The following is a 241,121-nucleotide window of genomic DNA, read 5'->3' as shown; positions in this document are numbered from 1 at the left end:
GAAGTGCCTTAGAAGAAAGAAACATAAGATCTGATAATACTGGAATCTTGACAGAACCTTAATTTGGAGGAAAATTGTCAACAGGAAGTTATTAATGGTATAACTTTTTCATGTAGTACTAGGATACATATCAGGAATTTGATGATGTTAATGATCATTTTAAAACACACTGTAAAAGTGAAGGTATTTGAAATTGTAGATTAAAAATTAATGATTTGTGGAATCAGTGCAAGTACAGTTTCTTTGTGATTAGTGAAACTTTAAGAGAGTTCAAGATGCTTTTTGCCTTTTCAGGATGAGATCAATTTATGAGAAAAAACTGGTAAGATCGAAAAAAACTATATCAATAGTCTTTAAGTGTAGTATGTGTGTAATAAAGAGTACTATAGTTCGCCCACCGTTTGTAGGTCTCTGCTTGGCATCTTGCCAAGAATAGTCAATTCATGCTGAAGGGGAGACAGAAATGAAGAACGTATGAATTGGTCGCCAACACGTGAAATCACGTGCTTTATAGGTAAAATTTTCCAACTGTTATACAAGCAACATAGTTAACTACAATAATCATAAAAGAGAAGTTAATTTTCCGACCTGTAATAATAAACAACTTATCCCACAATACGGACTGATTACCCTATTATTGGAATGGATTCTCCTTTTTCTGATATGTGCAGAAGTGTTGAAGGATCTCTAATCAGTGGGCAAACTATACCAAAGGTATGCTTTGCTTGAATCTAATTCTATAACAGTACATTCTGAACAAATAGATTTTTGGATATCGGGGGGAAAAAAAAATGATGGATGGCACTTAAACAGCCTGAAGAGAATGAAGGTGCATTATGCTCAAAACAAAGTGATTTTACTGAAAAGAAGAGCAAATATTACAAATATGTTTTTATGGATTAATTGGAATCTCTACAGCTAGTGTACTAAAATTTCATTCAAGGAAAGTTCTCTGGCAAATATTTTGCTGCATGTATGAATGGATTATCCAGAATTATCACACAAAGCATTTAGACTTAGAATTAAAATTAAAATTTAGAAATTAGAATTAGGGCTAAACTTAAAATTTAGTTGCTGAGATGTAGGAACAAAAACATTCAGAATTCTGTATGTTTATTTATCTGTGAATTCAATAAAATACCGTGTAATTTGTGTATTTGTTATGTATTGTTTTGGAGTTCAAATCATGGAAATGGGTTTAGGGGTTTGTAGAAGGCACAGGTCTAAATTAATGGCAATAAATGTACTTGTAAATTTCGTTTTATCTAACATGGACTTGTATGTTCATTTCTAGTTTCTGAACTATAAAATGCATTCCCACTAAAATTAAGCTTATCTATTTCATGGACAAATATTAGGTATAATTTTTGGTATAACACTTTGCTGAAATATTCCCTAAAGATAATAGCTTACTAACTTCTTGCTTCTTCTACCACAAAATACACCAGAGTTCACATTTCTTTTGACCCCCCCCCATCCTTTCCAGTGAGAAAGCGGTGTGTGTGTGGGGGGGGGGGGGGGGGGTCTTCATGAAAATATGAAGCCATTTGAATGCCTTAATACTTAAACGTTTTTTATTTTTTATTTTATTTTTTATTTTATTTATTTTTTTTTTTTTTATGTGGCTCCCACCCATGAAAGGTTTTTATAAGCCTATGGTACATTCACACTATATATTTTTTGTATCTTTATTTACTTTTTACATAGTGTGGAAACTCTGCTCTAGAGACCAAACATAGAATTTTTAAGCTACTTTGCCAGTTGCTTGTTTATACCAAAATTATATAATTCATCTGTTTACAAGAACATTTTAATAAGTAGCTCTACATTCTATATTAGCAGCTTGGTATTTAGGAAAGATCTCATTATAAATATGGTTTTAAGATATATTATGCTTTCATATGTCAAATCCTTTACTTTTAGTAATGAGACATAAAAAATTTTCCAATTTTCATCTTGCTTCCAATATTTAGGAGTAGTTGGTTAGAAATACTCTACTAAATTTATGTGCAAATTCAGCTTATATATGAAATGTGATAATGATACAAATGCCAATTAGCATAGTTATGAATTTGGTGGAGGGATGGACCTGTACACTTTGTGTTCAGACTTTTTTGATATCTGGACACAGAAAAGAGAATGCTGCCCACACAGCCCAAGCAGACTGTAGATGTAAGTATATGGAAAAAGTCTGAACCCAAAGTGTATTAAGAGATTAATACTGCATATTAAGAAATAAAGATTTCTTTAAAAAATAATATGTAGAAAAATTATTAAAAAAAGCAATGATATTTATTAAGTTATAATTAACAATTTTGAATTTGGATATATTAATATATATGCAAAATATGAAATGTACAGTATATATGTATCTTAATACATATTAAAATGCTTTCTATGTACAGTCAAGGAAATTTTATCTTTAAATAAACTAATTTACATAAAAATAAAATATGTACATAATTATTATTTTTTCATTTTTTTCCCTTTCTTCATCTTTTTTACTGGAGGTTCATTATCTTCAGGTTTACGTATGCTGTAATAAAATAAATGATGCTTATGAAGGGAATTATAAGTTGCTTACTAAACAAAAAATATAAAAGGAAATAAAAGTTGGGTTAGGACAATAACATGATATGCCACAAAATATCCAAACCAGAAATAATTCCTACTTGTTCTAGTTCTTAGTTTAAAAAAAAACAAGTAAGATACAAAAAAATTCTTTAACTTGCACAGGATTTTGTGCAATATGAAATTATGAACATCTCTGAATGTTTTTTATATATTCAGGCATATTTTTTCCTTTTTATGACATAGTTTTGGTTTCATAAACAATATTAAATAAGTGAAACTAATAAATTTAATAAAAATAATATAACAGAATTTATTATATCACTATATATAATGAACCACAATTTCGATGTACATTAAAATAATTTTTCAATGCAGATTTTTCACTTGTCATGAACTGAACAATAAACAATAGTTGGTTTTTCTTTTGTATTTTTTTGAAATAGCCACATGCAAAATTTTTTTGCAGTTAAAACATTTTTAAGTTCTGTTCCAGACAAAAATATAAGACCTTTTCAAACTGTTTCAATAAGCAGGATAGTGGTCTCACGCTGGATACTATGATAAAACCACAGCCTGTTGGATAAAAAGTTGGGTTGGAATCTGCTGTGATAAATAACGGTATGGAGCTAGCGTTTTGTGTGTGGGCATTCTTCTCGATAATATGTAGGATGTAAAATCCAAGTTTCTGGGGAGGAGGGAGGGGTTAATAGTACAAGATGTAAGTCTGAATCCCAGAGACTTTAACTTTTATAAAGATTTTTCAGTTTGAAAGTGATTGTTAGCCAATGCCTCATACAGAGAAGGTACAGAATCCCTCCCTTCCAGAAATTGGTAATATTCTGTGCTGAATTTCGATCAGTAAAAATTAATTTCTTACTATCCTATATATCTAACTTTTAAATTCTTATTAAATACAGAAGATAACTATATGGCCTTTCTAGAATTTACATGATATAAGATCAAAGAAAATATCTCTCACTCTCTAACCCTCACAATTAATTAATTTCTGAGGAATGACATCAAACACAATACAAATAATGAACATAGCATTCAGCTAAATGTTCTATAATTTCAATTAACTATATCAAAACTTCCTTTATTTTGTTTATTTAATTTAAATGTTTCCACTCATTCAGTCTAACTTCTCAAATTCCTTAGATCATATTAAAAGAAGTTAAAAGTCTCATTTTATTATTATGCTTACATATATCCTAGCAAGCAAGACTGATGAAAAACATCTTTCTTTTCCTTCCTGAATCGGGCATGAAGATAATCGCTTTGACAATAGAAGAAGAACATTTAACGACAATAAAGAAATGCCTTCTTTGTGTATGGTCTCTTGAATTAAATGGTATATTAACTGAGTACAAACAGGCATTTTTTAACATTATTCAAAACAATGAAAGGTAACAATTTTCCTTATCCACTTTGGTGATAATAACATTTCTATTCTGATTACATGGATTGAAAATAGGCAACTTTTTTTTTTTTTTGAAGTTTCACGTATTTTAAGATACTCACCATGTCCAGATGGACAAAAAGAGGCTAGACACATGAATTTGTAAGCAGGATGCTGATAACTTCTTTCTTGAGCTGAATATCTGCCACTCTTTGATACTCAGATTTTGTAATAGATTTCATATTGAAATCTATTACAAAAATGTCTGATGAACACATAAGCCTATCCACGCGTATACTTTCTCAGTATCCATATACATTCGCCTTTTATTAATCCATTTGCTAAAGGTTTCACTGGCCTGACAGCTGTTTCAAACTGGTTGGTTCTCTTCCGAGACCAGGCAGAAATCTTAAGAAAGTAAAAATTCTTGTTCAATACTAAGGAAATTGAAATGTCAGAGAAACTTTTAAGTAGTCCAGCTCAGGCAACTTGGGGATGCCAAGGACTGTATTCTCATAAGCTCTCAGGTCAACTTTCATAGTTTCTACAAACATTCGGCTTTGAAATAATGATGGATTTAATATTCACTTTGCCTATGTAATTTTACACTATCAAAATGAAACCTTTTGGCTCTTTCTTTAGCAATTACTTTTGTGCACTATCCAAGAGTTCACTTACGAAAAATACATTTCTCTGACAATACATTTCAATTTCCTTAGTACTGAACAAGAGTTTTTGTTCTCTTAAGGTCTCTGAAGAGAACCAACCAGCTCAAAACAGCTGTCATGCTAGTGAAACCTTTATTAAATGGACAAATAAAAGGCGAATATATGGATGTTTTGGCAGTGCTCATGTCTTTTAAGTAGTCCCTAAGGCAATTGGGAATGCTGAGGACTGTATGTTCATAAGCTCTCAGGTCAACTTGCAAAACTTTCATGTTTTCTACAAATATTCGGCTTTGAAATAATGTTGGATTTAATATCCACTTTGCCTATGTAATTTTACCTTGCCAAAATGAAGCCTTTTGGCTCTTTTTATAGTAATAATACTTTCTATCTGTAGCAAACTTACCAACACCATCTAATTAGATAATACCGCTTACACAAGTGAAATCAAATGCATCCATGACACTTTATTAGCCAATGCTCTCCCCACTCCTCCTTCTCCTTCTCCTACTCAAAAAATCAAACTTAAATGTGATCCAAAACCCAGCTCATAGAAATCCATTGCCATCTTTTACACCTGAAGAACATTAATAAAAAATAAAAAAAAAAAGTAACAGAAGTTCTTTAGTCCAAGCTACTTCACGTTCCTAGGAAGAAAGAGGAGGTCTCACAGTGTGGAGACCTCCTCATACTTTAAGGAGGTCTCTTAAAATTACTTGTCATGTAAACTTGTCTTGTCTGTTACCCACAAATCTTCAACCTGTTCTCATAAGGTTCATTCCACAGATGTGCTACCATCTTAGTCACTTGCCTCTGGATCCTCTCCATCTCTTCTTCATTGCCAAGAAACCCATACGACCAGATCTGAGGGACAGTGGTCAAGTTGCAGGTGTTACCAAGGCTTGATAAAGAGAAATAATAACCTGTTTGTTTCTGCTCATCAAAGTATTCTTCAGTAACCAAGTAATCTGATTGGCTGCTTTAGCTACTTTTGCTATGTGCCATTTAAATCTTAACTCCCTATCCAGCAACACTCCCAAATCTCTGGTTTTGTCAATTTCCTAGAGTACAGTTCCATCAATGTGGTATACAGCTGGTAATCTTTACACTCCTAAATGTATAACCTTACACTTTGCCACACTAAACTGACATCCATTCTCCTTTGCCTAGACTACCAATCTATTCAAATCATCTTGCAAAATTTTAGCATCATCTGTATTAACTATTGCTCTACCCAACTTTGCATCATCATCAAACACCTGAACAGGTCTTCTCCTCAGATCCCTTCCTATATCAGCAATGTACAAGTTAAACGGCATCAGCCCAAACATTGAGATCTGAGGCCTGCCATTAGTCAAAGGCCTTCTTCTGGACTCTGTTCCTGAATAAATTACTCTCTGATATCTTTTCATCAACCACCCTTGTATTTACCTTCACCAACCCCATGTGCTGTAGTTTACTGATTAGAATTCCATGTGGTGTTGTGTTTTGCCAAGTCCAGAAGTATCACTGTAAATCCATAACCTTTATCCAGCTTAGTTACGTGAGCAAGTTACTGAGACATGACTTACCTTCACAAAACCATGTCCCCCCCCCCTCCTTCCCCACAGTATCCCATTTCTGTCTATTCATGCCTGTATTTTGCTCTTGACCAACTTTTCCAGTACCTAGACAACACCTGATATACTGATTGGTCAATAATTTGCTACATCTATCTTGGAGCCCCCCTTTAAGCAATGGAACTATTTTTCCCTCTTTCCACTCACTTGGGACTAATCCAGAGCCAAGACTTACATTAAACAATGTGGTCAAAGGCACTGACAATTCCCTAGCACCTTCATGTAAAACTCAAGTTGGTATACCATCTAATTCCATAGCTGTATTCACATCAAGGTTCCGTAATATGCTATGCATCTCCATTTAATTTACCTCAGTTCTCATATAAGTCTCTCTTCTTTTTCTTCTACAGCTTTTCCCACTTAAGTAGGGTCGCTGTTTGTGGTGAGTCTACTCCACAACTTCGTCTTGGGCTGTAGCCACATCCAAGTTCTTCAAGAGCAAAATACAGGCATGAATATTGCCACCATCTCCCTCCATCTTTTCTTTGGCCGTCCACGCTTCCTCCCCTCCCCTGCACATCCATCTGCATGACCTTTCTTCAAACATACTCTTCCTCCCTCCTCATCACATGACCAAACCATCTCAACCTTGCCGCCTGTATCTTTGCCCCTAAGTTCGTAACTTTCACCATTCCCCCTACATAGTCATTTCTCAGATAATCCTTTCTGGCCACACTGCACATCCACCTAAGCATTCTCATCTCTGCTACCTCCATCCTGCTGATGTTATTTTTCCTCAGGGAAAAATAACATCAGCAGCTGGTCTCGCTACTGTCCTGTAAATTTTGTCTTTTAGATTGATTGGCACCCTCTTATCGCATAGCACTCCAGCCATTTCTCTCCAGTTCCTCCATCCTGCATTCCACTTCCTTCTCAGCCTCATTCTTTCATTCTTGAATCTAAGTATCTAAAGTCACTGACCTTTCTGATGACATTTCTTTCCAGCTCAGATCTGTCTCCTGGCTGCCATCCACTTTGCAACACACATATACTCTGTCTTACTTCTGCTCAGTCTCATAGTTCTCTCTTCCAACTTTCCAGTTTAGCTGCCACTTATTCTCTTGATTCTGCACACAGCAGGATGTCATCTGCATACAACATAGTCCAAGGCACGTCTTCTCTCACCTCCTCCATCACAATATTAAACAGGAAAGGACTTAATGCCGATTCTTGATGCAAGCTGACTGTTACCGGAAAACTTTCTGTCTCTCCCAGGCAGGTTCGAGCTCTTGTCTTCCCATTTCTGTACATCTTCTGCACTAACCTGATATATTTCTCTGGCACCTTCTTCTTCCTCAGACACCTCCAGACTTCTTGCCTTGGCACTCTATCATATGTTTTCTCCAGATCAATAAATACCAGATGTAGCTCCCGTTGTTTTTCTCGAAACTTTTCCATCATCTGTCATTGATCGACCAGGCATGAAGCCAAATTGCTCCTCTGCAATCTAGAGGAATTAAGTTGATGTCCCACACAATGAAAATCCTAGAGAGGGTTCTTGATGGAAGACTGAGGAAGGAGCCACCTCCTTCCTCAGTCTTCCATCAAGAACCCTCTCTAGGATTTTCATTGTGTGGGACATCAACTTAATTCCTCTGTAATTCTTACAGTCTTGTGCATCCCCTTTACTCTTGAGACAAGATGGGGACAAGAGTACTTTCCCTTAATTCCTCGGGTATACTTTCCTGTTGACAAACATTTATTAACAGGTTCCACACCAGGTCAATTCCCCCCCCAGTGCCCTACATGCCTCCACTGGGATCCTGTCAGGGCCCACCGATTTTCCATTCTTCATCCTCTTTATGGCTTCCTTCATTTCCACTCTACTAATGTTCTGCACCATTCCCCCATAAGCCCCCCCCCCATCTTCTCTGTGAGTCCTTGCATTTTCTTCATTCAAAAGCCCTTCTCCATCTCTTTCTTATATCCACATTCCTCCTTAATACCCTTCCTCCAGTCTTTGATCTGCCTCACATGTATTCACATGTGTTCTTTGATGCCTTATTTCTACATTTTGCCAATCGATAAATCTTTCTCTTCCTTCTAATTGATCATAAAGGTCTTGATATGCCATGGCCTTCGCCTGTGCAACAACTCTCTTGGCTTCTCACCTTTTCTCTCTGTCCTCTTCCACTCCTGACCACATCTGCTTTGCCTTCCTCTTAGCCGCCACTACTTCTTGTACATTATAATTCCACCACCAACCCTCCTTCTGCTCTCTAATCTTTCCGGATGTTTCACCAAGCACCTCAATTGCACAGCTTAGAATTACTTTAGAATTATGTCTCCACCAATCTTGTACACTTTCTAGTCCAACCAAAATCTTCTCTAACACCTTCTCTCTAAAACAGTTCCTCACACTCTCTTCTTTTAAGCGAAACCACTTAATTGTCTTCCTCCCATGGCTTCCAAAGGTTCTTATTTTCGATTTCATTTTAAAGTCTGCGCAGAGCAGCTAGTGTTGCTGCATCACTTGATCTGTTGGGATTACCTTACAATTGGAAAAACTTTTTATTGGGATTATATTGATCAAGTGTATATAATAAACAACTAAGTTATACCAACTAGTTTCACCAACTAAATCTGTTGGCATCTTCAGGGTACATAACTGATGTAAGGCACTAAAAAGTAAAAAACTGTTACAAACTAAAATCAACTGATTCCAATTATATTAAACAAAGAACAGAGCGCGTACAATACATTCACAGAGCGTGGATGACCTCACTTGTTGTTATTTAGGAACGTTCTATAGTTGGCACTATAATTCAGTTCTGGCAAGTTGAAGGATCTGATAAGGGTCTTCCAGATCACGGGCAAGATTAGTCCTTGGTTCCTGTTAAGGTTTTGTGTACAGCGGGCAGCAACTGTTGTGGCCTCCTTAAAAATTCGGGAACGGAAGTCCTCCTCCTCCATGTAAGGAATTGTGCTTCTATCCCACTCTATGGTATGGTTCGTTCTTGAGAAATGAAACACTAACCCCGATTTTTCTTCTCTGTTATTATTGACATCACCTATATGTTCTTTTTGCCTAATTTCAAGGCTCCTTGAAGTTTGGCCGAAGAGAAGAAAAATCAAGGTTAGCGTTTCATTTCTCAAGAACAAACCATACCACAGAGTGGGATAGAAGCACAATTCCTTACATGGAGGAGGAGGACTTCCGTTCCCGAATTTTTAAGGAGGCCACAACAGTTGCTGCCCGCTGTACACAAAGCCTTAACAGGAACCAAGGACTAATCTTGCCCGTGATCTGGAAGACCCTTATCAGATCCTTCGACTCGCCAGAACTGAATTATAGTGCCAACTATAGAACGTTCCTAAATAACAACAAGTGAGATCATCCACGCTCTATGCATGTATTGTACGTGCTCTGTTCTTTGTTTAATATAATTGGAATCGGTTGATTTTAGTTTGTAACAGTTTTTTAATTTTTAGTGCCTTACATCAGTTATGTACCCTGAAGATGCCAACAGACTTAGTTGGTGAAACTAGTTGGTATAACCTAGTTGTTTATTATATACACTTGATCAATATAATCCCAAGAAAAAGTTGTTCCAGAGCTTTTTGGTCAAGAAAATTAAACGTTTTTTTAACACCTTACAATTTGTTACTGCCTTAAGATGTTTTCTTCTAGTCAAAATGTGATCAATCTGTGAACTATTGTTGCCACTTCTAAATGTTATCAAATGCTCTTCCCTCTTACAGAAAAAGAAGTTCACAATTGCCAGATCGAACACTACTGCAAAGTCCAAAATCCTCTCTCCCTATGTGTCCGTTCAAGTCTCCTCCAACAATCACCATTTTCTTCCAGTTTCCTCATTTCTTCATCTAGTACGTTCCAGAATTCATCTTTCTCTTCTGCTGCTGTACAGTCAACTTGTGGGGCGTATACACATAAGATGACCAGTTGCTCTTCTCCAAGACCCAGTTTCATTCGCATGATCCTGCCGTTCCTCCTACCCAGTTCCAGTACTTTGTGCTTTATTATCTCTCTCATTACTGCAATATTTCTACCTGGATGATATACTCTTGCAAAGTGTTCACTTAGTAATTCTACTATTTCAATTGATTCAGTTACCTCCCTACCATCAGCATTCATTAAAATCATTCTGGTATAAACATTCTTACTTTTCCTTGCAACGTATCAAAAGAACTGTTTGGGATTATCTTTGGCCTGCACTGCTAATTTCCTTTCATACTCGCCTTTTGTTTTTTTCTTAGCACACTGGTTAGCCCTCTGACCTGTGCTTTGTACTACTCATGTGCCTGCTGGTCACCTTTCTCCTTGAATTCCCTCCACAATTTTTTTTTGTAGCTCCAGCGTAATGGTTTCATCTTCTGTCAGCCATTGTCTCACTGATGCCAATACCCTTTGGCCAGAATGAGCTAACCAATGCCAACCCCCCCCCCCCCACTGTTCTGAATGCTTCTAGCATTAGTGTACATAAAGAGCAAAAGCTCCTTAGGCTCATCGCTATACTGATGCTTTATACTAACTAACTATCTCATTCTGGTTTGTTACCAGTGGTACTAACTTAGGCATATTATACACATTCTTACATTCAACTGCCTCACTGATATCTGCATATCAACTCAACAGCCCCCCCCCCCCAAGCTTTAGTTTCCCTGATTTTGCACATCCTTTCACTTCATTCGAAAACACTTTTTCAGATGCAAACCATTCTTGTATAACTAGTCCTTTCACCTGTCAAACTCACTCCACACATTAAAACACATCAAGTCATTTGCTATTATGATCCTCCTCCTCAGTTCTACTTTGTCATACCATGGCAACAGACTCACTATCTTCACTTTCTCACTCTTTTCTCTTGCTACTTCCATTAATTCTTTCATGTCATCCCTCATGCTATACTTTTCTCCTTTTAAATCATTCATTCCAGCCAAAATGATCGGCTCTTTCACTTTATCCTTTGGCACTCTAATCGCCTCACTGACAATTAATTTTTACATCTGGGAACCACAATTTTGTCAATCTCTTGCCAATCCCACCTCTTATTATAGAATTGCCATACAAGACTTGCTCCTTGATTTTTTCTTCTCTCTTAGTCAAGCATTCATTTCTCTTTTCTTTTCTTTCTTTCTGATATCAGCCAATCCACTAGTCAGATGTTTCTGCATTCGTTGCAGCTCCCACTTCATCCTGTGTATCACTCTGCATAACTGAGCCATCTCCTTCATTACATCCACCATACTACTGTTCTTTTGATCAACAATTTCACGTGACTTTCAACCTCATTTCAATCCCATCTGCTGTTACACCACCACAGACATTTTCATGCATATTCTCTATTCCTTCCGCTACTTCAATCTTCTGACCTGACCCGCACTTTTTGACCCTTGCTTTCATAGCATTTTTGGCACACTTTCCCACAACAATCACTTTCAAACCAAATTTCATTTGCTTTTTTGTTAATGCATACATCTCCTAGACATTGCACTATACAAAGTCCCTTTGGTTGAATTCTTTAAACAATGATGCCTTGGACACCATTACAGGTATCCCTCGCTTACAAGATTTGATTAACGCAGCTAAATTAATTGCGACAATCCCTTCATATACATTGTAAGAGTTTTAATTAACACATTTTAAATTTACCAAGCCCACGAAAGTCGTGAGCATGATGATGTCATTCCACCACCGGTTCATTAAATAAAAAAAAAAAAAAAAAAGAGGAGGAAAGTAATTACCTTAGATAAAAAACTTGATATAATTTAAAGATTTAAACATGGTGAAAGTAAAACTATGATTGCAAACTAATTTGGTTTTAACAAGTCTGCAATATGGACTATTTTATCCAAAGCTGATGAGTATTGCAAGCAAGGTAAAGTTGCGTCTACATCTGCAAGTATGCAATGCACACGTAACTGAAGTTCTATAATGGTTGAAATGGAAATTCTGTGGATTATTAGTCTGGAAGACTGTAATCAAAAGAGAATTCCAATTAATGCCTATAATTTCATGGCCAAAGCTCCAAGCCTCTTTTCAAGACTTGAAGAGACTAAATATAAAGAAGACAATTCAAATTAGCTGCTAGCAAAGGCTGACTTGAGCTGATGAAGATGCTTCGTCTACATTTCCTGCTGAGCTGCAGAAAATTATCAAAAAAAAAATGATTACGATTACAGCCAAATTTTCAATTTATATGAAACTGGTGGGGAAAAAAATGCCACCTAGAACTTTTATATATAAAAAAAAAAAAAGCAGGAAAGCCTGGCTATAAAGTACCGAAAGATCACTTAAGTGTTATGCTTGGGGCGAATGCTAATGGAGATTTAAATTGAAACCGCTGCTTGTTTATCGAACTCATAACCCAAGGGTTTTAAAAGAAGAACATGTAATAAGAACTCTACCTGTAATTTGGTAGGCGAATCAGAAGGCTTGGATTATCCAAAGTCTATTCAAAGATTGGTTTAAGTCTTAATTTTGTGTGGCAGTTGAAACTTATTGCGAGAGAAATAACTCAGCTTTCAAAAGCTCTTTTGTTTTTAGATACAATGATGCCTATGTCCAACCATGGACATAGGTGTCATCGCAACTTTCAAAGTCTATTTTCTGAAAAAGACATTCTCAAAGGCAGTAGAAACAACGAGTGAAAATGCGATTAGGCTCCAGGAATTTTGAACAAATTTTAACATGCAATTGAAAACATTCATGGCTCGCTTCTAGCTGCATGAGAGCTGTTTGGAAAAACCTTTTGCCAGAATGCACTAATGACTTAGGTGCTTTTCAAAATCCAGTGAACAACGTGGGTGAAGAAATCGTTGCAATTGGTAAAGAAGACCTTGGTTTTGATGCAGAAGATGTTAAAGAATTATTGGATTCAAATTCAAAAGATTTCAATGACAACGATCTTCTTGAAATTGAACAAGGCGCATATGAAGACAACAAACAAATGGAATGTGAAGATGAGGTTGCAAAAGAGATAACAATCACAAAACTGGATGAGTATTTTGCAGTTTAGAATCACTTAAGCAGCAAGTAATGGATATGGATTCAGATGTTAATTGAAGAATGCTTGTTTGCCGAGGTTTATTGAGTCATTTTGCTTGTTATTCTAGAATTTATGTTAAGAAAAAACTAAAACTGCTCAAATGACTAATGATAATTTTTTTGATAAAAAATTGCAGAAACTAATGTAGGTACAAGCATTTATTAAACGTTTACTTTGCATTCCTTTTTTATCTTTCCTAAAAGAGTAGCATATAAAACGAATTATTAATACAGTAATCGATCATGGACAAATTGTAATTTTTACCATTGATTATTATATTTGATTAATGCAATTTTGATATACACGGTAACATCAAGGAATTAATTAATCGCATTAATCAAGAAATACCTGTATTTTTTGCTTTGCATGTGCTACGATATGCAATGCAGTTTACCATGCAGAAACACTATATTGACTATATTGAAAATAAAGTTTTAACTTAAATCTAATTAACACCACAATCTAATTCTAACACAATTTTTGACTAATATCGCTATTTTTTTTTTTTTTTAAACTAAACAATTTAGCTATCAGTGCTCTCCAGACACAGGCCTACCACCACATGCCACCTGATGGCATACAATCATCCCCTTATAAGACAGTGGGAACAGTGGTGTAGCTAGGGTACAGATGGTGGTCTGCCCAGACAGCACTTTGAACCTTTTTGAAGTTAATTCTAAAATACAGTTCATGAACACACTAGATGTACTCACCACTTCAACAGGCAAAATTTTCCCCTCACTGCTGTGGTTCTCCTTTCTTAACAACACATCCCCCCCCCCCTACTTTCCATATAACTAAAAATTTCACTAACAATCATATAACATCTTTTCAGAAGTTTGTACACTTCAATCATATCACCCCTGTTTCTCAACCAATTTTTTCTCATATTATGACTTGGCTTTCTGCAGTCTATATTCTCAATTTGTCCAAATAACCTACATTCTATAATCCTGATATTATCTTTGTAACTCTTTTTTGCACTCTTTCCACATCTTCCTTCCCACTCTGAATCCAGTAGACCTAATCTGTGAACAATTGTCTGGGTGCAGTCATATAAAGTGGCAAAATGACTTCCTTACCCTTAAATGCAAATGTTTGTTTCAGCATCGCAATTACTATCTGAGTTGTATTTGCAATTTTTGGTATGTGACCTTTGAACATCTAATTTCTATCCAGCAAGATCCCTCATCTCATCAGTTATCTTACAATATCATACGCTGGTGGAAACTGCATCGCGGTGAAGCGTAGTGTTGCATTACACTAACAAACATTCAATTCACAGCCATTATCATTTGCACACATTTTAGGCCTATTCAAATCATTCTATAAGTGCTGTATATCAACAGCATTCCTGATTACCCTACCTAACTTTGTGGCACTGGTAAACAATTGAACATCTCCAGCCAGGGGTCCTTTCCAATATCATCAATGTATATATTGAAACAACAATGGTCTAAGGATTGAACTTTGGGATACATCACTCATCATCATCAAATTCCTGACATGTATCCTCAAGTGGGTGTACAGGATAATTATGATAATACTACATGAAAAAGTAACATCATTACTAACTTCTGATCAACAATTTAGCTCCAAATCAATCTGTTATCTGTCAAGATTCCAATATTATCAGATCTTATACTTCTGTCTTTAAAGGTACTTTTTTACGTATCAATCCATCTATATCTTGGTCTTCCTATGGGTCTTTTTACAGGCAACGGCAAAGAACACTTGTTTTGCTAATCTAGCCTCTCATATTTGGTTTAAATGACCATACCACTCAAGATTAGCTCTACGCATTCCCAAATGCTAAGAATGGCAAGTATTTTCCTAATATCCTCATTTTTAATGTGATACTGCCATTGATGCCATCTGTTCATGCCACTAATCTTTCTCAGAATTGTCGTATCAGAGGCCTCCAGTCTTTGGTCAAGTGTTTTATTTCAAATGCTCAGATCTATAAGTTAAAACCGGTTTGAACACCGTCTTGTATACAGCTAATTTAGTGTTTTGACTAATTTCTTTCTTATTCCACATAAATTAATTCAGTTGACTTCCTACTATACCAGCTTTTCTAATTCTCTTGTCTATTTCCATATTTAATTTAACATCTTTACTAAAAATTGTGCCTAAAGGGATGAAAAGTTTTATTTTACTTATTAGCAAATTAGCAATTTCATTCTCTCCCACCCCTCCTTGAAATACTACTTTCTGATACCTCCATCAGCCACCTGCTTATCCAAGTTAATAGTTTACATTCTAATTCTGTATCCTCTATTTTATGCCATAGCTTTTCATGTGGTATTCTGTCAAATTCTTTAGCAAAGTCCAGAAATATCACAGTGTATTCATTCTTATTATACAACTCAGCCATAACATTATTATAACATATGAGCATATTGATAAGATGTGACTTGCTGTACCATTGCGTACTTTCCTCCCAAAAAAGTACTGGTGATAAATCAGTTATTAGACATGTCAGATTTTGCACACAATCCTTTTTTTTTTTACAATGGGACTATCATACAATCTTTCAATTCCTGCAATATCTTTCCTGAGCTAAGGCTGTAATTATACTAACATCTCAAGGGATTAGACAGTTCAGCTCAACATTCCTTTAGCATATGTGCTGATATACCCCATCTGTCTCTGTAACCAAATTCTCATCTAGGTTATACAACACCTCTTGAAGGATGTTGTGGTAGCACTGTGTGCCATGTTGATACACCAGGCTGATAATCTTAGTGAGGTGAGCATTCATTATTTGAACAATTGCATCTGCTTCCAATACAAACATGCAGTCTGCATGCATTCTTTCTGACAAAATTTTTTCATACTATGACTTAGCTTTCCAAACAACACGTGTAACTTTCCATCTTTATACTGTTGTTTTAATCATTTTTACACAAGCATAAGCAAAAAAGTTTATGCATGGAGTATCTTCACAACTAGTCTACTTTCCTGATGATAGCACACTCCACTTGTCCTACTCATATAACAGGCCTTGAAGTGCTCAATCATCTCATGGTTTAAGATCATCTATAATAAATGCCCTGAACACTGATCTTTATAGCATCCATAATTGGGATGAAAGCTACCTGGTCAAGAAAGTTCTAGGTGGTAGATGTCTTTCATTCTCTGGTGAAATACCACCACCTTGCTTATTAGAGACTTGAAATGGCTGCAGCCATGTTTAGTCACTAGAGCAAGGGTTCCAGTTTCTGTCTCCCGCACTCTTCCCACATGCAGTGAAAATAATACCTCAATGACATAACAATCTCAATGTAAGGGATCTGGACCTTCCCCCATTTGAGGGTACAGCAGTAAAATGGTTCTGTAGGCCAGCCACTGGTTAGTGTTAGTACACAGGACCAAACAATTTCAAAAACCTAACGTCAAATTCTGCAACCACATTTTGCGTTTGTGACCTGAAGGGAGACCAAATACTGTGGCTGCAGGGGTACCCATTGAGGCCACATATGGACAGGAGACCAAGTTCCCTCTGTGTGGGTGTTTCTGGGTCTGCTACATCTCACATACTTCACTTCCACATCTCTTCGCCACCAAATACAATGGATCAGAACCCAAAGAAATGTGATTTTACTGTGGATCATAATACCCCCCCCCAAAAAAAAAAACAGTTCAAAAAATTCATAAAAAATCCAACCAAAAAATATCAAAAACAACACCAATCCAACTAAATGATCCACCAAACCTAATTCTTACAAAAGTTTCCACATACACTTCACTGACATCCATGGCCTAAACAGCAATATAAACTATGTAGGACACTGCCTACAGTCATCTAAACCAGAATTACTACTCCTATCAGAACCCCAACTGGCAACCTCAACAACCACTTTCCACCACAAGGGTGGCACCTGTGCAATCATCAGACAGTCATACCATGCCAGAGATTGTAAAGCCTCAAATCCCAACTGTTTGATCTGCTTTGGCTCAAAATTTTCCTACCAAATCATATGCCCTTTTCATATGCTCTCTCTCTATCACTCTCTGAACTCTGTTAACCACTCTGACCTTATTAACTCTCTCTCTAAAGCTTGACTTTCTGTATTCAAAATATCCAATGAGGTCATCCTTCTTGGGACTTCAACAACCACAATTCATATTGGCTTCCCTTCTCCAGTTTCACTAATCAAGCAGGCAGGCAGGCAGGGATGTTGAGGTGTCTGCGCCATCAGCATTGACTTATCACAGATCATTAATCACCCTACCAGAATACTTGACAACCCCCTCCAAATTTGCCAACACACTTGACCTCTTCCTAACAAGCTCCCCTTCCAAGTACACTGTGGATGTCAGTTCTACTCTTGGTAACTTGGATCACAACCTCACGTCTCTTTTGCCACAGAACAACTTTCATCCACCAGTTCTTGTGTCCTTTGCTACTACAAGGGTGCCAAATGGGACAATCTCTATTACTTCTATTCCTTCTTCCAGTGGTCCAATCCGACTACTGCTTCAGTTCTTCCTGCTCAGACCAAATAACAGAAATCATCCTTACATGGATGATTTCTGTTATTTGGGAATTCTGTTATTCGGAAATTCCAAACATGGGTTCTCAAAAAAAGTGTGCCAATGCAGTAAAAGAAAAAGCTTCTGCAAAAAACCACAAAATAGCTCAAGACCAAAACTCCAGCTGCTCACTCTGCCTATACTGCAGCTTGCAACAGTTGTAAAAGAATCATCACCAAGTCTAAAATGGTCAAATGCTGCAAACTTGCCTCCTTCCCAAATGGCAGTCAATTCTTCTAGCTGCTTCCCAAGGCCACTGAGTGCTATTTCTGTCTGCCTAGGTTTCCACCACTCTCACATCCAGATGGTAGCATAGCTACCTCACCTAAAGACAAGGCCAACTTACTGGCATCACTCTTCTTTTCCAATTTCTATATTGATGACCTGGGCAAAGTTCCCTTCACTCCACCAAGAACCCTCTCTCTCCATGTCAACCACAGTCTTCTGCCATAAGAAATCCAGAGAATCCTTAATAATCTGAACACAAACAAGGCATCTGGTCCTGATATATCCCATCTATTACTGTGCCCCAGAACTAATACCTATCCTGTATTGTTTCCTCAATCTTTCCTATTCACCTAGCATGTCCCTATACCATGGAAAAAAGGCCCACATCCAAAGAAAGGTGATAAGTCAACCAACAAACTACTATCCAATTACTCTCATTTCTGTTCTCTTAGAGAAGTCATCAACAACCAACTCTTGAATCACTTAGAGACCTACCAACTAATCAGTGACCAGCAGTACAGATTCAACCACTCGTGATGTACAGCTGACCTTCTGCTTTCACCAACCACCTAGGGACACAAGCCATGGAAAAACTCATGTAGTTGCCCTTGATATTTCAAAGCCATTTGATTGGGTTTGGAACTATCGGCACATCCAAGCACAAGTCTCTCTGTTGAATGAGAATATTGTATGTATTCTCATTCAACGAATGAGAATACATACACCGTTATGTATTCTCATAACGTTTTATATTATGAGAATGTAAAACAATGTGTTTTACATTCTCATAATGTAAAACGCAGCTCCTAGGAGATGCGTTACTGTTTTTATATTATGAGGAGAGGTCACTACCCAGACCGGTTTCAACTTTTATTGAGGTCTCTTCAGTGAATATGTAGACCTGGAAATACCAAGGTTTAAGTGAACCAAACTTACATATACCCCTACTAATGAATTGCCAGACCGATGTACCCATATATAGGGTGTCCCAAATTCATGCAAGAAGTAATTTTGATAGAAAACACAGGTTTTTAATTAAAAATTGTAATTTCTTATTGATTCATAAAGTATACAGTATAGGGTTATGCATGGAATAGCATATCGGATAAATGGCCTCCATGGCTTTGCTGGCACATACGCACTCTTTTGTTGAAATTTTCCATGACCGTTTTACATAAATGTGGCTGAATTTCGTTGATACAGCGCTCAATTTCCTCCTTCAATGCATGGGTGGTCATGGGCTTGTTGGCATAAACTTCATAAACTTGTTGGCATAAACTTAGACTTCAAAAAACCCCAAGGAAAAAAGTCCAACGGCGTTAACTCACATGACCTGGACGGCCAATTCTGATTGCCAAAACGGGAAATTACACGACCAGGAAATAACTCATGCAGTAATTGAATCGTTTCTCGGGCTGTATGGCATGTGGCACCGTCTTGTTGAAACCACATGTCATCCACATCCATGTCTTGCAATTTAGACACAAAAAACTGGATTATCATGTCGCTATAGCGAGCACCATTAACTGTTATTGCCTTACCAGCTGCATTTTCGAAGAAGAATGGACTGATGATGCCTCCAGCCCAAAATATGCACAAAACAGCGACACGTTGTGGATGCATTTGTTTCTCAACAATCACTCGTGGATTTTCTGAACCCCAAATGCGACAATTTTGTCGATTAACGAAGCCATCAAGATGAAAATGAGCTTCATCGCCAAAGATGATTTTGTTAGAAAAATAAGCATCCAATTGTTGTTGTTGTTCCATAATCCATTCAACGAACTTTCTTCGCTGTGTGTGTGTGTGGTCAGTAGGCTTCAGTTCTTGAGTCAATTGAACTTTGTAAGCATAAAGATGCAAATCAAATCTTTTGTGAGAATACGCTCTAGAGAGCTTCTCGAAATGCCCAATTCAAGACCAAGATGTTCCTGGACTCTCAGCAACATTCTCACGAACTGCTTCGATGTTTTCTGTTGAACAACTTGTTGAAGGACGGCCAGAGTGTATAAGATCACTAATTGATCCAGTTTCCTTGAATTTTTTAATTAATCTTTTCACAGTTGATGAAGTTAAATCACTATTCTGACCATATTTTGTACGAAAATTGTGAACTGTGGCTGCCAAACCTTCATTATTTTTAAAATATTGCTCAACAATGAAAATGCATTGTTCTTTCGTGTAGCGCTCCATTTTAATAACCCTGAACTGTCAGCTGTCACGCTGTCTTTTTTTCTCGTTGGCAACACTTTACCGCACAAATGGCACTAAATTTAAATCTTGCGTGAATTTTGGGACACCCTTTATTATTATTATTACTACGATAAAGAGCCAAGAGGCTATTTTTCTGGTGACATAAATTAAGTTAAGGGGATAATAAATCCCTCATTATTTTAAAGCCGGATACGAAACTCAGAGATCGAAATCTAAGAGTTTCATGCATGGAGCTTGCTCCACCTTTGCTCCGAGTTGCCCTAGTGTTTAAACTCGCTGATAGTTCTTCGGCATGAAACTCTTAGATTTCGATCTCCGAGTTTCGTATCCGGCTTTAAAATAATGAGGGATTTATTATCCCCTTAACTTTACAGTCCTCTATAGTTTTCTATATTTAGGTATAGGAGATATTTAGATTGCTGCAGTTCAGATTCTTTGTTGATTTTCAAGGAAAAAGAGCAGATGGTGCATTCAGAAAAATGGTCTACCTCAGGAAAGTGCTATCTCCCCTCCTCTTCAATATATATACTAATGACCAACCTATAAACCCACGGTCAAGAACCTTCTTATATGCAGATGACGGGCAATGGCTCATCAAGTAAAATCCTTTGGTGACATTGAGAAGCAGCTCTATAAGGAAAACCAACTGAAACCAAATCCCAGTAAAACCCAAATGTGTCTTTTCCATCTCAATAATAGGGAGGTGAGGAGAGAGTTGAATATAGAATGGAATGGTGTGAAACTGGTCAGTTATCCAAATCCAACTTACCTAGGTGTGTTACACTTGATAAGACCCTAAATTATAAGCAACACACAGAGAAGACAGTAGCTAAAACTCAAACACGTAATAATATTCTGCACCGATTAACATCATCTCGATGGGGTGCAAATCCACAAGTACTACACACCTATGCACTGGCACTCTGCTTATCGACAGCCGAGTATGCTAGCCCTGTTTGGGAAAGATCATCACATGTCAAAATTATTGATAAGGTTCTTAATGAAACATGTTGGCAGATTAAGCCTACAAAAATTGACCATCTATACCCACTGTCTGGTATTGCACCTCCTCACATCAGAAGGACTACACAGAATAGATATGAGCAGAAACAACAACTAAATGATAGTACATAACAGGCTAAGATCAAGGAAAAATTTTATTCACTCAGTGGAACCATTGGTTGATTCCATAAAAGCTACAAGGTCAACAATGTGGCAAGAACAATCTCCAGAGGCTCTGAACTTAAATGAATCTCTTCCTTCTGGCTTATATCTTGACTGGCAAAGATGGAAGACATTGAATAGACTTCATTCTGGACAGATCAAAGCAGAATACGGCCAGATGGGGGCTACACAGACAATGACAGCTGCTCATGTGGTGAAACACAAACCACGAATCATCTTCTGCAATGCTACTTAATAGACAATAATATATGCACCCGAGAAGATTTAATGCAGTGTAATGAAACAGCTTTAAAGTATATTAGTCACTGGATGAGTGAAATTTGACATTTTATGTTTTTACTTAATATTTCATACAAGTGCCATTGTTTATCTTTTAATGTCTATTTCTTTAAATGTATGTGTTTAATCATTTATAATGTATGCTCTTACATTTTCTGCAGTTCGCACACAAAATAAATAAATAAATGCCTCAGTATTCCATAATGCAAAGCACACTTTCTCTTGGATGAGCATATTGCTGTGAATTATGGGAAAGGTCACTACCGAGATTGAGTGAAATAAAGATTGAGATTCATTTCTCAACCTTTAATGAGGCCCCATCAGTAGGGTACTATGGCCAAATCAATTCTCAGAAGTGATATATTTCCCATATACAACTATTACAAGGATGTATTACCATATTAATAAAATACTCTGAATCAGGGATAGCTGGAGAAAATTTTTTCACTCTGTCACAAATTATATTATTCTGACATCAACATAATTTCTTGTCAAGTACAATATACATTGAAACCAAGTTGGAACTAGTAAAAAAAAATTTTTTTAACTATTTGGAACCATATCCAGGATATCATAAAAGTAGAAACAGAAATCTCAACTGGAATTCCAAGTAAAATACAGAAAAAAAAAAAAAAAAAGAGTTTTAATGAAGAATATGAACTGGCAGTAAAGTAAAAGAAAGAAGCAATTGGCTTAATAACCTATCTAATATTTATGCTACTCAGAGATACAAAGAGAGAGCAGCAATGAAGGCAATAAAATAATCAGATAACAAAAAATACAATTTTTACATGAACAGACTGAAGAAAACCAGAAATAATCTATGTTAAATAATATCTTTTTTGAAAAGAGAAAAAACAGGTTCATTCACATATGAAGTATCAAACAGGTGGAGAGATTACTTTAACCAACTCCAAAAGTGCAATGAACCTGCTGAAATTTTGAACAGAAAACATATCAATACCTGTCACTTAGAAATATTTAAACCTTCAGTAGCCAAATTAGAAGAATGTATAAAGCAACTTATAAACAATAAAGCACCAGTAAGTGATGGAACAATAGCTGAACTCATCGAATATGGTGGTAGTGAATCAGCTAAAGCAGGGGTTCTCAACCTTTTCCAGTGGCGTACCACTATATTTAATTCAAGATATTAGATGTACCAGTAAGGCAGTGGCTCACGTACCATAGGTTGAGAATCCCTGAGCTTGAGAAATACACAAAATGATAAATTTAATGTGGGAAAATGATCAGATGTCCTCAGAATTGAAAGGATCCCTCTAATCATATCAATATATATACACAGGAAACAAAAATAAATGTGAAAATTATAGAGGGATAGCACTCCTGTCCACAGGCTACAAAATTTTTTCTAATATTTAGAAAATGTATTAGAAAAACTATATGCATATATCTGCTTATTTGAATAAAATGTTGAAGGCATTAGAAAAACTCAAAAACTTCTTCTGAAAAACTAGGATTACAAATTATCCATAAAAAAATTAAATGTTTAAAAAGTGTGTAGAAAAACAACCATTCACTATATTATTCATTATCTTCCAAAATTCTTTCACTCAGAGTTAAAATAGAAATATACAAGACAATCATTAGATCTGCTGCTTTATATGGAGCAGAAACCTAGAGCATAACAGACAAAGATGTAACAGCTTTGCAGATCTTTCAAAATAAAATACTTAGAAAAATCTCTGGAACTATAAGAGATAAAACAAGTTAAATGGAAAAGCCATAATCGCTATATGAATAATGGATATCCTCACTACTAACTGAAATCAGAGCTTGCAAAATAAGATGGCTTGGACTTGTGGAAACAATGACTAAATAAGTGTTTAAGATGAGGCCTGATAGAAAGACCACGGCAATGCTGGGAGGATAACATTCAAAAAGACTTAGCTGAGATGGGGGGGGGCTGGAAGAACTCAAGATAGAAAAGAATGAAAGAAGTTGGTATGCACCACAAAGAACCTTAGAGAGACTCAGTAAGCTAGTAGAAGAAGAATATATATTAAGTACTGCTTTATATCATAATGCAAGATGGAAGATATAAATGATTATGTTTAAACTATTATTTCTAAATATAATACTCAACAGCACCTGCTTTTGCTCATTTGTGAGAGAGGTATTATATGAAAAAAGTTATTTACTTTTTTTTTTTTTTCTAATATAAGAAAATAAATGAAAGTTTAAGTGTTACACTTTTTTCCATTTAATAAAGACAAGAAATAATTATTCATTACTTCGGGATGACAGCATCCACCAGTGCACACACTACTACCACTTCAAGTTAATAAGTAAAAGAATAATTTCCCATAAAGATCTGAAAAATGGGAGATTACTGTTTTTGACTTGATGAAAATAATGACGATGACAACATTTTTTAATACTACAACTTAGCAATTTTATACATACAAGATCATGATATAGTAAAAGGTCAGAAAATTATCAATTATGCCCCTGTTGATCATATGAGAGAAATATAGTATCATTTATTTTTTTTATTATTTGTAAAAAATGATTATCAAAGATTACTGCTTCTTCTAGTATGAATCTTTGAACATTATTTTCCAAATAATACAAAAAAAAAAAAAAAATGATACATGTTTCTCTGATATCATTAGCAGAATCACAGCTGATAGTTTTTCTGCACATTAAGAGCATTTTCTGTTGATAGGATTAATTTTTAATGAATGAGAATGTTACATGAGTTACCTCTTTATGCTAACCATACTGTTAGTACTTTTTAATGCACTCTTCCAATCATCTTCAGATCCTTTAATGCAATACTGAGAAAAATCCAACTCCTGAAGCTTCTTCAGCTCTTTTTGTTGCTTTTCTTTTATTTTTCTGGCAGCATCTTCCTAGAATTCAAGCAAAAGAATAACAGATGTTATTCAGGAAAGGAAAAAAAAAAAAAAAAAAAAAAAAAGAAGAGAAAGAAATTATATAGATACTTTATTAAATATAAAGAGTATACACCTTATGAAATCATTCAAGTAAACAAATTAACAGTAGAAGAGTTACTTGACAGGGTATGGCAATTTATCACATAAATCACAAGTATATAATTAATTGTGATTTTAATAATACTAGCACATGCAAGTAAGGTACAAACATATCAATGACAGCCAGGTATACCTTAAAGAGGCTGTCTTATTAATGCGAATCTCCTCCCCCACCTGAACTTGGCCCACCGAGCATATATGCTGCCAATGTATATAGTATACTTGCTTCATGTAAAATGAAATGTGGAAACTTGACTGATATTTAAAGTTAAAATGAAGTACCATTCACATTTATTATTTTTTGAGTCTGTTCACTATTAACGAATTAATGTTTTATAATCATTCTCCACAGTGGGTTGATTTTCTATTCTTTATTAATAGTGAAATAACTTCCGTTGTTTACTATAAATGTGTCAAAAGTGTCAGAATAATAATGGTCCATATATCCCAGAGGTAAGTTGTAAATGACATACATATACTGTATGCTTACTCGCTGCTCATACTGCTGGAGTATGAATTTTAATTTAATGAACTTATATCTAATAAATAAAAATGTCTTACTATGTTGACTGACTATAAGCTGTCAGCTGAAGAAATATTAGCCATGCCATCTGGATGCAAAAAGGTAAATCGAAGGAAATGATTATCTTGGTTGTTACAAATGATCTGAGAAGTATTCTATGAGGGAGGATGTAAAGGAGTTGTTAAAAGAGGCAAAACTGAAGAGCTAAAAGGTGAAGATTGTAAGTCTCATTCCAAGCTATGATACAGGTGAACTGAGGAGGAGAGCACTGATAACCAATGAGTCTATACGAAGATTGTGCAAAAGGAATGATGTAAAATTTTTCGAACTATGGTCTCTGTTTGATGGAAAGAAGGATTTGTACAATGCTGATGGACTGCATCTAAATTGTTTTGGTCTTAGGTGTCAGGAGAGAGAGAGTTGTTCAGTGAACATGCTGAAGTGCAAATTCAGGAAACTATAAGCAATTAGGATGGAAGCAGGTGAGTTTGTGTGAAAGCACCCATGAGGCGAGTGAGTGTGAGACTGGCCAAGTGCAGAATAAAACTAGCTAAACAAAACTCATGGGAACTAATAACATAGAAAATAAATATCAGGAAGGTAACAAAATATTCTGGAGGGTATTGAAAAAGCTTAGAAATGGAAGAAACAGTACTGTAAAAGGAATCAGAGATGATAAAAGGTGACATGAAAACTGAAGAGAAAGATATTCTAGATGTCTGGAGTAACTATTTGGAAAGACTGCTAAATGAAACAAGCAGTATCAGCATGGTGGTGGTGGGAAACTCCCAGCTGGAATACATATCCATAGCCACTACAAACCTGAAATGTGGAAAGGCAGCTGGAGTAGATGATATCTGACCAGAAATGCTCAAGTATGGAGGTATAAAAATTTTATAGTGGTTCAGAAGGCTTGACCACATCAAAAATGAGGATATTTGAAAAGAACTAGTCATTCTTAGCATTCAGGAATGTATTATTAGAGCTAATCTCATGTGGTATGACCACTAAATAAAGTGGGAGAGAGGCTAGATTAGCAAAACAAGTGTTCTCTGTCAGATTGGCAGGAAAAAGACCAAGATGGAGTTGGATTGATGCAGTAAAAAGTGCCTTAAATACAGAAATATAAGATCTGATAATATTGGAATCTTGACAGGTAGATTAATTTGGAGGAAAATTGTTGACTGGAAGTTAGTAATGGTGTAACTTTTTCATGTGGCACTATCATAATGTTCTGTACACTCCCTGAGGGTACATATCAGGAATTTGATGATGATAAAAATCATCAACTACCTAAACACCTCCCCAACAAGTCAGTCAGTATCCAATAGTTGCCTACATTCACATATCACTAAAAAAAAAAATGTAAATCTGGTATCAAATTATGCAGATTATCCAGTTATATGGAATAGAGATCTCGGCATTCAAAATATGATCAGCGTCTGTCAGACTCCCTCCAGATAGAGTAAGCAACAGGATTAGGATTAATCATCAGCTGGCTGGAGAATCTCCTAATGCATTCCCATCAGGTTCAGTACTGTATATTACCTAAAGAACTCTTTAATGAATGAAATTATGTTGGATCTGTAGTTGATTATGTCCAACAATGCTATTATCTTCACTATATGTGTGAGGAAAGGTGGAGACAAAGACCAGACATCCTACTCTGGAGATAAAACATGGCAACAGCTCCTTCAAACAGGGCAGTGGTGTTTCACTGTGAGATGATAGTTCATCTACCATCAAGAGATCTGTTACAAAACCACTAATTCTCTAGATTTAATTTTTACTCCCATTTTTCTATCTATATAATAGATCAGACACAATGCAATGTTCCCATGGTAAGTTTTACATTGTGAAGATGCTGCTGTTTTAAAATTATGCCCAAAGCAACTATAGCTATGAGGCTAGAATGTATGCAAATTGCACGTGTTCTTCTGGATAGTTTGACTGTTTTGCAGGATGAAAAACCTTGCTACCTGCTAACTTGCCTTTAACTGAAAAGTCCTTATAAAAGTTCATAGTATGCTAGACAGGATTCAAATCCAGTTTTTTCCAACCAAAAGGGCATTGTTGATACTGGCCGAGCTGTGGAGGCTTCATATCGCAAACAAAATCTGCAAGTGTGCATAGCTTAGTATGCACAGCTTGTCACAAATGTGAACTGTTTCAGTTCTCATAGCATGCTTTGGCATGCAACAAGAACTGAAGCTCTCGTTCAAATATAAAAATATGTAATAATAAATAATAATCAGCTAATGCCTTTTATTCCCTAAAAGGGAGTAGGTGAGGCCTTTCAACCCCATCTAGCTTTTGGAGGCTGAGTGGGCAGTTCAATCTTCACTGGTAGCCAATCAGAAATAGCTGGTCCATGGCTATCACTAATTATAAGTGGCAACCAATGAGGATATGGGCAAACAAATGCTGCCATCTCTCGGTACCTAACCCTAACAGGATATGTTACTGTCTGAAATAATGTGAGTTCTATGGTAGATGTTCTTAAGTTTACAGGATGAAAAACTAGAGTTTCCAGGGAGAAAAAACCTGCTTGCCTGTGCCTGAGATTGACTAACTCAGGAACTGGTCGAAGAAAGGGATATAAAAAGTTCCTCCAGTTGGCGACTAGACTTGAACTTAAGTCTATCTTTGGGCAGTAGCACAAAATAGCAAATTTATTTTAATCCCCTAGAATATCACAAGTAGCTATGTCGCAGGGAAATGCCATTCTACTAAGTATAAAATGGTACAAACCAAGGAAATCAGATTATTAGGAAAGCTGCTGGACTCAATATTGTCTGATTCTGTATTTTCATAATTACTTGGGAATAATACAGTCAACAAACAATTCTACTCCTCTCTAATTGTGTGCATATATATTTCCAGAATTTATTCATACCAACATATAAACAATAAAAACAAATTATACAAACCAATTCCTGCTCCATAGTTTCAGCAGTGGGTTCCATGTTGACGATTTTTTGGGGAAGAAGAGTGCTCTCTATAGCTTTCTCCATAATACCAGAGAGATATTGGGTAATGCGGCGGAGAGCACGATTGAAAATTCCAAGTATCTGATTAGATGGTAATTCTAATTCTTTAGAAATACTTTCCACAGTTTTGTGCCGAAGTCCTATGCTAAGCAGAATTGCCTATATATGATAAAAGTATTTTCTAAATTTTATTAAATATTAAAAAAAATGCAAATTTATAGGTTATTATTCATTAATTAATTAATTAATGTTATTAATTTGTATATGCATATATACTTTTACTGCATTACTCTTTTTGCAACTTACTGATATTAAAAACAAAGATTTTAAGAGTTAATGCAAATAGCAAGTTTCCTGATTTCTAGCTTATGTTTTCGCTCCTTATGTACTTATAAATTACTTTTTTGTATTGTTCACTGACTTCTTGATTCACTTCTCCAACTGAATTGTACAGCATATGGTTCCAAACAGTGCTAAGTCCCTAACATACACACACACACACAAAGACAGCCTGTATGGCTAAATGAATAGCATCTTTGCTTTTCAGTCAATAGGATGTAGGTTTAAATTTCACTATGTGGCATAGCTGTTCGTGCATGTATGGAGAAGAATTTCATCTCCCAATGTGAGACTACCACTCTACTTACTGGAGAACAAAATGGCTTGAAAAAGTTACATATTTGATCTTGGCCATGATACTCATAGTTTACAACCTTTAGTAGGTACAATTACTTAAAAAATGTAATCATATCCTGGCTTTTCATATGCATATCATAAAAGATGTAAAAAGGAAAAAAAAAAAAAATGCAAATTTGACTTTTCAGCCCTGTTATGGATTAAAGTTCTTGTCTCGTATTCCATTTTATATTATAAAATAAAACGATACCATATTTTTATTTCATTTTAGTTAGGAATTCACCCTTTTTTATGTTTTAAGTTTCCAGTCTAACAGTTGGACGTTTTAAATGTCCAACTGTTAGAACGTAACAGAAGCATATCCGAAATTTTATAAGACAAATATTAGTGTCAATACAGCATGTATTAATACTAATATTAATAATAAGAGAATAGAAATAGTCATATAACATACTTACAGCCTGGACTCCTGACAAGTGAATATTTCCAAACTTTCCTAGAAAATATAACCGTGATAAAACAGGCATCAAGTCCATAATTAAATGGTAATCAATCAGATTCTGTGAGTACATCTCTAGTCTCTTAATATCATAACTTGTCATATGTATCTCTAACTCTTCCTTTGTTAGTTCTTGAAAGACAAAAAAAAATCAAGTTTTAAAAACTAATTCAAATCTTCATGATCAGAATTCAAAATAATAAAATATGTAAGGTATGATAAAACAAGATATAACACAGTCTTTTACACAGCACATATCTGAGCAACACAGAAAAAATAAACATTAAACTGTACAGTTGATTCTTACTACAACAAACTCGTATGGACTATAAAAACTGTTTGTCATAGTGGATAATTTGCTATAATGAATTTTGTTTAGTATAGTATTTACCTATGGGGTATTAATTTTGTCAGTAGTGTTGTAATGTGTTGATCCAGAAACATGAAATTTATAAACTAATTGTTTGGTGATTAAGCTTTATCACATTCAAACATTTATCATTCTTTATTCTCTTCTTTAACTATAGACATTTTGAAGGTTATTTGGAATCTGGGTATCTGGAAGATAACAAAAAACATTCTGAAAATCTGAAATGTGGTAAGAATTGACTGAGATCAAGCTAAGCACAGTAAGTTTCTCAACTATATAAATTAGTGTGTGTTACAAGAAAATGTTCTGCTTTGCAGTAAACAATCATCATTTGCATGCCAGAGCTCAAATACAGTGTTGTGTATATATACAATATTTTTGAGACAAAATAAAATTGTAATAATTAGTCACCCTTTACTCACCATCATCTTATATAATTCCATGGTTGCGTCTCATGTTTTACATTTCTGTTGCTTTTTTTTTTTTTTTTTTCTGTTGATGTTAAGAGATGGCATGTGTTACTTGGAGGTAACATAGTTAGTTACTTCAAAGTAATATATGGAACTATAAGTCTAAATTTCTGTCAGTATCAACAGCTATGTTGTATATCCTTTACCATAAAGAGGCACTTGTTTTAAGCGGTGTTTTCATTATTATTGTGATTTATGAGTTCTATTCTCTCCAAAACACCACTATGCTTTTTGTTCATTCTTGTTTTATGACATTCATAAATTCATGGTCTTAAATTGCATAGAAAGCAAAGCTATTTCTGTAACATGTATTATTATTTAGAGAGAGAGAGAACTAAACTCTTTGTACATATTAAGGCTACATTTTATATCCCACCAAGCACAAATGTGCAGCATTCTGATGAAAAGAAGTGCTATCCTCATTTATCCAATTTTTGGATAAATTACAATGGCAGTACCTAAAATCAGCAGAAATAACTTTTACAAAGTATGCACATCTTCTAGTTATATATGAACTGCACTGCATAAGAACATCATCATCATCAAATTCCTGCCATGTACCCTCAAGGGGTGTACAGGATATGATAGTACTACATGAAAAATTTACATCATTACTAACTTCCTATCTACAATGTTCCTCCAAATCAGTCTGTTACTTGTCAAGACTCCAACATTATCAGATCTTATATTTCTATCGTCTAAGGCACTTTGTACCATATCAATACACCTATATCTTGGTCTTCCTCTGGGTCGTTTTCCTGCCAACATGGCAGAGAACACTTGTTTTGCTAATCTTTCTTCGCCCATTCTGTTCAAATGACCATACCACCTGAGATTAGCTCTGCTAACGCATTCCTGGATGCTGACAATGTCAAGTTCTTTCCTAATATTCTCATTTTTAATATGATATTGCCATTGATGCTACCTGTTCACGCCTATAATCTTTCTCAGGACTCTCATATCTGCGGTCTCTAGCCTTTGGTCAAGTGTTTTACTCCTGACCCAGCTCTCAGATCCATAAGTTAAAACTGGTTCGAACACTGTCTTGTATACAGCTAATTTAGTGTTACGACTAATTTCTCTCTTATTCCATATGAATTTATTCAATTGACTTCCTACCATACCAGCTTTGTTGATTGTGTTGTCAATTTCCATATTTAATTTATCATCTTCAGTAAAAATCGTGCCGAAGTAGCTGAAATGTTTTACTTGTTTAACAGATTCCCCGTTCACAACACAGTTTACATTTTCAACAATTCTATCTATTTTCATTGTCTTTGTCTTTTTAATGCTGACCATCATACCATATCTATTACAACAGCTATTCATTTTAGTCAGAGAATCTTGCAGACTTGTAGTGGATTTATTTAGAAGTATAACATAGTCTGCATAAAGCAAAGAGCTGACATTAACATCTCCAATTCTGATATCATGTTTAATACCACTTTCCTTCATAATGTGATTCATATAGATAATGAATAACAGAGGGGATAATGTACATCCTTGTCTCACACCAGATTTAACATTAAAATCTTCCTGTACTTCCTTCAATTCTAACTGCTGACTTACAACTCAAATAAAGACTAAGTATTGCTTGATATAATGCCCCATTAACACCATATAACTGTAGCAAATTGAATAGCTTCTCTCTTGGCACCTTCTCACTTGGCGCATTTTCCAGACTGACAAAACTTAAATATAGATCGTTGTTATATTCCCATGATTTCTCCACTATTTGGCATAAAGTGAAGATCTGATCCTGACAGCCTCTATTTGGCCTGAATCCAGCTTGTTCTTCACCAAGCTTTTCTTCCACAATTCTTCTCAATCGTTTCTCAAGTATACTTGCATAGATCTTGCCAGGAACACTTAGTAGGGAAATACCTCTGTAATTCTCACATTGTTTTATTTCCCTTTTTATATATGGGTACTATGAGAGAGAGCTCTATATCCAATCATTGGGAATTCGTCCCCTCTGTCCAGGCTTTCTGAACTATGCAGTGCAGCCACTGTAAGACTTTTATACCACCATACTTCAGCATTTCTGGTCGAATATCATCTACTCCTGCTGCCTTTCCACATTTCAAGCTTTTGATGGCTTTTTTCTATTTCAAGTATGGTTATGTATTCCTGACTGTATGCCTGTTGAGTGTTTTTTACCACTGTGCTATCACTGCTTGTTTCATTTAGCAATTTTTTGAAGTAATTACTCCATACTTCAAGGATATCTTTTTCTCCCATTTTTCATGTCACCTTTATCATCTCTAACTCCTTTTACAGCACTATTTCCTCCATTCCTAAGCTTCTTCAACAACCTCCAGAATATTTTGTCACCTTCTTGATATTTATTTTCTATAAATAGAAATTCTTGCCAAAGTCCTCCCATGACTTTTATTTAGCTAGTTTTACAGTGTTTAGCATTCTTGCATTTGTCTCTGTATTCTCTAAGAGCACAAGCTAACTTATTTGCCAGGAACTTTTGATGTGCTTTCTTCTTTTCCTTCACTGCCTGTTTAACTTCCTGTGTCCACCAGGGAGTTCTGATTTTTTTATCGTTGCAGACAACCTCGCCACATGCTTCTCTGGCAGAATCAATCAATCAATGTTTTCTTCAGAGTTTGCCACTGAATCTCCAAGGTTTGATTGCCGTTCTCAAACTCTTTCATTTTTTCTTCAATAATCTTTGTGTATTTTAGTCTACAGTTCACATCTGAGAGCTGCTCAACTTTTATTCGCTTTAAAACTTTATTCCATGTTATTCTTTTCAATATGAAATTCAATTTTATCCTGCTCAAGACTAAATAGTGATCACTTCCAATTTCTAATCCTCTGTACACTCTGGTGTCCTGCACCATGGATAAAACATCACTATCAACAATAACATAGTCAATGAGACTTTTCTTATTCCTTGCCTCTTCTCTCCATGTGAATTTGTGCACATTTTTATGTTGGAACATGGTGTTAGTAATAACCAGCCTATGTCCTGAGCAGAAATCCAACAGGTATTTGCCATTATTATTAGCTTTGCTCTTTTCTCCAAATTTTCCCAAAATATTTTTGTACGTCTCACAATCATTTCCTACTCTGCTATTTAGATCCCCAACAAGGACCAACTTTTCCTTTTTCATTGTGTCAGTTGCTTTTTCTAAAGCCTCAAAAAATTCCTCCACTTCTACCTTAGTAGAACCTTTTGTTGGACCATAGGCACAAATAAGTCTCCAGTTCCCCATTCTCATATTTGCCCACATTACTCTACTTGAGACTGACTGCCATTCAAGAAGATTAGCCTCATATTTTGTGTTGAATACTATGGCTACTCCTTCTTTTCCTTGATTGTCATTGCCTGAATATAACATTTTGTATTTATTGCTCAGAAAGATCTCACCAGTTTTTGTCTTTTTTGTTTCAGTCACCCCTATTATGTCGATCTGGTACTTATCTAATTCCTCAGCTTGCTCCATTTCTTTGCCATTCAGGCTTCTTATGTTGATAGTACCGATCTTTAACTCTGGTGATGTTGAGTTGGGATGTGTTTTCAGATTTGTTCCAGTAGCTGACTTTTCACTGTTCGCCCTGGTTTACTGGCGAAAACAATGGAAGCCTTGTTTAACCGGGCGATGCCCCAGCCGGCATGAAATTTTGTCATGTTGTACCAACATTTTTTATTTTGGTTTAACCAATAAGAATACAATTTGGTCGGCTAAATCCCAAATTGTCAGCCCATCCTCGTTCTTTCAGTATCCAAGCACCCTGTTGGGTATATCTCGTGGTATACCCAACAGGGTGCACCACGAGAAGGTGAGGATTGGACATTAGGTCAGAAGCCCTGGTTGGTTCTCCGCATTCCTTTAAAGGCAATGTGGAGGTCTCCTCTCAGTTATACAGCTTTGACCCTTAAGCACCCCAATTAATTTATTGAACTTACTAATTCACTTGTTTTCTTCCAAGCATAATCAGAGCATAAATTACAGCAGCGATAAATGCATAGTGCACAACTAGATAGCTGTAGAAACAAATCAAATTCAACATATAGGGTGGCCATAATTAAAGAGGAGGTGTTTAGAACCCTATAGCAAAAAATGTATTGGATGAAAGTGAACCAAATTTGGTGTAAGTATACTCTGGAACATGGAGTTTTTATTTACAGAAGATAGATAAAAAGTACAAAATTCTGCCACCAGGGGACATTTGACACTATAAGTTTGCGGTTTGGGATTAATTAAACGGTAATGGTTAGAAGAAGAAACACAACAAATCAATTTCTGTGTTTGTATAACTTACAGATGTGGTCTGTAAAATTTTATGGTGGTTGGCTGTGCCATTGCATAATTTCTTTCCCCTATTGTTTTGCATCTTAAGTTCAAATGTGCCTTTGTTAACCCTATACGTGCTGCATTCCCAGCACCTTATGTCTTAGCTAACTCTATGCTACTTTACTCTTAATTTAACTTTAATCTGCTTAACATATATCTCACTGTTAATCCTACTAAATCTTATTCCCTGTTCCCACTGTTAGTAAACAGACTAAGCTAGCAGCCTATCTACGATATACAGGTTACCAATTCTCACACTAATCAATTAGAAAAATTTATTTGATTAACAACTGCACCATTCTAATTGAAATGTAATAGTTTGAGAATTAAGGTAAGGAACACAGGCAAGATCATAGTTAATATACATAATTTCCTATAGCAAGTTGTTACGATTCTCAATTTATAGTTCATGCAGGTTTTCGCTAGTTTTTAGAGATAGTGCGTTAGCAATTGATCAGGCAAAGTAGTTAAACAAACAAAACATTTGATTTTAAGCTAGTAAGAAAGTACAATACACACATCTAAGGGGAGAAGAAGTCTCTCTCAGCCTATTCAAGTACACAGTAGGTACCAACATACAAATGAGTAACTTTACACATAACAATTATATATTCCCATCACAATGCTAACCTATCTAGGCCAGCTGGCCTGGCTGGCAGAGTGGTTAGCATATCCGCTCTCCAACCAAAAGGCTGTGGGTTTGAATCCCTTGTCACCCCACAAGATCTTCAATGGCCATGCATCATCAACCACCTCCATTTGAGCTAAGAATGTCAGGTCAAAATGCAGTTGAGTTTCTGCATCATAATGAAGCAAAGCTTGAGTATGGGAGATCTTGTAGGGAGGGGGAACCTCAGCATTTGATGCAGGATTTTCCACAGTTGAGCATGGCATGTCCAGCTGCCTTGATATTGCCTAAGCACTGCTGAACCCTGGTGCATTATTTGTTCCATGACAGCAGTTGCAACTTTGACAACTTGTTGAAGACTAATCCATTTGCAGACTTGTCCTGGCCACACTGCTAAAGATCTGTTATTTTCAAATTATAAAATCATTTTTTTAAGATATGTTATTGTTAACAATACCTATTCCTTCAAACGCCGGAATTCTCAAAGCATGGCATTAACGTTACCGCATTATTGATAGTAAAGCTTGACTAGAAATGCATGTTCTGGTAAGAGCATACGTTTCTAGTCAAGCTTTACTAAGAGATCCATAGCACTTTGGTCTTATCAGAATGACTAGAATCTGTTTCAGTCTTCCTTATATCCACCAACTCATCAGTAGAAACAGTGAGATTATGCAAATATCACGCAATTCTAGTGCCAATTGTCTCTGCTGGTGCTTTTTGATTTTTTTTTCTGTAAATCAAAATCCCCTGTTCCAGAGTGTACTTATACCAAGTTTGGTTGAATTTCGTCCAATACATGTTTTTTTTGCTAGAGGGCTCTGAAAACCTCCTCTTTAATTATGGTCACCCTGTACTTAATTGAGGTCATAATTTTATCATCAAGCCTGAACAAAAAAAAAAGTATCAGTTTTGGAAATAATGACCAGCATGGAACATACTATCAGAAAGTGGAATATTTTTGAATAAGGAGGGAACAAAAAAGCTCACCATGATATTGTTATTGTTTAGAACTAAATTCTGGATTAAAGATTTGAAATGAGTGGAAAATTTTATACAAGAAGTGTGGCCAGTAAGTGGAATTAAAGATTTTGCTAACTATTTGGCTAATTTAAAGGAGGGAGAGTCAGTAGTGTCTATTATTGGATGAAGATGGTAATTTATGAATTTTTGGCTATTCACACCTGTATATCTGGGGCGGCGGGGGGGGGGGGGGACTAAAAGATTTTCAGCAACTTCAGGAGGCCAAGAAGATATCTGTTTAGAAGTCTTTAACATTTTTTTTTTTTCTGAGACTTAGTAGGATCATAATCCAGGGCTTATAAGTGGTGCAGTCTCTGAGTAGAACATTCATTTTCTTTATACTCATCAGAATGGAGACAATGGTAGCAATACTTTGTCAGCTCTGGTAATAAATATGTTGTTGTCTTTGTAGAATTTACACAAAGTGTGGAGCTGCCTGTTTTTCTTTTTGGTGGCAACATTTGTGATAAGATGCTAGCTACGTTAAGGAGATAAGTTACACATGTCATGCTTTATATGCCACATGATTTCTAAAATAGGAACTTGCTGAGGTGCTACTGAAAAGTTGTGACAAAGGCTAAGCACACTAATGGCTGTTTTCTAGTCTTTTCGATAATAGGTTGACAACTTGTAGCTGAGTTTGCAATAGAGAAGAAGTGCAAAGATTATTAAATTTTATAATACGTTTATTTTATCTTCTGAAATTATGCTTTATACTGTAAATTATTCCATTAAAGTGCAACATGAATGTAAAACAGCACCTAAGTCTAGATACTCATTTACTCATTAAGCAAAATGGCTAAGCAATTATAATTTTTATAAAGCTTTATTTAGAAAAAAAAAAAAAATTAGAACATACCAATAATCTTTTGTTTCTTTATTGAAGAATTCTGTAAAATACTAAGGGCAAGAGATGGATGAAACTCCGAGAATTGATATGAAAGTAAAGCTGAAAATCTTCTTCGGAAATCTGTCCAGAAAGCTTCCAGCCAATCAGAATGATGTTCATCATCTTCTGTTCTGTTGAGGACTTTCAGCATTATACACGAATGCTCACCAGTAAGTTCATTCTGAAAAAGTTATACAACATATATAGTTTGAAAACGAAAATCCCTCATTTATAGAATTTATAGAGTAGGGTATGCAGGTGGTTTATTTATTACAATTCTGAAAGAAAGAAATAATCCCAGCATAATTTACTGCTCTTCAGCTCTTTGATTTTTGCCCTGAAATGTCTGAAGAGGAACAACTCCAGCAAACTCTAACTTTCCAAATCCACAGAGGGGTACAATTAGAACAAAAGAAAAATAAGAGTTAATGAACAAAAAGAACTGCTCTAAGTGCAAAACTCAGCATATCCTAGATAGATATTTTATGATAGACAATGTGAAGAGAATTCTTTTTTTTTAAATATGAATCTCACTTGTGAAAAGTTAAAGACTAATATTAGTATAATGCCATGGGTAGAGTAAAGATCAGATTAGGGCTTCCCAAACTCTTATGGGTCGAGATCCACTTTCGAAAAAGGTAATTTTTTGTGACCCACTCGCTTGTAATGCATATATTAAGAGGGGTTGAATAAAAAATATCGCTTTACTACTTTTACATTTTTTATTGAATACACTTAATTAATATATAAATTTATTAATCAGATACAGAATGAGGTCTATGTGAAGAATTGGCTTGTTTTCTATTTCTGCCAATGACGTCTTTGACATCCACATTGATATGTGTTATTTTCAGATGCAAGGTGTTTGATAACTGAAGCTTATTTCAAAATTTGTTTTTAATTCCCATCTTTGCCGAAAATCCAACTTCACACATGTATGAAGTAGTAAAAGGAAGCAGTACTCTTAAAGCTGCGGTAGAAAGAGACCCACACAAAATCAGCTCACGATCCACACTTTGGGAATCTGGATTAGATCATTGGGTAACTCAGCTCTAGAGCCAAAATATGGTGTACAAGATTTCAAGTGATGACGACGTCCGGCCACTCAAAAATAAAGAACATCTATGAAATGTGAGTTTTGAAGACAGTGATGACGATTAAAATATGTACTTTATTTTATTTTGTCTAAAACATTTATGCATTATGTGCAATGAAGTTTACGTACAATTTGAAATTTTTATAATTTTATACCATGCATTTGTTTCATAGTTGATATGTTTTCTTAACTTACATGAATTAAATAAAAATATATTTTTGTTGGATATGCCATTGTTGTTTATTTATATAATTAAAAAAAAAAAAATTTCAGAACCTAACCCTACTTTTTCTATGTGATCTGAGTCTCGCATAATGTGATTTATATAATGAGGCATTTCTATGGAACCTAACATCTGCGTTATACGAGGATTACCTGTACTGCATATCAGCAGCATTCCTAATTACCCTACCTATCTTTGCGTCATCAGCAAATAGTTGTATGCCACTTGTCAAATCCTTTCCAATATCATTAATGTACAGATTGAATAACAGTGGACCGAGTAGTACTGATCCTTGTGGTACACCAATGGTTACCTTACATCTTGCAGACTCACACCCCACATACTTTTTTGATATCAGTCAGTCAGCCATTCTCTTATCCATGTTAGTTGAAAAAGATAACAAAAAGTAGCCAGTGCAGATGTTCAAGCAGTACAGATTTATCCAGAAGTTTTTAATTTCAAAAGTTTCATTAGTATATGAGGACATGATCAAATATAATGGTAGCTTTAATCCATGCCTGCATTCATTGCAGGAAAAGTCATCGCAAGAAAATATGAAATCTTATGGTCACGTCATTCCCATATATGAAAAAAATAAATATTTTTTGTATTATTTATTATTTCAATTATATTCAATGTTCTGAAATTTTTTATTCTGTATGAAGTTATTAATATTCTTTCTTACTTAGATACTACAGGCTCTGTAGATGGAATAGTAATTTTTACAAAACTGGGATAGGGTGGTTAAGGAGAAGGGACAACATATTAAAGAATATTTAGAGATAATAGTTATTTCCAACTAATATTTATAGTTAACCATTTACATATTCTTATCAATTCTAACTATTAATAGAATAGTTATGGAGAAAGGACACAATATTTAAGAATATTTATTCTTCTAACCATTCACTATATTTCTGATCTGCACATTTAGACATCCATCATTTCAGTTATTAAATACACGTGTATTTTAAAAATCCTGCATAGTAAAGATATCCTGTATGCTGCTATCTGCACAGCTAGTTTATGCACTGTCGAGTAATTATATTAAATTAAACAATAATAAAATTACATAAAAACTTTCATTTAAATCAGCCTAAGCTAAATTGTCACTTGTGGCTTCAATACTAGTATTTTATGACACTAAGAAATTTTAAATTTTATTTTTAGTCTTCTTTACTGAAAAAAAAAAATATATATATATATATATATATTTCAGTAAATATATATTATTATTATAATATTATTATAATAATATATATATATATATATATATATATATATATATAGATGTATGCTCCCAAAGAAATATGTAATTAACTACTTCATTTGAGAACCATTCAAAAATAAATTGTAATGAGAAATATCATATTGTTAACAACTGACTAAATAGAGTACCCTCTCCCACCAATGAGCTGTGGATTCAAAACTCGCAATGTAATTATTTTTAGGCGAGATGAATTGTCATCTGAAAATATTTGCATTGGAGGAAAAGGTAAAAACTAGTATTGTAGCTGCAGATGGCAATTTAGCGTTTGCTGATTTACATCATTGTGATAACATTTATGTAATTTTATTATCATTTTCTTTAATATAATTACTTAAAAGTGCACCTACGATCTCAAACTAGCTCTGTAAATGATAACAGCACAGCATACAACATAATCTTTCCTATGCAGGAAAAGTGGAGTCGTTTTCAAAATACACGTGTATTCAATAACTGAAACACCTCATCTTCTGAATTATAATAAATTTAGTTTAATCCTTTATCCAAGTAAGTGCAAACAAAGTTTGCACATGAAAGTATCTTCAGGACTGGAGTAAAGTGGTACAACACCGGGCAACTGCTTGCAAAGGTGGAAAAAGTTGAGTAAGCTACCAACACTCCTATCTCGGTATCTCCCACAATGCAAAACACATCTCCTTGTGGATATGTATAATGTTATGCATTAAGGGAAGGGCCACTACCCAGACTAGTTTTGACCTTTATTGAGGTCTCTTCAGTGGGAGCCAGGCTCAAGTGGAGATACCAGTCAGAAGCATTAGCGAGGTCATCTCCTCCTATAGGAGATGCCAAACGGTGTGCCACCTTTTTATTAAATTACTCTGGATTTAGAGAAAGATGTTGAAAGTTTATTTTTCACTTGGTCAGACTATAATAAATTTAGTTTAATCCTTTATTCAAGTGTGTGCAAACAAAGTTTGCACCTGAAAGTATCTTCAGGACCGGGGTAAAGTGGTAATGCTTCTGCCTGGTATCTCCACTTGGGCCTGGCTCCCACCGAAGAGACCTCAATAAAGGTCGAAACTAGTCGGTAGTGGCCCTTCCCTTAATGCATAACATTATACATATCCGCAAGGAGATGTGTTTTGCATTGTGGGAGATACTGAGATAGGAGTGTTGGTAGCTTACTCCACCTTTGCAAGGAATTGCCCGGTGTTGTACCACTTTACTCCGGTCCTGAAGATACTTTCAGGCGCAAACTTTGTTTGCTCACACTTGGATAAAGGATGAAACTAAATTTATTATAGTCTGACCAAGTGAAAAATAAACTTTCAACATCTTTCTCACAATCCAGAGTAATTTAATAAAAAAAAGATTGCACACCTTTTGGCAACTCCTATAGGTAGAGATGACCTTGCTATTGCTTCTGCCTGGTATCTCCACTTGGGCCTGGCTCCCACTGAAGAGACCTCAATAAAGGTCAAAACTAGTCTGGGTAGTGGCCCTTCACTTAATGCATAACATTATACATATCTGCAAGGAGATGTGTTTTGTATTGTGGGAGATACTGAGATAGGAGTGTTGGTAGCTTACTCCACCTTTGCAAGGAATTGCCCGGTGTTGTACCACTTTACTCCGGTCCTGAAGATACTTTCAGGCGCAAACTTTGTTTGCTCACACTTGGATAAAGGATGAAACTAAATTTATTATAGTCTGACCAAGTGAAAAATAAACTTTCAACATTCAACTTCTGAATTAATTAAGATAAAATGTGTGTGTGTATCATATCTGGATGGGTGTCTAAGTGTGCAGAAAAGTAGTGAATGGTTTACAGAATAAATATTCTTAAATATGGTGCCCTTTCTCCCTAAACCACCCCATTCCAGTTTTGTAAATATTAATATTCAATCAACAGAACCCATAGTATCTAAGTAGGAATGATACATATAACTTTTTAAGACGAAACAGAAATTAGGAAACTCAGCGATCGATAAAATATTGCTTTCACTGTATAAGAATAAAAATATTATGAAAATCTAATTAAAAGCTAATATATAATACATAAATACAAAGAGCCTTAACCGTGAACTAAGTGAACAAAAGAAAGGCTTCAAAAGAGGAATGGGAATCATTAATGCTGTCCTGGAGCTAAAAATATTACTGGAAAGATCACTTGAAAGGAACAGGTACATATACATACGAGGTGTGGCTATTAAATAATGAGACTGGTTGCAAAAATGTGATTTATTATTACAACTTAATTGTTATCCCCACCTCTACCTATACACAGTTGCATACAATCTTTCCATTGTTGGAAGCAGTGCTGCAAGTAATCAGGTTATCTGCTTCAGTAGCGCTGCTGTTTTCTCCTTTACCTCATCCACTGCAAGTCTGGCTGACAGAAGAGCCGGACTTGCAGTGTAATCAGATGTGGATTTTCCCGTATGATCCAGAAACAAAGAGACAATCGATGTACTGGAAAAACTTCCATGTCACCAAGAACGAAAAAAGCAAGAATGAGCATGTCAAAACTGAAGGCAATGCTGATATTTTTATATATATATATCAGTGGCATAGTAATAGTTGAGTACCAGAGGGTCAGACAGTTAACCAACATTATCACCTTGAGGTTCTGGCCAAAATGAGAGAATGAGTGAGGAAGAAGAGACCCGATCTGTAGAACAATACTCCAGCCCACAGTGCACTGTCTGTAAAGCAGTATCTGGCTGATAAGAAGATCCCAGTGTTGGACCATCCACCTTACTCGCCAGACATAGCTCCATGCAACTTTTACCGTTTTTTTTTCTTTCTCAAAGTTGAAATCCACATTGAAGGGGACCCATTTTCAGTTAGTGGATGAGGTAAAGGAGAAAAAAGCAGCACTACTGAAGCAGATAACACCTGATGACTTACAGCACTGCTTCCAACAATGGAAAATTCGTATGCAAGGGTGTATAGGTAGAGGGGGGGGTAAGTTGAAGGGGATAACAATTCAGTTGTACAACTGCAATAATAAACCACATTTTTGCAACCATTCTCGTTATTTAATAGCTACACCTCGTATGTTTCATAGACTTTCAGAAAGCCTTCGATCAAGTAAAACACAATAAACTGTTTAATATTCTAGAAAAATTAGACTTAGAAGATCATGCACATAAACTTATAAAAATTATTTACTCCAAGCAGAAAATGTAGCTGTTTAACTCTGAAACTTCTCAAATGACAATAAAAAAGAGGAGTTAGACAGAGCTGCATCCTATCACCAAGTCTATTGATTTAATATCTATAGTGAGACAGTGATGGAAAAGATTGAAAAACAAAATATAGGAATCAGTATCAATGGAATAAAATACAACAATCTTAGATATGCTGACGATACCATTCTAATTGCAGACAACAGAAACAAATAATCAAATTAATGCACCTAATTGAAGAAGGTCAAGATTTTGGCCTACATTTAAATGCAAAAAAGACCAATTTTATGAGAATTTCAAAAGAAAATAGATCTGAGCCAGAAATATTCTTAAACAATATAAAAATTGAGCATACAACAGAACAAAAATATTTAGGTATCTACTTTACTGCAGATGGAAAACAAGTGGCCTTTGAAATGTGGTGCCACAGAAGGACTCTGAAAAATCTAATGGACAGAGCATGTGACAAATGCAGAGGTACTACAGAGAATGAAAACACAGAAATCTTTATTGCAGGAAATGATCCAAAGAAAAATGAGATTAGCAGGACATGTATTGAGGGGAACAGTAGGACACTAACAGCTTTAGAAGGAAAGATTATGGGAAGAGAATGAAGAGGTAAAAAATGAAGGACATGGTGCTGCACACCTCACACTGAGGAAGCTACATGAAGAGGAAATACATTTCCAAAGTATGTTTTTGAATTTAAATCAGGTTCTGCATAGAAACTCAATTTTCTTTCAGTTAACAAAATAATTAAATTCAATGGCACACTAAGATAGTTTTGATTTTTCATATTGTCATGATTTATCAATATGGAATATGGATATATTTTCGATGCTTTTCATTCTCACAAAGCTTTTCAACTGAAGGTGAGCTATCTGGTATAATCCAAGGATGGCAGAATTCATCCTTATGAAAACTAAGGTTGTGTTCATCCCACAAAACAAGCAAACTGGTCATAAGAAACTAAAAGACATAATATACTGACCTCATGGCATCAATTACTTCTCCTAATTCCAAACAAATTTTCTCACAAACATTTGTCCAAATTAATCATCCACATTGATATGGAATATAAACTCCAGGAAAAGAAAGAGTCCTGCAGGTCTTATAATGTCATAATTTCCTCCTTTAACTGTACTGGTCCAGCTGGTGGTGATGCTAAGGCATTTATATTACCAATAAACTAATATAATTCACAACATTACTAGAATAGGGGGTGCTTAAGGATCAAAGCTGTATAACTGAGAGGAGACCTCCACATTGCCTTTAAAGGAATGCGGAGAACAGACCAGGGATTCTGACCTAATGTCCAATCCTCACCTTCTCGTGGTGCACCCTGTTGGGTATCTACTTTGATACTGAATAAACGAGGATGGGCTGGCAATTTGGGATTTAGCCGACCAAATTGTATTCTTATTGGTTAAACCAAAATAAAAAATGATGGTACAACATGACAAAATTTCATGCCGGCTGGGGCATCACCCGGTTAAACAAGGCCCCTGTTGTTCGCCCTGGTTCCTTTGAGAACCAGGGCGAACAGTGAAAAGTCAGCTACTGGAACAAATCTGAAAACAAACCCCAACTCAACATCACCAGAGTTAAAGATCGGTACTATCAACGTAAGAAGCCTGAATGGCAAAGAAATGGAGCTAGCTGAGGAATTAGATAAGTACCAGATCGACATAATAGGGGTGACTGAAACAAAAAAGACCAAAACTGGTGAGATCTTTCTGAGCAATAAATACAAAATGTTATATTCAGGCAATGAAAATCAAGGAAAAGAAGGAGTAGCCATAGTATTCAACACAAAATACGAGGCTAATCTTCTTGAATGGCAGTCAGTCTCAAGTAGAGTAATGTGGGCAAATATGAGAATGGGGAACTGGACAATGAGACTTATTTGTGCCTATGGTCCCACAGAAGGTTCTACTAAGGTAGAAGTGGAGGAATTTTTTGACGCTTTAGAAAAAGCAACTGACACAATGAAAAATGTATGTATGTATGTCTGACAATGATGATTGTCAGACATACAAAAATATTTTGGGAAAATTTGGAGAAAAGAGCAAAGCTAATAATAATGGCAAATATCTGTTGGATTTCTGCTCAGGACATGGACTGGTTATTACTAACACCATGTTCCAACATAAAAATGTGCACAAATTCACATGGAGAGAAGATGCTAGGAATAAGAAAAGTCTCATTGACTATGTTATTGTTGATAGTCATGTTTTCTCCCTGGTGCAGGACACCAGAGTGTACAGAGGATTTGAAATTGGAAGCGATCACTATTTAGTCTTGAGCAGGATAAAATTGAATTTCATATTGAAAAGAATAACATCTAAGAAAGTTTTAAAGCGAATAAAAGTTGAGCAGCTCTCAGATGTGAACTGTAGACTAAAATACAGAAAGATTATTGAAAAGAAAATTAAAGAGTTTGAGAACAGGAATCAAACCTTGGAGATTCAGTGGCAAACTCTGAAGAAAACATTGATTGATTCTGCCAGAGAGGCATGTGGTGAGGTTGTGTGCAAGGATAAAAAAATCAGAACTCCCTGGTGGACACAGGAAGTTAAACAGGCAGTGAAGGAAAAGAAGAAAGCATATCAAAAGTTCCTGGCAAATAAATCAGCTTTTACTCTTACAGAATACAGAGACAAATGTAAGAAAGCTAAACAGTGTGTAAAACTAGCTAAACAAAAGTCATGGGAGGACTTTGGCAAGAATATAGAAAATAAATATCAAGAAGGTGGCAAAATATTCTGGAGGTTGTTGAAGAAGCTTAGGAATGGAGGAAAGAGTGCTGTAAAAGTAGTTAGAGATGATAAAGGTGACATGAAAACAGGAGAAAAAGATATCCTTGAAGTATGGAGTAATTACTTTGAAAAACTGCTAAATGAAACAAGCAGTGATGACAGCACAGTGGTAAAAAACACTGACCAGGCATGCAGTCAGGAATACATATCCATACTTGAAGTAGAAAAAGCCATCAAAAGCTTGAAATGTGGAAAGGCAGCAGGAGTAGATGATATTCGACCAGAAATGCTGAAGTATGGTGGTATAAAAGTCTTACAGTGGCTGCACTGCATAGTTCAGAAAGCCTGGACAGAGGGGACGAATTCCCAATGATTGGAATAGAGCTCTCTCTCATAGTACCCATATATAAAAAGGGAAATAAAACAATGTGAGAATTACAGAGGTATTTCCCTACTAAGTGTTCCTGGCAAGATCTATGCAAGTATACTTGAGAAACGATTGAGAAGAATTGTGGAAGAAAAGCTTGGTGAAGAACAAGCTGGATTCAGGCCAAATAGAGGCTGTCAGGATCAGATCTTCACTTTACGACAAATAGTTGAGAAAGCATGGGAATATATCAAAGATCTGTATTTAAGTTTTGTCCATTTGGAAAAGGCACATGACAAGGTGCCAAGAGAGAAGCTATTCAACACGCTGCAGTTATATGGTGTCAATGGGGCATTATATCATGCAATACTTAGTCTTTATTTGAGTTGTAAGTCAGCAGTTAGAATTGAAGGAAGTACAGGAAGATGGTTTAATGTTAAATCTGGTGTGAGACATGGATGTACATTATCCCCTCTGTTATTCATTATCTATATGGATCACATTATGAAGGAAAGTGGTATTAAACCTGATATCAAAATTGGAGATGTTAATGTCATCTCTTTGCTTTATGCGGATGATGTTATACTTCTAAATAAATCCGCTACAAGTCTGCAAGATTCTCTGACTAAATTGAATAGCTGTTGTAATAGATATGGTATGAAGGTCAGCAATAAAGACAAAGACAATGAAAATAGGCAGAATCATTGAAAATGTCAACTGTGTTATGAATGGAGAACCTGTGGAACAAGTAAAACATTTCAGCTACTTAGGCACGATTTTTTACTGAAGATGGTAAATTAAATATAGAAATAGACAACAGAATCAGCAAAGCTGGTATGGTGGGAAGTCAATTGAATAAATTCATATGGAATAAGAGAGAAATTAGTCAGAACACTAAATTAGCTGTATACAAGACAGTGTTCAAACCAGTTTTAACTTATGGATCTGAGAGCTGGGTCAGAAGTAAAACACTTGACCAAAGACTAGAGACCGCAGATATGAGAGTCCTGAGAAAGATTAGAGGTGTGAACAGATGGCATCAATGGCAATATCATATTAAAAATGAGGATATTAGGAAAGAACTTGACATTGTCAGCATCCAGGAATGCGTTAGCAGAGCTAATCTCAGGTGGCATGGTCACTTAAATAGAATGGGAGAGGAAAGATTAGCAAAACAAGTGTTCTCTGCCAGGTTGGCAGGAAAACGACCCAGAGGAAGACCAAGATATAGGTGGATTGATATGGTACAAAGTGCGTTAGACGATAGAAATATAAGATCTGATAATGTTGGAGTCTTGACAAGTAACAGACTGATTTGGAGGAACATTGTAGATAGGAAGTTAGTAATGATGTAAATTTTTCATGTAGTACTATCATATCCTGTACACCCTTTGAGGGTACATGGCAGGAATTTGATGATGATGATGATCATTACTAGAATACCAGACTACTCTACAAATGCTTGAGATCTTTTCTCACCAATGTTCTTTCAAAGTATAGTGTACATGTTCTAATTTCAACTTAGTGTTGATTTCTTCTTTATGAAACAGCAATGACAGTTGAAAAATTGAAACTGTGATATTTCTGAAGAGCTGTAGGTTTTTCTTTCTCTTCCAGGAGTTTATATTCCATGCCACTGTGGATGAGTACTTTTGGTAAAACTGCTTTTGTGACAAAGTGTGTTTGTTTGAAACCTGTGACTGGGATAACTAAGAATGTAAGGTTGGTAACTGTCAACCCATGCTGCATTTCCTTAGTTGGATTATTGTTTTCAGTTCTTCTGAAAGACTTAGAACTGATATCAAATTGACAATTGACATTTATTCTTTAAGGGTGAAGCAAAATGCTTTTCATATTCCGCGCTATCTGTTGTGGTTACAGTGATGGTAAAATTTACGAGCAGTTTGCTCGCCCTGAATGGGCATGGAGATTATGCATCGTTATAGGAGGCTAATATGGTTTTTGGTCTTCTATATTTGAATATGTCCGTTGGCTCGTATGCTGCAGCTTGTTGAACCAAATTGTTGGGATGTGTGGACATCTTTAGAAAAAACTTGGAAGCTAAGGTTGATATCAAAGTTGAACTAATGCAGAAGTCATATTTCCATATACAAGTAGCCAAAAGGGGTCACACCTTATCACTAAAATATCTGATTTAGAGATAGATGTTGAAAGTTTTTCCACTTGGTTATACTATAAATTAAAGATGCCAAGAAATTATATTCTTAGTTAAATTCTTTATCTAAGTATAAGCAAACAACTATGCCAGAAGAACTAAAGATAAAATGTATGTCTAATTTTAAGTCCTGTTCCTGCTAGAATTTATGGAAGTTACATAACATATAAACATATCTTGACAAAATATTATATATGCAGTTGACCCTTGAACAATGCTGGTTTGAACTGCATGGGTCCACTCTTATATGTGAATTTTTTCAATCATTATACTGAATTTTTTTTTTGGAGATTTGCGACAATTTGAAAAACTCATACACTGTTAGATTGTAATAGAGTGGAAATTTATGAACTCCTATCTTATCACAGTCTAACATGCTTTTCCAAACAAAAGAATGAGATAAATACAGTAAATTGCCTCTAAGTGCAAAATAAATAATATGTATATATGTATCAAGCATGTTCTGCTATAAAAGGGTAAATAAGTATGTATTTTGTGCCATTCACGGATGTGATTAAATTAATATTGAAGGTATAAAACAGTAACAGAGCATTGTATAAAAGAATTATAGAATCTAAGCACAAATTCAACAGTTGGGGGGGGGGGGGGGGAATCAAGTCCAAAGGTTACGGAGATGTACGCGAGGTAGCGGCTCACCCCAAACAACATGACGTCAGCATACGTGCGATAGCGGGGGAGAGATATGGATGCCATGACGTAGTAGCACTTGTGAGATGGCTGAACATCGAAAAGGATGAGAATCGCCGAGAAGAGGGAAATATAAGGGTCATGCGACCATGTAACAAGGCTTTTTGTTCCTGGATCTCCTGTGTGTTCCTCTCTCTCGTGGTGGCATAGGGTGCGAGTGCCCTCGGTATCAGAGGGATCCCGATAGGCAGCTATGGTCTCGGCGGCCGTATTCTCCGCGAAAAGAAGCAAGTCCGGCTGTCCACAGAAGGCCAGTTTCCTGTGAACCTATGAAGCACTAAAGAACCGAAAAGGGAAGATAAGTAAACTTTGTTTGCGTTTCACAGAATATGAATGAAAGATATGTGCCATGTTAATATGTTATGGAAAAGGAACATTAATGATATAGGATAAGATTGTATTGCTATCAGTTTAGAGGGATATTGAATTTAATCTTACTATCTGTCGCCGTGTTTAAGTTCGCTTTTATATTGAATGAAGTTAAGGATATGTTAGAGTAAAGAATTGGCATAATATAAAGAGATTGTGAAAGATATGAATGTTATCTTGTGTAGTCTGACAGAGCTACGGAGTTTTAGATTGATTGTGATAATAGTACATGACTAATGCATTAGCGAAGGTTAATATAATTCTTATTTTAGGAAGCTACTGTATAATATTTTATAAGTGTAATAGTAGTGTTTGAATATTATATACCTTGTCTGGAACTCCCTTAAGATGGGATTTTAATTTGTTATTATGTGTATCATCTTTTGAGTACAATAAACCTTGCTTTCGATTCTAACAAAGACTTTCTGTGATTTCTGGAATTCGATGCACCTCTTATAAAATATTAATGTGAACCTATGCGGGATATTAAAAGGGTATATTTTGGCCACGTCTGCAGGGTTGATAGGTATCATTAAGTACTGTCCCGAGATTACCTCTTGGTTGTTAATATTAATAATCTAATAGTGCTAAGTGGCGCAGCGAAACAAATAAATTTCTTGGCGTTTTACGAGGGGTAAATCTCAGACACTCTGATACTGCCTCGATCTCAAGGAAATTCCATTGTCCCTCAGAGGTACCACGTGTATTATGGAGATATAGCATAAAAGGTTAAAATAGTTGTGATAAGGAAGAAAGCGACGCAACAACACAAACCTCGCAGGCTAGAAATATTAAAAAAATTAAGAAAGAGTTAAGTATGTCATGAATTCATAATATATATATAGATAATAGTCTATTTTATCATTTACTACCATAAAATATACATAGATCTGTTATAAAAAGTTAAGATTTATCAAAAATTATGCACCACATAAACACTTACAGACTGTACATGGCACCATTTGCAGTTGAGAGAAATGTAAACAAATATAAAGATTCGGTATGAAATCATAACTGTATAAAATAAAAATTTTATAACAATTTATTCATTAGCATATAGACTAGGCTACCACGAAGAAATCATATTGATGGATTCAGTTTGGGCATGAATTTTACTTGTAAATAAATATGAATTTATTTTTCACATTATCTTTTCATTTTTGATGTCTAGTGTTAGTAATAGGTAAAACATCTACAGTAGTTAAGTTTTTAGGGAATACAAAGCTATATGCAGTTTTTTGAACAATGTGAGGGATTAGACCACTAATCCCTGTTCTGAGACTCATATTAAAACAGCCAGTTCAGCCGAACACTTTCTTAGCACAGGTGCTGATATCTCATCAGTACCTATTGCTGAATTGTTATTCAGTTTGTGCAACAGTTCCAATACCTCATTCTAATACACCTAAATGTCTACATCCAGTGAAGAGGTAGCAGTGAGCTCAACATCGCATACACGAGGTTGATAGCTTTTAACAAAATGGGCACTCATTAGTTGAACAACCTCTTCTGCAGCTGTAACCCTCATGCCATCTGCATTTAGAAGAGATTCTCAAATTTTCATTCTTTCTTTTACTTGCAGCATAGTGATAGAATTCTTGTGGGTTCTCTTTAGCACATAGGGCTAGTTTCAATGAAGAAGTCACATTTACCTATACGAGTTGCCAAAAGGTGTACCACCTTATTATTAAATTACTCTGGATTTAGAGAAAGATGTTGGAAGTTTTTTTCCACTACTGGTGAGCAGGTTATAACTTCAAGTTTCCCCAGGTCTAAAATAAAAATATAACACATGCAAATGAAAAAGAGAAAAAGAAAAGTAAATGAGATCAGAATTGTAGCAAGTATTAACAACTTAACTAGTGATAAGTTCAGTATGAAAGTGAAAAGATTGTTGCAAGAAGCAAGTGAAAGACTGACAAACTGAAAATTGTAAGTATATTACCTAGATATCATAAAATGAATTAAGAAGAATGGCCATCATGGCAAACAATTCGATGCATAGGCTGTGTAGAAGGAATGAATGAATGCAAATTTTTGGATCTGTAGACTGAATTTGAGAGAAGATTATATTAGATTTGTATAAGTGGGAGAGCCTAAACTTGAATGCATTTGCTATCAGGAGTCGTGAAAAACTAATAATTGGTATGAGACCTAATACAGATTGGGGAAAACTAAATTATGATGGGAGGAATGGTAAGAATCTGTGTGTAATACAACAATGTTATGAACTGTGTTACATTCAGGTGAATTCCACTTATTCACCAGGTTAGGGATCAGAGTACCAGTAAACACTAGAAATCGACAAAAAGCAGAACCTAGCCTTTATTTAGCTTGCAAATGCATAATGTAAATAATGCACTATATATCATTTGCGAATGCATATAAAAGCTAAATAACACGATAGGATATGCAAAAGTACAGTAAAATGAACAAAAGTATGCAAAATCAAGAAGTTAGTAAGTAAAGCTTTAAATATTTTGATTCTTGCGAGTCAACTGAGAGAAGTGCGTGGAAGGTCAGTGAAACATGCCAAAAGAGCGGACCACACACCGAGTATAAGGATTGTGGTTATATTTGAAAGGGGGCAAAAGAGGAGAACAGTTAAGAAGCAGGAGACTACTGTAATGTGAATGAGCATTATTATGGAAATGATTTTAGGAGAGAATGATTTTGATTTTGTGTTCATCTGGTTCAGATCCATCAAGATTATGCAAAGATGGCTGCATAAATAAGACACTAGATAAGAACAGAGATCTGCAAGTTGTCCAGCTGTGTCAAACAGACTATAAACAAGAGGATACAAAAAATATGCAGGTGGCTTATTATGTATGTTTGTATGCACGCGAATGCTAGGAGTATCAGAAACAAAGGGTTAGGGTTTGTTGCCTTTTTCAATATGTTTGTACCCTAGATTGTAGACATTAGTGAGACCTGGCTATCATAAGCAGGCATACTAAATGGTATTGAGTGTGAAGAATAGAGTGTTTTTAGAAAGGACAGACAGGATAGGAGAGGAAGAGGAAGTGCTGCTAATAATGCAATGATATTGAATGATCTGAATTCATTTAGTGTTGAGACCTATGGCTGTAATACTAGTAACAGTTTTTCACTTGGCAGGGAGTTTGAAGCCATCTAGTGTGGTGGAGGTTAACAAGATCAAATACATAGTGAGGTGTTGTTACAGACCTAGTGAATCAGTTGCTAGTGACGAAGAAATGCAAATCCAAATAAAGATGTTTTTTTTTTTTTTTAAATGTTGGGCACATACACTGGAGGTTGGTTGGTCAACCTATAGTACATAAGTAATGTGTATTGGTAGTGGGTTGGGAAAGGAGGAATTTGTTTACATTTGATTTGAATGACTTTAAATTGTATTCCTTGGGAAACACAGTAGGTGGGAGACTGTTCCACAGTGCAGAACTTGCACGGATGAAGAGGAAAAGAAATTTGTTCTATAACTAAAATGAAAAGCCAAACAGTAGTTTTCCGGCAACTTAATAGAAATTAAGGGGATAAACATCCTTTGTTGTTATATAGCCAGTAAGTGAAACTCAAGATCGAGAACTACGATCTATGAGTTTCATGCTGAAAAAGGCAATTCGGCACAAAGGTGGAGCGAGCTCCCTCACTATTCTTGATATTCTCTCATAATGTAAAACACAGCTCCTAGGAGATGTAATATTGTCATTACATTATGAGGAGAGGTCACTACCCAGACCGGTTTCAACCTTATAATGTAATTAGTAAAAATCGTGCCTAAGTAGCCGAAATGTTTTACCTGTTCCACTGGTTCCTCATTCACAACACAGATCATCAGGAATTCGTCCCTCTGTCCAGGCTTTCTGAACTATGCAGTGCAGCCACTGTAAGACTTTTATACCACCATACTTCAGCATTTCTGGTCAAATATCATCTACTCCTGCTGCCTTTCCACATTTCAAGCTTTTGATGCCTTTTTTCTATTTCAAGTATGGATATGTATTCCTGACTGTATGCCTGTTGAGTGTTTTTTACCATTGTGCTATCACTGCTTGTTTCATTTAGCAATTTTTCGAAGTAATTACTCTCCATACTTCAAGGATATCTTTTTCTCCTGTTTTCATGTCACCTTTATCATCTCTAACTCCTTTTACAGCACTCTTTCCTCCATTTCTAAGTTTCTTCAACAACCCCCAGAATATTTTGCCACCTTCTCGATATTTATTTTCTATTTTCTTGCCAAAGTCCTCCCATGACTTTTGTTTAGCTAGTTTTACACAGTGTTTCGCTTTCTTACATTTGTCTCTGTATTCTCTAAGAGCACAAGCTAACTTATTTGCCAGGAACTTTTGATATGCTTTCTTCTTTTCCTTCACTGCCTGTTTAACTTCCATCATGGAGTTCTAATTTTTCTATCCTTGCAGACAACCTCTCTGGATGAATCAATCAGGGTTTTCTTCAAGGCTTGCCACTGAATCTCCAAGGTTTGGGGTTCCTATTCTCAAACTCTTTCATTTATTCTTCAACAATTTTTGTGTATTTAATCTACAGTTCACATCTGAGAGCTGCTCAACTTTTATTTGCTTTAAAACTTTCTTACATGTTATTCTTTTTAATATGAAATTCAATTTTATCATGCTCAAGACTAAATAGTGATCGCTTCCAATTTCAAATCCTCTGTACACTCTGGTGTCCTGCACCAATGAGAAAACATCACTATCTGCAATAATATAGTCAATGAGACTTTTCTTATTCCTTGTCTCTTCTCTCCACGTGAATTTGTGCATATTTTTATGTTGGAACATTGTGTTAGTACTAACCAGTCCATGTCCTGAGCAGAAATTCAACAGGTATTTGCCATTATTATCAGCTTTGCTCTTTTCTCCAAATTTTCCCAAAATATTTTTATATGGCTGACAATCATTTCTTACTGTGCTGTTTAGATCCTCAACAAGGACCAACTTTTCCTTTTTCATTGTGTCAGTTTCTTTTTCTAAAGCATCAAAAAATTCCTTCACTTCTACCTTAGTAGAACCTTCTGTGGGACCATAGGCTCAAATTAGTCTCATCGTCCAATCCCCCATTCTGATATTTGCCGACATCACTCTACTTGATATTGCCTGCCATTCAAGAAGATTAGCCTCTTCTATGATGAGATATATGAGATTAGCCTCATATTTAGTGTTGAATACTATGGCTACTCCTTCTTTTCTCTGATTGTTATTGCATGAATTAACATTTTGTATTGTAATCAAGAAAACATCACATCAATGTCAGGCACAGAAGATAAAGTTGAAGAATCACAGATCACATGATTACAGAGTCTAACAGATATACTTAAAATCAAATAACTGTAAAACAAGGAACTGAGAGGTAGTGTATCTAAATGGACTATGCATTACACACTCTTCTGAATGGTAACAGGTGACAGCCATTGTGAGTACTTCTCTAACAGAAACAAGCAGCTATGAGATAAGAATTCCAGTTCTTGTTGTTTCATATGGATGGATGGATGGATGGATGGATGGATGGATGGATAGATGATAGGACAAGCATGGCACAAACAATGTAAAGCAGAGAGTGGTAGTATGAGGTATGCTTTTCTGGGCACTACTTAGTCTAAAAGCAAGGTCTAAATAATTTTTGAAAGGCATATTTGATCATCATTACAGATGATGTATACCTAATTCATACTGAGCATATGATGTGCATTTCTAATACATTAATGTATAGTGTCACAGGGCAGGTATTGGTGAGAAATGGTAATAACTTTTCCTTAACAGATATGTCCCTCATATCTAAATACCATGTTACACTCTGCTTTATCAAGACTGTTTTGAAGATTCACAGTCATCTATCATGAATAAACTGGTTGGTTACTCTGTATAATAATAATAATAATAATTATTATTATTATTATATGATATCTCCACAGAGTCTAAGCACTCACTGCAGGAGGTCACTCTATACATGATCCATAATGTAACATAATTCACTACACAGTATTTTTCTGTCTATTAAATTACATGAATTCTTTTGCTGATTTGCCTGTTTGCAGGACGAAAAAAAGATTGGAGGAGGGAAAAGAAATATAACTACCTCTGCATGAGATCAGCTAACTCACCTTCAATTTTTAAAAATTCTCATCATGATAAGCAGCATCGTTATCCATGCAAAGATACTTCTCATAGCAATGAGAATCAAACTACTCTTTTCTGTCATTCTTCCAGCTGCACTGTGGAGGCACTAATATGTAAACATAAATTTTTTAACTTGTCCCAATAAAACTTTTGTGAAATGCATGTTGAACAATTTCAAGTATTCATAATGTTCGCTTATATTAAAATAAAAAGAAAAAAAAGCATATTGTATTGAAAAATACCTCAGAAATTCTAATAGTTTTAATTTCATTTCATTTAATTGGTTATTTGAAACTAGAGCAAGTTACTTACTACAGTCTGTCTAAGGTAGACAGGAATAAATCCAGCTCTTTTCCAAAACCTGCAATATTGATAAAAATGTCTAATTGCTTAAAAAGAAATACACTGCAGTGTTAAGATTTAAAAAAAAAAAAAAAAAAAAAAAAAAAAAAAAAAAAAAAATTTGAATGATAACTTTTCTTAATGTTTAACAAGCAAAATAAGTATTGTTATAGTTTTGAACAAACAAAAAAAAAAAAAAAAAAAAAAAAAAATTCTGTTCATCATCATCATACGTATCAAGGATTTAGGCCTAGCATGGCCTGTTCCGGCCTTAGAAGTCATCGTTGAATCATTTAAGAGGACGTTCTGGTTTTCTTTTTCCTAATGGCTTGTACTTTCATTCCTTGAACGTGTTCCATCCATTTATGTTTATATTTTTAAATTTTTTCTATTACTGGTTCTTGGTTTAATTCTTTCATATCTTCATTTCTTTTGTGATCAAATAGGGTATACTTTGCAGTTTTTCTCATAAACTTCATTTCTGCTGTTGTCAATCTTTGTTTGTCTTTTTGTTTTATTGTCCAGATTTCGCTTCCATACATCAAGACCGGTAAGGCTAATGTATTGTATACTTTTAGCCTGGTTTGTTTTTGAACTAGGTTTGGTTTAAATATAGAGTTAATTACACCTGTTATTTTTAAATATTTTGCAATTTTTACGTTTATATCTTTTTCATTTTCATATGTGATCATACATCCTAGGTAGTTAAATGAATTCACCTGTTCTAAGATCTTGTTATCTATTATTATTTTAGTGTTCTTGCTGGATCTTGTCCTTTAAAGGCCATAGTTTTTGATTTTTCCATTGATATTATCCTACCATAATCTTTGGATATCTCATTTAGATTTAAAATAGCTTTCTGTAAGTTATCTTCAGAATTTGTAATTATTATTTTGTCGTCTGCAAAGAGGAGAGTGTTTAAGTTAACTGTAGGTGAAAGTTTAATTCCTTGATGTAAATTTTTACTCCATTTTATTATTATTTCATTTAAGTAGATATTAAAAAGAGTTGCTGAGAGGGGACATCCCTGTCAGACCCCTTGGTTTATCTCACTTGTATATGATAGCTCGTGATTTAATCTTATTTGTATTCAATTATTTTCATATGTACTTCTGATAGCTTTTAGGATATTATTTAGTATTTGTCTTTCTTTTAATATGAAAATAATATGTTTCTTTTAACTTTGTCAAATGCTTTTTCAAAGTCAATAAATGCAATATGTGTTTCTAAATTGTATTCTCTTCTTTTCTCTATTATTAATTTTAGGCAAAAAGCTGGATCTATACATGATCATCCTTTTCTAAATCCATTCTGTACCTCTAGAATAAAGTTTTCGGAATATTTCATTAGTTTGTTATTTAAGATTCTGATATATATTTTGTAACAGGAATTTAGTATACTGATACCTCTATAGTTTTTAGGGTCATCTCTATTACCTTTCTTAAAGATAGGAATCACAATTGCTTTTTTCCATTCTATTGGGGGGGGGGATACCAGTTGAGTAAATTTTATTTAAAAATAATAAGAGCCTTTCTTTGAATCTTGTTCCTGTGTATTTATATAGTTCTGAACCTAGCTTATCTTCTCCAGGTGATTTTCCATTTCTTGTTTCTTTCAGGCTGATTTCTAATTCTTCAGTTATTTCCTTTTCATTTTTGTTAATTGTTTGCCAGTTGTCTTTTTTAAAATATTTATCTGTCCACAGTTCTGTGTAGTAATTTAGAAATTCTTCTAATTTCAATTCAGTGTTTAATTTTATGTTTCCTTTGGTATCTGCATTTAGGTGTTTCAAAATCTTATATACACTTATTCTTATTTTATATAAATCATGTTCTAAATTAGAAACAAATTTATTCCATGATTCTCTATGTCTTTTTTCTGACTTCTCTTTTAGCTATGGCTCTTATTCTTTTATATTCTATTTCATCTTCTAATCTTTTACTGCTTAACCATTTGTGATAGGCTTCTTTTTTCTTTTTGATTATTTCTTTGATTGTATCATCCCAGATCTTCAGTTTTTTTTCTTTTATTGAATTTTTTTAGTCTTTCCTATGCTTTCATTTGCTGCTGCATTTAGTATCGCTTTTATATTAAGCCATTCTATTTCTATTTCTTCATTTTGTTTTATTTTATCTAGATATTGGTTAATTCTTTGTTCATATAGCCATTGTACATTCGTGTCATTCAATAGTCTAGTTTTATAAACAAATGTTTCAATTTTTCCTTCTGTTCTTGTTACTTGTAGCCATTTAGGTGGTAATCTTAATTTTATTTTAACAAGGAAGTGGTCACTGCTTATTTCATATCCTCTATGAACTCTAACATCTAGTGAAAATTTTGATGTCTTTTCATTTAATATGAAGTAATCTAATATTGATTTCCATCCTCTTGGTGCCCAAGTATATTTATGTATGTCTTTATGTTTATAAAATGAAGGAATTCATTATTTTTAGGTTATTATAAACTACAAAGTCAATCAATTTTTTACCATTTCTGTTTAGAGTGTGTTCTCCATATATTCCTATATTATTATTAATTTTCGTGTTTCCAATTCTTGCATTTAAGTCTCCTAAAATTATGTAATCATTTTTATTTATTTTATTATATATGTTTTGTAGGTGATTATAAAAAGCAGTATTATCCTGTTCTCTTCCTTCTTCTGGGGCATATAAACCAATTATTGTTAAATAGCCTCTATCTATTTTTATTCTAGCTTCTATTATTCTTTCATTCCATAATTTATAATGTTTTAACTGTTTTGAAAGGGAGTTATGTATCCAAATCATGACTCCTGCTTGTGCTCTTTGGTCTCTGTCGACTCCACTGTATATCACATTAAAATTTTCAGTTCTCATAGTTCCTTTTAATTTCTTTTTTGTTTCAGTGATTACTGCTATTTTAAAATTTCTTTCATTTAATAACTGGTCTAATTCTATTTCTTTATATGCTATTCCTCTTACATTCCAGTTTGCTATGTGTATTATATTTTGTTGTTTCCATTTTCGTTTTTCCCTTTTCCATTCCAGGGTCGTTTCCCATAGATTCAATCCGATTATCTTTTTCTGTCAGCTTACAAGTAGGATTATGTTCTCCATGTCAGGGGACTAGCCTGACGATGGAATAGTCCAGTGGTAGGGCTGCTACCTTAAGGCTTCTGAACAAGCAAAATAAGTATTGTTATAGTTTTGAACAAAAAAAAAATTCTGTTGTGATAGCTTATTGTCCCTATATCATATCATGTGTCTCTCTGCTTGATTTATCTATTTTACTGGATGATAAACCTCAGTTAATTACGAATCAAACTCCTACTGCCTTAATATGAGACCTGCTAATTCACCTTCAGTTGAAAAGCCTTCAAAGGTTCTTATATTCTAGATGAGATTAAAACCAGTTTCTGAAGGCCAAATGTCACACCATTCCCATGACTGAATTTCTAAGGTGAAAGAAAGGTGGGAAAACATTGTAGAATTTTATAACATGATAGCAAAGCAACTGTTAGTTTTTGACTTGCAATATTTGAACTACTGAACAGATAAGGGATGAGCCCATGATGTAATTTTTTTTCCCCCATTTCATATTCAGTTTGATTTTGTAATAATAAAGATATTCTAAAAACTCATTGCCAAAATTTTATTAAACTGCTAATTTATACACTGCTTAGGATAGGTATTAGCAATCTACACTATTTATAGTAAAAATATACTGCCATCTGAATCATGAATAACATGATTCTTGAAGACTGCTATTAATGCAGGAAATTACTGACATGAATTTCTTTAGTATTTATATCATCATCAATTTCCTGATATATACCCTCCCAAGGTTCAGGTTACTATGACAACACCACATGATTAAGTTTACATTATCATTAATCTCCTATCCACAATTTTGTTCTATAGGTTCTCCATTCACAATGCAGTTGATATTTACAATGCTTCTGCCTATTTTCATTGTCTTTGTCTTGTTATTGCTCACCTTCATACCATATCTATTACAACAGTTATTCAATTTAGTCAGGGAATCTTGCAGACTTGTACTGGATTTATTTAAAAGTATAACATCACCTATAAGTCTATTACTTATAGGCACTCTGATATTGTCATCTCTAACCTTTCGTTCTTCTAAGGCAGTTCTAACTGAATCAATCCACCTTTTATTTAAGTGGCCATACCAACTTAGATTAGTACTGCCATACCACCTTAATATTTATATAGTATTTAATAATGATTAGTCAAGTTTAGAATGTCTTCAAATAAGTTTTATTTTCAAAATGACTTTGAATATAAAATTGTATCTTATATTCCACAGAAAAATCAATTAACAAGAATTATATTGTAGATTTGCTGTTGTATTATCATCTTAAAACTATTCTTTCCAAAAAAGCAAAACACAGGATTAAAGTTACTAGAACCAAAGCATTCTGAAAATCATAGTGACTATTTTGTCCTCAAACTAAAAATTTGAATGCAGCTGCTCTTTGCAAAAAGAAAATAAGACAAATTTTTTTTTTTTATATCAATACCACACATGGAAGGGTGTAAAACTGATACCTCACCTCAACACTGTGAGAAAAGGTTACAGAGAGAGAAGGAATCCATCTATGTTCTTTCTCGGACAGCAAAGGCTGTAATTTTGAGGAAGCTATTCCATAAAAAGAGGTGGATGCAATGAAAGAGGAAGAGAAGTTATTTTAGTACATATGGACTGTGAATGAATGCTTATAGTAGCTGTTCAGTCTTAGTCTTGGGGTTATCATTTAATCATAATCCCCCTCTTTCTTTGTAGTATGAATCATTCTTAGGAAACTTTTTATCATTCACCACCACAAAAGTTTGAACAGTAAACCAAGGTTGGACATATTTTCGGATTTATAGAATGCCAGCAGCCACAAAGGTGAAAAGTAATGTTTTGAATAGAAAAGGGGTATCCAGTTTTCTAGAGACTGAAGGGGCTATGGCAGAAGAGTTTGTACTTCTGCCATAGCCCTTAAACTCTCTTCTTGACCCAAGAAGTCTACCAGCAAAATTCCTTGTCTGTCTCAAAACACAGTACACATGATTTTCCAAGTGGAAACCAGTTTCCTTCAATTTTGTCTTGACTGGTGATGAGGTGTGCCTCCACTCCACGGACTGTTGTTTGGATTAAGAGGTTGCATGCAACACCCAAGTCTTGTCCCCGGTGACAAGTTTTACACATTCAGAAGAGTGTGTAAAGGAGAGAGTTTAAGGAATTGGTTATAAAATAACTTGAAGCTCCAAACAGCTGTGCACTACATCTGCTGATTGACGAAGAGAAACAGAATGCACAGTCATCAGCTAAACTATGGATTGGATTTGAAGTCCACAAGAGATTATTTGTACAAGAGAAAGAGTAGGTGAAAGACCTTGGGGCTTCAGTATTAATTAAAGAAATCTCAAGAGAAGCACCTATCAATGATAATGTGTAGTGAACAACCAGAGGAAGCTTGTGACCCATTTACAAAGGGGAATAAACAAATCCATAAATTTTATTATGTCCAGCATAGATAAATGTCCTGGAAATGTCAAGAGTAATGACACAAACCACAGAAAGGTTTCTCCAAACCTTTCCGTGGCTTGTATCCAAAAGTAGATAATGGTATTTGATGACTCTCAGTTAACATTCATATGTTAACTGAGAGTCATCAAATACAGATTCCCATTCGTTAATTAGTGGTTCTCCAGCTGATGAAGAAATTGGCTGTTGATGATTTTTTTCAGGAGTTGCTTAAACATCAATGTTAGATAATTGCCATACCAACAATATATCTAACATAAGGAAATATAACTTTTACTTATGTCTAAATAACTGATGATTGAAAATGTAATTCATTGACAGTCATAACCAGAAATGTTTCAGCTGCCATGGTAGATTTAAATTCAATTGTCTATCCTTGAAACATTATGTCATTGCTCTAATCTTAATTGAACTGACTGCATTCTTTAACTCCAAGTTTTGGGAAGTAATCACCATAAATTGTTTATATTTTTATTTACTATTTTTTTTTTTTAATTACACAATTATACTGGCCACCAGGGAACTTTAATATTGTTGTCTCCTGCTCACTCAGCTGTGACCGAGACACATGAAAGCATAACTCATGTTGTTTGACTTGTTCTTATGTTAATATTTTTGATGTGGTAACTAATTTTTTTGCACTCTCCCTAATATTACAGTGAACAAAATACAAGTCATAAATAAATTCTAATTTTCTTTACATGTGTTACAAGCTAAATTTTACAAGTATCATTACAGTGTGTGTGCATTTTTCTTTTCTTTTATTGCTTGATCTTTATTCTTTAGAATTCACGTTGTATTGAATGTGCCATTACAGCTCACCAACCAAAAAAGGAAAAAAATTTGTGTGTGTGAGAGATAATTTTTTATCATTGACATGTGATCATAATCAAATATACAATGAAACAATACATAGATAATTGCAACACAGAGAAAAAAGAGAAGGGGTTAATAATTTATATCCATATTATGTAAATATATATGGATACAATCTGCTTATAACACAATGTACACTTACCTTAGTAAGTCTGCTGTCAACCCATATGAAACGCCCAAGTAATCAAGTGACTCTGGAGTTCTTTCACTTAACTGCATCAATAAAGGAGGCAAAGATTTTTGAGGAATTATTTGTTCTTCTAGAAGTCCTACACCATTTTCATCTATGGGTTCAATTTCATGTTTTGTTTGTGGTACAATACTTTCTTCCAAACTAGGAATTTTCCCTTCATAATAATGTTGTAACAACTGCATTGCACGACTTCCATAACCCATCTAAAGAATGTAATGAATTCTTTAAATATCAATCTTATTGAAAATATTTTTAATCACTGACATATGATCATAATCAATTTTACAATGAAACAATACATATTAATAGTTAAATAAAATATTCAACAGGGATTGCACCTCAATTTAATTTAACAATAATTAAGAACTTCTTGTTTATAAAAAACATGGAATATCATAGAGACCTGAGAGAAGCAGATTCTGCCTATTAGCTAAACAATTACCATTTTAACTATATCTGCTTCTGCTTACATATGAACATAAAAGGTAAACTGTCATCTAAGAATTGGCCACTAAACACACATTTTCCTACTCAAGTAAATTAAGTCAGATTAACATATAATATAAAAACCAAGAGTTGGTGAGCAACTGCCAATGCCAGTCTGGTGGCTGAGTAGATAGCTTACCACTTCAAACCAATAGACTGGTGGATTCAAACATCAAGTGAATGGTTATGAATATCTTTAGGTGCTTGATGAATTTCATTGGCTGGTGTGACACTACACCCTGTATTGACTCAAAGTAGAAACCATTTTCTAGACACTGATTACAAATCAACCTGATGAATCCCTGGCTTTCTCTGTTTACAGAAAACCGACCCATACAGGTAGATACATTCACCAACAGTCATCCCCTCCCCCAACAATATGGGACTATAAAAACCGTATATAACAGGGCTAAATTAATCTGTTTAGACAACAATGCCCTAACTACTGAACTTAACCATATCCTTAACACCTTGTTAACCAATAGCTATAGCCCCCAAAAAATATTAAAACCAGTTAACCACAATTCCCCCCCCCCCTTTTCTTAACAGAGATTACACTAAATCTATCACCATTCCATATATACGGGGCACGTCTGAAAGCTCACAAAAATTCTAAAAAAATATGACCTGACTACCTGTTACAAACCACATAAGAAATTGGCATCCCTTATCCACTCCACCAAAGACCAGCCACTTCCCCTAGACCAGTGTTTCTCAATGTGGGGGCGTACACCCCCACAGGGGAGGGCAATTAGAAATGTACATGTACATATTTATATTATACTTTTTCAGAACTTGGTTGACTATTATGTTAAAGGGGGGGGGGGGGTCAAAATCTTTGAGATGTTGAAGTGGGGCATGATCCAAAAAAAAAGTTGAGAAACACTGCCCTAGACCTACCTGGAGTATACCACGTCCCTGGCAGCTGTAAACTGTCCTACTACAGCCAATCAGGCAGGACAGCTAATATCAGTATTTCCGAACACAAAGACTATATCCAGTTTCACCAATACAGCCGCTCAGGACTTGCAGACACTAGATACCCACCACAGAATACGCTAGAAGAAAGCCACTTTACTACACTGTAGCAAATATAAATATGAAAGATTGTTCTTGGAATCAGCCTTAGCTCTAAAAAACTTTCCAAATCTCAACAAATTTGGATGCATGAGACTGTCCCAAATTTGGGAAGCTTGCATCCTTAGAACATCAGCCAAGACAACCCAATTTAGCCCATTAGGCTAAATTGGATTGCTACCTTATATATAAACCTTTAGGACTCTAAGACCAATGCCAATTGCCTTCTTCAGCCTCATTTGCTTGTTGTTAGCTTGCATGAACATATCATAGTTCTATGTTCCCAGAAGATGGAAATGTAGCATTGCCAAAATATAGGAAGGTATTGATTAAAGTTTTTTAATTAACGTTTTAGTATATGTTGTCATTTCCTGAAAAATTCAAAGTCTTCCGCTGACTTTGTGAAGCCCATCCTGTTCCTCGGCTGTTTCTGGTTAAATATAAGCCAGATTGCGAGTACAAAAGTCTGTGAATGACTGCAGTAGTTGGTGGCCTCTCAAGTTTAACTTCCAGTCAGTTGGGCCATTTCATTTACAAGAATTCATAAATAATTCTGAATTGTGCAAACACCTGCTCAAACTCAGGGCTTTCCTAATTTAAAGGACTGCCCTTTAAAGCTCGTAAAGCAATCATATATTCTAAGTTAATAGAAGAAACAAAAAAAAAAGAAAAGAGAAAAAATCTAGTAACTAGCAGTTACTTACTTCCAGAAAAGCCTTGAACCCAAAGTTACTGTAAATATAATGAACCACCAAGATCACATTGGAGGAAGATCAAATACTATCAGCTCCATCAGTGAGATAACAAGATGAAATCAACATAGAAGTCATATATTTCCATATACAAGTAGGAAAGAGGAGTATCACCCCATTATTAAAGTACAATCCACGCGGTTAGCCTAGTGGCTTTGCGCTTCACAACCATATGCATGGGGAAGGAGTGTCCTAGGTTCGATTCCCGTCGCCGACGTGAGGAGCTTAAGGATCTTCCTCAGCCAAAGCCAAGTTAGCCAGCCTTGGGCGTGGACGGCAGAGTTTTCCCCCAAGTTTATCTGGGATTTTTCATCCCACAAGCAGGCAAACCGGCCCCGTGAACACATGGATCTACAGCCATAAATACTTAACCCCCATGAGGGGGGGCTCAACTCGCCCCAATAGGGAGGGGGAGAAAAAGGGAGGAAACTCCATACGAATAAATAAATAAATTAAAGTACTGCAGATAGCAGATGAATTGCACCAAAAAGAACAGGAGACAGGCAGGAGGGTGGCTGTTCATTTGAAGAAATCTTGTGTGTGATTAAGACCAGTAAGACAAAATATACAGTTGGTTGTTGCTACATGCTAGGAAGTTTCACAGATGATCTGGAAGACATGCATTGTCAAATTGGTACAATGAGTACAGGATGAGTGATTATTATGGGGGAATTCAACTATGGAGATATAGGCTGGAAGGAAGAAAGATCACATGGCAGAAAGGAAATAGAATTTATACGCCTGCTGAGAGATAATTACTTAAGGCAGAATGTAATCAAGGAGACTAGGGGTGGGAAAGCATTGGACCTAGTCATAGGATCAGAAAAGATATTCGTAACCAAGGTGCCAACATTGCCTATAATTGATGAAAGTGACCATGCAGTCTTGACTTGGGAGATTTAAAATATGAGGAATATTCTATCAAGAAGGGGTATCTGCGGAACTACACGGCAGGTGATTAAGACATACTTAGGAAGAAGCTTAAATCTGTACCATGGTATAAAAAAACTGCAGGGTAAGGATGTTAGTAGTGAATGGGATATAATTATGGGTCATCTAGAGGAAGCAGTATTAAATTGTATACCTAGGGTAAGGAGGTTTAATCAGGTAGAAGTTAGATGGATGAGTAATATCATTAAGCACAAGCTGCAGAAGGAGAAAATGCTGTGAAGGGTATATAAAGAGAAAGATGGCCAGCAAACTCATGAACAGTACAAGGCTTGGGCAAGGAAGGTGACAAGCATGGCAAGGAAGGCAAAATAAGATTATGAGAAGAATCTAGGCAACCAGGCCAAAGGAAATCCCAAAGAGTTTTTTTTGAAGTGGCAAGTAAGAGGAAGAATGACTACGGAAGATTAACCTTAATGAGTGATGATGGTCAAGAGGTGACAGAAACAGATAAAATAGCAGAGTTACTGTGTGACCACTTTTCAACAGTATACCATCCTAGTGAGGTTACTGCTTTAATATGAGACAGATACTAATGTGAGAACAAAGGTGGATGAATTGAAGGTTCTTAGGATATTGCAGAATCTCAATGTATATACATCTATGGGATTAGATGAGATATGCCTCAGGTTTTGAAAGAATGTACAAGGGAACTGGCAATGCCTTTGACTAGGCTCTTTAATTTAATTCTCAGCTCTGGTAGAGTTCCAAGGAGTGGAAAGAGGGCAAAATTATTCCCTTGCATAAAAGAGGTTCTAAGACTATAGTAGCAACTTACAGACCAATCAGTATCTCAGGTAAAAGTACTAGAAAAATTGGTAAAAAAAAAAATTCATGAATGGGTAGATTAAAATATGATACTGTATGAGGATCAACATGGTTTTGTGAAGGATAGATCATGCCTTAGTAATTTACTAACTTTTTATAATAGAGTAACAAATGAGTTGGATAAAGGAAATGCCTATGCAATGATTTTGCAGGATTTTGCAAAGGCATTTGACAGAATACTACATGGAACTCTGTTACGGCAAATTAGAACAAATGGGAATGGATATAACACTAGTTAAGTGGAAAAGAGGATGGCTGCTGGACACATATCAAAAAGTGGTATATAGACGGGCAGAATCGAGGAGAAAACAGGTGACCAGTGATGCACCACATTCAGGGCTGGGACCATTGCTATTTAATTTGTACAAAAACGATATAGGAAATAACCTGAAAGGAAATATTCAGTTTCTTGCTGATGATGCAAAATTATGTAGAGTAATAGTTAATCAAAGCAATGTGGAGAGCTTGCAGTACGATTTAAACAGGCTGTCAGTATGGGCAAAAGATAATGGGTGTGAGTTTAATGTGGAGAAATGCAAAGTAATGCATTTTGGGATAAATAGATTACAAATTGTGTATCACATTGATGGCACTCTCTAGGACAGTGCTTCCCAAACTTCTGGATGTCAGGGCCCCCTTTGCAAAAATTAAAATATTTCACGGCCCCCCTCGAAAAAAAATCGTAATAGATATATTATTATAATATTTAATGTATTTATATTCAATACAAAACATACACAGCGAATATTGCAAAAATCAAATGCAAATATTACATTTTTTGCCTCTTACCATTTGGTTCTGAAGACGATGCGGGCTGTTCTGGTAAAATATGAAATACTGTCCTTTTTTTTTTTTTTTTTTTAGTCTGTTTCTGATTGTTCACGGGATTTTTTTTTAATTTTTTATCAGCCACTTATTGATCTCAGGGTTAAATTTTTTAACGTAAAATAGATCAAATAATATCACCACTTACCGATACTGGCACACCACAGATTGATAAAATGAAATTAGTGAATATTACCTGAATAAGGGAATCCCCGGACCAGGAACATTTTTTTCTTTTGTGACTTTTCTCCCTTTACGGTAATTAAGCCTAACGCGAAACAGACAGCAAAGGCAGGTTATTAAAACGTGCATATGATTGGTGCGGTATTAACAAAAGATCGCACAATCGAAATATAAAAGCATAGCTGACAATTGAGTTGAAATGCTAACTCTTTTCAACCGAATTCCATATGTGAAACTGCCATAACATATATATATATATATATATTACTTAGTTTTAACACTTTTACGAATTTTAACATGTTCGGTTGAATTTTATTGCTGCCTTGGGAAATCGAACTCACACACATCTAATTAATAACAATAGTTTTTAGTTAGATACTGTGTTTACCCATGCAACATATGGTTTTGTTTCTGTATGAGGGGACATGTGATTCATTAATTAGTGTGTTTTTATCCCAGTTGTCTCTAATTGCACTATTTGTTGAGAAATATATTACACAGACTCCTCATACCTTATTCACTGGCATAATAAAAGTACTCGTTTTGATTGCCTCTGCAGTATAGTGGCTGTTAGGGAGGGGTGTTGTTTACCACTGCAAGTGAGTTACTATCTCCCCACATGAACTTGTTTAAGCCTTTTTTCATGTGTGAAGTATATGCGAAACTTTTATTGGTAACAGAAAACTAGCTCGGATGACAGTGATAATATAAAACGAGTTTTGATATGTATATAAAGTCAATATCAACAGTCCCTGATTAGGAATGCGTGATGAAAGGGACAGGAAGATTTGGAGCTTCCCTGGAGAGCATTCGAAGTAAATACAATTAACCACTGCTTTGAAATGAAACATATGAATAAGCAATATTTACTAATATTCATTAAGCGTCGAAATACGCAGGAAGCAAAGTTTGTGAACCAACACCAATGTGTGAATTTTTCCATTAAAATATAAAAAATAACAAAAAAGAAATAATAAATAATAAAAGTTAAATACGTTTCTTTTAAATAAAAAAAATCTACTTTGTCTTAAAACATTTTAAATTTGTTTTCATTATTTCACGGCCCCCCTCAACAAAACCTACGGCACCCAAGGGGGCCGCGGCCCACAGTTTGGGAAGCGCTGCTCTAGGAGACAGATGAAGCTAGAGATTTAGGGCTGGTGGTAGACAGACAGTTAAAGTTTAGAGGACATATTGCTAAGGTAGCCCATAAGATTACTTGGCTATTGAAGAACACATTAACAAGTCGAGATAAGGAAATTGTCATCCTCTTTATAAGGTCTTGATATGACCACATCTGGATTACTGTGCTTTATTCAACTTCCAGGGATGACCCCTGGAAGTTAAATAAAGGTGTGGTCATTAAGGGTGTGAGGACTAGATTTTTTGCTTGGAGAGTTGTGAATGAGTAGAATGGATTGCCAGAGTCAGTTGTGGTTGTGAGTGCTTTGTCTGTTAATGGGTTCAGTTCAAGGAGAGGTGTGATAGATTGTGTCTCCCGCATTGAGTCTTCAGACTCCATGGAGGCACCTGTATAATAATAATAATAATATGACTAGTAATATCTACTTGATATTTGTGGAATAATCTATCTAGCTATATATTCAAATATCCCCCTGCACCAAAAAAAATTATCTGGAGTCAAAATTACAGTTTATTATATATTATTATGATATTTTAAAGTTTTTTTTATTTAAATGTATGCTTTCCTTATGTTTGTATTTGCATGAAGCAAGCAAAGATACTGAGTTTGCTTGAATTTTATGGAAACCTTTTATCTATATTTGCCATGGTGTCCACTTTTAGTAAGTAATTTGGCACTACAACAAACGAGGAAGAAAGCCTGGCAAATATCGTAGGAAGCAGCAGCGTACAGAGTATTGAACGGTCTTTAGACAAAACCTGTAAGCACAGTTCACAAAGTCATAAGACAAATTCTGCACTATTAAAAAAAAAAAGCCCATAAATATATTCAACAAACTATCAATTTGAAATTTTAGTACTCCATCTATTACTTACTAGAGACACTGAAGTGACTACTACTCACATTATGGAAATAAATGAACTTACCTCAGTGTTCAAACTTCATAAAATAATGTTTCATTTCAGCTCTTTTCATGGAAAATTAAAAATAATAAATGTTCTTGCACTATGAAAATAATGTTTTTTTTTTTTAATTTTAAAACAGTGCTGAAACTAATAATGGCAGTGTGCACACAAGTAAAAAGAACAGTGTACGCATTAACAGATATTTAAAAAAAAAAAAAAAAAAAAAAACAAGAGTGAGAGAAAAGAACAAGAAGATAGAGAACTGTGGTTGTTTCAGTTTTTTCAACATATGGAGATTTGACAGAAACGTAAAAATTCTTGTATAGCAATAGTTTGTTAGTGCTTAGAGAGTGAGCATGTCAGAAAAGTATTCTGTTAATATGAAGTAAATGAGGCACTGAAAAAGGAAATCATCTGAAAATAAAGTTGGAAAGTTTATTATTAAAGATGTTCATCCATATAAGACATTTATGTTTTGCATTTATTCATTCTGATTTACAGTTATGCAAATTTGTTGAAATTTATAAAATAAGTTATGCTACAAAAAATCATGTAACTAACCTTCCCTAAAGAATATTCAGGTCATAATAAGATTCAACACAACCTGTTTTGCTGAAGGAAAGAAAGGCTATCAACTCAGCTAACCAGGAATGCATTCTTCTTCTTCTTCACTCTTCTACGTGTTAGGCCTACTGGCTTACTACAGAGCTATCTTAAGCCCTTCTAAGTTGTATCTGTCCCGAGGATAAGGTGATTAGCCCTATGCCTCCCAGCATATTCTATGGCTGTAGCTGCATGTGTTCATGGGGCCGATTTGTCTACTTGCAGGAGGGAAAACCCTGTGTCCACGCCCAAGACTGGCTAACTTGGCTATGACTGAGAAAGATCCTTAAGCTTCTCACATCAGCAATGGGAATCGAACCCAGGACGCTCCCTTCCCAGGCATATGGTTGCGAAGTGCATAGCCACTAGGCTAACCATGTGGACTTGCGTTAATCCTTTATTTAGTGAAACACTATTTCAGTTTTTAAAAATTCATTATCAAATAATAAAAAAGTAAAAGTCAGACAAAACTTAACATACCCTCTGATAATCTGGATGGGTGGCAATTCTAACAATGCGAGCTCCTGATAATGAAGGAAAATCATGATCTTGGAACTGGAATAGTTTAATTTGAAATAATTAAAAAGCAATTACATGTGAAAATTTCATTTATTCAAATAAGACCTACATGATATTCTAAAATAACTAAGAAACAGAATCATTTTCAGAATGAATTAAAATTAAATTCATTAAAATGGATTTTAGAATGGAATTTGATGGGAAAAACAGCCATGCAGGATCATATCTTGTTTCTTATTGCATTGATGTGGGTTTTTTAATATTTCTCTTTGGATGCTGTGATGAAAAAATTGTAGTCATGAAAGCTATTTTTGTATGCTACCATAACTCGATGTTTTGTGTCTGCTGTATGTGCTGTTGGTCCTAATTTGCATTTCTTTTTTTTTATACATGTCCTTAGTATGATTTAACACACATATCTCTCCTGGCAGGCACATCTGTCCCACACAGCAAATTCCACATGAACAAATAATCTTGTATACTACTAGTTTTTGAGTGATAAATAAGGAGATTTTGGAGGTCATAGAAGACTTGAGATCTTGTTTAGTAGGAAGAAAGCAACTTTTATTCTTTGTTAATGCAATATCCTTGCTATCTCGTCTGTGACAAACCACATGTACTGGAGGGATACAGCTGCTGTACATTCTTGTGTTATTTATTCATCTGTTTGATGGACAAATTTAGAATATTCTCATCTGATGTCATATGTCTTGTTTCAAAGGGTTTTTATAATACCAATATTTTTTGTGCTAGATGGTGTTGGAATCTTACATAGATCTTATGTTAGTTTTCTATGGATAGAAATATGGATATGGATAAGCTTAGCTATGAATGAATAGCTAAGCTTATTTTGTATGGAGACCTCCAGGAGAATATAAAAAAGGCAGGTATCTTTTGTTTTCTAAGTCAACAGTAAACTTATATGGTGATCCACGCTGTTAAGATCACCAAAGTCTTGTAGATTTTCAGAGCCTGGCCATTATGATGAATAAATATGGCCATCCAGATATCATAGTCAAACTTTAGGTCATAATTCCCTAGGGCCTATTTTTCAAATGATTGCATGAAGAAGCCCTCTTTCTGTTCATAGGATCTGTCCTGGAATTGAAGAATGTGTTGTTGACGTTCCCTATCCACATACCCCTCAGAAGCAATATTATTCTACCTATAAATTCAGTGTCAGACTAGTAGATAGCAAAAAATTCTGAATAGTTGCAATGGGCATGTCATAATACTGTCCAAAAGCTGTGATGAAAGTCCCTTGAGGATAAAGATATTCTGAAGAAAATTCACTACAACAAACTACTGCTACAGTAAACTAGTTCTGTGATCCCTACAAGTTCTTCAGATTGAGAGAAAAATGTGCTGACAAACAGATTCTTTAACAAACCTTGAATACAAATACAGTCAACTCTCACAGAGACTACAGAAATGGGATTACAGTGAATTTCTTTTAGCATAAGCACTGTACCTATATGGCTTTGGTCAGGACTTTTCAGCAGTTTGTTATAGTGAGTGAGCATCTTGACAGAAACATGTACTGTATTATAAAGTCATATGCAAATTCACTTGTGTTTAAATCATTAGAATACAGAATTCTACACGCATTTTAGCTAAATAACAGTTATACTACTCTACAGTTTAAGTCAATCATCATATGCAACTAATTATTAAACAGAATCATTCATTTTGAATTACCTGTTGAGAAATTGTCCATGGAATAAGGTCTCCAGACGCTCTCTTCCCTCTATTAAGGCTATTTATAATATTTTCTTTTGAAATTTCTCCTTCGAGGCACACCTAAAATTTTAATAATTATATATATATATCAATCAATACACTGCTGCTTGGCAAATTTTAGAATAACTTCTTTTGACAAGAACCACTAATACTCAAAATTTCACCAAATAAAGTGTCAACTAGGATAGTTTTACATTTATCAGGAATCATTAAGCGGGGCTTATGGGTCAAAGCTGTATAACTGAGAGGAGACCTCCACATAGCTTTTAAAGAAATGCAGAGAACCGATCAGGGTTTCTAAGAAGCCTGAATGGCAAAGAAATGGAGCTAGCTGAGGAATTAGATAAGTACCAGATCGACATAATAGGAGTGACTGAAACAAATAAGCCAAAAACTGGTGAGATCTCTCTGAGCAATAAATACAAAATGTTATATTCAGGCAATGACAATCAAGGAAAAGAAGGAGTAGTCATAGCATTCAACACTAAATACAAGGCTAATCTTCTGGAATGACAGGCAATTTCAAGTAGTCATGTGGGTAAATATTAGAAAGGGGAACTGGACAATGAGACTTATTTGTGGCTATGGTCCCACAGAAGGTTCTGTAAGGTAGAAGTGGAGGAATTTTTTGAGGCTTTAGAGAAAGCAACTAATACAATGAAAAATTGGTCCTTGTTGGAGATTGAAATAGCAGAGTAGGAAATGAGTGCCAGACATACAAAAATATTTTGGGAAAATTTGGAGAAAAGAGCAAAGCTAATAATAATGGCAAATACCTGTTGGATATTTGCTCAGGACATGGACTGGTTAGTACTAACACAATGTTCAAACATAAAAATATGCACAAATTCACATGGAGAGAGGAGACAAGAAAGAAGAAAAGTCTCCTTGACTATGTTATTGTAGATAGTGAGTTTTGTCATTGGTGCAGGACACTAATGTGTACAGGGATTTGAAATTGGAAGTGATTACCATTTAGTCTTGAGCAGGATAAAATTGAAAAGAAGAACATGTAAGAAAGTTTTAAAGCAAATAAAAGTTGAGAAGCTCTCAGATGTGTACTGTAGACTAAATGCAAACATTATTCAAGAAAAAATGAAAGAGTTTGAAAACAGAAACCAAACGTTGGAGATTCAGTGGCAAGCCCTGAAGAAACCACTGATTCAGCCAGAGGCTTGTGGGGAGGTTGTCTTCAAGAATAAAAAAATGGTGGACACAGAAAGTTAAAGAGGCAGGAGTTGAGAAGGATTGTGGAAGAGAAGCTTGATGAAGAACAAGATGGATACAGGACAAATAGAGGTTGTCAGGATCAGATTTTCACTTTGCAACAAATAGTTGAGAAATAATGGAAACATAGCAAAGATCTGTATTTAAGTTTTGTAGATCTGAAAAAGGCATATGACAAGGTACCAAGAGAAAAACTATTCAAAATGCTACAGTTGTATGGCGTCAATGGAGCATTATATCAAGCAATACTTAATCTTTATTTGAGTCGTAAGTCAGCAGTTAGAATTGAAGGAAGTACAGGAAGATGGTTTAATGTTAAATCTGGTGTCAGACAAGGAAGTACATTATCTATATGGATCACATTATGAAGGAAAGTGATATTAAACCTGATATCAAAATTGGAGATGTTAATATCAGCTCTTTGTTTTATGCGGATGATGTTATACTTCTAAATAAATCTGCAAGATTCCCTGACTTATTTTTATAATTGAATAACTGTTGTAATAGATATAGTATGAAGGTGAGCAATAACAAGACAAAGACAATGAAAATAGGCATAAGCAGTGAAAATATCAACCACTGTGAATGGAGAACCTATAGAATAAGTAAAACTTTTCAGCTACTTAGGCACAGTTTTTAGTGAAGGTGGGAAATTAAATATGGAAATAGACAACAGAATCAATAAAGCCAGTATGGTAGGAAGTCAACTGAATAAATTTATATGGAATAAGAGAGAAATTAGTCAGAACACTAAATTAGCTGTATACAAGACAGTGTTCAAACCAATTTTAACTTATGGATCTGAGAGTTTGGTCAGAAGTAAAACACTTGATCAAAGACTAGAGACCACAGATATGAGAATCCTGAAAAAGATTAAGGGCATGAACAGATGGCATCAATGGCAATATCATATTAAAAACAACTTGACATTATTAGCATCCAGGAATGTGTTAGCAGAGTTAATCTCAGATGGTATGGTCACTTAAACAAAACAGGAGAGGAAAGATTAGCAAAACAAGTGTTCTCTGCCAGGTTGGCATAAAATGCACTGACAACAAAACATAAAGAATTGGCAAAAACAATACATTAAATACACAAAATGACAACATGAAAAGGACAAATGCAAACAACAGTGGGAGACAAAGGAAACAAGAGTATGAAATGACAAACACTGAAAATCCTCAATTAATATTTAAATTTCAACATGTTATATTAAGATTAATGTCACTTACCTGAAATCTTCATAATAAATTAAATATGTGCAGTCTGTACCATTAAAATCAAAAAGAACCAGAAAACTTAAGTAGTCACTCAACACAGTCACCTCCAATTATAAAAAGGATGGGAAACAGAGGTGATAAACATTAGTTGGTATTAGTCAACCTGAGAGAGAGGGGGGGGGGAGTGATACATATAGATCCAATTATGTACATCTGGCATAAATTGATACTGTTCTCTTAGAATTGTAAATTAAAGAAAATATCTAATGACATACAGCATTTTTTAATTCAAAGTTCAAATTATGCAATTTGTAGTAACAGCTCATTTTGTGTTCTATGTATCTATAAGGTAAAAAATTCTACATCTTTGATTTAGAATTTCTGAATTTATCATTTAAGTTTTTATTTTAATTGTAAAAAACTAAATTTTTACAGCTTACACATACTTAATTCATTATGAAGATTTTAGGTAAGTGACCTTAATTTAAGATATATAACCTTTCAAAATTTAAATGTTAATTCTCAATTTTTATTTTTATAATTTCACACTTTCTAGTTCTTTCTTTCCTGTCTTATATTACTGTTTAGTTTTGTACTGTTTCATGTTGTAATTTTGTGTGTTTTATGTATGAAAACAGAAAGATTACCAAAACAAGCCTTAAATTACAAACCATTAGGAAAAAGAAAACCAGAACATCCTCTAAAGAGATTCAACAATGACTTCTAAGGCAGAACAGGCCACTCTAAGCCTAAATCCTTGAAAAGCATGATGATGATGCATAGTTCCTGCAGATCCTTTGTTGTCTGTTGTCAACATACATTTCCTCTGATTCTTACTAAATAGCTTAAGGAAATTATAACGTACAATAGAATATATATAAAATAAATTTTAATATACTTCCAATATTTCGCCAACGTCACGTTGCCATTATCACAGAAACTTAAATACAAGATACGTGCATACAAGCACAACACACAGTAAATGAGGAATGAAGCAGGAAGCTATTCTTCCTCCTAAAATTCCTGATGGTGCCCCCTAGCGGACAATGTTGGTATTCTTGGCCGATTGGGCTGAAGGTCTTCTGATGTAGGTTTCCCAAGTTTGGGGCAGTCTCATGCACCCAAATTTGTTTAGGTTTGGATTGTTTCTTAGGGCTGAGGCTGATTCCATGAATAGCCTTTCGTATTTGAATTTACTACGGTGTATTATCGTGGCTTGGCTTTCTTCCACCATATTCTATGCGGGTATCCAGCGCATGGTCTGCAAGACCAAAGTGGCTGTATTAGTGAAATCGGATGTAGTCCTTGTGTTCTGAAATCTGATATTAGCTGTCCTGCCTGTTTGGCCAAAGTAGGACAGCTTACAGCTGCAAGGGACTTGGTATACACCAGGTAGGTCCATGGGAGGGAGGTTGGTCTTTAGTGGAGCAGATAAGAGATGCCAATTTTTTATAAGGTCAATAACAAGAAGTTTAGTCATGTTTTTTTAGGATTTTGTAATTTTTTCTGAGGTGCCTCGGATATAGGGAATGATGATGGATTTAGAGTAATCCTTGTTGCGAAGGGGGGAAGGAAGGGGGGGGGGGGTTGTGGTTTATTAGTTTCAATATTTTTTGGGGGGATAGCCATTGGCTAAGAAAGTGTTGAGAATGTGGTTTAGTTCTGTGGTTAGGGCATTGTCATTTGAACAGATAAGTTTAGCCCTGTTGTGTAGTGTCTTAATGACTCCATATTGTTGTGCGGGGGGGATTGTTGGTGAATGTATCTGCCTGTGTGGGTGGGTTTTCTATAAACTGAGAAAACCAAGGTTCCATCAGGCTGGTGGGAGACTAGTGTGTGTGTGTGTGTGTGTGTGTGTGTGTGTGTAAGAAAGGAAGGCAGGCAGTTGTTTATTTCTTCTTTCAGGGTGAACTTGATTCTGGGGTATTGGTTATTTAAATGTGTTAGGAAGGAGAGGAGTGCATCGGAGCCATGTGGCCAAACAGCGAACACATCATCAACATAGTGAAGCCATATGGTTGGTTTTTGTGGGGCAGAGTTTAAGATTTTCTCTTCAAAAGTCTCTATATAAAAGTTGGCCAATGATTGTATGTTGTAATTTTTTGTAATCTATTGTTGTAATCTTTTGTACGTTGTAATTTCCTTAAACTATTTAGTAAGAATGTATAACCAACGTCTAAGCCTTTCCACGAGAATTCCTCTGATTCTGTTTTTTTTTTCAAGCAATCTAATTTCTTCTGTTATCTGTGATTTACTCTGTTCTATTTTCCATGATTTTCTATTGTTCTGTAGTCAATATATTATTTCCACCATGTTCGTCTTTTGATCATGATGTCATTTGCTTGGAAATTCAGTCCACTATCATCAAAGTTTGCAGCATTTACCATTTGTAATGATGAACTTAAAACAGCATTTGTTCTTTGGGACTTGGGCCAAACTTTTCTGTAGTTCATTATAGCATATAATTTTGTTAGTGTGGTATTTGTGGCTCTACTGTACATCTAATTTTCCTTTAATAAGTCAGACTCAATGACCTGTTATAGCCGAGCAGGATCTTATCTACTCTTAGGAAAAGCCTGTCTACCTTTCTTTTTGAGTTTCTCAGAATGAAAACTCTACCACCTTTATATGAGACCACTTAACTAATCTTCAGCTAAAAAGCACATAATACCAATTGTGCTTCCAACTACTAGAGCATAATTTTAATATAATCTCGCCCTAATTTAGACATACAGCATACATATTATAAATTACAACAATCAGCATATATCTGCATGAGCCTAACCGTTAACGGTATAATCAATGAAACTGGGTGCTCCACTCATCCAGCTAAATCCATTTTACTTTGCCTGTTGTTCTTACTAATTCTTTGTCCCCTATTTAGAATCCTTCAATGGTGTTCTTTATTACACAGTTGGAATTTTCCTGTTTAAATATCCTTTTGGTGCATTATCAGATTTTGGTTTTTTTTTTTTTTACATTTATTATGTTAGTAGAATGGTTATTAGTGTTTATACACTTATAATATGGATAACACGTGCATAAACAATTATGTATACATATACATGATAGCACATACATGGGTTAAGAATCCAAACCAAAATGATGAAAGGTAATTCTCAGTCAAATTACTGTGGGAGGGGGGGGGAAGCACTTATGATGATTCAGTGCATTACTCCATTAATTATTTCTTTTTATAATATTAAACATTTAATTGGGACATTTAAAAACCAAAAGCTAATAAACAGTTTAAAATTCACCTCTTAGAACAGGAGTGTTAGAAACTTATATAAAAGCAGAATAAGAGATAAAATAAAACCAACCACATACAATATTGCAACTGACTGGAAAAATATGAAGGAAATCATACTAAAAGCAGCAGATAAAAGCTTAATATTGGAATAATGACTTAAAGGTAATCAAAAGAAAAACAAACAAAAAAAAACAGCCTTTTAAAATCTATCTGCAAAGCAAAAATACTGCTGACTATATACAATATAAGAAACTACAGGCTGAAGTCAAAAAGCTTTCCAGAAGTATATGAAGAAGATTGGAATAAATATGTTAAATCATTAGAACATGATATCCAGACCACAAAGAACAGGTTTTAAAATTTTCTGGTAACTATAAACAACAGAAAATAATCTAATTTCCAAAGAAGATTGGATAGAACACTACAAAATATTGTGAAATGAAAATCAAGAAATAGAAAACAATGACAAAACTCACAAAACTGAAGATATCAATATACAGGAAAGTAAAGAAGAAATAGTAATGGAAGAATTAGAAAAAAAAGAATTTAAAAAATCAAGAAATATAAAAAGCCTAGGACTAGATGGAATATGCATTAAGCTCTATAAACCTGCAGACAAAAGCTTAAAAGAAAATCCACTTAAACTCGTCAATAATATCTGGAAATATCAAAAAATCCCAGAAGAATGGGAAACTGGAGTAGTAATAAATATTCACAAAAAAGGTCACAAGGACAAATATAGAAATTACAGAGGCATTATTCCTCTTTTAACAACAGCATCTACACTATATGCAAATATCTTAAAGAACAGACTAATTAAATACACAGAAAATTATTTAGAAGAAGAACAGTGTGGTTTTAGAAGAGGGAGAGGAGGCACAGATGCCTCTTTCACAATGCGACATATCATAGAAAAAAGGTAAGAATTTAACCAGCCCACTTTGCCTCTATTTATTGACTATGAAAATGCATATGATAACTTGAAATAACAGAAATCTACTCTGGAAAATATTACAAGACAATAAAATAACTCCTCAAATAATTAAAGAAATAAAAAGTCTATACAGAGAAACAAAAATTTGCATCAAATTTGCAGATGGAACATTATCAGAACCTATAACCATAAATGTGAGACATTTAGGATTATATGTATTTATATAAAATATCATCATAATCATCAAATTCCTGCCATGTACCCTCAAGGGGGTGTACAGGATATGATAGTACTACATGAAAAAAATTACATTATTACTAACTTCCTATCTACAATTTTCCTCCAAATCAGTCTGTTACTTGTCAAGACTCCAACATTATCAGATCTTATATTTCTATCGCCTAAGGCACTTTGTACCATATCAATCCACCTATATCTTGGTCTTCCTCTGGGTCGTTTTGCTACCAACCTGGCAGAGAATACTTGTTTTGCTAATCTTTCCTCGCCCATTCTGTTTAAGTGACCATACCACCTGAGATTAGCACTGCTAACACATTCCTGGATGCTGACAATGTCAAGTTCTTTCCTAATATTCTCGTTTTTAATATGATATTGCCATTGATGCCATCTGTTCACACCTCTAATCTTTCTCAGGACTCTCATATCTGAAGTCTCTAGTCTTTGGTCAAGTGTTTTACTTCTGACCCAGCTCTCAGATTCATAAGTTAAAACTGGTTTGAACACTGTCTTGTATACAGCTAATTTAGTGTTCTGACTAATTTCTCTCTTATTCCATATGAATTTATTCAATTGACTTCCCACCATACCAGCTTTGCTGATTCTGTTGTCTATTTCTATATTTAATTTACCATTTTCAGTAAAAATCGTGCCTAAGTAGCTGAAATGTTTTACTTGTTCCACAGGCTTCATTTACAACACAGTTGACATTTTCAATGATTCTGCCTATTTTCATTGTCTTTGTCTTTTTATTGCTGACCTTCATACCATATCTATTACAAGAGTTATTCAATTTTGTTAGAGAATCTTGCAGACTTGTAGCGGATTTATTTAGAAGTACAACATCGTCCGCATAAAGCAAAGAGCTGACATTAACATCTCCAATTTTGATATCATGTTTAATACCACTTTCCTTCATAATGTGATCCATATAGATAATGAATAACAGAGGGGATAATGTACATCCTTGTCTCACACCAGATTTAACATTAAACCATCTTCCTGTACTTCCTTCAATTCTAACTGCTGACTTACAATTCAAATAAAGACTAAGTATTGCTTGATATAATTCCCCATTGACACTATATAACTGCAGTGTATTGAATAGCTTCTCTAAATTAAGAATAATTTATATAAAATATTTATATTTTATATAAATTAAATTAAATAAATATTTATATTTTATATAAATAGAATCCTAAAAGAATGGGAAATAACTGTGAAAGATGGAACTAACAAATAATATACAGTTAAATACAATACTTTATGCAGATGATCAAGTACTAATTTTAAATTCAGAAAATAAACTCCAAATTGCAACTAACCATCTAAATGAAAATCTCTTAAACAAAAGCTATGGCAATATGTGGAAACACCATTAAAAAAAGTCAAAATTATGCTTAACAATAAAATAATAGAACAAGTTATGGAATTCGAATACTCAGAAAATATAATCTCGCAATTCTTGTGCGAGATTATTTCTGTGTGGTGTAGCAAAATTGGCTACACCACACAGAAAGAATGAGTAACAATAGGATTCCTAAACTAGCACTAGAATATAAACCTACAGGAAGAAGAGACCGTGGACGTCCAAGATTAAGATGAAAGATCAAACTCATCAGCAGAACAGGAACAGGCCATAAAACCCCTATACCTAAATTGTTCAGACCATGACAACAATGAATTGGAATATTCCCCAATTAAATTATTTTATTCAATTAATTTTTAATATGGTAATATGTTGCATGAAGGAAAGTGTATTTCTTGAATATTTATTCAAGTCACATGCAGACTACCTTAATAATTTATTTATAAAAATTATATTTTATTCTAAAATGCATTGTACTAATAAATTCTGGCCACTTTATATTAATAATATAAAGTGGCCAAAAATTGAATCTAATTTACAATGATGTCTATGACCAACTGTTGATTGAAACTGTAGCAGAGCAATCTTTAAAAAAAAAAAAATTTTTTTTTTAATAAAAAAATAAATAAAAAAAATCTAAATTCCTTAATTCTATTGAGGATTTTAGATGCAAGACACAGGAAAATATTGAAGTATAAAATAATATTTTAGTGAAGTTAGCAGAGGCACATATGTGTGCCTCTGCAAACTTAAGGTTTAAAGGAACATGTGCACTAGACATATTTATAGATACTTTCTATGGCTTACATGAAAAACAAATATAGAATTTTATTCAAAAACTCTGATATACAGGCAGTTCCCATGTTAGATAAATTTGACTTATGCAAGTCTGAATGAGCTACAAAATGGTGAATTGTAAACATTTTACCTAATCAGTTACACTATTCACACACCACCTAATGGTGGTCTTCCAAAAGGCAGAACAGATAGACCACATGGTGCATGAACACACTTTCCTCCATCTCACTTTCACAACATAGACGTTACATATTTTTACTGTTTTAGTGCTGCATGTTTTTATGTTTGCTTCAATCCTAATACCTCAGTTCTCAAAAATACTAAGAAAAATAGATGACAATGTAGCCTGTTATGGAGAGGTTTATGAAGAGAACTTGTTTCTTCATAAAATTCATAAAAAAGGTCGATTGGCCAAAGTAAGCTTTTTTTAAAATTTTTTCTATTTTCTCATACTGTTTATAAGAAAATATAAAATATTCTTTATTATATACTTCATAATATTATTTTGCATTAATAATTACATTGTCCGCATGGTTAGCCTAGTGGCTATGTGCTTCGCAACCATATGCCTGGGAAAGGAGTGTCCTGGATTCAATTCCCGTTGCCATCACGAGGAGCTTAAGGATCTTTCTTAGACATAGCCAAGTTAACCGGTCTTGGGTATGGACAGCAGGATTTTTTCTCCCCAGTTTATCTGGGGTTTTGTCTCCCACAAGCAGGCTACCAGCCCCCCTTGAACACACAGCTACAGCCATACAATATACCAGGAGTATGGCTAATCACCTTATCCTTGGGAAGGGTATGACTTAAAAGGGCTTAAGATGGCTCTGTAACAGGCTAGTAGGCCTAACACGTAGAAGGGAGAAGAATAAGAATAATAATTACATACTGAAATCCAAATCTGTGTTTGTGGGTCATGAAGCAAATGCTTACTAGCTCTTGCAGCTGAGTTGATTACACTATTAGACACAAAAGTTTGTGCAGATAAAAAAAAAAACGTTAATCTGTACAAACTTTTGTTTATTCATTCTCTCTCTCTCTCTCTCTCTATATATATATATATATATATATATTAAAAAAATTTTTTTTTTCCCCATATCATCATCAAATTCCTGCCATGTACCCTCAAGGGGTGTACAGGATATGAAGTACTACATGAAAAATTTACATAATTACTACCTTCATATCTACAATTTTTCTCCAAATCAGTCTGTTACCTGTCAAGACTCCAATATTATCAGATCTTATATTTCTATCTTCTAAGGAATTTTTTGCCATATCAACCCACCTACATCTTGGTATTTCCCTATGTCTTTTTATTGCCAACCTGGTAGAGAAGACTTGTTTTGTTAATCTTTCCTCGCCTATTCTGTTTAAGTGACCATACCACCTGAGATTAGCTCTACTAATGCATTCCTGGATGCTGACAATGTTAAGTTCTTTCCTAATAGCCTCGTTTTTAATATGATATTGCCATTGATGCCCCTAATCTTTCTCAGGACTCTCATATCTGCAGTCTCTAGTCTTTGGTGAAGACTAGAGACTGCAGCTCTCAGATCCATAAGTTAAAATTGGTTTGAACACTGTCTTCCATATAGCTAACTTAGTGTTTTGTCTAATTTCTCTCTTATTCCATATAAATTTATTCAAATGACTTCCTACCACAGCAGCTTTGTTGATTCTGTTGTGTATTTCCATATTTAATTTACCATCTTCCCTAAAAATCGTGCCTAAGTTGAAATGTTTTACTTGTTCTTTAGGTTCTCTATTCACGATGCAGTTGATATTTTCAATGCTTTGTCTTTGTCTTATTGCTGACCTTCATATCCATTACAACAGTTATTCAATTTAGTCAGGGAATCTTGCAGATTTCTAGCAGATTTATTTAGAAGGATAATGAAAGATAATGAAAAAAAATGAAATTTAGAAGTTTAATGTGGACATATAGCAAAGAGCTGAGGTTAGCATCTCCAAATTTCCTATCAGATTTAATACCACTTTCCTTCATAATGTGATCCACATAGATAATGAATAACAGAGGGGATAATGTACATCCTTGTCTGACACCAGATTTATCATTAAACCATCTTCCTGTATTTCCTTGAATTCTAACCACTGACTTACAACTCAAATAAAGACTAAGTACTGCTTAATATAAAGCCCCATTGACAACCATATAACTGTAGCATTTTGAATAGCTTCTCTCTTGGCACCTTGTCATATGCCTTTTCCAGATCCACAAAACTTAAATACAGATCTTTGCTATATTCCCATGATTTCTCAACTATTTGTTGTAAAGTGAAAATCTGATCCTGGCAGCATCTATTTGGCCTGAATCCAGCTTGTTCTTAACCAAGCTTTTCTTCCACAATTTTCTCAACCGTTTCTTAAGTATACTTGCATAAATTTTACCAAGAACATTTTTTTTTTCATATATAAGTAGTAAAAATGATTATCACATTATTATTAAAATACACTAGATCTGAGACAGTTATAGAAAGTATTTTTCACCTGTTACAGAGTAAATATAATTTACATCTGACAAAAAAAATTATAGTGAAAGCCAAGTAACCAAGTGAAACAAAGTTTCTACAACTATCTCTGATCAAAAGTATTTTAATAATAAGGTGATACACCTTTTACTACTTTTATATGGAAAATATATGACTTCTACATTATCTTCCTTGGGTCTAGCACCTAGTGATGAGACCTCAATTAAGGCAAATGATGTGAAGTCATTAGCTCTACACACGAACAGCCTAGTTATGAAGATACGTGTGCATGCTTTGCTTACACTTGGATAAAGGATTAATCAAGAATCCAATGTTTTGTCAAGTATAATTTACAGTATTTATTCAAATATAACTCGAATTTTTTTTTTCTCCAAAATTAAAACTAAAAAATCGTGGTGCAAGATATATCTGAGGATTTTTGGAAACCAAAGTTTTCAGGACCCCTGGTGGACACAGGAAGTTAAAGAGGCAGTGAAGGAAAAGAAGAAAGCATATCAAAAGTTCCTGGCAAATAAGTCAGCTTTTACTCTTACAGAATACAGAGACAAATGTAAGAAAGCTAAACAGTGTGTAAAACTAGCTAAACAAAAGTCATGGGAGGGCTTTGGCAAGAATATAGAAAATAAATATCAAGAAGGTGGCAAAATATTCTGGAGGTTGTTGAAGAAGCTTAGGAATGGAGGAAAGAGTGCTGTAAAAGGAATTAGAGATGATAAAGGTGAAATGAAAACAGGAGAAAAAGATATCCTTGAAGTATGGAGTAATTACTTTGAAAAACTGCTAAATGAAACAAGCAGTGATGACAGCACAGTGATAAAAAACACTGACCAGGCATGCAGTCAGGAATACATATCCATACTTGAAGTAGAAAAAGCCATCAAAGGCTTGAAATGTGGAAAGGCAGCAGGAGTAGATGATATTCGACCAGAAATGCTGAAGTATGGTGGTATAAGAGTCTTACAGTGGCTGCACTGCATAGTTCAGAAAGCCTGGACTGAGGGACGAATTCCTGATGATTGGAGTAGAGCTCTCATAGTACCCATATATAAAAAGGGAAATAAAACTGAATGTGAGAATTACAGCGGTATTTCCCTATTGAGTGTTCCTGGCAAGATCTATGAAAGTATACTTGAGAAAAGGTTGAGAAGAATTGTGGAAGAAAAGCTTGGTGAAGAACAAGCTGGATTCAGGCCAAATAGAGGCTGTCAGGATCAGATCTTCACTTTACGACAAATAGTCGAGAAAGCATGGGAATATAACAAAGATCTGTATTTAAGTTTTGTCGATTTGGAAAAGGCATATGACAAGGTGCCAAGAGAGAAGCTATTCAATACGCTGCAGTTATATGGTGTCGATGGGGCATTATATCAAGCAATACTTAGTCTTTATTTGAGTTGTGAGTCAGCAGTTAGAATTGAAGTACAGGAAGATGGTTTAATGTTAAATCTGGTGTGAGACAAGGATGTACATTATCCCCTCTGTTATTCATTATCTATATGGATCACATTATGAAGGAATGTGGTATTAAACATCATATCAAAATTGGAGATGTTAATGTCAGCTCTTTGCTTTATGCGGATGATGTTATACTTCTAAATAAATCTGCTACAAGTCTGCAAGATTCTCTGACTAAATTGAATAGCTGTTGTAATAGATATGGTATGAAGGTCAGCAATAAAAAGACAAAGACAATGAAAATAGGCAGAATCATTGAAAATGTCAACTGTGTTGTGAATGGAGAACCTGTGGAACAAGTAAAACATTTCAGCTACTTAGGCACAATTTTTACTGAAGATGGTAAACTAAATATAGAAATAGACAACAGAATCAGCAAAGCTGGTATCGTGGGAAGTCAATTGAATAAATTCATATGGAATAAGAAAGAAATTAGTCGGAACACTAAATTAGCTGTATACAAGACTGTGTTCAAACCAATTTTAACTTATGGATCTGAGAGCTGGGTCAGAAGTAAAACACTTGACCAAGGACTAGAGACCGCAGATATGAGAGTCCTGAGAAAGATTAGAGGCGTGAACAGATGGCATCAATGGCAATATCATATTAAAAATGAGGATATTAGGAAAGAACTTGACATTGTCAGCATCCAGGAATGCGTTAGCAGAGCTAATCTCAGATGGTATGGTCACTTAAATAGAATGGGAGAGGAAAGATTAGCAAAACAAGTGTTCTCTGCCAGGTTGGCAGGAAAACGACCCAGAGGAAGACCAAGATATAGGTGGATTGATACGGTACAAAGTGCGTTAGACGATAGAAATATAAGATCTGATAATGTTGGAGTCTTGACAAGTAACAGACTGATTTGGAGGAAAATTGTAGACAGGAAGTTAGTAATGATGTAATTTTTTCATGTAGTACTGTCATATCCTGTACACCCCTTGAGGGTACATGGCAGGAATTTGATGATGATGATGAAGTTTTCAGGAAAAAATTGTAAAATGGGTATGACTTCCCCAGAATCTTCTATTTGCTATTGCTACTTCCAGCCTCAAGAACAGTTTCATTGTGTGCATTGTCAAAGTAATCTGCCCAAATAGTGTCATTTTCTTTCCCATATTTCAAGCAAAAATTACCAGTAATTTATAAGACTTGAGATACATAATGAACAATCCTTCACAAATGACATGAGAAGTGAAAGCCGAGCGCGAAAAAGACAGCAATGGTAGGCTGGTATTTTAATAATAAGGTGATACACCTTTTACTACTTTTATATGGGAAATATATGGTAGATATAGAGCAGCTATGAAGATGTACATATGATTGATGCAGTATTAACAAAAGATAACTGTGCAATCTTCCATCAAAAAAAAATCTGTGGATGGGGTCCTGAGCTTCCTAAACTTGTATGCCCAGTATCTCTGGAAGAGGTACAGGAAGCCTTAAAACTCACCAAGAATGGCAAGGCTGCAGGAAGTGGATGGTATCCTTGCCAAGTTTCTAAAACATTTCGTCCAACGAGATCAAACATGGCTGACCACCGTTTTCTCAAAAATTATAACAAGTAAAACTGTGGTGGGAAACCAAAACAATTGCTGTGCCCAAACCAGGGAAAGATCCAAATAACATCAAAAATCTATGACCTATCTACTTGTTTTCCTACACCTTTAAGCTCTTTGAAAGAATTCTCCTTAAAAGAATTTCATCACTCATCGAAAGCACTCCCGATTGAACACACTGGCTTCAGGCCGGAAGAAGTTGCTGTGGACAAGTCCTGGCTCTGACAACAGAATGAAGCAGGCTTCTGGAAGAAACTTAAATCCAGAGTTTTAACATTTCATTGACCTAGCATCAGCTTGGTCAATGAAATGTTTTTCTTGCATCTACAGTATAGTGGCTGTTGGGGAGGGCGTGTCGTTTACCACGGCAATGAGTTACAATCGCCCTGACGTGAACGTGTTTCAACTTTTTTCATAAAGTAAAATCAGGGATGCGAGTTATATTTGAGTAAATATGGTACTCTGTAACCAAGTGAAAAAACATTCTACGACTACCCAGATACTGAGAACAAAAGATGAGATTTGTATTTACCAAAAACTATTTGCACACCATTCGGGTGTACATTCCAGCATAAAGGAAAACCTTTCTTCGCATTCTTTAGCTATGGTCATATTTTTCCAACCATTCCACTACCAGGAATCAGATTCTGGTGATACTAATGAATATCTCACTGGAATGACTGAAAAATTACCATATACAAAATTTCATCATCATCAAAATTCCTGAAGTACCTCAGGGGATGTATAGAATGTTAACATGGTACTACATTAAAAAGTTACATCACTACTAACTTCTCCATTAACAATTTTCTTCTAAATTAATTTTTAAGACTCCGAATATTATCAGATATTATATTTCTGTCTCCTAAGGGACTTTTTTTACTGTATTGATTCACCTAGATCTTGACCTTCCTCTGGGATTTTTTCATGCCATTCTGGCAAAGAACACTTGTTACATCTCACATTCTTCTATTTAAGTGACCATACCATCTGAGATTAGCTCTCCTAACAAATTTCAAAATGTCAAGATCTTACCAAATATCCTAATTATTAATATAACACTATCTGTTCAATCCCCTAATTTTTCTCAGAACTCCTATATCTGTAGTCTTTGATCAAGTGTTTTTTTTTTCTAACCCAGCTCTCAGAACCATAAGTTAAAATTGGTTTTAACACATCCTTGTTTATCTATATAAATTTATTTAGTTGACTTCCTACCATATCAGCTTTGCTAATTCTGTTGTCTACTTCAATCTTCACTAAAAATTGTTCCTAAATAGCTGAAATTATTTACTTGTTCTATATGTTCTCCATTCAGGATGCAGTTGATGTTTTCAATATTTCTGGCTATTTTCCTTCTTCAACACTTCTTAATTGGTCAATTTCCTACCAAATTTATTACAGTAGTTCTTCAATTCAATCATGGAATTCTGCAGACATATTTAGATATTTGGATTTATTTAGTATAACATGATCTGCTTACACAAATCATGTTATACTCATGTTATTTTATAGTAAAGAAATGAGATTAACAGAGCCAATTTTGATACCAGTTTAATATCACTTCCCTTCATAATGTGTTCCATATATGCTTCTTTCCATATATGGAAAGAAGTTAATGGACATCATAGTGAAGAACAAGAAGCCATGGTGCCAACCTTAATAAGATGTAGAACCTCCTTTGACTGCAACGACTGCAGCAATCCTATACGACATACTTTCTGCAAGTGTACAATAGTACCTTTGATTACATAACTTCTTCCTGTAGGATGTAAATGAAGTCCTGCATTGTTGTTATGGGGGTGGAAGTTTTTTGGTGGCATGGCTTTTCTACTGGGGTGCTTAAGGGTCAAAGCTGTATAACTGAGAGGAGACCTCCACATAGCCTTTAAAGGAATGCGGAGAACCGACCAGGGCTTCTGACCTAATGTCCAATCCTCACCTTCTCGTGGTGCACCCTGTTGGGTATCTACTTGGATACTGAACGGACGAGGATGGGCTGGCAATTTGGGATTTAGCCGACCAAATTGTATTCTTATTGGTTAAACCAAAATATAGAATGATGGTACAACATGACAAAATTTCATGCCGGCTGGGGCATCGCCCGGTTAAACAAGGCCCCCGTTGTTTTCGCCAGGGAACCAGGGCGAACAGCGAAAAGTCAGCTACTGGAACAAATCTGAAAACAAACCCCAACTCAACATCACCAGAGTTAAAGATCGGTACTATCAACGTAAGAAGCCTGAATGGCAAAGAAATGGAGCTAGCTGAGGAATTAGATAAGTACCAGATCGACATAATAGGGGTGACTGAAACAAAAAAGACCAAAACTGGTGAGATCTTTCTGAGCAATAAATACAAAATGTTATATTCAGGCAATGACAATCAAGGAAAAGAAGGAGTAGCCATAGTATTCAACACAAAATACGAGGCTAATCTTCTTGAATGGCAGTCAGTCTCAAGTAGAGTAATGTGGGCAAATATGAGAATGGGGAACTGGACAATGAGACTTATTTGTGCCTATGGTCCCACAGAAGGTTCTACTAAGGTAGAAGTGGAGGAATTTTTTGAGGCTTTAGAAAAAGCAACTGACACAATGAAAAAGGAAAAGTTGGTCCTTGTTGGGGATCTAAATAGCAGAGTAGGAAATGATTGTGAGACATACAAAAATATTTTGGGAAAATTTGGAGAAAAGAGCAAAGCTAATAATAATGGCAAATATCTGTTGGATTTCTGCTCAGGACATGGACTGGTTATTACTAACACCATGTTCCAACATAAAAATGTGCACAAATTCACATGGAGAGAAGAGGCTAGGAATAAGAAAAGTCTCATTGACTATGTTATTGTTGATAGTGATGTTTTCTCCTTGGTGCAGGACACCAGAGTGTACAGAGGATTTGAAATTGGAAGTGATCACTATTTAGTCTTGAGCAGGATAAAATTGAATTTCATATTGAAAAGAATAACATGTAAGAAAGTTTTAAAGCGAATAAAAGTTGAGCAGCTCTCAGATGTGAACTGTAGACTAAAATACAGAAATATTATTGAAAAGAAAATGAAAGAGTTTGAGAACAGAAATCAAACCTTGGAGATTCAGTGGCAAACTCTGAAGGAAACATTGATTGATTCTGCCAGAGAGGCATGTGGTGAGGTTGTGTGCAAGGATAAAAAAAATCAGAACTCCCTGGTGGACACAGGAAGTTAAACAGGCAGTGAAGGAAAAGAAGAAAGCATATCAAAAGTTCCTGGCAAATAAGTCAGCTTTTACTCTTACAGAATACAGAGACAAATGTAAGAAAGCTAAACAGCGTGTAAAACTTGCTAAACAAAAGTCATGGGAGGACTTTGGTAAGAATATAGAAAATAAATATCAAGAAGGTGGCAAAATATTCTGGAGGTTGTTGAAGAAGCTTAGGAATGGAGGAAAGAGTGCTGTAAAAGGAATTAGAGATGATAAAGGTGACATGAAAACAGGAGAAAAAGATATCCTTGAAGTATGGAGTAATTACTTTGAAAAACTGCTAAATGAAACAAGCAGTGATGACAGCACAGTGATAAAAAACACTGACCAGGCATGCAGTCAGGAGTACATATCCATACTTGAAGTAGAAAAAGCCATCAAAGGCTTGAAATGTGGAAAGGCAGCAGGAGTAGATGATATTCGACCAGAAATGCTGAAGTATGGTGGTATAAGAGTCTTACAGTGGCTGCACTGCATAGTTCAGAAAGCCTGGACAGAGGGACGAATTCCCGATGATTGGAGTAGAGCTCTCATAGTACCCATATATAAAAAGGGAAATAAAACTGAATGTGAGAATTACAGAGGTATTTCTCTACTGAGTGTTCCTGGCAAGATCTATGCAAGTATACTTGAGAAACGGTTGAGAAGAATTGTGGAAGAAAAGCTTGGTGAAGAACAAGCTGGATTCAGGCCAAATAGAGGCTGTCAGGATCAGATCTTCACTTTACGACAAATAGTCGAGAAAGCATGGGAATATAACAAAGATCTGTATTTAAGTTTTGTCGATTTGGAAAAGGCATATGACAAGGTGCCAAGAGAGAAGCTATTCAATACGCTGCAGTTATATGGTGTCAATGGGGCATTATATCAAGCAATACTTAGTCTTTATTTGAGTTGTGAGTCAGCAGTTAGAATTGAAGGAAGTACAGGAAGATGGTTTAATGTTAAATCTGGTGTGAGACAAGGATGTACATTATCCCCTCTGTTATTCATTATCTATATGGATCACATTATGAAGGAATGTGGTATTAAACCTGATATCAAAATTGGAGATGTTAATGTCAGCTCTTTGCTTTATGCGGATGATGTTATACTTCTAAATAAATCCGCTACAAGTCTGCAAGATTCTCTGACTAAATTGAATAGCTGTTGTAATAGATATGGTATGAAGGTCAGCAATAAAAAGACAAAGACAATGAAAATAGGCAGAATCATTGAAAATGTCAACTGTGTTGTGAATGGAGAACCTGTGGAACAAGTAAAACATTTCAGCTACTTAGGCACAATTTTTACTGAAGATGGTAAACTAAATATAGAAATAGACAACAGAATCAGCAAAGCTGGTATGGTGGGAAGTCAATTGAATAAATTCATATGGAATAAGAATGAAATTAGTCTGAACACTAAATTAGCTGTATACAAGACTGTGTTCAAACCAATTTTAACTTATGGATCTGAGAGCTGGGTCAGAAGTAAAACACTTGACCAAAGACTAGAGACCGCAGATATGAGAGTCCTAAGAAAGATTAGAGGCGTGAACAGATGGTATCAATGGCAATATCATATTAAAAATGAGGATATTAGGAAAGAACTTGACATTGTCAGCATCCCGGAATGTGTTAGCAGAGCTAATCTCAGATGGTATGGTCACTTAAATAGAATGGGAGAGGAAAGATTAGCAAAACAAGTGTTTTTTGCCAGGTTGGCAGGAAAACGACCCAGAGGAAGACCAAGATATAGGTGGATTGATACGGTACAAAGTGCCTTAGACGATAGAAATGTAAGATCTGATAATGTTGGAGTCTTGACAAGTAACAGACTGATTTGGAGGAAAATTGTAGATAGGAAGTTAGTAATGATGTAATTTTTTCATGTAGTACTGTCATATCCTGTACACCCCTTGAGGGTACATGACAGGAATTTGATGATGATGATGATGATGATGGCTTTTCTACTTCAAGTATTGATATGTATTTCCAATTGCATTCCTGCTGAGTGTTTTCTACCACCTTGCTGTCAATGTTCATTTTAGTTAGCATCTTTCAGTTCATTGCATGTAGAATATATTTATCTTCAGCTTTCGTGTCCCCTTTATCATGATTCCTTTTACATTACACCTTCCTCTATTTCTGAGCTTTTTTCAATAGCCTCCAGAATATTTTGCCACCTTCCTGGTGACAAAATTTTTATTTTCTATGCTCTTACCAAACTTTTCCCCATGACTTTTGTTTAGCCAGATTTACACAGTGCTTTGATTTCTTACATTTTTCTTTGTATTCTCTAAGCTCACAAGATCACTTACATGTGAGAAGCTTTTGATATGCTTTATTGTTTCCTTCACTACCTCTTTAGCTTTCTGAGTCCTCCATGGAATTCTGATTGTTCTATCTTTGCAAACAACCTCACCACATGCCTCTCTGGCTGAATCAATGTTTTATTCAGGATTGAATAAAACAGGATTTATTCAGGATTGGATAAGAAACAAACATCTCCAATGTTTGTTTCTTTTTTTCAAAAAATCTTTCATTTTTTCTTTTCTTGAATAATGAAATTTTTCTTGCCAGCCTGGTTGGCTGAGTGGTTAGCGTATTCGCTCTCCAGCTAAAAGGCTGCAGGTTCAAATCCTGCCATGGGGACAGATGTTTGTCAAAAACAGTAAATGCTAATGTCATCCATCACGCTACATTATTAGATTTGATTATTGGGCACTTATATATTATCCAATAAATATAAATAATTACAACAATGTGCATTTTACTTGAATAAACATTCAAGCAATACACAAATGAATTTTTCATTTTTCAGAATCACTGTCAACATGTGTCCCTTATTTTTATTTTTTCTAGATGGAAAAAAATAGAAATAAGGAATGTATAAGAAAAATAAGACTGATTACAACACGTGAATCATACTACTTATGATTTTTTTAAAGGAAAAGCTGAGTGTTTCACAATGCACTTACCTGTAAGACACACAAAACTTCTGGAAGTGAACGAGAATTGAGTTCAACAGGAGGAAGAAGACAAAACAAGTGATGGGCAGGTGCATCAGACATCATCTGAAGATCATTGGGAGAATTTTTGTAGTGTGATGCCACACATAAAGAAATTATGTTTTGAAGAAATACTTCAGCAGCCTTGTGATAGCTGAACAATGTATCACGATTAATGTAATATATAACACAAGTTAAGGAGAATTACTAAGAATCTTTAAGACTTTGTAATGAATTATGTAAAAGTGCTATACACATTTATATATCCTGAAACTATTTTTTGTGGAATTTCCACAACAAAAAGCTGTAAACCTATAATACATTAGCATTGTGAGTGGGGAAAAAGATTTTTAAATTTTATTTATTGTTTATATTTTTAATCTATTTTTTACATAATCCAGAAACTCCAACTAGAGATCAAAAATTAAACTTTTTAAAGTCACTTGTGATGTTCATCACAAACATCCATACCAAATGGCAGGATTCAGATCTATAGCCATCTGGTTGGAGAGCAAGTATATTAACTACTCAGTCAACCAATATGGCCAATTTGCCTCATTCACACAATAAATATAACTGATCTGCATTACTGGCTGGAATTACAACCAATCACAGATGTGTGAGTGTTATGACACACACATCCTAAGGAAGAAACGAAGCACTTTTTTGAGTCATTAGAACAGGCAGCTGACATAAAGAAAATGCCAAAAAAGTGCATTTATTGGAGATCTAAAGAGCAGAGTAGGAAATGAAACCCAACGGGCATATAGGAATGTTTTGGGAAAATGTGGAGAAAAGGGCAAAACTGATACTTACTAATATAATAACAGAATTAACTCACGTAAATTATTCTTTATTCGTAGAATTTTCGTCTGAGTATCACAGGCATCATCAATACAGGTACAAAAGCTAATTAAACAATAACTGTTATATTCACAAAGCGCCACCTAAGTAGCTAAGGTTAAATTTCCTAAATCTATTTATTTATTTATTTATTTTTAATACTGTATATATAAATATATATATATTTATAAAGCTTCATCCCATATCGATATTTTTTCTATAAGAGCATTTGACTACCTACTAGTAGTCAAATAAAAGGGCTTAATGCTCTTATAGAAAAAATATCAGTATGGGATGAAGATAAAAATAAAACACTAAAGACCTCCTTTGGGCACCCACTGAGATTATATGGTCTTTCAAAAGTGCATAAGCCAGGAATTCCATTAAGACCTGTTGTAAACTGCATAGGTTGTCCCACTTACAAAATATCAAAATTTCTGTCAAATTTACTCACTTCTTCAACTAGAAGAACTGCTACGTATATAAAAAATTTGGTGGATTTCAGAAATAAAATTTCCGATCTGCATCTAGACGATTTGGAGATTATGATTAGTCTAGATGTTGTTTCGCTATTTACAAATGTTCCGTTGGTGGACAGCATTGAATTACTACACTAAGAATTTCCTCCAGACATAATCAAATTATTTGAATTTGTAATAAAGTCCAGTTATTTTTCTTTCAAAAAACCAGTTATAGCAACAAATCAAAGGAACAGCAATGGGTAATCCAATATCTCCTGCTATTGCCAACTACTTCATGGAGCACTTTGAACAATGTATTTTTGACAACATTACACCTAGGCCTAACCTGTGGTTCAGATATGTGGATGACATTTTTGCCATATGGAAGGGCACTTCGGAAGAATTACAACTGTTTCTCTCAAAAATAAATGCACTTCATCCAAGGATCCAGCTCACCCTAGAAGTAGAAGTAAATAAGCAGTTAGCCTTTCTAGACCTCTTAATTCTTCGCCAACCAGACGGTAACTTACAATTCACAGTCTATAGGAAGGAGACTCATACAGGCCAGTACATCCATGCTAGATCACATCACCATCCCGGTCAAAAGGCAGGTACCATAAAAACACTAGTTCATAGAGCCCACTCCTTTTGTTCTTCAGAAAAACTATTACAAAAAGAATTACAATATATTAATCCTTTCTGCCCTAGTGATTCCAATTAGAATCACTAACTGTCTTGGCTTTCGTAGCCCATATTATGTGGCGAATGATTCCAATTGGTATCGTACATCGTAGTTCCATTTCTTTAATATAATAACAGGTATGTATTATACGTATAAATCTTACCAATATCGGTTTGTGACTTAGCAGAATAATATAATCCATATATTGGATTATAGAGTATAAGCTCAGAAGTTGAATATTTGCTACCAGAATATGATTCCATATGGAATCAGTCGGTCAGAATTCCTATCCTGAAATGTATTTTTCATCAAAATACTTGATACGCTTGCTTTTTTAGACATAAAGACAAAATAAATAGAAAGAAAAAATTTTTTTGACTTGGAAAAAAAATTCAGGTCAGAAAGGGTTTAATTCCTCCTTCATATCCAATGGTTATAAGAATTCATTCATAAAAAGAGCTTTAAAAGTCATGCTCCAGCATCCTCTTCAAATACAGAAGAAACTTTGCGAATACATATCCCCTATGTATAAGGCATTAGCAAATGCATAGCAAAAGTATTAAAACAACTAAATATATGTGTGGCCTTTTAACCTGTCAGAAATATCTCCACATTCCTCATGTCTCCAAAGAACAAGCTCCCATATCTCAGCTATCCAGGTGTCTAGCAGATTCCCTGCTCTTGTGGGTTGTCATTTTTCGGACAAACAGGAAGATCTGCTCTGATCCGGTTAGAAGAGCACAAGTCGTATATCCAGTACCTTGAACCTGAACAGTCTGGACTTGCAGAACATGCCATCAACACCATAGAGTTCAGTTGAACAAGACAAAAGTCATTCACAAAAGTCGGTTCCTAATGGAACAGCTTTACAAAGAAACATGTGAAACGTTACTTCGCTCCCCTAACCTAAACAGATCCAATCGTCTATGTCTTTCCCTCTTGTGGGAGATAGTACTCTATAAATCAGCAAATTTTTCCTAACTTGTAATTGTATACACATATATATATTTATATATATTAAAAAAAAAAAATAAATAAAAAAATATATATATATATTTTTTTTTAAAATAAATTTAGGAAATTTAACCTTAGCTACTTAGGTGGTGCTTTGTGAATATAACAGTTATTGTTTAATTAGCCTTTGTACCCATACTGATGATGCCTGTGATATTCAGGCAAAAATTGCACGAATAAAGAATAATTTATGTGAGTTAATTCCGTTATTATATTAGTAAGTAATATGTCTACTCACAGTATTTCCTTACTGAAAGGCAAAACTGATAATAACAGTATTTCCGCTCAGGACATGGACTATACATTACTAACACCATGTTCAAACATAAAAATGCACAAAAATTCGTGTGAAGACAAGATAAGACAATCATCATTGACTATGTCATTGTTGATAGTGATATCTTCATGCTAGTTCTGGATACAAGAGTTATAGAGGATTTGAAACTGGAAGTCACTATCACTTAGTTCTTAGATAAAAATGATTATCAGACTGAAAAGAACAATATATAAGAAAAACAAAGTTGAACAGCTTTCACAGGTTCTCAACTATACACACATTATTAAAGAAAAAATAAAATAGTTTAAAAACAAGCACCACTTCTTGGAGTCTCAGTGCCAGATTTCCACTTTATGACAAATAGCTGAGAAATCATGGGAATATAACAAGGATCTGTACTTAAATTTTGTAGACCTGGAAGAGACATATGACAAGGTACCTAGATAAAAGCTTTAAATAAACTACACTTACATAGAGGTAAATGAAACATTACACAATACAATATATAGCCTATATTTAAGTTTTAAGTCAGCAGTTAAAATTGCAAGAAATATAGGAAGATGGTTTGATGTCGAATCAGGGCTAAGAGAAGGATGCACATTATCTTCACTGCTACTTTCATAGTGCGATCAATATGAATCGCACTATGAAAGAAAATGACGTTAAAGTTGATATTAGAATCTGAGATATCAAACTTAGCTTTTTGTTTTATGCAGATGATGTTGTGCTCCTAAATATATCCAATACAAGTCTGCAGGATTCTCTAACTAAATAATTGCATAACAGCTGTAACAAATTTGGCATGAAAATCAGCAATAAAAAGACCAAAACTATGAAAAGGCAAGAACATAGAAAACATTGGGTGCATTTACAATAACGAATCTCGAGCACAAGTAAAGTATTTCAGCTATTTAGGAACAGTTTTTAGTGAAGATGGCAAATTAAATTTGGAAATAGACAACAGAACAAGCAAAGCTGATATGATAGGTAGCAAGCTGAATAAATTGATATGGAATAAGGGAGAAATTAGCTAAAACACCAAACTAGCAGTATACGAGGGCTGTTCGATAAGTCCATGCAAAGTATAAGAGATGGCACCACCAGTACGCATTGAGGTTAGTTTTAGTTGCTGGCAATTGTTGGAGGATCACACACAAAGTTTCAGTCACATAGATCTATTACTCTGTGTTTGGCATTCATTTGAATTGATCAAGTATCGTGATTTGTGAAAAATGGATGAGAAAGAATTTCGTGTATAGTTCGCCCACTGTTTGTAGGTCTCTGCTTGGCATTTCGCCAAGAATAGTCGATTCATGCTGAAGGGGAGAAAGAAATGAAGGATGTATGAATTGGTTGCCAATATGCAAAATCACGTGCTTTCTTGTCTGTCGCTGTACTAGTAGTAGCTTGATTTTTGTTGTCGCTTTTTGCATTTTTTTTTTATTATTAATTTGTATGATGGATCCAGTACAGTCAACAAGTTCTGTTGTTAAATGTTTCAGTAGCTCTTGCAAAAGGATATTGAATAACGTGCTGACATTCTGCGAAAAAGAATCGTTAAAAGGCAGTCTCCTTGTTCCCCTTTCTCAAGTCATAAAACGTGCAAGTGCAACTGCAGGCATATCGGGTCGACTGTTAAAAGAATTCATAGGGAATCAAAAGGTGAAGGTAAGCCAAAATTTAAATCTCCTAAAAAAAAAACCACCAGAGAAAGAAAACCATAGAAACCGTAGCTTTGAATGATTTTGATGTAGATGTCATAAGAAGAACTATTAACGAATTTTACATGGTCGAGAAAAGAGTGCCAACTGTTCCGAAATTGATTCCTGTGCTTAAAGAAAAAATTAATTTCCTTGGAAAAGAGAAACTCAAAGGAAACTACTTCATGAAATCGGATTTTGTTTTAATGCTATTGAGTATGTTTGGGCAGAAGTGAAAAGTTTCATTTGCCATGCAACATAACTGGGGATATTGACATGTCAAAACTTTTTAAGCGTTCAGAACAGGCGATTGAAAGTATTACAGTTCAAAACTGGGGAAAATATTGTTCTCATGTCACCTCATTGGAAAATATGTATTGGGACAGAGACGGAATTATCGAAGAATTATGCAAACCTTTGGTGTTCAGTTTAAGTGAAAGTGATGGTGATTCGGACACCGGTTCAGATGACTATGAAGATTAAAAGGATTTGATAATGGTATTTTTTACAACCTTTTTTTTTTACATGGGTTTGTTAAAAGAGTCACAACAAGTCATAAATAATTAATCAGTTTAGGACATTAAAGGGTCCCAGTTCTCTCAACTGTAAGTTTAGAATACCTAAGTTAATTTTAAAAAAATTTCTGTTTTTCTGTATAATTATTTTTATATTATAGAAAACTTTCTTAAATATAAATTTCGTTAAATTTTTGTTTTATGCTATACCTTTTTTTAATTTTGTTAATACTCTACGTACATTTTTCCAATTATACAAGCAAAATAGTTACACTTTAAAAACTACAATGTTCGTAAAAGAAACACTAAATTTTCTGACCTGTAATAATAAACAAACTCATCCCAGAAGCCGGATTGATTACTCTATTATCGGAATGGATTCTCCTTTTTGGGACATGAGCAGAAGTGTCTTTAATTGGGAAAACTATAGTGATTAAACAAATAAACCATAGTGGCAAAACAGCTCATGAAACCAAAGCTAAGCCTGATAAACATTATGGTGAGTCTGCACTTTCAATTAGAACGGTTTATAAGTGGTTTAGTAACTTTTAAAGTGGCCATATGAGCACAAGTGACGCTGAACGTTCTGGATGCACTGTTGAGGTCACTACTCCAGAAATTATTGAAAATATCAATGATATGGTGATGGATGATAGAAGAGTGAAGGTGTGTGAAATTGCTAAGGCTGTGAGCATCTCAAATGACTGTGTACATAATATTTTACATGAATATTTACATACGAGAAAACTATCTGCAAGGTGGGTGCTGCGTATGCTCACACTGGATCAAAAGCATCAACGTGCGAACTATTGCAAATTGTTCGATTTATGCTATGAAGTCCTTTCGTATTCCCCCTACTCTCCAGATTTGGCTCCCTCAGACTACCATCTGTTTCCAAACATGAAAAAATGGCTGGCAGGAAAGAGATTTCATCATGCGATGAGGCGATTGCCGAAACAACTGCCTATTTTGAAGAGTTGGACAAATCATACTATATGGATGAGATCTAAAAATTCGAGCATCGTTGGACTAAGTGTATAGGCCTCAAAGGAGACTATGTTGAAAAATAAAAAATGTTTGTCTCCCAAAAAAATTATGTTTTCTTCATTCTTGCATGGACTTATCAAACAACCCTCATACAAGGCAGTGTTCAAACCAGTTTTAAAGTTATGGATATCAGAGTTGGGTTTGAAATAAAGCACTCGATCAAAGACTAGAGACCACAGATATGAGAGTTCTAAGAAAAATTAGGGGAGTGAACAGATGGCAGAATCATATTAAAAATGATGATATTAGAAAAGAACTTGATATTGTTAGCATTCAAGAATGTGTGTGCAGAGCTACTCTAAGGTGGAATGGCCAATTAAAACATAATAGGAGAGGGAAGGTTAGCAAACAGTGTTTGATGCCAAAATGGTAGGAAAGAGATCCAGAGGAAGACCAAGATCTAAGTAGATGGATTCAGTCAGAAGTAACTCAGAAGAATAAAATGTTAGATACAACAGTATTGGAGTCTGACAAGTAAGACTAATTTGGAGGAAATTGTTGATAGGAGATTAATAATAATATAAACTTAATCATGTAGTTCTATCATAGTAGCCTGAACATCCCTCGAGGGTACATATCAGGAAATGGATGATTATGATGAATCTTTAGATACCTTATAATTTAAGCAACAACAGAGCAGTACCAAAATGACCATGCAAGAGTAGTAGTTAATGGAGAGGTGACTAAGATTTTTTCTATTTCCACTGGAGTTCTCCCAGGAGGCTCACTATTACAATATAATTTTAATATTACCCTTGACTACATTTTCAGACTCACAGGAAATGGATATGGAATAACATTTGAAGATTCAACAGATCAAACCCACATAAATAGTCTCTGCTTTGCAGATGATGTGCTAATCAACAAACATTCTGCCCAAAAATACATTTCCCAAAATTGATAATCTTCGTAAAAATACAGCACTGATTGGGTCAGCAGTCACCATTAGCAAAACCAAAGTCCAACAAAAAGAAGAGACAGAAACATTAACTAAAATAACCACACTGTTGAAGAAGTAAAAGATTTTCAGTATCATGGTTCCAATATCAGTACTTGTACTAACATAATGGAAAGAAAGCACAAATCTCATTAATTCAATTAAAGCCTAATTGTTATCTAGAAATCCAAACTTATTAACCACAAAAACCAAAATTTATCTGTACAAAACAAACAGTCAAGCCATATTAAAATATTGTTCCGAGATAAATAACATTACTACTCAACGAGCAATTAATATCATCAACAGATTGAGACAACATGCCTTTGATCAATATTCGAATATACATGCCAAAATCACATTCCTGTGATTCTTGAAGTGAGTCAGTAAAGATCAGGACCTCTGATAGAAACAGAAAAGTCAGATGATGTGGCTGAGACACCAACTTAGGCATTCACCATCACCTACATTCGGTGCTCTTGGCTCTGCAGACCAAGTGATGGACACAGAGAAGGTAGGGAGAAAAGAAAACAGTTTTGGCAACACATAAAATTCTTCTTTAAGAGAGACTCACGTACCATCTGAAATTTACCAGGTGGCATATAGAAGAGCAAATTGGCTCATCATTATTTAACAGTTTATCTCTATGAGTTGTTATATGCATATTTCTGTACATATTTCCCTATTCATACTTGAATAAAGTGTGATGATGTTATACATCTCTCTGTCAGATTATATAAGCTTACAATATATTGAAACACAGTTTTCTTTTATTTAATTCTTTTTTTATTTACTGACATCAGTTTGAAAAATTAAGTTATTTTGCTTCTCCAGCAAAAAAATGACATTATGTCTAAAAAAGAAAAATAAATATTCTAGAGATCCAAATGGTTTTCAAAAATAATGTCTATTAAAAAAAAAGTAATAATAAAATATTACTTTTCTTTTTTTTAGTTCAAAATAATATTTTTGCATTGCACAGAGAAGTTAAAGAAAAACATGTACTTTTTTTTTTTTTTATGTTTCCCACCCACAAAAGATAAAAACAGGTGAACAATGCAGGTGGACTAAGGTATATTTTATAATTTTTTAATTATTTCATTTATTTGTATTTTTTAAATTTATACATAGTTCAGAAACCCTTCTCTAGAGACCAAACATGGAACTTTTGTCAAGTCACTTCACAGACCTCTAATAAGCAGGATGGTGGTCTCCTCCTGAACAATAAAAATTCGTCTCCCACCTAAAGACAAACATACATGCCCATGGGATATTTGAATCAGCAGCCTGTTGGTTGGAGAGTATGTTAAAAACTCAGCCAACAGACAAGCACATACTGAATTTTTAGCTATGTACATGATTCAGGAGTTTAAGAAGCCAACTGCTAAAACAAATGGACAAAAGAATATCATCATCATCATCAAATTCCTGCCATGTACCCTCAAGGGGTGTACAGGATATGACAGTACTACATGAAAAAATTATATCATTACTAACTTCCTATCTACAATTTTCCTCCAAATCAGTCTGTTATTTGTCAAGACTCCAACATTATCAGATCTTATATTTCTATCATCTAAGGCACTTTGTACCGTATCAATCCACCTATATCTTGGTCTTCCTCTGGGTCGTTTTCCTGCCAACCTGGCAGAGAACACTTGTTTTGCTAATCTTTCCTCTCCCATTCTATTTAAGTGACCATACCACCTGAGATTAGCTCTGCTAACGCATTCCTGGATGCTGACAATGTCAAGTTCTTTCCTAATATCCTCATTTTTAATATGATATTGCCATTGATGTCATCTGTTCACACCTCTAATCTTTCTCAGGACTCTCATATCTACAGTCTCTAGTCTTTGGTCAAGTGTTTTACTTCTGACCCAGCTCTCAGATCCATAAGTTAAAACTGGTTTGAACACTGTCTTGTATACAGCTAATTTAGTCTTCCGACTAATTTCTCTCTTATTCCATATGAATTTATTCAATTGACTTCCCACCATACCAGCTTTGCTGATTCTGTTGTCTATTTCTACATTTAATTTACCATCTTCACTAAAAATCGTGCCTAAGTAGCTGAAATGTTTTACTTGTTCCACAGGTTCTCCATTCACAACACAGTTGACATTTTCAATGATTCTGCCTATTTTCATTGTCTTTGTCTTTTTATTGCTGACCTTCATACCATATCTATTACAACAGCTATTCAATTAAGTCAGAGAATCTTGCAGACTTGTAGCAGATTTATTTAGAAGTATAACATCATCCGCATAAAGCAAAGAGCTGACATTAACATCTCCTTTGATATCAGGTTTAATACCACTTTCCTTCATAATGTGATCCATATAGATAATGAATAACAGAGGGGATAATGTACATCCTTGTCTCACACCAGATTTAACATTAAACCATCTTCCTGTACTTCCTTCAATTCTAACTGCTGACTCACAACTCAAATAAAGACTAAGTATTGCTTGATATAATGCCCCATTGACACCATATAACTGCAGCGTATTGAATAGCTTCTTTCTTGGCACCTTGTCATATGCCTTTTCCAAATCGACAAAACTTAAATATAGATCTTTGTTATATTCCCATGCTTTCTCGACTATTTTCGTAAAGTGAAGATCTGATCCTGACAGCCTCTATTTGGCCTGAATCCAGCTTGTTCTTCACCAAGCTTTTCTTCCACAATTCTTCTCAACCTTTTCTCAAGTATACTTTCATAGATCTTGCCAGGAACACTCAATAGGGAAATACCGCTGTAATTCTCACATTCAGTTTTATTTCCCTTTTTATATATGGGTACTATGAGAGCTCTACTCCAATCATCGGGAATTCGTCCCTCAGTCCAGGCTTTCTGAACTATGCAGTGCAGCCACTGTAAGACTCTTATACCACCATACTTCAGCATTTCTGGTCGAATATCATCTACTCCTGCTGCCTTTCCACATTTCAAGCTTTTGATGGCTTTTTCTACTTCAAGTATGGATATGTATTCCTGACTGCATGGCTGGTCAGTGTTTTTTATCACTGTGCTGTCATCACTGCTTGTTTCATTTAGCAGTTTTTCAAAGTAATTACTCCATACTTCAAGGATATCTTTTTCTCCTGTTTTCATGTCACCTTTATCATCTCTAACTCCTTTTACAGCACTCTTTCCTCCATTCCTAAGCATCTTCAACAACCTCCAGAATATTTTGCCACCTTCTTGATATTTATTTTCTATATTCTTGCCAAAGTCCTCCCATGACTTTTGTTTAGCTAGTTTTACACACTGTTTAGCTTTCTTACATTTGTCTCTGTATTCTGTATGACTTATTTGCCAGGAACTTTTGATATGCTTTCTTCTTTTCCTTCACTGCCTCTTTAACTTCCTGTATCCACCAGGGAGTTCTGATTTTTTTATCCTTGCACACAACCTCACCACATGCCTCTCTGGCAGAATCAATCAACGTTTCCTTCAGAGTTTGCCACTGAATCTCCAAGGTTTGATTCCTGTTCTCAAACTCTTTCATTTTCTTTTCAATAATATTTCTGTATTTTAGTCTACAGTTCACATCTGAGAGCTGCTCAACTTTTATTCGCTTTAAAACTTTCTTACATTTTATTCTTTTCAATATGAAATTCAATTTTATCCTGCTCAAGACTAAATAGTGATCACTTCCAATTTCAAATCCTCTGTACACTCTGGTGTCCTGCACCAGGGATAAAACATCACTATCAACAATAACATAGTCAATGAGACTTTTCTTATTCCTAGCCTCTTCTCTCCATGTGAATTTGTGCACATTTTTATGTTGGAACATGGTGTTAGTAATAACCAGTCCATGTCCTGAGCAGAAATCCAACAGATATTTGCCATTATTATTAGGTTTGCTCTTTTCTCCAAATTTTCCCAAAATATTTTTATATGTCTCACAATCATTTCCTACTCTACTATTTAGATCCCCAACAAGGACCAACTTTTCCTTTTTCATCGTGTCAGTTGCTTTTTCTAAAGCCTCAAAAAATTCCTCCACTTCTACCTTAGTAGAACCTTCTGTGGGACCATAGGCACAAATAAGTCTCATTGTCCAGTTCCCCATTCTCATATTTGCCCACATTACTCTACTTGAGACTGACTGCCATTCAAGAAGATTAGCCTCGTATTTTGTGTTGAATACTATGGCTACTCCTTCTTTTCCTTGATTGTCATTGCCTGAATATAACATTTTGTATTTATTGCTCAGAAAGATCTCACCAGTTTTGGTCTTTTTTGTTTCAGTCACCCCTATTATGTCGATCTGGTACTTATCTAATTCCTCAGCTAGCTCCATTTCTTTGCCATTCAGGCTTCTTACGTTGATAGTACCGATCTTTAACTCTGGTGATGTTGAGTTGGGGTTTGTTTTCAGATTTGTTCCAGTAGCTGACTTTTCGCTGTTCGCCCTGGTTCCCTGGCGAAAACAACGTGGGCCTTGTTTAACCGGGCGACGCCCCAGCCGGCATGAAATTTTGTCATGTTGTACCATCATTTTTTATTTTGGTTTAACCAATAAGAATACAATTTGGTCGGCTAAATCCCAAATTGCCAGCCCATCCTCGTTCGTTCAGTATCAAAGTAGATACCCAACAGGGTGCACCACGAGAAGGCGAGGATTGGACATTAGGTCAGAAGCCCTGGTCGGTTCTCCGCATTCCTTTAAAGGCTATGTGGAGGTCTCCTCTCAGTTATACAGCTTTCAGGGAGTCAGAGACTCATCGAGGGAGGCAACATACTACACACACCAACTATAATTAAAGGATTAAGGATTAAACTATAATAAATTTAGTTTAATCCTTTATCCAAGTGTAAGCAAACAAAGTTTGAACCTAAAGTATCATCAGGACTGAGGCAACCTGTGGTAAAGGTGGACCAAGCTCTCATCATTACTTGTCTTAGTATCTCCCAAAGCACATCTCCTTGCAGACATGTATAATGCTATGCATTAAGGGAAGGGCCACTACCCAGACCGGTTTCAACCTTTATTGAGGTCTCGTCAGTGGGAGCCAGACCCAGAGGTGGTGATACTAAGGTGGAAGTCATATTTACCTATACGAGTTGCCAAAAGGTGTCTCACCTTATTATTAAATTACTCTGGATTTAGAGAAAGATGTTGGAAGATTTTTCCCACTTGGTTAGACTATAATAAGTTTAGTTTAACCCTCTATTCAAGTGCAAGCAAACAAAGTTTGTGCCTGAAGTATCTTCAGGACTGAGGCAACTCGAGGTAAAGGTGGATCAAGCTCTCATCACTACTTGTCTTAGTATCTCCCATAATGCAAAGCACATCTCCTTGAAGACATATGTAATGCTATGCATTAAGGGAAGGGCCACTACCCAGACTAGTTTCGACCTTTATTAAGGTCTCATCAGTGGAAGCCAGACCCAGAGGTGGTGACACTAATAATGGTAATAATAATAATAATGGAAGTAATGGAGAAGTCATATTTATCTATACGAGTTGCCAAAAGGTGCCTCACCATTTGTGCATAAAACCAAGTGGAAAAAAGCTTCCAACACACCAACTATCATACTTATTCTTGAATTCATCCACACTGATTGCACTCGCAACATCCAAAGGCAATCCATTCCAACCTCGCACCACTCTCGAAGAGAAAAATCTAGCCCTCACACCCTTCTTAGTGGCCTTCATTCTTGGCTTCCAAGGATACCCTCTCTTGTCCTTTCTCCCCTTCATGAATTGAAAAATTCCATCAACTGAAATCCTGTATGACCCTTTCAGAAGTTTGTCTCAATCATATCTCCCTCTTTCTCCTGTTTGCTAATGTCTGCAGTCTACAAATTCTCAATCTGTCTTCGTAATCGGTATTCCACAATCATGTTATCATTTTTAACACACTCCTTTGCACTCTCTCCAGTATATCAGAATCATAATGGAAACTAGGAGACCAGACCTGTGCACAATAGTCCAAGTGAGGTCTTATCAAGGCCTTGTAAAGAGGCAAAATAACATCCTTATCTTTACATGTGAAAGTTCCTTTCAGCATTGCAATTATCTTCTGAGTTGTATTTGCAATCGTTGCCACATGGCCCCTGAACTTCAACTTCCTATCTATTAACACTCCAATATCCCTAGCCTCATCAGTTTCTTCTAACCTAATCCCACCAATATAATACGACATTAGATATCTAACCGCGCCGAAGTGAATGACTTTACATTTACTGACATTCAACTGACACCCATTTTCCCATGCCCCCAATTCCAATATCCTTCCCAATATCATTAATGTACAGATTGAATAAGAGTGGACCAAGCAGTGATCCTTGTGGTACACCACGTTACCTTAAACCTTGCAGACTCAGATCCCCCGTATACCACTTTTCGATATCTGTCAGTCAGCCATCTTCTTATCCATGCTAATATTGTATAACCCAAACCCATTTTCTCCAATTTATGAAACAGTCTTCCATGTTGTATTCTGTCAAAAGCCTTAACAAAATCCAAAATTATCAGGGTGTATCCATTCCCCTTGTCTAGTTCACTGGTAACATTGTTATAAAATGTGAGCAAGTTGCTAAAACATGACCTTCCCTTATAAACCCATGTTGTTCATTGCAAAGTAGAGATTCATTGTCAACCCATTTCTGAATGCAGGCCCTAACCAAATTTTTCCAAAATCTTCACCATTACTCCTGAGATACTAATTGGTCGATAGCTGGATACATCGGTCTTTGCACCACCCTTGTGCAATGGAATTACCATATATTCCTTCCATTCATGCAGAATCTTCCCTATTCTGAGACTCATATTAAATATCCTGATCAAAGGAATGGCCAGTTCAACTGAACACTCTTTTAGAACATGCTGATATTCCATCAGTCCCTATTGCTGAATTCTTATTCAATTTGTGCAACAGCTCTAATATCTCGGCCTCACACGCCTGCGTTTCTTTATCTAGTGAAGAGGTAACAGTGAGCTCAATGTTATGTTCACCAGGTTGATAGCTTTTAATGAAATGGGCACTCATTAACTGAACAACCTCTTCTGCATCTGTAACTCTCACTGCATCTGGATTTAGAAGAGTTATTCTTTCATATTCATTCTTTCTTTTACTTGCAGCATATCGATAGGATTCTTGTGGGTTGTCTTTAGCACACAGAGCCAGTTTCTTTTCATAATCAGACTTTGCTTTCTGTACAACAGTTGTGACTATTCTAGCCTGCTGCTTATAATGTTCATAACGGACATCATCCTTATAACACACAAATAATAAATAATATAAAAAATATAACTGGCAGAAGTCATAACTGAGTGTACAGGATATTAATGATAGTACTACATGAAAAGATATTATAGTACTACATGAAAAGATATTATAGTACTACTTGAAAAGTTTATATCCTTGCCAGCTTTCTACTGACAGTTTTCCTCCAAATCAATCTGTTATCTGCTAAGACTTCAATATTATTCAATCTTATATTTCAGTCTTCTAAGGCACTTCATACTGTATCAACCTGCCTAGTTCCTGGACTTTCTCTAGACCTTTTTCCTGACATCATGGCAAAAAAAGATTGTTTTTTCTGTTTAAGTGACCATACTACTTCTTTCAAGTGGCTCTGATGATACATTCTTGAATACTAACAAGTATTCAAGTTCATTCTGATTATCTTCATTTTAATATGGTTTTCTGATAATATCTGTTCACAACTCTCATATCTGTAGTCAAAGCAGTCTGATTAGCCATCTCTAACCAACCTCTTAGTTCCAAAAGTTAGAATTGGTTTGAATGCCGTCTTGTATGCAGCTGAGTTTATTTTACCAGCTTTGCTAATTCTATTGCCATTTCTGAATTTAATTTGCTATCTTCACTAAGCATTGCACCTAAATGCAGAAATGTTTTCCTTCTTGTATCCTTGTCAGATGTCATCTCCTTCCAGGAGGTTGACTACCATGAATGGTTTTGTGCTTCTCATTTACATTCTTCATAGGACAAAAAGGTCCAGTCCTTAATATTTTCCATCCAATCTGTTCTTCATCTTCCTCTTCTTCTTTTTCCTTGTATCATTCCTTCTAGAAGTGTTTTTTGTAGGGTGACCAAGGTAGGTGGTTTTCCTTTTGTTAATGGTTATCAACAGAGTCCTATCTTCTCCAATCATCCCTAATATTTCTATAGTTTTTTTGGCAGTCCATGGGACTAAGAATTCTTCTGAGGATCCACATCTCAAAAGGCTTTTAGTTTATTTTCACAATATTTTGATATTGTCCAGGTTTCTTCTCCATATAGCAGTGATGACCATACGTGGCATTTGGACAGCCTAATTCTTGTTTTAGTGTTAATTTCCCTTGAGGTCAGAATGTTTTTCATGCTAATGAAGGTTGATCTAGCAACTTCTATTCTTCTTAATATTTCCTTACAACACTTTCCATTTTCTGTAATTAGTTGACCAAATATATATAACTCTCTACTTGATCTAAGCTGTTTCCTCTGATCTTAATATTTTTATCAGATATTTTCCCTTTTTCTCTTGTTACCAGCATGATTTTGTTTGTTTGTTTTTTGAAGTTGAAATTAAATCCATATTTTTTACTTAGTCTCTTCTAGTAGGTTTTGAAGATCTTTTTTATTTTCAGCTAGAGTTCTCAAAGTGCATATCCATAAAAAAGGAAAACAAAACTAAATGTAAGAATTACACAGTAATTTCCCTATTGATTGTTCTTGGAAAGATTTATGCAAGCATACGATTTTTCTTAGCCTTAAAAATCATGGAAGGGAAATTGGTTGAAGAATGAGCTGGTTTTAGGCCAATGATTCAGCCAAATACAACAATTTGTATTTAAGTCTTGCAGATCTGCAAAAAGGCATAAGACAAGGTGCCAGGAGAAAAAACTTGCAGAATTAGCAAAAGAAGTATTTTTTGTTAGGATGACAGAAAAAGACCCATATGAAGACTAAGATGGATATGTTATGATGTATGTACCTTAGAAGACCAAAATAAGAAATCTAATAATATTGGCATCCTAACTGACAACAGATTAATCTGGAGGAAAAGTGTCATAGCAAGTCAGTAATAATATCCTTATCTTGATAATGATCCTATCTAGACTGAAAAAAGGTATAAGATTTAAGTCTCTAGCAATTTGTTTTGGTTCTCCTAAAATACTCAAAATATACACAGGCCACCTTAGTTGCTAAAGTGCTAACATAATCAATCACAATCACACTAACGTGTGTACTATGGTTAGATATCTAAAGGTTTTTTTGGTTTCTCTGTATAAATAATACTATCATATGGTTGCAAAGAAAAGCAGCTAATGATTTTATTCTGTAAAGAAAAATTATTATTACATATAAAAAGAAACAAATCTTATTTCAGAAAGGATACAACTGACAGTCCTGAGGTAATGGACATCCAGATGTTAGTTGGGATGATAAAGTAGCATCTAGACACAATAACTGATTTAACCATGCTTCTATTTTATCACCATTCTTGTATCTGATGGATTCATTCAGTGTAATCTCATGAAGCGTACGAGCTATATAAAATTATAAAAAATTAAATTAAATCATATACAGTTGCTACTATATAACGATACTAAATATCTGCATAAAAATTAGTACTAATACACTATTACATATATGGTTAATGTATTTTTAATACAATATATATCATATATAATTACTTCTCAGATTTCTCTCAACAATTTTTTTTTTTTTCGGCATTTCCAATAATCAATATTTTTATTTTTTGAAATACTGATGTCTGTGGTTGTGAGGGAAAGGGTTTGTTTGTGTGTGTGTTTTTATAGTTATGGTATAACTATTATAATGTTTCAATATATAGTACCAACTAAACATTAAGATTTCTTGTTATTCTAAGATATATATATTATTATTATTACATAACACCTCTAGGCAGTCCAAAGACTCATCGATGGGGGGTACCTACTCTACAACTCTCCGTCTCCACCACTCCACCAACCACAACTACTTTCATCATCTACACTGATGCCATCTACTGCCGACCACCACAACTAGCATTTTCACAGACAAACATCTATGCCCATGGCAGGATTCCAATCCGCAGCCTTTTGACTGGAGAGCGGATACACTAACCACTCAGCCAACCAGAATAACAATAAAAATAAATAAATAAATAAAAATATATATCTTAGAACAGTGGTTCCCAACCTTTTCCACTTGCATACCCTTTTAAACCCATTTATATAAATTGTACCCCTTGTTTTTAAATACTGACACTTTTGTTCAGTGCCAATCTTAATGTAAAATTGTTTACTTTACTTGTTTTTTCGCCGATTGTTTTATATGTACCCCTGTATAGCCCAGCACGTACCCCCGGGAGTATGTGTACCACCGGTTGGGAACCGATGTCTTAGAATAACAAGATATATATATTTGGCTATATGAATTTGGACATGGATATCCGAGCAGTTTATCTTTTCATGAGATTGAAGAAGAATTTTCCTTGGCATTCTGGATGACAGAATTAAGACAATTATAGAAAATTTAACTAATTAACTTGATCCTCATCACAAAAATGCATCCTAATTATAAACTTATTTTAGGTTCTGATAGAGCAGTTAATCTTATCTTCATTGTGTGCTATGCCTGACAATTGTATGTATTTTCTAGATGATATGTATTTGTCTTGGCAGGACAAAATAACATAAGTCTCTGGAAAACAAAACCCTGCACACCACAGTATGAGACCAGCTAATTTACCTTCACTTGAAAAGCTCTAATATACTGTTCTTTGCATCATAGATGGGATTCAAACCAGGGTGTTTCCAACCATAAAATTATTATTATTTTCATTCTTCTTAATTTTCTGTTGAAAACATGTAGAATGTTTTTTTATTCTCAGGTGTCATTGACATCCTAATTAAATGCATGTCCTCTTTATGAAAAAAAAACGTTACTAATAAAAAAAAAATAAGAAAAACTAGCATTCCAAATTTTATAAGAAGCTCATAGCAGTTTAATGTACTACCACATAAACGAGTAATTCTATATTGCTAGAAATGGGGAGTGGGGGGGCAAAGGCAATCACCTGCAATGATTGCCTTGTTTCAGTACATAACACATCATGGTATAATCATAAAACAGAAATACTGCCAATTATTTATATATACTTCACCTGTCCAATAGAATAATTCTAATCACAATAAAGGCATATCCAGTAAATGTTACACTCATACAGGTGTATGTACTTGCACCCACTACAGATTCAAGTGAATGAAGATGAGGTTGAAGAATTTTACAGCTGAATGCAACAAGTAGTATAAAGTATTGATAAAACAGATTTTCTCTTGATATGAGATGACTGGAATGCAACAGTGGGAGAAAAAGAAGAATGAGGTATCATTAGAAAATTTGGTTGACTGAGGAATGAAGTAGGAAAAAGGATGTTGGAGTATTGTGTTGAGAACAGTTGCTTTATTGCAAACACTTGCTTCCAACAACAACAACAACATAAAAGAAGAGTACACATGAACTTCACCTAATGGAAAATACAGAAATCAGATAGATTATACTGTTGCCAGCAGAAGGCGGAGAAGTGCTATCCAAGCAGCAAAAACACTACCTGGTGCAGACTGTGGGACAGATCATGAATTATTGATAACTGGAGTTAAATTGAAATTAAGGGATAAGAAGAAACAAAAGAACAGTATCTGATTTTGATTTAGATCCTATAAACAAAGCATTTAAAGTAGAAGTTGGAAGAAATTAAAAAGTGTGGAGAAGACAGGAAGAGAATGAGAACTGTGGGAAGAAACAAAATGTACAGTCATAGAAGCAGCAAAGAATATTCTTAATAAAGCAACAAGAAAGGAAGATTGGAAATGGTTGTTAGAAGAAGAAATGGCAGAGGAAAGAAGAAAAATGAAGTTTCAGTGAAACAAAGAAAGGATTATACAGTTGAATGCAGAGATTTCCAGAAAGAGAGAGAGAGAGGCTAGAATAGATAAGGAAAAACATCTAAACAAAAGGTGCAAGGAAATTGAAGAAAGTAGTATTGCAGGTAGAACAAGAGATTTGTTTAGAAAAATAAATGATGTTAGAGGTAAGTTTATCTCTATATTAGGAGTTGTAAAAAGTAATTTGGGAAAAGGTCTGATGGATGAAGAAGCAGTGAAAAAATCATGGAAAGAGCATGTAGAAAATGTATACAAGAAAGATAATAATATTGAAGGAGAATTTGTTGAGGAACCTATGATAATGAAAAGTGATATCAGCAATGGAACAGATGCCAAAAGGAAAAGCTCCTGGAGCTGATGATGAAGTAGTGCATATATTGACTGAAATTTGTCAACAGGTTTGGAAGAAAATATACTGACCTAGAGATTGGAAAACATTAATATTCATCCCAATTCCAAAAAAAAATCAAATACCAGAAATTGTGAGAATTATAGAACCATTGCTTTAATTTCACATGCAAGTAAAGTTATGCTGAAAGTGATCCAACAAAGGCTGGAGCAATATGTGAAGAGAGAATAGAATGCCACAAGAACAGGCAGGCTTTAGTCTATGTAGAGGAACTAGAGATCAGATAATAAACATGAAATGGATTATGGAAAGAAGAAGAAAATTTCAGAATGAAGTATTTATCTGCTTTATTGATTATAAGAAACCTTTTGATTGCATGGTTCACAAAAGGCTGTGGATTGAAATGAGATCAGTGGGAATACCTGAGCATCTAATTTTCTTGATAAAAGCTATAAGACAACCAAGAAGCTTCAATAAAGTCTTTGGAGAAGGTGTTTGAGTATATGGCAGGATTGTATTTTGTTGCCCTATCTTTTTAATATTTATAGTGAATATATTATGAGAATAGCTAACTTAGAAAAGATCCAGCTGGAATTAAGATTGGTAACAGAAAAATCATTTAAGATATGCAGATGATACAACCCTCATAGCAGAAACTAACTGGAGTAGTTGATTCTGTTGATTAAGAGGGAAAGTAACAAAATCGGACTTAATTTAAACATCAGCAAAACAAAAACGATAGCTTCTGGCAATTTAAATGGATTTATAATAGAGGGAGATAAAACAGAAATCATTGAAAGTTATGATTTACTGGGTCCAGAATCAGAAATGATGGTAAATATGATGATGAAATTAAAAAGGATTAGTCATGGGAAAAAAAGGTATGTTAAGCCTGACAGAAATTATGAAAGATAGAGGTATGAGTAATACTTCTATCTTTCATAATATTAATTTGACAATTCTAACTTTCAAAAGTTAGAATTGTCAAAAATGGTATCTCCAGTAGTGATGTATGGATGTGAAAGCTGGATTATTAAGAAAGACAGAAAGCAAATTGATTAATTTGAATTATGGATGTGGTGGAGATTATTGAGAATCCCATGGACTGCAAGAATAATCAATAAGAAAGTTTTAGAGAGTATAAAGACAGAATGCTCCTTGGAGGTGATGATCGCTAAATAGAAGTTGATGTACTTTAGACATATTATGCAAGCCGATGAATCATTAGAAAAGGCAGTATGTTGGGGAAGATTGAGAGAATGAGAAGAGGAGGAAGACCACAAAAGAGTTGGATGGACAACATAAAAGAACTTATCAACTTGAACTTACAATTGCTGAAAGAAAGGACAAAAGGCTAAGTGGGATGGAAAGCCTCTGTTCACAAGATTCCCCAAGAGTCATAAACAACTGGATGGCACATAACAACAACTTCACCACCATCATCATCAATTTACTGATATATGCACCCTCAAGGGGTTTTCAAGCTGCTATGACAGCACTGCATGATTAAGTTTACATTATTATTAATCTCCTACCAACAATTTTCCTCCAAATTAGTCTATTACTTGGCAGCACTCATATTGTCATTCTAAGACACTTCTGACTGAATCAATCCAACTTGGACTTCCTCTCTCTCTTTTACCTGCCATCTTGGCATCAAATATCTGTTTCTCTAACCTTTCTTCTTCCATTCCATTTAAGGGACCATAATTCTAATCTAAGTGCCTTCAAGTTCCTTCCTAATGTCTCCATTTTTAATATGTCATCTATTCAGACTCCAAATTTTTCTCAGAACTCTCATATCTGTGGTCTCTAATCTTTCATTAAGTGCCTTATTTCTAACCCAACTCCCAGATCCATAACCAAAAACTTTGAATACTCTCTTCTATATTGCCAGTTTAGTGTTCTGGTTAATTTCTCTCTTATTCCATATAAATTTATTCAACTAGCTTACTAACTTTACCTATTCTGTTATTTATTTTCAAAGAGACTGCAGAATATTAGTGAATTTTAGTGAATATGGCAATTTAATTTGCATCCTTCACTAAAACAGAAAGAGACAATAGAATTATTCAGGAAATCACCTAAATAATTTATATGGAACAAGAGAAAACTTTGCCAAAATACTAAATTAGCTGCATGCAAGACAGTGTTCAAACCAGTTTTAACTTATGCATCTGAGAACTAGAAACTAATGCTTTATTAAAAACTGGAGGGCCACAGATATGAATACTGAGAAAGATAGAAGTGTGAACAAATAGCACCAATGGCAGTATCATATTAAAAATGAGGATACTAGGAAAGAAACTGAAATAGCATACAGAAATGTGTCAGTAGAGCTAATCTCAGGTGGTATGTCACTTAAATAGAATGGGAGGGGAAAGATTAGCAAAATGAGTGTTCTCTGACAGTATGGTAAGAAAAAAACAGCCTTAGAAATGAGCATATAAAATCTGATAATAATGGAGTATTAATAGATAACAGGCTGGCTTGGTTGGCCGAGTGGTTAGTGTATCCGCTCTCCAGCCAATAGGCTGCGGGTTCGAATCCCACATAGGCATGGATGTTTGTGATTGTCTTCCACTTTCATACATTCCTTCACCCAAGTGTAGATATACTCTCCCAATATGGACTGGGTCACCATGGGAGTAGTAGACCCAAACCTCCCGCAATGGGAGAGGCTTTCACCCTACAGTGGGTAGAAAAATAGGCTGTTCATCATCATCATCAACAGATAACAGACTGAGAGGAAAATTGTCAATAGGAAGTTGGAAATGATATAACTTTTTCATGTATGACTATCATATGTCAGGAATTTGATGATGAACTTGACTAAAAACATTGCCAAAATAGCTAAAGTACTTTACTTATGGTATAGGTTCTCTACTGAGAATGTAGCTGAAGTTTTCCATGTTCCTGCCTATTATCATAATTTTAGTCTTCTTATTACTGAGTTTTATTCCAAATTTGTTATAGGTGTTATTCAATTTAGTCAGAGAATAATGGAGATTTGCACTGGATGTGTGTTTAGGAGTACATCACCTGCATAAAGCAAACAGCTAACTTTGATATCTCCAATTCTAATACCTGATTTTACATCAAAACCACAATCCTGTATTTCCTTCAATTCTAACTGCTGACTTAACTTAAAAATAGACTATGTATTGCCCTGTATAATGTTACATTCATCCTATATAGTTATAGTATTCTGAAAAGCTTTAGAATTTATACACCTGCTGAGAGATAATTATTTAAGGCAGCAAGTGATCGAGGGGACTAGGGCGTGTGAAAGTATTGGACCTAGTCATAGGATGAGAAGAGCTATCCATAACCAATGTGACCTCACTGCCTCCAACAGGTGAAAGTGACCATGCAGTCTTGACTTGGGAGAGTGTACAACATGAGGAATAATCTCATGTTGTATGCGGAAGTACAAAAGCAGGTGATTATGAAAGTTTAGGAAGAAGCTTAAATCTGTGCACTGGCATTGAACACTGCAGAGTAAGGATGTTAGTAGTGCATGGGAGATAGTTAAGGATCATCTAGATCAGGGGTTCCCAACCTTTTTGTTTCCTAGAGCACATTCTAAAATACCGATAGGGCGACGTGCACCATCTATTTTTTCAAGCAATTTTTTTGAATTCTTTTGTTAAATGAATACATACAAAGTTTACATTATAATCAAATGTTTTATTACTTAAAAGTTTACATTATATAAAAATTTAAATATATATATATGTAAGTTAGTGTGATCTTTGGCATTGCATTTCATTGGCCGGTACTTCATAATTAGGAGAATATGATGATATTCCAGTTCTTAAACTGGAATGAACAACTTCGAATGCGTATCTACTTTACATTGTATGCGTTTAATACTTGTCATGTGTCATATAGCCATGCCATGAATTGTTGCGTGATTATTTCAAACTATACGGCACATGGTTGAACAGCGGCGGGCACACACAAATTGGTTGACGGGTGCATAGGGTTGGGAATCCCTGATCCAGATTATAGGTTCCCAAAGTGGGCGCTGAAGCCTTCTGGGGGGGGATCAGAAGCATTTGGGGGCATTCAGGCGGTCTAGGGGTCGGTGGCTCTTTATAGAAGAAAGTAATAATATTTATTTGAAAATTAATTATTTTCGTGATTTTGCAATTAGATAATCATTTAAAATTTAAATATTGCATTTTAATTCATCTTATGCTCGTCTTACACGATCAATTTTTTTATCAATTTTCTATTTCAATTATTTAATCATTTGAAAATTTACCATGTCAGATAGAAATAGATGTCAATTTTCTATGTCAATGAGAAAATAGAGCATGTATATATATATGTGTGTGTGTGTGTGTATAATAGGTTATGTTTACAGTAGCAAATATATTCGTTATATTTCATTTCAAAATATATATAAAATATATAAAACCACTTTTATATATTATAATGTTTTCTGTGGTTATGTTTTGTAGGTTTGTTGTTAATATCTTGTGTAATTATTTTATTTATTAATTATTATTTATAATTATTCGGACAAAACACGGAAAACTGTTACAAAATTTATATCTGGCAAAGTGGGCAGTGGCCTGAAAAAGTTTGTGAACCTATGATCTAGATAAAGCAACATTACATTGTAAACGGGTTAAGAAGGGTTAATCAGGTTGGGGTTAAATGGATGAGTAATATCATTAATTACGAGCCGCAGAAGAAGAAAATGCTTGAAGTGTATTTAAAGAGGAAGGTGCATGGCAAGGAAGGCAAAATCATATTATGAGAAGAATCTAGCCAAACAGGCTAAAGGAAATCCCATAGAGTTCTTTTATTATGTGGCAAGTAAGAGGAAGAATGAATATGGAAGATTAACCTTAATGACGATGATCACAAGATGACAGAAGCAGATAAAATAGCCCAGTTACTGAGTGACCACTTTTCAACAGTATATCATCCTAGAGAGGTTACTGCTTTAACATATGAGACAGATCCTAATGTGAGAACAAACGTGGATGAATTGAAGGTTCTTAGGATATTGCAGAATCTCAATCTATATGCAGATGTGGAATTAAGTGGGATATGCTCAGGTTTTGAGGGAATGAGCAAGGAATCTGGCAATGCCTCTGACTAGGCTCTTTAATTTAAGTCTCAGCTCTGGTAGAGTTCCAAGGGAGTGGAAAGAGGGCAAAATAATTCCCATGCATAAGGGAGGTTCTAAGACTGCAGTAGCAAATTATAGACCAATCAGTATCTCAGGTGCAGCAGTAAAAGAACTGGTATGTTCTAAATAAAAGTTGGTTAATTTGCCAAATATTTCAGTCTGAATATTACAGATCATCTTCAGTGGCTACATAGGAATAGTTTAAAAAAAAACAAGGTGGAATATGAAGAATTGATCATTCACACATAGAACGAGCCATGTGATGTCATATCGCTAAAAATGTTTACTCTTCTAATACTTAGCGATATGACATCACGCGGCTCGTTCTATGTGTAAATGATCAATTGTTTGTATTCCACCTCGTTTTTTTTAAAACTATTCCTGTGTAGGCACTGAAGATGGTCTGTAATATTCAGACCGAAATATTTGGCAAATTAAACATTATTCTTGTGTAAACGTGTATATATTTCTAATCATTATGTCACAAGTATCGTTAAAGAATCAAATTTTATTCCTTCAACAGGGAAAACGTCACCAAAAAAAACGGTAAATTAGGTAAACTATCAGTAACTCAAGGCAAGTTGCGAGGATCATGCAACAAGATAATTCCTAATTTTGCTAAGATTAAAGAAACCATTAAATCTCCTGGAGCGCATAATATTTACAGGAACACCAGTTTATCTTTAATCCGTGATCAACTCAGAGCAGCTAAACATGATCTGGCTATTAACATTCATCAAGTTTCTGATCTCCGTACCTATATCTCCACAAACGTAGAACCACATCTTTCAAACATAGTTCTGAATGTAGCTAAACGCTCTTTACAACATTCGTATAAAAAACAGAACCAATATCTAAACCACAAATATGATGTTCTTGTTTCTAAACAAATCAAGCCGTTCTAAGTTCCAGATAACTGGATCGTCAAAGTACCCGGTTGGCCTTTAACTAATAGTGAAACACTCATCCAAACAAAAGGACATGATTTCTCTATAGTCCCTAAAAAGATTCCATATCTAGATTTTCTAGTTAATATCGAACGGAACCTCATTCATCTGATCAAGTGAAAAAGCTAATGCTCTCCGTCTAGAAGTTGCTTCTTCGCTACTTAAAGCCAAGCTTCCTCCTTCGAACATATCTCCTTTGAAAAACTCTTCTGATTTCTTAAATAAATTGAAAAACATCACTTTACAACCTACAGATCTTATGGTTATCTTTGATATATAATCTTTATATACGAACGAATGTACCTCTCAAAGAGACTTTAGGATTACTTGCTGACATCTTCCCACAAGATATTATAAAGTTATTTGATTTCGTAATGTACTCTGGATATTTCTTACGTCAAAACAAATTTTACAACCAAGTGGAAGGAACAGTCATGGGAAGTCCACTCTCTCTCCTGCTCTTGCCAACTTTTATTTAGAGCATCTAGAAGAAGTCCTGTTCTCATCTATATTCCCTCAACCATCCTTTTGGGTTAGATATATAGATGACGTCTTTGCTGTATGGCCTCACAACAGACTCTTTACCTTCCTTTTTAAGCAGTATCAATTCCTTACATTCTCGTACAAAGTTTACCATGGAGATTGAAAAAAGACAAGTAATCATTTTCAGATGTCCTTCTCATCCGTTCACCTTCAGGTATTCTTACAATAACAGTTTACAGATACCCAACTTTCATAGGTCGTTATATTCTATAAATCTGCTCATCATCCTTGTCAAAAAACAGGAATCATAAAATGTTTAATCCAAAGAGCCAAAACTAACTGTTCAACTTCTCATTTATTACAGAAAGAACTTTCGACTATCAAACATCACATGAAACTAAATGGCGTTTCCGAAAAGAGTACACAACATATTTTCGATTCTTGCAATCCAACACAGAACAGCAAAGATTCAATACATCGAGTTCCAATTCCTTACATTTCCGGGATTTCAGAACCAATTTCAAGAATTCTGAAGAAATATGATTTAACAGCCACTTATATACCTATTAACAAATTATCCACCCATTTCCCTTCATCTAAAGATAAACGCTCAACTTGTCTCTACCTGGTGTGTATCAAGTTCCTTTTAACTGTAATCTTTCCTACTTTGGACAAACTGGATGTTCTATAGAAAAAAAAATTCAAGAGCATCAATCATCAATTCAACACAATAAACCCGAGAAATCTGAATTAGCTCAGCATGGATTAGAAACAAGCCACAACATCCTTTGGTCCAAGACTCTCCTCCTACACAGATGTCGCTACAAATTTGAACGTTTATTTAAAGAAAGTGTGGAGGCCTTACTTCAATGTCCTAACTTGAATCGTAATGACTGTATATCTATATCAAAAATTTGGGAAAGTTTAATCAGGATAACACATTAATTTTTTATTTTTATTTTTAAATAATTTTTTTAATGTAAATTTCCTATATTAGTCTAATGTTATTTAAGATTATTATATGAATTTCTGAATTAATATCTTTTAATTATGACTTTAAAAATGTTTATTCTTCTAATACTTAGCGATATGACATCATGCGGCTCGTTCTATGTGTGAATGATCAATTGTTCGTATTCCACCTTGTTTTTTTAAAACTATTCTTATGTAGCCACTGAAGATGGTCTGTAATATTCAGACCGAAATATTTGGCAAATTAAACAATATTCTTGTATAAACATGTACATATTTCTAATCATTATGTCACAAGTATTGTTAAAGGATCAAATTTTATACCTCAATATTTAAGAAATAAAAGTTTTATTCATTTTTGGAATGAATAACATCTACTCCAATTACTTTTCCAAATTTTAAGTTTTTGATGAAAATTTCTACCTGAAGTGATATGTATACTCCTGCTTGCATTTCTCTTGAAAATTTTCTACTACTGCTTCATTACTTCTTGTTTCATTTAACAATCTTTCAAAGTAATTACACCAGACATCTATGATATCCTTATCTTTAGTTTTCTTTGTCACCTTTATTATCTTTGATTTCTTTTATAGCATGCTTTCCTCCATTTCTAAGTTTTCTCAATAGCCTCATAATACATTTTGCTACCATCATGATATTTATCTTTATTATTCTTACCAAGATTTTCCCATGACTTTGTTTTTTCTCTGTATTCTTTTAGGGTATCTCTAACTTATTTGCTAGGAACTTTTGGTATGCTTTCTTCTTTTCCAGGACTAATTCTTTAAATTCTTGTCCACTATGTTGTTCTGATTTTTCTATCCTTGCAGGCAACTTCATCACATGCTGCCATACCTGAATCAACCAATTTTTTTTTTAAGATTTTACAACAGAGAACTCCAAAGTTCGGATCTTGTTTTCAAACTGTTTCATTTTTTCTTTAATAATGCTTGCACAGTTTACTTGTAAAAGCATCTCAACTTTACTTATTTGTAAAATTTTCTTACATACTTTTTTTTATATACACTTCACCTGGTGCAGAAACTAATCCATTTATGTAATATATATATTTTCAAACAGGAAATGTTTTGTGTCTGTGTGTGTATGTGTATGTATATATATATATATATATATATATTTATAACTTCATACATGAAAAATAAGAAAACATTAGTTTTGAGATATTTTCTGCACCATGAAGGCAGTTCATTAATATTAGTTTTAAATGAAAATTCTACTAAAAAAGCACCTGAAACTGGCATGTCATTACATACATTGATGAGTGTGTAGAAAGTCCATCCAATGTAGAAAGGACATGCTATGTGGTCATGCAAGTTCCTTCCAGATGTTGCTAACACTTTCCTTCAGTTGAAACATCCTTAAGAAATTTCCTCATGTCCTATATGGGATTCAAACCCAATGTAAGTTACCATCAGTGCCCTATTGTATCTTTGAGCACACTGAGTTATATTATTCAATGTAACACTATTGAGTCACTCATAGAAATTCCAAAATTTAAAATTTAATATAACTTTATTCAATATACAATGAAAGTAGTGTGAAATAAGTATTTAAACCAACAATGTTTTCTACAAAAGAATAAAATCATAGAAATGGTAAAATACACACATTCCAAATGAGGAACAAAGTAGGAGAGGACATTTACAAAAGAATAATTGTATTATGCAAGACAGCCCCCATATGTAAGTAGTATCCTATTTGTGCATAGCTATCTGGTGTTATACAATTATCCATTTATGTAAATGTCCTCACTCTCTCACTGTAGGTATCATGTTGTAAACATCTACTCGATGCAGTTATTTAATAAGATAATGGACATTGTATGTTTTTAAATATATATATATTGCCATATATATATATATATTGAATGTATATGGCAAAGAATATTTCAATCATATATTTAAATATTTTTTCAAGCTTTTCATCATTCAGTATTAATTTTTCAAATATTACAAATCAAACTTTTGAAATTTCTGGTATCCTCTTCAATTTCTAAAGGAAATCTGTATTGTAATTTGCTTAGTGAAGATATGCTTTTGCAACAGCTGTAAAGTTATGGAATATAATTTAACTATTATCCAGCTAATTATTTTTTGAAGCTTCAAAGAAGGAAACAGCAGTCAAAATATTTAATTAAGATTAATTTCAGATATTTTGATTCATCTATCATGGATCATCAACATCAATGTAAAACAGTCCTAAATAAAATTAAAAATTTTTTTTTTTAAAATTAAACAATAATGAAAGTATATGGAGAATGGAATTTCTCCTTATATGTGGTCGCAAGACAGCCAAGTAAAAAACGATACTATTAGGATCAATCGAAGTGTGCATGCAATATAAGAAAAAAAAATGAAGAATATGTGCTACATGCAATAAAAATATATATAATCAAACAGTATAATTCTTAATAATAATATCCTAGATTTTTGGCATAGAGAGCAGAGCCCATTGTTAAAGTTCAGATTTGAATGCCGAAGTACTAGAGAACTTTCTTTAATGAAATGTTCTGCTAGACCCAAATTGTTCCATTTCATGGCAGAAATGTAGGACTGGTGTTTAGAAAGACTATTTCCACAACTTTCAAGCCATTAAATTTAATTAGCTCATTGATACCATCTCTAAAAGATAAAATTCCATTCCTACTGTAACACGGAGTTTATTCAGTCTCATGCAACTGCAAGTTATTCTACTTTGGACAAACAGCTGATCTAAAAACTACACAGTTAATTATATAAGTTTTTATTACATGTAACACATATGCTTCAATTTTTATATATATAAATAATCTCTCTCATACACACACACGCTTCAACTGATCCTAATAATATCATTTTTTTTAACTGGTTGCCTTGTGACTACATAAGGAGAGATTATATTCTCCATATACCTTCATTGGTGTTTAATTTTTTTATTTCTAACTGTTTTACACTGATGATGATCCATGATACGTGAATCGAAATATCTGTAATAATCCATCTTAATTAAATATTTTCGCCTGTGTCTACATATTTATTCATTATACAGAATGAATAATGCACAGTTATCTCTTAATAAAAGATACAGCAGTCTGCTTGCAGAAAGGCTGACTTTCTGTAGGCAGAATTATCTCCCTTGACATCATTATAGTACAAACGGACAAGAGGCTGAGAACAATAACAGGAAGGGCATTCACAGGGAGAAGAAACTTGCACTAAATTATGAAATGAGTTATTCAGAACAGGCTGATATCTACAGTACATTTGGAAGGACTACTGGTTAGGAAAAAAGAGATCAATGACAATGATTGGAGCACAGTGAGAATTGCTTATTATTCTGGTGAATAAAACTATGATAAATCAAAAAATACAGACATATAAAAAACAAGATGTATGATAGAATCATCCATCCCACTTGAACATATACAGCACAAAACAGAATTTCTAGGAAAACAGAGATGAATTATCATCTCTTGGAGGTATAATATTAACAAATAAAAAAAAAGCATGATGATACTCACTGCACTGTGCAGAATTCTAGCAGCTTACCTGTAGTCAAAGATGTTGTTTTGGAAATGGTGTCTGTGGCATTACTTGGAGCACATGCTTGTTGTCGAAGTTGTTGAATCAGCTTAAGAGACAATGAACGTCCAGTACCTTCATAACTAAAAACACAATGTTCATTCTTTTATCAGACAATAAAATTATTAACAAGGAAATACAGCAACATAAAATATTTAAATTGTTATGCAGAAATTATCCTAACTTGTAAAAATAAGCAGACAATACTCTATCTCAGGATGGACCACTGTCTACAGATGAGTGTGTCCCCCCCCCCATAATTTTTAGCTAATGCTCCATACCAATTCCTTAACAGCAAGTACTACTGGCATTGTGAATATGATTTTTTTATGTGAATGAGGTAGTAACAGTGGTAAATATTAATCTACAGTAAATATGACAAGAATCTAAAAGCTTCTTGGCTTTGCTTTCCGGATATCAACCTGTATTAGCCAAGAATTAAAAATAACTGTTATTCTAGATAGGAGAGGAGAGTATAACCGAGAGGAGACCTCCACATAGCCTTCAAAGGAATGCAGAGAACCGACCAGGGCTTCTGACCTAATGTCCAATCCTTACCTTCTCGTGGTGCACCCTGTTGGGTATCTATTTGGATACTGAACGAACGAGGATGGGCTGCAATTTACGATTTAGCCGACCAAATCGTATTCTTATTGGTTAAACCAAAATAAAAAATGATGGTACAACATGACAAAATTTCATGCCGGCTGGGGCGTCGCCTGGTTAAACAAGGCCCCTGCTGTTTTCGCCAGGGAACCAGGGCAAACAGCGAAAAGTCAGCTACTGAAACAAATCTGAAAACAAACCCCCAACTCAACATTACCAGAGTTAAAGATTGGTACTATCAACATAAGAAGCCTGAATGGCAAAGAAATGGAGCTAGTTGAGGAATTAGATAAGTACCAGATCGACATAATAGGGGTGACTGAAACAAAAAAAGACAAAAACTGGTGAGATCTTTCTGAGCAATAAATACAAAATGTTATATTCAGGCAATGACAATCAAGGAAAAGAAGGAGTAGCCATAGTATTCAACACAAAATACGAGGCTAATCTTCTTGAATGGCAGCCGGTCTCAAGTAGAGTAATGTGGGCAAATATGAGAAATGGGAACTGGACAATGAGACTTATTTGTGCCTATGGTCCCACAGAAGGTAGAAGTGGAGGAATTTTTTGAGGCTTTAGAAAAAGCAACTGACACAATGAAAAAGGAAAAGTTGGTCCTTGTTGGATCTAAATACCAGAGTAGGAAGTGATTGTGAGACATACAAAAATATTTTGGGAAAATTTGGAGAAAAGAGCAAAGCTAATAATAATGGCAAATATCTGTTGGATTTCTGCTCAGGACATGGACTGGTTATTACTAACTCCATGTTCCAACATAAAAATGTGCACAAATTCACATGGAGAGAAGAGGCAAGGAATAAGAAAAGTCTCATTGACTATGTTATTGTTAGTGATGTTTTCTCCCTGGTGCAGGACACCAGAGTGTATAGAGGATTTGAAATTGGAAGTGATCACTATTTAGTCTTGAGCAGGATAAAATTGAATTTCATATTGAAAAGAATGATCTGATAATGTTGGAGTATTGACAAGTAACAGACTGATTTGGAGGAAAATTGTAGACAGGAAGTTAGCAATGATGTAATTTTTTTCATGTAGTACTGTCATATCCTGTAAACCCCTTGAGGGTACATGGTAGGAATTTGATGATGATGATACTATTCTAGATAAAATTGACTCTCAACATAGCAGATGAAAGGAATACACTGTTTGTGGCACTTTGGTTGTGACTTTTTGATACTTTGAGTGAGCAACTTTGTCATATAAAAAACCACCTGTATGCCACAGTAATTAACTTTTTAATATGCAAATATTTTGTCTTAAGCATCATAAGACATCATCAGTACAGTTATTAAACAATAATAGGAGTTCCGTTCAAAAAAAAAAAAAAAAAATTTGTGAGCATGCTTACATTGGAATACCTCTATGTACACAGTAGTGATTAAAAACTATTGAGCTGTAATTAAATTAAAATATAACTGACAAATTTATTTTACACAATTGAGGATAACAATTTCCCTTTTGGACTTTTGGAATAGTGAGACAGTCGTTCCGGTTAAGACTGGGTCTATGACGTAAGGCTTCAGCACTTTCTTTATATAAATGCTCATGTTTATATATGGATCTATATAGTAATATAGTGTTATGTCATTGGATGCTGTGGTTAACATTTTCAACTCCATGTTGAAAATGCTAACTTTTTTTTATTAACCATGTTCATTTATTCATAGATCTTCCTGTTTGTCCAAAAGACAAGTTACAAGAACACAGCACTTAGTATGTGCCAGATAACATCATTGGTGAGTGTTTGTCTATTGGAGAAGGTAACAAATTGTGAATTTGGTTGATAGGTAGCAGCGAGTTTGTATTTCTTCATAATTTTTGACAAACATTCAGAGATGTCTTTGATATATCGTATAGAAGTCCTATGGGGTTCTTCTTATCTGGGCTGAGTGGCTAATAATTACATCCATTTAGTGAGGCTGTATCTTTAATAATTTCCAATTCTTGTTTTAAAAATTCTTCCAAGGAACAAAACTTGTGTGCTCTGGATGCTAAATATTTCAAATTAAACACACTACTATATACATAGAGGGATTCCAATGTAAGCACGTGTACTAATTTTTTTTTTTAATGTAATTCCTATTGTTGTTTAATAACTGTATTGATGATGTCTTATGACGTAATACTTAAGGCAAAATATTTACATATTAAAAAGTTAATTATTGCAGCATACATGTGATTTTTTAGTTATGAATATTCCATAGGTTTCACTATATCATCATCATCATCCTGCCATGTACCCTCAAGGGGTGTACAGGATATGATAGTACTACATGAAAAAAATGACATCATTACTAACTTCCTATCTACAATTTTCCTCCAAATCAGTCTGTTACTTGTCAAGACTCCAACATTATCAGATCTTATATTTCTATCGTCTAAGGCACTTTGTACCGTACCAATCCACCTATATCTTGGTCTTCCTCTGAGTCCTTTTGCTGCCAACCTGGCAGAGAACACTTGTTTTGCTAATCTTTCCTCGCCCATTCTGTTCAAGTGACCATACCACCTGAGATTAGCTCTGCTAACGCATTCCTGGATGCTGACAATGTCAAGTTCTTTCCTAATAGCCTCGTTTTTAATATGATATTGCCATTGATGCCATCTGTTCACGCCTAAAATCTTTCTCAGGACTCTCATATCTGCGGTCTCTAGTCTTTGGTAAAGTGTTTTACTTCTGACCCAGCTCTCAGATCCATAAGTTAAAACTGGTTTGAACACTGTCTTGTATACAGCTAATTTAGTGTTCCGACTAATTTCTGTCTTATTCCATATGAATTTATTCAATTCACTTCCTACCATACCTGCTTTGCTGATTCTGTTGTCTATTTCTATATTTAATTTACCATCTTCAGTAAAAATCATGCCTAAGTAGGTGAAATGTTTTACTTGTTCCACAGGTTCTCCCTTCACAATGCAGTTGACATTTTCAATGATTCTGCCTATTTCATTGTCTTTGTCTTTTTATTGCTGACCTTCATACCATATCCATTACAACAGCTATTCAATTTAGTCAGAGAATCTTGCAGATTTGTAGCGGATTTATTTAGAAGTATAACATCATCCGCATAAAGCAAAGAGCTGACATTAACATCTCCTATTTTGATATGATGTTTAATACCACTTTCCTTCATAATGTGATCCATATAGATAATGAATAACAGAGGGGATAATGTACATCCTTGTCTCACACCAGATTTAACATTAAACCATCTTCCTGTACTCCCTTCAATTCTAACTGCTGACTTACAACTCAAATAAAGACTAAGTATTGCTTGATATAATGCCCCATTGACACCATATAACTGCAGTGTATTGAATAGCTTCTCTCTTGGCACCTTGTCATATGCATTTTCCAAATCAACAAAACTTAAATACAGATTTGTTTAAGTTAAGGGATATTACATCCCATATCGTTTCTTAGCCGAATAAGAAACTCAAAGAGTTTCATGCCGAATATAGTAGAAACTATATAAAGTTCGGCGATTCCAAGCGTAAGCAAATACCTGGATACCGCAGCAACTGACCCTTAAGGTAGTGCAAGCTGAGGCAACTCATGTCAAAGGTGGAGCAAGCTCCGATCACTATTCTTGATATTTACCCATAATGTGAACTTAGCTCCTAGGAGCTGTGTTACTGTTCTACATTATGAGAGAAGATCACTACCCATACCGGTTTCAACCTTTATTGAGGTCTCATCAGTGAGTAGGGAGACCTAGTTAATATCAAGTTTGTAGCAAACAGAACTTACAACCCTTCTATGAGTATTGCCGGGAGGTGTCCTAATAAATTATTAGATATATGAAGAGCCAAATGTAATATCCCTTAACTTAAACAAGTCATATGTCGCTGAATTGAAGCCTTTGGCTCTTCATATATCTAATAATTTATTAGGAGACCTCTTGGCAATACTCATAGAAGGGTTGTAAGTTCCGTTCGCTACAAACTTGATATTAACTAGGTCTACCTACTCACTGATGAGACCTCAATAAAGGTTGAAACTGGTCAGGGTAGTGACCTTCTCTCATAATGTAGAACAGTAACACTCCAATCACTATTCTTGATATTTACCCATAATGTGAACTTACCTCCTAGGAGATAAGTTCACATTATGGGTAAATATCAAGAATAGTGATCGGAGCTTACTCCACCTTTGACATGAGTTGCCTCGGCTTGCACTACCTTAAGGGTCAGTTGCTGCAGTATCCAGGTATTTGCTTACGCTTGGAATCGCCGAACTTTATATAGTTTCTACTATATTCGGCATGAAACTCTTTGAGTTTCTTATTCGGCTAAGAAACGATATGGGATGTAATATCCCTTAACTTAAACAAGTCATATGTCGCCAAATTGAAGCCTTTGGCTCTTCATATATCTAATAATTAAATACAGATCTTTGTTATATTTCCATGCTTTCTCCATTATTTGTCGTAAAGTGAAGATCTGATCCTGACAGCCTCTATTTGGCTTGAATCCAGCTTGTTCTTCACCCAGCTTTTCTTCCACAATTCTTCTCAACCGTTTCTCAAGTATACTTGCATAGATCTTGCCAGGAACACTCAGTAGGGAAATACCTCTGTAATTCTCACATTCAGTTTTATTTCCTTTTTTATACATGGGTACTATGAGAGTTCTACTCCAATCATCAGGAATTCGTCCCTCTATCCAGGCTTTCTGAACTATGCAGTGCAGCCACTGTAAGACTTTTATACCACCATACTTCAGCATTTCTGGTCGAATATCATCTACTCCTGCTGCATTTCCACATTTCAAGCCTTTGATGGCTTTTTCTACTTCAAGTATGGATATGTATTCCTGACTGCATGCCTGGTCAGTGTTTTTTACCACTGTGCCTTCATCACTGCTTGTTTCATTTAGCAGTTTTTCAAAGTAATTACTCCATACTTCAAGGATACCTTTTTCTCCTGTTTTCATGTCACCTTTATCATCTCTAACTCCTTTTACAGCACTCTTTCCTCCATTCCTAAGCTTCTTCAACAACCTCCAGAATATTTTGCCACCTTCTTGATATTTATTTTCTATATTCTTGCCAAAGTCCTGCCATAACTTTTGTTTAGCTAGTTTTACACAGTGTTTAGCATTCTTGCATTTGTCTCTATATTCTCTAAGAGCACAAGCTGACTTATTTGACAGGAACTTTTGATATGCTTTCTTCTTTTCCTTCACTGCCTCTTTAACTTCCTGTGTCCACCAGGGAGTTCTGATTTTTTTATCCTTGCACACAACCTCACCACATGCTTCTCTAGCAGAATCAATCAATCAATGTTTTCTTCAGAGTTTGCCACTGAATCTCCAAGGTTTGATTCCTGTTCTCAAACTCTTTCATTTTTTTTTCAATAATCTTTGTGTATTTTAGTCTACAGTTCACATCTGCGAGCTGCTCAACTTTTATTCGCTTTAAAACTTTCTTACATGTTATTCTTTTCAATATGAAATTCAATTTTATCCTGGTCAAGACTAAATAGTGATCACTTCCAATTTCAAATCCTCTGTACACTCTGGTGTCCTGCATCAGGGAGAAAACATCACTATCAACAATAACATAGTCAATGAGACTTTTCTTATTCCTTGCCTCTTCTCTCCATGTGAATTTGTGTACATTTTTATGTTGGAACATGGAGTTAGTAATAACCAGTCCATGTCCTGAGCAGAAATCCAACAGATATTTGCCATTATTATTAGCTTTGCTCTTTTCTCCAAATTTTCCCAAAATATTTTTTGTATGTCTCACAATCACTTCCTACTCTGCTATTTAGATCCAACAAGGACCAACTTTTCCTTTTTCATTGTGTCAGTTGCTTTTTCTAAAGCCTCAAAAAATTCCTCCACTTCTATCTTAGTAGAACCTTCTGTGGGACCATAGGCAGAAATTAGTCTCATTGTCCAGTTCCCCATTCTCATATTTGCCCACATTACTCTACTTGAGACTGCCTGCCATTCAAGAAGATTAGCCTCATATTTTGTGTTGAATACTATGGCTACTCCTTTTCCTTGATTGTCATTGCCTGAATATAACATTTTGTATTTATTGCTCAGAAAGATCTCACTAGTTTTGGTCTTTTTTGTTTCAGTCACCCCTATTATGTCGATCTGGTACTTATCTAATTCCTCAGCTAGCTCCATTTCTTCCATTCAGGCTTCTTACATTGATAGTACCGATCTTTAACTCTGGTGATGTTGAGTTGGGGTTTGTTTTCAGATTTGTTCCAGTAGCTGACTTTTCCCTGTTCGCCCTGGTTCCCTGGCGAAAATAACGCCGGCCTTTTTTAACCGGGCGACGCCCCAGCTGACATGAAATTTTGTCATGTTGTACCATCTTTTTGTATTTTGGTTTAACCAGTAGAAATACAATTTGGTCGGCTAAATCCCAAATTGCCAGCCCATCCTCGTTCGTTCGGTATCCAAGTAGATACCCAACAGGGTGCACCACGAGAAGGTGAGGATTGGACATTAGGTCAGAAGCCCTGGTCGGTTCTCCGCATTCCTTTAAAGGCTATGTGGAGGTCTCCTCTAAGTTATACAGCTTTGGCCCTTAAGCACCCCTAGGCACTATATAAGAAAAACTATTATAAATATCTACCACAGTAAAAGTTAACTGTAGAAAATTTGTTATAGCAATCTTTACTACAATGTGTTTCATTCAATACAATAGAACACAAAGAAGCCCTGTTAGGTTCTCTGCATTCCTTTAAAGGTTATGTGGTGGTCTCCTCTTAGTTATATAGCTTTGGCCCTTAAGCACCCCTAGGTTTCACTATATAAGAAAACCATTATAAGTATCTACCACAGTAAAAGTTAACCGTACAAAATTTGTTATAGCAATCTTTACTACAATGTGTTTCATTCAATACAATAGAACAGAAGTGCTATATTCTGATAAAAAAAATATTAAACACTGATATATATTCTAATAACAGCCAGCTGATTCAAAATTTAACAAAAATATGATTTTTACGAGTCAAGTTTGGTTTACTATTAACCAAGTTAAAGACATTCAAAATCAAAACACTTGAATGCTTACTTCATGAATGGAACAGAAAATTGTCACATCAGAAATGTAATCTTTCAGCTAAATTACTTTGAATAATATAAGCTAAGCCAAATTCTAGCCCTTTAATTTACAAAACTTTGAAACGTTTTAATCAGGAATTTTTTAACATGACTTCTAGTTCTGCAAAAAAGGTACTGATCGTATAAATAATAAAGTTCTTCAAGTCTGTAAATTTCACAAAACCTCTGTTTAGTAAATGTTAAATGAATCTGAGTATTTTAATTGTTTTACAATGCTTAATTTGGTATCATAATTAACAAAAATTAAGACACTAATGAACTGGCAAAGGTCTAGAAACATGAATATTAAATGACTATGATCAACTTACAAGACAAAAAAATGAGGATATATATATATATACACACACACACACACACACATGAGGGTGGTCTGAAAAGTTCTTGGACTAACAATGAAAAAAACAAATTTCAAATTTATTTTTATTTTTCAACATAATATCCCTTAGGACTAATACATTTATTCCAGCACCATCATCCTATCCCTATAGTGGTTCTCAGTAACATCTGCAAAATACCTCTCTACAGCTGTAATCATCTCTTGATTCTAAGAAAAATGCTGACCAGCGAGGAAGAGTTTTAGTTCTAGGAAGAGACAGAAGTCAGAGGGAGCCAAATCTGGAGACTAGAGTGGATGTTCCAACACTTCATAGCGCAGATCCCTTAATTTTCCCATTGCCAAAAGGCCTCTTTGGGCAGGTGCATTGTCCTAATGAAAGATGATTTTTTTCTTCTTCAAACCGGGTCTCTTTTCTAATTTTTTCATCTAGCCTGTTTAAAAGATCGGAATAATATTCCCTGGTTATTGTTTTACCCTTTTCAAGATAATTAATAAACAAAATGCCTTTAGCATCCCAAAACCGATGCCACGACCTTTCCTGGTGATGGAACCAGCTTTTGTCTTCTTTGGTGCTGAACAACCGGCTTCTGCCCACTGTTCGTATTCTGGTGTGTAATGGTGAATCCAAGTCTCATCCATAGTAATAAATCAATGCACAAAATTAGTTTTGTTCTTGTTAAAATGCTCCGAGCACTGTTCAGCGATTTTCATGCGAGTGCGTTTCTGAACTGCTGTGAGCAATCGGGGCACCCATCTTGCAAAGCTTTTTCATTTGTAATTCTTAATGCAAAATATATCCTACACGTTCTTTTGAAATGCCTAGAGTGTTAGCAATTTCATGCACTTTGACTTGCCGGTCATCTAATACCATATCATGCACTTGATCAATGATTTCTGGTGTTATTACACTTTTTCGATGTCTTTCACGTGGATAATCTTCAAGACTGGTACAGCGATGTTGAAACTCGGCAGCCCATTTCTTAATTGTTGAAAACAAAGGAGAAGAGTGCCCGTAAACGTTTATTAACTTTGAATGAATTTCTTTTGGCGTTAAACCTTCTTTTACAAAGAATTTTATAACCGCACAATACTCAATTTTATCCATTTCAAGGGATATCGACATCACTTTTGCTTCAAACAGATGTATAAAACAAACTACTTGATAGAATGACTTGTAACTTTACATGGATGCTTATGACAGATGTACCAACTTAGAAAAAAAAAAAAAAAAACACTTGCCGATAGTGTTGCCATCTATGGTCGAGGCCGAGAACGTTTCAGACCACCCTCGTGTGTGTGTGTATGGAAGAGGGCTAAAAAGTTCTGATAACACCTAGAACAAAAATGACTGGTTTGTGCAACAAGGGAAATACTTTTCTCAGAGGATTCGAAATGATGTAGGGCATGGAAGCAAGTGTATAACACTTCATGGGATGTATGTAGAACAATGTGTAAGTTACATGGTTTTACCTCAATTCCTTCATGGTGATTATCACAACAACTTATTAGCACACCCTCATATATATACACACACACACACATACACACAAAGTAATCCAGCACACTAGAAGTTGTAAATCCTATAAATGTAACAGCATCTATGGGCAAGATTTCCCCCAGGAAAAATGATATAGGGAAAGCAATTGCAAAGAACAGAGCTAGATGGACTGAAACAGGAAGAAGAGATGTTTCTTTGATAAGCTGAAAGCTGAATGAATGCTGATCAGGTGTTCACAGACAACAACAATAATGAAGGAATGGTGGAAAAGCACCATTAAAAATCTACAGAAAGATATGCAGAAATAGTCTATAAAAAAAAAAAGTTACTATATGGAGTTTGTGAGGGAGATCATCATTAAGTGGAACATTTCCCTTGCTAAATGACATTAAATACTCTCAGAAAGTTCTTAGTGCACCATCATCATCATGACCACATGCAAGGGCACTATTCCAATGCTAGTGGCTATACAGGTTAAAGGTAGTGTCTCATTCAGAAGAGAACACCAAGTTTTCAGGGGAATGATGAAGACAGGATTGAAGTGCCTGTGCCAGAAAAAAAAGACATGTATAAGTCAGCCCAAGAAGAGAGATCTGATCTTGACTGAAGATCTGAATATTATTAAAAGTAAAGGTGATTGACATGAGACCTTTCTTGTGAGAAATAACGAACTACCTTCTGAGTGACCTCTCACCTGACCATCCTCATCCAACTGAAGGATATCAGTGCCCAAGACAATGGTCACCACAAAGATCCTGAAGAATCCTTGTTGAATAAAGATTAGGAATGGAGTATATTGTCACTAGCAAAACTAAGTATTTGAGAGAAAGTCATTCATGTACAGAAGGAAGAGTAGGTGAAGGCAGAGACTAGAGACACCCCAGCATTGATATAGGAATATAAATAGAGGAAATCACCTGTTAAGATATGTAGTGAATGATCAGAAAGGAAACTGGAGCTCAAGGATAGGTGACAGACCATAAGATGGGGGCTTGGACTCCAAGAGTAACCATAAGTTGTTTCTCTAAATCCCTTTATATCCTATGTCAACAGGAAGGCAGATAAGGTCATTAGGCCAGATCTAACATTTATGAATTTTTATGCAATTCCCAACTACAAAAAGTTGTAAAGCTATAGTACAGTAATACCATGGATGGGCAAAGGACTTTTTTCTTTGCATTTTTTATTTTTTTTTATCTGGTCCTGAAACTTTCCTCTAGAGACCAAACATAGATCTTTTTCAAGCCACTTCAGGCCTCCATTTAGCAAGGTAGTGTCTTGTAAGGGATGATGTTATGAAATTAATCATAAAGACATTCACATACATCCATGCCCACAGCAGGATTTGAACCCATAGCCTGTTGGTTGGAAAGCAAATATACTAACCACTTGGCCAAGCAGGCTGGCAAGTTACTCTGAGAATCTTCAGTTGTAACTGGATAATCATTTTCATTAATTGATGTTTTACTTTTATGGTACTTCCATGTGAATCCCACCATAAAAGAATGCAAACTATTGTAGCAGAGTAGGTGAGCTAAGGGTTAGATACTCTTGAAACTCCACTCTTGAACTAAATATATATAATTTTCTCAAGCCATTTCAGGCATTCAATAAGCAGGGTGATGGTCTCACACCAGCTAAAATTCTTCCCCAACTAAATTCACACACACATGCTCATAGTGGGATTTGAATTCAATACATACTGGATGGAGAGTTGAAACCCTATCCATCTGGTAAACTATGTGCTGGCTTGTTGTTGACCACAGAAAAGAAAATAATAATTTTATAAAGGAAATTGAAACAAGAATGCTACAGAAGTTCAAAGTGGCAGAGAAGCATACTATTCCAATAACTGTGGTTATGTAAGTGGTCTGGTCTCGCAAGCTTTGAGGTGAGCATTTTCTCTTATGGGCTAACCATATTTTGTTAGATATTCACATAAACAGACCAGTACTAAATCTCACTGAAAATAAAGCTACAGACCTGGGCACCATTCAATAAGCAGGGTGATGGTCTCACACAGGTAAAATTCTTCCCCAACTAAATTCACACACATATGCTCATAGTGGGATTTGAATTCAATACATACTAGATGGAGAGTTGAAATCCTATCCATCTGGTAAACTATGTGCTGGCTTGTTGTTGACCACAGAAAAGAAAATAATACCGAGGATGGATAAAGATTCTTCACTAATGGCAATGGTATAGCAGCATCTTTATCTAACTGCTCTGCATATTCATTTTTTTTCTAAACCAATATTCTAAACAATATAAAGAACTAACCTATCCATTTACAGTAGAAGCCATAAATGGATCAAAAAGATTCTTCACTACAGTACATCAACATGTTCAACAATGACTAGCAATTTTGTATAATTTTTTTTTTTTTTTATAATACTATTAACCGACCAATGTCCAATTGGTCGGTTCTCCAATCCTTATAATGTCCAATCCTTACCTTCTCGTGGTGCACTCTGTTGGGTATCTACCTGGATACTGAACGAAAGAGGAGGGGCTGGCAATTTAGGATTTAGCTGACCAAATTGTATTTCTACTGGTTAAACCAAAATACAAAAAGATGGTACAACATGACAAAATTTCATGTCAGCTGGGGCGTCGCCCGGTTAAAAAAGGCCGGCGTTGTTTTCGCCAGGGAACCAGGGCAAGTCAGCTACTGGAACAAATCTGAAAACACACCCCAACTCAACATCACCAGAGTTAAAGATCGGTACTATCAACATAAGAAGCCTGAATGGCAAAGAAATGGAGCTAGATGAGGAATCAGAAAAGTACCAGATCGACATAATAGGGGTGACTGAAACAAAAAAGATAAAAACTGGTGAGATCTTTCTCAGCAATAAATAAAAAAATGTTATATTCAGGCAACGACAATCAAGGAAAAGAAGGAGTAGCCATAGTACCAAAATACGAGGCTCATCTTCTTGAATGGCAGGCAGTGTCAAGTAGAGTGATTTGGGCAAATATGAGAATGGGGAACTGGACAATGAGACTAATTTGTGCCTATGGTCCCACAGAAGGTTCTACTAAGGTAGAAGTGGAGGAATTTTTTTGAGGTTCTAGAGAAAGCTACTGACACAATGAAAAAGGAAAAGTTGGTCCTTGTTGGGGATCTAAATAGCAGAGTAGGAAGTGATTGTCAGACATACAAAAATGTTTTGGGAAAATTTGGAGAAAAGAGCAAAGCTAATAATAATGGCAAATACCTGTTGAATTTCTGCTCAGGACATGGGCTAGTTATTACTAACACCATGTTCCAACATAAAAATGTGCACAAATTCACATGGAGAGAAGAAGAAAGGAATAAGATAAGTCTCATTGACTATGTTATTGTTGATAGTGATGTTTTCTCCCTGGTGCAGGACACCAGAGTGTACAAAGGATATGAAATTGGAAGTGATCACTATTTAGTTTTGAGCAGGATAAAATTGAATTTCATATTGAAAAGAATGACATGAAAAAAGTTTTAAAGCGAATAAAAGTTGAGCAGCTCTCAGATGTGAACTGTAGACTAAAATACATAAAAATTATTGAAGGAAAAATGAAAGAGTTTGAGAACAGGAACCAAACCTTGGAGATTCAGTGGCAAGCCTTGAAGAAAACCCTGATTGATTCAGCGAGAGAGGCATGTGGTGAAGTTGTCTGCAAGGATAGAAAAATTAGAAATCCATGGTGGACACAGGAAGTTAAAGAGGCAGTGAAGGAAAAGAAGAAAGCATATCAAAAGTTCCTGGCAAATAAGTCAGCTTGTGCTCTTAGAGAATACAGAGACAAATGTAAGATAGCTAAACACTGTGTAAAACTAGCTAAACAAAAGTCATGGGAGGACTTTGGCAAGAAAATAGAAAATAAATATCGAGAAGGTGGCAAAATATTCTGGGGGTTGTTGAAGAAGCTTAAGAATGGAGGAAAGAGTGCTGTAAAAGGAATTAGAGATGATAAAGGTGACATGAAAACGGGAGAAAAAGATATCCTTGAAGTATGGAGTAATTACTTTGAAAAACTGCTAAATGAAACAAGCAGTGATGATGGCACAGTGGTAAAAAACACTAACCAGGCATACAGGCAGGAATACATATCCATACTTGAAGTAGAAAAAGCCATCAAAGGCTTGAAATGTGGAAAGGCAGCAGGAGTAGACGATATTCGACCAGAAATGCTGAAGTATGGTGGTATTAAAGTCTTACAGTGGCTGCACTGCATAGTTCAGAATGCCTGGACAGAGGGACAGATTCCAGATGATTGGAGTAGAGCTCTCATAGTACCCATATATAAAAAGGGAAATAAAACTGAATGTGAGAATTACAGAAGTATCTCCCTATTGAGTGTTCCTGGTAAGATATATGCAATTATACTTGAGAAACGGTTGAGAAGAATTGTGGAAGAAAAGCTTGGTGAAGAACAAGCTGGATTCAGGCCAAATAGAGTGTGTCAGGATCAGGTCTTCACTTTACGACAAATAGTGGAGAAATCATGGGAATATAACAAAGATCTGTATTTAAGTTTTGTCGATTTGGAAAAGGCAAATGACACGGTGCCAAGAGAGAAGCTATTCAATACTCTACAGTTATATGGTGTCAATGGGGCATTATATCAAGCAATACTTAGTCTTTATTTGAGTTGTAAGTCAGCAGTTAGAATTGAAGGAAGTACGGGAAGATGGTTTAATGTTAAATCTGGTGTGAGACAAGGATGTACATTATCCTCTCTCTTATTCATTATCTATATGCATCACATTATGAATTGGTATTAAACAGGATATCAAAATCGGAGATGTTAATGTCAGCTCTTTGCTTTATGCGGACGATGTTATACTTGTAAATAAATCCGCTACAAATCTGCAAGATTCTCTGACTAAATTGAATAACTGTTTAATAGATATGGTATGAAGGTCAGCAATAAAAAGACAAAGACAATGAAAATAGGCAGAATCAATCCATTCACAACACAGTTGAAAATGTCAACTGTGTTGTGAATGGAGAACCTGTGGAACAAGTAAAACATTTCAACTTAGGCACGATTTTTAGTGAAGATGGTAAATTAAATATGGAAATAGACAACAGAATCAACAAAGCTGGTATGGTAGGAAGTCAATTGAATAAATTCATATGGAATAAGAGAAAAATTAGTTGGAACACTAAATTAGCTGTATACAAGACAGTGTTCAAACCAGTTTTAACTTATGGATCTGAGAGCTGGGTCAGAAATAAAACACTTGACCAAAGACTAGAGACCGTAGATATGAGAGTCCTGAGAAAGATTAGAGGCATGAACAGATGGCATCAATGGCAATATCATATTAAAAACGAGAATATTAGGAAAGAACTTGACATTGTCAGCATCCAGGAATGCGTTAGCAGAGCTAATCTCAGGTGGTATGGTCACTTAAACAGAATGAGCGAGGAAAGATTAGCAAAACAAGTGTTCTCTGCCTAGTTGGCAGGAAAATGACCCAAAGGAAGCCCAAATATAGGTGGATTTATATCGTACAAAGTGCCTTAGATGATAGAAATATAAGATCTGGTAATGTTGGGGTCTTGACAAGTAACAGACTGATTTGGAGGAAAATTGTAGATAGGAAGTTAGTAATGATGTAAATTTTTCATGTAGTACTATCATATCCTGTACACCCCTTGAGGGTACATGGCAGGAATTTAATGATGATGATGATGATGTAACTAAATTTAGTGCAGAGTTCTGACCACACGGTTCAAACTATTTGAATTTAAATATTTAATGCAAACAGTATGAACCACGCAATTGGAACAGCTGTAACAGAGATCAGTTGATACATGCCAAGAGATACATTTTGTTTGAAACTTCCTTTAATATTTTAGTTCTTGAAAAATTAATTATTGAAGATTTGCATCCATCTGCAATAACACACAGACAAAATTATAAAAGTTACAAAAAAAGTAATTAAAATTTTTTTTAATAAAAAATTGCCTTGCACACCCTAAAGACCTTTCGATGCCCAGGGAGTACGCATACCACAGTTTGAAAAATACTGCTCTAAACAAAATAGAATTAACCTACCCATTTACAGTAGATGCCATAAATACTAGGTATGGACCAAGAAGATTTTTCACTAATGGCAATGGTATGGCAGCAGCTTCATCTATGACTAACAACTCTGCTTGTCCCAAATACTGTGAATCAGAAGGGAGAATATACTGAATCGTTTGGCGATGACTGCGATAAATATTTATTCTTACTATACTTTTATTGAGCTCAGGATTTAGGGATTGTATCACTTCATAATGCAAATGTTCCTGTAAATAAGAGAATACTTAAACTGAAACTGAGAAAATATGACTTGAAATTATTAAAGAAAATTATACAGTTTTCATAAGTAATTAAACTGAGAAACATTATTTAAATTAAGGGGATATTAAATCCCACATTGTTTTAAAACCGAATAAGAAACTCAAAGATTGGAATCAGAGAGTTTCATGCCGAATATAGTAAACTATAAAGTATCGGCGACCACTAGCGTGAGCTAATGCATGTGACCCTAGTACGTAGTACAAAGCGGAGAACTCGCAGCAAAGTCGGTAAAGTTCTGATTGCTATTCCTAGGTATTTTCCATAATGTAAAAGCACATTTCCTAGGAAATGTATGCTGTTATTACATTATGGTGGGAGGTCACTACCCAGACCGGTTTCAGCCTTTTTTTTTTTTGAGGCTTCATCAGTGAGTAGCTAGACCAAATTAATACCCAAGTGTATAGCGAAAAGAACTTATATACTCTGCTATACGAGTTTCCAAACAGGTGCAACCATTAAGTTACTTAAATATAAAGAGCTAAATAAGCTTCATTTCGGCGATATAAACATTATTTAAATTAAGGGGATATTAAATCCCACATTGTTTTAAAACCGAATAAGAAACTCAAAGATTGGAATCAGAGAATTTCACGCCAAATATAGTAAACTATAAAGTATCGGTGACCACTAGCGTGAGCTAATGCAAGTGACCCTAGTACGTAGTACAATACCGGAGAACTCGCAGCAAAGTCGGTAAAGTTCTGATCGCTATTCCTAGGTATTTTCCATAATGTAAAAACACATTTCCTAGGAAATGTATGCTGTTATTACATTATGGTGGGAGGTCACCACCCCAATAAGTTCTTTTCGCTATACACGTTGGTATTAATTTGGTCTAGCTACTCACTGATGAAGCCTCAAAAAAGGCTGAAACTGGTCTGGGTAGTGACCTCCCACCATAATGTAATAACAGCATGCATTTCCTAGGAAATGTGTTTTTATATTATGGAAAATACCTAGGAATAGCGATCAGAACTTTACCGACTTTGCTGCAAGTTCTCCTGTATTGTACTACGTACTAGGGTCACTTGCATTAGCTCACGCTAGTGGTTGCCGATACTTTATAATTTACTACATTCGGCATGAATCTCTCTGATTCCAATTTTTGAGTTTCTTATTCAGTTTTAAAACAATGTGGGGTTTAATATCCTCTTAATTTAAATAATGTTTATATCGCCGAAATGAAGCTTATTTAGCTCTTTATATTTAGGTAAATAAACTGAGAAACATTCAAAATGAATTACTCATTGATTATATATATATATATATATATATATAATTTATTTATTATTTATTATTATTATTCATGGAATCATAGTTATAAAATGAGAAATGTGTTTTCTTCAAATGCCAAATAGTTAGAGTACGCAACCTACAGGCTGTGGGTTTTGAATTCTGCAGAGGACAAGCATATTTTGTAAATGTCTCCAGCTGAGAGATGAATTTCGTCACCTGGAGTGAAATCATCATGCTTACTGGATTGATGTCTGAAGTTGCTTCAAAAATTCCATATTTGTCTCTAGAGCAGGATTTCCACATTCCAGTAAAAAGAGTATAAAAACAGAAAATGAATTGTTTAGGTATAGTTATTAGAAAAGAAGAACACAGAAGCCATATTCCCCTAATGCACTAAGTGCAAAACAGACCTTTCTGATCATGCACTGGAGACATTCCATAGATCTGACTGGAAAGGAACACAACTCTTACATCAAACAAGAATGTATGAAAAAAAATTTAAACAGTCATGTGGGACCTTCATACAACAACTGAATTTAAACAAGGATGTTGATCTCAAAATTTCTAAGTTTTGGTCAACACGTATGTGACCCTAATCGAGTACCAAACTATAGTAACACAAATTTTTATGACAAGGTAACTTCAATAAAGAAAGGTCAACAGCTCATTCTCAACCTCTGTGAAGACCTCAGATTTCTGCTATTAATTGCTGCATTGTGTTACAAAAATCATCCAGTACTGGTGAGGGCCTTCAATCCACACTCCATTCAGAATTTCCACCTAATATGGGAGCAATGGATTTCAAGAAGTGTGTCAAGGCAGTCGAAAAATATACGTGGTTTTGAGATAAAAATTCCAGCTTCATTCATCTATATTTCATGTTTCACCAGAAATTTGAAATATGCTGGTATAATAGTTTTGCAGTGGCTACATAATCTAGATAGTTTGATCACAAGGTTAAATCCCAGATGATCAGAGTAGAGCTCTTACTGTACTAAATGATAAAAACTGAATGTGAGATCCTTTTTTGCAAAGGAATTCTCTACTGAGTTTCAATGTGTAGGCTTCTGTGGAGTGAGGACATAATATAGTTATGTTGCCAGCATTCTTACCACAAAAACAGCTGGAATTTGAAATAGTTTATTAATTACTCAACTAGTTTTGTAGAATTCATGTTTCACATAAGGAGAAATAAGTGAATAAACAAAAAATTAAAATCAAATTACATACAGGTAACATTCACTATGAAATACTGGATAACAGAAATGATAATGGAACCATGCATATATTATGAAGGTGTTTGCTGGTTTGTGGTCCTCTGCCAAATACTGGCAACCAATGTGCACACCATGTTTAATGAGAGAAGACCAGACGATGCAATATCATCCCTTGTTTCTTGTTCCACTGTTGAGAGGTTTTATCATTTCAGCTGACCCTGTGAATGGTCTTGAGAAAAATGCAATCTTTGTGGAGTATTTTGGTTGTACGTGCTGCCAGTCCTGATTTGTATTTACTTTTGTATCCAACGTTCTTAATGTGTTCAGACTTGTCTCTGGTGACTTCCCTGTCTGTCCAAGGTAGCACAACCTACAGATGCAGTCGATATTGCAGACAGCAGGTTTTTTTAAATGGATACATGATATGGATAAATGGTTTCAGGAGATTAGAGATCTTGTTGAGGATATAAGTGGCCATAGTAGCCTTGATATCTTATCTGTGACTGATAATATATGTTCCTCCAAAGTAGTTTCCATGAAACTAGTTGAGTAATTAATAAATTTTTCAAATTTCAGCTGTTTTATGTGGTAAGAATACCAATAACATGATTATCTTTTCTACTGAATATGCCAGGAAAAAATTTCAAGTATAGTGAATAAATTTATATGGAAAAGGAGAGAGAGATAAAGAGAGAAATCAGCCACAACATCAAGATAGCAACAGAAGACTGGAAACCATCAAGATGGTCACTTAAACAGAATGGGAGAGATCAGAAAAAGCAAAACAGTATGAAGCAAAAAAATGGAAGACAAAAATAGAGATGAACAAATTGATTCATGCAGGTTTCAGAAGCCTGAAATGAAAGGCATGAGAAATCGAGCCAATATAGAGGAAAGCTGATGAATGAAAATTAATCAAGAAATCTTAATTCTGTTACCATAATAATATCTGATACACTCCTTTAGGATATATATAGCAGAAAATTATTATGCAAATTTAAATATTTCAAATCTTAATAAAAGATTAATAAGACTTTTCATCTGTTCTATGATATTCAGACCACAGAAAATGAATAAGTAAGAAAAAAAGTCTATTTTTAACTGGACTGTTTCAGAAAACACAAGTACCCATAAGGCTGCATTGATTTAGCAGACTAAACTGTATTCTTATCGAATTAAACAAAAATAAAATAATGGTACAACATGGCAGAATTTAATCCTGGAATGGAGCATCACCCAGTTAAACAAGGCCCTCCACTTTTTTTTTTTCTCAAGTGAACAGTGAAAAAGTCAGATACTGGAACTCCAACTCAACATCTTTTCCACTGATGGGGCCAATCTAAAAGAAGAGTGGTACCATCACGGAAAAGAAATCAAACTAGCAAAGAACTGGATAAGCAGAAGATCAACATAATACATGTTACTGAAACAAAGAAGACAAAAACAGGTGAGATTCTTCAAAGCAACAAAGACAAGATGTTATACTCAAGCAATAATAATTACGGAAATGAAGGGGTAGCTCTAGTATCACCACTAAATATGAAAATAATCTTCTTCAACAGCAGGCAGCATTAAGTAAGCAAATCCTTTCTTTCAAAGTCTATCCTTCACTCTTTACCACAAACCCACACATACTGGAAATACATACATTTAACTCATACCACAACTGTTCACAAAACAGTCATTAATACTCTCAAAAACAGAGCTATAACAATTTGCTCTAAGAGCAAGCCCGTAAGCAAGAATTATAAATTATTAACAATACATCTATCTATAAACAATAGCTATAGCAAAACTATCATTGATAAAATTCTTAACACTATACCTAAAAATGGAAATAATATAGATAACAGTAAAACTATAGCTCTTTCACATATTAAAGTAGTAGTTTGTAAACTGTTTGAAATTGAAAGAACAAAACGGTAAATTTTTTTAAACAACATCAATACCAAGCAATGATTTTCTAGCATCATACAAGGAGGCACATAGAGTTGCAAAGTACAAAAGCCTAGGGGAACCATGAAAAAATTACTGAGACACTACGAGTGCCATGAAATGAGAAATTATGGGAACCTCTTCATTAACGGGTTATAAGATAAAACAAACAAATAGAATGCTACAACTTAATGCTAATTTTTAAACCACCTATAAAATTTAAAAACATTCAAACTGCCTCCAAAGATCCTCCCCCCTCCTGCACTCCTAGAGTATACAATCTAGTGCACCTGTAACTTACTTTATAATGGTGAAATTGGACACATGATTCCAATCCATAAATAAATAAATATCTAAAAAAAATGACACATCAAATTTAACAATTTTGATTAAGTCAGGCCACTCAAGATCACACTCTTAATATCTCACACCAAACTGACTGGAAAGGTATCTATTCCTTACATCATACACTCTTTTGCATGAATACGAATTTAAGGAAGCCTGCGAAATTTTGATCAACTACCCTAATCTAAACAATAATAATAGTGGCTTAATTGCTTAGAACTCTAAGCGATAATTTCAATAATTCCACCATCAATACTGCTTTTGGTCTAATTTATTTTGTGAATGATCTCTAGGCTATTTTATCTGTTAGTAATTTCTAGATAAACAGATAACAGGAATCTAACCTGGATGTAGTATGGATTTTTTTCATAGTGTTTATGATTGACCAAATTATTGTAACTTTAGCATATTATGTATATTGTAACACAGCTTGTTTCTTTGTATATGTGTGTGTGTCTATACCAGATATGAAAACCTTGATATGAAGGTCAAAATGTCTGTGTGATCATTTTGGTTTATGTTAACTGAAGTTATTACTACAACATGATAGTTGTCTCCATAATTTACAGGGTGTTCGGGATAAATTTGACAGTTTCGTAAGGAAAAAGAAAATCTTCTTTGTATCTATTAAATTTAATGAATTGACAAAAAAACATTACAGGCAGAGTTAATTACAATACTATCAACAAGATTTACTCAAAATAACCACCATTAGCATCGATCACAGCTTCAATTCTGCTTCGGAACCTCGAACAAGCTGATGCTACAGTCTCCCTGGGAAGGGCCGCAAAAACTGTTTTAATTTTATCCATTAACTGGGCTTTTGTATTACTGGAAGTGCGATTGGTGTCTTTTTCAACTGCGCCCCATACAAAATAATCCATGGGGTTAAGGTCTGGGGAGTTTGGAGGCCAAACATTTGGACTGGTGAAGTCGTAGAAATTTTCAGACAACCATTTTTGACTTTTCCCAGAGGTGTGGCAAGGGGCCGAATCCTGCTGCCATACATACGGCCTACCATTGGCTACCCTTGTTATCCAGGGCTTGACTACAGTTAGCAACTCCACGAACAAAGCCCGAATTCCAATGCCAGGGTTCTTCAACACCTGTTCCTGCAGATTTGCGAGGAATTCTGCTGTACGAACGCAATCAGATCGTCTGCTAGGGATCTTTCTTCTTGCTACATCCTCGTAGTCACCATTGCAAGTCTCTAGTTCATGCCTGATTGTTTTTACTGTATTCAGGGAGCATTGGGCAGCAGTCGTAATATCCTTATTTTGATGGCGGGCACGAATCATCATGATACAAGTTATTCTCTTCCATGATTCAGGTGGGTTCCAGCTATCCATCCTTTCTGACATCTTGTATATGAATGAAGAAGGGTCCAAACTTTTAAATGAAGAGAAGTGTGTGTTAATACATGTAACTTACGGAAAAATATAATTAATTATAAATATGTCAAATTTATCCCGAACACCCTGTATTAGAACAGGCATATAATGGGAAAATGTCAGAAGAGGAATATATTTGTGCCAATGATACCATAGAAGTTCTAATAAGAAGAATCTTTTTCATTTTCATATGTGATCATACATCCTGGGTAGTTAAATGAATTCACCTGTTCTAAGATCTTGTTATCTATTACTATTTTAGTTCTTGCTGGATCTTGTCCATTAAAGGCCATAGTTTTTGATTTTTCTGTTGATATTATCATACCATAATCTTTGGATATCTCATTTAGATTTAAAATAGCTTTCTGTAAGTTATCTTCAGAATTTGTAATTATTATTTGGTCGTCGGCAAAGAGGAGAGTGTGTAAGTTTACTGAAGGAGAAAGTTTAATTCCTTGATGTAAGTTTTTATTCCATTTTATTATTTCATTTAAGTAGATATTAAAAAGAGTTGCTGAGAGGGGACATCCCTGTTGGACATCTTGGTTTATCTCTCTTGTATATGATAGCTCGTGATTTAATCTTATTTGTATTTGATTATTTTCATATATACTTGTGATAGCTTTTAGGATATTATTTGGTATTTGTCTTTCTTTTAATATGTTAAATAATATATTTCTTTTAACTTTGTCAAATGCTTTTTCAAAGTCAATAAATGCAATATGTGTTTCTAAATTGTATTCTCTTCTTTTCTCTGTTATTAATTTTAGGCAAAAGGTCGGGTCTATATATGATCGTCCTTTTCTAAATCCATTCTGTACTTCTAAAATGAAGTTTTCGGAATATTTCATTAGTTTGCTATTTAAGATTCTCCTATATATTTTGTAACAGGAATTTAGTATGCTGATACCTCTATAGTTTTTAGGGTCATCTCTATTACCTTTTTTAAAGATAGGAATCACAATTGCTTTTTTCCGTTCTATTGAGGGGAATACCAGTTGAGTAAATTTTATTTAAAAATAATAAAAGTCTTTCTTTGAATCTTGTTCCTGTGTATTTATATAGTTCTGAACCTAGCTTATCTTCTCCAGGTGATTTTCCGTTTCTTGTTTCTTTCAGGCCGATTTCTAAGTCTTCTTTAGTTATTTCCTTTTCATTTTCGTTAATTGTTTGCCAGTTGTCTTTTTTTTTAATATTTGTCTGTCCACAGTTCTGTGTAGTAATTTTGAAATTCTTCTAATTTCAATTCAGTGTTTAATTTTATGTTTTCTTGGGTATCTGCATTTAAGTGTTTCAAAATCTTATATACATTGGGTCTTATTTTATATAAATCATGTTCTAAATTAGAAACAAATTTGTTCCATGATTCTCTGTGTCTTTTTCTGACTTCTCTTTTAGCTATGGCTGTTATTTTTTTATATTCTATTTCATGTTCTAATCTTTTACTGCTTAACCATTTGTGATAGGTTTCTTTTTGATTATTTCTTTGATTGTATCATCCCAGATCTTCAGTTTTTTCCTTTTATTGAATTTTTTGGCCTTTCCTAAGCTTTCATTTGCTGCTGCATTTAGTGTTGTTTTTATATTAAGCTATTCTATTTCTATTTCTTCGTTTTGTGTTATTTTATCTAGATATTGGTTAATTCTTTGTTCATATAGCCATTGTACATTCGTGTCATTCAATAGTCTAGTTTTATAAACAAATGTTTCAATTTTTCCTTCTGTTCTTGTTACTTGTAGCCATTTAGGTGGTAATCTTAATTTTATTTTAACAAGGAAGTGGTCACTGCTTATTTCATATCCTCTATGAACTCTAACATCTAGTGAAAATTTTGATGTCTTTTCATTTAATATGAAGTAATCTAATATTGATTTCCATCCTCTTGGTGCCCAAGTATATATATGTATGTCTTTATGTTTATAAAATGAAGGAATTCATTATTTTTAGGTTATTATAAACTACAAAGTCAATCAATTTTTTACCATTTCTGTTTAGAGTGTGTTCTCCATGTATTCCTATATTATTATTAATTTTCGTGTTTCCAATTCTTGTATTTAAGTTTCCTGCTAAAATTATGTAATCATTTTTATTTATTTTATTATGTATGTTTTGTAGCTGATTATAAAAATCAATATAGTGATATTCTTGGACTTTGCAAAAGCATTTGATAGATTGCCATGATAGGTTGGTGTACAAACTGCAGAGGATGGGAATGTATAGTATATTGTTTAGATGGATTGGAGATTGGCATGCCTCAGGGTTCTGTTCTTGGGCCCTGCTGTCTAACTTTTTTATAAATGATATATCATGTGGACTGACACTGAGGATCTTCAGTTGTTTGCTGATGATTTTTTTTCTATTAATTTTATATGTTTTTGCATTTTTATTTATTTTTTACATGGTATGGAAACTACTCTAGAAACAAAGCGGGAAGCTTTTCAAGGTCTCCAGTAAGCAGAGCGGTTGGTCTTGCACCAGGCAACGAAATGCATCTTCTACTTAAAAAAAAAAAAAAAAAAAAAAAAAAAAAAATCACAAACATCCATGCCCACAGCGAGATTTGAACCCCCAATCTGCTCTTTAGAGAGTGGATATGATAATCACTCGGCTAACCAGGGGCAAAGTCCAATACACTACTTTATCGTCCTCTGTAATAATGCTTTATAAAATTTATTTTTGATGTCTTCAGTAGCATCATCATCATTAGTTTTGCCAATCGCTGCTGCTGTTATTACATAAATCTAAATTGCATGTCAAAATATAATTTCAAATGGTGTAGTCAAGTTGATCATAGGGTGAGAAATGAAACACGTTTTACAGTTCATGTTTGTTGATTTCAGTTAATTTTATACAGATTTAATAACAACAAAACTGATGTCTTGATTGTTTCTTTATAGTTGGTGGTTTTGCTGTTATTAGGCTGTTTGCAAGGATTAAAAAAAAAAAAAAAAAAAAAAAAAAAAAAAAAAAAAAAAAAAAAAAAAAATCACAACTCTACACTCGACTCAAGAAGTTAAAGAGGCAGTCAAGGAAAAGAAGAAACTGTACCAAAACTATCTGGCAAGTAAGTCAGCTTGTACTCTGAGTGACAGAATACAGAGAAAAATGTAAGAGAGTAAAGAACTAGCTAAACAAAGTCATGGGAAGACTTCAGTAAGAACACAGGAAGTTAAGTTAAATATCAGATAAATAAGAAGATATTCAGGCCTCACATGGCACTCATCTATAAAAAGGGATATAAAAATGAATATGAGAATTACAGAGGAATCGACCTACTGTATGTTTAAGATTTATGACATACTTGAGAAAAGGCTATGAAAAATTGTGGAAGGAAAACTTGAAGAAGAACAATTAGGTTCAAAGTCAAACAGACTTCAAGATAAGATTTTCACCATAATACAAAGGGATGAAAAATCATGCGAATATAACAAGTATCTGGATTTAAGTTTTGTAGATCTATAAAAGGCATTAGACAGAGAGTGAAGAGAAAAGCTGCTCGAAATGATACAGTTATATGATGTAAATGGTATATTATATTGAACAGTTCATAGTCTGGTGTTAAATCAGGTGTGAAATATGAGAGCATATTATCTCCACTGTTAATTATCTATATACGAGAGTGGTCTGAAAAGTTCTTGGCCTTGCCCATAGATGGCAACACTATCGGCAAGATTTTTTTTTCTAAGTTGGTACAAGTTAGTAAAAGAAGGTTTAATGCCAAAAGAAATTAATTCAAAGTTCATAAAAGTTTATGGGCACTCTTCTCTTTCATTTTCAAAAATAAAGAAATCGGCTGTTGAGTTTAAAAATGGCTGTACCAGCCTTGAACATGATCCACGTGAAGGACATCCAAATAGTGTAACATCAGAAATCATTAATCAAGTGCACGATATAGTATTGGATGACTGGCGAGTCAAAGTGCGTGAAATTGCTGAGACTATAGGCATTTCAAAAGAACGTGTAGGATATATTTTGCATTAAGAATTGCAAATGAAAAAGTTTTGCAAGATGGGTGCCATGCCTGCTCACAGCAGTTCAACAACCCACTCGCATGAAAATCTCTGAACAGTGCTTGGAGCATTTTAACAAGAATAAAACTGATTTTGTGCATTGATTTGTTACTATGGATGAGACTTGGATTCACCATTACACACCAGAATCCAAAAACAGCAGTCAAAACACTGGACAGAACCCGGTTGTTCAGCACCAAAGACAACAAAGTCAGTTCCATCAGCAGGAAAGGTCATGGCATCAGGGTTTAGAGATGCTCGAGGCATTTTGTTTATTAATTATCTTGAAAAGGGTAAAACAATAACTGGGGAATATTATTCCAATCTTTTAACCAGACTAATTGAAAAAATTCATGAGAAAAGACCCGGTTTGCAGAAGAAAAAAATCATCTTTCATCAGGACAATGCACCTGCCCACAAAGATGTTGTGGCAATAGCAAAATTAAGGGATCTGCTCTATGAATTGTTGGAACATTCACCCTATTCCCCAGATTTGGCTCTCACTGACCTATCTCTTCCCAAAACTAAAACTCTTCCTCACTGGTCAGCATTTTTCTTGCTAAGTTACTACATAGACCAATATAACATGAGAATTTATATAAAGAGATCTTAATCAGAATGACTGTCTAACAATTCCAAAAGTTTAGGAAATTGTTATTCTCAATTGCATTAAATAATCTGTTATATTTTAATTTAATTTAATTAATTTTAATTTCAGCTCCAAATTTGGAGAAAAGAGCAAAGCTAATAATAATGGCAAATATTTGTTGGATTTCTGCTCAGGACATGGACTGGTCATTACTAACACCATGTTCCAACATAAAAATGTGCACAAATTCACATGGAGAGAAGAGGCAAGAAATAAGAAAAGATTCACTGACTATTTTATTGTTAATAAAAGTGATGTTTTCTCCCTTGTGCAGGACACTGGAGTGTACAGAGGATTTGAAATTGGAAATGATCACTATTTAGTCTTGAGCAAGATAAAATTAAATTTCATATTGAAAAATAAAAGTTGAGCAGCTCTCAGATGTGAACTGCAGACTAAAATACACAAAGATTGTTGAAGAAAAAATGAAAGAGTCTGAGAACAGGAACCAAACTTTAGAGATTTAGTGATTCATTCAGCCTTGATTGATTCAGCCAGAGAGGCATGTGGTGAGGTTGCAAGGATATAAAATCAGAACTCCATGGTGGAGACAGGAAGTCAAAGAGGCAGTGAAGGAAAAGAATAAAGCATATCAAAAGTTCTTGGCAAATAAGTCAGCTTGTGCTCTTAGAGAATATAGAGACAAATGTAAGAAAGCTAAACACTGTGTAAAACTAGCTAAACAAAAGTCATGGGAGGACTTTGGCAAGAATATAGAAAATAAATATCAAGAAGGTGGCAAAATATTCTGGGGGTTGTTGAAGAAGCTTAGAAATGGAGGAAAGAGTACTGTAAAAGGAGTTAGAGATGATTAAGGTGACATGAAAACAGAAGAAAAAGATATCCTTGAAGTATGGAGTAATTACTTTGAAAAACTGCTAAATGAAACAAGCAGTGATGACAGCACAGTGGTAAAAAACACTGACCAGGCATACAGGCAGGAATACACATCCATACTTGAAGTAGAAAAAGCCATCCAACGCTTGCAATGTGGAAAGGCAGCAGGAGTAGATGATATTTGACCAGAAATGCTGAAGTATGGTGGTCTTGCAGTGGCTGCACTGCATAGTTCAGAAGGCCTGGACAGAGGGACGAATTCCTGATGATTGGAGTAGATGAGATGAGTTCTCATAGTACCCATATATAAAAAGGGAAATAAAACTGAATGTGAGAATTACAGAGGTATTTCCCTACTGAGTGTTCCTGGTAAGATATATGAAGGTGTACTGTTAAGTAAGTGTACCTGGTAAGAAACGGTTGAGAAGAATTGTGGAAGAAAAGCTTGGTGAAGAACAAGCTGGATACAGGCTGTAGAGGCTGCCAAAATCAGATCTTCATTTTACGACAAATAGTGGAGAAATCATGGGAATATAACAAAGATCTGTATTTAAGTTTTGTCGATTTGGAAAAGGCATATGACAAGGTGATAACTGAGAAGCTCTTCAATATGCTACAGTTATATGGTGTCAAATGCTGCAGTATATCAATCATTATACTTAGTCTTTATTTGAGTTGTAAATCAGCAGTTAGAATGGAAGTACAGGAAGGTGGTTTAATGTTAAATCTGGTGTGGTACATTATCTCCTCTGTTATTCATTATCTATATGGATGACATTATGAAGGAAAGTGGATATCAAAATTGGAGATGTTAATGTTAATAGAGATTAATACTTATCAATAAATCCGATACAAGTCTGCAAGATTCCTGGACTAAATTGAATAGCTGTTGTAATGGATATGGTATGAAGGTCAGCAATAAAAAGACAAAGACAATGAAATAGGCAGAATCATTGAAAATTTCAACTGCATTGTGAAGGGAGAACCTGTGGAACAAGTAAAACATTTCACCTACTTAGGCATGATTTTTAGTGAAGATAGTAAATTAAATATGGAAATAGACAACAGAATCAATAAAGCTGGTATAGTAGGAAGTCAATTGAATAAATTCATATGGAATAAGAGAGAAATTAGTTGGAACACTAAATTAGCTATATACAAGACAGTGTTCGAACCAGTTTTAACTTATGGATCTGAGAGCTGGGTCAGGAGTAAAACACTTGACCAAAGACTAGAGACTGCAGATATGAGAGTCCTGAGAAAGATTAGAGGGGTGAACAGATGGCATCAATGGCAATATCATATTAAAAATGAGAATATTAGGAAAGAACTTGACATTGTCAGCATCCAGGAGTACGTTAGCAGAGCTAATCTCAGGTGGTATGGTCACTTAAACAGAATGGGCGAGGAAAGATTAGCAAAACAAGTGTCCTCTGCCAGGTTGGCAGCAAAAGGACTCAGAGGAAGACCAAGATATAGGTGGATTGGTACGGTACAAAGTGCCTTAGACGATAGAAATATAAAATCTAATAATAATATTGGAGTCTTGACAAGTAACAGATTTATCTGGAGGAAAATTGTAGACAGGAAGTTAGTAATGATGTAAATTTTTCATATAGTTCGTATCCTGTACACCCCTTGAGGGTACATGGCAGGAACTTGATGATGATAATTTCAGCCCAGTAGTTTTAATCCATGATGAACTTGTGACTATATACATAGAGGGATACCAATTTAAGCATGTGGGCTACTGTTTTTTGAATTCAATTCCTATTATAATCAATAATTATACTGATGATGTCTTATGATACATAAGATGAAATAGTTATATAATAAAATAGTTATTTACTGTGGTATACATGTTATTCTATTGTTATGGATACTCCACAGGTTTCACTATATAAAATAAATAAAAATAAAAATCTTTTTGAAGTCACTTAAAGCATCCAATAAGCAATGAAATCTCCCACTTAATGAAACACACACACACACACACACACACACACATGTCAAAGACAGGATTCAAACTTACAGCTTGCAGATAGAAGGGCTGGTATGTTATCACCTGGTCAACCAGGCCAGTGAGATAATACAGTCTGATCAATAATTTATTATTTTTTAAATCAAAGTTTCAATCATATTTTATTAACAAAAATAGGAAATTAATAGATTCATATCATTAATTACACAATACATATTTTCTTCAAAAAACAACAAATGCCTGTTAGCTTGTCCTTGGATGTCCTCATCTGCCATCTTAGCACATGATTATTCTTACTTACTTGCCTATATTCTGAATGTAAATGGGCAAGTCATAATATAATGCATAATTAGAAAAAAAAATAAAAATAAATAAATAAATTTCCTGGCAGCATACTGTATTCGTTTCTTGATATGATTTAAAAATGAAGTTGCTTACCTGATAATTTAATGCATCAAATCCTTTTAGAACAAATTCAAAAAGAGTTTTTAAATTTTCTGGACTGGGAGAAGTTATGAATATATTTGAGTAACTTAATGCCACAGCAGCAGCAATGGAAAGACCCAATGCTGCTGACTTTCCACGACCTCTTGCTGCTGTAAGTGCCACGGTGCTGTGAAGAGTTTTTTCAGAAAGGGAATCTACAAATTTCAGCACAGCTTTTGCTTGGTCAATTGTAACACAGCAATTGATTATGGAACCTATTGGCTGAGTATCTTGAAGTGATTCCTTCAGAGATTGCAATTCATGTTCTTCAGGAGTTAAACTCTCATCCTATAAATATAATTCATCCCATTAAATATTTGTATGAATATACACACACACACACACACACACACACACACACACACACATATATATATATATATATATATATATATATATACTTTCTACAATTAACTATCATGAAAGATATTTTCAAATTCATAGTGCCATTTTTAAACAAACAATTCAGGTAATGTCAAATAACCATCTTCAACATGTCTGAAGATTTTGATGTGTTCATAACAAACTTATAGCGTGTATAAAATTCTAGATAAGCAGTACAAACATCTTTTTGTACTGCTTCAGTCATCTGTGTTCAGCACTGAAAATAACATTACTGCAATGCATTTTGTAATATCTGAGAATCGGGAATTCTTGTAGCAATGAAATTACTTAAGGAAATTTCAATAAGTAAATCAATATGTGTATGCAGGCACTACATAAGATAAGTATGACTGAAGCAGAAATACAAAGACAGGTCTACCCCTCCCTAATGGGCTGGGATGGTTGTTCCTGGCTGTTGTGCTGAAGTTCTAAGGATAAGTGCTTCCCAGATTTGAGGTAGTTTAATACAACCAAATTTGTTTAGGTTTGGGTAGTTCCTTAAGCCTGAGGCATATTCTAGGAAACGTCTTTCATATTTAAATTTGCTCTGTGGAGTAAGGTGACCTTTTTCCATTGTATCAAAAGGTACATGGGTGTCTATGGCATGGCCAGCAAGCCTGAGTAGCAGAACAAGATGTAGTCTTTGCAACTGGCAATTCTAATGTTGGCTGTGCCACCTGTTTGGCCATAGTAGGACAGCTTCAGTTGCAATGTACCTGGTAGACACCTGGCAGTTGTAGGAACTGTGGTTGGGCTTTGGGAGAGTGGATAAGGATGTCAATTTTTTATATGGTCTGTAAATGGTTACAAGATTGTGTCTTTTGAGGATTTTTGTTAGTTTGTCTGAAATACCCCAGATATATGAGAGATGGGGTAATAGATTTGGTGCAGGTCTCTGTTCTGGGAGGGGGGGGGGGTATGACTTTATGGTTTTAATATTTTTTGGATTTGGTGGGGAGTAGCCATTGGCTAAGGTGTTGCAAATATGATTTGAATTCCATGATGAGGACATTATTATTGGAAATAATCAATTTTGTATTTTAATGATCCCATACTGTTGGGGGGGGGGGGGAGTCTGTAAACTGGTAATGCCAAGGATTTGTCAGGTTGGCATGTAATCAAGGTGTCTTGGAAGGGAAGACTGTTTTTTTTTTTTCATTTTCCAAGTTAGCCAATCTCATAGTCATGCGGCCAAATGGAGAACACATCAACTACATAGTGAAGCCAAATTGTAGTTCTATGTGGGGCAGAAGGTAACACTTTTTCTTCAAAGGTTTCCATGAAGTAGTTTTCTAGGGGGAAGAAGGGATCATATGGTTGTCTTCTCTATTTGTTTATAGAAATTTCCTTGCTAAACAAAATACCTTGAGTTCGAGAGGAAATTATGCTTCAGAAAGGTCTAAAGTATCCTTAAGAGGAACATTGGTGAATAGAGAGAGAGAGGAGACATCAAAACTGACCACTATGTCAACATGTTGCAGTGTGATGTTTCTATACACTTACATCTGGTTTCACCATTACAGCAACTCAGGGCTTGCTACAATGCCTTGGACACCAACCATAAGATATGATGGAATAAGGCCACCTTACTCCATAGGAGCAAATTTAAATATGAAAGACTTCCCAGAATCTACCTGTCTTAAGGAACTATCCAAACAAACATAAATAATTTAGTTGTCTTAAACTACCTTAAATCTGGGAAGCATTCATCATTAGAACTTCAGCCCAACAGCCAAACCCACTGGGGGGAAGGAATTGTTTAGGACATTAGAATTGCCTTTGTTGTTCTGCTTCAATCATACTTGCCTCATGTAGTCCCTACATGCATGTATCAATTTGTTCATTGTTCCCTGATGACAGCAGTTTGACTCTGCAAAATATTGAAAATATTATTATTTCCAATAATTAGAAGTTATTCTAATTAATATATAGTGTACATTGTAACATCCCTAAGTAATATCATTGAGAATCAGTAATCTTGCACTAAGATTTGCATAAAACAAAATCAGAAGAACAATTCAAGTAAACAGCATTTTATGATGATGTAATGTGATCAAGCCAAGTGTTTGAGTGGATTTGTTAAAGAAACATGAATATTAATCTTGTATCTAAGCAATAAATACAAAACGCTATAATCAAGAAATAATAATCAGGGAAAAGAAAGAGTATCTCTACTATTCAACATAAATATGAGTATAGTCTTCTTCAATGGCAGGCAATATCAGTATAGTGATGCCAGCAAACATAAGAATGGGGAAATGGATGAGAATTATTAGTGCCTAAGGCCTCACAGAAGGTTCTACTAAAGAAGAATTAGAAAAAAATTTCATGGCATTAGAGATGGTAGCTGACACAAAGAAAAACAAAAGGTTAATCCTTGTTGGAGATCTAAACAACAGACCAGGAAGTGACTAGACATACAAAAATGTTTTGGGAAAAGAGCAAAGCTAATAATCTAATACCACGTTCCAACATAAAGATGGACATAAATTCACACGGAGAAAAGATGCAAGAAATAAGAAAAATCTCAATGACTATATTATTGTTGATAGTGATATCTTCACAATACTTCAGAACACACGAGTATACAGAGGATTTGAAATTGGAAGTGATCACCATTTAGTTTTGAGCAGCATAAAACTGAATATTATATTGAAAAGAAAGTGCATAAGAAAGATTAAAATTAATCCAAGTTGAGAAGCTTTGCATGGTAAACTGTAGACTGAAATACACAAATATTATTTTAAAAAAATGAAAAAGTCTGAAAACAAGAACCAAACTTTGCATATTCAGTGGCATATCCTGCATAAAACATTGAATGATTCAGACAGAGGCATGTGGTAATATTGCTTGCAAGGATAGAAAAATCAGAACTCCATGGTGGACTCAAAAAGTTAAAAAGGCAGTCAAGGAAAAGGAGAAACTTTATCAAAACTTTCTGTCAAGTAAGTCAGTTTGTGCTGTGAGAGCACACAGAAAAAAATGTAAGAAAGTAAAGCACTGTGTAAAACTAACTAAACAAATGTCATGAGAAGACTTTGGTGATAACACAGAAGTTATATATCAGGAAGATGGCAAAATGTTCTGGAGGCTACTGAAAAAAAAGCTTAGGAATGGAGGAAAGAGTACTGTAAAAGGAATCGAAGATGATAATGGTGACATGAAAATTAATAATAAAGATGTTTTAGGTGTCCGGAGTAATTACTTTAAAAGATTGCTAAACAAAACAGGTAATGAGACCACTATGGTAAAAAACATTCAAGTGGAACACAACCAGGAGTGCATATTAATACTTGAGGTAAAAAAAAAAGCCATAAAAAAATCTGAAATGTAGAAAGGCAGCTGGAGTATATGATAATTAACAAGAAATGATCTAATATTGAGGTATAAAAGTTTTCCAGCAACTATACTGCATAATTCAGAAGGTTCTATGAGAATCCTGCTCTAGATGATTGGAGTATTTCTCTCATAGTACCTACTATAAAAAAATAATGTGAGAATTACAGAGAAATTTCACTACTGAGTGTTCCTAGTAGAATTTGTTCAAATCTCCTTGAGAAAAGGCTACAAAAAATTGTGGAAGGAACTTGGAGAAAGAAAAGCAGTTTAGGAACCAAACAGACTTCTGAATCTTTAGAGAAAAGCAGCTCAAAATACTAACAATTATGTGGTGTAAATAGTATATTTACACCACACAATTGTAGCAAATCAAGGTGTCATCAATGTTTTGATGGAATCAATTACAATTCCATTATAGAAATGTTTTCATTATTTCTTTTTGGTAGTATCATCTGGCTTCTAATTCTGTAAAGTTCTGTTTTCATTAGTCTGAGTTTTATTTTTCTCTTTTGAAGAATTGTGGACAGCTGGTATCCATCATTCCTCACGGGATTTTACTGTGGAAGAATGAAGGTATCAATCCCATTACTTTTTTAATTAGTGAATACTGTGTAGCGGGACCATTGGCATGTCCTCAAGAGTGAGCCCAGAACAATTTTTCTGTTTTAGGCATAAAAATTCAAATGTACAAAAGCAGACTGGTCAGACTAGCAAGAATCATACCGTTCAGTGATGTTGTAATGTGAAAAGGAGGGACCGATATGCATGCTACAATCCCTACTAAGGCATAGAGGGTTTATCATTTGTGATATTGCTACATTTGTGGTATCCCAGTTACCTGATAGTGGATACACTATTAGTTTTTTGTTTTTAATCTCCTTTTTATTCTTCCACCTTTGGCATGCTCCAGAGTAAAGAAACTTCATTGTGATGTCCCTCATAATCAAGGCATTTTGGCGTTTTGCTCTTATCTTTTGTTTTTGCGATATTTACTGCTGCACCAGGCACAAATGGCATGGTCATAAAAGGTGGTTTGAGAATGACCATATTTCTGACATTTAAGGCAGCAAGTTGGAATATACAGTCTGGGCAATTTAGTTATCCCACTTTCACAGATGTTGGTTGTTTAGGTATGTTGAAAATAAGGATAATATTCCTGGTGGGAAATAGATGACCATTTCTACATATGAGTATTCTTTTTATGGCTGTCACTCCTCCATTTTGGAGCAGATATCTTCATCAGGAGCATTGAGGAGATTCCACCTCAGTATTACTCCTTGAAAGTAGTTCAAAGTTCTGTGAGGGGATGATTGCCACTGGTATTCTTACAATAGATGCTGCGTGAAGGAGCATCTCCGATGAATTTTTGTTTTAACGAGAAAATCCCCTGAATGAAACTTCTTAACTGATTAAAGAGATCCTGCCAACCTCACCAAACCCTTCCAGATGAGGAATGGTGATATTTTCTGGAGTGTCCATTCACCAGTTGGGTGCAATATTAAGAAGATTGGTATTGTTGTCTGTTGATGTTGCAATATTTTCTGAATTCGATTTGGGCTTGTTGAGGACCCTGATAAACAAGAAAATTAAAAATTATTCATTCTCAAAAGGAAGGTGGTTCAGCACCAGAGCTCTCCCATCCACCAAGAAGCCATGCATGAATGCCAAAGTCTCCAGCAAACAATGCTTGCCTCCAGGAATGGATCACCAGGGTTACCCTGAATGCCATACTAGCACTATAGCAAGCCTAAAAAATCCAGACTACCAGGATTCCCCTTTCTGGATGTCCATGGATCACAATATCACACAGCAGCGAGGCACTGGATCCTAGTGATGGTGACTCAGGAGAAGTAAAGCAAAGAATATGGGAGGAAAATCATAGAAAAAGAATAAGGACAAAAAAGGGTCAACTGGGGGGATTCCACCTTCCTTCCCCCCCCCCCCCAACCACCAAGAATAGGTGCCTGACATAGAGTGGAATATAACAGAGACCTGATAGATCATATAGAATTCTAAATATTGGTAGATGAAGTTCTACTTCCTGTACAAAGTGCTCTACTTTCCAATATTATATATGTAGGCTTTACTACATAAAATCATGCACGCACCAAAATGATTTTGGAAAAGAATATTATTTTAACAAATTCAGGAAATCTTAGAACCTGAATTGTACTAAAAGCAGTTCTAATACTGATTTCTTTTAAAATTGAGATCTAGGCACTCCTGCACTATAATGGGAAGAAGAAATGGCACTTTTAAAACCTTTAACCTTTTTAACATTTACACACACATATAATTTTCTATATGTGTGTGTAAATGCATATATGCTTCCATTATTGCAGTAACCTAAATTCCGTGCAGTTAGCCTAGTGGCTTTGCGCTTCGCAACCATATGCCTGGGGAAGGAGTGTCCTAGGTTCGATTCCCGTCAATGACGTGAGGAGCTTATGGATCTTTCTCAGCCATAGCCAGGTTAGCCAGTCTTGGGCATGGACAGCAGGGTTTTCCTCCCAGTTTATCTGGGGTTTCATCCTGCAAGCAGGCAAACCAACCCCTTTAACACATGCTGCAACAGTCAAAAAAATACATTTCCCCCTCAGCGGCAGGTGGCTGTATTTATGTAACACGTGGCCCCTGCAATGGAAGCGGGAAAAACGCACATAGTAAGAAAAAAAATTGCAGTAACCTAACCTATGAATTTTGAGCACATATCTGAAGGATGACTGTTCCATAAAATACTATCATATAAAAAATTATATACTTACTTGAGGCTTTGGAGCCACTGGAGTAATAGAGAGAATATGAGATGAAAGAGGAAGAATATTCAGTTGATCATCAATTACCAAACATGCTTTGCAAGAAGCAAGAGAAAGAATGAAGCGCTCATTGAATCTTCCAACAATATTCTCATGAGCTTCTGTTCTGTACCTGGCATGGACATCCTATAAAACAAAATTTTCAGTTCTTGTTATATTAAAAATTTCTTCTAAGAAAATTTTTCTAGAGGCTTTATGATGCTGGAAAAAAACACACTAAACAGTTATTGATATTGAAAGTTTATTTTTCACTTAGTTAGACTATAATAAATTTAGTTTAATCCTTTATCCAAGTGTGAGCAAACAAAGTTTGTGCCTGAAAGTATCTTCAGGACTGGGGTAAGGTGGTACAACACCAGGAAACTCATTGCAAAGGTGGAGCAAGCTAACATCACTCCTATCTCAGTATCTCCCATAATGCAAAACACATCTCCTTGCGGATATGTATAATGTTATGCATTAGGGGAAGGGCCACTACTCAGACTAGCTTCGACCTTTACTGAGGTCTCTTCAGTGGGAGCCAGGCCCAAGTGGAGATACCAGGAAGAAGCATTAGCAAGGTCATCTCTACCTACAGGAGTAGTCAAACAGTGTGCTACCTTTTTATTAAATTACTCTGCATTTAGAGAAAGATGTTGAAAGTTTATTTTTCACTTGGTTAGACTATAATAAATTTAGTTTAATCCTTTATCCAAGTGTGAGCAAACAAAATTTTCGCCTGAAAGTATCTTCAGGACTGGGGTAAGGTGGTATAACGCTGGCCAACTCGTTGCAAAGGTGGAGTAAACTAACATCACTCCTATCTCAGTATCTCCCATAATGCAAAACACATAGATAGAGATGACCTTGCTAATGCTTCTGCCTGGTATCTCCACTTGGACCTGGTTCCCACTGAAGAGACCTCGGTAAAGGTCGAAACTTGTCTGGGTAGTGGCCCTTCCCTTAATGCATAACATTATATATATCCGCAAGGAGATGTGTTTTGCATTATGGGAGATACCGAAATAAGAGTGATGTTATCTTGCTCCACCTTTGCAACCAGTTGCCTGGTGTTGTACCGCCTTACCCCAGTCCTGAAGATACTTTCAGGCGCAAATTTTGTTTGCTCACACTTGGATAAAGGATTAAACTAAATTTATTATTGTCTAACCAAGTGAAAAATAAACTTTCAACATCTTTCTCTAAATCCAGAGTAATTTAATAAAAAGGTGGCACACCGCTTGACAACTCCTATAGGTAGAGATGACCTTGCTAATGCTTCTGCCTGGTATCTCCACTTGGGCCTGGCTCCCACTGAAGGGACCTCAATAAAGGTCGAAACTAGTCTAGGTAGTGGCCCCTCCCTTAATGCATAACATTATACATATCCATAAGAAGATGTGTTTTACATTATGGGAGATACTGAGATAGGAGTGATGTTAGCTTGCTCCACCTTTGCAACCAGTTTCCCGGTGTTGTACCACTTTACCCCAGTCCTGAAGATACTTTCAGGTGCAAACTTTGTTTGCTCACATTTGGATAAAGGATTAAACTAAAGTTATTGATATATTATCCAATATACTGTACAATTCTCACATAATCGTGATTTACTTATTATATTTGTATTTTACAGTATTACATATACTGAATATAACACAATGAGATGGTGATAACATTGAGATAACCAAGAGCAAGATGGATAGATCAAATCCAAAGGATCTCATGACTTTCCTTGGAAGAAGCAACAGTCATGGCAAGAGATAGAAGTAGATGGAGAAACACTGGTGTAAAGGTCACAAGTCCTCAGGAATGAGGAAATACTGAGTGAAAATTTCATAAATAGGAATAAGTTTTGTTATGTGATAAAGTAATAAAAAAAATATTACTATGCATTCATATTTATTAATACAGTTGTACGTTTAGTATTACCAGTTTTATTAAGAGGTGGTGACACAAATGGAATTTCCAAAATGTATTTAAGTAGTTGATTTATTCCCTTAATGTAATCCTTAGGGATTTACAAAGAAATAACTCTTCATGTATATTATTGTATGCTTGTTTATAGTAGTGTTCTTATTCCATACACTATTACAATGCAAGTGATGTAGCAATGGCAGCCGTGTTGCTAGAGCTTTGTTCTGAACATAGCAAATGGATATGTGCATCAGTTGAGTTTTTAGAACAGCTGTCACTGAGTAACAGCAAGTGCTAGCAAGGAAGACCCGAAAGGAGGAATATCTTTATCTACTCTCTAATAAGGAAATGTGAAGTTCCAGTAATACTGAAAGACAATATAATGTATCAAGCCTTTGTATATTAGTGAGAATGTTATGTGCTTAATGAGAAGTAAGTAGTATATGTTCTATGAAGCAAGACAGAATCTGCAGCAAAGTTCTTTTTCTTGGAAGTTCCTTTGAAACTGCCCAGTTGAATGTATTCTTATTGCCAAAACTCTTATTCTTCCTACCTGCTTCAGCAAATGAAGGCAAGACATGTTTAAAGAAACTTATTTACTAGAAGAAATACGCAATATAATAATCAAGTGATATCCTTAACTTTTATTGTGATTAAGGAATCTGAGAGATAAGTTAAAATGAATGAATGAATGGAAACAATAAAGAAGATAAATAAAATAATGCCAGATAAAGAAGAGGCTGATTGAATAAATATTGTATGAAAGTTTCCATATAGTCAAAAGAAACTAAAGAACTTCTAGCTAAATGCTATATTCAAGTTTTGTATAGAAAAGTTATAATTGTTAATTTATCCCAGTCAAAATAGACCCTATAAATAGCAAATAACAGATATAATGTATTCATAACTATCGTAATCAATACCACAAATCTTGAAATATTGCTGCCATTTTGGAAAATTGTCAGTTAATTTTTTTTTTTTTTCTCAAAATAACTAATTTCTAGATGTTCCTCTATTAAAAACATTATGAAAAAGTACGAGCTCAGGATTTTTTTTTACAGTCATGATAGTATCATTGCAAAATGAAGGTATATTGAACCTCTCTTATATCTGTCTGCAATCTTTGTTTTTCCTCAACTGTATACTTGAATGAAATCAAAAGCATTTACTTCATATTAATCTGTTACCAGAACAGTGACAAAACATTTTATCATCTAAGGTGAGGTGTCAAAAGGGATACCACCTCCATGCATAATTTTTGTGAAAGAAAATAACATCACGTTAACGAAGTATCACGTTCAAGCGTATCGCACATTAATGTGCTCCTTATTTTCTAAGTTTAGTTTTTTCTATCAGATATCTTTTCGTTATGCTCTAATAATAAGTAAAAAATTCAGTAAAAATTTCAGCTAATTGACTGAACGTTAAGGGAGTTATGATGGCATAAAGCTTGTGTATTGAAATGGCATAACAAGCAAACTACAATGTGCATATAAAAAGTAGCCTTTTAACCATTCATCTAAATGGCAAAATGCTGGAGGTATTTTAGAGAAAGAAATCATCAGCCACCTTCCGATTCTCATTTCAGGTGAGGGAGAACAGACAGCATAAGCAGTTTTTGAAACAGAGCAATTGAATGGGATATCCATGACAAGGTTAAATGCATGTGATTCGACACTACCACCACACACACACACACACACACACACACACACACACACACACACACACACACACACACACACAGAGAACGGGTCAATAAATGAAGCCTGCATCCGTGTTGAAAGAAATGTGGACAAAGACCTCTTGTGGTAGCATTTCCGTAACCATATTCTTGAAACAGTTCTGTAGCACTATTTTCTGTAATATTCAAATTGACCTTCCACAGGCCCAGAGGTTTCAAAAATCATGAATGGCCTTGGACCATTACAGTTTCTAAACTCGTGATGGATGAAAAAGCCACAGCGACTCTCGCTGACATGGCTGATGAGATGATTGCCTTCGCTTAGGGATGGCTGCAACTATTTTAACCAATAAACTATTACAGGGAACTCCTTGAGTTTACAATTACAGGTATCCCTTGCTTAACCTTGCTTTGATTTGATTAACGCTGCGAAATTAATTGCGGCAATCCCTTGATATATGCGGCAAGAGTTTGGATTAACGTGCCTTTAACCCTGCGGAGCTCGCAGCTGATCTGATAGATATGTGCAAAATGTTTAATATAAATATTCTTACACAATTCAGTGTATAGCTTGGAGGTTATGAGTAGCTGTGCATTCATATGTTACGAGTGATATTCCACACCGTTTTTTGCTGTCAGTTTGGTTTAACACATGTTATGTAAAGGTTTGTGATATTTGACAGTAAACTGTATCAGAGATACCGCGACCTCCGATGTCAGTATAGTATAGTTTAGTTTTTTTTAATTCTGTTCAATACTTTCTAGATTGTAACTGAAAATAAATAAACCATCAAGTATTACTGAAATAGAGAGCCAAAGGCTTATTATATCATACATGTCCTCTAGAAGATGTGCTTTACATTATGGAAAATACTAAGGAAAGTGATCTGGAGCTTACTCCACCTTTACTACGAGATGTCCATAAGGTTGCTTATGCTTGCACCTGCCGAAACTTTTAGTTTCTATATATTTGGCACGAAACTCTTTTAGTTTCTATATTCGGCTATGAAATAATGTTGGATTCAATATCCACTTAATTTGTACCATCATGTATTATATTGCAGTGTTTATTCTTTATGTTTTATTGCTTGTTTGCCGAGGTCTGGAGAGTCATTTTGCTTGTTATTGTAGGCACAAGTAATTATTAAACATTTACTTTGCATTCATTTTTTATCTTTCCTAAAAGAGTACCATATAAAACGAATTATTAATATAGTAATCAATCATGGACAAATTGTAATTTTTACCATTGATTATTAGATTTGATTAATGCGATTTTGATATACGAGGTAACATCAAGGGATATCTGTATTTTATTTGCAGTAGTTCCGGCTAAAGGAATAAACTTCAAAGCTTTGTGCACCAGGTGGATAGCAAAATACTAAGCTATGCTTCAAAAATATGGATGCTCAGGAATCAGTTCAAATTAATGAAGAAGGAGCAGGAAGGAATCTTGAATGTCTGTGTATTTATCAGGCTCTAAGTTAAAACCAGGTTCCAAGTTCTATCTGCCTTTGTCTGAGGAATGACCTACAGTTCCTGAAAGATATTTACCTGTACAAGGAAGTAAACAAAGCAATCATAAATACTGCACTTTGAAAAGTCATAGGACACCTTTGGTATCTTTCAGAAGAATTGATAGCATTTGCTATTTTTGACAACACAGCTCCTTTTGAGATGAAGCAAAAAATTGTTGTAATGCTGAAGAAGACAGCCAATGAAATGAGCAATACTTGCTGCAGACCCAGACATAATTGTTTCTGTGCAACTGGAAGACTTTGTGATGTCAAACACCAGTTCTTCTCTATCACTGGACTTCCAATTGATTTCTTGAACAAGGATACTGCTGACTGGAATGAAGACGAGTTATTCCAATAAGTAAAAAAGACCATTTAATACATGAATGTCAGCGACACTGCAAAAAGAGGCACAGCCCTGATGGAAGAATACAACAAACTGCCCACACCAACAATTTCTGTTGGTTATAAGTGATTACAGAAAGAAGTACCCTGACTTCAAGAAATCAACATTTAAAATAACAGCAACAAAACTAACAAATTTAAGAATTTGTAAACTTTGTACCTAATCTATTTGAATAATAAAGTTTCATTTTGTCATTTACTCTATACCTAAAGTTGATGTTCATTTGAAAAAATAAATGTTAAAAATTACTAATTAAATAAAAATTCACTTTGGACACTAAAGAAGATTTTTAAAATGAAATAAAACATCAAAACAAAACATGTAATTTTATTAGGAGCAGTACTGAAAACTAACCACTGCAACTCTTAAATATACTTTGAATCATTTCAAATTTTCAGTTTTTTTCGTTATTACTGGAAAAACAATGAGTTTATCTTATATGAACATTTCAAATTGGAATTTTTAAGAAACATTCTAACACACATGGTAGGTGAACTAATGATAAGCCACTATGATGCAAAAACTTCTAGCAAGAAACATGATGTAATGTAATAACTGATACAGAATTTTTAGTATTTATAGAAATTATTTTATAATAGAGAAAATATGGATTTTGGTGCCATTACAGAATGGCTCCTAAAGGAGTTGCCTGGCTGCCTGTCAACTTAAAAAAAAAAAATGTGCCAATATTGTTGCCACCTATAGTCGAGGCTGATAATAGAATGATAGAACATAAATAGATGATAGAACATGCTGATAATAAGATTATTATCAGCATGTTCAATATTGTTTTGTTTTCTTTATATATTAACCACGCACATGAGAGGTCCCAAAAAACCTAAAACATAACAGTGCCATATGTGAGCATGTGATTAAGAGTAAAGAAGAAATCTATTAACATGTTTCTTGAAAAGTTTAGAAGGTTATGTTTATTGGAAAATACAGTATGAGGAAGGTTGTTGTAAACAATAAAGATGAAGTGAAGGAAGAGGAATAATTAGAGGAAAGGTAGTGGCCAGTTCAAAGGGGAGAGCATTCATCACAGCATCTATAAAAAAGTTTAATGCAGAAACAGAGCACCTATGAGAAGGTGACTACAGAAGGGAGTCTGCGATGGGGGGGGGGATCTACTAGGTAGATTGCTCTCTCTTCTATATACAATCAAGAATTCTTAGGGAATATTACGGGTATCACCCCAAATGTGAACATAATATTCTAAGGTCAGTCAGATTTGGGATGTATAGTGTTGGGAGATCAGCATTAGGGAAGTAGTTTTTAATATGAAAAATACAAAGTCCTTCGGAAACTGAGAACATTACAGATGTGATAGGTTTATACCAGGAATCATTTGAGTATTACAAAGGCTCTCAAATTCAGTAATTCAGCTTCATCAAAATTCCTGATATCTACCTTCAGTGAGTGAACAGGATAATTATGATAGTACTACATGAAAAAGTTACATCACTACTACTACTACTACTAATAATAATAATAAGTTAATGCCTTTAATTCCTTTATCGAGAGTAAGCGAGGCCTTTAAACCCTGTCTTGCTTTTGGAGACTGCGTGGGCAGTTCAATCTCCACCAGTAGCCAATCAGAGATAGCTGGCCCATGTCTATCACTAATTATAGGCAGCCACCAATGAAGAGACCAGCAAAGTGCTGCCATCTTTTTATACCTAACCTTAACAGGATATGTTGCTGTCTAAAATAATGTGGATTCTACAGTCGATTTCCTTCTGTTTAGAGGAAGAAAAACCCAAGTTTCTGGGAGGAAAAAACCTGCTTGCCCATGCCAGAGATCTACTAATTGGGGAACAGGTAGAAGAAAGGCTTAGAAAAAGTTACTCCAGTCGGCGACTAAAATTGAACTATAAGTCTTTCTTCAGGCGACCTAGAGCAGAGGATGAAAGTGCCACTTCCACTGAGCTACACACACACACCATTACTAACTTCTGATAAATAATTTTCCTCTAAATTAATATGCTGTGTGTCAAGAGTGCAATATTATCAGATCTTGTATTTTTGTCTTTTAAGGTGCTTTTTATTGTATCTATCCACCAAATCTTGGTCTTCCTCTGGGTTTTTTCCCTGCCAACGAACACTTGTTTTGCCTTTCCTCTCTCATTCTATCCAAGTGACCATACACCTGAGATTAGCTCTACTAACACATTCCTGAATGTTAACAATGGCAAGTTCTTTCCTAATATCTTCATTTTTGATGTGACACTGCCTTTGATGCCATCTGTTTACTCCACTAATCTTTCTCAGAAGTCTCATATCAGAGGTCTCTAATATTTGATCAAGTGTTTTATTTCTAACCCAGCTCTCAGATCCATAAGTTAAAATTGGTTTGAACACTGTCTTGTATGCAGCTAATTTAGTATTTTGACTGATTTCTTTCTTATTCAGCTGACTTCCTACCATACCAGCTTTACTAATTCTGTTGTCCATTTCCATGTTTAATTTACCATCTTCACTAATGTTTCTGCCCATTTTCATTGTCTTTGTCTTTTTATTGCCGATTTTCATACCAAATTTATTATAACAGTTATTCAATTTAATCAGGCAATCTGGCAAACTTGTGAGGGATTTATTCAGAAATATAACATCATCTGCATAAAGTAAAGAGCTAAGATTAACATTTTAATACCACTTTCCTTCATAATGTGATCCATATAAATAACAAGTGGAGTAATGTGCATGCACCTTTGTCGCCCACCGGAGATTTTAGTTCAAACCATCTTCCTGTACCTCCTCCAATTCTAACTGCATAAACAGAAACTATGCATTGTTTGATATAATGTCCCATTTACACCATATAACTTCGAAGAGCTTTCTTCCTGGTACCTTGTCAGATGCCTTTTCCAGATCAATAAAACTTAATTACAAATCCTTGTCATATTCTCAAAATTTCTCAACTATTTGTCATAAAGTGAAAATCTGATCCTGACAACCTCTGTTTGACCTGAATCCAGCTTGTTCTTCACCAAACTCCCTTCTGCAATTTTTCTTAGCTATTTCAAATATATAACAGTTAATGAATCCAGATTCATTAACTGTTATTTATGTATGTGCACTCATCATGAATTAAGGTAGATCTAATAACCAGTGAAATATGGAACAACAAATCAATATTATCTGGATTTCAATTCCCAATCCCACCTCACTACAAAATACCACTCTGCAAGAAATTCAGTACAGAATGTGCACAAATTTATCATATTTGTTGATAGAATATTGGGAGATTATCAGTAGAAACATTATCAGATTATCAGTAGATCCCCTCCTTCACAGGTAAAACCACACTTAAAAAAAAAATTTGTGTATTACTAATAATATTTTCTTGTACTGCAAAAAATTATTAGTTTATGCAAACTGATATCACTATTGTAAGATGAAAAGCTAATAAAATCTAATAAAACGCATACCATAGTCATAGTATACAGCTGCTTTAATGAAGTCATAGTTCTCAGAAGAATCACAATAATACCACCTCCCTCTACTGTTTCTATGGTTCTGGCTAGTAGATTTGGAGTAAATGCTTCAAAATCTTGGAGAATTAACATTCCATATGTATTACCTAAGATCTTATGAGTTTCACTGTAAAAAATAATTATGCAAAATTGGATGATTTCCAAATCAAAGAACAGTACAATTATTTTAAAAAACTGTGTAATTTAGAATTAGCATCTTGCATATCATATTAACTTGTAAGTTACAATCTGGATAAATTTGAGTCAGAATAATCAAATATGACTATTTTATATATGATTATTTCCCTCCATCCAAAGTTGAACTACTATAAAGTTCTAAAGACAAAAGAAGTTTTTAGGTAACATGAACTGGTCTGTTGTGCTGAAAGTATGTCTAGCAATCCTGTGACATGCTATAAAGAATGCCTTCCACTTTTTCATACCATAAACATGGTGACAAAGCCTCTGTATCTCAATAAATAACAAGAATGCCCTTTGACTAAAAGGGGCATTCTTGTTTCTAACTCTTTGTAAGGTCTTTATCAACCCATGGACAGTTATGGGCGTCCCTTTTCAGCCAATTTCTATATAGAACACTTAAAATCCAAGCAGTGAATACAGCCACTCTCAAATCAGTGGTATGGCTGCGCTATGTTGATGCTGATGGCACATTTGTTATTTGGCCATGTGGTCCCGACATGTTAGATACATTTTAGTGCATTTAAATAGCCAACAGCCTAAAATCCATTTCACAATGGAACAAGAAGCTAGACTTTTTGCCCTTCACAGATACAAGTCACATGGCTTCCTGATAGTTCATTATCTTTTTCTGTTTATAGAAAACTTACACATACAGAAAAATATTTGCACAAACAAGTACACCATCATTCAGCTCAACAATATGGTATCCTAAAACACTAACTCTCACAAAGCCAAAGCTATCTGTTCCAATTATAATGCTCTTATCACCGAATTCACTTACCTGCATCGTACATTTTTAGCCAATGGCTATAATTATTTAATTCCCCAAAAAATAGATAAAATGCTAAATGTTCCCTTCATTGCCTAATATGCAATCAAGACAACAGCAAAACTGTTACCATCAATACCACTTAATAAATATCAGCTCCTCAACACATTTAAGCCATATATCAAATTGGCAACTCTCATCCATTCACCTAAGGACAAACTCTCCCCTTTACATCTAGGAGTGTATGAAGTGCTCCATACATGTGACCTGGCTTACTATGGACAAACAGGAATAACCATTGACATCCATCTTGGAGAACATAAAATACATTAGGCACTATTGTTATGTGGACCAGCAGACCACGCTTTTGATACCCTTGCACACAGAATCAAATAGAAGAAAACAAAAGTACTACACAGAAGTCATTATAAGTCAGGTTGTTTTTAGAATCAGCAGCAGCTTTAGAACATTCCCCAAACCTCAACAAAGTATGGTTGTATCAAGTTGCCAAAAATCAGAGAGAGAGAGAGCCATTTTAAGATCAAAAATATTTGTTTTTTCCTCTCTCTTTATCCAACACTAGATGGTATAAATCAGGACTTTAGTTCCTTGTGTTGTGTTACAATTTTTTAAACTAATCCCACTGCTAAGTAAATTGTTACTGTTTGTGTACTGTGGCAAATTGTTTTTGTGCTCTGAGGATGTCAGATATAATATCAGTGAAATATCAGCAAATAAGTTAAATAAATATTAATTCTTTTCTTATTATTCTTGTGTTGTGAATTAATACCATTAAATAAATTAACATGAATTGCCAACACATAAGCTTTTCTACTCATTTATAGTCAGACCCATCAGTCTTTCCACCAGCACCTTTGCAATGGAATTAGCATACATTTTCTTCACTCCAGATGTTGCATACACTAGGTTGATAGCTCTTAACAAAAGGAGGAGCACTCATTAGTTCAACCAACACTTCTGATGTACTTCCCATATACACTTCCACATTTAGCAACATTTTTTCTTTTACTTGCAACACAACAGAATTTTCTTTATAAATTATACTTGACAAAAGATTTCATTCTTGCTTAATCCTTTACCTTTAAGTGTAAGCAAACAAAGTCGGGACATGAAGTATTTTCACAACTAGGCTTACTTGTATGTAGAGGCTGTTGACTTCGTATCAACTGCCTTGGTATACCATAATGCAGATCATACTTCCTTTCAGAAATGTATATTGCTATTCATTAAGGGAAGGTTCACTACCCAGGGCAGTTTTGACTTTTATTACCTATTTTATATGAGACATTTATGATCAGATGCATCTGAACAAATTAATTCTTTGTAAAAAGTTAAAACTCTGTGCAGTTTGTCCAGGTATGAAAGATCTGCTTGAGTGTATACAGCTCAGCTCATTTAATAAAAATTTAATTTCCCTCTTGAGCAAAGCATGCTGGCTCTCTACCAGATGATGCATAGTGAGTCAAGTGTTACATTTGTCACACATAGGTCAGTCAGCTCCACTTAGCAAATGAAACTATGCAAAATCACTATGACTGATGCAGAGCCTAGCAAGCAACAACTTTTAAGGGAACTTAACAAACAGTACATGGAGAAAGTCTGAGCCGACTCTACAATCTCACTTCTCTTGATTCCAACGTGGCTGGAAATCCAGCATGAATGAACATCAAAATTAAGGGCCTTCATTTGGCACAATAATTGCAGAACATTACAGACTACTTGATGTGGATTGTACCTAAGTGAACACATGGCCTGTTCACAACTAGGTTAATATGTACAAATCATGCATTTATAATAGCAGTGTTTTCTTTTATATGTTGAAGCACAAGCTGTATTGTAAGCAGTTGAGTAGTATAGTTATTGCATTCAAATGCACTCTGAGTCAAGACAAGGTGGTGAAAAACAGCAGTACATTCAACAGAGAATGCAGATCTAGAACCATTAGTATAGACAGGTAAAAAATTAGAATATGCCACTCTTTGTGCACTAGAGAGCTTCAGGAAGACTGATAGAGTGACTTCTTCAGCTATTGTAGCTAAAGAAGTTGAAGAAGCTCAGTGTTGGTAACATTGCTTATGTTCAGACTGAGAGCTTGTATAATCTCTTTCACATGAATGCCAAAGGAGAAAATGAAGTTTGATAAGATACTGAACTCCCTAATGTAAAAAAAAAAAGGATGGTTAGGCAAAGATTTTATTTTTAGAACATAGTTAAGTGACAACTGTTTATGATGAAGTGAGAGAACAAGTTCATTTGTTTTGATATATAGGCTCTGAATAATGTACAAATTGCACCAGGTGGTATCTGCCACAATTTCACTGGAAAAATTCTCTATTGCTTGGTTTCTGATTTCTGAGAGGCTGGAAACTTACCTTTGTCTGGTTTGTTTTTATCATTTGATTTCAAGAAGTATTGACAGCTTGTGTCTATCTCCTCCTCTGAAAATATGTTTAATACATAATCTAATATGCTATAGTCTTGTGTTCTTATGCATCAAGATTTTGGTTTTCTGATTATTGCATTTAAATTTTGGGGATACAAAAACATCCATTTTATCTGTGGAGGTGTCTAGAAGTTTTTCTTTATGCTGCTCTTGCCATGATATTTTTGACAGGTGATTCTCATTTAGTGGGATTGCTTTAAAGGAGCTGTTTCAGGAATGAGACCATAATAGCTCAGGAGATTAATGTACTACAAATGGGAGTACACGTGACTGTAAAGTTCAGGTTATGCTGAAAGTGCGAGATGATTGAAAAAATATAGAGGTCTGTTTCCTTTTGATATTTTCTGAACAGCTATCTCTTTCGTATAAGATTTCAGGACAGGTGGTGATAGCAAGCTTTCTCTTTGCATCCTGATATAAGCTGTTCTGTTCGTTATTGACTCGATCTTTTGTATCTCTTTTTCATCTCTCCAACGTTTGGTATACTTGGGAGTAGGCTGGATGATCTTTAGAGCTGATGCATTTAGATTTCTTTGTAGATTGAGATTTATTATCATGCTCTTTACTACCACATCAGGCACAGGTAGTTCAGCCATGCAAGATGATTCTATTGGATTTAATGATGATTCTACTGAATTTTACAAAGGCATTTAACAGAATACTGCATGGAATACTGGTATGCAAATCAGAACAGTATTCCGTACAGTGAAGCTACCAAGGCTCCATACATGATGCAAAAAATAGACTGATAGCTGACAGTCTTTGCCAGCATATCTAAAAATAAGAGACAAGATAACCCACAAATAATTACTAACATGCAGGAATAACAAAGGATGATAATGATGAAACTAATTGCTGGTACATGCAATTAGTTTCTTATTGCATCAAGATACATGGTGACATTTATTATTATTTCCTAAGCATCTCATCTCCATGAAGTCAAAAGACTTATCATTAGAGACCTACTCTAGCTACTGTCTCCACACAATATATATATATATACACATCCCTAACACTCTTGCCAACTACACTCATTACATTTCCAGGGATGAGACTTACATTACTGCCATGTATTTGGTGCCAATCCTATAAACCTTTTAATAACTTATATGCTTCTAAAATGACCCCTATTATTTGCCTATCAGCTAGTTTGAAAGTCACAGACTTTCAGTCTATTCCCATAGAGTTCCAAAGCCCTGCCACAAGTTTGGTCACTTACCTCTGGATCCTCTCCAGAGGTAAGTAACCAGTCACACAGAATCGAGGCAATAAATGATTCACTATGTGAGGTAGTCCATATGTAGCTTTATAAAGGGGAATAATAACCTCCTTATCCTTGCTTGTCAGTGTGATCAACAATTACATAATCTAATGCTGTTTTGCCCACCACTGCAATATGTCTTCCAATCTTCAACTTCTTGTCCACATATAATCACTCCAAACCCATGGTTTCATCAATTTCCTTAGGTTCAGTTTTATCAATATTCATACATCTATTCTCCCATGGTGGTAAAAGTACTGGAGAAATTGGTCAAAAAGAGAATTCAAGAATGGATGGATAAAAATATGATACTGTATGAGAAGGGGCAACATGGCTTTGTGAAGGGTAGGTCATGCCTTAGTAACTTACTAACTTTTTATAATAGAGTAACAGCTGAGTTGATAAAGGAAATGACTACATGATGATTCTACTGGATTTTGCAAAGGCATTTAACAGACTACCTCATTGAATACTGGTACACAAATGAGGATGAATATGACACTGGTTAATAAGAAGGTGGCTGCTGGACAGATATCAGAAAGTGGTATATGGAGGAGCAGAATCGAGGTAAAAAAAAGGTGATTAGTGGTGTGCTGCAAGGTTCAGTGCTGGAACCATTGCTGTTTAATTTGTATATAAATGATATAGGAAATAACATGAAAGGAAATATTCAGTTGTTTGCTGATGATGCAAAATTAGGAAAAGTAATAGTTAAGGTGATGTAGAAGGCTTGCAAGATGATTTAAATAGACTGTCAGTATGGGTAAAAGATAATGGGTATGAGTTTAATGTGGAGAAATGCAAAGTAATACATTTTGGGATCAGATTACAAATTGTGTATCACATTGATGGCACTGTACTCTAGGAAACAGATGAAGCTAGAGATTTAGAGGTGGTAGTAGACAGGCAGTAAAGTTTAGAGGACATATTGCTGAGGTAGCCCATAAGATTACTTGGCTATTGAAGAACACATTAACAAGTCGAGATAAGGAAGTTGTCATCCTCTTTATAAGGTCTTGATATGACCACATCTGGATTACTGTGCTCAAGTCTGGTCCTCTGGGTTTCTTGGGTATGAGGAAGCAGCGGAGAGGATTCAGAAACGAGACACCTGTGGAATGTTCCATATAAGGATAGATTGATGGCGTGTTGATTGCAGAAGTTGGTCGATAAGAGGAAAAGTGGGGATGGGATAGAAACATTTAAGTTAATTAAAGGATTTTATAGGATAGATGCAGAGGAAATGTTTCAGCACTTGGCTAGAGGGACCAGAATAAGGGGTCATCCCTGGAAGTTGAATAAAGGTGTGGTCATTAAGGGTGTGAGGACTAGATTTTTTGCTTGGAGAGTTGTGAATGAGTGGAGTGGGTTGCCAGAGTCAGATGCTTTGTGAGTGCTTTGTCTGTTAATGGGTTCAAGGAGAGGTATGATATAATGTGTGGATAGTTTGATTCTCCCACAATGAATCTTCGGACTCTATGTAGGTGCCCGTATAATAATCATAATAATATACTATCTAGCTTGTGATGTCTTCATCCCAAAGTGCACAACCTTACACTTGACCCTGTTAAACCGGAATCTATTTACCTTTGCTCGTACTGCAAGTCTATTTAAGTCATCCTTACACCTAACTACTGTTCTTCCTAGCTTTGAATCAGCAAACAAATGAATATTTCCCTAAAATAATTCCTATATCACTGAAGAATAAATTAAACAGCAAAGAACCAATACAGAACCCTGCTATCCACCAATTACCTGTCTTATCTGAAATGCAACTCTTCCCCACCCCCACAAAAAAAACCCATAAACCACTCTCTGACATCCATCAGCTAATCTCTTATTAAAATCACCAGTTTCATATTCATTTCTGTTTGCTCCAATTTATGCAAAAAGAGTTCTATGTGCTATCTTGCTTAATGCCTTTGCAAGGTCCAGTAGAATCATGAGTAGTATTTCCTTTCTGAGTTGTCACTTTATTATAAAAAGCAAGCAAATTACTAAGACAAGAGCTATATTTCACAAAACCATGTTGTCTCTTATAAAATATCATATTCCTGTTCATTCAGTCTTGAATTCTGTCTTTTATCAACTCTTCCAATATCTTGACCACCACTCTTGAGGCCTATAATTTACAATTTCTATCTTGGAGCTTCCTCAACACAGAAGAACTATTCTGTCCTCTTTTAATTCCATAGTGCTTTCAACAGCTTAGTCAAAGGAGGAGCTGATTTCCTTGCATACTCTTGTAATACATGGGCTGTTATGCCATCTAATCCCATGGCTGTGTTTGTATTAAGCTTCTGAAATATCCTTGCACTGCCAATTTGTATGCCTCTATTCTCCCATCAGTGGATGTCACATCTGCAATTGGAATAACTCCACCTGGATGGTATACACTTGCAAAATGATTATGAAGTAACTCAACTAGTTCATCTGTTTCTGTTATCTCTTTACCAATAACTTTTTTGGTTATTGGTAAAGAGATTATTATAAATTCTAAATTATTGTAATAATATAATTTTCAAACCAGAAACAACAAACTAAAACTGTTTATAGAATATGAAAGTATAACTCAAAAAGTTTTATTTGGCAATAGTGTACTTGCCACACTGATGTCTGGGATAATATGAAATCATACTTCTAAATGGTGACTGTTAAAGAGAAAGCAATGTGTGTGCTTTGGTTTTTCGAAACAAAGTCTGTTATCACAACACAACGTCATTACAGAACTCAGTATGGAAAGCATTCACCTTCAGATAATGCTATCTGACACTGGTTAAAGCAATTTCAAGAGACTGGTAGCATTCAGCACCAAAAAGGAGTCATCAGCCAAAGTGGTGTTTTCCAGCAAGATGGAACACCACCACATTGGGCTCTTATTATTGTCCAAGAATTTCTTGATATTTTCCTAGGCACTGGGATTGGGTGTGGTGGACCAATTCTGGCCTCTTTGTACACCTGATATTACACTGCTTGATTTCTTCTTGTGGGGATATGTGAAGGACACTGTTTACCAGACCCCTGTGATCTCCCTCAGTGAAATGAAGACCAAAATTGTTGCTGCAACAGAAACAGTTACATTGCAAATGATGGAGAACACTTGGAGGGAAATTGATTATCACTTGAATATCTTACACGCAACAAAAGGCACACATGTTGAAGTTGTTTAGCATTCTGCAGTAATGATTCTATAGGTAATAAAACATTTTGAGTTAATTAACACTTTCATATTCTCTAAGCAGTTTTATTTTGTTGTTTCTGGTTTGAAAATTATAGGCCACAGAAACCCCAACAATAATTTAGAATCACCCTGTACATTCTTCCATAGTCATACTTACTTTTACTTGTCACTATGTGGCAAGTAAAATTCTTCTGATCTCTTCACATAGCTTCATCTCATAATTAGGTTTGGCATTCCTTACTATGCAGGCCACCCTTTCTGCCTGTGATGAAGACTTGCTGATCACTCCCCCCCCACACACACACTTTCTTTTTCTGCAACTTCTGCTCAATGATTCTATTCATTCATTTAACTCTCACTTGATTTATCCTTCAGACTCAGAGTATGCAGTATGATACTTCTTTCTTCAAACATCTCTTAACCATCTGAGATTCTGTGGCTTGCGAATTCCTTACCTCATAATATCTTTCATCTGTTGTCTTTGCTATCGCTACATCGAATTCTGAAAGAAGGTCATTCTGACTTCATTGACTACTTATCATGAAGTCTGATTTCATGCAATCCAAATTCCCTCACACAGAGAGGTTATCTTCCCTGGTGCTTTAATCACACAAACTGGCACAGCTATAAGGGAAACAGAGGCATGTGCTGTAAGTAACAATTTAAAAACAAATTATTCATTTCCCAACCAGAATTCCTTATGGTCATCTCCACTCACTGAGCACTCTGGATTTTTTTTTTTTGGTCAGTTCTCCTTCCAGGTGCATTGTTGGCATGGTTTCTCCTCTTTGTAATTTAGATCACAGTCTCATCTGGGGTTTCTTCTTGTCAGACATCCTTCCCTTGGTCATTCACAGCCTCATGTAGTTTTGGCACTACAATGCCAAGTGGGAGGATCCCTATGATGTTTATTCCTTCTCATGGTTAAACTACTGTTTTTGTTCTTCAGATTGAGATACTTGTTGTGATCCTCTTACAAAAACCTATCCATATTGGAATGGGGGGTTTCATTCCTCACTCTGTTCAAAATTCCCACCTTATATCCAAGGCATATTTCTCCATAAAAGTGTGCCAAGAGGACAAGACAGCTTGTTGTATATATAGCTTGAAACAAACTTCAGCTTCACTCTTTGCCTGCCCTAATGAGGCCTGCAATACTTGCAAAAGCATCAGTGAAAGGGCTAGGTCAACTTTGATGGGCTGAATGTAGAAATCCTGCCACCTATACCAATTGCTATCATGCCTTCTGGTTCCTCATTGGGGGGGGGGGGGCATTGGGTGTAACTTTTGTTCATCTTTGATTCCATCTCTTTCTCAGCTAGTGGCACTGCAATCACCTAAGAATGGGGTTGGACTCTTGGCATCATTCTTCTCAACCAGCACCTACTGGATGGTGCAGGCAGATCGCCTTTCTTTATTACCAATAGTGCTGCATTGCATACTTCCACTGGAAAGACATCTGAATCTGAAGAATCTTCAACCTAGATACCAAATGGGCTTTTGGTCCTTTTTTATAGACTACGCACCGGTTCTGCTCAGGAGATGTGCTTCTAAACTAATAACTGTTTTTTATCTTCAATACACAATGCTATACTCAGCTGGTATCCATCTTGTAGCATGGAGACAAGCCCATATACATCTCATTCCAAAAATAAGTGATGTATCTGTCTACCATCCAAATGCTGACATTGTTCTCACCTCAATGTTCTTCAGAATGATAGCAAGTATCATCAGTAGTTGACTTCTTTGACACCTGGAAGATTGTCAAATGGTCAGCAACCACCAGTATGGATTTTTTCTAGCTAAGATCCATGATATATCTCCTGGCATACATCATCCACTTCCAGATGATGATGATGCCATGGAGGGGGTTTAAAGAGATGCGTGCTGATAAACTTGACATTTTTAGGGCTTTCGATAGGGTTTGGCATCGAGAGCTTCTCAGCAGATTGCCATCTTATGGTCTACCTTCCTCCCTTTGTGGCTGAGTTACCAGCTTTCTCTCAGGGTTATCCACTACACAGGTGTTTCTCAAGGCTCTCATGATGGCACTTTCCACTGATTCTGTTAATGAAACAGGCCTTGCAGTGTTTGAACATCTCAGGATTCAAGATAATCTGCAATGGATGCCCTGGTCACTTTTGGTGCTTTCAAGGCAGGATTTGCCTGTTTTCTTGCAGAGAGAGAATCTTGGTTTTTCATCATTTGCCTTTGATGGTGCTCAGCTCGACAGTTAGGACCGGATCTCTCTATTGGACTGACTGATTCTCACACCTTGATTTTCTGGCATGGTCACATCACACTTGGAAAATGCAAACATGGTGTGACAATGCTTGAATTTTTCCTCAAGACGTTGCATTCTCAATACAAATCTTAAGTCTGCTTGGCCTTGGACTACTGCTCTCATATTTGAGTTGCTGCACCTGAGACCTTTTTGGAAATTCTTGATGCAGTTCGAGAAGAGTGATTCACCTGATTGATGATCCTTCTCTGAGCTGCTGTCTCATGGACATTCACTATCTTCATTGTTAGGCAGAACTGGTGTTCACTGTGCCCCGCTCCCATTTCTGCTAGCCTACAGAAACATGAACAACTACGCAGCATCTTTTTGTAGTTGAACTGCTTACTTACTGAGCTGGCTATGGCAAGTCAACTTTTATTTCATCTACCTCACTTCTGTAGAGAAGTCTTCTCAATGGGATGTTTCTCGAGCTACAACCTCCCCCCCAGCTCTTTGGGAGGAATGAATGTCAACAGGCTGCTTTACTATTGTCCCCCAAGCCAACACAGCATTTGTTTGCTACGTGTCACCCTCACATGAGAGGCCATGCAGCATCTCTCATGTGAGGGAGTGAAAAAAAAAAAAAAAAAAAAAAAAAAGATATTACTTAATTGCCTACATCAGGTATGGGCAACCTTTCCTAGTTCGGGGGCCAAATTATCATTCTGTCTCTGAGTCAAGGGCCACGGACCAAATTATTAAATAAAATAAATTAATATTAAATGAATTAAAACAAGTTGCTACTTCATATTTCATTTATTTATAATATAATGCTATGGTATAAAGCTCTACATAAATTTTATAATATAATGAACGACATAACAATTTAATGTGAAGATTGGCCTTGTACTTCAACTACGAGATATCAATATTGACGTTAATATTACTTAAGTATAATTGCATAGAATTTTCAAGGTTTTCGTCTATTATTGTTGTCCGAATTTTTGATTTATTGTATTTCATCCTCAAAAAAAAAACTGTTCACACATATATGTGCTGCAGAAAAGACAAATGATTTTTCTTGAAAAGGCACGTAAATTTGTATATTTTTCTTCCACCAAATAAAATTTATAAAAATCTGTCAAAGCAATGTTGTTAAATTGTGATATTATCACTAAATCTGCCTGAAGCTCAATAAGTTCCATCTATAAGTTTTCTGACACATTATTTACATCAGCATCCATTGGACGAGCAAATATAGCAAAGGTGGAGTCTTTGTTTTTGAAGTCGGCAAACCTTGTATCAAATTGCTCTATTAGTGCCTTCAGTTCATCTCCATAAACAATTATAAGGGATATATTTATGAGTTGCTAGAGTAGGAGAATGATAACAATTTTTAGCTCTTATCTGACTTTCCAACAATCTTAGTTTATTACAAAAAGCTTTGACATGTCCATGCAGTTCATGAACTAATTGTCCTTGTTTTTGCAATTTAAGATTCAGTTCGTTTAGGTATCCAGTGACATCTACAAGGAATGCTAAATCACACACCCACTCATCATCTTTTACTTGGTTAATCGTGTTTCCTTTTATGTCCATAAAATCTGCAATGTCTTGTCTCAGATCATAAAATCGTTTTAACGTTTTACCTTTACTCAACCACCTTACTTCACAATAATAAGACACATCTTCATAATCCGAAAATAGGTCTGCCAAATACTCCTTAAATTGGCGGTGATTAAGTGCACGTGACTTAATAAAGTTAATACTGGCTACTACAACTTCCATAACATTTGTGAATTTAATCAATTTTGCACACAGATTATGTTGGTGGATAATGCAGTGAAAATTTGTTAAATTTTCCGGATGGATCTGTAGTTCTACTGCTCTTTCATGAACTATTGTAATAAATCTCTTCTGTGCACCAACCATTGCAGGGGCTCCATCAGTGCATATGCCACATATTTAATGGCTGAAGCGCCAATAATTCTTCTGTAATGTTGAAATCCGCATCAACTCCTCGAATAAATATTGCTAGTTGTGCTGTATTGGAGGCATCGGTACTGCCATACAAAGCAATTGAAAATGCTTCCAATCTAGCAATCTTCTCTTTTAAACTTTTTTTGATATCATCAGCAATAATTTCTATCCGTTGGACAACAGTACGTCTCGACAAATGAATATTCTCGAAGTCTTTTTACTTTTCAGGACATATTATACTTGCAACATCCAGCAGACATTCTTTGATAAATTCTCCTTCACCAAATGACTTGGAATGCTTACCACAAAGCAGGCCTTGACAATGCTGTGGTGCTGCGTTCTTTGCTTGTTGAATATTTGCTGCTGGGTATCCAAGTTCTTCTTCAACTTCTGTATTTCATCTTTTCGTAGTTGTCCATCGATTTTTGGGTGATCCGCATGTCTCGAAGTAAAGTGTCTCTTCAAGTTGTATTCTTTGTTGACGGATACAGATTCGTTGCACAGCAAACATACAGGCAAACCTTTATTCAGAATAAAATAATAATCCTCAGTCCAGTTGTCTTGAAATTGACGATTCTCTGCATCTACTTTTCTTTTTTTTTGCAATAACCTCTGACAATGTCCCAAATTTATAAGCGATATTCAGAACTGTCAAACAAAACTGTCTTCTACACCGCCAGCACTGAACAGAACACAACATCAACGCAGGCACCAAACAAAACATAACATCAATGCAGGCACTGAACAAAGCACAACACAACACAAGTACCGAACTGACATGTCGTGACATGTTCACACACGCCGCTAGTCAAAGTGAGAAAGAGACCTTGGTTGGAGAAAACAGTGTGTTTTGCGCAAGTCATATGATGTCAGCTTAATGTGAGTTAGCAGAACACACCATGTTTTCTCCCACCACGAATCAGACAAACTTCGCTGAAATAGATTAGGGCCAGATCAAAAGAAGTAGAGGGCTGGATCCGGCCCGCAGGCTGCCCATATGTAACCCACATGATCATCTATGATATCCTACTAGAACAAGTATCATTAATGTGATATATTCTAAATCTGTTTCCAGCTGAAGCACATCACTATATGGAGCAGCCTTATTAGAAATTATACCAGAATTATTCGAATTCACAACTTCTTTGAAGTTTTTAAATACAAAATTAATTTATCATACTAAGTGTTATAATTACTGTACTTTTTGCCTTATAAGATGCGCTTTTTTTGTACCTAAAATTTATATGAAAATTAGGACACATACTATAAGCCAAATGCGTCTTATAAACGGGTGCATCTCTTACGGTGCATCATTGCTTGCTGGTAATGCATGATCAGGTTGAATAGTTGCGGCCATTATTGGTCATGCATTTAAACTCATAATCAAATACATTATTATATTTAAAATTTTTAAAACCCACTGATTCTATAAAATAAATAAATTCCGTGTGATGATACTGCGTTTCCCTTTTTACGGGAGTTCACGGTACCATCTAGTCCCGCCAAATTTTATCTGGGCTCCGGAACCGGCATAGGCTGATGAATCAGACCTATGGCGGGGTCAGTATTCCTGACTGTAATCCGTGTATCCTCAGACCAGTTTGCCTGCTTGTGGGATGAAAAACACCAGATAAACTGTTGGAAAAAACCCTGCTGTCCATGCCCAAGACCGACTAACTTGGCTACGGCTGATCCTTAAACTCCTCACGTCATTGACAGGAATCGAACCTAGGACATTCCTTCCCCAGGCATATGGTTGCAAAGCGCACAGCCACTAGGCTAACCGTGCAGACACTGATTCTATGAAGGACAGACATAACTATATGATTGTGTTTAAGCATAGTGTGATTGAGTATACAAAAGAGAATGGCAATAGGGCAGCAGAGCAGCACTTTGGGCCTCTGGCTACAGAAAAAATTATACAAACTTGGAGGAAACAAGAGCAGCAATTAACAGAAGCAAATTCTAAAAAACACAATCTCCACAGAAAACTGGCAAAATCGTCAAAAATTGAAAATAAATTAAAAACTAGATCATGGATCAAAGAAGATCGGGCTGCTGCTTATCTACAAAAATGATTACTCAACTAGCAAAATTATTAGCAACAGAAAGAAACAGCATTGATTTTAAGGGTCAGCATCATGGTGCTTTAGATTTATGAAGAGAAATAATTTATGCATGTGTGCAAAAATGAAAATATCACAAAAAATTCCAGATGAATTCAAAAATAAAATTACGTAGTTTCACAGATTCATCATAAATGCTAGAAAACAAGACGATTTTGAACTTTCACAGATAGCAAACATGGATGAAGTGCTTCTGGCTTTTGATGTGCCCTCGAACAAGAGTGTTGACTCCAAAGGTTAAAAAAAATATTATTGTTAAAACTTCATGCATCTTATACTGCAAAGAATTTTTTTCCCTCAACAATTCAACATGAAAAATGCAATGCATCCAACACAACAGTGTATCTTATAAGGCAAAAAATATGGTAATTAGAATGAAATGAAAGTATTTCATTATCATCATAATTATTAAACTTTCTGAGAAAAAGTATGCATGGTAGTAACTAACTTATAATAACAATATCTGATGTTTGTAGCAGCAACGAAGAGTTCAAATGGATCATCTTCATCAACAGTAAGTTTACCACTTTTAAACTTCTTTTGCAACTGTCTCATCCTTTTCTTTCGATGGCTGTAAAATCAAAAACATCTTCAAATTCTCATGTGTTTAGATAATAAATACCACATTTACTGTCTGACCACAGATATGAGAACCTCAGTTGGCTCGGTACAAAGAAGTGCCAATTCATGTTGAAGGGGAGAAAGAAATAAGGCGATGTACGAATTGGTCACCAACACAAGAAATCACGTGCTTTATACGTAAAATTTTCTAACTGTTATACAAGCAAAATAGTTATCACTTTATAAACTGCAATATTCATAAAGGAGAAGTTAATTTCCCCCCCCCCCCACATTCCGATAATAGGGTAATCTGATTGATTACCCTATTATCGGAATGGATTCTCCTTCTTCTGACATGTGCAGAAGTGTCGAAGGGTCTCACATCTGTGGGCATATAGTATCCTGTTTTATTTATATAACATATCATACATGAAATATAACATGCAAATACAATATCAATTAAATCAACAAAGCCAAAAGATAAATAAGCAAGCATTCATATGAAATAAACACTTTACCAACAGTGACAGTATCCAATATTGATAAAATGTCATATTTCATTTTTGCAGGGTGCATCATCATCAACAAACAAGGCAAAAGATTAAAACATAACAGATTTTTGTTGAAGACTTATAGTAACTAGAAAAGACAATCATTCAAAAATATGATATATCAGACAGATACTAGAAGAATCTCAAATTAAAATTCTGAAATTTCATCATCATCATCATCATCAAATTCCTGCCATGTACCCTCAAGGGGTGTACAGGATATGACAGTACTACATGAAAAAATTACATCATTACTAACTTCCTATCTACAATTTTCCTCCAAATCAGTCTGCTACTTGTCAAGACTCCAACATTATCAGATCTTATATTTCTATCGTCTAACGCACTTTGTACCGTATCAATCCACCTATATCTTGGTCTTCCTCTGGGTCGTTTTCCTGCCAACCTGGCAGAGAACACTTGTTTTGCTAATCTTTCCTCTCCCATTCTATTTAAGTGACCATACCATCTGAGATTAGCTCTGCTAACGCATTCCTGGATGCTGACAATGTCAAGTTCTTTCCTAATATCCTCATTTTTAATATGATATTGCCATTGATGCCATCTGTTCACGCCTCTAATCTTTCTCAGGACTCTCATATCTGCGGTCTCTAGTCTTTGGTCAAGTGTTTTACTTCTGACCCAGCTCTCAGATCCATAACTTAAAATTGGTTTGAACACAGTCTTGTATACAGCTAATTTAGTGTTCCGACTAATTTCTTTTTTATTCCATATGAATTTATTCAATTGACTTCCCACGATACCAGCTTTGCTGATTCTGTTGTCTATTTCTATATTTAGTTTACCATCTTCAGTAAAAATTGTGCCTAAGTAGCTGAAATGTTTTACTTGTTCCACAGGTTCTCCATTCACAACACAGTTGACATTTTCAATGATTCTGCCTATTTTCATTGTCTTTGTCTTTTTATTGCTGACCTTCATACCATATCTATTACAACAGCTATTCAATTTAGTCAGAGAATCTTGCAGACTTGTAGCGGATTTATTTAGAAGTATAACATCATCCGCATAAAGCAAAGAGCTGACATTAACATCTCCAATTTTGATATCAGGTTTAATACCACATTCCTTCATAATGTGATCCATATAGATAATGAATAACAGAGGGGATAATGTACATCCTTGTCTCACACCAGATTTAACATTAAACCATCTTCCTGTACTTCCTTCAATTCTAACTGCTGACTCACAACTCAAATAAAGACTAAGTATTGCTTGATATAATGCCCCATTGACACCATATAACTGCAGCGTATTGAATAGCTTCTCTCTTGGCACCTTGTCATATGCCTTTTCCAAATCGACAAAACTTAAATACAGATCTTTGTTATATTCCCATGCTTTCTCGACTATTTGTCGTAAAGTGAAGATCTGATCCTGACAGCCTCTATTTGGCCTGAATCCAGCTTGTTCTTCACCAAGCTTTTCTTCCACAATTCTTCTCAACCGTTTTTCAAGTATACTTGCATAGATCTTGCCAGGAACACTCAGTAGGGAAATTCCTCTGTAATTCTCACATTCAGTTTTATTTCCCTTTTTATATATGGGTACTATGAGAGCTCTACTCCAATCATCGGGAATTCGTCCCTCTGTCCAGGCTTTCTGAACTATGCAGTGCAGCCACTGTAAGACTCTTATACCACCATACTTCAGCATTTCTGATCGAATATCATCTACTCCTGCTGCCTTTCCACATTTCAAGCCTTTGATGGCTTTTTCTACTTCAAGTATGGATATGTATTCCTGACTGCATGCCTGGTCAGTGTTTTTTATCACTGTGCTGTCATCACTGCTTGTTTCATTTAGCAGTTTTTCAAAGTAATTACTCCATACTTCAAGGATATCTTTTTCTCCTGTTTTCATTTCACCTTTATCATCTCTAATTCCTTTTACAGCACTCTTTCCTCCATTCCTAAGCTTCTTCAACAACCTCCAGAATATTTTGCCACCTTCTTGATATTTATTTTCTATATTCTTGCCAAAGTCCTCCCATGACTTTTGTTTAGCTAGTTTTACACACTGTTTAGCTTTCTTACATTTGTCTCTGTATTCTGTAAGAGTAAAAGCTGACTTATTTGCCAGGAACTTTTGATATGCTTTCTTCTTTTCCTTCACTGCCTCTTTAACTTCCTGTGTCCACCAGGGAGTTCTGATTTTTTTATCTTTGCACACAACCTCACCACATGCCTCTCTGGCAGAATCAATCAATGTTTCCTTCAGAGTTTGCCACTGAATCTCCAAGGTTTGATTCCTGTTCTCAAACTCTTTCATTTTCTTTTCAATAATATTTCTGTATTTTAGTCTACAGTTTACATCCGAGAGCTGCTCAACTTTTATTCGCTTTAAAACTTTCTTACATGTTATTCTTTTCAATATGAAATTCAATTTTATCCTGCTCAAGACTAAATAGTGATCACTTCCAATTTCAAATCCTCTGTACACTCTGGTGTCCTGCACCAGGGAGAAAACATCACTATCAACAATAACATAGTCAATGAGACTTTTCTTATTCCTAGCCTCTTCTCTCCATGTGAATTTGTGCACATTTTTATGTTGGAACATGGTGTTAGTAATAACCAGTCCATGTCCTGAGCAGAAATCCAACAGATATTTGCCATTATTATTAGCTTTGCTCTTTTCTCCAAATTTTCCCAAAATATTTTTGTATGTCTCGCAATCATTTCCTACTCTACTATTTAGATCCCCAACAAGGACCAACTTTTCCTTTTTCATTGTGTCAGTTGCTTTTTCTAAAGCCTCAAAAAATTCCTCCACTTCTACCTTAGTAGAACCTTCTGTGGGACCATAGCCACAAATAAGTCTCATTGTCCAGTTCCCCATTCTCATATTTGCCCACATTACTCTACTTGAGACTGACTGCCATTCAAGAAGATTAGCCTCGTATTTTGTGTTGAATACTATGGCTACTCCTTCTTTTCCTTGATTGTTATTGCCTGAATATAACATTTTGTATTTATTGCTCAGAAAGATCTCACCAGTTTTGGTCTTTTTTGTTTCAGTCACTCCTATTATGTCGATCTGGTACTTATCTAATTCCTCAGCTAGCTCCATTTCTTTGCCATTCAGGCTTCTTACGTTGATAGTACCGATCTTTAACTCTGGTGATGTTGAGTTGGGGTTTGTTTTCAGATTTGTTCCAGTAGCTGACTTTTCCCTGTTCGCCCTGGTTCCCTGGCGAAAACAACGGGGGCCTTGTTTAACCGGGCGACGCCCCAGCCGGCATGAAATTTTGTCATGTTGTACCATCATTTTTTATTTTGGTTTAACCAATAAGAATACAATTTGGTCGGCTAAATCCCAAATTGCCAGCCCATCCTCGTTCGTTCAGTATCAAAGTAGATACCCAACAGGGTGCACCACGAGAAGGTGAGGATTGGACATTAGGTCAGAAGCCCTGGTCGGTTCTCCGCATTCCTTTAAAGGCTATGTGGAGGTCTCCTCTCAGTTATACAGCTTTGACCCTTAAGCACCCCCTTTTTTTTTTCTGAAATTTACAATTTAGAAATGTAACCTTTCCTTTCCCATTCTGCTTAAGTGACCATACCATCTGAGACAGTGGTGTATCTAGGGTAGGACAGAGGGGGGGGGGGGGGGCAGTCTGCCCCGGGCAGCAATTTGAACCTTTTTGAACTTTTGCAGTTTATTCTAAAATACAGTCTTGAGAACTCAGTTCCAAATATTGTAATACTATTGTGAATTTTCCTCACAATTGCTGTAAGTGTTGCTAGTTGTGAGAGGAGTTTTTATAAATTAAAATTGATTAAGAATTACCTACATTACTATGAAATAGACTTTGTCAATGTCATTGATGAGTTTGCTAACAGAAAAGCAAGAATAATAACATTTTAGAATGTTGGAATTAAAGTTTTACTTCAAAAATAAACAGTGTTTTAATATATTTCCCTATACATCAGTTTGACTTTTGTAATATTTTTGGTGTGTATTGAGAGGGACGGCAAACTCAGGGACTGCCCCAGGCAGCAAAATCTCTAGATATGCCACTGATCTGAAATAAGCTCTGCTCACACATTCCTGAATGATAACCATATCAAGTTCCTTCTTGATATCTTCATTTTTAATATGATTTGCTTATTAAATCATTGGTTTTGTTATGAACAGTCTATGTGGGATCACGGTATAACTGTCTATAAGTGTTGGCATCACTAAATAATTATTCATCTTGTTTATGTACGTATCTGAATCCAATACTAATTCCTTTTGTCTGCTTTCAGTGTTAAGATGTTCCTAAAGAAATCAAACAGACCACTTCAAAACATCCTGTTATCCATTTATGGAGTTCTAAAAAAAAAAATTCGCGAGGGTATTCCACTTAGACCAATAGTGGATGCCAAACATTCACCAACATGTTACCTTTACAAATATTTATCCACTCTTCTGTCTCCATGTACAAGAAAAACATCAATGTATATGTTATCATCATCATCAATTTCCTGATACATACTCCCAATTATGTTCAGGTTACTATGACAGCACTACATGATTAAGTTTACATTATTATTAATGTCCTATCAAAAATTTTCCTCCAAATCAATATATATATTACTTATGAGCACTCCAATATTGTCATATCTAACATTTCATGCTTCTAAGACACTTCTGACTGAATCAACCCATCTAGATTTTGGTCATCCTCTGGCATCAAACACTTGCTTTTGCTAACTTTCTATACCCATTCTATTTAAGTAGCCATAACACCTTAGATTAGCTCTGCTAATGCATGCATTCTTGAATGTTAATAATGTCAAGTTCCTTTCTAATATCTTAATTTTTAATATGATTTTGCCATTGATGCCACCAGTTTACTTCCCTAATTTTTCTCCGAACCCTCATATCTGTGGTCTCTAGTCTTTCATCAAGCGCTTTATTTCTACTCCAACGTTCTGATCCATAACTTAAGCAACATTTTGTATACTGCTAGTTTGGCATTTTGCTAATTTCTCTCTTATTCTAGATAAATTTATTCAGCTTGATACTCATCATACCAACTTTGCTTATTCTGTTGTCCATTTCCAGATTTAACCTACCATCTTCACTAAAAACTATGCCTAAATAGCTGAAATATTTTACTTGTTCTACAGAATCTCCATTCAGAAGGCAGCTGAAGTTTTCTATGCTGGTTTGTGACAGACTGGTTTATGATAAGAGTATACAGATCTGAAATATGAATTATCAGTACTGAGACAGATAAGATATTCATGAATGGGATGCTAGTGTATCCCAATCAAAAAACAAAAAAAAAAAAAAAAAAAAAAAAGTGAACTCTGTAGAAACAATTTTACAAATATCATCAATTCCAGATATGTATCCTCAAGAGATGTATAGAACATTATGATACTATTTAAATAGACATTATATCTAGCTTACTATGAAAAATTTTCTTCCAAATTAAATGCGTTATTTAACAGGTCAAAATACTGTAATTTTATGTTTTAAGGCACTTCCTTAAACTTTTTGAGACTGAAGACTAAAAAATTCATAAAAAAATAAAATATTTTTTTATGAATTTTTTTCATAAAAAAATATTTTAATCAAAAAGCTACAATACATAATATCACAATTAAAAATAATTAAGTAAAACAACTGGTCTAGAAATAAGTTAATGTAATCAAAATTAGTATTTTCTTCATTCACTGAAGTTTTTTTTTTTGGGAGGGGGGAGGGGACCATATCTAATACAAGTTACAAATGTCTGTACACTCTGGAGAATCCCTCCCTAAAAGCTTTTGTGGAATCCTAGGGTCCCACAAAAACACACTTTAAGAAACACTGTGCTAAAGAACTACCAACTACATCCAACCATTTAAATCTTTGTTTCCTCTTACTTCCAACAATTGTTTTGCTAATCTGCATCTTCCATTCCATTTAAGTGACCATACTATCTTAAACTGGCCTGATCACATATGCTTTAATGTTAAATTCAAGTTAAGTAAATTCTTAAAGTTAATAGTTAAATTATTAACAATGTTAAATTCCTACATTTATTAAGGTAGGAATTTAATTAATAGGAATAAATTTTTAACATGATTCTACCACTGATGCATCTGTTCACCCTCCTAATTTCTCTCATATTTATAGGCGCTAATCTTCCATCAACTGCTTTATTTCTAACAATACTCAGGTACCCATAAGTTAAACTGGTTCAAGTGGCTCACCACCATGACCACTGTGCTTATTCTCTTTAATTTGCTATTTTCACTAAAATTAAGCAAAATTAGCTGAAATGTTTTAATGTTTTTCCAATTTACACCTACACTTATACCTATACATCTGCTAATTTTCATACCAAATTTATTACAGTATTTATTATTAGTATTCAATTTAGTTACAATCTAGATGAATAGAATTTATTTAGCAATGTAACATCATCTGCATAAATGTACGTGCAAGTTGGAAAATATTAGTTTTTCCGATTCTAATTTTCGACCGCTGGAAGATAACTTTGTGAGCATGCTCCCCTGAATACATCAATCAATGTTTTTTCAGATTGTACCATTGTGCTCATTCCATAACTGTGGAATGGAGAACAGACAATATCTATTTGGATAACTAGGATGGCAACAATTAATTTTTTTTTCTGTTTTCACTGTATATAAAATACTTACGTGCTAAAACCCAACTCTTTTTTATAGCACCACAAAACTGAAGGGCGAGCTTTGATTGTGGCTTTACACAGCATGTGATGAAGAATCACAACCTGTAATATTATTAATAAGCATCAGCATTTTTATATAAGCATTATAATAATACTAAAAATGATTCGGTAAATATTATGTTATCAAAATGTAACAAAATTATATATCATAACATTTGTTTGTTATGTATGTTTGGTGTATGGGGGTATTTTTCAATCTAATTAGTAAAGCATTTTAATGGATCATTTTATTACTAATGATTAAAACTGTAACATTCCCATATCCGAATTTTCACATAAAAAATCATTTTAAATTTTAATAAAAATAAATATGCCAAGTGTGATAACACACTAAAGATTTATAGCTTAATAGGTTTCACTTATACAGCTAATTACTTTACTAAATCTACCTTAATCGTTCATGTTATAGAAATAAAACACTTGATCAATTAAGTGTTTTATTTCTAAACCAGCTCTCATATCCACAAATTAAAACTGGTTTAAACACTGATTTGTATACAGCCAATTTAGTGTTTTAACTAATTTCTCAAATATTTCATATAAATTTATTCAGCTGACTTCCTACCATACCAGCTTTACTAATTCTGTTTTCTATTTCCATATTTAATTTGCATCTTCAGTAAAAAAATTATGCCTAAATATCTGAAATGTTTTACTTTTTCTATAGGTTCTCCATTCAGCATGCAGTTGGCATTTTCAATGTTTATGCCTATTTTCATAGTCAATTTAGTCAGCGGGGGGGGGGGGGGGGTCTTGCAGACTTGTATTATGAATGAATAATAAATAACAGTGAATGTAATGTGTACCCATGAAGCATACCTGATTTAACATCAGACCTTCTTCTTGTACCTCCTTTCAATTCTAACTGCTAATTTACAGCTCAAATAGAGACTAAGAATGCTTGATATAATGTCCATTGACAACATACAACTATAATACTTTGAAAAGCTTTCCTCTTGACACAGTCATATGCCATTTCCAGATTTATGAAACTAAAATACAGAAATGGCATGTGACAAAGTGTTTTAAAGTGACTATTTGTTTTAAAGTAAAAATCTAATCCTGACAACCTCTACTTAGCCTGGATCCAGGTTGTTCTTCACCAAGCTTCTCTTTAATAATTTTTTTAGCCCTTTCTCGAGCACACTTGCATAAATTTTACCAGCAACACCCAGTAGGAAAACAACCCTGTAATTCTCACATTCAGTGTGTTATTTCACTTTTTTTTTTTTTTTTTTTAATAGATAGGTACCATTAGAACTCTACTTCAATGATCCTTCTGACCAGGTCTTCTGAATTATACTGTGCAGTCGATGTAAAACTTTTAAGCCTTCATATTTGTGCATTTCTGATCAAATATCATCTTACTCCAGTTGCCTTTCCATACTTCCATTTTTGACTTCTTTTTCTACTTCAAGAATGGATATGTATTACTGACTGTTGAGTGTTTTCTACCATCTTGCTGACTCTGCTTGTTTCATTTAACAATCTTTCAAAGTAATTACTACAGAGATCTAGAATATATTTCATGTCACTGTTATCATCTCTGATTCCTTTTACAGTACTCTTTCCTCCATTTCAAAGCTTTATCACTAGCCTCTAGAATATTTTCCACTTTCCTGCTATTCAATTTATATGTTCTTATCAAAGTCTTCCAGCAATTATTGTTTAGCTAGTTTTACAGTTTTGAGAAAGCAGAGTACTCTGCTTTCTCAAGTTTTTCTCTATATATTCTAAAGAGCACAAACTGACTTACTTGCCAGGAACTTTCGATATGCTTTCTTCTTTTCCTTGACTGTCTTTTTAACTTCCTGAATCTATCATGGAGTTCTTATTTTCCTATCCTTATAGACAATCTCACCACATGCCTCTCTGGCTGAATCAATCAGTGTTTTCTTTTCCAAGGTTTGGTTATTATTTTCCAACTCTTTCATTTATTGAATTCATTCATTGAATAATGTTTGCATAATGAAAGTTGCTTAACTTTGATTTGTTTTAAAACACCCTTCTTTTCAATATAAAATTCAATTTTATCTTGTTCAAAACTAAATAGCGATCACTTCCTATTTCAAATTCTCTGTATACTCTTCTGTCCTGACCCAGTGGGAAAACATCGCTATCAACTATAACATAGACTTTTCTTATTTCTTGCATCTTCTCTCTATGTGAATTTATGCACATTTTTATGTTGGAAAACATGGTGTTAGTAATAACTAGTCCATGTCCTGAGCAAAAATCTAGCAGGTTTTTTTATGTTGCTCTCACAAGGTTATTTGCAAACTCATTTTGTACCATGGATAGTTCAGGATTTTTTTTTTCATTGTTGTCAATTTTAATATATTTTTTTTTGTTTTGGATTTTTAATTTATTTTCATGGTTACTATTAGGTTTGCTCTTTACTCTGAATTTTCCCAAATCACTTCTATCTGCTAATCCTTTCCTATTCTGCTGTTTAGAGCTTCAACAAGGAACCAACTTTTCTTTTTTTGTAGCGTCAGCTGCCTTCTCTAATGCCCTCAAAAAATTCCATTTCTTCCTTAGCAGAACACTCTATGGGACCATAGGCACAAATAAATCATATTATTCAGTTCTGCATTTTGATATTCACCTATATCACTATCTGATAGTTTTTTAGCACTGAATACTACAGCAATTCCTTTTCCCACATTGTTATTGCTTGAATATAATATTTTGTATTTGCTGCTTAGAAAGATTTCACCTGTTTGTCCTCTTCTTCGTTTCAGTCATGCCTATTATGATGCTTTATTGCTTATCCAATTCTTCTGCTAGTTCCATTTCTTTCACTGATGCTTCTATTGTTCATAGTAACAATCTTGAACTCTGCTGGTGTTCAGTTGGGATGTGTTCCAGTAGTTGACTGTGCTATTCATTCTTTTTCCCAGATGAATACAGCTTGTTTAACCATGCAACTCCACAGCCAACATGAAATTCTGTTATGTTGTACCATCATTTTGCATTATGGTTTGTATAATGTTTCAATAGGATAATACATTTTGCATTATACTATTGGAAGTTTTTTCACTTGGTTATACTATATATTAAAGATGCCAAGATATTATGTTCTTAGTTTAATCCCTCATCCAAGTGTAAGCAAACAAAGTTTGCAATGAAGTATCTTCACGACTGGGCTACTTGTACATAAAGGCTAATCATATCAAATTGCCTTAGTATCACATGATGCAAAGCATACATACTTTCAGGTGTGTATAGAGTACCATACATTATGGGAATGGCCACTACTGAGGCTGCATACCAAGGTTGAAGTAATGCAGAAGTCATACTTTGCACATATGTGGGTGGTCTGAAAAGTTCTCGGCCTCGATCAGAGATGGCAACACTATTGGCACGATTTTTTTTTTTTTCTAAGTTGGTACATCTGGCATAAGCATCCATGTGAAATTGCAAGTTATTCTATCAAGTAGATGGAAGTTTTTTCACTTGGCTATGCTATCAATTATATATTTGGTTTAATCCTTTATCCAAGTGTAAGCAAACAAAGTTTGTGCCTGAAGTATAATAATAAGTATTTTCAGGACTGGAGCAACTCATGACAAAGGTGGTATAACTTCTCATCACTTGCCTTAGTATTCCATAATGCAAAGCACATCTCCTTGCGGACATGTATAATGCATTAAGGAAAGGGTCACTACCTAGACTGGTTTCGACCTTTATTCAGGTCTCATCAGTAGGAGCCAGACCCAGAGGTGGTGATACTAAGGGGGAAGTAATGGAGAAGTCATATTTCCATATACCAGTTTAAAAAAGGTTGGAAAAAACTTCCATCAACTTATCTCTAATCCAGAGAATTTTAATAATAAGGTGTGACACCTTTTGCAATTGGTACATGGAAGTATGGCTTATGTGGTATGCTGGATTTTTCATTTATACAGCCCTGGCACATCTTTTGGAGAACCAGAGCCAAGGGTGTACAAATGAAAAATCAAGCATACCACAACTGGCTCAAATCAAGAACTCCATCCTCCTTCAATGCTTATACCCAAGCCTGAAAATAGATGCAAGAAAATTATTAATGTTTCCAAAACAGAATTTAAATGGGCAAAAAGCAGGAAACTTGCAGCCTGCCTAAATGGCAGCTGTGCCTTTTAGTCTCTTGCCAAAGCAATTGGTCATAATTTTGCCCAACACTATTTTCACTCCTATCATTATTAGTTAGGGGGACAGCAGTTCAGAGAAGTGTGGGGAATGTATGTTTCCATGCCAATGAGGATTACTTTGGTGATATGTTTGGTGCATATGTTTGGAAAGACCAGAATAGTCCAATCATGGAAATGAATCATAAAAGTCACAGAGGCAGTCCACTCGGCAACCAAACTACTCTTGTGCGGGAGTGGCTGTATAAGTGTTGTTGTATGGGGAGGAGATGAATACTAGGTTGTGGTCAGAAAATTACCCAGGGGGGGTCTCACTACATTCACTCTGAATGTGAATCTTACTGAGGAACGGTCTTTTTTTTTTTTTTTTTAAATGGGGTTCTAGCATGGACAGAGTCATCATCATCTTACATCTTCCTAGCTGGCAGAAATACCAACACCAACTGCTGGTGATCTGTATAAAATTTCACTGTGAAGCAGCACTGCTCTGTTCAATGGAGCTCAAGTAGCTTTTGTCATGTTTTGTCTCCAGAGCAGGATCTCCAGTTTCTATCCCTTTTCTTCATACATGTAGCACAGGGAGCCAGCACCTGTTGCAACCAAGGCTTTAGAAATACAACTTAAATTTTACTTACCCAAGTTATCAGTCTACTTTTATATAAATACTGTTATAAATGATGTTTTAAAAAAACTAAATGTTATAATGACAAAATAAAGTAATACATTATTTTATTCTTACTACACATTGAAAGTAATTATATAGAACTATTCTATCCCATCTTTTCACACTTAACTGTGCATTTACATTTATATAAGGGCTTCACGTATCCTGCAGCCTGTTTCTTCTTGAATAGTCATGCAGAGAGAAGCCATTCTTCAAAAAATCATTCAAGGTGAAGAGATTCATTGATGATCTCTTCCCTTTTATTAGATTCATTTGACTAAAATGACTAAAATTTGACTTTTCATCCCAAATACAGACAAATCGGCCCTTCAGAACACACGCAGTTTAACAGACAAAAAAAATACTAGCTGTGGTGGTAGTGGCTTCTTTGTGCCATCAGTGCCATCTACTACAACACAAGCTTCTTTGTGTTGCAGTAGATGGCACTGATGTAGATGATTGGTAGTAGAGGATCAGTGTAGTGGTGGAGACGGAGAATTGTACAGTGGGTGTCCTCCTGCGATGAGTCTTCGGACTCCTTGGAGGTGTCACGAATAATAATAATAATAATAAAACCTCAAGCAGTTTTGAGAGAAATGGTAGTCTATTCTTATTACTTAATGTTCTTCCATAAAGAACTTGTATTTTTAAATGCTTCCATACAACTTTGGTGAACAAGTGGTTGTTCACCACTGTTCAAAGTTACTGACTGTTTCTTCATTATCTTCAAAATATTTACCCAAAATATTCCAGATCTTCAGGCCAGGCAATTTGCGACAACTTTTAAATATATTATTCCTTCACATCTGTAGGACTGCTTCTTTCAACACAAGCTTCTTTGTGTTGCAGCATCATCCAATTTCCACTCCTATTTCCTCCAAATGCATTGGCACTGCAGAGCAATTGTTAACAAGCGCAGTCAGTACCCCACCCTATTAGACATCCATGTACTTTGAACCTTACCCTACACGTCGTTTTGACCTTTTGTAGTATTTTTGGTGTATATTGAGAGGAGCGGCAAAAGCTCTAGCAAACACCACTGGCAACATGGCCGATACTTTTCTCAATTCTTTCAGTCTTTTTAGTGAATTCTGGTTAAAGATGTATAATTTTTACTACTATTTCAATTTCAGCAACAAAGAGAACATCTTGAATAGAATTTAAAACAGCCACATTTAAATTATGTGCTGATATAAGATCTGGCATGTCTCTCTTTAATTTTGACATTAGCTTCTCTCATCATGTTACCTGCTTCATATGCTCCAATGCCTACTAACCAATTATAAATTCTTTGTAAAGTGAAGTGACAGTAAGAAGTAAAATAGTGCATGTATGTATGTGGTGTCCTTCACAGAACAAGACAGGAGTGACTGGAAAAATGATTGTCATGGGGTACAGAAGGCAGGAGAATGAAAGAAAAGGTGAATGATGAAAGTGCAAGAAACTGGAAATAAGGAGAAGTCACATTAAGTATACCTCTTATAATTGAATCTCCAAATATTGTATGGAGATTCAATGATAAGAGGTATACTTAATGTGAAGAAAGCATGTTTCCCGGGCATGAAGATCAATGCTATGGCAGGAACAAATGATTAGAAAAGGGAGAAATATGCAGTGAGAAAGGATATCAAAGAATTGTTGAAAAAAGTGAAATTGAACACTGAAAAAGTAAAGACTGAGAGATTGATGACTGCTAATGAGTCAATGAAAAGATTGTGCAGGAAGAATGGTGTGCAGTTTATAGATGTATGGAGTTAATTTGATGGACAAAAGGATTTATATACACCTGACAGGCTACATTTAAATGGTTTTGGAGTTAGATATTTGGAGAAAATGTTCTTTAGTGAGTTTGGAAGTGCAAAACCAGAGAAACTAGAGATATCGGGGAGCAGGGGGGGGGATGCAATCAAACATGTGTCTGGCCACTCCTGGAATAAATAAGTTTGTGTACAGAAATGATTATGCAATGCCGAATGCGATTTCACAGGTTTCCGATTCAAATGGGTTGGTAATGACATTACAGAAGGGTAATTTTGGATACAAGAGGATGTTGAAATGCATGTACACAAATACCAGAAATATCAGGAATAAGAGAGAGGAGTTTTTGTCATTTCGTCAGCTTGACTTCACCAAAAATCATGGACATCAGTGAGACCTGGTTAACAGAAAATGATAGTTACAGGGATAGAATGTAACTGACAATAGCTGAAGCACTACAACCAAAAAATTAGAAGTTAAAGAGGATTTTAGCTCTGGGGGAGATGATTCATTTATTATTGTTATTATCATCATCATTAGGCCTCCATGGATTCAAGAGACTCATCATGGGAAGTTCCATTCTCACACTCGCAGCTCATCGTACCTTGACTTAAATACATTCACTGTCTCTGCACTCACCACACTTTTACGCAATTCATTCCAATCACCCACCACTCTCCATGCAAAAAATCTACTCCTCATCCCCCTCCTAGTACATGGCCTCTTGGTCACCCCCCATCTCCAGACATTCTACGAAAAATCTCATCCGCATTAATCTGGTAATTATCCATTACCAACTTATATGTCTCGATCATGTCCCCCTATTTCCTTCTATCCACCAAGCTTGGCAATTTATTCTCTCAATCTGTTCTCATATTCCACATTCCAGAGGCCAGAAACTGACTTAGTGAATCATCTCTGAACCCTCTACAACAACTCATCGATTTGAAAACCAGGTAACCAAATCTATGCATAATAACCCATGTGGTCTGATCAAAGCCTCATAGAATGGAATCACAGCAACTTTACTTCTACATACCAGTGTTCTCTGCATCATCTTTGGGCAGAAAGGGTTATTCATCGGACCTCAAACCATTCACAGGATAAGGTTGGTCAGCCCTACGCCCCGGTGTATCCTATGTACGTAGTGTTGAGTTCTCAAGGCCGGTTTGCCTGCTTTGCAGGATGAACTGGGGGGGGGGGGGGGGGGACCTACTGTCCATGCCAAAGACTGGCTAACTTGGCTATAGCTGAGGAAGATCCTTCAGCTCCTCACGTCACCGACGGGAATTGAACCTAGGACACTCCTTCCCCAGGCATATGGTTGTGAAGAGCACAGCCATTAGGCTAACCACGTGGACCCCATTTTAATATTAAATCAAAATTTCCCTTCTTTTATAGGCAGTAAGAAATTTTTAGCTGCCAGCTGCCATTATATATATGAACTTATCATGTTTATTTTTATTTTCTTTTTCATGAATAATAGCTATAAAAGTATAAGCTGTAACTGTTACATAATTTTTATTATATTTTCCAATAATATATTTGCTGGCCTGGTTGGCCAAGTGGTTAGCGAATCTGTTCTCCAGCCAAAAAACTGCTGGTTCGAATTCTGCCGTGGGCATGGATATTTGTGATTGTTTGTGAAAATGCTAGTGTTGGTGGTGGACAGTAAATGGAGTTGATGTAGATGATGGGATTCGCTGTAGTTGGTATATTGAGTGGTGGAGACGTGGAGTTGTAGAGTAGATGCCCTCCCTCGATGAGTCTTTGGACTTCTTGGAGGTGTCACATAATAATAATAATAAATAATGAAATAGCTGTTCATAATGTCAATACAATCAACTCAGTTTTTGCTATAAACAATATGTTATAGTTTAATGAGAAAAATGTTTCGGGCAGAACTACTGAATTTGCCATCTGCTCAGGATTTCATTATATTTCAAAATTAAGAGTTTTGTTTATATCATGATAATTGTTTAGAAAGTGTAGTGTTGAATATAAACGTATGGAGTAATAATATTTGAGGCTGTCTGGTGTGGAATAGATGCCAATAGGTTAAAATATATTCTTGATTGCTGCTATACACTAGGGATTAGCAGATTAATGCAAGCCAAGCAATTATTATGGGAGACTTAACTATGGGAACATAAACTGGAGGAGGAGGAAAGGGAGCATGGCAAGATGATAGTGAAATTTATGCGGTTATCCATAACCAAGATTGACTACCTACAACTGCCAAGAGTGACCATAAAGTCTTTTCTTGGGAAGCTGCCAAACATGTGGAATGCTCTGTCAAGAAAGGGTTTATGTGAACTATAAAAGTGGTAATGACAGACTTAGGGGTAAGGGATTGAGGATCAAATGCCACTGCAGGCATGGATGTTTGTCACTGTCTTCAGGTGGGAGATAAATTTCATCAGACTCTACACCACGGTCTTGCTTCTTGGAGACCTGAAGTAATTTGAAAAAGTTCCATGTTTCATCTCTGGAACAGGGTTTCTGAATTATGTATAAAATAAATAAAAATATAATAATCAAAAATAGAAAAAAAATCCTTATGGTACTAATGTATGTTTACAACCTAACCTTTCATGGAAGATATATATCAACATTGCCGGGCTGGTTGGTTAGCCTATCTGCTCTCCAGCAAAAAGGCTGCAGGTTCGAATCCTACCATTGGAATGGATATTTGCGACTGTCTATGAAAATACTAGTGGTGGTGGAGGTGGTTGGCAGTAGATGGAATTGGTGTAGATGATGATGGTAGTTACAGTTTATTGTAGTTGGTAGATTGAGTGGTGAAGGCTGAGGGTTGTAGTCTTTGGACTCCCTAGAGGTGTCATGTAATAATAATAATAATAATTATATAAGTAGTTGGTAAAGCTAGAGACTCGAGGGTAACAGTGGACAAAAAACATTACATAGGTGGATAAGTAATCCCATCAGTTACAACACAGTTGAAGTGTGCATTAACATTCAAAAAAAAAAGCAGGTGTCTGTCTCTTTCTCTCTCTCTTTTTATAAGACTTTCATAATACCACACCTGGATTACTGTATGCAGATATTCAAATGACTTCTGAGAAGATCTAATTGTAACCAAGATGATATCTGGACTATGAAAGTGAGTAGATGAGGATAGAGTGATCTTCAGAGCTTGAGGAATAGACAAAGGAGAGGGGATATGACAAAAACACAGCAAAGGTGGCAAGTGGTGGATTTGTGGCACAAGCTACCGATGCGAGTACATCTCTTTAGTGAATGAATGTGTCCAGGGAATGTTAAGAATGTTCAGATATGGGAGAGTGACTGCCTTCCCCCCCCCCTATAATTCGTGGCCCTGTCTGAAATACCCTACATGGTACTAATGTCCATAAAAACAGTCTTATGATGCAAAATTTTCTTTCCGAGAAAGACTGAGATATTACAAAGTTACGAGACTTAATAACATCCTACCCACCTTCAAATTAAATTATTAAATCACTAAATAAAGTAGCATAACTTACCTGATCTCTGCCTTTATCACCTACAATAACAAACATACTTCTTCTTTTAAGGGTTACTCCATTTTCAATTAAAACCCTAATGCGATTGTCAATTTTTTTTCTCACCATGATCTCGGACTTGAATTCGCACAGCTCAGCAAAAACTAAAAGAGTTTAACAATCTATAAAACACTTGAAGAGTTGAGCATCAAATGCTGCTAGCAGTTTTAAAGATCACTTTATTAAAAGTAACCGCCTAAAATATTAACAAACACACACAAATAAAAAAAAAAAAAAAATCACACGTGCTGGAGACACATGTTAATCAAGCCTCTTCCTCCGGAAGAAAATTCGTTGTCAGCTCCGCCCTCACCCGGATAAGAATATTAATAATAATTGCTGAAATAAAGAGCCAAAGGCTTTAGTTATGTAAAATGCCTAGAAAAAAAAATTAATAATAAGTTTTGGGTTGCAAACATTCCAGATGATCAAGATGATCTGAGAAAATGTATTAAAAAGCAAAACAAATAATTTCGAAAGTCTGCCGAAAAATACACTTTAAGTTAATAATTAAAATATATTACGTGGTAAAGAGCTGAAAAGAAATTTGAAAAGCGTTTTTTTTTTTTTTTTTTTTTTAATACCATCACTTTTAAATATCTTTTATCATCACTTTTAACATATAGAGGGTGGTGTTAGGCTACTTGTCCTGATGGTCTGAAATCAGTAGTCTTGCTATAATTAATTACTGAAACGAGGTTTGATTTATTCCGACTACGTTACAAGATATCGTAGAAAGCAATATCCAGGGCCGTGCACTTGCCCGAGGCGATAGAGTGCTCCGGGAACCCTCCCTCATTGTTCACGGTTCTTAAATTGGTCCTAATTTTCCGGAACCTCAGCTAGGGTCTCGTGTGCTTGTGCATAAGTACAGCCCTGACAATATCACACCGATGCGCAAATTCATGACGGTAAACCTGTAGGAGTTAGATTGATGATTGATATAATAATAATAAAAATGTTAGATTGATATAATAATAATAATATTATTATTATTTAATAATAATAATAATAATAAAATAAATAAATAAATAAAGAAAGAAAATGTTGTGGATGGTATACTTAGAAAAAAGGTGACCAGCATGGTAAGCAAGGCAAAATCAGATTATGAGAAGAAATTAGCTTAGCAGGCGAAAGGAAATCCCAAAAAATATTTTCGTTATGTGGCAAGTAGGAAAAAGAACGACTGTGGAAGGATAACTTTAATGAGTGCAGATGATAGAGAAGTAACAGGGGTAAACGAAATTGTCATTTTGTAAGGATCTATCTTCCAAGTGAAAATATCGTTACGACAGAGAGGACAGGAACTGATGTGAGAAGAGAGGTTGATGAACTGGAGGTACTTAGCATATTGCAGAATATGAATACAAATATAGCTGTGGGATTGGATGGGATATCAGCTCCGGTTTTATGGGAATGTGAAGAGGAAATGGCAGTGCCTTTGACTAGGCTATTTAAGTCTTAGCTGTTGCAGAGTCCCAAAAGTGCAAGCAGGGAAAAATAATTCCTTTGCATTAAAGAAAATCTAAGTATGTGGAAGCAAATTATAGACCAATTAGTATCTCGGGAAAAGTGGTAAAATTAGTGGAAAAGTTGGTCAAATAGAGAATTCAGAAATTAGTGGATAAGGATATGATTCTATACTCTATGAGTATGAGAGGCAGCATGGCTTTGTGAAGAATCAATCATGGCTTAGTAATATACTAACTTTATATAATACCGTGAAAACAGAGTTGAATAAAGGGAATAATACTGCTGGATATTATACAGGCGATTGAAAGGATATTGCATTGTACTGTATTATGCAAACTGCAACAAATGGTGACGAATATGAAACTCGTGATATGGAAAAAAGGATGGCTCATGGACAGATACAAATATAAGAAAACATGATTATAGGAAATAATTTGAAAGTAGATATTCAGTTGTTTGCTGAATATGTTGGGTAGGGTAATAGTTAATCAAGGTGATGTAGAGACTGGCATGGTGATTTAAATTGGCTGACAGTATGGGCATAACATAATGGATGTCAATTTATTGTGGAAAAGTGTCAAGTGCATTTCAGATATAAAGATTATAAGCTTCTGTACACTGAGGGAACATAACTTCAGGAAATTGATGATGCCAAGTATTTCAGGGTGGTAATAGTAGATAGAGAGTTGAAGATTAGAGAACATATTGCTAAATTAGCCAGGGTAGCTCACAGGATTACTTGGTTAATGAAGAACACACTAGCAAGCAGAGATCAGAGTGTAATCAATCGTCTTTATAATGCCTTAATCTGACCCATCTCTATTACTGTACTCAGGTGTGTGGCCACATGGGTTTCTTGGAGATGAGGAAGTTGTTGAGAGGATCGATAGGCAAGTGACCGGTTTGATGAATAGTCCGTATGAGGAGAGATTGAGGTTATGTGGGTTGCAAAATTTGGTTAAAAAGTGAAACAAGGAAATGTGAAAGAAAAATTTAAGTTACTTAAAGAATTATCTCATCTCATCTCATTTTCATTTCCCGCTCTTTTACCTTGCGATGTTGAGGGTTTATTAATCATCGGACCTCAAACCGTTCACAGGATAAAGTGATCAGACCTACTCCCTGGAGTATCCTATGTCGTGTTGAGTACTCAAGGCTGGTTTGCCTGCTTTGCGGAATGAAAAACTCCAGGATAAACTGGGGGGAAAATACTACTCTCCATGCCCAAGACCGGCTAACTTGGCTATGGCTGAGGAAGATCCTTCAGCTCCTCACGTCACCGACGGGAATTGAACCTAGGATACTCCTTCCCCAGGCATATGATTGCGAAGTACACAGCCACTAGCCTAACCTCGCGGACTTAAAGAATTATATAGATTAAAAAAAAATGATATATTTCAGCAATTGGTTATACGTGTTCATACATTCACGGAGGTTAAGTAAGAATGTGGGTATGAAAGGTGTGAGGAATATATTTTAGGATGGAAGCGTGGAGGAGAAATGGATGGGATCTCTGAGTCAGTTGTTAGTGCTTTGTCTGTTAATAGTTATAAGGCTCTTGTTTTGATAGCTTGAGTTTCCGTCAATGAGTCATATCCGCATGGAGGTACTCATGGAATACACTTACATACACTCATATATATACACTGCTTGGCAAGAAGTCAGCAGACATCCGCATGCCCAGGGCGCATCGTTCTTTGTAAAATCAAATGTTGCAGGCTTATCTCCTGGGTAAGTTGTTGCCAAATTGGATCATCCCAGGCAGGGCCGCCCCTAGGAATTTTGCCTCCCCGTGCAGTAGCATATTTTGCCGCCCCTTGTCCCTTATTTTTCATATAGTCTCCCCGTGTAGCATATTTTGCCGGCCATTCTGCCTTTTTTTTCGTATAGTTTATGCCAACTTAGCCGCCCCAAAAAAACTTGCCGCCCTGTGCAAATGCACGGCTTGCACCATCTGTAGAGTCGGCCCTGATCCCAGGTCACCATTCAGTGACACTATAATGACAAGGGAAGCAGAAGAAGTCAATACAAGTGCTACCCGCAGTGGACGACCTAACACACACTCACTGAACGTGTGTGTTGGGTCGTGAGAGTGGGTGTGACCGTAGAGGGCTATACGAAGGATAATATGCAAAAACCAAATTCCTCGGACGACACGTTGAATAGTAAGTTAAGGACATTGAGTGGATTAAAAACCTGTACAAAATCATTCAGAACGTAAACTCACAATATTGGTTTCCATGGAAGGACTGCAATATGTAAGCCCCACATTACCCGAACCATCATTGTACGTGCAGTAGGACGTAGAAGATTGAAAAGCTGTATCAAACACGCCATATTCAAATATATATACTGTGTATATATATATATATATATATATATATATATATATATATATATATATATATATATATATATATATATATATATATATATATATATATATATAGTCTCGCTATAATATTTATAATATCTATATATTATAATTAGTCTCGCTATAATATTTATATAGCGCTAGTTTCAGCTCTCTGAAGGTCCCTAGATTTCTGTCGTTCTGTGATCAAGTGTGTGTTATTTCTTCAAGAATTTTGGAGATGACTGGTAATGATGTGTCTGATCTGTAGTTCTATGTATCGTTTCTTTTATCATGTTTGTAAATTGGCATGATTATCGCAGTTTTTAGTTGTTATGAAATAATACCAGTGTCGAATATTATGTTCATGAGTCTCAGAAGTATAGGATTTATTTGTTCAAAGTATGTTAAAAGGTCTGTGTCTTATTTTTTCTATCCCTGGAGAAATCTTTGTTTTTAGCTGTAAGAACGCTTCCTTCAGTTCTAGTGGAAAATACATGGTTTGCTGTTGACTTTGTGTTGGTCATTTTTGGTTGATCGTTGGTAAATTATCTTTTTTGAGTTGTGTGATATTGTTTGTGAAGGTGTAGTTGAAAAGGCCTGCTAGTCCCTTTTGGTTCATATCCTGACCAAAGCTTTTTGCGATAATATGTTGTGGTGAAGTTTTCTTTTTTTCTAGTGAGTAATTCAATAAGTGTAACCCATGTTTTCTTTATGTTTTCATTATATTCCATAAATTTGTGGTAGTAGTAGTGTCTTTTTGCCCTACAAATTTATGTTGTAGGGCAAATCTTTTTGCCCTACAACATAAACGATTTCTTGTGTTTTTATATAATCTTTGTCGATCAGTGTTACTTGTGACCTTTTTAGTCTTTTCCATATATTTATCTTTAGTAATAGTATTTAGAATGTAGCCATTTATCCATGGCTTATTCTCGGTTTCTCGCCTCGTTTGTATAGGATTTGTTATTATTATTACTATTTTTTTTTTATATATATTTCTGTGAGCATTAGCTGGAAGTTCTCATGTAGAGTTACAGGATCATTTATTTTAAGTACTCAATTCCAGTCTGTAATTTTTACAAGGTTGTTGACAGTAAAAATTACAGACGGGAATTGACAGTGCTTTTTTAATATGATCGAGTTTTGTGGTGTTGGGAGGAAGGAAGAGGAAGAGAAGGTGACATAATGAAATAATGAAACGAAGTGGAGACAAAGTATTGATCGGCAATTTTTAATGATGATGTATATGTATGGATGGGAGCCCGTAAGTTGATATTCTCATGCATGATTACGTTAGTGAATTGTTCAATATTTCTTATCTTCCTGGGGAGTTTATGGTATGGTTTATCTTGTACTGACTTAGTATATCAAGGTATGTGTTAGTGGTTGAAGAAGCATGGTCAAGAGTATCAGGATGAGCCGATGTTTGTGATGCATAAGTTTCTGTGTCGTTTATGGCAACTTCAGTCAGTATTGGTACATCTGTGTTTGTCAAGGTGTAGTTGAGCAGTGCTATTAATGTAAGCCAGTGTTTATTTATAATTCTTATGTTTGCGTTTATGATAGTGAAGTCGGTATTGGTGGAAATGTTGTCTGTCTATTTCTTTTAAGAGTCGAAGCCTTTGAAGTTATAGACAGACAACATCATCATCATCATACGTATCAAGGATTCAGGCCTAGCATGGCCTGTTCCGGCTTTAGAAGTCATCGTTTAAGAGGACGTCCTGGTTTTCTTTTTCCTAATGGCTTGAACTTTAAGGCTTGTTTTGGTAATCTTTCTGTTTTCATTCTTTGAACGTGTTCCATCCATTTATGTTTATATTTTTTAATTTTTTCTATTACTAGTTCTTGGTTTAATTCTTTCATAATATCTTCGTTTCTTTTGTGGTCAAATAGGGTATACTTTGTAGTTTTTCTCTAAACTTCATTTCTGCTGTTGTTAATCTTTGTTTGTCTTTTTGTTTTATTGTCCAGATTTCGCTTCCATACATTAAGACCAGTAAGGCTAATGTATTGTATACTTTTAGTCTGGTTTGTTTTTGAACTAGGTTTGGTTTAAATATAGAGTTAATTACTCCTGTTATTTTTAAATATTTTGCAAATTTTACGTTTACATCTTTTTCATTTTCATATGTGATCACACATCCTAGGTAGTTAAATGAATTCACCTGTTCTAAGATCTTGTTATCTATTACTATTTTAGTTCTTGCTGGATCTTATCCTTTAAAGGCCATAGTTTTTGATTTTTCCGTTGATATTATCATACCATAATCTTTGGATATCTCATTTAGATTTAAAATAGCTTTCTGTAAGTTATCTTCAGAATTTGTAATTGTTATTTGGTCGTCTGCAAAGAGGACAGTGTTTAAGTTAACTGTAGGTGAAAGTTTAATTCCTTGATGTAAATTTTTACTCCATTTTATTATTATTTCATTTAAGTAGATATTAAAAAGAGTTGCTTGCTGAGAGGGGACATCCCTGTCGGACCCCCTTGGTTTATCTCTCTTGTATATGATAGCTCGTGATTTAATCTTATTTGTATTTGATTATTTTCATATATACTTGTGATAGCTTTTAGGATATTATTTGGTATTTGTCTTTCTTTTAATATGTTAAATAATATGTTTCTTTTAACTTTGTCAAATGCTTTTTCAAAGTCAATAAATACAATATGTGTTTCTAAATTATATTCTCTTCTTTTCTCTATTATTAATTTTAGGCATAAGGCTGGGTCTATACATGATCATCCTTTTCTAGATCCATTCTGTACTTCTAAAATAAAGTTTTCGGAATGTTTCATTAGTTTGTTATTTAAGATTCTGCTATATATTTTGTAACAGGAATTTAGTATACTGATACCTCTATAGTTTTTAGGGTCATCTCTATTACCTTTCTTAAAGATAGGAATCACAATTGCTTTTTTCCATTCTATTGGGGGGAGACCAGTTGAATAAATTTTATTTAACAATAATGAGAATCTTTCTTTGAATCTTGTTCCTGCGTATTTATATAGTTCTGAACCTAGCTTATCTTCTCCAGGTGATTTTCCGTTTCTTGTTTCTTTCAGGCTGATTTCTAATTCTTCTTCAGTTATTTCCTTTTCATTTTCGTTAATTGTTTGCCAATTATCTTTTTTAAAATATTTGTCTGTCCACAGTTCTGTGTAGTAATTTAGAAATTCTTCTAATTTCAACACAGACAATATTTCCACCAATACCGACTATTGTCTGACTGGATATGTTCCACTAGATTTGATATCTTCATAATATGGTTTTTAAAGTACTGTAATTTTAAATCTTGTTCTTAAGGATGTGAGAGAGTTAATGTATTATATTGATAGGCTGTGTAGATCGGATTCTCTTGCAATTATATAAACTCGAGTGTTTTCATTCTACCTCATAAATATCTGTGAATTCGTGGTCCACAATAACTTGTAGTTTTTCTCTGTTTTTGTTTTCCTTACCTGGTATAAAGATTTTTAAGGTACGGAGTCCAGTGTTCAGATACATAAATTGGTGTTGGAAGTTTCTTGTCAGTTAGGATCGATGTTGTCGGCCTTGTTTTTCTTGCTTGCTTTAAGAATGAGGTTTCTCACTCTTCTGCTGGTAAAACAAGCGATGACTGGTGGCGGTCTCTGTTTTTTTTTTTTTTTTTTTTTTGTGGGCCTCAGTCAACAGAGGCAGTGTCTGTGGTTGTGACTGGAATGCTAATTTTGGTGCCCTTAAGATGCACTTTGTTGCTTAAATCTTCTGTCTTTTCTTTTGGTATTCCCTCTATTTAATTTCTTTTTTCGTTCTTTCTGTAGTATGTGCTTGATTTGACACTTGAGAGTGTTTATCTCTTTCTTCATTTTCAATTCTCCATTTTCCCACTTGAGGTTTTCTTGCGCTTCTATCGCAAATAATAATAACAATAATAATAATAATAATAATAATAATAATAATAATTTTTTTGCAATAACATTTTATTTATCATCTTACAGAGCATTTACATATATATATATATATAAAATGTTATTGCAAAAAAATTATTATCTTTAACATATTTATACCCAAGGTAAAAATACTTTCTACATATTTATCATCTTACAGAGCATTTACATATATATATATATATATGTAGAAAGTATTTTTACCTTGGGTATAAATATGTTAAATGTTAAAGATACCAAGCAATTTTAAACCTGGTTTTACTCCATTTCCCAAGTAAGCAAACAGACTAAAAGTCAAGTTTGCGCCTGCAATTGATGCAAGTCTAACTGATCCCACAGGTAGTGCAGGACCAGGGCAACTCGTGGCAAAGGTGGAACAAGCTCCGATCACTAATCTTAATATTTACCCTTAATGCCAAAACACATCTCCAAGAAGGGGATGTATGATGTTTTGTATTAAAGGCAAGGGGCCACTACCCAGACCGGTTTCGACCTTTATTGAGGTCTCGTCAGTGGGAGCTAGGCTTAGAAATACCAAGATTTAGTAATACCGAGCTTGTAAGTATTTCGCCAAAACAAGTTACCATAAGGTGTTTTAACCTTATTAAATAAAAATCTCTGGAGGAGATATAAATGTAGAAAGTATTTTTACCTTGGGTATAAATATGTTAAAGATACCAAGCAATTTTAAACCTGGTTTTACTCCATTTCCCAAGTAAGCAAACAGACTAAAAGTCAAGTTTGCGCCTGCAATTCTTGTTTTGGCGAAATACTTATATATATATATATATATATATATATATATATATATATATACACATATTTACATATATTTACATATTACATATTTTTATATATATATATATATATATATATATACACATATTTACATATATTTACATATTACATATTTTTACAGTGAATTTCATACAAATTTTTCCGTTTTTTTGTATTCTAAAATTCGTTAATAATAGTTATTATGGATTGTAATTTGTAGTTTGCAATTGGATAAGGTTACGTTTTTTAACAGCATTTATAGTATAACTAAAGGTATGTAAGTTCGGTTGATTTAAACCTTGGTATTATCCAGGTCTGCCTACTCACTGATGAGACCTCAATAAAGGTCGAAACAGGTCTGGGTAGTGACCTCGCCTCATAATATAAAACAGTAATACATCTCCTAGGAGCTGCGTTTTACATTATGAGAAAATATTATGGATAACGATGGAGCTTGCTCCACCTTTGCTCCGAGTTGTCCTACTATGAGGTGTTGACTTACGTTTGGACTCGCCAATAGTTCTTCGTCATGAATATCTTAGATTTCGATATCCGAATTTTGTATCCACCCATTAAAATAATGAGGGATTTATTATCCCCTTAACTTAAGTATAACAGTAAGTTATATATATTTTACAATTTTTGCTTTTTAATGTTTTTAACTGCTGTAACTACAGCACTTGAATGTAATAAATAATTTTTGTTGTTGTTGTTATTGTTGATCTCGGTTGAGATGTGATGTCTTTGCTTGCATCCTCGAAGCTTTTTAATGAACTTATCTGAGGATGACGCCGGTTAGATATATGTATTTTACTTTATTTTTTTATTGATTCGATTGCTGCATTGGACGTATGCTAATGTTTGGGAGGTCAAATGAATGATCTGAAAAGTCTGATCAAAGTGAAATTGCCGGTATGTTCTGGTGGACGCATTCATTTTTATTGTGGTCTTCTTTTTGAACTAATTAGGAGACTTTTTTTTTCATTGTGGCAGCCTTTCTATGTCTTCTGAGCTTTTAATTTGTATCGGTTTTGAAGTTTGTGACTTCCTCAAGAATATCTTGGCATCTCTGATCCACAAAAATTGGTAATTGTTTTCTGTTTTTGCTTTTTTTTGCTTGGCACAACAGATTCTGGTTAATGGTGTTAAATATTCGGATAGGAAGATTGGTGTGTTGCCTTGCAATGCGTTCAAGTCCTTGGCAACTATTTTTTTCTGTCTGCTGGCTTTTATGAGATTGTCTCTTGTGGACTTGCTTCTAAGACGAACTATGACTGGTGCAGGTCGTGGCAAGCCTTGCTTTTAGTTCTTCCTAGGAATCCGACTTACGGTCGAAATGTCGTTAAGCTGTAGGGGGATGTCAATTGCATTGCCTAATTTTAAAACTACATCTCTGAGGTTTTCTGTAGGTGCAGTTTCAGGAAGACCGTTTATGACAAACTCTTCTTTATGTTGTTGCTGATTTAAACGTTAGTATTGTAGTTTAGAGAATGAAGTTCTTGACGGAGTTCGGATGTTTCATTCATCAAATTGTGTTGCCTGTTATTTAGTGCGTTAATGCTGATTTTGATGTCTTTTACCTTTTGCTACACTTCTATCACTGTTAAATTATTATGTTTGACCAAATCTTCATATTCGCTAGATTTATTTGTTATTTGTTCGTTCTGTTTGTCGAAGAGTTCTTGCACAAGATCTACTAGGCTGGCTTTTATAGTCTCTCGACTGTTTTCTATTAGTATATTTAAAGACTTGAAATTATAGGACTCACCTGCATTTTTTTATTTGTTCAGTTCACCATCTGATTTTGCCTCCGGTGTAATCGGCTGCGTCGTATGTGGTTGCCTTAGGTGCATATCCTTGTTCCTCCTACAGAATTACACACTTTTATTCTTCGTGTTGCATTAGTTTTATGTTGCCAGGTTGTTTCTGAAAATCCGGCACATTTTAAGTGTAGAATCCTACTGCATTTCGTACAGGTTATTTGATTTCGGTCGGACGATAAATCCTCCAGGATAAATAATAATAATAATAATAATAATAATAATCCCTCGAAGGAACGCGGCCTTATCTTGGCGGTGGGGCGTGCGTGCTTCAGTGATGTTGAGAGCTATTCTGGCTGTAGCATAGCTGTCAGCAGGACCACCTTTGTCAGACAGGTCTCAACTGAGGAGCCAGACTAACAGTGTTCCATCCCCCATCGTAATGGTGAAAAGAAAGAAGAGATCAGTCGAAGACCGGGTCATCAAGGATTGCATCAGATGTCGGGGGATCCTGGGCATCAGGCGACAATTGGGCTATTGGACCCAGCTCTCCTTGCTGGGAAATCAGGGCAGGAAGCTGAAAAGCGACTACAAGAAACCAAACGTAAAAAATGGGCTGTAGAAGAAAACAGAGAAGTTATGAAATGTTTTACAGCTCAATACCAGAAAAACGAGTTTTCAGAAAGCGTATGCATTTAATTTGGAAACAAAATTCCCAGAATCTGCAATAACAGAACAAAGACTTATGGACCAAAAGAATTTCATTTTCTGTAACAAAATATTTACTGAACTTGAGCTGCAAGAGTTACGTAATAAACCAAATAACTCCAGTAACAGCAAATCATCAGGATGTAGCTATATTAAACTTTGGAATTCAACTCAGTAAACATCAAGCTGACCACATACCTTAGAATGTTTTGACAGAAGTGCAGTGTAAAATGAAGTCAAGGATATTGGAACATATGATATATGTTCCATAAATGACATGTTATCTTATACGGTCATTTATGCTCCATAAATTACCATATAAGACTACCACCATTAAAGGTTTTCCAACAATCTAAGCTAAAACAGCTCCTCTTATACGCAAATGCTGTTATTGAAACCATCACAATCAACAGTATAAAGGAAATAAATCAGCCTGTACAGCGCAACCTATATCATTTCAATGAAGCTTGGTTGCAAACCGAAAGAGCAAAAGCCGATGATGAAACAATCTGCATCATGGAAAATCCGGTTAGAACGAAAGGTCAACAAACTTCGAGCTGATTTAAGCAACTTAAAGAGTTTTAAAGAAGGACAGTTGAAAAATAATAAAATCAAAAACAAACTGATTAACACATATAATTTGGCTAACAAAACAATTGCTGAAGTTACCGAAGAGATAAAACAAAAAATTACAGCGACTGCACAGAAAATTAAAAGATATGAAGCAAGAATAAACCAATATGTACAAAATATGCAATTTCGACAGAACCAACGTCAATTCTTTCAGTCTCTCCAGAGAAATACAAATGCAAACCATCATTCACCAGGAAAAGAAGAAACACTCAAATTTTGGAATTCAATCTGGGATAATCCTATTGAACACAATAAAGATACTTCAAGAATTAAGGAAATAGAATCAGAAATGAAACAAAAAACATATGCAAAATGTCATTATCACTAAAGAAATGGTCAGTACTCAAGCTAGAAAATTAAAAAACTGGAGTGCACCAGGAAAAAACGAACTACATGGATTTTGGTTAACACATCTAACCAGTGTACATAATTGAATGGTAGAACAATTTAATTATTTGTTGCAGTCAGGCGCAGTGGAAGACTGGATGATATCTGGGCGCACTTTTCTCTTCATAAAAGATAAGGTTAAGGGTGCAGACCCAAGTAACTATCGTCCAATAACATGCCAACCAATTATACTTAAGCTGTTCACTGCAATCATAGCAAATTCCATATACCAATATCTATCAGTTAATCAGATGTATCCGATTGAACAGAAAGGTAATTTTCAATAATCTAGAGGAACAAAAGACCAGATTCTTATTAATGAAATGATTCTCAGAAACTCAAAAAGACGACAAAGTAACTTAAACATGGCATGGATAGACTACAAGAAAGCATTCGATACCCTCCCACACTCCTGGATCCTAAAATCACTAAAACTATTTGGAATTAGCAAAAACATATATTCGTTTCTGGCTGCTGCTATGAAATCATGGAAAACAACATTAGTAGTGAATTGTGAACGATTTGGAGATATCAGCATTAAACGTGAAATTTTCCAAGGTGATTCCTTGTCACTATTGCTCCTCCACATTTCTTTGATACCTTTGTCTATGATTCTGAATAAAATAAAACTTGGACATGAAATTCCTAAATGTAATATTAAAATTTCCCATCTGTTGTATATGGATGACTCGAAGCTACATGGAAAATCGGCCCAGCAAATTTTTAGTCAGAACATCAAAATGGAATTTGGTTTAGATAAATGCGCAATTTTATCTATTAAACGAGGAAAAATTAATGACACTAGTAATTTTAATTTTGATCAAGAGAAATATATAAAAGCAATTTCAGATGACAAACACTATAAATATCTAGGAATATTACAAGCTAATGATATTCTCCACTCGAAAGTTAAAGAACAGGTAGCATCCGAATACATTAAAAGAGTTGGACATATTCTGAAAACAAAACTAAATGGATTAAACACAATTAGAGCAATGAATATTTGGGCTATACCAGTGATCCGATACACAGCTGGCATAATAAACTGGACAAAAGAAGACCTGGACAAACTAGACCGCAAAACTAGAAAACTAATGACTATGCATCATGCATTACATCCACGAAGTGATGTTGACCGGTTGTACCTACCGAGGAGAATAGGTGGACGGGGTCTGCTGCATGTGAGAAAGACTGTGGAAGAAGAAGAAATTGGTTTAAGAAATTACATCGACAATAGCTCTGACACAATGATTCAAGCAATTACACAAGAGAGCCTTCTAAAAGCAACAGGAAACAAACCCGATTACAAAAAGGAACAACTAAATATCCGATATGTGCGCTGCAAAAATAATCCCTTGCATGGCCAATTTCTTCGAAATACTGAGGAAAAAATTGACGTGAACAAGACATGGCAATGGCTTCAACACGGATACATCAAAAAAGAAACAGAAGGATTTATTCTAGCAGCGCAAGAACAGGCATTACAAACTAATGCAATCAAAGTAAAAATTTTCAACATCAATTATAACAGCAAATGCAGATTATAAGATCAGAAAGATGAGACTGTAGAACATCTAATCAGTGCCTCCAGCAAAATAGCTCAAACGGACTATAAATACCGCCATGATCAAGTGGCCAAAATAGTTCATTGGCACGTATGCAAAAAATATGGCTTTCCTACTTCTGATAACTGGTGGCAGCATAAAATAGAGACTGTATTGGAAAACGAAACAGCAGAAATTCTCTAGGACTTTAGAATACAAACTGATCGGCATTTGGAACACAACAGACCTGACATCACAATTATCGAATATCGACAGTTTTGGATTATCGATATTGCAGTACCCAGTGATTACAACATTAATAACAAACAACTGGAAAAAATTACAAAATATCGAGATCTGGCAATCGAACTTGGCCGACTGTGGCTTAAACACACCAAAGTCATCCCAATAGTTATCGGTGCCCTTGGTGCAACTTCAAAGAAGCAGTCAAACTATTTACAGCAATTAAAAATGTGTTTAGGACTTCATAAAGATACTCGCCGCGTTCTATCCTGTCGTAAGCCTTCTCCTGATCAAGGCTGGCGAGGTTTTCATGTTGGCTGTTTGCGATGTGGATGAGATCTCTAATTAAATGGAGGTTATCATGTATTGATCTTCCTGAGACAGAGTACGTTTGATGTTGGCCAATAACTTCAGACAGTGTTGGCTTTATTCGGTTTGCTATAACTTTGGAAATAATTTTGCAATCGGTATTAATTAGGGAGATTGGACGCTAGTTTCGGATATCTATGTGGATTCCTTCCTTTGGTATCAATCATGCTACTGAGGTCGTGACGGATTGTGGGAGCCCATTGAGGTAGGCTTCTTGCAGTGTTTTGAGGAGGTGGTCCGAGTTCATTTCAGAAGATTTGGAAAAACTCTGACGTGAGACCATCAAGGCCAGGAGATTTGTTCTTTGGCAAGGATGTGCATGCAGTTTTCAGGTCATCTAGCATGATTTTGTTTTCTAAGTGGTTCTGATCTGCTGCAGAGATTTTTTTGTTTCTTTCAGTATTTCTTGAATGGCATGATGGGATGTTCCTGTAACTGTATGCATTCCTGTAGTATTGTACGATTTCAGAAATGATTTTACTTGGATCTTCCGCGATGCTGCCATCTTGAAGTCTGATAGCAGAGATGATGTTTGCTGCCTGGCATTTTTTTCCAAAGAGAAAAAATAATTTGTGCGGGGATCAGAAAGATTTATTTTTGTATGCCGCGATCTAAGTAGGGCACCTTTTGCAGATAATTCTGAGTGGCTTTGCATGGCTTGAAAGGTTGAATGATATTCAGGGCTTTCTTCTGGGAGATACTTAAACTGTTCTTCAAGTTGTCGGATTCTAATGTTCCTCTGTTGATTTTTCTGGTGACTGTAGATCTGTGTAAAAGATTTTATTTTTGTTTTTATTGGTTCTGTATCCACTTTCAAGTGAGTAAGGTTGGTTATTAAAGCCTGATTGTTTATTATGTAATCTGGATCTTTCAGGAGGATGTTGTTGAGGATCCAATAGGCACTTCCTGATTTGGATGCTTCCAAAGATAACGAAAGTTGCAGCTTGATGAAACAATTATCTGAGATGAAGGAAGGAATGTGTGAGATGTATTTAACCAGAGGAAAAGTGTGTTTGGAAATCTAGTATCTGTCCAGTCGTGCTTGGTAGATTGCCCTTTTAGTCGTTGTGATTGCTGGCCTCTATGTGTAGGACTTCTTATCTGAATGTTGATGCCGAAAGATGTCGATGAGTTCATTATCGTTTACCAGTGTCCGAAGTTTGTTTATTAATTGGCTCGATGTTCAGCACATTGAAGTCTGTCTTTTTCTTGGTCAAGAGAAAGTCTCCAGCAATTATATGTTTTTGGTCAATACTACAAAGATAGTTTTGAACGAAATCTAGAATTTGTGATGCCAGAGCATCCTGCTGTGGTATTTAGAGGTTGAACACATGCAGCGTATTATGATTGGGTGCTTTTATGTGAGCATACAAGATATATTCCGGTATATCACCAATCACTTTCAGTTTGTAGGGAGATCGATGATGTACAGCTAAGCTAACTCCTACTCCATGATGTTGTTGGCTTGCAGAGTGCTGTAGGTCATAAGGCCACTCTGACCATCTTCTGGATAAATTGGTTGAGGAGTTAATGTTTGTTTCTTGCATTAATAGTAGGTCTATATGATAGTTTTGTGCCTGGTCTAGGACTATTCTGTTGGGTAAAGTAGAGGCACATCCTCTTGTATTGAGAGGAATTTAAAAGGCTCAGCAACATTATGTTTATGAAAGTTTGGTTGTAAGTTTAATCTAATATTGGTCCTGTATTGTGTTTGTAGCCCATTAATTAGGTAGTAGATTTGCTTACTCCTGTTAACCTTTGTTCTGCTCTTTTTACATTTCAGTTTCGAGTGTAGGTTCTGAAGGTGAGATATTAGTTCCGGGATTCTTGTGGTGTGTTTAAGAGCTATAGTTAATTTGTAATGAGAGCCTTGCACTTTCTGTATGAAGGATGACAGCTGCTTCATGGTTATGGTGCCCTCAGTGTGGCGAAGTCCCCCCCCCCCTCAGTTTCCTCCTCTTCTAAGCCGTCATGTGGAAGTACAGTTTCCTCATCATCTGGGAACTCTGTTTCTCCTTGGCTGGCTGCAGGTCATGAAAGGCCATTTTGAGTAGTTTCTTCTATCGAATGAGGATTTGAATTACTGGGTGGCTGGTTTGGTGATTCTGGTTGTTGTTGTGTCCGGGATAGTTTTTAATTAGTTAGTCCTGGTCATCTCTGTTAGGGGGATCAGTGTTTTATACGTGCTGTGAGACTTCGTTATCAGAGCCTTGGATCTCATTACTCGGCAGGCGTTCAAGAGCGACGTGAACCTTGTCTTTTTCAGTTCGGGATTTTCTTTGCTCTGAAATTCGTGATGGGGAGAGAATTTTTGGTTTACTTTTTCCTATGCTTTGATTTTTTTCATGTACGATGTTGTCCTGTTCAACCGGTTTGCTATTCTGGGCTGGGATGTTTGTTGATGAATTATTGGTAATATAGGGACATTGTTTCCTAATGCAACTTTCTTCATGATAGAAGAGGCACTGTGATGAGAAAGATAAGTAGAAAGTATAGGTGATTCCATTTATGTCCGTGTTGATTAATTTTGGCAGGTTATGTAGTGTGTCGTTGTTTGGAAAGTGCATTAATGTCTTTCTTCTGAAGCGTCTGACCTGGGAAAATTCTGGCTTCTTCGTGGCTGGAATTCCAGAGGAAACGTTTGATACTGTTACTTTTCGGGGCCAGTGCTATTGCTGCTTCGAAGTGATCATTGCCGATTTCGACGCCTTTTTGCAGTACCTTTTGTGCTCATGAGATGTAGCTGGAATACACCTGCACAGTACCAGCTATGCAGAAAGCGTCAGTAATATTTTTTGCGGATACAGTTTTGGCGATCGCCTTCAGATACTCTTCTAATGGGGTGTTTTCTTTGGTGGTGAAAATAACAATTCCATTTTCTCAGGAGATGACGTTGGTAACAGTGTTAGTTATTTTTGCGTTAATCGGTTTACTGCTGGATGATGTCGCATTCGTGTGTGAGATCAGTGTTTTGGGAGACGATAGGATATTTCCGTTTGATACGACATTAGTATAAGATTTGAAATTTACTGACCTGTTTTCCATGTCCATAGCTCCTGTGAACTTTGCTCTTCCTTCCTGGGCCGAAGTCGTAAGGGGGGGGGGGGATCTTTGCTTTGCTGAGTCCGTCGTAGTACAGGAATGTGCGGTATAATCGTATAGAAAGCGAAAGAAGGCAGGAGCGGTATGAACGCACGTGCAACACATAGATAGATAGATAGATACGCTGTATACTAAGAAATAAACGGTGATATAGATATCGAATTGTTATTACTATAATTATTATTAAATTATATATTGTAAAATATCTGTATCAAATACAGAATGTTTATAAAAAAATCAGCCTAACGCTTTTTTATTTCCGGGTAAGGAGGAGTCGAGGGCTTATATCTAACTTTTGGAGACTGAGTGAACCGTTTAATCTTCACTGGTAGCCAATCAGACATAGCTGTCCAAGTCTGCTAATCAAACAGCCCACAGTGAACATACGACTCATCAAGTGCCGCCATCTCGTTGTCCCTAGCCCTAACACAATATATTTAATGTCTGAAATGGTGTGGGTTCTACAGTTGATTTACTTGAGTTTATGGGATGAAAAATCCTGTTTGCCCGTGACAGAGATTGGTTAATTCGGGAGATGGTCAAAAAAAGGCTTAAAAAAAGTCGGTGACTAGACTTGAACTTAAGTCTGTCTTCTGGAGGTCTAGCTCTGAGGAGCTACACAGGCTCTATGTATAAAAAAAAATATTGAAATAAAAATAGAAATGACAAAAAATTATTATTCCAGTGAGCTATGTAGCTCACTGGAAGATAAAACTACTTGCCAGTATAAAACTACTTGCCAGTATCAGGAATAAAAATTGGAGACCAGGACACATATGTAGATCAATGGAAAGAGTTGTACGATGCCGTATTAAAAAAAAAATTAATAATATTCGAAATAGGCATTTTTCTGTGAGTAACAAAGTTAGGATTTGCAATATGTACTCAGCCTCTCGACTGTGGTACAAAATACATAACATTCCATACCACGGACAATGGGCAGATAAAATTCATAGGCTCTTTGTGACATATATGCGGGGTTCACAATATGAACCATTGCGCTGTACAATGCTCTTCCAAGAAATAGAAGCTGGAGGTCCCGGTCTGGTTAATATATACCTAAAAACATTGATGATCAGAAGCATAACTCTAGTAAAAGCACATAATAAGTCATTCTACGGATACGCAATTGCTTTTCAACAAAAGTGCTTTCCTGATAAAGTCATCAGCTCTCTTCCTTCTATCAAAAAAGACCACCTGGAATGTTCGTTGAAATGACTGAATGAAACCGGAATATAGAAGAAAATTACGGCATTGAGATGTTACTTACTACATACATACCAAATCAAGAGCAATATATGCAAAGCTATCTAGAACCATTTTCCCAATACCTCACCATCGAGAACAAAAAAGAGGATACATCAAACTAAGCTTAGTTTTTAACAATGTATTTCGTCTTCCAGTAGGTCCGTTCTATAAAGCATTTTTCTTTAAAGTTTGTCATGCATGTTTGCCAACCAAAATATGGGTTGTGGCAAAACAAATACCGTTGGATGGTCTTGCATCCTATCAATTCTGTAAATGGCCAGAAGGCCAGAAAAACTTTACCGCATGACGATTTATTGTAAAAAAGCAGAAGAAATCTGGAGTCTTGTGAAACAACAGATGCTACAAAATCAAATGAAAAATGAAAATTTAATATTTTGGCTAAACGAAAAAAGTGAAGCCGAGTACAAACAATCATAATTATTATAACTATGTTTTATGTTTACTATGTTTACCGCGTATTTGGACATACAGGTGTAACCATATGTATCACAAAACAGGCGGGGAAAATATCCAAACAAAGTTCATAGTTACCTCCAAGATGTCATGAGGAACTCTATTCTTTTGAAAAAGATGAACACACAGGAATGGGAGTCCTTAGCAATTAAGTTCGCATCAAACTAACCAAAGATACCTTTTAGATAGCTGAACAGAAAATCCTTTATATATGTTTTATTTGTGTGTGTGTGTGTGTGTGTGTGTGTGTGTGTGTGTGTGTGTGTGTGTGTGTGTGTGTGTGTGTGTGTGTGTGTGTGTGTGTGTGTGTGTGTGTGTGTGTGTGTGTGTGTGTGTGTGTGTGTGTGTGTGTGTGTGTGTGTGTGTGTGTGTGTGTGTGAGAGAGAGAGAGAGAGAGAGAGCATCAGCTAACAAATCAATTTCTGGAATGATAAGTAAACTTTAAAAGCCAAATAACGGTGTTTAAAATAGCTAACAATTAAATAGTTAATAACAGTAAAAAGAAGGTATTAAAAGTTAAAACCTGAATGTAACTAATAATAAAATTAGAGACATCTAACTATTCACTGTTAATGACTAAGAGAAGTAAATTCACAAAATGAATTACTTATAACAAATAGTAATACCCTTAAGGAGGTTAAAGCATATGTAAATTTATGATGTATTTATTTTTAGTACGATTTATTTATTTGTTATTGGTTTAATAAAATATACTCAGTGGAAGTGAAGGTTGCATCCTCTGTGCTAGGCCGCTGAAAATAGATAAAGTTCAAATATAGTCGCCAACTGGAGGAACTTTTTCTAAGCCTTTCTTCGACCGGTACGTGTTAGTCTCGTGCCATTTTCATTACTTTCTTCATGTGCATTACCTTTTCCACTTGTTAGTCGGAAGGTCTCCTCCTTTCCTATTTTGGCATTCATGTCTCCTAGAACCATTTTAACATTGTTTTGGTGACTGACCATATATCCTCTCCAGTGATTCATAGCAGTTGGTGCATGTGCACATATACAGTAAGTGAAATATTGAACATCTTAAACTTTATTCTCAGTACACGAAGTCGTTCAATAACCGGTCTAAAATCAAGAACCAAGTGAAAAATTTTTGATCAAAAATAAAAAAATAAGTGAAGGAGATCAAAAATAAAAAATTTTTGATCTCCTTCACTGTATAAAATAGTATGTGTTCTAGTGTCAAATATGCCACTTCCTTTCTATCGTACCTCCTGCAATGCTGTTATCATTACTCTATATCTCTGTAGTTCCTCACATTCTCCTCAATGCTCCTGGTCTGTTCAGGCTCAAGACATTCCAATTTCTAAACCAATATTCATAATCCTTTTTCCGTTGTACAGGTCGTTTCGTGATGTCTGTCCGGTTAATTTTCCTTTTGACTTTCTTAACAAGTTGAGTTTTTACAGGTCGGGGTTGTTAGCCCTGCGCCCAACCTTACAAGGATTGTACATACTCTGTATGATCATATTTTGTCAAATTTTGAAGAAAAAAAAAGAAAAAGAAAAAAAAAAGAATTTTAACATTCAGTCATTCAGTCATTCAGTCATATTGCCATGTGTAACTGCGAACTATAACAGTAAATTTTATTATCATTACTAACAATACACGAATTATCCTGTTACTGTGTATCAGTTGCACATTATCCAAATTATAATAATAGTAATTAGAATGTGAAAGAACATGAAAGAAAATGTGGCATCGTTGCTTAAAGTTTACATTATATGTATGTAATTTACTGTATTTGAGACAATAATAAACTGCTTTAAAAAATATTTTTTGGGCTTCTACAATGAAAAGTAGAAAAATCTAAATGGAATAATTATACGATGATTATTTTAAAATGATAATTATGTTTTGTTTTGTATCACAGTTTGACCCACAAACGATTTTAGATCCATAGCGCATCACTACCAAGATACTACGTTCTATGGGTCTGATAATTCATAAACATTGCGTTAGAGATCAATAATACTTTCAAGACACTTAAAGTGGTCTTGAATCCTAAGCTGCCTGCCACAAGCATCCCTGCTATAGCGAATTCAAACTCAGCCTCAATAATAAAAAGTAGAAAAGCTATCGATTTGGTCAACCAGACCATTAAAAAAAAAATCGATATTTTTAAACGAATATGTTATAATATAGTATCCTCTGTTTGGTTGTGTGTAAATGTGTCCTTCCTTAATTATGTTCCCCCATTATAATACAAAAATCAACAAGTAGTGTTTTTCGGTGTTGGTAACCACTGACATTAGAAGCCAGCTCTGACGTCAACTTTGAGCCAAAGTATAACTAAGTTTTGATAAACACGTTTCGCCCACGTTCTTCCTTTATCCGCTGCTCATTCAAATAATATGCTGACGGCTAGTGGTGTGACCTAACTTAGTGAACAGTACGCTTAAAAGCAACCAGACCGGTAACTGTAACAAGATGTGCTGTTGCTATGATACGGGAAACATGAACGAAGTAGCGCATGTCAGGTCGATGACGTGATCTACAAGGAAATAAGAAAGGGCAAATAATGCTGGAAAAGTGGCTTAACATACACGCACGCTGGTATAGAGGAGTGCTTCGGGGAATTCAAATAAATACAACTGCTGAGAGAAAGGCGGTAAATTAGTTGTTGTGTATATTGCAAATAGAGAATTGTGATTTTTAGCTCGTATGATTCGCCAGTATATCAAGCTGTATTCATCGGTGAATACTCGGCTTCCGAATATTCACTTTTTCGTATAAGAAAAAGAGAGCGAGAGAGAGAGAGAGAGAGAGGCTGGCTGCGAAATGCATTTATGCCAGAAACTTTTAAAATGATTCAATTATTTATAAATATAGAATACTATTTAAACGAGAGAAAAAAAATTCTCTCAGAAAAACAGAGAGGGAGAGAGAGAGATGCAAATGTTACTACAAAATAAATATTTCTACTAATGAATATGTTGAATGATTGGAGGGAGAGCTCTATAATTTGTATATGAAAAATCACTAGCGAAGGTTTTTATTTATGACTATAATCACATAATTCTTTTTTTCTTTTTCTTTTTTATTATTTTTTTTATTCCACAGCGATTAAAAGGATTTTCAAAAACTTACACATGAAAATGTATTTATCTTTCTATTTAAACACTGAAAATGAATTTTTCTTTGGTTTCATTCTTTCTTTAAAAACTTTGACATTATTCAAGACTACTGGCCTAGTCGACTGAAGTGAATATTTTCTCCATCCAATTGGAAACAATCGTGTCATAGAACAAACGAATAATTTCTGGAGCGTTGGGTGAAGCAAAAATGCTCTTTATATTCCCCTTTGTCTGTAAGGGAAGAACTTTAAATGGAGTGTTTATGAACTATAAGTTCGCACAGTGAGGGAAGTTAAATTAGCTGTTTTCAACTGGACGTAAGATTATCGTGTCATAGATGTCAATGAATTTCTCACCTTTTTAAAAATCTTGTATATTTTTAAAAAGGTGAGAAATGATTTCCATCGTCTGGTGTATGATCCCTAAATCTGATTGTTACGGGCTCGAAGGGGGGGGGGGGGGAGCCATGTTTGGTCTCCAGAGCAGGTTTCCCGATTATATACGAATAGCCCTGGTGTAATGCACCAGTATAATGAAAAATATCGACCAGATATTTTTCATTGGTCGGTGGCAACCACTGCTAAAATTGAGTGACTGCATGGAAACAGATATGGGGAAGCATGTCGTTTTAAAGCCGTACGTATATTTATACTTTTTATAGATCATCGCTCGTTGTCGATTCTCAATAATTTAACTATTTACACGGAAATAGCTCAGTGGAAGATCCAGAATGCAGTTTTCGGAGAGATGACAGGCTAATATTATATTAGGATGAATGATTTAGAATTTATTTAAACTTTTCATTTTTATTTACATAATATATTTCGCTTTTTCACTTTATAATGCACATTAAATTTATACTTTTCACTACAATTCATTAACGCATATAGACAGGTTTCCTTGTAGTTGCGGTTTGCAAATTGAGTAAACATCTATTAGATTCATTTTCTCTATCAGCACTGGAAATTATTCCGGGCATTCCAACTTCATGAATTTTATTAAATTAGGTTGGTGGAATCCTGACAAAATATGTCAAAACACTATAATTTTTCATTTCAATTAGACCATTTGCTGACATACAAAGGAACAAAACGTGTCAAAAATCTAAACTGCGAACTCAATTCTAGGGCCTCCGTAGCCTAGTCTGTTTAAACGACACCCCTTTAGTTGAAAAAGGGGTGTCGTTTAAGAATTTGGTTCAAATCTTGTCTAAGATGTGCACCTTCATCAGAGTTTTTCCATTGAAGGTAGCAAGTTAACCGATGTTATATGGATTTTTTTTTTTTTTCCCTCTCTCTCTTCGAAAAGAGAGAGAGGGAAAAAAAAATCTTTCATCCTCAACCAGGCAAGCCGAACAGGAACACAAGCGCGCGCGCGCGCGCGCGCGTGTGTGTGTGTGTGTGTGTGTGTGAGACTAACTAAATTATCATAAAATTATGCTTCGAAAGACAATCTGCGAAAGTCATCGTCCTTAAGAGTCTGCAGGTATCGCAAATTATTATTAATAACTCTATTCTGGCTGGATGAAAAAACAAAACAAAACAAGGGATTCAGAATGAAAATAAAGCATATACCCATGTGGTTCAATTTTGGTGCAATCGAAATTGAAAATTGAAATCGAAATTTTTTTTGCCAAACAGTTCATCTGCAGTTTTTCTTCTCTCTTCTACGTGGCAGGCCTACTGGCCCATTACAGAGCCATCTGAAGCCCTTCTAAGTCGTACCCTTATCCCGAGGATAAGGTGACTAGCCCTATGCCTCCCGATATTTTCTATGGCTGTAGTTGCGTGTGTTCACGGGGCCGGTTGGTTTGCTTGCAGGAGGAAAACCCCAGATAAACTGGGGAGAAAAATCCTGCTGTCCACGTCCAAGACTGGCTAACTTGGCTATGGCTGAGGAAGATCCTTACGCTCCTCACCTGGTCGACGGGAATCAAACCCAGGATACTCCTTCCCCAGGCATATGGTTTCAAAGTGCATAGCCACTAGGCTATGCACTTTGAAACCATATGTCTGGTCAAATTAACTGCAGATGGTCCACTTTGCAGACCATCTGCAGTTAATTTGCTTATATTGAGCCCCATTAAGAATACTTATTTGAGCTATGAAAATCAAGATTTGGAATACTGTAGCAAAGATAGAAAAATGGGATTAAATTATTATTATTATTATTATTATTATTATTATTATTATTATTATTATTATTATTATTATCATCATTACACAAGTATCTGTATGGAGTCCAAAGACTTAGCTCGAAAGGTTTAAATGAACTAGACATCATCAGGTCTCTATTTAAACTCAATCACGCCTCTTGTAACCCGTTCCACTCATTCACCATTCTCCAATAAAAAAAATAGCCAGTCTTCACGCCATTCTTAACCACATCCTTGCCACATAACTTCCTGTAGCGACTTTTGTTTTCTCACTTCTCGTGGTCCCTGACCTTAACACAATATATTTAATGTCTGAAATAATGTGGGTTCTACGGTCAATTTTCTTGAGTTCACGGGACGAAAAACCCGAGTTTCCAGGAGAAAAAACCCGCTTTTCCGTGCGGAGATCGACTAACTCGGGTACCGGTCGAAAAAAGGCTTAGAAAAATTTCCCCTAGTCGCCGACTAGATTCGAAACAAAGTCTTCCTTCGTGCGGTTAAGCGCCGTGGTGTGCAAATGCCACATCCATTGAGCTACACCGCATCATAATTAATATCACATCGTCTGCGAATAATGGGATATTTAACATTTCACCATCAATGTTTATTCCACCTTTCATGTCAGTTTTTCGAATGATGCTGTCCAGAGTAGATGTGAAGAGATTATATCATTGTATATCGAGTCTCTACTTAAGTTAATTTTAATCGGGTGATTGAAAAGAGTGATATTTTGTGCCTTTGCAGATATCGTTTATGAGCTGGATATATGCTATTTCTCCTCCTTGTTCTATTAAAGCTTGGAATACTGCATTATGTTCAACAATGTCAAATGCCTTTTTAAAATCTATAAAAAGAAGACAAAGTGGAATCTGGTATTCTCTGCATCTTTCTGTTAGTTGAATAATAGTCTGAATGTGGTCTATTGTCGAAAGGCCTTTTTTGAAACAGGCCTGTTCTTTGCAGTTATTTTCATTGATGGAGGTTTGCATTCTGTTTATGATGACTCTGGTGAATATTTTATATGTGTGTGATAATAGATAGATTGGCCTGTAATTACTTATGTCTTCCTTATTACCTTTTTTATGCAGAATTATGGTATTTGATGTTTTCTATTCAGTAGGTGCTTGCTTTAATTGTATATCGAGTAAATCTTTCTGGTAGAGCTTTAAAGAGTACTTTAAAGCTCTAGCTCTACTTTTAAATCATCGGATATTATACATCAATTCCTGGTGATCGGTCATTTTTCATATGGTGGACAGCCATTTTTACTTCTTCAGGTAGGATAGATAGTATTTTCATATGGTACTGGCTCTGTGACTACCTATTTAGATGAGTGAAGGTTCTTATAAAACGATTTTATTATTTTTTCCATCTCACCTCCTTTTTGTGTGTCTGTTTCCTTGATTGTCTATGAAGACTGATGGTAGTGGTTGCTTTAGATTTATTTCTTTTTCTACTTTTTTTACGCTACTATGGAGCCTATCTGCTTCTGCCAATTTTGTCATTCGGTATATATTATAGTCGTGTTTGATGTTCTGCCTCAGTTGTTTACAGATTATTTTATATTCTAAACGGTCTTTTCCTGTATCTTTCAGTACACCTCTTTTCTTCAATAGTTCTGTCGTTCTTGCTGATAGGCATTCCCTGATCTTAGGAGGAAGTTCATAGGAGTCTCTTTCTTTGCAGTTCAATAAATGATTATTATAGTTTGTTAAATCTTCATCGATGTCTTTTTATTTTTAATTTCCGGTTGGTTCCTTCCACATTTTTTTCTAAATTCAGCTGGATTTATCTGTTTTGAGCGTTTGGGCGGTGGTTTGACTGAATATCGCAGTAGGTTTTTCCAATGACATCTATCATACCGAAGCTTAAACTCATTCACACTCATAGTATTCACTGCATACCCAGACAATACATTCCAGTCACCTACCAATTACCACGTGAATCTCATCTTCGTATTCACTACTTCGTTGCCCAGTTTTCGTGAATGGCCTCTAGTTCTTGCTTCTTCCTTATTTCCGCTATCTGAAAAATTTTTTTGGATCCATTCGATACGAAAAAATTCTTAAGAACTTTAACGTCTTCTATCAGCCAACCTCTGCAGATACATGACTTCAGTCAATCCTCATAGCTAATATTCCACACTCCTGAAATTATTTTTTGTCAACCACCTCTGCACCCTCTCCAAACTATCTTCAATTCCCCCTCCAAAATCTGGTGACCAGATTTGAGAGTAGTTCAGATGTGTCCTGATCAGAGCCATAATTATACAATGCAATCAAAACCATTTTGTCTCTGCTGATTAATCTTTGTCTTAATATTGCAGCAATTTTCTGGGTTGATATATATTTGCAACATGGCCCTTAAATTTCAAATTTCCATCAACTATAATCCTAATAACCATTGTTTCTTCAACTTCTTCCAGTACACTTCCACATAGAGTATGCGGTATTCCAACATTAAAAATACCCATTCATCTGGCCACGTTACCAGCTTGTTCAGATCCACCTGAAGAACCATTACATCATCAATGACTCTATAATGGTTCTTTTCGGATATGACAACTCTCTGCACTAACTCTGAAAAGATTCTGTCAAGAATCGTAAAAATCAAGAGAAAAGTATATTGACAAATCAGAAAAAGAAATCGAAATGCTTTGCTTATTTCTTTATTTTTTAACATGAATCCAGAGGTTATAAACCTACAGTACTTTCAGTGGGGTATTGGTTCGATTGTCCGAAAACCGTTCTGGAGAGCAAACGTGGAACTCTTTGACCTCCAAAGCAACATCGAGGGGGAGGGAGAGCTATAGTGATCAATAACAGTTGTTGTTGTTTTCTTTTCTTCAGAATAGATTTGCTCGCAAAAACATGTATGCCATGAGTGCAAACCTAGAAAAAAAAAAGTTGTAAACAAGTAGTAATTATTGTAAGCATCTATAACATTATAAATATTATTCTATTGATTTGTTATTATTTATCAAAGAAAAAGACATACGACTTCATTTCGACGACGTAAATTATATAGAAATAGTGAATACTAAAGATCCAACATTATTTCAGAGCCGAAGATATATAGAAACATCAGAAAAAAAAACAGTTTCGATTCCTAATGTTTCTACATACTGTATATTGTTGGATCTTTAATATCCACTGTTTCTATTGAATTCAAGTCTATGAAAGGCTCTTTTTTTCTTTGATAATTACTATTATGCGCCAATCAAGATTTCACTTATGAAATATACAACTATCCGACATAAGTTAAATCTTGGTTAGTGGAATTCTGATCGAGAATTGGTAATAGTGAATTCGATTTGAGATTTTTAGTTTTTCAAGATGGTAGTGAGTGAAAATGTAATGAGTGATTATGTTTACGGTTTGTTGATCACGAATTATTTTTATTTTATTATTATTTTTTTTGGAATTTGTAGGGAGCATAAAATGACTGAGGTAGTGTTGTTATCCGATATGTAGTTCTGGTTATTCTAGGTAAGTACTTTACTTCAAAAAACTGTAGTTGCAACGATTTACTAAGCATAATTTTTGCTTCCGTTACATACCGTCGTTAGAATCGCCATTGTTGGCTTATATAACAGATTATTAACTATTGTAGTGCCGTCATCACCGTGAGCGAGGAGGAGAATGATGACGCATATATTGACTCGCTCAATAAGGGGTGGGCGCTCAACATTCTCAAAGGAATTGTAAGAAAAGGTCAAACGCAACTGGCCCAGAATCCTTAATTTCTACTCCTTCCCAGGAGATGTTGAGAAAGGCAAAGACACTGCCCATATGGAGGAGAAGCTGGATTTGGTGGTGTCCACTCCCCCAGAATTTGAAGAGGTCAGTGCGGCAACAAGCGCAAGACAACAACCACAGAGCATCCCAGGACAACAGAATGGATGAAGATGACCCCCATCACTGATCTACCATGTCCGACCTGCAAATATCATACAAAACAGCCAAAAATGTGAACGACGACATAAAGATCCAGCCCGCCACTGTAATGGACTGCAGAAGACTGACCAAACAGTTAGACTCAAACGGTGCACAATATCACACCGTTTCCCTCAGCTTGAAGAACCACCTTCAGGTGTTTCTGAGGACATATCTACAAATGAAATCGCTACTGATCTCTGCTATCAAGACCTACTACCAATCAAGGTTAGAAGAATGACCAGAGCTGACAAGAGCCCGATGCCTCGGGTCTTGGTCGAAATCCATCAGGCCTACAAAAACATCTATTATTTGACATCGATCTGTGAACTTAAGATCAGTCCTGAACCTCTTAGGAAAAGGGATTCAACAGGACATTGCTACAGATGCCAGAAATTTCACCATGCTCAGAAACTGTGCCGAGCAGAGTTCAGATGCCTTAAGTGCAGGGTGAACCATCCCACCAACACCTGCACCAAGCCAAAAACCACCTGCTAAATGTGCCAAATGTGGTGGCCCCTCACCCAGCTAATTATAAGGGACGTACTCAACACCCGAAGAACAGACGGTCGGAGACAGCTAAACAGTCTTCTTCTTCTAGTACACGATTACCAGAGACTCCCTCCTGCCCCACAGCAGCCAGAATCAGAGGCCTTCAAGAATAGAGAATGCCACATCAGCATAACTTCTTATTTGCTGCTGGTATTCTCTATTCTGTTCTGGTGTTGAACTGATTCTGTTCAACACCAGAACAGAATCAGCCAACAGAACCTACAAACCTGACCGCTGTTATTACTGCCTATCTAGCAAACATGCTACAAGACTTCAGCATGCCAAAACCATCAGCAACCTACACTAAAAGATTCCTACGTGAAACACAAGCCATCCTCATAGCACTTATAGATGAATAGAAACAAACTAATTCCAGCCTCTCCTTCAGATCGTTGAATGGAATGCAAATGGCTTTAGAAACAAAATTTTAGAGCTTCAAGACTTTACTCAGAGATATCAGTCAGATGTTGTTCTAATAAGCGAGACACATCTAAGACCCTCGGACAGCCCTAGAATAAGGGGATATCTCATACACAGAACAGACAGGTTAAACTATAGAGACGGTGGCACTGCCATCTTCATTAAAAATTATATCAAACACCATTCTGTAAATAACCCTCCAACCCACTAACCTTGAGGTCACAGGCGTGGAAGTATTCACTAGCTCGGCTGGCAGATTGAAAATCTACTCAGCCTACAGCCCACCCTTAAAATCTACTGCATTTTGATCTAAATGCCATCTTAGGCATTATAGAATCCATCATTATTGCCGGAGACTTAAACTTCAAGCACCCTGCCTGGAATTGTAGAACCTCCAACAAGAATTGCTACATTCTTTCCAACTACAGAGGATTAAACTATACTGTTGTGGAAGGCCCCACAGAACCAACTCATCTCAGTACGTTTGGCACTGCTGATTTCCGGGATATAGCTAGCCTGTAAAATATTAAACTTCAATACAGCTTAAAATCATTGAACGAGTTATCATCTGATCATAACCCAATTCTGCTACAGCTGGAAAACAAGAATAACTGTCTCCTCCCTCTCTCTCATTTATATCGTGGGAAAAATTGTCAAAAGTACTCCGGGATTAAATTGGACCTGTTCCTCATATAAGTTCAAAAGAAGATGTTGAAAACGCAGTCACAAGCCTTACCCAACAAATTAACTTCGCTATAATGGCGGCCACCTCCTACAAATCTATTCCCAAGCCTAGTTGTCTACCAGAAGACATTATGAACATGACAATAGAAAAAAACAGAGCAAGGAAAAGATTTCACAATACTCGCGGGCCACAAGACAAAGCAGTTCTTAACAGACTAAATGGTGCAGTGACAGATGCACTCAAAACTTGCAGAGATAAATTATGGAAAGAAAAGTTAGCTTCTATCTCACCTACTGACCACTCTAACTGGGGACTACTGAGGAATATCAGAAACAAAGGCAGATCCTTTCCCACTATACTTTCTGACTAGGGGCTTGTTCACACAGATGTAGAAAAGGCAGAAGCCATAGCAAAAAAATTAGAAGAGCAGTGCAAACCTTCATATGAAAATTTAGACTTCAATCACTTTCGTAAAATTCACAAACAGGTCAGACACTCGTTAAAACTTTCTGATACCGGTGCTGACCATATTGCACCCACATCACTTGCTTTTATAATATATGATATTATAAAACATTTAAAGAACAAAAAAGCTCCTTGTCCAGATGGCATCAAGAATAGGGTGATCAAACTGCTGCCCCGAAAAGCTGTAGTGCACCTGACCATAATAATAAATCTAATCTTAAGGTTTCACTATTTTCCTACCATTTGGAAACTGGCTGATGTAATCCCAATACATAAGCCAGGCAAGGACCCACACCTACTGATAGGGTAAAATTGCAGAGAAAATTATCCTCTCACGACTTCAAGCTTCAGTAAATGAACTAAACATTCTTCATAAAGAACAATTTGGTTTTAGGCAACACCATAGTACTACCCAACAAATCCTCAGAATAGTAGAATATATAAACACTGAGAGACCATCAGAGCCAACATCCGGAAATGATACCGTTATCTCTAAATGATGAAGATTATTCACTGTGGAAGATGACAAAGGCTCTCTCAGAATAAACCGCAAACCCCCTCCCACCAATCCATGGTGAAACAAGTTTAGTCTATCATGATGCCTAGAAAGCAAAAACTTTCGGCAATTTCAAAAAAACAATACAACCAAACTAAATGCATGCAGACATAGATTTCGTCAGGAAAGTTAACGTCAGCGTACATCGCACGGCGAAGCGAGCAGATATTCTAAATGACACCCAACCAACGTCACCCACTGAAATACGAGAAAGAAAGAAGAGGAAAGTACCGAGCACAGACGAAAAATCATCAAACAAGTGGCTGCATAATGGCCCAGAAAGCCATTATGCAGCTTGTAGCAGTTGTTTATGCAGTGCTAGGATTTCATTACTAATGATATAATTTTAATAATGAAACCGGGAAATGCAAAGCGATTCTCTCAAATCTACCGCTCAATCAGCCTGTTCTCCTGCCTAGGAAAGACTGTCGTACGAGTGATACCGACAAAATTAAAAAAAAAAAAAAAATCACGAGGAAAAAACCGTGTAGCCGATGAACAGTTGGGCTTGCGCGAGAATGAGTCTACTGTACAACAAATCGACAGAGTCATTGAACACATCAATGTGGGATATAATTAGAGACCGCACACCTGTGACGTCTTTCTTGACTTTGCAAAGGCATTCGACAATGTATGGCTTAGAGGACTACTTTATAAACTAATCGAGGTCAAACTCCCATTAGGCCTCACCAGCATTATCAGTTCCTACCTTGAGGATTGGAAGTTGATGTAAAAACTACAGGAAGTCAGATCATCCGAACGGAGGATTACTGCAGGAGTTTCTACTCCATGACTCCCCTACTGTCATCTTTACGCTTTGCCACCTATATGGCGAAGGTAGCTTCGGACACGTGACGGACTCGAACGTCAAAAGAATACAAATCATATAAAACAAATCCATTCCCATGGCGTTCAATGTGCCATGGATCATGAGGGATGCACAGCTTTTCCAAGAAGCCAATATCCCAGACATCCCTTAACCCAACTACCACAGTGGATCTATATGCAGAAGACATTGATTTACTGGCCACATCCCTAAGGCTGACAATGGTAACCGAAAATCTGCAGACCGCTGCCAAAGAATTAGAAAGTTGTTCAGGAGATGGGTCATCGACGTAAACTCTTCACTGTCCTCTTCACGAGGAAACGGGAACAGCCTGAATAATAGGTCATTATTTTTGATACCCCATCCAGTGGCCAAATACTTAGGGATATAGCTAGAGAAAGGATTCTGCTTTTCGTCCTATGTACACTGTTTGAAAATAAGTCATTGGACACCCCCAATGGGCAAGGGGCATCGTTCCCTGTAATGAGTCAGGTGCTTATAGCCGATATAAATTAGACGAATATGATGATCCCAAACCAGTGCAACTGTGCCCGGGTGAAATAGCTGCGAGAAGTAACGAAGTTTGAAAGGGGTGTTGTGATAGGATGCCATGTTGCAGACCTATCTGTTTGGTAAATTATTGACAAGATACAGCTATAGAAAGGATTCTCCTTTTCGTCCTATGTACACTGTTTGAAAAGAAGTAATTGGACACCCCCCAATGGACAAGGGGCATCGTTCCCTGTAATGAGTTACGTGCTTGTAGCCGATATAAATTGGAGGAATATGATGATCCCAAGCCAGCGCAACTGTGTCCGTGTGAAATAGCTGCGAGAAGTGACGAAGTTTGAAAGGGGTGTTGTGATAGGATGCCATGTTGCAGACCTACCTGTTTGGTAAATTATTGACAAGTTGGGCCATCCCATGTCAACAATCACTGATACCATACAAGAAAGGTTTTGACTTACAAAGAAGATATTGACGTTAATAATAAAATTCGAAAATACAACCGAGAACATAGAATAATTAATGAAGGTTTTAATCCAGTAAAATTGCAGAGGCATACCAGAATTAAAGCATACGTGATATTAAGGAGACTAATGTTTACCTATAGGAGTAAAGTCTGAACTATCAGAAAACAAGATAAATAACGGATATAATAAATAAATTAAATGAAACAAAGATATAATGAGTAAACTAAATATGTTATCTATAATACAGTATATCCAGCAAATATGCAGAATGGACAGGACCATGATACAGCGACAGATTCTGCGAAATATCTCTAGAGAAAGGAGAGGAATGGGATGAGTAGCCAGGGAATGTAAGGTTACTAGTACTAATAGACAGGATGATGATAAAGATGAATACTAAAATTTCTATGGTTTAGCAGTTCTGTAGATAGCTTCCGGTATTGAAACCATCATGTTTTAAGATAAATAACAGTTTAATTTGTTTAGTTTTATTAAACATGTTATTTATCTTTAAACATGTGGTCTCAATACCAAAAGCCGTCTACGAAGATAATTATAAATCATAATAGTCTATACTTGGTTTTGATTGTTTGGAATTACTCCCAAAGTAACTAGGCTACGAAGGACATTACAGAAACCCAAATGGCAGCTACACAACCACAGTTCACCTCCAATACCCAAATTATACACTCCCTGATTAATTTCGCCACAAAGGTGACATTCGTGACTTTGTACGTTCTAACAGTGCCTGCCAGTCAGAGAATGCCAAATTGGTGTAGAATCCCTTTCTTTTGTTCTCCTCTGGCTGAAGGTTTCCTTTCAGCACCTAGTAACATTCATCAGCTGGATTCACCAGTCAGTAAACTTTGAAAACTACAAAGATCTCTTCATCTTCCCCTCCTCGAAAAAACTCGACCACCTACAATGCAGCTACCCAAACAGCGAAATAATCGTCCTAGATTATCTGAATGTCCGCAACTCCACCTGGCCCACTTCTTCAACACTCAGATCAAGCTGGACACGATGCAGAAGTTTTTTCTATAAGCAAGGACCAAACCAGGGCAGTACTTACACAGAGGCGCAGGAAACTCTAGCTCAGGGGCCCGAAACATTAAAGCCAATTTAAGATCCCCAAACAATTAGGGAGGGTGATCCAAACACTAGTTCCTCGGGCTCCACCCGCCTTGGGAAAAGTGTTAGTACGGCCCTGGATCCAACTCAAATCGTACAGTTACCTACCTAAATTCCAGATAATCCCCTCTGCTCTGCAAGTACCCTTCATTTTTTTACTAGTTCTGCTTCCAGGCACACTGTAGAAGCTACCTCTCCTTTCAGCAACTTAGACCATAATCTAGTGCAGTTTCTAGTCTCACGAAACGCCAGTCTTCTGCCCACACCTAACATCCTGTCTTTTGGCATTGCAAAGGTACAAAGTGGGTTGATCTCCGAAACTACTACTCTTCTATCCCATGGCATGATTATTGCTTCTACTTTGATGACCCAGACTCCTGCATTGAGTGAGTCACAGAAATCATTCTAAGTGTCATGAAGGCATTTACCCTCATCATCCAAAATTCCTGGCCACCATCCAATCAATTGTTCAGCAGAAGATTCATGAAAGCAGTCGAATTAAAAAACTGAGCTTACCGCAAATGGCTTGCATGAAGAACCCAAGCTTTATATTCAGCCTATGCAGAAGTACTCAATAGATGTAAATCAAGGATCAGCAAATTCAAATCCAACTTCATAAAAGTCGCTAGCAGAAAATTCATCTCTTGTCCAAACAGTAACTATGTCTTCTGGTCCCTTGCAAAAGCCAACTGATGCAACTTCTGCTCACCTGCACTCCCACCTCTCTCTCTCTTTCTCTCTCTTTCTTTCTCCCCCACCCCATTCAGATGGCACCATAGAAAAAGGTGACCTAGCATCACTCTTTTCCTCTAATTCCTGCATAGATGACAAAGGCAAATCACCTCCTTCTATACCAGCAACTGAGCACCATATGTCTCCTGTGGGCTTTTGGCAGAAAGACATAAGAAGTATATTAATGAAACAATGGAACAACACAAATCGTCTAGTTCCGGAGAAATCTCTCCTATTGTACACAAATGATCTTCTCCAGAGCTAATGCCTCTCCTCTATCGTCTCTTCAGTCTTCTATACTCAGCTGGTACCTATCCCATCTCATGAAAACTAACATATATCCAACCCGTTCCAAAAAAGGGAGAGAAAAGCCTACTGTCCAACTACCACCAACTCAATCCTCTTCAAAATAATGGAGAGAGTTTTTAATGGTCAACTTCTTCACTGCCTAGAAGCTCACCAATTATTCAGTGACTACTAATATGGTTCTTCCAGATCCACGATTAATATCTTAGCCTACATCACTCGCCACTGGAATCGTGCGATGGAAAGATTCGGAGAAACGTGTGCTGATGACCTTTATATTTTTAAGCCTTTTGATCGAGTTTGGCATGAAATACTGCTTTGTAAACTGCTTTTCTTCGATCTACGTGCTACCCTCGGTAACTGAATAGTCAGCCTTCTCTCTGGTCGTTCATTCTGTATGATGGTAGACCAACCTCTTCCAGCATTGCCTCCAATGCAACGCTCATGGCTTCGTTCTCTTACTCACCCTGTTTCTTTTATACATAAATGACCTACGTTCGATCACTACAAATCGTATCCATAGCATTGCCAACGATAGCACTCCACTAATCCCACTCCTTTGAAAAACTATATATTTTCTGAACAGCTCATACATCAAGATAATAAATTTAGTTTAATCCTTTATCCAAATGTAAGCAAACAAAGTTTGCACCTGAAGTATCTTCAGGACTGAGGCAACTGGTGGTAAAGGTGGACCAAGATCTCATCACTCCTTTTCTTAGTAACTCCCATAATGCAAAGCACATCTCCTTGCAGACATGTATAATGCTATGCATTAAGGGAAGGCTCACTACCCAGACTGGTTTCGACCTTTATATCAATAGGTAATAATGACTTCTCTATTGCTTCCACCTTGGTATCACCACCTCTGGGTCTGGCTCCCACTGACGGACCTCAATAAATGTCGAAACAGGTCGAAAGCAGCTGTTCGTTTGATATAGGAGGGATTGTTGTGGTATATACAACATCTGTCCAAAAAGAAACCGAACTCTTAGAAAATGGAAAAAACTAGTGGGACCACCTGTTGTATATTTTAGTTATCGAAAGCGGCAACCTTCGCTATTGTTGTATCAACTGTTTATGACATTTGTTTCATTAGAAGTCGAGTTATAGTGCCAAGAGTGACAGTGTATTTTGACAAACGGTCGGAAAATTAGTTTCAAACAGAGAGCTGCGATTGACTTTTGTGTTAAACTTGGTAAACGTTTTACTGAAACGCATCAAGTGCTTCAAAAAGCATACGGTGATGAATGCCGATCCCATACTCAAATTTACGAGTGGTTTAAGCGATTTCAGAGTGCACGTGAGACGCTTGGGGACGACGAAAAGCACGGTCGTCGAAAAACTGGACTGAGCGAAGCTAACATCCAAAAAATGCGTGATTTGAAATAGTCGGTGAGATTGATTATAGATGAATTGGAGATATCAAAATCAACTGGGCACAACATTTTTACCGAGAGTTTTGGCCTTCGTAAATTGAAATCGCGATTTGTTCCCCACAAGTTAACCGAAGATCAAAAAATGTACCGAATTGAACACTGCAAGGACCTCATTAAAACTGCTCGTAAGAGCTCAAACTTCCTTGAAACCATCGTTAGGTGACGAAACGTAGTGTTTTGAGTATGAGCCCGAAACAAAGTGCCCGAGTGCTGAGGGGAGACCACGAGAAGAGGGGCATCCGAAAAAAAAGTCTCTTTGAGAAGTCAAAAGTAAAGACAATGCTGATTTGTTTCTACTATTCCAAGGGCATTATCCACAAAGAATTTGTTCAGCCTGGTCCAGCGGTCAATGGTGAGTTTTATCTCGAAGTTTTGAAGCAACTGATATCGAGAATTCTTCGCGTACGGCGTGAATATCGTGATGTAGGCCGCTGGTCAAATTTGCACGATAATGCACCATCTCATCGTTCGAACATCGTGACAATTTTTGAGCAAAAACCAAGTTTGTGTGTTGGATCACTCGCCGTATTCACCTGATTTAGAATCCCGTGACTTCTTTCTCTTCCCCATCCTCATTTACCGGTGAAAGGAAAGTGATACAATGCCATTCAAAACGTTTAAGCGGCAATAACCACGACCTTCAACAATATCCCAAAAACCGAAAAAAATTCATTTCACGAATTAATTGACCATTCCAAACGTTATATCGAAGCTAAGGGAGAGTCTATTGATTGAAATAAATTATTTGAATAATTATAATTGGCCTGTGTTTTATTTTTTGCCAAATGTTCGGTTTCTTTTTGGACAGAGGATGTATAATTAATAATTAAGGCCCAATAAGTAATACAAAATTATTAATTGTATTTCTCACAGCATAATCTAACTCCTGCTATTAGAACTGAATTATTAACTGCATAATGTGAATCAAGAAAATGAGATTAATTTTCAAGATTCAGATGAAGATATTATTTATGATTTCATTAAAATATTCTTAGAAATATCAAGGATGCTATAGAATTTCAACTTTCATTTATTCTTCTCTAGAGAGAATTTTTTGTACACTTTCTTCGCGAAACACTATAGTTTATGGTGTTTAGAAAAAGAAAGATCCAAATTTTTCCCAAAAGATGAAACATGGAACATTACAAATTACTTATAGCTTTCAATAAGTTTGGAAGTCTCATAAAAGTTTATGAAAATCGTCCCTTAAAAGACAGAATCACAAATGAGAATGGAATCTAGAACCTCTTGTTTGAAATACTAAGCCTATCCACTCAGCAATATGGAAAGACAAACGGTTCTGATTGCTAAATATCTCTGGTTTCTTATAAATGTAGCAGGTGTAATCCTTAATTTTACCATCATCATCACTTTATCCATTAATGGCAGTATCTCGTATTCTTAATTTCTTACTGGTGTTAGATATTCAAAGTCCTCCCAAGAATTTCTCCAAGTTCATAATAAGTCTGTTGTTATCATAGTCGGATACTTCTTTGCATTAAAAAAAAAAAAAACAAATTCAGCTAACGATTTTTTATTCCCGTATAGGGAGTAGGCGAGGCCGTTTTAGCCCTATCTAAATTTTGGAGAGTGAGTGGGCAGTTGAATCGCCACTGGCACCCAAACAGAGATAGCTGGCCCAAGGCTATCACTAATTAAGTGGCACGCAGTGAAAAGACGGCTCAAGAAGTACTGCCATCTCACAGTCCGAAACCCTAACACAATATATTTAATGTCTGAAAATAGCGTGGGTTCTACGGTCTAGTTTCTTGAGTTTAAGGGACGAAAACCCGCTAACTGGAAAACCGGTTGAAAAAGGTTTAGAAAAATATCTCTATTCGCTGACTAGATTTGAAACCAAGTCTTTCTTCATGCTGCCAAGTGTCGTGGTGTGCAAATTCCACATCCCCTGAGCCACACAGGCGTTTTCTTTGCAAATATTATGTGATTTCATTTTATCTTGCTTCATATACTCTTCATAGTAGCATGCAACTGCTCATCTCCTTCTTCTGTGCACTTCTTCCATAAAATTGGTCTACTTCCAGAACAACATAACATATTATTCTGTTCATTCTTAGTAATTATGAATAAGTATCTGACCGTTCTAAGTATCTTTCTAATCTTGGAATGCATTTTGATTAGAGTTTTTTCAAAGGTGTCTTAACCAAATCCCAATCTTATTTTATTTCTTCTTGTGTTAACTTCTAAATGCTATTTAAAAAAAAAAATCAGCTAACTCCTATGTTTTTCCCGTATAGGGAGTAGGCGGGGCCGTTTACCCTATCTAACGTTTGGAGACTGAGTGGGCAGTTCAATCTCCACTAGTAGCCAATCAGAGAGATAGCTGGCTCAAGGCTATCACTGATTCATCAGTACGCAATGAAGAAGGCGGCAAGCTAGTGCCGCCATCTCGTGGTCTCTAACCCTAACACAATATTTTTCATGTCTGAAACTAGTGTGCGTTCCACGGTCGATTTTCTTGAGTTTATGGAACGAAAAACCCGAGTTTTCGGGAGAAAAAAACCGCTAGCCCGTGCCAGAGATCGACTAAATCGGGAACCGGCCGAAAAGAGGCTTAGAAAAAGTTCCTCTAGTCGGCGACTAGATTTGAACCACCAAATCCTTTCTTCATGCGGTCAAGCGCTGTTGAGTGCAAACGCCACTTCTACTGAGCTACACAGGCTCTACTTTCTAAATGCTTAAGATTAAAAAGAAAATTTTTTAAATATTTTTGAGTTTGGTGAAATCATCTATGTAACTTTTTACCCATGTAACTTTTTCTTATAGGAGGTTCATATAAGTAGCTTATCTAGCTAGTTCTCAGTTAAGAGGTGCATCATCTCTATTCTAGATAGAGAAAAAGTGGTAACTTCATAAAAATACATAAATCCGTTAATGCCTTTTCATTCTCTGAAAGAAGAGGCAACTCTGTTTTATCTCTACCTTTTTGGAAATCAGTAGGTAGCTTGATACCATCTATTACTATCGCTGAAGTTGATTGTAAGATAATTCTAATAAGAATTTATTTGTATGTACTTGTTTGCATGTGCTCGTATATGTTTTAGGGGACCTTTTACTGATTTTCAGCATGAACAATACAAATTTGTTCAAAGAAAAAAAAAATCCATTGGCTTATGCTAAAGATCAACTAAACAATCGTCTGAAATGGGCCTAAAAAGTTTGCTGAGTGACAGACTAGAATAGAAGTTATAACAGAATTTTTGCTTCAGACCTCGCATCTCAGAGGTTATCTAGAGGCTATGCCAACCATTAGA

The 241,121-nt window shown here is 35.3% G+C and overlaps 1 protein-coding gene across 1 annotated transcript; it reads right to left on the bottom strand.

The window, feature by feature from the left end:
• Positions 1 to 1,674: 1,674 nt before the first annotated feature.
• On the bottom strand, positions 1,675 to 201,825 carry l(1)G0020 (RNA cytidine acetyltransferase l(1)G0020). Its single transcript, XM_090404566.1, has 19 exons — positions 201,541 to 201,825; positions 191,430 to 191,521; positions 184,101 to 184,223; positions 169,405 to 169,576; positions 160,423 to 160,599; positions 153,887 to 154,222; positions 139,556 to 139,791; positions 123,915 to 124,030; positions 109,914 to 110,063; positions 93,040 to 93,254; positions 72,227 to 72,328; positions 70,490 to 70,564; positions 62,208 to 62,461; positions 55,625 to 55,673; positions 37,044 to 37,254; positions 29,340 to 29,512; positions 28,186 to 28,404; positions 24,440 to 24,588; positions 1,675 to 2,536 (listed from the first exon to the last, which is right to left on the bottom strand). Exons 1-19 carry the CDS (start codon positions 201,646 to 201,648, stop codon positions 2,467 to 2,469), a joined length of 3,027 nt encoding a protein of 1,008 aa, XP_090260692.1. The 5' UTR covers positions 201,649 to 201,825; the 3' UTR covers positions 1,675 to 2,466.
• Positions 201,826 to 241,121: the final 39,296 nt, after the last annotated feature.

The sequence above is a fragment of the Typopeltis vanoorti genome, chromosome 15 (assembly GCF_054136105.1).
Source record: "Typopeltis vanoorti isolate ZY-2024b chromosome 15, IOZ_Tvanoo_1.0, whole genome shotgun sequence".
Lineage (NCBI taxonomy): Eukaryota > Metazoa > Arthropoda > Arachnida > Uropygi > Thelyphonidae > Typopeltis > Typopeltis vanoorti.
The sequence above is the reverse complement of the archived record's forward strand: the minus strand, read 5'-3'. Positions and strand labels throughout refer to the sequence as shown.